Consider the following 260632-nt stretch of genomic DNA (forward strand, 5'->3'; position numbering starts at 1 on the left):
GAGGGCCGGGTTCTGGGGTTTTATATAAGGGTTTAAGAAATTTGGCTCAGGGTTGGGGGACAGTTTCTACGTGATTAGCAAAAGGGTTAACTTCTCAGTGTTTTTGAGCAACAACCTAAACAGCTTTATCAGTGCCTAGGGATGGATGTTCAAGGCCTTGGCTTGGGCTCAGTCTTGCAGGGGAAAACATGTAGCTGGCTTAGGCAAAAAGGGGTCAAGACACGCTGTGTTTCTCAGCCAGACATGGGAAGTAAGTGCGGGGTATCAAGTCTGTATTCTTGTCATATGTGGCATTGAAGTCTACTTGGTTAGCTTAGTGTTCAGCTAATCATTGAACCAATAGTTCCTTAAATGCCTGGAACCAGTAAATTTCAAGTCTTTCTCAAGAGCCTCTGTGTGTACGTTGGAGAATGCCTTCAGTCCCAAGCCATGCAGCTTACTAATCTACCTTAGCATTTACTTCCCTCTGCACAGAGCCTCAAGGTCAGCCAGAGGTGAGAGCTTAGGGCTTTTTTCAGGTCTTTCCTGAGTATATTCCTCACCCTACTTATGTGTGTGACCTGTATTCCCAGAAATGTGTTGGGCTTTTCAAAGCTCCTATGGACATCTCATCCCTTGCTCTTCCTTTGAAGCTTTTTGTTTAGTCTACTATTTGCCCCAACTGTTATCCATCTCCTCAGGCAGCTGTGAAGTTACAACACTCGCCTTTAACTGCTTTCCACAAACAGCCTCAGGAAGAAGCTACGGGCACTGGGCAAGTTCTGAGTCCGTCTTGCAAGGGTGTCTTCCAGGGAGCCACCAGACAAGGTAAATAACGACAAATCTTTGCAAATGAGGGCATCCTGCTCCCTCCAGTATCAGAAATGTGGGCTGTTTCCAAGATTACCACTGATCTGGAGAGCAGGGTTGAACCAAGGAAAGTTAAAACACCACAACGTTCACTGTTCTTACTGACAGTCACCTGTTTTCTTGAATGACCACTCCCTGGGTTGCTGAAAGTCTTTGATTAATTTTCAGCGTTCTGAAAAAGTTGCTCCTGGCAATCTTTGCTAGTTTTATCCTTGCTTTTATGAGGGAAGGGGGCGGACAAATTTTCAAAGGTCCCTCTGCACTTTTGCTGACCACTGACCTTGGCCGTCCTGCTCGAGGCTCCTGCGCTTGTTTCCGGGCATTTGTGCCTGGCAGATCCTTGTCAAATGAATGAACGAGAGGACAGCGTGTCGGCCTGCGCGGGCAGGGGCGGGGGACGCCCAGAGGCTCCAGCCTTCCCGCACTGCCCGCCCTTTCCTGGAGCCACGGCCCTGCCTGCGCCGGGGGGAGGGGGAGGTGGGACCCCACCTGCGCCCCGCTTCCCTGCCTTTTCTCTCTGTGGGGGTCGCCCCCCGCTTCGGCCTCAAGGGGCAGGATTCGCTGGGGCCCGCGCCAGGCCTAGAACTACAGCGATGCTGGAGGAAGCCCGACGCGGGGTCCCGAACACTCGCTGTGCCAAGACCGGAGCGCCCCGGCGTCGGAGGGGGCGCAGTTGGGGTGTTGTCACGGCGACAGAGGACGCGACGGGACTCGGTCCAGGCGCCGCGAGGGGTTTCCACGACGACCGGAGCGGTGCGCGAGGCGGTGCCCGAGGCGGTGCCCGGGCCCGTGACGGACAGACCCGGCCCGCCCGCAGGCCCCGCCCCCGCGCCCGGCTCTCGCGATCGTTGGGCTCGCGCGGCGCCGCAGGGGCCGACGGGAGCGGCGGCCGCGCTGAACAGGGCCAAGATGGCGGCGGCGGCGGCGGCGCTACGCGGGACGGTGCTGGGCCCGCGGGGCGCGGGGCTCCCGGGCGCGCGGGCCCAGGGTCTGCTGTGCGGCGCGCGGCCCGGGCAGCTCCCGCTGCGGACGCCTCAGGTGAGCGCTAGCGCGGGCCCGGGCCGCCGCGTGGGCCCGCAGCCCCCTGAAGGTCACGGCGGGGAGGCTCCGCGCGCGGGTCGGGGCAGCCGGGGAGCGCTCTCGGCCGCCCGGCGCTCCGCTCCTCCGGACCCCCGCTGCCCGGCGCCCACTGCTCCGAACGGCCGGGCGCCGTCCCGAGCGCGGGGGGCGGCGGGCGGGCTCGCTGCCTGGTCGAGGCTGGGGATGTCCCCGGAGGGCGCGCCCAGGACGGCCCCCGTCGCCGGCTGTCCGGACCGGGCCCGTGTCCCAAACTGACCCCAGCCTGATCTCGGCCAGCTGCTTGTGACCTTGGCCTGCCCCGACACCCCCGTTCACTGTGGCCTGATGCCCGGCTCAGGATCCGGGAACACGGTCGCACCCCGTCCTCAGAGCCGAGTGACGTCTGAGGGGTCGGCAGCCCAGAGGGCTGCGGCGGGCAGTGGGCAGGGCGTGCTTCTGGCGTCCTGCAGGCGGCGGCCAGTGCTGGGTGGACGAGCGGGAGAGGTGGGCGCTGAGAGCCAGATCCCCAGGTCGGGCCGGGTGGTGTGCTGGCGGGCGCTGAGCGGGGCTCTTGCAGGCAGCGTCCTTGTCGTCCAAGTCTGGGTTTTCTCGCGGCCGGAAGGTGATGCTCTCAGCGCTGGGCATGCTGGCGGCGGGGGGTGCAGGGCTGGCAGTGGCTCTACATTCTGCTGTAAGTGCCAGTGACCTGGAGCTGCACCCTCCCAGCTTTCCGTGGTCTCACCGTGGCCTCCTCTCTTCCTTGGACCACACCAGGTGTGCGGCTGGCAGAGGGAGTTTCTGGGTGCACTGGGTGGGGTGGAATCTTCCATGTCCCTAACCCTTTACCTCTCTTTAGCATCCGGAGGGGTTTCCAGGTATATAAGCAGGTGTGCTCCTCCTGCCACAGCATGGACTATGTAGCTTACCGCCACCTGGTGGGCGTGTGCTACACGGAGAATGAAGCTAAAGCCCTTGCTGAGGAGGTAGGCCTGGGGATGCGAGCCCAGGGCTTGGAGCTCCCACTGTAGTAGGATGTCACGGTTGTGATGGGCTCTTGGTGGCAGGTGGAGGTTCAGGACGGTCCCAATGACGATGGGGAGATGTTCATGCGGCCAGGAAAGCTGTCCGACTACTTTCCCAAACCGTACCCCAACCCTGAGGCCGCACGAGCTGCCAATAATGGAGCATTACCCCCTGATCTCAGCTACATTGTGCGTGCTAGGTATGTGGGCTGCCCACGGGGTGGTGCTGGCGAGGGGAAGGTCTGACCCGTGCCAGGAGCTAAGAACCCATGGCTGTGGTCCCAGGCACGGTGGTGAGGACTACGTCTTCTCCCTGCTCACTGGCTACTGTGACCCACCCACTGGGGTGTCGCTGCGAGAAGGCCTCTACTTCAACCCCTACTTTCCTGGCCAGGCCATCGGCATGGCCCCTCCAATCTACACTGAAGTCTTGGAGTTTGATGATGGTGAGAGGCCTCTACCCCGAAAGTGGGTATACGGAGTCCTCCTTCCTCACCCCCAAGGGTGTTTCCCCTACATTCCTGGGCCCAAGAGGTCCTGCCCCCTTGTGGCTGGGGTGTTGTCTGTGTGTGTCAGAGGTGGGTTTTGGGCAGTCCTGTGTGTGTTCTGTCCTTTTGAAACCTTGGGTAGGGTCCAGTCTCTGCTCGGTAGAGGGACTGCATTGAGGGTTATCCCAGATTGGGCACGAGCCCCAGGAGTAGCCCTCACGACTTGTCCCTCGCCTAGGTACCCCAGCTACCATGTCCCAGGTAGCCAAGGACGTGTGCACTTTCCTGCGCTGGGCATCTGAGCCAGAGCATGACCATCGCAAACGCATGGGGCTCAAGGTGAAAGCGTCAGGCAGGGCCCACAGTGGGTATTGCAGAGGGGCTGGGGGCTGGGCAAGGGTCCCTCCTGCTTCCCTTCTCTGAACCTGCCTTGTTCCCAGATGTTGATGATGATGACCTTGCTGGTGCCCCTGACCTATGCCATGAAGCGGCATAAGTGGTCAGTCCTGAAGAGTCGGAAGCTGGCATATCGGCCACCCAAGTGATCCTGTACATCTGCCTGCCATCCTGCCTGAAAAGGATCTCAAGCCCAGGAGCCATCTTGGGCCTGTTCAGGCCTCAGCTGGCCCACTCGGCCAAGCCGCTTGTCATCTGGGACAAGAGTGGGGTGGACAGAAGACGAGGCTCAGCTCCTGATCCTCCTTCAGCTCCCATCATGGGAATAAATTAAGTTTCTCAATGTACACATTTGAGTGAACATGTGAAAGGAGTACAGGTTTGCAGGGGACTTTGGTATTAAAACCTTTGCCCTCACAGAGCTCCCAGGATGTCCCATGCAGTGTGGCCAGTGCTGCACTGCACTGACTGGTAGCTCAGAGCCCAGACAGTACTGAGTGTGGAACAGAAAGCAGAGACGTAGCTGTTTGTTAGAGGAGGTGGTAGCAACCAGCAGAGTGGGGCGTGTCTGGGAAGAAGTGACAAGGGCCTAGCCAGGCACCCAGGGGCTTGCTGCAATGAGCAACCAAGTGCCAGCGTGTTGAGCTGCTTGGCCTCCATCTTGAGGGCAGTGGGGAGCCCCCAGCAGCATCTCAGCAAGGGAAAGGCCTGGTCTAGAGCAGGTGCTATCTCTGGGATGGGCCAGTTGGGGCTGAGCCAAGCAGCATCTGCGAGAGGAGAGATGGCTCCCAACCATGTTAAGGAATCAGAGATAAGTAGGCAGAGGAGGGCGCCTGAGATGTCCCCTGGTATCTTGGCTGACAGCTGGAGGTACCGTCCACTGAGAAGGGTCACACTAGGAGGGGGGTGTCAGAGTATTTGTCCTGGAATGGTACCTTCCAGCAGCATGGCTGTCAAGTGACAGGAGGGTTGCTGAGATTTGACCTTGGCAGTAGCACAGGGCCCTGGCTTGGGATTCTTAGCTCCTGAGCTTCCCTTGCCCCTGACAAGGGAAGAAAACACCCATTTCCATTGTCAGTGTCATCCCAGATGGAGCAGCCAGGGAGAATGGTGAACACAATTTAGGGAGGGCAAAAGCAGAGTGGCAGGAAGGTGGTGCAGATGGAGCTGAAGGCAGAGGAAGAGAGGTGTGGGCCTGAGGACCAGGGTGGACAGCAGGAGGCAAAATCAGTGGTACGGGGCAGGGCTTGCAGAGCTGGGTTCAAATGCAGACAAGTCGGTGTCAGCAGCCAGGAAGGCCCCTGTAGGCCTCTGGGGTCTGGGAAGAGGTCCCAGTGTCATGCTCCTATGACCTCTGGGCCTCAAGGCCACTCTTCAGTTGCTGCCTAGGCCTGGCTGAGGGAGTCCCACCTGCTGAAGGCCAGGCCTGCCCCACTTTCCACTTCCCTGCATCCTTGGGTGAACTGGGGCAGGTCTGCTCAGAGACAGTGACACGGCTGGCTCATAAATGCCTTTAATGACTGGCTCGTGGCCCCTCCCTCTCAACCCTGGTGGCTCTGTCCTCAGCAGACAGTCAGCAGAGGCTCCCTGAGGTTCAGTTAGGATCCAGGACTTTGGGCTGGGAGGGAAGGACCATGTTCTCTCCTTGTAACCTAGGAGAAGGAAACAGATCATTTCTGGTTTTTCTGCTGCCCTGTCCCCATCCCCTACCCCCCCCACCCCTGCCTCTGGTACCTCTGGTGGCTTCTAGGTGGAAGCTGCAGGAAGGGAGTCCCAAGCACAGGGCCTCTGGGTGCTACACATCTCACAGCCAGGGCGACTTGGGGCATTGATGAAGGTACAGGAAGGACAGGGCCAGCCGGGCTGGGGGTGGGGTGGAGAGACAGCAGCTGCCTCCCCGCTCCTGATGACCACAGCAGTCCAGTCCTGGCCCACCCCTGCCCCCACCCTGCCTGATGTCTGGTCCCTTGCCCACCTGCAGGGGGCTGGGGAGGCTGGAGCTGGCTGGCTGGGGGTCTCGGGGTGGCCCCAATGACGAGGGAAGTAAGCGTCCTAGTTCCCCATCCATCTTCTGGAGGTGCTGAGAGCTGCGTCCTGTGGCAGAGGGATTGGGGCTCAGGGCCGTCTCAGGCTGCACCCCACCTTCCTCACCCCATCCCCATTGAGGACTGACCTGCAGCTTCCCGAGGGACTGAGAGCAGGTAAAGGAAAGCAGGGTCCCCATCTTGCTGGACCCCGTAGGACGCAAGGCTACGCTCAGGGACACACAGGCACCGCCCAATGACCCAGCGCTGCACAACTGGAGGGAATCCAAACTCCGAGAACACCTGGGGCCAGAGCATCGGGGTGGGCAGCGTCACCCAGGGTCTCCCAGCCCCAGGAGGGCTCCCTAGATGCCATGCTTACCTGCTCCTGGAGGGCTGCGATGGTGCAGTGGGGGTAGACCAGCAGTGTGACGTGGGCAGAGCATGCAGCGGAGGCAGCAGATGCGGCATCTTCAACTGTGACATGCAGCCTGGACCAGAATGAGTTGGGGGATGGACAGAGAACCTGGGGGTTCAGGAGGGCAGGGCAAGGAAGAAGTCTCAAGCCTCACCTGATAGGACCAGGTGGGAAGCAGGCCTCCTGGAGGCAGACACTGAGGGCTGTGTGATGCTGAGCCAGGATGGCTGCTGCTTGGGCTGCCCCCTTCTCGTCCCCATCCGCAATGGCCCGGGCCAGGCGCCCTGCCAGCTCTTCTGCAGGGAGAGGGAAGGACAGCTCTCTCAGCTGGGGACCAGCTGCTTCGGCCAACCCCCTCCAGCTGTCTGCCCTTACCCTTCTCCATCAAGTCTCCAGGACTCCGGGGAAGATCCACTTGAGGCTGGGGAGCCTTGGGTACGGGGGCTTCAGGGAGACTGGGCAGGGAAACAGGGCATGTTTCTGGGCCCAGGGCTGGGGGTGGGTTGCCACTGCCTAGAAGGGAAGATGTAGGGTGGGTTAGTGGCCTCTGCTCACAGCTCTCTGCCCTCAGGTTTTCAGGACCTTTGCCTTCATCCTCAGCCCACGCTGACAACCCTGCCTCAGGGCATACTTCACACCTTCCCCTCCCAGCTTAGCCCTCACAAACCCCTGAGATCCCTGCCAGTCTCCTGTTGGTGCTGAAGCTGCACTTGGCTCATCTTTGCAACTTGGAGTCCTTCTGAACCCTTGTGCTGCCTGGTCTCACCTGTCCCTCTCCTCCACAGAGACCAGACCACCTCTCCTGGCCCAGATGCCCCCTTACCATCACAGCAGAACTAAAGCAGGTCCTCAGACAGGAGCTTGCCCCTTCCTGCCCTACAGTAGCCCTGCAGTCAGGGTGGCCTCCTCTTGGTGCCCTCAGGGACCTCCCCTTTCCTGGCTCCCCCATCAGCTCAGAATATACTTGGGCTGCCTGCCCGGGATGTCTTTACAGAGCTGGGTACACTGATCTCCCACTCGAGGTCCAGCCTACTGCAGTGATGGGGGGTGGGATGGGGGGTCCCCACCCAGTACTGACACACTCCTTTGATCACCTCAGGCCTTGGTATTCTGAACCATCTCCCCAACTAAAATGAGCAAGGACCTCCAAGCACCCAGCACTGTGCCTGACCCTGGCCTCACTGAGCCTCGGGGGTCAAAGGCACGTGCTCCTCTCAGGGCTTTTGTGTCTGCTGCTCACTTGGCCACATGGTTCCTCCCATGACTTTCAAATTTCACTAAAGTGTCACCCTCATGATGAGACCTTTCCTGCCACTCTTTTATAAACAGCAACCCTCTCCTCCAGCTCTAGCACTCCCATTCCCCCACCATCTAACACAAGTTTACTTATTTTACTTCTCCCTCTCCTCTAGAATGCAAGGGCTTGAGGTTTTGTTAATGCTAAAGGAGTGCCTAATCCACAGCAGGTACTGAGTTCACATATTCAGTGAACTAATGACTGATTTAAGAGCTTCTCTCCCAATGCTGAGTTGCCTGGGCCTCTTACATCACAGTCTGGTCGTCTTCCTAACCCACTGGCAGCTCTTCACCGTCTCATTTGTGGACTCTCCTTCCTCTCCCTGCTGCACTGTCTGCATGCTGGAGCCTCTTCTCTTCTTGCGTCTCTCTCCTGGTGACCTCTCCTACTCCCAGTGTTTAACTCTCCAAAGCTCCAGTCCAGCCCAGATGTGTAAAAACCCAGCCACCTCCATGCCCTCTCAAACAGGCCCTCTATCTGGGAGCCTTCTTTCACAATCTCAATCACTAACTCTTCCACTTAAACAGCCATGAGACTCAGCAATTCCATCTCCTAAGCACCTCTGGAAACATCCTTCCCTCCCGCCCAGGTGGTGTGCTGCTCCTGGGGTCGTCTGTCTTCTCACCCAGGCCTGAGGCCCTGCTTGCTCTACCTCTCCACACTGTTTGGTACTATGAGCTCCAGCTCCTCGACCTCTACTCCTTTTCTCCATTTCTCCCTCCTGGGAGCCTTCTCAGACCCCCCGCAATGAGGAACGTGGACCCAGCTTCTCCATCCAGGACTTGGGACCAGGACTACTCCAAAATGAGTCTCCTCTCCAGTGCACTGACCATTCTGTCCCTCCACGGTGGCACCTCGGACCAGGGCTGCCCACCGCTGAGCTTCCTGAGGGTTGAGGAAGTGCAGGCTGAGGGTTCCGGGCCCTCCTGGTGGAGGATGCAGCTCATGATGGCTGGGGCCTCGGACGACGTAGGAAACTGCCTCCAAGGGCCACTCCAAACTGACCTGAGGAGGGGGAGAGTCCAGGCTCAAAGCCTCCTCCAACGCATGATGATCAAAGGAACACGAGGTAACATTTACAGGCCACTTACACGGTCCCAAACCCTTCACACCTACTATCAAATCCTCACAAGAGTCCTGCACAGTGGGCACCGGCACTACCCCCCGTTACAGACAAGAAAACAGAAGCACGGGAAGCCACTGCCCGAAGGCGCGCAGCTGGCAAGGGGTGGGGCCTGGCCTCGGGCTCCGCGCCCCGCCGGCCCCACTCACCGCCCCGGGCCCCGCGCCCAGCAGCTCCAGCCGGAAGCGCTCGGGCCGCTCGGGGTCCGCGCTCAGCTGCAGTCTCCGCAGCTGCGCCTCGGCGTCCGGCCCGGCGCCCAGAGGCCTCACCGCGGCATGCACGGCCAGGAGCACCGCGGCCGGGCCCGGGTCCGAGGCCGCCGCCGTCCCGCCCGCAGGCGGCGCCATCTCCGGTCCGCCCGGTCCCGTCCCTGCGCTCCCGCTTCCGCGTGGCAGGGGCGCCGAGAGATTCCGCCGGCCGGAAACCGGGGCCGCGAGCCTGGGGTTCCGGCCGCGGCCAGAGCGTCGAAGCCTAGGAGGGCTCCGAGGGCCGCGCACCTGCGGGGCCTGACCCGCCCCCTTTATTCAGGAATGGACACGGCCCGAGGGTTTCCGGACACGGGCTGGGCAAGGCCGGCAGTGCGTACGAAGCCCGGGCGGGGCGGGCCTCTGGGCAAAGCGTCAGGGACGGAAGCACCGACCACACCTGGAAGGCGAGCGCGGCCTCTTGGCCCCCCAAGGCCGGGCGGCGGGGCAGCAGCGGCGACAACCCACCCCCAGCGCCCGGCTGCAGTTGGACGCCCCCGCCCCGCCCCGCCAACGCCGCGCGGGGGAGCTGGGTCGGCCCCCCCGGAGGGCGGGGCTGACGAGGCCGCTACCAATGAGCGCCGGGGAGGGAGGTGGGTCGGCACGCCGAGTCGAGTGACAGACAGGTGCCATAGCCAGTGGGAGTGGAAGTCAGGACTGAGCGGCGGGCAGCGCCCCCAATGGCCGTTCGAGCTGTCGGTCCCGGAGGCTTGAGCGGGCCATTCAGAGGCGTGGGGCCGGGCCCGGCAGACGCTTGTTGTTGTCCGGCCGGGGGTGGCGGAGGTCGCTCGCTCGCTCGCTCGCCGGGGCCGCCTGTGGCGGGCGGCGCGGGTCGGTCGCGAGAGCGGGCGCGGCGCAGGGCGAGGCTATGTCGCGGCGGGAGCCCGCATGGGTCGGCAGGGCCGGGAGTAACGGGACGTCGCCGCGGAGTTTCTTCTCCCCGATTCAGAGCGGCCCGAGCGGAGGCCGCGGCGCCGCCCTCCGGCCCTGAGGGCCCCGCCGCCGCCCGCCCTCAGCCGGCGCAGGAGGTGGGTGTCCGCCGAGCCCCGCGCCGCCGGGCCGGGGTCCGCGGAACCGGGGAGCTGGAGTGTGCCCGTCCCCTGGCGACTGCGGCGGCGGCTCCCACCGGGACGCCTCTCGTCCGGCCGAGCGGCCCAGCTGGCGGGGCCGCGGGAGTCGTGCCCCGCGCGGGCTCTTCTTCCTGGGTCGGGGTTGGGGGGGGAACGAAGCCAGCAGCCCGGTGAGCGGGGCCCCGGCGCAGGGGGTGTGGCTGGGGGGTCTGGGCTTGCCACGCTATGTGACTGGGCCTCGTCGCCTCGCCGGCCGGTGCCCGTGAGCCGTGAGAAGCCTGGGCAGGGCTGGACCCAGCTCTTGACAGTGGCTCCACTTTGGGGGGGCAGGAGGGGTGAAGGCAGAGCCCTGTGGGGCAGTTACCCAGGCCTGGCATCCCACGTCTTCAGGCAGCACTAGCCCTTGGAGCACAGAGCCCCCTCTCCGAGGACATGAAGCTGTTAGAGAATTCGAGCTTCGAGGCCATCAACTCGCAGCTGACAGTGGAGACCGGAGATGCCCACATCATCGGCAGGTGAGGCCCGAGGCTCTGGGGACCGGCATCTCAGAGGTCACTGTGCCCTGTGCCTTGAGTCCAACTGGGGCAACCTGCTCCATGGTCCTGCCTGCATCCCGCAGGATTGAGAGCTACTCATGTAAGATGGCAGGAGACGACAAACACATGTTCAAGCAGTTCTGCCAGGAGGGCCAGCCCCACGTGCTGGAGGCACTGTCCCCACCCCAGACCTCTGGCCTCAGCCCCAGCAGGTGAGCCAAGGTGGGGACTGTGGGGTCTGTGGGGTGGTGGGCTGGACTGACGCTTCTCTCTGTGCAGACTGAGCAAGAGCCAAGGTGGTGAGGACGAGGGACCTCTCAGTGACAAGTGTAGCCGCAAGACCCTTTTTTACCTGATTGCCACCCTCAACGAGTCCTTCAGGCCTGACTACGACTTCAGCACAGCCCGCAGCCATGAGTTCAGCCGGGAGCCCAGCCTCAGCTGGGTGAGGGTCGGGTGAAGGGAAGGGACCCACAGCCATCCCCACTGACCTCCCCCACTTTAGGTGGTCTTTGGGCTGCACCCAGTCCATGCCTGTTGTCCTGGGCCCCTGTCAGCCCCAACTGTGACCTGCCCTAGGTGGTGAATGCAGTTAACTGCAGTCTGTTCTCTGCTGTGCGGGAAGACTTCAAGGCCCTGAAGCCGCAGCTGTGGAATGCAGTGGACGAGGAGATCTGCCTGGCTGAATGCGACATCTACAGGTGGGCTGGCATCCCTGCAGGTGGACCCCGCAGGTGTGTGTGGCACCTGGGGACTCACTCCATCCTCTGCCCATGTTCTCCAGTTATAACCCGGATTTGGACTCGGACCCCTTCGGGGAGGATGGCAGTCTCTGGTCCTTCAACTACTTCTTCTACAACAAGCGGCTCAAGCGAATTGTCTTCTTCAGCTGCCGCTCCATCAGGTGGGCACCGTCTTCTTCCCTTCTCTGGGCTCCCTGTTGGGCCCACACCATTTCCACAGCTGTGTTCACCTGTCCCCAACCTGTCCTCCCAGGACATCCTCTTTGGGGCCAGCGGCAGGCCTGGGGTAAGGGGTCCTAAGAGTGCTTCCCCTACCTCCCCCCAGTGGCTCCACCTATACGCCCTCGGAAGCAGGCAATGAGCTGGACATGGAACTAGGGGAGGAGGACGTGGAGGAAGAGAGTGGAGGTGGAGGCAGCGAGGGCGGGGCCGAGGAGACCAGTGCCATGGAGGACAGGTGCGTGATGGTGGCCGTGGCCCAGGTCCCTGCAGCCTGGAGTGGGTGGGACAGGGCCCCTTTCTGCCTGATCTCCTGTGTGGTGGCTCCTAAAAGCCTGCTGTATGCCAACTTCTGAACCTCTATTCAGGGTCCCGGTGATCTGTATGTGACAAGGAGGAGCAGAGGCTCCAGCTTTATCCAGCTTCAACCAATGCTTGGACCTGCCCATCTGAGGAGTCCCAAAGCCTCCCCAACTGCCGGCCAAACTCTGGCACTGCCACAGCCCCGGCGCTGCCCAAGGCCACACTTGCCTAGCCCTTTGGCTCCAACCTGTGGATGTCCACTCACCCCCATCGTCTGCTGCCCATGCTGCGGCTGGACTAAGCATGGGACCTGGTGGGAAGAGCAGCTGCCCTGGCCAGACGAACTGCCACTGGCAAGGATAGTTGGACCACAGAGTTTATTTTTGTATTTCCTACTGGGCCTGCACACTCCAGGCCACAGGGCCCATGGCCGGAGGCCCCGCAAGCAGGCCGCAGGGGTCACTGGTTCTGCCCTTGCACCGGCCCCTGGTGCCCACCTGTACCCCTCACCTTGCCCTTTGGGCCGCGTGCACTGAGTGTCACTTTGCTGCAGCTCATTCGTTTCCAATAAAAGTTTCTGTGATTTAGTGTGGACCAGGTGCGGCGTGGGGGCGGGGCCTGCGTCAGGGGTGGGGCCTGCGGCGTTCGGTATCCTAGCAACGGCCGCTGAGGACCGACCGCTGGGTCCCAGGAGCTGTTGGGCTCCTGGATCCGCTGTCGCCAAAATGGAGGCGGAAGTGTTGGACGCAAGCAACCCCTTTCCACCTGAAGGCGACAACCCGATTCTGGACTCCGACCTGTATGGCGCAGATGGCTTTGATATCCCAGACCCTGGGCTGCTCACGGAAAAGAATGGTGAGGGGGCCTAGCCTCACCCCACAGGCGACTCGCCAGCTAGGAAGCAGGTCTCAGATCGGCTCGTCCCTGAGAACGCAGCTCCCCTGGGCAGTCCCTGGCCCGGCAGGGCTCCCGGCTGCCCACGACCTCCAGGGGTGGGGGCCCAAGGCCACAGGTGACAGCGCGTCCACCGCCCGCCCGCAGAGTTGTCAGATTTCACCGCGCCGCCGCAGGACCTGCGGACTTTGACCCGCAGCCAGCGGTGGCAAAACATGAACCTGCGCGCCCGCGCCCGCCAGCTGTGGCTGCTCCTGCGTACAGGCCTCCATGACATCGTGGAAAAGGTGCAGCTCGCCCCCCGCATCTGCCTCTAGGCCTCTTTCCGGGTTTGGCCGTTCCCCTAGGGGTTCCTGCACCAGCTCCGCCCGGATCCTTTCAAGTTCCCCCAGGCAGGGGCGCCCCCCGCCCCCCAACCCTTTACTGCTGGTTTGCCAATGTCCGCCCACAGGAGAAGAGAGCGGAGCTGCGCGTGGCGCGCTTGACGCATGGGCTGGAGCCGCTGCGCTGCCTGGAGGTGGCGGCGGGGCTGCGCTCCGTGGCGCAGGACCCGGTGGGAGGACGCTTTGTGGTGCTGGACGGCGCGGGCTGCCTGCACCTGCACAGAGAGGACGGCTGGGCGCAGGAGAAGCTGCCGGCCCCCGTCGCGCTTTCAGGGCTGGTGACGGTGCTGGGTCCCCTGGGCGCTGTGGGCCGCTTTGTAGGGTGGGGCCCCTCGGGGCTGGCCATACTAGGGCCCGACTTCAGCCTACTGTGGCTGAGTGAGCCGGGGGTGGGCAGGGCACCAGGCCGTGAGCCCACCTGCTGCCTGCCGGTGCCCTACCCGGGGCTGCTGCTTGTGGCCGAGGTGGGCGGTGGCCTGGAGCTTTGGAAGTTCCGCTCAGGTGGTCGCCGCCTGGTACCGCGAGGGTCACGCATGCGGCCGACGCCGAACCTGGCAGGCCCGCTTATGCGTCTGGCTCTGGGGCCGGCGCCTCCCCACCGCGTCCCGCGCTGCTTCGCTGCCTGTGGCTCAGCCGTGCTCAGCTTTGATCTGCAGGCCTGGGCCCTCCTCGACGTGCACCGGGATCTGCACAAAACGTGAGGCGGGGGCGGCGGCGGGCAGGAGACCTGGGGAAGCGCAGCGGGCCGCGGCGGGGGCTCCGGCCGCGCGCGCACAGGTCGTGCTAAGTCCGCCGGCCCTTCCCGGTTCCCCTCACCCCCAGCACGATCTCGGACCTGGCGTACTGCGAAGGGGCAGATGCCATGGTGACGGCTTCCCGGGACAGCACGGTGAAGGTGTGGGAGGCCGACTGGCAGATCCGGATGGTGTTCGTGGGCCACACAGGTGCGCCGCGCCGCAACGGCTCTTGCAGCGCCTTCTCCACCCGCAGCTCGGCCCCTCTGCCTTAAAGAGCTCCGGCCGGGCTTCTCTGCGCCGGCCCCGACCCGGGCTGACAGCTCCCCTTCTCTCAGTCCCTGGTGCGCCCCAGTGACCCGCTCCCCTCCCGCAGGCCCGGTGACAGCTCTGGCCGTGCTCCCGGACACCACCCTGGTGGTGTCGGCCTCTCAGGACGGAACGCTGCGCACATGGGACCTGCAGGCGGCAGCACAGGTGGGCGAGGTGGCTCTGTGCTACTGGAGCCAGGACGTGCTGTCCGGGCGCGTGAGTCGCCTCCTGGCGCCCGCGCGCCCGGGCTGGCCGGTGCTCTCCCTGCGCGCGAGCAGCGTGGAGCTGTGGCGCGTGCGCGAGCTCTACTCGCAGCTGGCGCAGCTGCCCGCGCCCGTGCTCCACCTGCAGGCGGCACCCGCGTTGCCCGCACCCGCCCACCCGCCGCTGCCCGTGCGCCTGGCGTGCGCGTGCGCCGACGGCTCGGTCTACCTGGTGTCGGCCGTGACCGGGCGCACCGTGAGCGCGCTGCTGCTGGAGCCCGACGACCCCGCGGCGGCCGTGGCCTACTGCCTGCCGCGCGAGTCGCTGTGGCTGCTGACGCGCGCCGGGCACCTGGTGCGTGCCAACGCCGCGCGCTGCCCCATGCGCGTGCTGCACCGTGTGCGCCCGCCGCCGCCGCCGGCGCCGCGGCCCTGCTGCCTGCACCTGTACAGCCACCTGACGGATCCCGGCAGCGCCTGCGCCTCCTGGGCGACCGTGCGCCAGCACGGGGGCGAGCCGCTCCACAGCGCCGTGGCCCGGCCCTGGGAGAACAAGAACCGGTGGGCGCCTGTGCTGGCGAGGGCCGGAGGACGGACCGGCGACAGGGCCCGCGCCGACAGGCTGCGTCGCCGCCCGCAGGTACCTGCCGGTGCTGGGGTACACGGACGGCTCGCTGTCGGTGCTCGAGTGGCGCTCGTCCGAGACCGTCTTCTGCACGGAGGCGCACAGCCCGGGCCCCGTCACCGCCGTGGCATCCACCTGGAACAGCGTCGTGTCTTCGGGTCAGCGCCCGCCCCCGCCCCCGCCCCCGTGGCCGGCCTGGGAGCCTCTCCCTTCCCCGAAGGCCCAGCTCTGGCTCCCGCCGCCCACAGGCGGGGACCTGACGGTGAAGGTGTGGCGCGTCTTCCCCTACACGGAGGAGAGCCTCAGCCTGCTTCGCACCTTCTCCTGCTGCCACCCGGTGGTGACGCTCTGTGCGCTCGGCACACGCGTCACCATAGGCTTTGAGGACCAGGACAGTGCCACTTACGGCTTGGTACAGTTTGGCCTGGGCAACAGCCAGCGCTGTGACCACCGGCCCCAGGATGACCCCATGGACCACATCACCGGTGAGGGGTAGTGGGGGTGAAGCCTAGACCGCAGCACCGCCCTGGACGCTGACCCTGAGCCCCTGCCGTAGGCCTGTGCTGCTGTCCCACGCTCGAGCTGTACGCCTGCTCCAGCCTGGACTGCACCGTCCGCATCTGGACAGCCGAGAACCGCCTGCTGCGGTGGGCTGGGGCCTGAGGGAGGGCCAGGCTGGGGGTGTTGGGGGCAGCCAGTTGGGATCTCCTACCTCTGCCCCCACCGCAGACCCCCGTGGATGGACGGGGGAGAGGGCCTAGCCCCTGCTGCTGCCTCAGTTTCCCACACTGTGAAGTCTGGGCTGGACTCTGGCCCCTGTGCACCCTTGCAGACTCCTGCAGCTGGATGGTGCCCCTCAGGCCCTGGCCTTCTGCAGCAACAGTGGAGACCTGGTGCTGGCACTGGGCTCCCGCCTTTGCCTGGTGTCCCATAGCCTCTACCTGCCCACAACCTATCTGGTTAAGGTGTGTAGTGAGGACAGGGTGGGCAAGGTGGGCCGCTACAGGCAGACTCGGGCCCCCTAGGCAAGGGACCCAGGCTTCTTTCCCATGCTCAGAAGCTGTGCCAGGAGACCCCTGATGTGCTGGATGACCCTCCACTGCCACTGACCAGCCAGGAGTCTCTGACCTCTGCCCAGCTGCAAAGGCTCGCCAACCTGCACAGGGCAGCCAGCCTCAGATCTGCTGGCAGGCCTGCTCAGCCATCCTGGAGGCATCCCCCTCAGGACTTGGAAGCCCTAGTGGCCCGGGACCGAGATCTTCAGCAGCTGAAGCTGGGGCTAGTGGTCCCAGAAGCCCGGCCCCCCCTCTCCTGGCAGCAGTGCCAGGAAGCCTTTGACAATTACCTACGTCTGATCTATGGCCCTGGCCTACTGGTGAGTGTGGGGCCTCCGCCAGTCCCAGCCCCTCCTTCTGCCCCAGGCCTCTGACGCTTCCATCTGCTCTGCCATCTCCCACCCCCAGGGTGTGCGGTCTGGAAGGGAGTCCCAGCCATGCAGCACCATGACCCTCAAGGTGGAGAGAGAGACCTGGGACATCTGTACCCTGCCAAGAGCTGCCCCCTGTCTCGGGTGGGCTGGGGTCAGCACCAAAGGCCAGGCAGCACCAACAGCCCTGCCCCCACAGGACCTGGGGGCCCAGGGCCAGCGCTTCTCCCGCCCTCCCCGAGTTGCATTGCCCATCCCACCCCCCGCCGGAGAGTGCACAGCAAGGCGTCCCGGGTGAGGCCCCCTCACTCCCAGCTCTGCCCACCCTTGCACTGCCCTGCCCTCCAGCCCTGCCCCTGCCCCATGACTCCTCCCGTGCCCCAGCTTCTGGCCCGTTCCTCCCTGAGCTATGATCTGGGCCTCAGTCTGGATCTGCAGCTGCAGTCACGGCAGCTCCGAGGGGAGGCACCTGTGGCTCTGGACCTGCCCTCCTCCCACTTGCAGCACAGGGTAAGGGGCCCGGGCAGGTGGGGTGCTGCCTACCCAAGGGCAGAGCTGCAGGGATGCCGGGGCCTGTGCTCTAGTCTGAGCCCCTGTCCCACCCCCCAGATCCCACTGCTGCTGAAGAGACAGCCCAAGGAGGCTCTCTCTAACCTCGGGGGCTTCTTTCCTGCCACCACACAGCCCCATAAGGTGAGTCCCCCTGGCTCCCCAGAGGCACCCCCAGGGGTCACTCTTCTTGCACATCTGTCCTCTCCTTGCCCACCTACAGCCCAGAGAACCGGGCTCCAGACCCCCACCCCCACCCTCACCCGACCCAGTTCTGGTGTGGCTTGTTTGTGGGTACAGTCAGGGGTCTGGGGAGCCTCCACCGGCTGCCTCTGCCTGCACACCCCTCTCCGCAGTCTGAGTGCTGGGGGCTGGTTCCCTATGGACTTTTCCTGGAAGACCAGGGTCCCTGCCCTTCAGGGCAGCAAGGTCAAGGGGAGAGGCCCTTCGGAATGCACTGTTACCCTACTCTCGCCCACACCAGGTGCCGAGGCAGGCCTCAGCCCTTCCCCTAGCACATGCCTGGCACTGTCGCCTACCCGGGTGGGTCGCCAACCCTCCAGCTTGGGCAGTGCCACGCTGCCATCCATCGCCATCCTTCTGAGTTCCTTCCCTCTGTACTCACACGCCCCCACTTCTTTCTGACTTCCCTGCTCCAGAGCTGGGGACTGAGTCCCATGGAAAGCGTGGGGGGGTGGGGGTCCCCATAGTTCCCTCATTTACTGCAGCTGATGTGTCCACTGGCCACCCTTTCCCCTGGCTTCTCAGGTTCTCCCTGCCTGTCTGCGTTTTGGGTGCAGGGGTGGCCAGCCCAGTCCAGCTGTCAGAGACGTGGCAGGCAGAGCTGGGCCGGTGGCTGAGGGGCTCTGCGTAGTCGTGGGGGTGACCCAGGGTGGCGTCTGGGTTGGGAATTCAGGTCCTCAGCCTGCCCTGCTGTGCTCCACCCCAGCACTGCTCACGACCGGTCAGCTTCCCTGGCTGCGTGCCCAACTCCATGGTGCTGCAGCAGATGTGGCTGCCTGCAGAGGTCGGCCGCCTCGGATCTCTGGCCCAGCTCGGCACTAGGAAGAGACTGAAGGCAAGGGGCGGGGTAGGTCTCTGGGAGGCTCGCTGTCCGCACAGCCCTGCCAGAAGCCACCTCTTGTGCCTTCCCCTCCGCAGCAAGGCTGGAACCAGGATGACCTGTGGCTGCAGCACCCCAGGCAGTTCCACACCCACTGGCAGAGGAAGCTGATCCAGTGGCTGGGGGCGCTGCCCGGGGAGGAGGAGGCGGCGGAGCAACCGGACCTGGACGTGGACTGGGTCTCTGAGTCCCTGAGCCCACACAGGTCAGACTCTGATCAGCAGCTGGATTCCAGAGAGCCAGAGGCTCAGGTAGATGCTCGGGTACACACCCCAGAGCACCCCGGGAGGGGCAGACTTGGCACTCAGCACCCACAACCCAGAGCTGCCTCCTCTCCCTTAGGCCTCTGCAGACTTGACCCTGGAGCCCCCACGCTCCTACGAGGCTGCCAGCACCAAGAGCTTTCACCCCCAGGACCAGTACAGGCACTCGCTCTGGGAAGAGTGCTATGGGCATTTGCCCAGTTTCCTGCAATTTTTCGTCATCCAGGATTGGTTCAAAAAGCTGTTCCCCATCTTTACTCTGCAGGTTTGGGGGGCGTCTGGGACCCCCGGGAAGGACGGGCTGGCGTGGGGGCAGGGAGGAAGGCAGGAGCCCACCTGGGTGTGGAGCAGGGCAGGGCCTGAGCATGCCGGTCCCTGCAGGCATACCCAGAGGCAGGCACGGTGGAGGGCCTGGCCTCGCTGCTGGTGGAGCTGCTGGAGGAGGCCTCCTGGGCCGACCGCGTACACATCCTCCATGCGCTGCTGGGGCTGCTGCCTGACGTGGGCAGCAATTTCTGTGTCCGGCTGCAGGGCATCCTTCTGCACTTGCTCAACATGGACCAGCCCCCCAGCCTCCAGGTGCGCCCCTGGCCCGCCCCCCTCCCCCCCCGCCCCCCGTCACCCACCGCATTGCCCTCACCTGCGCTCAGGACCGAACTCAGAAGCAGTTCGTGATGCTGGCACTGCAGCTGCTCCTGGCCTGCTCCCTGGAGTCCCACGACGTGGTGCTGGAGCTCATGTCCTACCTCCTCTACTCTCCAGCCGTCTGCCGGTGAGTCATGCTCCTGCCCTGTCCTCACCACCAGCCAGGAGGGCCTCCAGGTAAGCCACATTCATCTGTCTCAGGCCTGACCTCAAGAAGCTGCTGGATGGGCTGGGCCTTCAGGACCCACAGGGCTTCCTGTTCAAGGAGATGATGACCTGGGTCCAGGGACTGGACCTTGACTCCAAGGACGCACTGCGCAAACGCTGCTGCCAGAAGCTGGAGGACATGATCCAGCAGCTGCAGGTCTAGGCCAGCAGGGCCTGGGTGGGCCACCTATGGGAGAGCCTCTTGCCTTCCCCAGAGGCTTTCCAGAAGTCCTGGGGGAGCCGGGGCGGGGCATGAGAGGCTGGCTCTTGCCTTCCTTGAGCTCTGTGCCTCCTGTGTCCTCCCCCCCGATGTGTCTGTCAGGGTCTCCCTATGCAGGTGGGAGCCAGGGGAAGCACCACTGGGTTCTCCTTGTCAGGGGATGGCAGGCTCTCCCGTGGGCTGGGCCTTGGGAGTGAGGGTGCTTCCCCAATGGGCCGCCTCCTCCACAGGTGGAGATCTCGCAGCCACTATCACTGGGTGTAGCCAAGTTGTCCGTAGTGCTGCCCAACGTCTCTGAGACCTCAGAGGTTTCCTCTACTGCCAAGGAGGCCCCCTCAGAGGCTTCCCTGGTGGCTGGGGTGCCTGCACACGTCTCTATGACACCCTCAGGCCCCTCCTGGCCGCCCTTAAGCATCTCCAAGACGCTCTCGCATGTTTTGGAGGTGCCCTCGCTGGTGACCTGGCCAGACTTGGCCACCCCAGACTCGGCTGCCTTGGAGCTCCAGGCCGAGCAGCTGCTGGTGCCAGCGTGTGCCCAGCAGACCAGACGCACGCTCTGTGAGACACTGCAGACCTTCTGCTTTGTGCCTGATGCCCACTTGGGCCCCTTGGTGCCCAGCACGCTGCCTGGCAGGCCACTGCCGCTTGAGAAGACGGACTGGTCGCAGTCACAGATGGTGGACCTGGGCCTCATTGATGCACTCAACTTGTTCTGCGAGAGGCAGGCGCAGCAGCAGGGCTTGCTGCAGGAGGCTGAGCCCAAGCACTCGCACCCGCAGCTGCATCTGCCAGTGCCCAACACGGTGGTGCCACCGCCCCGGGACCGCTGGTGCGTGGGGCTGGCTGGGGCAGCCCTGCACAGGGTGGCTGAGTGGCCGACCCCAGCTGAACTCGCCCCCTTACCCACAGGCGCTACCCCATCCTCCGGCTTCAGGAGGTGAAAGTTCAGAGGTCTGGGATGAGACTGAGGGGTGAGTGGGGACAGGGGTAGAGACTGGACCCCCACCGCACCCCAGCCCCGCCCTGCCGCAGCGGCCTCACCACACCACACCGTCCGCCTGCAGGCAGGATGCCCTCCCGGCTCCGCACAGGCGGCGCGCTCGACGGCCCCGTGCGGACACTGAAGCTGCCGCTGCCGCGGGTGGCACTGCAGCCTTTCCCTCCGGACTGGCCCAGGCCCGCCCGCCCGCTGCCCCCGCTGCTGCTGGAGCCCACCCTGCAGCGCTACTTTCTGCTGGACCACACTGACCCTGACAGCTGCAGCTGACCTGCCTCGTGGCCTTCACCCCACCTTCCCACCCCGCCTCCCTCCCCTTCCCGCCCTGGGGCCGACCACACGCCTCTGGCCTAGGCCCGTGTCTGGAATAAAGTCCAGAGGGTTTGGCCCACAAACTGGATGGCACCTCCATCTTTGGAGGGCCCTGGGGTGGGAAGGAGGTCCGCTCGGTGGTCTGAAGCCACCCAGTAGCCGGTTGCACACGGAAGGCAGGAGCTGGGGGCATGGTCCAGCCTGGGGCGGGGCAGCATCTTGGATTTGGTCAGTGTGTGCTAGAGCTGTGGTGTTCCTGGTGGGGTGGGCCTGTCCGTGTGAAAAGGAGACCTATCGTGTGGGTGTCACACTGCTCACGCATTCAGCCACCGTTTGTAGGCCAAGTACTACGTGTTAAGATGGGGAGCTCACCTTACAGATTGTTTCCTGGGCCAGCCAGTGGCCAGGTCCAGAGGGGAGCCCCACACCGTCTGGGTGGCCACAGATGTGTGGTGGGAGGGGGCCTGTGGCATTTGACACAAGAGGAACCAGGGGTCTGCTGGGCCTCGCTTTGTTACCTTCGTTCTGGAAGGGAGGCGAGCTGATGAGGAGGGGCTTGTATGTGAGAGGCACTTAACATGGCGGTGTCCTTCGGACCCTTCAACCTGAAAGTCCCTGGGAGATGGATGCTGTCCATGGGGTGCAGGTCTCAGCTGGCCCCACCTCTTCCTGAGCTGTCATGACCTGGCAGGCCACTGGCCGGGCCTCCTACAAGGTCCGTATGCACACTGTTCTTTAGACTGCTTTTGGAAAGTTCTCCCAGCTTTTTACATCTCTCTAGTGCATTGTCTGAGGGGTGATTTCTTTCCTTTGAGTACTTTCAGCCTCCAACTTTGGATGTTTCTTCATAATGCCTTTTGGTTAGAATTGATCCTCTGTTCGTTCCCTGTGACCCCCAAGCGGTGCAGGGGCTCTTGTCACAACACTGCGAAGTGGGCAGCTCTTTCCTAGGTCACACAGGGCAAAAGTGCCAGGCACTGGAAGCCTGGACATTTTCATAGAGGAATCGTGTGCGCTCAGACAAAAAGTGCAGGGCCGTGGGGGCTGCTCTTGCTGGTGTTCCAGGTCTTCAACGATAACAAGAGGTGATTTTTAAAATACAAGCATGTGGGGCCGGCTGCTTAGCTCGGTTGGAGTGTGGTGCTGATGACACCAAGGTCAGCAGGTCAGATCCCCTTACTGGCCTGCTGCCAAAAAGAAAAAAAAAAAAAAAAAAAACACCAAGCATGAGAAAGTAGGGCAAATTTAAATTTAAACATGTCACAAACGCTAATCCTAAAGGAAAACAATATATTTATTCACACATATTAATATATAGTCATTTTAAAATTAAGAAATACAGTCATGTAAATATACATCAAGAGGGCAGGAAGTCTGCAGAGCGAGAGCAGGCGAGCACTGTGCACAGGTGAGAATGACTCACCTCCAGGCCGCGAGGAACACCCACGAATCTACAAAAATCAAGTCACGTGACCCAGTAGAAAAATGTTCAAGAAACTAGAATGGGAATTCCACAAAAGAAATCAAAATAGCATGTACAAAAATTATATACATATATCCACACTGTATATATAGTTTCTCAACCTCATTAGTAATGAGGAAAAAGCAAACCACTATGCTACACCCCCACTACTCACCAGATCGGCTAAAATTTTAAAGTCAGATCATCACGAGATGCGCGGATATAGAGAAACAAAGGCTTGAGGGCTGCTGACAGGACAGCGCTCTTGTGATCAGTCTGGAAAACAGCTGGGCGTTACCTGGAAGGCGGGACACACACAGACCCTGTCACCAGTAGTTCCATTCGTGACGATCAACACAACAGGAACGGACGCTGAGGTGCATCAGGCTAGGTAAACGGAAGTGTCGGAGACAGCAGTGTTCAAAATAGTGTCACCTCGACAAAGGAACAGAGGACTAGATGGGGCAAGTCATGCACCAGAACTCTGTTTAGTGATGGACGTGAACTGAGGCCATTCGCAGCAACAGGGGTGAGCCTGGCACTGCTGCGGGGCAAGGCAACATGCTGCACGGAGCCCTGGCATGAGGCAGGGTGCAGGTGGCCGCACATGCAAGGGCTTGGTCAGACACCCATGCCCCCGACGGTGCTATGTAGGTGAACTTGTTCCGGGTCCTGTGATCTGGGCTTGCTGGAACGTCCCATCCAAACGGAACACATGGCTGCATCTGGCACCTCCCACCACAAGGAGCTGCAGAGAGCCTGGCAGCCCTTTTCGGATTCTGGAACACTGCTCCGACCCATACACCTGGCCGACACAAGCGGGGCCCCGAGCAGGAGGGCTCTGCAGCGGGGCTCACTGCTGCACGGGCCAGGTGGCCTCAGAGGGGACAAGGCAAGAAGAGAGTTTGGCGCAGCCCATGCCAAGCCTGGCAACTCAGCCTCTTCCCTTCATGTTCTTGCCTAGGGTAGAAGCTGCCCCTAGTCCTGCCCACGGCCACCTCCTGCTCCTGTGGTTCCTCTAGCCCCCGTGTCATCAAGTCCCTGAGTTAAACTCCGTCTGTTGGAAGCCTGCTTCTGATCGGTGCCTGGGAAGCTATTGTTCTCTCGGATGTTAAACTTGCACGAGGTCAAATGTCCATCATCGGATGAGTGGATATGGAAAATGTGGTACATCTACACAATGGAATACTACTCAGCTATAAAAACGCATGAAATACTGCCATTTGCAACAACACGGATGGACCTTGAGAGAATTATATTAAGTGAAATGAGTCAGGCACAGAAAGAGAAATACCACATGTTCTCACTTATTGGTGGGAGCTAAAAATTAATATATAAATTCACACACACACACACACACACACACACACACACACACACACACACACACAAAGAAAACCGGGGGGTGGGTGGGAAGAAGATATAACAACAACTACAATTACTTGAAGTTGATACGACAAGCAAACAGAAAGGACATTGTTGGGGGGGAGGGAGGAGCGGGAGGAGGGAGGTTTTGGTGATGGGCCACAATAATCAACCACAATGTATATCGACAAAATAAAATTTTAAAAATAATAAATAAATAAATAAATAAATAAATAAACTTGCACGAGGTCACCTAGTTGAGGCCACTTATTCATGCAAATAATATCAAAACTCTCTTCGATTTCCTAACCACATAATCACAGCACTGGCAAACAATGATGCTTTCTCCTGTCCATTACGAAATATACATCTAGGAGGAGTTAGAGAGATGACTCTCTAAGAAAAAGTTTTATTTGGGAATAGGGGATTGCAGTGGGAATCCACGTGCCATAGTAAACCGTGCTATATTCAGCCATCCCTATATGGGATCCGAACCTGGGGCCTTGGTGTTATCAGTGGGATCCGAACCTGGGGCCTTGGTGTTATCAGCACCGCACTCTCCCGAGTGAGCCACGGGGCCGGCCCCAGGAGGAAGCCTTTTTAAAGGCAAAAGAGAAAAGTACACATAATTTGTTTGGAAACAAAGGGAGCATTAGTTACAATGGGCTTATCGCAAAAGTTGACGTCAGCTCTTTAATGGAGACAGTGTCGGGCAAGTGATCGTGTGCGTCTGGCTAGCTGTCCTTGTGACTCACGTAGCAAGCGGCAGTTTGAAAATCTTGGCAAGAGTTCTTGTTATATACACAAGAGAGTCTTTGTAATACTTTTTTTTCTTTAAATTTAAATTAATTAAATTTTTTTTTTTTGACATTCTAAAATGTTGTCGTGGAGCAGTGGGGGGAGGGGGACAGGGGCAGGGGAAAAGAAATAGGATGGGAGGAGGAGGGACGAGGGGGGCTTGGCCAAGGCCCATGGCACCTCCTCATCCCAGCAGGGGAGACCAGGGTGGCTCCAGTGGCAGCTGGGAGGCAGTCACTGGCCGGGTTGTGGGTGTGAGGGGGTGTGGCTGAGGCCTCCGCACTTCCTCCTCCCTGGCTTGGGAGCCCGAGGGGCTTCTGGTCCTTCCAGGTTTTATAGGTGCTCTTCGGTGCTGTTAGACCTTTTCTAGTTAATATCAGAACTTTGTCTCTGATCTGTCGGTTTTTTGGGTTTTTTTCTTTCACTTCTGTGTTGGATTATTTGCTGTTCCCACCACTTAAACTCTGCATTGGAACTAATTTGTTGTCCTTTGCTTTCTTCTAAAATGGGGGAACTTCCTGTGGGGACCAGCACTTGAGCCCTGTGGCTGAGTTAACTTGTTGCTTTGCTGCTGATTCCCTGGGGAAGGCTTTTTGTGCAGCTCAGGATTTTATGGTTGACTTCGTAGGTGCTTCTGGTCTCAGTCTTGGGAGATCCAACACACCTGGGCTGTATAGAAACTCTGGTCTGGACCTGAGACCTTTCAGCTAAGTGCACCCCCTGCAGTTCTGTATTTCTGAGTGGTCCTGAGCTCACTGTGGGGCAGGTCAGCTGTCCTTGCTGTGCCCAAGTGTTCTGGTGGGCCCATCTCCCCTACTGCCTGTGCTCCAAACACTTCCCATGGGACAGGCTGTGCTCTGGTCCCTTGTGATGACTCACCAGCCTCTGAGTGGCTCCTTTTTTCAGTTGTCTGTGGCCTCTCGCTCCTATGTGGGTCCACAGGAGCCCTGTCAGTGGTCTTACTGGCCTGGGGGCCACCAAGGCCCTCCTCTCCTCTGCCGCCTCCAAGCAACTTCATATGAAGGACACAGCTGCGGCTTTTGCCAGCTCCTGCTCCATGTGCTCACCAGCTCCAGCCTGGAAGCAGCACGGATTTGTAATGGTGGGAGCGATCCTTTCTTTCTCTCATCGTGGCTTCTCCTGTCTTCATGCACTCCATAGGTCTCTCCTCCTCTTCCCCTGAGCTCTAGCAGCCCCAGCTTGGCTGTCGTTGCTTTTTAATAGTTGTAAATTGGTTGATTGTGAGTGACACTGGGGACCGTCTATTCTACCATCTTGACTGGAAGCTGCTCGGTGACAGCTCTTATCCTCCACACGTGTTTACTGATTTTTGCTGAGAGTGTGATGCACGTGACTGCACTTGATTCTGATGCCTCCCACACATCGTCTTTCCCTTCTTGCTTTGGCAGGGCCTCCAAAACAATGTCGAGTGGCTTTTCTGCTAATGTAACTTTAATGTGACACAGACTGAGTTCGGAATCCTTCATGTATTTATTTGTTATTATTATTATTATTATTATTATTTTTTTTTTTGGTCCTTTTTCGCGACCGGCACTCAGCCAGTGAGTGCACCGGCCATTCCTATATAGGATCCGAACCCGCGGCGGGAGGGTCACCGCGCTCCCAGCGCAGCACTCTCCCGAGTGCGCCACGGGCTCGGCCCTGTTATTATTTTTTTAAAAGCTGGCTGGTAAGGGGATCTTAGCCCTTGACTTGGTGTTGTCAGCACCACGTTCTCCCAAGTGAGAGATTCACGGGCTGGCCTGGAATCCTTTATTAATATTTACATTAACTATAAAGACACTGTAATCAGAGTGGTATTAATACAATAATGGAGAAGGAGCGGTGTACAGAACAGACAACCCAGAAGTACATCCACGTACAAGCAAACTGCGTCAGCGGGAAAGGTGTGCCATGTGCCCTGCACGAGGGCAGCACCCTGAGGCCGGTGCCCCGGGTTCAAATCCCAGCTCCTCCGCTTCTCAACTCTGACCTTGAGCAAGTTATCCAAGGTCTTTCAGCCTCAGTTTCTCCATTTCTGAAGCAGGGACAATAATGCTAAGATACTTCGCAAAGCTGCTGTGAAAACTGAAGGAGTGCTCGTGCGTAAGCCACCGAGGAATGGCGCTCAGCACACCGCGTGCATATGAAAAGCCAGGCCTGACTCTGCCCACGCTACTCACTAGGACGGTCTCCAGCCGGTTTAGGCTACATGTAGAGAACGCGACACGAGGGACACCTTGGAAAAAGTACTCATCAGAACACTCAAGAGGAAAGATAGACGAGCTTGTGGATTTTAAAACTCATCCACACCAGCCAGCCACCAAAAGTAAAGACTTATAAATTAAAAAGCAATTTTTTAAAAAATTAGAGCTGGGCGGCCGGTGGGTGGAGGCGGGAGGAGGTGCAGGGCTGCCTGAGGAGCAGCCTCCTGGAGGGTGTAAATTTCTCCTTGAGACAGAGAAAGTTCTAGAGACAATAATCATGCCCAGCGGAAAAACACAAGGAGTTTCCTTTCAACCACGTTGCTTCCAGACACGTTTGTGTGCATCTTGTCCAGCAACACTTTCAGAAGATATTGAGCTTCTGCAATACCTGGCACCGATGGTTTTACTCCTTTTTAAAATTTTTAACACTTTACTGATTTATTATAAACCAAGGATTTTGGACCTGCAAAGAGGAATTATTGCAATTAAGGTTTGCTAAAAATTCATTTTCTGCTATCTATTGCAATTTTTTACAATATGGGTTTTGTTCTTTTTTGAAATTTTGTTAAAATTTTAACTTCTCAGTATACATCGTAGTGGATTTTCGTGTCCCTTTACCCATTCCTCTTTTCCCCCTCCCCTCCCCACTAATGCATTTATAAAATAATTTTCCAGTTCAGTTTTATGATGTAGCCTCTTACAGAAACATTAACAAAATGCAGGAATCTGCCACAGTTCTTTTTTAGTATAATTCAATAGCTTACTTACCATTTTTTAAACTTGATTCTTCATTTAATAATCGTAAAATCATGACATTAATTAACTGTGCTTACTTAACATGATCCAATTATTGCTTCCTTTGCTATTACCTTCCTAATTTGTTTACTCTATAGGGAAACAAAACAAAACAAAGGTTAGAGATCAGAGGAAGGTGTTCCACTTTGTGGTACCAGCTGCTGAAGTGTAAGTATGGTGCTAGATTTTCTAGTGACTTTCCTGCTTGCATTTTTGGGGGCAAAAGCCAAATATTGTATTTGTTATTTCCAGAGTTGCCTTGCCCTTTTTCCTTTTGTCCAAAATGGTTCTAAATAGAATAAACCAATGGAGCACTATTTTCCTTCCAAATGAAGCCCAAAAGAAAAGTGCCTTGCATCATTAAAACAAAATGTATATATATTAAGAGCTGGCCAGTTAGCTCACTCAGCAGAGGGTGGTGCTGGTAACACCAAGGTCAAAGGTTCCCCATACTGGCCAGCCACCGAAAAAAAATTTTTTTTAAAAAGACTCTGGGAGGGAGGGAAGGAGGGGAATAAAAGGAGGCGGGGGCTGGCTGGTTAGCTCAGTTGGTTAGATGGTTATAATACCAAGGTCATGGGTTCGGATCCCTAAACTGGCCGGCCAAAAAAAAAAAAAATTTTTTTTGATATTATGGCTTGACACTATAAAAACTCAGAGTGATCTATATTTAAATGTAAAACTATAAACATTTTAGAAGAAAACATAGAATATCTTTTGGACCCGGGGATTAATTGAGTTCTTAGACAAAACACCAAAAGCACCATTTGTAAAATAAATAAATTGGATTTCATCATATTTAAAAACTTCTGTTCTGTGAAAGATATTGTCAGGAGAATAAAAAGACAAGCAGACAACAGTTTAGCAGTTTCTTAAAAACCAAACTTGCAACCACCCGTGACTCAGCTGGGTTCTTATTCCAGAGAAGCGAAGACTATGTCCACATAAAACCTGTAACGTGTATAGCAGCATTATTTGCAATAGTCAAAAACTGGAAAACTGGAAATGAAACAAAGGTCCTCACACAGGTGAATGGTTAACTGTGGAGCACTTCTCAGCAATAAAAATGAAGAGTTCATTGATCCACGCAACGACCTGGATGAATCTGCAGAGAATTATGCTGGGTGAAAAAAGCCGTTCTCGAAAGCTCACATGCTGTATAATTTCATTGATAGGACATACATGGAATGACAAAATTATAGAGCCGAAGAACAGATGAGTGGTTGCCTGGGGTTGGGGTGAGCGCAGGGAGGAGGGAGCAGCATGCGGGATACCCTGTGATGATGGAACTCTTCTCTGTTTTGATTGTGCTGTTGGTTACATGAAAATACACACGTGATAAAATGGCACGGAAATCCACACACTTCTTGGTTTTGATGTTGCACAAGAGCCGCAGAAGGTGTAACCACTGAGGTGGAGAATCAAGATTGCAGAATAGACAGTCCCCGGTGTCACGCTCGCCCACAATCAACCAACTTACAACTAAAAAGCAACAACAGCCAAGCTGGGGCCGCTGGAGGTCAGGGGAAGAGGAGGAGAGACCTACAGGGTGCATGAAGGCAGGAGAAGCCACGATGAGAGAAAGAAGGGATCGCTCCTAACTTTCTGAGCCCCAGCCGCTTCAAGGCTGACCCTGGTGAGCGCATGGAGCAAGAGCTGGCAAAAGCCACTGTGTTGGTCTATTTTGTGTTGCTAAAACAGAAATACCTGAGACTGGGTAATTTATAAAGAACAGAGATTTATTTGGCTTACGATTCTGGGACAGCTGCTTCTGGCACAGGCCTCAGGCTGCTTCTACTCATGGTGGAAAGTGGCAGGGAGCCGGCGGGTACAAGCAGATCACATGGCGAGAGGACGCAAGAGAGAGGGGGGAGGTGCCAGGGTCTTCTAAACAACCAGCTCTCGCAGGAACTACGAGACCTCACTCATTATTCCCTCCTCCCCCAGGGAGAGCATTAATCCATTCATGGAGACCATTAATCCATTAATCCGCCCCCATGACTCAATCAGTTTCCAACACTGCCACGTTGGAGATCAGATTTCCATATGAGTTTTGGAGGGGACAACACATCCAGACTCCATCAGCCGCAGCTGTGCCCTTCATGAGAAGTTGCTTGGAGACTGCAGAGCAGAGGAGGGCCTTGGTAGCCCCCAGGCCCGCCAGACCACTGACAGGCTTCCCATGGGCCCACACAGGAACAAGGGACCACAACAACTGAAAAAAGGAGCCACTCATAGGCCAGTGAGTCACTGCAAGGGACTGGCGCATGGTCTGTCCCATGGGAAGTGTTTGGAGCATAGGTGCTGGGGGAGAAGGGCCCACTGGGGGAATATTGGGGCACAGCAAGGACAGCTGATCTGTCCCCCAATCAGTGCAGGACCACTCAGTATAGACTGGTCAGGATATAGAACTGTAGGGGGTGCAGTTTGCTGAAAAGACTCAGGCCCAGACCAGAGTTTCCACACAGCCCAGGTGTACCAGACCTCATGAGACCCAGAAGTGCTTACAAGGTCAACAGTTAAAACCTGAGCTGCACAAAAAGCCTTCCCCAGGTAACCAGCAGCAAAGCAGCAACTTAGCTCAACCACAGGGCTCAAGTGCTGGTCTCCCCAGGAAGTTCCCCCCTTTCTAGAGGTAACCAAAGGACAACAAATTAGCTCCAGTGCAGATTTTAAGTGGTGCGGGTAGCTAATAATCCAACACAGAACTGAAATAAAACACAAAAAACCCACAGACCAGAGACAAAGTTCTGATATTAACCAGTGAAGGTCTAACACCAAAGAACACCTATGAAAACGAGAAGGACTAGAAGCCCCCCAGGCTCCCAAGCTGTTGTGAGGGGAGACCAAGGGCCTCAGCCATGCCCCCCTGATGTCTGCATCGAGCCCATCAATGACTGAGCCACCACTAGAAGCCCCTGGGCTCCCAAGCCAGGGTTCCGGGGGTACAAGGGCTTCAGCCATGCCTCCCCAATGTTCACATCCAGCCCAGCAACAACCAAGCCACAGTAGAAGCCCCCAGGCTCCCAAGCTGGGGTTGGGGGGATCAGAGGGCCTCAGCCATGCCCCACAAAGTTCACATCCAGTCCAGCGACAACTGAGCCTCCACAGAAGCCCCCAGGCTCCTGAGCTGGGAGTGGGGCAAGGGCCTCAGCCATGCCCTCCACTCCACCCTCTGCAATCGGGCCATCAAAGGAGCCAGCCATGGGCCTCAGCCGGGCCCTCCACTCCACCCTCTGCAACCAGGCCATCAAAGGAGCCAGCCATGGGCCTCAGCCGGGCCCTCCACTCCACCCTCTGCAACCAGGCCATCAAAGGAGCCAGCCACGGGCCTCAGCTGGGCCCCGCACCTACGTCCCCTCCCTCCCTCCTCCCCCCTCCACTGCTTTTCGACATCTTAGAATATAAAAAAAAAATAGTAAAAAAAAAATTTTAACCCAGCTACTAAGCATAAAGAAAAAAAAAAAGATGTAACCATTGAGGTACTGAGAATAGGCAAATTCAGAGACAGAAAGTACATTAGATGTCACCAGAGGCTGGGGGAGGGGAAATGGGAAATGAATGCTTAGTGGTCACAGAGCTGCTCCTCGGGGTGATGGTTGCACAACATTGTGAACGCAATAGTGCCACTAATTGTACACTTAAAAATGGTTAAAATGTCAAATTTTGTTATATGTATTTTACCATAATTTAAAAAATTAATAATGTAATATGCCAAAACCCATTGAATGTGAATGAGTGATTTGTGTGGTGTGTGAGTTACATCTCAATAAAGCTATTTTTTGTTTTTGTTTTTGTTTTTTTAAAGACACAAGAGCCACCCTTGAAGAGGCTTCCACTGGCCAAATTGAGGACAATTGGAAGATCAAGATAATGACAGTAAAGTAGTATGTCTTTGAATTAAATAGGAGCCCGTTATCTTCTTTGATATACACAAATAAGGGTAAAGCTTTTCCCCACAATAAACAATGAAATTAGAAAACTACCATCATGGTAATAATTAATTCAGAGAAAAACCACGTTCATAAACTAGTCGGAGGAAGAAAAAACAGAAAACTAGTGGGAGAAATTGGGTGAGAAATAGGTATTTACATGGTCTCAGAGTACCTCCCCATAAAATATTTACTAAGTACAGAGAAAAAGCCACCTGACAGTGAAGAAGCCTGGCTAACGCCTCCTTCATTAAGTGATCGGAATAAATATCACCAGCACTGAGACAAGCTGCCACTGTGTGCCACCAGATAGGACGCAACGGAAAGAACCCACATAACCTCGATGACACTCCTGCCAAAAATGTGTAACCCCAGCCTCATCACGCAGCAGCCACGCCAGCTCCCAGGGAGCAATGCTCTCGGGCTGCTGGCCAGTGGCCTTTAAGAGCCAGGAGCACGAAAATCAGAGACTGAAGAACTGTTCCCGACTGAAGGAGACACCTTCTGCTAGAAGGTCATTGTCACGATAAGTGGTGTGATTTGGGAACTTGGCTGAGGTATCTAGGTCAAAGGTATGTGGCAGTTCTTTCTACAGTTCTTGTAACTTTTCTGTAATTTTGAAATTACTTCCAAAAACTTTGGATCTTTCCGTTTATTTGGGGACTATCTAGAGCTCCCCACCTGGTGGCCACTAGAGACACGTTCTCCAGCCCCTGAAAGCTAGATAGGGCTCGCTCACCAGCCCTCAGGACGCCAGTGAGCCCCGAGGGTGCACGTGTGTGGGTCTCCCTGGAAAGTACCCACCGGAGGGCGTGGTTTGCCCAGACTATCCCTGACGTTCTGACTCTTCTCTTGATGTTTTCAACTCTTACAGCCAGGATCTGTGCTTCCGGGCATGAGGTTTCCTTTGGAGAAGTGGGTACTTCCTCAATTTCCAGCAGCTTTAAGCAAGGTTAATTTGGGAGTGAGACTGTGAGGTGTCTTTCCCACAGTCTTACCCTGGGGTGAATCCCAGCTCTTGGAATTCATGATGCCCAGACTCTGGGGTTCTGCTGTTCCCTGTGGGGGGAGCTCTCGTGGGCATCACCACCCTGGAGCCTCCATCCTAGCCCTCAGTGTGAAATAAAAATAATACCAATCATTAAGGGGTTTGTAACCTGTGTAAAAAGTAAAGTATAACAAATAAGCCATAGTCAAGGAATAAAGGGCAAAAACAACAAACTCATGTTAGAAAAGAAGAAAGGCTTTAAATCAATGACTCCAGCTTCTACCTTAAGAAACTGAAGAACAGCAAATTAAATCCAAAGCAGAAGGAAGAAAATATTAAGGTCAAAGTGGTAATCAATGAAGGAGAAAAAGAAAACAGCAGAGAAAATAAAAGAATCCAAAAGCTGGTTGTTTTAAATCATCAATAAAATTGACAAACCTCTGGCAAAATTGACAAAGAGAAGACAGAAATCACCGATATCAACAGGAGAGAGGCGACAGCACTACAGATACCGGGACGAGAATCAGGGGATATGGTGAACGACTTCATGCCAATGAGGTTGACAATTCAGATAAAATGAATGTGTTCCTTGAAAGACAAACTACTGAAAGCCTCCCAGAAAGAAAGCAACCACCTTAACAGCCACATATCTACATAAGGAATTGAATTTGTAGGTAAAAATCTTCCCAGAAAGAAAACTTCAGGCCCAGATGGCTTTGCTGGGTCATTCCACCAAGCACTTAGGGAGGAAATAATGCCAGTTCTACACAGACACTCCCGGACAATCAGACAGGAGGGGACACTTCCCCAGTCCTGCCGAGGCCAACTGACCTTGACACCAAAACCAAAGACATTCTAAGAAAAGAAAACTACAGACAACTATGTCCCCTTGTGGACATAGATGCAAAAATTCTAAACAAAATTGTAAGAAATGAATATAACTATATATGAAAATGAAAATACATCATGACCACATGGGGATTATACCAGGAATATAAGGCTAGTTTCACATTATAAAGTGAATCAATGTAACTGATTGTGTGTCTATTCCAGCGAAGAGGGATCTCTGCCCAATCCATGATGGAAGGGGCCAGTGCAGTCAATCTGCTACCCGTGGCTGGCTGGTCCCCCCAGGAATGGTGCCATATGGGGGTTCAGCGTTTGCAGATTAGGCACACTCAGCAGTAACATTATCCGTATCAGTCTCGGTAAAGGAAAAAGCCCCTTGCTGAGTGCGTGCGGAGCCTCCATCCCTGCCACTGTGGCCGCTCTGTTCGTGGGCCCAGCGAGCAAGCATGGGGGTGACTGGGGAAAGAGGCTGACCCACATCCGAGCAGGTGGCATGTTGTCCCTGGTTACTGAGAATGGGCTTCTGCAGGGGATGTGCTGCGGTGGCCATTCCCATGGGACACAGACACCTTCACAGTCGGTCCCCATTGTGAGGTGCCCATCCACATGCCTTGTTTCCAGTCTCCCTTATGACCAATCTTTCAATCCTGTTTCTTCCAAATCTTTGACCGTCTGGCCAAACTGTTCCCAACCGCCCAGAAATCTGTGGCTTCTAGGTATTTGCCGAAGGGAGATGAAAGCATATATCCATACCAAGACCGGACCATGAATGTTCATAGCAGATTTGTTTGTAATAGCAAAAGCTAGAAACAACCCAAATGTCCATCAACTGGTGAATAAATAAATTGTGGTATATCCACACAATAGAAAACTACTCAGCAACGAAATGAGCTGTTGATGTACACAACAGTATGAATTAAGTACCAGAATCATTACTCTGAATGAAAGAAGCCAGAATCAAAAGAGCACATCCTTGTATGCTTCCATTTATCAACAGAGAAAATTGAAACTAATCTATAGTGACAGAAAGCAGATCAGTGGTTGCTAAAAGCTGGGAGAGAGGGGAGGGAAGGCAAGGAGGGATCGCAAAGGGAAACTTCTGGGGGTGATAGACATGGTCCTTATCTTGATTGTGATGATAATCTCATGGGTGTGTACATATATCTATATCAAAACAACAAAATGTACATTTTAAATACGTGCATTTTAATTGTATGTTAAGTATGCCTCAATAAAACTGTAGAAAAAGATCCAAATATCAACTGTAGAAATTATTAAGGTTTAACAGGTTGTAAAGTACAAACAATATAAAAAGTCAACTAACTGCATTGCTACATGCCAGCAACAATTAGAAAATGGAATTTTAAAAAAGCATCTTTAAACACCTTAATAACAATGTGATAAGTATCAAGTATCTAGGAAATAGGCTAATTGAAGATATGCTAGACCTATATGAGAAAGAGTGTGAAATGTTAAAGATCTGTACAGTGGGGTCAGCCCCGTGGCTCACTCGGGACAGTGCGGCTGGGGCGCTCGCTGGCTGAGCATGGCACAGACACGACCGTGCCGAGGGTTGCGATCCCCTTACTGGTCAGGAAAAAAAAAAATCTGTACTGTGGCTTTTAAAACTCAATATGGGCTGACCCCGTGGCTCACTCGGGAGAGGGAGAGTGCGGTGCTGGGAGCGCAGCAACGCTCCTGCCACAGGTTCGGATCCTATATAGGGATGGCCGGTGCGCTCACTGGCTGAGCGCGGTGCGTGCGACACCAAGCCAAGGGTTGCGATCCCGTTACCGGTCACACAAACAAACAAACAAACAAACAACAACAACAACAAAAAAAAAACCCTCAATATCATAAAAATGTCAATTTCCCCCATTTTGACCTATTGATTCCATGCAATCTCAACCAAAATCCAGTTTTGAATGTGCGTTTGCTTATAGTTTGACAAGCTGGCTCTAAAGTGTTTATGAAATACAAAGAATAAAGCCTGGCCAGGACACTCTTCAGGAGGAAGAACAAGGTCGGGAAACTTACAACTGAATCGAGTCCCCCAAGTTTCATGTATTAGAAGCTTGGTCCCCACTGTGACTGTTAAGAGGGTGGGAAATCCTACTACGGTCATGGAAAGGTGGAGCCTTGAAGAGGTGACTGGATTCTGAAGACCACACCCTAGTGAATGGGTTGATCATGGTGGCCCAGGGCTTTAAAAGGAGAGCATGTGAGAGTCTCTCCCTGTCTGCTTCCACCACCTTACAATGGGATACTTTGTGTCACTGAAGCCACCAAGTAGAAAGACCCTCACCAGATGTGTTCCCTCGACTTTGGGCTTCCCACCTCTAAAACTAAAAAATAAATTTTCTTTTCTTATTGCCCAGTTTCAGGTATTTTATTATAAGCAACAGAAATGGAGTAAGACACCAAGACATATAACCATAGAGAGACTGTGGTATTGGTTGACATATAGGCCAATGGAATGTCAAAAGACAAAATTACAACAAATTTAACTTAAAGATCTTAACTGGCTGTTATTTGCAACTCTGGAGTCTGGAAACAGCTCACTTTATAAAACGGAATGAGTGCTCCAACGAGCTGAGTGGAGGAGGTCGGCTTTGTGGGCAGAAAGGGCTAAAGAAAGCAGCAGTTACTGTCCTCATAGGGTTAGCAGAGGGCACTTTCTTATTAAGCTGACTTGGGTTGACTGGAATCTCCTGTTTTTTAGGAAAACTGGCCCATTTCAAAGTTCAGTTTGATTACATGGCACTTAACACAAGTGACTCCATCTGGTTTGGTCTGGTCTGCTGGGGCCTCCAGCAGGAGCTCAGTCCAAGACAATGGCCTCCCACAAACTGCTTCACAGGATGTATTAGTCTGTTTGCATTGCTTTTAACAAAGTACCTGAAACTGGTTGATTTACAGAGAAAAATGACATTTATCGCTTACAGTTTGAGGCTGGGAAGTCCAAAGTCCGTCTGGTGGTGACAGTGACCCAGGGGTCTCACATTGCAAGATGGTGGCAGCAGAGAGAGAAAGACAGACTCTCCTCTTCTTTTAAAGCCCTCAGAACCACGCCACTGACCACCATTTTTAATCCACTCACTACTGCATGATCCTACAACCAACCAACTCTTCAAGGCTCCACCTTTCAATAACCATAATAGGATTTCCCACCCTCAACAGTTACAGTGGGGGCTCAGTTTCTAATACATAAAACTTGGGGGACACAATTCAAGCTCCACTGAGTCTTTTGGGGGACATCATTCAATCTACTACACAGGAATAGCTTAAAACACATGGAAAGCAGGTCCACGCTGCACCGTTGTTTAATACATGACGGATGAAGTCCTAGAGGTTATTAGAAGGACAGAGTTTTCAATAAACAGGACTGGGAAAAACTGGTTGTCCATATGGAAAAAAATGAAATTTGACTCCTTTCTTATACTATATATATACACAAATATCAATTCTAGGCAGATTAAGGGCCTAAATGCAAAAAGCAAATCTATACAATTTTAAGAAGATGATGTAATAGAATATCTTTATGACTTCAGGTTAGAAAAGATTTCTTAAACAGGATACAGCAAAAAACCAACCATCACTGTAAAGAGAAAGCGATAGATTTGACTGTTTTAAAATGTAGATCGTCCAGCTCACTGATTAGCTCAGTTGGTTAGAGTGCGGTGTAGTAACACCAAGGTCAAGGGTTTGGATCCCTGCACCGGCCAGCCACACACGCACACACGCACGCACACACACACACGCACACACGCACATAGAACTTCTGTTTCTCAAAGGACACCAAAAAAAAACATGGAAAAAGAAAATAAAGTGAAAATCTGGGAAATGTTTGCGACACATATATTCTGCAAAGAATTAGTACCCTGATTACATTTTAAACAACCTCTGAACCAATCAGAACAAGGCAAACAATCCAGTAAGAGAAAGAAAGAAAAAGGAAAAGAGCAGAAACTTACACTGAAAAGGAAACCCAAATGATGAAAACACACGAAAAGATGTTCAACCTCAATGGTGACCAGGGAAATTCAAATTGAAACTACAATGTGATACCTCCTCACACCCACCCTGCAGAACGTGGTGCATATGACAGGAGGCAAGGGGAACTCTGCACTCACTCTAGGGAGAAGCGTTGAATGACAACTTGTTGGCCTTTGTCCCTAGCTCTTGAAGAACCTCTAAACCCTTGGAATTTCCCAGATAGGAGTGCCTTTGCTATTCGTGGCAGGACCCGAGAGTTTATGCTAATGAGGGACTCGGATGGCCATAAAGACCAACCGTGGGATTACAGGACTGGGGCTTTGAACTCTGTGATATCAGCCTGGCCTCTGGGGAGTGAACGGGCTGAAGGCTGAGTTCAATCACATGGCCAATGAGTCCATCAACCGCAGCTACATATTCACACCCCAATAAAACCCCAGTGCTGAAGCTCAGGGGAACTCCCTGGTGTGCATGGTCACACACTGCTGGGCTGGGAGGGGGACACCTGAGGCTTTGTGCTTGGACCCTTCCAGACTTAGCCCTATGCATCGCTTCTTTCAGCTGCCCTGTGTGAATCCTCTTTTGCTATAAAAAGACTGTAATTGTAAGCATAGTGCTTTTCTGAGTTCTGTGAGTTGTTCTAGCAAATTAGCAAACCCGAGGGGGAAACAAGCACCCCCAAATTTGTAGCTAGTTGGTCAGAAGTGATGGTGAGCCCCGAAAACCCCCAAACTAGTGTCTGGTGTCTGAGTGAAGGCAGTCTTGTGAGTACTGTGCCCTCAGCCCGTGAAGTCTGGCCTAACTTTGGGTAGTTACTGTCAGAAGTCTTTGAAGAAGGTAAATTGGTACAACTAAGATACGAGGTGCTTAGTTTCCCTGGGCTTGGGTTACAGAACACACCTCTAGGTTTCAAGCCACTTCCTGAGGTCTGAGGCCCTTCCTGTAGCCCTCCCCTAGAGGAGAGCTACTGTGGCTTGTTGAACGTATTTTTGGCACCAACAGGAGGAAATCGAGACCACAGGGGTCTGGCTTTTGCAAATCCAGTGGCTGAGCATGCTCAGTAGAGGGGAGTTATATAACCCTGGTAGCCGAGCATGCTCAGTAAAGTACCGTTTATCCTTGGAATGAACTCTCACTAGCGGTGCTAAAGAACACAGAATATTCTTGAATATGTTCAGAGCTTGTGACAGAATTTGACCAATGAACATGCTCCAAAAAGATACCAACTGAGCATTTGCAAAAGACCAGATTACATAACTAGGAACCATTGCCTTGGCTGAATATTCATTAGATAGTATGAATATGTATTAGATAGTGAAACTATAAAAGTGGAATCCCAGCAGGAGGTGGGGCTGCTGCTAACTCTCAGAGAGCCAGCCCACACTGCCTGTGGAGTTTGTTCTTTCTTTCTTTTTGTATCAAACTTACTTTCAGCAAGTGGCTGCTCACTCTTTTGAGCCAGCCTGCACTTTGTGCTAAACGGTAAGTGTGTTTTTCTTACTTTTGTGTTAAACTTGGTGTGGGCCCTGCTCAGTCTCTCGAGTTAGGCTGCACTTTCTCTGTGAAATCTGTATCTCTTATTCATTAAATTAAACCTGTTCTCACTTTCTACTGTGACCCTGCTGTTGAATTCTCTTCTGTGGCAGAGTCAAGAACCTGGTAAGAGGAGAGGGTGGGTTGAAGCCAGCTATTGGACCACCCAGACCCTCTCCCTTGACATCACAATTTTTGTGGAAAACTGTCTGGCATAACCTAGTAAAAGCGAACATGTCCACAGCCCTGATCATACAGACACTGTTGCACGTGCACACCTGGAGACACTCAAAAATGTTCTCAGCAGCGTTTATCATAATAGCAAAAATTGGAAAGAATCCTGATGTGCAGCAACAGTGAAATGGATATTAACAGTGGCACAGTGTCGTACAGTGGAGCACTACACAGCGAGACACACCTAATGGGAAAGAAGCAGGCCATCAGAGGCATATTCCCAGAATAACTTCATTCACATAAAGTGAAAAAACAAGAGAAACTAATTCATTATTTTAGAGATACATACACAGAGGATAAAATTATAAAAAGCTGGGAAATAAATACTACAAAAGTCAGGACGGTGGTCACCCTGGGAAGGAGGTGGGAAGGCGGCATGTGGTGGGAGGGGCACACTGGGTAGTTTCTGGTGCACCAGGGGTGTGGGTTTTCATAACCTGAACGGTAGGTATATTGGGGGTCATTTAGGTTTTTGGGTTTTTTTTTTTTAAAGATGACCAGTAAGGGGATCTTAACCCTCGACTTGGTGTTGTCAGCACCACGCTCTCCCAAGTGAGCTAACCGGCCATCGCTATATAGGGATCCAAACCTGTGGCCTTGGTATTATCAGCACCACACTCTCCCTAGTGAGCCACGGGCCAGCCCTTCATTTAGTATTGTTTTTAAACTGTAGATATATAGTCTGTATGGTGGCCCAGCTTCTTGTTGGAGGCTGAGTTTGTAAGGCAGCCTCGGCCCGTGAGCTGACTCGCCTGCTGGTTTCAGCTTTCTGGCATGTGTGTGTGCACGTGTGGGCGTGTGTGCACGTGTGGGCGCATGCACGTGTTTTCCTAATTCGGTCTTGAGGTTTCTCTCATGAAAGTGGCTATAAACGCTAGCCCTGCCCTGGCTGTGGGCACTTACAATGTACCCCTCAGAGGTACGTCTTTCTCCTGGTGGACAGCCCAATGCCTAAGTGTCTAACCCGTGACCAGGTGTCCCTCTCACAGGAAACCTGTTTATCCTGACAGACGCCCTTCTGGCTCCTGTTTGACCTGGTCTAGTTTATTCTTACCAAGATAGCTGCTCTCTAGGAGAGCCCTGACCAGGAAAGAAATTAGATTCGGGTATGTCGGTTAGGTGAGACACAGGCAGGGCACCCAAAAAACACATGAAACGACTGGAGTGTTTTATTACTTACAGATCTCAAGAGAAGAGGGCAGCTTGTGTCACAGGGCAATGGGAAGGGGGACAGCCATGTGGGACACACACTCAACCACGGGTGGGGAGCAACAGAAAGAGAGGGGCCTGTGGGCCGAAGCCTTTGCTGGGATCCGGAGCGTTGCCCAAGCAGGTTTCCCAGGGCAGCTCCAATTGGAGGGGTACAGAGCAAGCAGGCATGAGTTCCATGAAGTCACACCGTGACTGAGAGGCCGTCACTGCACCACATCTGCACCGTTCTTGTGGGGTGTGTGGGTCTGTGGTGAGTGGAGCAGGTTCTGTGTAGCTGTCCCATAGGGAGGTGGTCCCCAGGAGGCGGTAGTGAAGACAGGTGTCTGGGTCACCCACCTTGAGGAGCTGCAGGAGGGGGACAGCTGGAGGCTGTGTCAGGGTGACACGTGCTCTGGTGCGACAAAGCCCAGCTCACATTAAAAATGGATGCCGAGGCAGCAAAAATTACATGAATTCTCTACACTTTCCATTCATTTCGATCCCTCGAGAGTTTCCTTGACTTTCTTGTAAGCCCGGGTATACATTTAAAAGAATGTTTACTGTGTCTTCTCTTGCATTCCTAGATCTTTGTAGTAAGGAGGCTTTTAGGAATATTTGGTCTTCTGTATGGCTAGGGAAAAAAAGTCTTTCCCAATTATTTCTTTGATTATTCTTCTCAATACATTAGTTTTCCTCACCTATTAGAGAAATAATTAACTTCCTGGAACTTCTCTTCAATGTCTCCTAACCTTCCTCTCACATTTTCTATCTTTGTCCTATTTTGCTTTTCATTTGAGGTATACTTTCAGCTTTAACTTGCTCAGCACCAATTCAGTCTTCAGCCATGTTCATTCTCCTGTTTTAAATTCAGCAATCATGATTTCAGTGTTCAATAAATAAATATATATATATATATATATATTTTTTTTTTTTTTAAAGATGACCAGTAAGGGGATCCTAATCCCTGACTTGGTGTTGTCAGCACCACGCTCTCGCAAGTGAGCCACGGGCCGGCCCCAATAAATCTTTGTTTTTTGATTGCCCCTGTGTCATGAGGTTCCTTTATCTGTTCTGTGTCATGGATGCCATATCTTCTTGAATTTTTAGAGCATACTAATTAGAATTCTTCAGAAGTTCTCTTCTATTTCACCTATTGTGTCTCCTCTGGGAATAAGTACATGCTTTTGGTTTGCTTAAGATCTAGTGATTCCTGTTTTTTGCTGATTGACTCGGGTGGTGGCATGGGCTCCTCAGGGTTTGGGAAGGTCTTTTTCTGAGCAGTTCTCTTTCCTAAACAGAGAGCTATCTGTGGGCACACACGTGAGTGTGGGAGAGCCAACAGGCTGCAGGCATGGCTGCTAGGTAAAACACAGGATGCTGAGTGTTTTAGTCTGTTTCTGTTGCTTATAACAAAATACCTGAAACTGAGTAATTTATAAAGAAAAATAATTTATGTGCTAGTTTTGGAGGCTGGGAAGTCCAAAGTCCACGGGCACATCTAGTGAGGGTCTTTTCTTTGTGGTGACTCTACAGCAACACAGGATGTGTCACACGGCAAGAAGGGACTGAGCAAGAGGGAGCTAATATGCTCACTCGCTCTCCTTACAAAGCCATCAGAGGGCCGGCCTGTGGCTCACTCGGGAGAGTGTGGTGCTGAGAACACCAAGGCCCCAGGTTCGGATCCCATATACGGATGGCCGGTTCACTCACTGGCTGAGCGTGGTGCTCACAACACCAAGTCAAGGGTTAAGATCCCCTTACCGGTCATCTTTAAAAAAAAAAAAAAAAAAAAAAAAAAAAGCCATCAGAACCATGCCCATTACTCCATGAATGGATGAATCTATTCACGAGGGCACAGTCCTCACAATCCAATCACCTCTTGAAAGGCCCCACCTCTCAAATGTCCTAACTGGATTTGCCATCCTCTTGACACTTTCAATGGAGATTAAGCTTCAATACATGAACTGTCTTTTTGATAACAGCCATCCCAGTGGGTCCGGAATGTCTGCCACAGCCCACTTCCACACATCCTGCTATACCATTATGACCACGCAAACACTGCTAGGTTTGCTCTCAGAGCAGCTCTGGAAAGGTCCCATGCATGGCAGGGGCTGTGAAACTTAGATTTTAATACCATCCTCTGAGTACTGTTATCTTGAAGGAGATGGATAGAAACTGAGCAGCCAAAGGGGGTGGAGGTAGCTGAGTCTCTACATTATGTAAGTTGCCCAAGTGTTATAGGGCACACTTGGCTCCTGGTGAGGCTCCCCAAAATTGATACCAAACTCATAGGTCTGGCTGCCTGTCCCAGACAAAAGCAAACCATTCAAAAGTCAAATGTTGATGAAAATGGAAGTCAGCTTTCAGGAATATCAGCGACCTGAGGACAGATGTTGGGCTAACCCATCTCTCCGGCAAACCTGAAGGAGAGTGGCCAAACTAAAGCCACCTCCAAGACTCAGATTTACTGAGGGGTTTTTAAAGAGGGGGCTGAGAGAATGGAACGTGGGAAGTGAAAAGCAGGAGAGAAGGGGACTTGAGCTAGAGGGGTCTGTGTCTAGGAGACAGGTGCAAGGTCTCGCCAAAGCCTCATCTGGTTTCTGTTCTCATCTTTGCTTTATCTCAGGACCCTGAAAAATTTTGATTTGCTCCGGAGTAGAATCAACTCTTCTGCAAAGTCTTTCGTACAGTTTCGCTTCACAGAGCTCTGGTTGATGGCTGGTGCCCAAGGTCAGCCTCCAGTCGCTTGGCCTTGATCACTTCTCAAAACTCTACAAATCTCAAGAAAATACTGTTAGAGTTGCAAAGTACTGATTAGCTTCTCTGCCCTGTTTTCCTATTTAGCGGGCAAGATAACAAAGTAGGGGGTGGGAAGAAAGAGTAGAGAGAAAAAAAAAACTTTCCTTTTTAATGTCCCACCCACCCCCACCCCAGCCCAGGCAGTTTTAGGTTCTAATATGGCTTCAGTCCTGCTCACACCAACACAGGGAAGATAGCTCTGACAATTACGAAGTCGCCAGCCTTGTGCACAGCTGTGTAAAGAGCTTTCCAGGCAGAAGAGAGAGCAATTGCAAAGGCCCTGAGGCCAGAAAGACTGTGTCCTGAGTCAGCAGCCCAGTACCTGCCTGATGGAGTCAGTGAATGCCTTTCTTTGCCACCCCTTCCTCCCAAGTCCATGTGACCCTAGAAGGCTGCTTCTCCTCTCCGTGATTAGCTCAGTGTAGGTCACAAGAAGAACTGAACATAGGAGAACCTGTTCTCTGTTAGGACCTGGAACTGGGAGGTCCCAGTGCCCTTCTCTGCCAGCTGTACTGAAAAAATCTCCCTGTGGCAAGTAAAAGTAATAAGGGACACAGACAAACAGGGTGACAGAAGGGGAGAAATGTAGTAGGGTAGCACACGGCTCCGAAGAGCTCCGGGATGCGGCAGTACCTGAAGCCACTGTTCCTTCAAACCTGCGAATTATACGGACCTGCTAACACATTTTCTTTTTGTATAAGTCACTTAAGACGGAAGAAGTCCTGACGTGCCCCACGGCTACACCGTCCGAGATGCCCAGAGGCCTAGGTCTCACGCTGGGGCCCCAGGCTGTCGGGTCCCCGGCGGCCTTCGGCACTGAGCGCCAGGGTGGCTGCAGCATCCTGGCTGACCAGGGCGACCTGTCTCCGGGAGGACCCGGGCCGCCCGCTCCTGCAGCCGAGCACGGCCCCACCGGTCTGCCAGGCCTGGGCGAGGGGATGGGCGCCGCCCGAACACCCTCCGGGCCTCCGAGAGCCAAGCACGGACCCCTCGGTTCAATGCGGCCAGCGCCGAACGCAGGCGGCTGCGCGCAGGGACACGCTGGGGACAGGCGCCCGGGTCGGCGCTTCCCACGGTGCCCCGCGCCCGGCCCCGCCCCTTGCGTGGCGTGCGCGGCCTCTCATTGGCTACTGCGGCTTCCGCTTCCCTGGTGGGCGGGGCGGAGGCCACGCGGAGGAGGGAGCCGGGAGCCTGGGCCGGCAAGGCTGACGGTGCGGAGACGGCCGCGGGCCGTCGTCATGCGCGAGGCCGGGGTGGGTACGGGCGCGTCGGACGGACACGGGCCGGGAGCGCCGGAGGCGGAGTTGCTGCCCTTCCTGGCGCCCGACGCGCGGGCGGACCTGCAGGCGGCGGCGGCGCGGCACGTGCTGGCGCTGACCGGCTGCGGGCCGGGCCGCGCGCTCCTGGCCCGGCAGGCAGCGCTGCTGCGGGCGCTGGCCGAGCTGGCGTCGGCCCGGGACCCGGAACCGGCCCGCGACGCCGCCCGCGCACTCGTGAACCTGGCCGCCGACCCCCGCCTGCATCCGCCGCTGCTGGCGGCCGACCCCGAGCTGCCTGCCCGCCTGCTGGGCCGCGCGCTGGACCCACAGTGGCCTTGGGCCGAAGAGGCGGCCGCCGCGCTGGCCAACCTCAGCCGCGAGCCAGCGCCGTGTGCCGCGCTGATGGCGGCGCTGGCGGCCGCGGAGCCGGCGGGGTCGGGCCTGGAGCGGCTGGTGAGCGCGCTGTGCACGCCCGGCTACAACGCCCGCGCGCCCCTGCATTACTTGGGGCCGCTGCTCTCCAACCTCAGCCAGCGGCCTGCGGCGCGTGACTTCCTGCTGGACCCCAACAGGTGAAGCCCGGGGTGCCTGCGCGGGCGGGGAGGGGACGGAAGTGAGGAGCAGGGACGGCACTGAGTGATCCCCTCCCGACAGGTGCGTGGTCCAGCGGCTGCTGCCCCTTACCCAATACACAGACTCCTCGGTGCGCAGGGGAGGGGTGGTGGGGGCGCTGCGGAATTGCTGCTTCGAGCACCGTGAGTGGCGTGGGGGGAGAGGGCTTGGGGCGTGTCCGGGTTGGAGACTGGACTCGGGCCTCTCTAGACCGGCTCCCGTCTCTGTCCCCCTCCTTCCCCCAGGACACCACGAGTGGTTGCTTGGGCCTGAGGTGGACATTATCCCCTTCTTGCTACTTCCCCTGGCTGGGCCTGAGGATTTCTCTGAGGAAGAGATGGAACGTGAGTGGCTTGGGTGGAGCCTCGGGGTTGGCGGGTAGGTGGAAGGCTGGTAGGGGGAGAGGGAGAAGGGTGGCCAGGCCTCGGACCCCTTCTGAAACTTCCAGCATGGAGTTGGTGAGCACAGGTGGGGCTTACAACAGAGCCTGGCCCGGCCTCCCAGCCCAGGCACCCGTTGGCTTCCCCACTCACCCCTAGGGCTGCCCGTTGACCTGCAGTACCTGCCGCCAGACAAGCAGCGAGAGCCTGATGCTGACATCCGTAAGATGCTTATTGAAGCCATCATGCTGGTGAGCAGGGATCCAGCTACATTTGTGCCACCACCGACACACGCACACAAGCACACTGACATCTGTGTAACTCATCCTTCTCCCCAGCTGACAGCCACAGCGCCTGGTCGGCAGCAAGTACGGGACCAGGGCGCCTACCTGATCCTTCGTGAGCTGCACAGCTGGGAGCCAGAGCCTGATGTGCGAGTGACTTGTGAGAAGCTCATCCAGGTGGGCTCAGGGTTGGAAAGGCTGAGGGCGGGTTACCCATGGCTGGCTGGCTGCTCACCTGCCTTTCCTGTTGGTAGGTGCTTATTGGGGACGAGCCAGAGCCTGGCATGGAAAACCTGCTGGAGGTGCAGGTGCCCGAGGATGTGGAACAGCAGCTGCAGCAGCTGGACCGCCAGGAGCAGGAGCAGTTGGAGCAAGAGCAACAGGAACTGGCGCTAGAGCTGGCGGGGCAGGGTCACACCACCTGAGGCCCTGCGGCTCAGCACCAGCTCCAGGCCCACCTTGCACACTTCCTGGACCAGTCCTGCCTGCAGCTGCCCACAGACCCTGCTGAGAAGCAGCACACAGAAGCTTACACTTAGGCCCAGTTTGTGCTGGCAGTTCCACCGTGAATGCCCAGTAAACACTGGAGGGTTGAGGGCACCTCCCAGCCCTGAGCCCTGTTGCTACCAGCAAGAACTCAGGTTGTTCAGAGCAGCACCATCAAGCCAGAGCTGGCCAGGCCCTGTGACTCAGCTGCCTCCACATGAGGTGGAGATCACAGGCGGGTGGCCAGAGGGACCCTGAGGAGCCTCTTCCCATGCCCAGTGGTAGTGCTGGACAGAAAAACATTGCAAGCCCTGAGGAGCTGGTTGGAGCTTTCTGATCCTAAGGGCACTGCAGGGTCTGGGCACAGTCAACCTAGGTGCAAGCACTGCCCTCTGCTATCAGCCCGAGGCACCGCTGCTGACCCTGCTGGAGACTGGGCCTCAAAGGGCTAACCCAGCCACACCCTGGTCCTAGGATTCTCCTAGGCCTGCCCCCCTGGCCCATCCTTGAGCACTCACTGGGCACTGCTTCCCTTGTGTTCTCTGCCCCTTCCTGCTTGGCCTGTGCCCAGGGTCCTGCCCTCACCCCTCATCAGCTCCCTGTGTGCTCCTGGTTCCCAGTTCTGGGTTGAACTGGCACTCTCACCAGTCCCTTGAGCCAGGTCGCCTCCTTGGGCCTTGGCTGTTCTTCAAGACACTCAGACCCTCCTGCTCCTGGGGCCCCTTGCCTACGTCTGCAGAGAGGCTCCTGGTTGTGCCTGCAGCCTCGTGCCCTGCCCGTTGGAGCCCACTGTGGGCCCAGGAGGCTTATCTGCTTTTTCCTGGCTCCGTGTTCACCCCCCACCACCCCCATCCTGCAGCTGCCATGGCATCTCTCACCTACTGTCTTCCCTTTCCTGAGCTCTCATCAGACCTCACTGCCACCTTCTGCGCTGGGCTCCTGGTGCTGGTCCCTCCCCTCACCAATGGGCCCTCCCAGGCCCTACACCCTGATGAGGGAGCTGTGTGGCTTCCCGTTCACAGTGCCCCATGCAGAGCCCTGAAGCTGAAGGTCCCTTCCCCCTTGTGCTCCCTGCCATGGCTGGGTGTTTCATTGGGTGCCAGGCATCTCCCTTCTCCGTGGTCCCCTCTAACCCACCCCCATTAAAGCTCTGATGCTCCAGGCAAGTGTGATGTGTGTACTGGTGTTTTCCCCTGATCCAGAGCCCCACACGACAGTGGCAGAGCCTCAGCCTAGCAAGTCACCTGGAGGCCATCTGCCCTCTCCCTGGCACTGAGACATCTGCATCTTCATTTCCACAGAATAAATGCTTTATTTGACTTGGCCCTTCCTGCCCACTTGTTTTTGGTTGATCAGGTAATGCCCAGGCATATTCCTGATGGCAGATGCACAACACAGTGACAGCAGCTGCCTGCAGGCATGCGCTCCCGTGCTGGCGGCTGCTGTGTAGAGCCCTGACCCCACAGAGCCCGCTTCCCTTTTGTGGTGGGCCTCTGGGGGCTTGAGCTCTGTGTCCAAGGTGCTCCCCTTGGTGGTGCCCTGCCGCTGGGGGCACTGTAGCTGCAGGATCGGCCTTGGGGACTCCAAGTCCACACTGGGTTCTGCATGATCTGGAGATGCTGGGAGTTGGGAGTCTGCCCACTTCTCTGCAATAGACCACGGTGGGGGTTGGGTGGAGTGCAGGACTGCCCGCCTGCCACTCACCCCAGGGCTCCACGGGGCGCACCCCACCTGGTGTGGCACTGAGCACAGTGTGGAAGAGCACGTGTGCTGCAGGCAGCATCCAGCAGCGCACGGCCACCTGCTGCAGGCCCAGGCGCGTGCGCGGGCGCAGCTGGAGCAGCCCCCGGATCAGGTCCTGGCACTCTGCGGGTGAGGGTCCATAGCTGCAGCCTCCTGCCATCCCCCTGCCCCTCTCCAGTGCCCCCAGCCCGTGGCTGTCACTACCAACAATATTGGCAGCTTGGAAGGATCATCCTATTACAGGCCTCGCAACAGTTGGAGGCTGTGCATGCCACTGATGGGGAGACTGAGACAGAGAAGCAAGGCAGCCTGCCCTGGGCTAATGCAGAGCTCAGGTTCGACCTCAACAGAGCCATCACCCTCCTGACTTCCAGCATGAGCCAGGTCCTCCCCCAGCCCACGTGCCCCATCGCTCATTACTGCAGTGCGCAGACTGAAGGTTTCCCAGCCTGGACGGGGGAGTACACCAGATCGGTCTCCCCGCCGCTCTCTCCACCGTGCAGGATAACGCTTCTTGAGGCCCAGATCTCTCATGCTGCCCACTCTTCAGGCCTGAGCTGGGATTCCGGAGGGACGAGGGGTGGTGGTGCTCACCTGGGGACAGGCCCAGTCGGAAGGTGGGACCACGGCGCATCAGGTGCAGCATGCGGCGGGGCTGGCACTCCTTGAAGGGCAGCTTCCCTGTCACCATGGCGTAGAGGATGACGCCTCTGGGGACACAGACTCCTCAGGGTGCGGCCCTCCCCGCCTTGGGTTGTGGCGCTGGGGCTGGGCTTGTGGTGGGGTGGCACTCACAGGCTCCACAGGTCGGCCTGCTGCCCGCTGTACTTCTTGCTCATGAGGATCTCTGGGGCCGTGTAGGCCACAGAGCCGCAGAAGGTGCTGAGCAGCGCATCCTTGAGCCCTGTGCGGTTGGCGAAGCCAAAATCTGCCCAAGGCGGCAGGGAGGGCAGTGCAGTGAGTGAGGGTGGGGGCCGTGGAGTGTGGTGACAGTGAGTGTGGCTGTGGGCGGGGGGACTGGGCAGGGAGCATGCGTGGGAGTTAGGCCAGTGGGTTTGGGCCATGGGTAGGGGTGGGGTGTAGGCCTCTGGGAGGGCTGAAGGTCTGGGCGAGGTCAGGGTTGAAGGTAGAGATCTGGGTGGGACAAGAGCAGAACGGAGCCTCTAGCAGAGGTTGAAAGCTGGAGTTGAGAAGCAGAGCAGGCTGGGGCTGGGGCTGGGGCTGGGGCCATGGGCTCACCGGTCAGCTTTAGGAAGCCTCGGTCATCCAGCAGGATGTTCTCACACTTCAGGTCCCTGCATGGGGAAGGGGAGGCACCTCTGGGCCTGGGCTCACGTGGGCCTCTCCATGCTGGCCGGGCTGTGGCGGGCTGGGTGACACCCTCACCGATGCACGATGCCCGCACCGTGGCAGTGGGCCACGGCACTGACCAGCTGCCAGAACAGCCTCCGGGCCTCCTCCTCCTCCAGTCCCGGGCAGCAGCGGCGGTCCGACATGTTGTTGATGTGCTCCAGCAGGTCACCTCGAGCTGCCAACTCCAGCACCAGGTAGGAGCGCTGGCTGTTCTGGTAGGTCTCATATAGCTGCACCTGCCGGACCCCCACCCACCTGCCGTTACTCTGTGGAGGGGCTGGGCCACAGGTGTGCTGGGACAGGTCTCAGGACATAGTTGGGCCCTGAGCCTAAAGGCCAAAGGGAGGTCCCAGGTTGGGGAGGGGGGTCTGGGGTGGGCAAAGACAGTCAAGGGCTGGCTTTGGAGAATAGGGAGGATGAGACAGGCTGTGTCGAGGGCTCTACCCACCACATTCAGGTGCTTGTAGGTAGCATTGAGTGACGAGATCTCACGGGGCAGGAACTTGCGGGACAATTCCACGGGGGCCTCGGCCGTGGAGATGATCTTGATGGCCACCTGGGTGGAGGGTGGTTGCTTGTGCAGACACAGCCCCCCACTCCTGAACTTCAGGGCACAGCTGGGTGAGCAGTGTCCTTGGAGGGCAGTGCTGACCTCCCCCCTCCCTCCTGTTCCGGGCACTTATGTGTTCAAGGGGTTTGGGAACAGAGAGTGGTCAGCCTGCAGGAGCCATGGGGAGGCCTCTGGGGAGGGAGCCTCAGTCAAGGGAGCTGGAGCAGCTGGAAGGTGCCTGAGTAGGTTTAGGACAGGGAAGGGTCTTCTGGGGCCCAGCTGAGGGGCACCCCAAGGAGCCCACTGGGAAGGAGGTGGGCCTGCCTCACCATGGTGTGGTGCTTGCCTCGCAAGTCAGAGGACAGCTTGGGGTTGTGCTGCATGCGTTCGTGTGTGGCGTAGGCCAGGTAGACCTTGGAGAAGGCCCCGGAGCCAATCTTCTTGGAAGAGAGCAGGTAGCCCTTGTCCCTGCACTCGCGCACCTGCTCCATGAAGGTTCTCTGGTCCAGCTTGTGCCTGCCACTGCACTTCATGGAGGGCAGGGCGCCATGGAAGGGGGCTTGGCGGTCCAGCTCACCGCCAGTCTCAAGAAGGGGTCTGGGGGCACGACTGAGCCCTGACTTGTGTCAGAGGGCAGGGGTGGCAGGGGGCCAGGACGGACCTGTGGCCCCCCCAAGGTAGCAGCCAACTTTGTGAAGACTTCCTGGAACTGGGGCAGAGGCAGGGAAGTGACTGGGGCTGAGAGCTCCGGGTGGGAGGCTGGGGCAGGAGGCTAATGTATGGGATGAAAGGCTAAACTCTGGGGTGGGAGGCTGGAGTGGGAGGCTAACCCAGCCATGGGCTGGGTGGGGGAGGGCAGGCTCTGGGAAAGTGGGGGCTGATTCTAGAATGGAGGGTTCTAGAGCTGCACATGCATTGTGCCCTCGAAGGGAGTGTCTTCCTGTCCCCCAAGAACTGCCACTCTGGGGACATCTTGTTGGGCCAGCCCTGTCTTACATGGGGCCCACTGTCTGCAGGGTGAGAACCCATTATAAGGGTTGGAGCCACGGTGAGGCACTCTGCATGTGGCTGACCACAAAAGGTCTTTAAAGAAGCAGGGTGGTGGGGCAAAGCCGGGGGTCGGCTTTCTAAGGACAGAAGGTAGGGAAAAAGGGGTACAACATGTGCTAGCCACCATCTCAACTGCGCCCCCTTGTCTTTGGAGAGGCCTCTGCTGAGGCCGCAGCCAGCTGGCTCCGCCAGGGAGAGAGCAGCGGGGGACCTCCTCCTCTGAAGCGTCTCCTGCCCATGCCCGGGCTGCTGCAGGAAGCAGCAGGGGTCACACATCCCCAGGGCAATGGCCCGGGCCTGGGCCCACCTCAGACTCTCCAGCTCCAGGAGACAAGAGCCAATATTGCCCCTCCTGTCTCCTGGCCCCTAGAGTCCTGAGCAGTCACTACCACGAGTAGCAGCTAACATCTACCGAATACCTGCTGTATGCCGGGTGCTGTCCTACGCAGTCACATTAGCCACAGCCAACTCCTGCAGCAGCCCCACCCCCATTCACAGAACACACCGAGGTGCCTGTCCAGTGCTGGGCAGTTCACATCCTGGATCTCGAGTCCAGTACACCAAGCAGTGCCTATTTTACAGATGACAAAATCGAGGCCCAGTTGTGGCAGATCCCAGGCCCACATGTGGCCTCTCTGCTGTGAACAGGTGGGGTCAGAGCAGTGGCTGTGGGCCTGGAGGGTGGGGCTACCTGATAGGCAGCTGTCCCGGGAGTGTGCACAAGTGCCTGGTACTTAGTAGAGGCCCAGCGAGTGTCTGGGGACTTGAGTCCCCCTCCACTGAGTTCCACGGGAGGCGGTTTGCCCGCTGCAGTGAAGGTCTTGGGACAGGCTGGGTGAAACTGGTGGGCGCACTTTCTCATCCTTGTTGGACCGTGAACTTCTTTAGAGCCAGGCTTGTGTTTGATATCCCCACTCACTTAACCCCTGTCTGGCAAATTGCTTGAAAAATATGGATAAACTAACTGTTCTGTACCTGGCCTGGGGCTGAGGAAAAGAGAAACTGCTCCATGCAACTCAAGCAGGGGGATTCAGTGCAGGATTGGTTACTCAAGTAGTAGAAGGCCACAGACACAGGAGGAGCAAGGCGAAGTTGGCTGAAGGTGGGTTGCTGCAAGAACCTGCCACCTCCAGATCTGGCACCATGCAGCCCTGGCCACGGGTGGCTGAGCCTGAGCTGCCGCTGTCGAGCCTGGAAGCCTGCACCCCCAGCCGTGACCCTTCTGTCACCTCCCGGTTCTCAATAGTGTCGGAGCCTGCCTGGATACCAGCGAGTGTTAAGCTGAGTGATGACAGGCAGGGTCCAGAAAAGCCATCAGATCTGTCCACTCTCCCTTTGTGGAGTCTTGATTCTCCTCTTTGCACCTAAACTCACCCTCCACTCCACGGAGTTACAGTGAGCACCCCTCATGTGTTGGGCTTCATGCTGAGCCCTTGGGAGCAAAACAGACTGGGGCCTTTCTCTCACAGAGCTTACTGCTTCGGAGAGCAGATGGGCGTTCATAATGTAATAAAAGTATAAGTGAGGTTGTGACGCATGCCGGGCAGCTGTGTGCTTGTGGAGTGAAGAGAGGCCACTGTGACTGGAAGTCCAGCTGAGGCTGGGGAGGGGGACAGGACCGGGGTGCACATTGGGCATTGGCTATGGGGAGCCACTGCAGGGCTTTCGGTGGAGAGTGAGCCTCCGGGTGTGAGCTTGGAGACCTCCTGCCTCCTTCCCCAGGTGACTCCACTTGCAGGATGGGGGTGGGGTGGGGTGGGGGATGGGGACAGTGTCCCAGGCACCCAGTGTCGCCCATCTGTGTCCCGTCCCTCTCTCGGGCTCTATCCCTGCAACAGAAACAGGCCTAAGTTTCCCCGTGGAGGAAGAGCGTCTTCCCGGTACTGTCCAGCTGCAGCGATTTCCGCATCTACCGACGCTGTCAGGCGCGACCACTGCCTTCTCCGCAAGCCGCTCCTGGCACTCCCTGAGCTTCCCGAACGCCGCTCCGTGCTCTCGTTTCGTCCGTGAGCTCGTCCAGGTGTCCCCTGCGGGTGCCCAGTCTGCACGACACCCTTCCTTCCTCGGCCCCGACGGCACCGCGCCCGGCCGCGCCCCTTCACGGCACTTCTCGGGAGCTGTGACGTCTTCTGTGTGTTTACCCAGATCCTAGGGTCCCGAATGCGGGAACCTGGTCCCCTCAGTTCCGTGGTCTGCTGGCAGATGAACGCGCACCTCCGATGTGCCTGCGCGCGTGCCTGTCGGCCGAGGGGCCCGTGGCCCGGGGGCACTGCGTGCTCGTGGGTGGTCAGTGTGGGAGACAGACCACGTGTTTGCGAGCGAACCCGCTCGCTCCGTGCACATTTGGGCGCCGAGCCGGCGTCCCCCGGCGTGCGTGAGGCAGTGTCCACATGCGGGGATCGTCTGGAGTGCGTGTGTTTGGCGGGGACGTGGAGCCGGGTGCAAGCGAGCCCCGTGGGCCGCGCCTGCGCAGTGGCGGCCCGCGCTCGCGCCCAACAGTCAGGTGCTGCCGTCTAGGGGCGGCCGGGGCGGGGCCCGGCGCGAGGCGGAGTCTGCGCACTACGGCTAGCTTGGGGGCGCGGGGGCGGAGCGGAGAGAGCTTGAGGGACGCGCCCGCGGCCAATGGGCGCAGAGATCGCTAGGGGGCGGGGCCCGGCTGCCTCACGCCGGGCCATTACTGGCCAGAGGGCGGAGGGGGCGGGCTCAGTGCGCGGCGCTCCGCCCACCCCGGGCCGCGGCGGGGCGGGTGGGCGGTGCTCGGTTCGCGGTGCGGCGGCGGCAGCTCGGAGGTAAAGGGCAGGCAGGGAAGCCCCTCGGGGAAGCCCGGGAGGGAGAAAAGGGGCCGCCCCTCGGAGGGCCGCGCGGGAAGCCGAGTCAGGGGTCGCTTCCGCAAGGTCGCCGGGGGAGCTCCGGGACGGTCCTGGACGTCGCGGGGGCCGAGGCCCGCCCCTTCCCCTGTCAGGTGCGCCCGGCGCCCCCGCGGAGCCGGGTCTGCAGCGTCACAACCCGGAAGACAGACCCGGATCCTTGCGGCTCGCGCCGTCCCTCGGCGCCGGCCTCTCCTGGGAAGCGCGGTGGCCCCGGGTCCCGTGCCGGCCACTCCCCGGGGAGCGCGGTGGCCCCGGGTCCCGTGCCGACCCCTCCCGGGAAGCGCGGTGGTCTCAGGTCCTTGTCCTGCCTCCTGGGAAGGGGGCTGCGTGGCCTATGTCCCTGCTCCCTCTAGCGGGGCCCTTGGGGTCCTCTCTGAGAAGCTAAACCTAAATCCTTAGGGTTCCAATGCCTGAGAGAGGCACCAGGACCACTTTATTCTTTCTGTATTGTCTTTGAACATTAAAGGAGACGATTCAGAGCAGAAGGTGATTTGTCCAAGGTCACGAGGGTACTGGTCCTAGAGCTGGAGGGGCCGTAGGGAGTGCAGCTGTCCAGTCAAGGAGGAAGCAAGGTGGTGCTGAGCCGGGGCTGCCTGCCTGGGTTTGGGTTCGAATTTTCCCGTAGCGTCGGTGCAGCTGCAGTGCATCGTGAGGGTCTGAGGAGCAGACTGTCCCGTGGGCGCAGGTGGCTCCGTTCTACACACTTTACAGAAATTCTCCTTTGGCAGCTCAGGGTGGGGATGGGACAGACCCACAAGTCCCAGTGAGGTGAGGTGAGCACGAAGGGGTGTGGGAGGGGACGGAGGGGCCTGGGCGGGGGGGAGCAGAGGGTTGGCTGAGCCTGGGGATGCACACTGGAGCAGCTGTTCGGTGGGACCAGTCAATGATTGGGGTAGAAGCTGGCCCTGAAGGGACAGTCCTGGAGGCAGGGGCCACTTTGGAAGGAGTTGGTGGCAGTAGAGGTGGACAAGAGGGAGATGGAGTGACAGGGGATGCTCCTTTCTGACCCAGATAGCGGAGTGCTTGATAAGGTAGGAAGGAGGCAAGTGGGGTGGGGGCTGGCAGGAGTCAGGGGTGAAGATGGTGAGTTGAGTTTTAGAGCAGTTGGGTTTGAGTGGCAGTGATTGTATGGAGACGTCTGGCAGACACTGGGTCCTGGGGGAGGTGAGAACTGGAGATGCATGTGGGACTCATTGGTTGTGGGATATTTTATCCGTGGCATGTGTTTGCAATGTAGTTGCATGTACAGTCTGGGACCCCTGGGGGCCTGGGACTCTGTTGTTAGCATGACCTTCATTCCTAGGCCTTGGGCTGTTGTGGCCAACATGTGAGGGTGTCTGATGGAGTTTGGATGTGTTGTCCCCTCCAAAACTCATGTGGAAATTTGATCCCCAATGTGGCAGTGTTGGAAACCGATTGAGTCATGGGGGTGGATCCCTCATGAATGGATTAATGCTCTCCCTGGGGCAGGGGGGATTAATGAACGAGTTCTCGCTCTATTAGTTCCCGTGAGAGCTTGTTGTATATAGGACCCTGGCACCGTCTCTCTCTCTCTGTCTTGCTTCCTCTCACCATATGATCTGCTTGTACCCCCCCAGCTCCCTGCCACTTTCCACCATGAGTAGAAGCAGCAGCCTGAGGCCTGTGCCAGAAGCAGCTGTCCCAGAATTGTAAGCCAAATAAACCTCTGTTCTTTATAAATTACCCAGTCTCAGGTATTTCTGTTATAGCAACACCAAACGGACTAAAACAGTGTCAGAGTGGAATGATCCGAGGTTGAGCAGTCTTTGTTAACTTGAGGCTGATGTCCAGGCTGCTGTGGCCTGTTCAGACCTGCTTCTCACTGTTCCTCACTCCCCCAGGGTTGACTGCTGCCTGTGGAGGGACACCAGCGTCTCAGCAGCAGGACCTGTGGGGCTTGTGCGTGCTCCAGTTCAGATTAGTTTCCTTTCCCAGGGTTTACAGAGGCCCAGGTAAGAAGCGAGGTTGCTGCTGCCTGTGATCAACAGCCCCAGGCCTCGTAACCCCTTCACTGACCTGAGTAATGTGGGGTTATCTCTGTCTGTGCCAGCTCACAGAGCCTGATCCTCGGGCAGGAGCCGTGGGAAAGGCTCCCATGGCTCTCGTGAGCTCCTGGCCAGTGCTCAGAGAATTCTGGCCGCTGCACATGGGAAACATGCTTTCTTCCGTGAGCTGGAAGGTCCACCTGGCTTTGGGGGTTTAACCTGCACCCAGTGACACAGCTCAGCATGGCTTAAATTGAGAAAAGGCGTCCTCAGTGGGCCAGAAGCAGTGATCTGCAGCACTGCACTTCCTTGGTCTCCAGCCCAGGTTCTCGTTGATGACTCTGGAAGTTGCTTCTTTCTCTCGCTCCTGTGCTAGGAAGGAAAGTCCCTTGGATCCAGTACATGGGTGGGCATTCCGTGACCACCCAGTCTCCCAACATACGTCTGACTATCCTCAGCCTCCCGTGCTCCCCACCCCCAGTTAACCCCCTTCAGGCTCGGTGCACATTGTCCAGCACTTCTATTTTGCCCAAGCATGTGGCAGCCATAAAACGTGTGTGTATTCTTTTTGTGGCCTGAGAGAACCTTTAAACCAGGGACTGTGTGGGCCTGGGATGGTCCCTGGTGGTTGTTTTCTAAATGTGGTTGCATGGAACTAAGAGGAAGCAGCTTCTTCATTCACGGAAAAATGTGTGCTGTTGGAAAAATCCTGTCAGCCCTACCTGCCCACCACCCTCTCCTGTTAGTTGTTTTTTTTTTTTTAGTTTATTTAATTTAACCAAACCCCTGCTTGGCACTCGTGGATTTTTTTGTTTTGTTTTGGCAGCTGGCCCATACATGGATCAAACCCTGGACCTTGGTGTTTTCAGCACCATGCTCTAAGCAATGGAGCTATATTTATGGTGTACAACATGATGTTTTGAAATACATATACATTGTGGAAGAGCTAGATTAAGCTAGTTAACATATGCATTACCTCACATATTTATTTGTGGTGAGAACACTTAAAATCTAGTCTCAGTGGTTTTCAAGTGCACTTATTAACTGTAGTCACCGTGTGGTACAATAGGTCTCTTGAACTTATTCCTCCTGTGTAGCTGGAACCTTGTCCCCATTGACCAACATCTCTCCAGTCTGCTCCCACCCTTATTACCACCGTTCCGCTCACTGCTTCTTTGAGATCAGCTTTTTTGGATTCTACATATAAAGCGAGATTATGTGATACGTGTCTTTCTGGGCTTGGCTTATTTCACTGTAGGCTCATCTAGGTTGTCATAAAGGACAGGATTTCCTTCTTTTTGAAGGCTGAATAGTATTCCATTTTGTGCCACGTTTCCTTTATGCATTCACCCGTTGATGGACACTCAGGCTGATTCCACATCTCAACTATTGTCACCTGTGCTGCAGTGAACGTGGGACGGCAGACATCTTTTTGACATACTGATTTCATTTCCTGTGGATCTATACCCAGTAGTGGGATTGCTGAATCATGTTAGTTCTATTTTTATTTTTTGAGGAACCTTTGTACGATTTTCCATAATGGTTGTGCTAATTTATACTCCCACCAGCAGCGTAGGAGAGTCCCCACTTCTCCACGTCTTTGCCAGCACTTACCTTTGTCTTTTTGTTGATACCGCTCTATAGGTGTGAGGTGATATCTCACTGTGATTTTAATTTGCACTTTCCTGATGACTAGTGATGTTGAATATTTTTTCATATGTCCTATTGGCCATTTGTGTCTTTTGAGAAATGTCTTTTTAGATTCTTTTTCCATCTTTTAATCGGGTTATCTGTTTTCTTGCTATTGAGTTGAGTTCCTTATATATTTTGGATATTAACCCCCTATCAGATGTGTGGTTTGCAAATGTTGTCTCCCATTCCATAGGTTGACTCTTCACTCTGTATTGATTCCTGTGACTTGGTGTAATCCCATTGTCATTTTTGCTTTAGTTGACTGTGCTGCCTTGTCTGATTGGGTGGAGGCGTGTGAGTATGTGGGGTTGTGGGTCTAGGTGTATGGTCCAGGTGGCTGTAGGATATGGTTTTTAATATATATATATATATTTAAATATATGTATATACACACAAATATACACACACACACAAACACACATATGACATTCAGAAATTTAAAATTTTTATAGGGCCAAACTGAATAGTGTTTATTATGGTGTTTGGCTTAGAAAGTCCTTCCCTATCCCAGGACTATATATATAAAATATTTACCTGTATTTTCTACTAGGACTTTCACAGTTTGATTTTTACGTTTAACTCATATCTATCTGGAACACATTTTGGGGTAAGGAAAGATGTAGGGAAGACTAATTTTTTTCCTGAATGCCTAATTGCTTGTTTCAACACTACTTATTGACTAATCTGTCTTTATCATTTTAAATCCCACCTTTCACATAAAATACATTTTCTTCCTTGTTAGTTTTTTTTTCTCTTGCTTTTCCATATGGTTCTGTTTGTGTACTTACTATTGCAAGAATAGCATAGTTTTAGTTACTGTAGCCTTTTAATACTTTTTCACATAATGTAGGACAAATCCCCCTTCTTTGCATATATTTTTCACAATTTGTTTATGAATTTATTTATTTTTTGGTGGCTGGCTAGTATAGGGATTGAACCCCGGACCGTGGTGTTATAAGCACCACACTCTAGCCAACTGAGCGAACAGTTCAGCCCCTTATTTTTCAAAATTTATTGCCTATTCTTGTATGTTGATTCTTTCCTATGAAGTTTGGACCATTCCATCAAGTACCCTCTAACTTATAGATTAAGGAAAGTTGACAGTTTCACAATATTGAGTCTTACAAGAGTATTTTGATTGTATTCCTTCAATGAACAGTTTTAAAAAAGAATTCTGTGCACAGGATACAAACCAAAACTTTTCTCCCTGCTCACTGTAGTGGAGAAGGGAGACCGGACATACACCTGTTCCTGTCTTATTCTGATCCTGTATTTACCACATGAGCTGCAGGAATATATTCAATCACTTGCTGGTGCATTGGGTGTGTCCTGTGCACAGGATTCCAACAGGCTGGGGTTTTATGTCAGCCGGACGCCTGGAATGTGAGGTGGGCGCGGAGGCCGCAGCTCACGCCAGCCCACGTGGAAGGCACTAGATTCGAGGCTGTGGGCAGTGAGCAGCGGTGTGACGTGGTGCTGCCTGTGTGGGAAGGTCAGCACCCTTGAGCACAGAGGAGCAGGGGCAGTGGAGGCGGGAAGGAGGACACTTTGGTTTGTCACAGTGTGTTCACCACGGAGTGGGGCGCCTTGGTGGTGTTAACCTGTTTAATTTTCAGTCCCATAGCAGTGTATTCAAAGAACAGAAGATCTAAAATTTGAAGAATTTCAGTTTATGAAGTTTTTTGTTTGTAGATTTTGCCTTTGGTATCAGTCATGAAGATTTTCTTCTGTTTCTTTCTAGAAGTTTTGTAGTTTTGTTACATTTAGGGCTATGGGTCATTTTGATTCTTTGTATATGTGGGAGGTACAGGTCCAAGTTCATTTTACTGCGTTGGACGTCCAGTTGTTCAGCACCATTTGTTGAAGACTTTCCCTCCTCTACTGAATTGCCTTTGCACCTCTGCTGAAAATTAATTGGCCGTATTAGTCTTGAAGTCAGGTACTGTAAATTCTGCACTCTGTTCCCCTAAAAGTTGTTTTGGCTACTCTAGGTCCTTTGTATTTTCGTAAGAATTTTAGAATCAGCATGTCAGTTTCTACAAAAATGCCTGCTGGGATTTTGATTGGGAATGCAGTCTATCTGTAGGTCCATTTGGGAATAATCGACATCTTTGAACAGTGTACCTCTCCATTTATTTAAGTTTTCTTTAATAATTCTCAGCAGTGTTTGATAGTTTCAGTGTATCATCTAGCACATCTTTAGTCAAATTTATTCCTACATATTTCACATATTTTTTGCTCTATGACAAATGGTATGACTTTTTAAATTTTTGATTGTTTTTAGTATGTAGAAACACAATAGATTTTTGTATATTGACTGTATCCTGTGACCTTGCTAGCTGACTGAATTCTAGTCCGAGCTGCAGATTACATAGGATTTTCTATGTAAATGATCACATCACCTGTGAATACAAACAGTTTGACTTCTTTTTCAATCTGAATGCTTTCTATTGCCTTTTTCTTGCCTTATGGTATTACACTGGCTTGACCTTCCAACGTGATAAATTGAACAGAAATGGTGCCAGCAGGTATCTGGCCATGTTTCCGTCTCACACAGATAGCATTTAAGCTCTCACCATTAAGCATGTTAACTATAGGTTTTTCTCAGGTGCTGTTCACCGTGTTGAGGAAATTCCCTTCTGTTCCTAGTTTGCTGAGAGTTTTTTATCATAAGTAGATGTTGGATTATCACAAGTGCTTTTTCCGCATTTATCAAGATGGTCATATATATGGTTTTTCTTTTTTAGTTTATTAATGTTGGGAATTACATTGGCAGAATTTTAAAGTATTAAACCAACCTTGTATTCATGGGATAAACCCCATTTAGTCATGATGTATTATCTTTTTTACATGTTGTCGAATATGATTTGATAAAATATTGTTAACAATTTTTGTATCTGTTCCATGAAGGATATTGGTCTATAGTTTTCTTGTAATGTCTTTGTCTAGTTTGGTGATGAGAGTAAGGCTGGCCTTGTAAAATCAGTTGGGAAGTATTCCCTTCTTTTCAATTTTTCTGGGAGAATTTGTGTAGAGTTGGTATTGTTTCTTTCCTTAAATATTTGGTAGAATTCCCTAGGGAAGCCATCTAAGTTTTGTGGGAAGGTTTTTAACTACAAATTCAATTCCTTTATTAGATGTGGGGCTATTTAGGCAATCTATTTCTTCTTGAGTGAGCTTTGGTAGATTGTGTCTTTTAAGGAATTTGTCTATTTCTCTTAAGTTGTTGAATTTACTGGCAAAAGTTGTTTAGAATATATCCTTATTATCCCTTTAGTATCTGTAGAATCTGTAGTGTTGTTACCTGTCTCATTCCTGATGTTGGTAATTTGTGTCATCTTTTTTTCCTGATTAGTCAGGCTAGGGGTTATCAAATTTATTGATCTTCTCAAAGAACTAGCCTTTAATCATTGACTTTTTTTCTCCTAATCTTTGTTTTCTGTTTCTTTGATTTATGTACTGTTGTTATTTCCTTTCTTTTGCTTCATTTGGGTATCTAATTTCTTAAGATAGAAGTTGAAGTCACTCTTCTAATACAGACATTTAGTGCTATAAATTCCGACTAATTTTGATATATTTTCATTTTTATTCACTTCAAAATACTTTGTAATTTCACTTTTGATTCCTTTTTTGACCCAAGCTGTATTTCAAAGCATATTATAGTTTGTAAATATGTGGGGATTTCTCAGATATATTTCTTATTGATTTATTTTAGTGTGGTCAGAGAACATACTTTGTATGCCTTGAATTATTTTACATTTATTGAGACTTGTTTTATTGCCCAGAATATGGTCAGTCTTGGTAAATGTTCCATGTATTTTTAGAAAGAATATACATCCTACTTTAGACTATTGAATGGAGTTTTCTTTAAACACTACTTAGGTCAAGTTGGTTGATGGTGTCATTCATGTCTTATATATTTTTACTGATTTTCTGTTCACTTGTTCTATCAATCATAAAGACAGGGGTGTTAAAATCTCTACTGTAATTTGTGTTTGTCTATTTTTCTTTGCATTTTTATTTGTTTCAGCTTTGTGTATTTTGAAGCTCTGTTATTAGATGCATAAACATTTAGGATTGTTACATTTCTGAAATCCACTTTGTCTAGTAGTCATTCCAGCTCTCTCATGACTATTGTCAGCCTTGTTTTTCTTTTTTCATTCTTCTACTTTTAACCTGTTTGCATTAACGTATTCAGTCTTTCCTGTAGTTTCTTGAAATGTGGTTATAGTTACTGTCCAAATGTCCTTGCCTACTAATTTTTTCCTTGTGTCATTTCTGGGTCAATTTGTGTTGATTGATTCAGCCACAGTACGGGTTGTATTTTCTTGCTTCTTTGCGTACATGGTAATTTTTGATTGGATGGCAGACATCACCTTGTTGGTGCTGGTTATTGTATTCCTATTGTTATTCTTGAGCTTTGTGCTGGGATGTGGCTAAGTTACTTGGGAACAGTAACTTTGATTCTTTTAGGTCTTGGTTTTACCTTTGTTAGGTGAGACCAGAACAACATTTAGTCTAGGGCTGATTTTATTTCATTACTGAAACCTTCTGAGCACTCTACCCAAAGCCCTATGAGTTATGATGCTTCCACTTTAGCTCCTGGGAGCAGGAGTCACTCATGGCTCTTTCTAAGCTCCAGACACGGTTCCTGCTAATCCTTTTGGGCGACTCTTTAACTGGGCATGGGTAGTTTCTTCTCACACATGGAACTTGTATTAGTTTTCTGATGCTGCTGTAACAAATGATCACAAACTTGGTGACTTAAGCAACACAGATTTGTTATCTTAAAGTTCTTGAAGTCAGAAGTGACATGGATCTCACTGGACTAAAATCCAGGTTTCATTCCCTTCTGCCGCTCTGGGGAGGGTCTGTTTCCTGCTTTCTCGGGTTGTTGGTAGAATTTGGTTCTTTGCATCTATAGAACCAAAGTCCCTGTTTTCTTGCCAGCTGTAGTGGGGTTGTTCCCAGCTTCTAGGCCACCCACAGCCTGTCTCAGAGCCTCCTTGCTCCATGTTCAAGGCCAGCAATGGCAGTGGAGGCTTCTCATACTTGGCATGTCCTTCCCCCGTGTCTCTCCTCTTTGACCCTGCTGGGAAAGGTTCTCTGCCTTTGAAGACTCGTGTGATTATGTTGGCTTCACCCAGATAATTTGGGATAATCTCCTCATCTCAAAGTCTGCATCCTTAATCTTGTCTGCTACGTCCCCTTTGCCACACAAGGGAATGTGCTCACAGGTTCTAGGGTTAGGGCGTGGGCATCTTGGGGTCCATTATTCCATCACCCTAGTGCTGCTGATCTCACTGAGTGCCCTGAGGACCCTGTGCAGGTATCCCAAGCTCTCTCTGGGAAACTCCTTCTCAGCTGCCGGTGCTTCTTGTTGTCCCTGACACCCCCAGCTCTGTGTCATCACCTCAGAGCTGCCTCACTCCAGCCCTCGGGGCTCAGCACCTCCGGTTCTCAGTCCAGCCCTCCCACCCTGAAGCTGCAGCCTCATGGGACCGTCCAGCTCTTCTATCGCTCTCGTCTGGGTGGCGCGGGGCCTTTGCCCTGCTGTGCTGCAAGCAGTGTGCAGCTTCATTTCCTGTCTTCCCCGTGCCTTCCAGAAGCCTCAGAGGGGAGCATGGCGGGGTGGGGGTGGGGGTCGTGGACTGTGCTGCCACTGCTGGTGCCCCTCTTCCACCATTTTCCCGGTCCTAGCAGCAGCAGTCTGCTCGTTGTCTCCTCTGTCCCCTAGTGCTCTTCAGGGCTCATCCTCTTAAGATGCGCATTTTTTCTGTCCTTCCACTGGGCTTGGTGACTGCGCCCAGGGCCAGTCCTTTGCGCAAGCCTCCTGCTGATTATCCCACCTTCTCCATGAACAGCCCGGTGCGTGTCACCTTCTCTGCTTCTCCCTGGGCATCATTGGGCAGGAATGAGGAATGAGAGGGGACGGAGGGAAGCAGAGGACATGAGCACTGCAGAGTAGCTGCAGCCACCATGAGGGTGGCCCATGGCCTCTCCAGTCTCACAGATCCATGGAGGGTGTGGCACAGGACTTGAGCATGTGACCACACAGTGCAGAGGCAGATGGATCTTGCATCGTTGGTGGGCTTTGTTCTTTGGGGCCTCTTGTTGCAAGTGGTGCTTCGAGGCCTGTGGCATTTGAGAGGCTCACGTAACCCTCTCGCCTTCATAGGCTGGAGAGGGAGGTGCTTGGGGAGGCAGAGGCCAAGCTTGCCCAGGACTGGCGGGGTGAGGCGCCACCAGGGACCTCTGTGGATGGGCCCGTGTGGGCCGCCCTCTTGCGGGAGGGCTGCCAGGTGCTCCGGGTAGAAGAGCTGAGAATTGTTGAGGGTGACGGTGCCATGTGTTAATGACAGGAGGAATGGCCTGGGGGTGTGTGGCAACTGTTGTAGTTTCTGCTCAAGTTCTCTGCAAACCTGAAACTGCTTTACAGATAAATCCTGCTACTTAGGGGAAAAAATGATGGATCAAGGACATGGGCGATGGTGCTGCATAGAGGCAAAGGCCAGCGGCCTGGACCCTGCCTGATGGTCTTGGTGGGTGCAGGGCCACCGGTGTGGTAGAAGGCCGTGCCTGGGCTGGAAGGACAGGGCGTGCTGTCCAGGGAGTGCGAAGTGCGAGGCTATCAGGGTTGACAGAATAAACTGCAGCAGCTGCCCCCGCCCCTGCGGTTTTGCTTTCCAATGTTTCAGTTGTCCATAGTCAAAATATATTATATTTTGAGGGGGTGAGGAAAGAGATCCAGAAATATTAAATGGAAAATTCCAGAAATAAAAAATTCATAAGTTTTTTTTTTAAATTGTGTCTTTTTCACAAAAACGATAACTACCCATAATCTTAGGTATTGCGGGGCTTATGAATTAAATCTTGCATTTTTCATTATGCCAGGTTGGAAAAGGAGTTGTCGTGTTCGCAGCGGGCGAGAGGAAGCTGAGCCTGCAGAAATGACCGATTCCTCTGTGACAAGTAAGTAAGCAAGACGCCAGGGCCGGCGGGAGAGGCTGAGGCTCTGTGGTGCCCACAGAGCCTGGCATCTCCACTCTCACTCGGGGCCTGGGTGGGTTTCGGGTGAGCTTGGGGGTCTCAGGCAGGTATAACTGTCATGCCTGCTGCCTTCGAGTTTGGGACTTCGATGAGCATGTGGCATTTAGTAAATGTGGCTTTGAAGAAATGACTGTTGAGTGAAAGTGCTTTCTCCAAGTTTTCATTAAAAAAATAATAATAATAATAGCTGTGTTAGTCCATTCGGGCTGCTGTGACAAAATACTTTAGACTGGGTAACTTACAAAGAATAGAAATTTCTCGGGCCGAGCCCGTGGTGCACTCGGGAGAGTGCGGCGCTGGGAGCACGGCGCCGCTCCCACCGCGGGTTCGGATCCTATATAGGGATGGCCGGTGCGCTCACTGGCTGAGTGCCGGTCACGAAAAAGACCAAAAAAAAGAAATTTCTCTTAGTTCTGGAGGCAGGGAAGTCCAGGATCAAGACACCAGCAGACTGGTGACTGGTGAGCGCTGCTCTCTGCTCCGTAGATGGCACCTCGGGGCTGTGTGCTCACATGGCAGAAGGGACCAGAGGGAGGGGCACTCCCTTAAGCCATTTTATAAGGCTGTGCCCTCACAACTTCATCACTCCCCAAGGCCCCACCTCTTCATACCATCACCTTGGGGATTAAGTTCCAACACACGACTTTTGAAAAGACACCAGCATTCAGGCCATAGCAGTAGCAGATATTGAAGCCAAGAGGGGCAGGTCTGCCCCAGGCCCAGGCCAGCGTGCACTGAGTGGGCCTGGTTGCTGTGTCTGCCTCCCCAGCTGAGGTTAGCAGCACGCTGAGGGCCGGCTGTGTATGCGGCTGGGGATGGGGCAGGAGCTCTGCCCCATGTGTCCCTGCGCTCCGGAGCGCTGTCCAGGGGGGTGAGCCACACCTTGGGGCTGTGTTAGTGCCACACTCAGGTGCTGTGCCCTGAGCTTGAGGGACACTGATAGGCCTGGAATGGCGTGGGGGCACTGAGAGTGAAGATGGGGTGGCAAGGAAGGGTCTGTGGTGCAGGTGGGGACTGGGATGCTGCCCAGTAGGGCGACGCACAGAAGTGAAGCCATCAGGGCAACGGAGGATGGTGCATACTCATTCCCCAAAGATAGCAGGCTTCATGCGCATGAGAGAGACCTGGGGGCCTGCATGGGGGGGTCCCAGTTGGACAAGGAGGTGCAGACACACTTTAGGATGGGCCAGGTCTGGTGTACAGGGTTGCACTTGGCCTTAGATATAATCAGATCTTATTAATTTGGATCAGTCTGTTACTGGACCCATCGAGCTCCCGGCTTGGTTCGCCCGAATTTGCTACCAGGCACAGGTCAGGTTGTCTACCCCATTTCACAAGCAAGCCACTCACAAATCAAGTGTTTGTGCACATGGAAGTCAGCTTTCATTCAGCAATACCAGTGACCTGGGGAGAGATAGTAAACCTGAAGGAGAGTGGCCAGACTAAAGCCATCTCAAAGACTCAGATTTACTGAGTGGTTTTTAAAATGGGGGCTGAGGGAATGGAAGGTGGGAAATGAAAAGCAGGAGGAAGGGGCACGCGAGCAGTGAGGGCTTCATGTAAAGTCTCAGGTGCAAGGTCTCACCGACTCCGTTTGGTGTCTGCTCCTGTCTTTGCTGTTATCTCGGGGTGTGGGTAGAATGTGCAAGTCTTTAGCTTCAGGCTGGCTGGAAAGCAACTTTGCATTCATGTAAATAATGTCATCTTGCCCCATAACCAAGGTCCAAAATATCAAATAACTGTGGGAAAAGAGGGAAGCAGAAAAATGCATGCCAAGGAACAAACTGTGTCTCTAGCCCCTGTGCTTTTAGGTCCCAACATGGCTTTAAAATTTGCCTACGGTCCATGTGGTTTTAGGTCCCAGCGTGGCTTTAGTTCTGCTCCCTCCAACAAGCCCATTTGTTTAAATGTTGAGCCTTGGAAATGGAGGGCCATTAAAAGTCCAGCTGCCTGCTCAGGAAGGAGTCCCTCCCCAGAGGGGAGACCAAGTCACGCTTCGTCTGTTCCTTTGCCCTGGCAGGTGCCTCTGGGGACAGCCTCATTGGCAGCATGGGCATGGTGCTGGCAGAGCAGAGGGGAGTGGGACATCCTGGCCCCAGCCTGGAGGGTCTTGTTGGGGGGAGGGGCTGGTCAGTGCACATCCCTCAGATGCCCAGCCTGCCTGTGGCCAAGCGTGAGGCCAGTGGTCACAGGCCAGGTGAGGCTGGGCTCCCCTGCAGAGTGCTGCGTTCCTTCATCCGTTCCTTGATTCCCATCTGGTCCTTCTAGGCTGAGCACCGCAGGACAGGGGCTGGAGCTTTTTTCCTTCAGTCTTTTCTTGTTGCTGGTGTCCCTGGCCCTTCACTCCGTACCTGCCTGTCCAGGCATTCAGTGTAGGAGATGGATCATGGAGAACCCCACCTGTCCTGAGCACAAGGAGTGCTGCTCTGGGCATTCAGGGAGGCTGCTTATTAAAGCTGCGTCTGTGTAGGTTTTGTGGAGTGCAGCGGGTCTGGCCAAGCCCAGCTGGGGGTGAGCCATTGGCCTCGTGGAAGGCTCAGGCCTCATGGTCATGGCTAGAACAGCCTCACATGTGCCTATGTGGTAGGTGGCCGTGTTCTGTCTATCTCACAGCCCTGGTCAAGCAGCTTCTTGGCCACAGTCGGAGTCTGAGCCCCTCAGCCCTTCAGCTCTGCAGCCTGCCCCCTCAAAGCTCCTGACCCCTCAACAGCACAGGTGGGGCAGTTGGGGTGGGGCGTGGGCCGTCTAGATGGAGGGAAGGACACATGTGAGCTGCAGGTCAGTGTGGCCATGGGGACAGCATGCATGGCCGTGGGGATGGCAGGTGTGGCTGAGGGGACAGCAGGCATGGCCATTGTGCAAGGTGGCCAGGCCCATTGGGCCCTGTAGCATCAGGCTGGCGGCAGTGCCAGAATGTGCTGGAATGTGCTGTCTCCTGCTCTGAGTCTGTGATCTTCAGAGGCTGATGGGGTGTTTGCCGCAGGAGTGGCAGGGGAGGCATGGTGGGGAAGGCACTCAGGCTTGAGCACACTAACCAGCTTTGTTGCTGTAGAGCTGTCCTCTACCCTGCTGGACGCCATCACCGACAAGGACCCTGCAGTGCAGGAGCAAGTCTGCCGTGCTCTGTGCTCCCTCGGGGAGGCGCAGCCGAGGGAGACGCTCTGCGCCTGTGAGAAGTACCTGCGGCAGCATGACAAGGTATTGCTGCCCCTGGGGATGGTGATGTCATCAGGGCCACCCTCGGTCTGTGCTTACCTGGTTTGGGATGAGATAGCCTCATCGGGAGCAGCAGTTGGGCACCATGCCAGGCTGCTGGCAGAAAGCTGCACGCCTCAGCCACCTCGGGCCAGGTGTTTCAGGACAGGGGACCTGCCCTGTCCCGTCACGGGTGTGATGTGCCTGCGTCCCCCAGCAAGCTTGGGGTCTTGTTGTGAGGAGACTGGGCTGTCACCAGGCAGTGTTCTGCACTCATGGACAGAGACTGTCTTCCATTCCCTTTTACCCACTGAGTGGACCCTGAACGGTTCTCCCTGCTGAGCTCTGTGCCTGTAGCCAGAGGGACAGATCGTAGTCCCTGCCTGTCAGAGAGACGGTTGTTTCAAAGAGTCTCGCCAGCTCAGGTGTCTGGGAATATGCTGCTAAGTGCTCACAGAGTGTCCCAGGGGCCCTGGGTCCACCGGGAGGGCTGGTCTGAGGTTGAGGCAGCAAGCATGCCTGCTGTCCCCACAGAGGAGCTGCCCCAGGACCCCATGCCCTCGTACAAATGCTGCTCACTGAGCAGAGCCATGAGAGACTTTGGTAATCTCTCTTTGGCCCTACAGCCCCAGGGCAGAAGCAGAGTTTCTGCACTCGTGGGCCTGAGCTCAGTAGTTCTCTGTGACCTCCACCCATGTTAGATCTCAGTCCCTGAAGTTGGGATGTTCCTTTCCTAGTTTTTCCCAGTGCGTGGTTTGGGCCATTCCTGGAAGGGGAAGAGACTTTCATAATTTCAAGAGACCTCAAAAAGTCCTTTATGTAAAAAGGGACCTCTGTGCAATGTATTTTTCTCTTATCTGTCAACTACCATCTCCTGGGGGAAATAGCCCAGCTCCTCAAAAATGGCTCTGTGACACCTTGGGGGAGAGGGTCTCTGTTTTCTCACCTCTCGGCCGTCTTGGCTGTCTCGGCTCGTTGGGAAGTTGATGACGGTCCTGGGCAGGCGCAGCCCTCCGCACTTGCTCCTCCAAGTGCCGCAGCTGCAGGTGCGGGTATCTGGGCCCTTCCCCATGTGGCCAAAGGGCCCCAGTGCTGCCATATGCTGAAATCAGCATCTGTCTAGGGTTGCTCTTGCTATTGGAGGGAATGGCCAAAGAGCACTAAAGGTGGTTAACAGAGCCTTTGTTACTTCCTGCGATGGGTAGCAGAATTCAGGTGTGTTCCGTGCTTGTCTTGTCCTAGTTCATTTCTGATTATACCGCTTCTCTAGCCTTCCAGTTTTTTTATAGACTTTTTAAAAAAAATTCTTCCTTCACACTGGCATGGTCATGGGGAATGTCTGTTGAGTTAGAAGCTGCGATCCTGCGGGGTGTCACCCTGTCCAGGCACCCCCTTCCCTGAGCCGTTTCCGGTCATCCCGGCTCACGCTTCCAGGTGCAGGCCGGCTACCTCCATTCCTGCCATTTGTGTTTCACTGAAACTGTGCCAGTGGCCGCGTTCTGGGCAGTGTGCACACTTAAGCCCCACTGGGTCTCTCTCCAGAGGGACATGGGACAAAAGAACACAGCTGCCACCGTCCCTAGGTGTCAGACGTCAGGCCAGTGTAGGGCACACGTGAGGCTTTGCAGGTATTAGTGCTTGTCTGGCGTCCATGTGTGGTTCTGTTTTGAGCCTGGAGGCCTGCGACTTTGTAGCACACAGCTCAGTGCTGCCGAGGGCTACTGGGGTGCGTCTCTGCTCCTGCACAGTGCGAGGCCCAACTGCTTTAAACAGGTCCAGTCTCATATGTGTCAGCCAGGTTCTAGCGCAGGACAGACTCCTCCTCAGGGGCTGTAAGGCCTTGGGGATGTGCCTGAGAGGGAGCCAGAGGAGCATGTCTAGATGAGCCAATCTCTGCACTGCTGCGGCCCCCATGTCCACTCATGTCATGGGCCTGGGGGCCACCTCGAGGGAGCCCAGTGGGATACCTGCTTGTCGATTCCAGTCACCTTGTCAGCCTGGGAGGAGCTCTTCTGATGCTCATTGGCACTTCCTACTTATACGCACCCTCAAATGCCCACAGGGCCGTGCCTGCGTTGACCTCTCTTTAGCAGCCAGGTCTCCGTTGCCCTCCTGCCTGAATGTGTGGCCAGGCCATTGGCCACTGCCCATGAGTCAGCAGAAACCCAGGCACAGGGGCTCTTACCACCGTTCAGTTCTTCCATCTCTGCTGGGAAAACAGCTCGCAGTCCAGCCCACTGGGCTGATTTGTTTTTACCCTCTTCTATCAGAGCAGCATCTTTCTAAACGGGATGTTGTTCGTTCCCCTTGAAACTGCCATCCACAGACACAGCAGTTTTTGTCCGGTCGGTAAGAGCTGTTCATAGGGCACCGTCCAAGTGGTGGTAGCATCCGGCAGCTCTTCACGCAGTTCCAGAGTCAGTCTGAGGGAAGAAGGGGCTCCCTGCTTGTGAGTATCTCTTCCTTGTGTTTCCCAGGTAGCGTGATCCTATATAAACCATCTAGATTTTCTAGTCCAAAGTCCCAGTAGTTGTTGCTGGGAGGTGCTCACAGGCTCTTGCCATAAGCCCCAGTCAGGCTCCACGTGGGGCTGTCCAGTAGAGAATTTGTCCCTGCCAGCACTGCAGCTTCCACTCCGCACTGTGTGGGCTCAGGCAGTCTAACTGGCTCCCATTTAGCAAGTCCAATTAGTGTTGCTAGAAGGGCATGTTTATGTGCCTTCTGCTTTACAGTACCAGGCAGGGGAAACAGTCCCCAGTCATATGCAACGTCCATCCCGTAATGTGATCAGATACCAGAGGTGCAGTCTCTTCACACGGAGCCGGTTCAGACATACCAACTCTCCTGTGAACCTTTCTCTTAACTGCATCGTCCCTTACCTTCCTAACTGTCGCCTCCAACAGGACTTTATCAACAGGTCTTGGAATCACTGAGCATTGGACTTCTGTGTCAAGGAGCCCCAGAAAAGATTCTTCTCCACCCCCTGGCCATTTTACCCTGTCTAGTGCAAAAGGCTTTTAGGTCCCTGCAGGAGGTTGAGCCAAAGGACCCTTGCCTGTTTGTCAGTCTGTATCTTGTTAACCTGCCTGGCTACTGCCCCAGGCAACTTAAGATCAGATTTCTCTTTGCAATCTTTTTTTTTTTTTCTTTTTCTTTGGGTGTCTGGCCAGTACAGGGATTGAACCCTGGGCCTGGTGTTATCAGCACCATGCTCCAACCAACTGAGCTAACTGGCCAGGCTCTCTTTGCAGTCTTTGCCTTCTGACTTTTTAAATATCTTCAAACTAGTAAAATCCGACAAACTTGTGGAACCCTTTAATGTTGGGAGACCAGCAGGGGCTCCCTTTGGTCCACCCAGTGTTCTGTAGTGTAATATTAAGACCTCTTTTTAAAAAAAATTTAGTCATAATTGATTATACATATTTTGGGGGTTCAACATCGACGTATGTTGATCAAACCAATATTATTAGCATATATATTATTACAAATCGTACTTTTTCTTTATGCGCCTTTTCCAGTCTCTTCCCATCCCCCTTTCCCTCTGCCTTCCACCTCTGATAACCTGAGATACCTTCTCTCCTTCTGAAAGAGTGACGGGGGGCCGTGGCAGCAGCAGCATGCCCAGTTGCAGGAGGAGGGATCAGTCCCCGGCTCCGTCTGTTTTTACGTTCTAGGACGTTGTTGTGGAGCGTTGGCTGGAGGGGAGGAGGGCGTGGCTGAGGCCTGTGGCACCCCCCCTTATTCCTGCAGGGGAGACCAGGGCACTTCCAGTGGTGGTTTGATCGTTGCTGGGCTGAATGCAGATGTCGGGGGTGTGGCCGAAGCCCTCAGTCCCCCACCTACGAGGCTCAGGAGCTCAGGGCACTTCCTGTGGTGGCTCAGTGGTTGTCATTGGGCTGGGTGTGGGCGTCGGGGTGGCGTGGCTGAGGCCCTTGGCCCCCCACCATCCCGGTTCGGAAGGCTGGGGTGCTTCCTGCAGCAGCTTGGTGGTTGTCGCTGGGCTGGTTGTGGGTGTCAGGGGCATGGCTGAGGCCCCCAGCCCTCCCCCTCGGCCTGGCTTGGGGGCTCAGGGGGCTTCCGGTCCTTCTAAGTTTTATAGATGTTCTTTGGTGAAGTGAGACCTTTACTAGTTAATATCAAACTTTGTTTCTGGTCTGTGGGTATTTTGTTTCCTCTCTCAGATCTGTGTTGGATTATTCGTTGTTCCCACCACTTAAATTCTGCACTGGTACTGTTTATTGTCCTTTGCTTACTTCTAAAATGGGGGAACTTTCTGTGGGGACCAGCACTTGAACCCTGTGGTTGAGCTAAATTGCTGTTTTGCTGCTGATTCTCTAGGGAAGTCTTTTTGTGCAGCTCAGGTTTTAATTGTTGACCTTGTATGTACTTCCAGGTCTCGTGAGGTTGTGTGGAAACTCTGGTCTGGGACACAGATGTAGGGATGCACAGGGCGAGGGATGGGAGAAGAGGCTGGGAGCCTGCACGTGTTCACTATCTGGAAGCTTCCCAAACCCTGCTCTTGGGTTTCTGTGGAAGCTTTGTTCCACAGGCATGGTTGATTAAATCCTTGACCACTGGTGATCAGCTTAGACTTCAGTCCCTCTCCTGTCCCTGGAGGTTGGGGGGTGGGACTGAAAGTCCCACTTTGGTCTTTTCTGTGACCAGCCCCCACCCTGAAGCTACCTAGGGGCTGCCAGCCATCATTAGCATCCAGAAAGACTCATCACTTTGGAGATTCTAAGGATCTGAGGAGTTGTATGTTAGGAGACCTGGATGAGGACCAAGTATATATTTTCGTAGTGTCATGCCTGGTCATCCGCTCAGCTGCTAGGCAGACTTAGGTCTGGGGAAGGGGCAGGGCTGTCTCTTTGGCTTCCACCCACCGTGAGAACTACTGAGCTGGGGTCTGGCCCGCGCTGTACCACGTAGGGCCTGTGTCCTCAGTGAGCCTCTGCTGCCTGCCTCTGGCCCGGAGACGCAGACATGGTCAGTGTCCCAGTTCAGTCCCTCCGCGCTGTTCACCCCACTGTGCGTGGAGCCTGGCTAGGCCTGGTGGAAAGCACTGGGGCGCGGCCACGGGAGCAGCAGGAGCCCCGTGCCTCGCTGTGCTGCGGCCTCTCTTCGCAGTGTGCACTTCCAAGAGCAGCATAGGATGGAAATGAAACATTTTCTTTAAAGATGAGCAGCAGTGAGTCGTCCCACCGGTAGGACAGCTTCATCTCCACCTGATGGAAGTTGTGTATTTTTACTTGAAGGAGCTCGTCATCGTGCTTGCTTCCCGGCAGGGAGAGGCTTTCCGTGAGGAACTTTCCTGCGTAGGGCCTGTTCCAACTGTGAATGGAAGTGGGTTTTAAAAAATACGGTGCTTATTGCCATAAAATGAAACAATTAAACCAAATCCGAGAATTTCCACAAAGAATGCATCTTTTTCATGGTTCCCAGGTTTTCCAGGAGCACACGCCTCATGGGTTTACTGATCCCCTTGACCCCGCTGCGCTGAGCAGTGAGCTGTGCAGAGCACAGTGTCGTGACGGACGTGCCCAGCTCAGTCCCAGGAATTCCGTTTCTCCCTTTTGTTTTTCTAGGGGGAAAAAGCAAAGATTTCCCCCAAACACCCTCATACACATGTGAAGAAAACCAGCAGCTGAGTGGGCACGTGCTGCGCCCTGGAGTGTGGCTCCCAGACAGCAGCCGGAGGAGGGTGGCAGCGCTGGGTCTGAACAGGCGGGTGCACGCTCTAGCTGCTCCATCCGAGCTGCTCTTTCCAGCCTGGCAGTGCTTTTGATCAAGCAGAGCAATACCTGTTTACATTAGTTTTTCATTCTTTCCACGAAGTCCCCTCACTCTGAAGCAAGAGCGCCTCCCACACCGCCACGCTTGCCCTGCAGCCCCTCGCCCGCTCTGTCGCCCACCCAGGAAGAGTGTCTGAGCGATGAAAATCAGAAGCAGTGCCTCGTTATGTGACATGGAGTTTCAGTGCAAGTCTGCCTACAGAGGCTTTGTGGGAGCCTGGCCCACCCCAGGGGCTTTCTCTCTCACCATGGAGGCTCCAAGTTCAAGGATGTAGAGTCTGGCACTGACAGAGTGAAACCCAAACGAAAGCTCTGTCCTGGAAAACCAGCAGGTTCTGTGTGAACCGTGACTGTACCTGGACGTGTTGATGGTCTCCACTGGCTATTTTCAGGAACAAAAAGCACATCTGCCTGTGGGCCCAGGGATGCATGGTGATTGTGTGTAGCTCACTTGCAGACTCGGCCGCGAGCACGTGCATTTGTCTGCTGTGGTGCTGGGGGCTCTTGCCTGACTCAGGACCGGTGTGCCGTGGCCATGTGCATGCCAAGGCCCAGTCCGAGTCTAAGTGACCAGGAGTCTGAACAAAACCTACTTGGGGCTGGCCAGTTAGCTCGTTTGGTTAGAGCATGGTGCTGATAACACCAAGGTCCAGGGTTCCAGCCCTGTACCGGCCGGCCACCAAAAACAAAAAAAACAAATGAGAACTTTCACGGAGTCTGTATGTCGACTCACTACTGCTTTTCCCAAAATGACCTTTACATGGTCTTCTTCAAGTGTCGTATGTGGCTCTCTTCACCAAGCTGCTGCCATTCTCCCATCTGGGCCTGAGCCGACCTGTCCACCTGCAGTGCCCCTCTGCCACCTGTGGCCACAGATGAGATAGCCATTGGTGTAAAGGAAGAGGTGCAGACCACTGCTGGCCATTGGTGCCCATGCAGTGCCAGCCTGTCCCATGCCTGCCACTGCTAGTGCCTGGGCCACCCCATGCAGTTCTATCTGGAGGGTGTGCAGTGGTTGTGTTGGGGGCTTCCGCTCCAGGGCAGCTGGGTGCCTTCGGTGGCAGCTGCTCCAGGGCCCCACTCTGCTGAGCACCCCAACTGGCCCGTTTTCTCTGTTGAGGCGAGGACCATGCATGCCTGTTGCATTTACAGTTGGGGGTGCCCAAGGCAGTGCAGTCCAGGTGGAGGATGGGGGCAGAGGGCAGGGCTTTGTGGAGGGTTAACCCAGGAGGCTGAATGGGCAGGGCCCCAGGTGGGGTGGGGAGGGAGAAGCTGGCTGCTTGTGTCCTGCTTGGTCTGTGCACAAGCGTTTAAGTCGGTTCCGTGTGCATCCAGAGTAAGGAGATCTGCCCTCCCATGTGGAGGCTCCTGGGCACTCTGGTCCCTGCAGAGAAAGCGGTGGTCACGCTCACCTCCCGGCTCCCCACACTTTTCTCCTCAGCTGGCACATCCATACCGAGCAATGGTCCTGAGGGCTATGGAGGCGATCCTGAGCAGTTGCCCCAGCGAGCTGGACAAGGACACAGCCAGCATCGTCATCCTCCTGGCATCCAACGAGATGACCAGGACTAAGGTACCGGGCCCTCTGGTCATGCAGGCTTGGTCCTGGCTTTGCTGGGAAAGCTGCTGCTCCCTCCCACTGTGGCTCCAATGCTTCTCCCACGGGTGCCAGATTCCAGGCGGTGGCCCCTCTGGAGGGGAGGCCCCATGTGCAGCCTTCTCAGACCTGCACCTACGGGTGGCCCTGAAGAGAGGGCAGCCTGTCCTCGGCTGGCTGTGACGCGGGGCAGAATGTCTCAATTTTGCCTCTTGGGAGATTTTTGGCAGAGGCTTTACCTCCTGGTGTTTGGGTGCAGGAATTGGTCTGTGACTGGCAGCAGGCAGCGAGCCACGTCCTCGTGGCCGTGGGGAAGCGCTACGTCAACCAGGTGATGGAGGAGGTGCTGAGCAAGCTCCAGCCCGGCGTTGTGCCCCACTGCTTTGTGGTGCGGACGCTCGCTGACCTCTCGCTTTCCAATGGTAGGTGGCAGCTGCCACACCTCCCCAGTGTCCTTGAGCAAGTCTGAGGCCTTGGAGGACTCGTGGTGGCCACCGTGCTGGGCCTGACAGGCTTCTCTCTTGCAGCCTTCGGCACAGTCCCCTTCCTGCCGTCCATCCTGAGCACCATGCTGCCCATGCTGGGCATGGCCAAGCACGACACGATGAGGGTGGCGTTTTGCTGCGGTAAGACGGGGGCTCTTATCCTTTATCCTTTTGTCTCACACGCCTCTTGTGGGAGCCGTGCCTCAGAAGTGCCTGGTTTAGCGGGTGTGGGAAGGAGGGGCCGGCTGTTAGGGGGGGCCAGGTGGTCCTGCACTTGGGCACATGTGGCCTTTGCCCTCTTATGGCTTCTCTGTGCTGCTGGGCAGACCCCGTGCCTCACATGGCGGGTCCATGGGACCTGGACACGCCTGGGAGTGGGAGGAGACTTTGCTTTTCTGCCCCCATCTCTTTCCTGCCCTGAGCTGGAAGAGAGGCCACTCACTGGGGTGTCTCAGAACGGAGGGGACGTTCACTCTCCTCCCCCAGCTCTGAAGAGCCGTGTTCCTGATGGCCTATGTGTGCCTGGCAGGGGGGCCGTGGCATGTCGAGGGTGTGGACCTCGGTGGTTTCAGCTGCAGCAGGTGCCGTGGGGAGCTGGCTGTTGGGTACAGAGGGAGAGGGAGCAGAGGGCTGGCTTGGCAGGGGCTGGAGGTCCTGACACCTCACAGCTGTGGCCTTCGGCTTCCTCGTGTCCCTAGCACCCTGCAACGGGACTGCCAGCTCTGGTACCTGGTGGGCGTGGGGCATGTCTGGGCTGTTTCAGGTCCCCAGAAGGACAGCACCCTCGCGCCCATGGGTCTCAGCCCCGTGTTAATCCAGCCCTCCTGGGTGGGGGCCTGTTAGGAGGTTCCTGGCCCCTTTCCCTGACAGCTGAAGAGTGGGAGGGGCATGGTTATGGGGGGCCGGGACTGATGCTCACCTGAGGGGCTGGTTTGGACCTTTGGACCCCAGCCCACTCTGCTGGTGGTGGCTTTGGGTCCAGTGCTGAGGCTCTCAGGGGCCTTGCCTCCCAGTGCAGTGGCAGAACCCTTGGAGGGGCTCAGCTCCCGCCACCCCCTCCTCATGGCCCCCGTGCACACCAGTCTCCCTGCCCTGCCTCTTTTGTGCTTTTATTTGGGGTCTTCCTCTCTCAGGCTCCTTCCGTGTGTGGGTGGGGGCTTGACCTCATTTTAGCTGAAAATGGGATTTGCAACAGGACACTGGCAACGTGTAGGGAGAGTAGGGGACAGGCCTCATCTGGGCTGGAGGCAGCAAAGACACCAAGGAGCAGGATGGCTGTGGGGCCATGCCTGTCTTGTCCCCCACCACTCCTCAGGGCTCTTCTTGCAGCTGCTGCAGCTCTGAGCAGAAGTGACACGCAGTCCTGACAAGCTCTCGCTCCCTTCCGTGGGCCTCAGGTTCGCAGCTTCTCCCACACTGGCGTTTTCTTTTGTGTGTGGAGCAGGCGGGTTCAGTGAGCAGCGTGGCCCAGTGCGCTGTGTGCTGCCCACCCCAGATGGAATGTGCCATTTTGCAGTGGGAGGAGACGCAGTCCTGCCGACTGCAGTGGCCGCAGCCGGGCAATAGAGTCCACGTCAGCCCCAGGGTCCCCAGCAGCGGGTGCAGGCGGCAGTGACAGGAGGCCTGGCAGCGTCTGGCTCTGGGCAGGCCTAGGTCCGCCATGGGCAGATGGAGGTCCAGCTGAGGCAGCAGCACTGTGCCGCAGGAAGGAGTGGCTGCACACCATGGCTTCTCACCCCAGCCAGCTCGCCAGACACTGCGGCCAGGTGGGACAGGAGCCATGAGGAAGGCCCAGGACAGCCAGGTGCATGGGCAACCTGGCCACAGCGTCCAGCAGGGCAGGCTGCTGGTCACCTGCCAACCCGGGAAAGGCGGCAGCAGAATAAGCAGAAGCCGTGACATGAGCAACAGCTCGAGCAGAGGACAGCCAGGACGGGGTCTCTGTGGTTATTGTCCCCAGGGAGACAAGCGAAGGCCAGGCATCCCTGACCCAAGAGCGTGCTGGCACGAAGCAGCTGTGCTCCCAGAGAAGGCTGAGAAAATGAGCTCTTGGGCATTAAAGACACAATAATAGAAATGGAAGCATCATAGAAAGATTAGAAGAGAATGTTGATGGAAACCCCCAGAAAACAGCAAATAAAGGTAAAAATACGAAAAATAGGAGCGAGGAGAATTGGCAGGCTGGGCCATGCCACCAGTGTTCCAGTAAGAGACACCCTGGAGAGAGAGTGCACAGGGAGTGGGGCGGCAGCGAGCGTGATTCGGGAGCGTGCTTGACCCGAAGATGTTCCAGATGGAAGGTCTGCTCAGTGCACTGGACGCCTCTGTGGGGGAAAACTGGTCCAAGCAAACAGGGCTGCCGCGGGCTTCTTACCCGCACCGGCCAGCTCAGAGGACGGCATGGCAGAGCCCTGAGGGGAAGTGTCCAGCCTAGCGGTGCAGCCCAAATGCCATTTGAGGTTTAGCGAAGTAAGACTCAGAACCGCATCTCCCTCCCACATGTCTGTGACAGTGACTGGAGGGTGTACCCCACTAAGACGTGTGTTGAGCCAGGAAGGAAGACCCCAGGGGACCACAGGACAGGTGTGGTGTGGGCCCTGTACAGCAGGAAACCTGGGGCTTGGCCTCTGACATCCCCTTAGCCGAGGGGAGGTTGGGGCCACGTTAGTGACACGCGCAGATCACCAAGTCCAGCGAAAACAAAGCCGCGTGAGAAGGAGCATTAGTCCCAGCGAGGTCAGCTCTGAGCAGTGCCGTGGCAGGGGGCAGGTCGAGTCTCGGCCGGGCTGGGCCGGGCATGGCTGCATCGAGGATCGGGAAGTGTACGGGGACGGAGGAGCCTTCCTGGGGGCGGTGAGAGACACTGCAGACACCAGGGTCAGAGAGATCTGGCCCCTGTGGCTGCTTCCAGAGAAGGAAAATTGGGGTGGGGGGTGCATGAGAATCGCTCTTCTAACCTATGCCTGTACAAAACTTTGATTAAAGATCAAAACTTAACAAGTTTAGGGCTGGGCTTCTGCTTCTGGCCTGTTATTCTGAAAAACCTTCCTGCTACAAAATACCTGGAAATGCTGACCAGTTGGACCGTCGTCGTTCTGATCAGAAAGAGAAGCCTTAGGGCCAACAGGGAGGACAAGAGAGGAGCTGAGGGGTCAGAGGCCTCCAGCTGCCCCAGGGTGTCTGCTGGTCATTTTGGCAGCCACAGGGTGGGTGGGAGACAGGCCCTTCTGCACCTCAGGTGGGGCCAGATCCTGCATGAAAGGGCAACTGAAAGATACCTTCCTCCATGGGCCCTGGGAGGTAGTTTCAGTTTTTTGTCTTTTTTTGTTTGTTTTTTAAAAAATTTCTTTTAAATTCTCTCTCCTAAAAAGTTGTAATCATGGTTTGTCTGCATGTGGACATAGGGTTCAAATTTATTCTTTCTGTTGGACTGGGAAGCCCCAGGCTGAGACATTAGCCTTATAAGTGGGCTGGGTTAGAAGTGTCCTGGGCAGGGGGACCAGCGTCCTATTGCCAGTCCAAGTCCCGGTCAGACCAGAGGGGGTGCTGCGCTGGCCCTGGGCACGTGGCCGAGCGTCTCCCAGCAGGCCCAGGACCCGCAACGTGGATTCCAGCACACACAAGAGAGCAGAATCAGCAGAAAGACACATGTTTTGGAGTGATCAGTTATGGGATATGAAGTAACAGGGTAAAGAGATAAAAGGAACACATCGTGATAAAAAGCAAGATTCGCAAGGATGAGACCAGCTTGAGAAAGGGCCAAATAAAATTTTTGGACATGAAACAATAATCATCCACTAAAGAGCGGGCCATGGGTTAGACAGCTGATGGCAGACACTGAAGAGAGGAGCAGCTGGGCAGGGGTCTGAGGACAATCCGGAGGCAGCACTGAGCAGGCGGCCCCTCTGAGACTTGAAGGACAGGGCAGTGGGGCGGGGGTGTCAGAGGACACCGGAAAGCACAAGCAATCCAAGGAGGTGAGTTAGAAGGTCTATGCCTACATGCATCCCGCCCAAGTATAGACACTGTGACCTAGCCACCGGGAAAGCCATACCCCTGACACTGGCCCCACAGCCCTTGCCAGGACACCTGCTCCCTGGAGCCCACCCACAGAGCTGGAAAGGGCATGGGAGCTGTGGGAGTGAGCATCAGGGGTGCACAGGGCACCCCAGTGCTGGCAGGAGAGCAGCAGCACACCCACAGTGCAGCGCAGAGGAGGGAGCGGGAGGCAGGCAGCCCTCCTTGTGCCTGCAGCTTCAGATGGGACCACTGCAGGGTGGGAGGTGTGCTGTGCACGTGGCCACGGCCCAGCGTTGCCTCCGCAGCCCTCCCTGCACACAGCCCCTCCCCGGGGATGCGTATGTGCCGAGCCAGAGCTGCACCTGTGCCCTGCGCATGTGTGTCACTGTCGTCCTTTCATCACTGCTGCGTCTGATCCTCGTTCTACCTGCCCAGACCTGAACAAGGCAGAAAATACAGAGAGAAACCAGTGCTTTGGAAAATAAACCATTGGCAGAACGATTATATTTTATATCCAGTTCCTTAAAAAAGTGAATGAAATAGTTGAGTTGCTGCCTAATCAGGAGAAAACCCCAAAACAAAATGAGAAATTCTAATAGGAAAACGAGCATACATGTGGAGAAGATGAAAAGACTTGAAAGTGAAGACTCGTTATGTGTGTATTAAGATGCTACTAATTTTTGAATGTTGGTTTTGTATCCTGCAACTTTATTGAATTCATTTATTCTGACAGTTTTTTTGTGGAGTTTCTGAGGTTTTCTATATAGGATCGTGTCATCTGCAAATGGAGATAATTTTTGTTCCTCCTTCTCAGTTTGGATGCCTTTTATTTCTTTGTCTTGTCCGACAGCTCTGGCAAGGACTCCCAGGGCTGTGCTGAATAAAAGAGCTGAGAGTGGCCATCCTTGCTTTGTACTGGATCTTGGTGAAAAATCTTTGTTTCTCCCCATCGATTATGTTAGCTGTTGTGTTTTTCATAAATGGCTTTATTATGTTGAGGAACTTTCCTTCTATACCTCAATTACTCAGCGCTGTTATCAAGGAAGGATGTTGGATTTTTCTTTCTTTCCGCATCAATTGAGATGATCATGAGATTTTTATCTTTCATTCTGTTAACGTGGTGTATGACATGCACTGATTTGTACATTAAACCAGCCTTGCATGCTAGGGATAAATCCCATTTGGTTGTAAGATATAATCTCTTTGATGTGTTTTTGGATTTTTATTGAGGATTTTTGCATCAGTGTTCATCAGAGAGATTGATGTGTAGGTTTCTTTTCTTGTGATGTCTTTGTTTGACATGGGTATCAAGGTGAGGCTGTTCTCATGAAATGTGTTTGCAAGTACAGTCGTCCCCCTTTATCTGCAGGGATAAGTTCCAAGACCCCCAGGGGATGACTGAAAGTGCAGATGTTACCATGCTCATTATATGCTATATTTTTCGTATACCTACATACCTGTGATAAAGTTTAACTTATAAGTTAGGCACAGTAAGAGATTATCAACAATAGCTAATTAGGAAATAGAACAATTATAACAGTATGCTGTAATAAAAGTTATGTGAACGTGGGGAAAAAAAGTGAAAAGGCTCAGCTCAACGCAGCCACCTCTGAGAACCCCGAGCTGTGAGTGATTTCCTAGGAAGGTTGAACTCCCCGAAGGAGAGCTCGCAGCAACCACCCTGAGTGTTGGACTCGGGCTGCTTCCAAAGTGGTTATCCCACACCTCAGGTCCGTGTCACCCAGAGCCAAACAGCAAAAAACTTCCCAAATTCTTTTTATGATCTGAGTGTTATATTTACACCAAGATACACCAAAGACACTGGCAGGCCAGCCTCGCTCACAAGCCTGCCCCTCACTGTCCACATCCTGCAGCGGAACCTGCAGGCAGAGGTGGTTTTGGATGTGTTTGTCGAGAAGGCTTTGGGAGGAGACAGTAACCCTTGGTACGTTGACTGTCGGTTCCAAAACTCAGGAACCAAGTTGATTCGTTTCGTGTGGCACCCTTCAGGATAACTGAGCCTAACAACTAGCTCAGCCCAGACAGCGAGGACAGGGACAGTTCCACAGGAGGAGGCTTGCTGATAGCCATCATCATGCTAACTGGTGTAAGAAGAGTCATAGAGCACCTCCCTAGCTGTCGATCCTTTATTAAAAACTCAGAATAGTGGCCGGCCCATGGCTCACTTGGGAGAGCGTGGTGCTGTCAACACCAAGTCAAGGTTAAGATCCCCATACCGGTTGTCTTTTAAAAAACAAAACAAAAAAACCCCCACAATAAATATGAATGGATGGATAGTTCTTTTACATGATAAAAAATATATTTATCTCAGCCCCAAAGGGAGCATCTTGCTTAATAAGTAAGCATCCGTACCAGTGTCAAGATGAGACATGGGTGCTCACTTTGCACTTTTTAAAACACATACTTACAGAGAATGTGCAATAAAAGGATATTCACCAACTTAATTTATGGGCCAAATTAACCTGTCACCAAAACCAGATGACATGTGAGAGGGAAACAGGTCAGGCTCATCGGGAAGCAAAGATGAAAAAGCCCTAAAATGCTAGCCAGTCATGGTTGAGCAGGTGCCCAGGACGCAGGGACAGGTTCACCCCGGAAACCTGTCATAGCAAGAAAAAAATATGCTCCTCCAGCCAGAGTCAGAAAAAGCAGCCAGCTCTGGACACACATTCATCATACCCTCTGGAGCCAGTGGGATGTCTTGACCCGTGGCAGGAACCTGCTAAAGCTACAGCTTGTTGGTGATGTGTGATACTAACGGTTGGCGCTGTTCTGTGCTCAGCCCTCACAACAACACTTGAGGTTATGTACTGTTATTTTCTTCATCTTATACTCGGGAAGACAGAGGCCGCCACGAGGGGTCAGTGATCCATCCAGAGTCGCACAGCTGGTGAGCGTCCGTGGGGCGGAGCCAGTTCTTCTCCAGCAGCAGGAGTGGGGCAGGCAGGCCCGAGTCAGGGGCTTCGTCTAATATCGTCCTGGAGAGGTTAGCACAAGAGGACAGCAGTAAGCCAACCAGACAAAGAATGGATGGACAAAAGCAAACTTTTATGGTCTTCAGTTAATGAAATTGTCTATGCAAAAATCCTAGCACATTCTCACAAATTAGTAGGAATAACAGTAGTTCAGCAGGACGCTGCTGTATGACCAGGATCTAAAGATCGTCTGCATTCCTGTATACCAACCTCAAAGGCGGCGACCCTCCCCATTGATCTGCAGTCAGCACAGTTTCTAGTGAAAGTCCTATCGAGCCCCTCACGACTTGATGTTGGTTTAGCCCTGGAGGTGGCTGGTGACCTGAGTGGAGGGGGTATATCTGGGCCATGTTTCTCAGGAGTTTTGCTCTCATGGGGGCAGGGCGGGGCTCTGCAGCAGGGGACAGTGGCGGAGGGAGGTTTCCTGGGGACTGCCGGCAACACAGGAGCTGGGTCAGGGCTGCAGGAGGGCAGAACACACGTCTGGGTTCTGGTGGGGTTGGGGTCCGCCTCAGCGAGGCTGCCAGTCCAAAGTGAGGAGGAGTTGCAGAGAGAAAAGTGGGTGTGAGGTCGTCAGACTGTTGGGGACCCAGAGGCCCGCAAGCCTCTTGGACATCAGGAGCACCTGCACTGCTGATTCTTACGTGCTGGGTTTAAAGTGATTTCTCAAGTGCAAAAAGTCCAGACCACAAAGGAAAGACCAAGGGCCAACCCCATGGCTCACTCGGGAGAGTGTGGCACTGGGAGCACAGCGGTGCTCCCGCCACGGGGTCGGATCCTATATAGGGATGGCCGGTGCGCTCACTGGCTGAGCGCGGTGCGGGTGACCCCGAGCCAAGGGTTGTGATCCCCTTGCTGGTCACTAAAAAGGGAAAGAAAAAAAAAAAAAAGGAAAGACCAATAAGTTTGATGTTACAAATCGAAGTGTGAAAATAAAACGTGGAAAGGCCCAGCTGCAGTCCTCGGAGCAGGTGCGCACAGGGCCGGGGTAGCTGGAGCTCACGAGTCTGACCTGGTTCTCTGCCCCACAGCTGCGTCAGCCCAGGTGGGCCTCACAGTGCCCTGGGGCAAGTGCTAACATCTCCCCATTTTATAGACAAGGAAACTGAGGCACAGAAAGGCTAGGCAGTCAGTCCCAGGGCACACAGCTGGTAAGTGGTAGAGCCCACGCGTATGAGCTGCCTTTCAAAGTAGATACAGGAAGAACTGTGAAATAAGAGGGAGATTGCTGCTCCGGGCAAATGGGGAGAGAAACAGACCGACCTCACGCAGCAGCCAACGAACAAGAGAAAGGGGTTAACCCGCCAGTGACCAGAAACATTCAGCTGAAGCTGCAGTGAGGTATTGTCTCACGTCAGTTTACAGAAAGTTAAAATTAAATTGTCTGAAAATATCAAGTTTAGATTACATTTGGAGTAGGACTTGTGCACGGCTGTGGGGAATGCCAGTTGGTGAACCACTCTGTGGAGCCAGTGGCCCTGTCAAGCAGAGCTGAAGGTTGGGGGCAGCCTCCGAGATGGTCCCAGTGGCCCGCCCTTGGTCTCGCACCTGCGTGTGCGGTCCCCTCCATGCGTGGACTTCCCCTGGAGCATGGAAGGTCTGGCTGTGAGATGCCACCTCTCCTGGTGGCTTGTCTCATCTGTCAGTTTTCTTTTCCAGTGTCCTCTCCCTCTACCCACCGAGTGGGGCTGTGTGACAGGGGCCTGGCCTCAGCTTCTCTCCTCTGCATGCCCATCTCTCCCTTGACACAGGGCCCAGCCCCTGCTGTCCACTCCCAGACCTGTGCCTGAACCAGGCCTGAGTCCTGGGCCCATGGCCAGTGTCTCTTGGACTTCTCCACCCGGACGTCCACATCCCCTCAAAGCCCAGGTAGCTACACACGTGTGACACTGCGGTCAGCACACAGGCCATGGCACCAGCACACTGTCTCAGGGTCGCCGGTCCTGGGAAGCCCTTGTGCTGCCCTAACATCCTGGCACCACCACCCACTGCTGCGCTCCCCGAAGCTCTGCCCTGCCTCCTGCATCCTTCCTGCCCCCTCTCTGGCTGCAGGACCTCACATGCTGCACTGTGCCTGGCACTGCGGCCCTCAGAGGGTGTGGCATGAGTCGGTCTGTGAGGGGTGAGGCGGCTGCCACACCGCCTCCTCCCGTCCCCTTGGCAGACTAGAGTGGGCCGGGTCTCTGGCCAGAGAGCATTTTGGGGAGGTTGGTACCTGTACCAGTGTTGTAGGGCTGCCGTAACAAAGTACCACAAGTTGGGTGGCTTAAAACAACAGAAATTTATTCTCTCCAAGTTCAAGAACAGAAGTGCAAAATCAAGATGTTGGTGGGTTTGGTTCCTTCATGGGGGCTCGGAGAGAATCCTTCCTGCCCTCCCAGCTTCTGGAGTTGCCCCTGATCCAGTCTCTGCTTGGTTGTCACGTGGCCGTCTTGCCCCGGTGTCTGTTTCTCCTCTTCTTACAGGGACACTGTTACATTGGATGCAGAGCACCCCCCCCCCCCCGCTCTCCTGTAACCTCGTCTTAACAGTTGTATCTATGACCCATCTGTTTCTAATAAGGTCACATTCAGATGTTCTGGAAAGGACATGAATTTGGGGGATACTGTTCACCCCAGTATAGTCCTGGAGTCCTGTGCCTGGCCCCTCTGGGAGGGGTGGCCTGCGGGCTGTTGTGGGATTTGTAGAAGGGACAGCAGTGCAGACCCTGGGGTGCTGGGCGCGGGTCTGTGGCTGCTCATGCGGGGTGGTTGTAGCCCTGCAGCACTTCAGCGAGAGCACCCTGGAGTATCTGGCCAACTTGGACCAAGCCCCAGACCCCACGGTCAGGAAGGACGCCTTTGCTGCTGACATCTTCAGCGCCTACGATATTCTCTTCCACCAGTGGCTGCAGAGCCGAGAAGCCAAGGTACACCCCAGCTGCCCCTGTGGCCCCACTGGCCTGTTAGGTGCCTGGAACCTGGGCCTTGCATAGCTGCCCTCTCCCACCCCGGGCCTATCCCACCACCACGACGGCCCTCCTGCCTCTGCTTGCTGTTCTGTGGACTCTGACTTGGGGTGGTCATGGGGAGGGGAAGGGGGGCCGAGTCACCTCTCTACACCCACTGCCGGGGTGCTCCCCCTCCCAAGTGCCCTGCCCACAGCTGGTGCTCAGGAGGCGGTGGGGTTGCATTGGGGAGCAGAGGGTACCTTGGGTGGGGTCTACCTGCAGGTTCCCACACATGCGCTGCACTTCACCTGCAGGTTCTTTACACTTGTGGCTGGTGCCAGCTTGCTCTGGAGCGTGTTCTGTTCTCGGGAGCATGTGCTCCTGAGGTCTAGTCACTGTGGGTGCCCTGCTCCAGCCCCCACCTCCTTTCTACTCTAAAGCCCCAGTGCTGCCTGGGGTGGCACCCGTTGTTTCCCATGTGCCCCCCTGGCCTAGCCACTGTCCAGCCCCTTGCTGTGGTCCCTCTGCAGCTGCACTCTGACCTCTGGCCACCGGGCTCTCTTCCCATCCCCTTTAGGACACGCTGATAACCTGGCCCAGGGTGCTTGGTGAGGGGCCCTTGCATTCTGGGGTTGTCTGTGAGCAGCATGGCCCCTGCCTCTGTCTCCTCAGCTCCGGCTTGCCGTGGTGGAGGCTCTAGGGCCTATGAGCCACCTGCTGCCTGGTGAGAAGCTGGAAGAGCAGCTCCCCAAGCTCCTCCCTGGAGTCCTCGCCCTCTACAAGAAGCACGCAGAGGCCTTCCACGTGTCCAAGGTGTCTGCGTTTGGCACCCAGGTCCTCTGTTGAGATCCTGTGGTGGGTTGTGAAGGATGGGGGTCCTGGTGGGAAGCAGCTCAGGCTTCAGCCACCGCTCTGCACTGGACAGGAGCCCACGGAACTAGCGCCATGTGGCCTGTCGCTCCGACATCTGACGTGGGACTCTCCTTTCCCGACCCCTTCCCGACCCTCCCCTCCACTCTGGATTCTAGAAGTGGGGGAAAGTCTTCCTCATTTGAGTCCCAAGGTGGGGTCCCTGGGCCTCTGCTTGTGGAAGGGGGCTGGATGTGGGACTGACCGCACTCTCCTCCCTGCCCCGAGCAGAGCCTGGGCCAGATCCTCGAGGCAGCTGTGAGCGTGGGCAGCCGCACACTGGAGGTCCAGCTCGATGCCCTGCTGGCCGCTCTGCATGCCCAGGTAGGCTGGGAGGAGGGTCGTCGGGGTGGTAGCAGGTGCTGGCTGCAGGGCTTGCCCGCTGCTGCGTCTCAGCACCCAGAACAGCTCCTGCCGTTGTGTGAGAGCTCAGCCCATTTGTTTTACGGACAGTCGAGTCAGTCACCTGGAAAGAGTGAGCTGTGTCAGCACAGAGACTGCTAGAGCAGGAGGAGGCCAGCAGGCCGCCAGGGTCAAGAACAGCCTCTAAGAACCAAGGGCATCTTCCCACTGTGTAGCGACCAACCAGAAAGTGTCAAGATTTACAACAGAAAGAGAAACACTGTGAAGTATCTGGGAGTGAACCTAACCAAGAAGGCCTTGGGCTTCAGTGGAGAAAACGTGTGTAATTCTGAAAATGCAGCGGTGAGAATGAGAGCTGTGGCAGTGTCGTTGCTCAGCAGAGACGCGCGAGACACCACACATTTGCAGGAGTGAGAGGACAAGGGAATGGCTCTGTGGGATGGAGTGAGCACACTTGGAAAGGGAAAAGCACAGAAGGTGGAAAGGCAAGAAGCAGCGTGTTGTCTCCTGCTCTGAGAGCTCACGTTTGGGTCTTCTGTAGGGTCTGAGGTTTTCACTTTGAGCTGCAGCAGGTCTGCACAGCCTGTGCTCACGCTGCACATGTGGAAATGTCTGCTCCCGCTTTGTGCCTCATCGTCAGACTCTGTTTATGCTATTTTTTTGCCCTGCAAATTGTAATTTTTACATCAGCATTTATCCATCTCTTGTGTCTCAGTTCAGGTTTTGTTATACCTAGAAAAGCCTGTCAAATTCAGTGGTTATTTTTCAAATTCTCTCAGTTTCCCCTATACTTTTATTGTTTAATCCACCTGGAATGTACTTTAGGGAAGGAGTGAATGAGAACCCAACTCTGTCTCTTTTCCAGGTGACTACCCATTTGCATTAGTTATCTGTCGCTGCGTAACCAGCTGCCATGAAACTTACCACCTTGAAATAGCACCTTCTGTTTTCTTGAGTCTCAGTGGATCAGGAATCCACAAGCAGCCCAGGTGGCGGCTCTGGCCCAGTGTCTCTCACGAGGCTGCAGTCAAGCTTTCATCCAGGGCTGTGTCTCCTGAGGCCCTGCTGGGGCTGGAGGGTCCGGCTCACTCATGGGGCTGTTGGCTTCTGGAATGTCCTCACACTTGGCGCTGGGTCCCCAGAGCGGGTGATCTGAAAGAGGGCCGGGAGGAAGCCGCAGAGCCCTGCACGAGCAAATGTGGTCTTTATGACTGAAATCACAAGGCGCTATCTGGGGACCCAGAGCCCTGGGGCCAGCACCTCCGCCTCATGCTGCTCACCCACGGGTCTCCAAGAACTGGCAGAGTCCAGGCTGGGAGAGCCCTGTGGCTCCGGGACCTTGCTCTGTCCTGTTGGTCACCCTTCTGGCTTGTGACATGGGCTCTACTGAAGATTTGCTTTAGAGCCTTTTGCCCAGAGACTAGTGTCCCACTGGTGTCCTTTGCTGTGACACTGAGGAGTGAGTGGGGACCTGGGATATCATGCCTGGGTTAGTGTGGGGGGGTGCCTCAGTATCCTCCACTGAGGTGCTGTGCAGCCCAGAGACACATCTTCCAACAGCCTTAGTTTTTACTTTTTACCAATGCAGCTTTTTTTTTTTCCCCAACTTTGTACAAGTGAACTCTAGGTGTTTTTGTTTCCAGTGCTTTATGTATTCTACGGATTAGTAGTTTCCAGCCTGTGTCCTGGGAGTGCATGCCCAGGGCAGTGGGAAGCTGTCTCTTTTCTAATAAAGAAGAGTCTCTTGAGAATTTGTTCTCCGGCTCCTGGTGGGAAGGAAGGAGCCGGGACTTTTCCCTTGAGACTCAGGACCCCTTGTGTGTGTGTCTGTGTGTTGCCATCTGTCCCTCTCCCCTTCACCCAACCATGGGGATGGGGATGGTTGCTGATGCTTCTCTGATTATGAGTGTCAAGTGTGTCCTGTGGCCAGACCTGGCTGTCCCCACTCCTGGGTGAGAAGCAGCTAAAGTGGCCTGCACTGGAGCTCTTGCTGACACTGCAGCTGCAGAGGTGGAAACCTAGCGTTCTTGGCCCACTGCTCAGGCCTAGCTCCTGTCCCGGGCGCGTGTCCTTCCTTCCAGCCCAGCTGGGCCCCAGGGCGTAATTGTACCCATGACCTCTGTCCTCTGTCCCCTGTCCCCTGGAGCAGATTTGCGTGCCCGTGGAGTCCTCGAGTCCCCTCGTGATGAGCAACCAGAAGGAGGTGCTTCGCTGCTTCACGGTGCTGGGTGAGTGGGCTTGGGAGGTGGGCTGGGGCGTGCAGAGGCCTCTTTGTCTACCTCACCTAGGTCTGCTGTGGCTTCAAGGGCCTCACAGCCAGGGCCTGGGCAGAGGCTGCAGTCCCAAACGTCATTCTCCGTGCAGGAGCATGTCGTCGTTTTCTGTGCAGGAGCATGTTAATGCCCTGCCTAAGTCCTTCTAGAGCCTTCCACCTCACAATCTGCACATTCCTCATCTGCCCTTTGCTACTCCTTGCTCCAGCCCGTGGTCTGTGCTCTCTGCTCCCCTGGTTGACGTGTGGCTGCCTGGCCCCAGTCACCCAGTCTGCCCTTAAATGCCCCCCCCAAGAGGTGCTGTCCATCTTGTCACCACCAACGGACCCTGGCCTGCCGTCACTGTCCCTGTGTCCCGCACATGCACAGGCCATGCTTACTGTTCTCTGAGGAACAGGCAGACATGGGGGGGCGGTGCCCAGCCTGTGCTCAGGACTGTCCACCACCTGGGGACAGCAGCATCAGCATCCGCCTGGAGCTGGTCATCCCTGCAGAACCTCTACCCCTCCCGAGTTGCATTAGCATCTGCCTTAACAGACCTACAGGAGCGGAGGCCCCCGGCTCCCAGGAGGGACAGGGAAGTGGGGAGGGAGGCTGGCCTCAGCTGGACCACGGGAAGGGTGTGGTGGGTGGAGGACAGTGGGTCTGAGATCCAGGTAGAGCAGGTGTCCCAGGCCCATCTTTGTTGCTGATGACACTGGTTCCCCCCAGCAGCCCTCAGACGTCGAGACTGGGTGGAGAGCCCCCCATTGGGCCTGCAGCTTGGGCTGCTTTAGCCCTGCTCTTGCTGGGGTTCTGAATGCTCGACAGCTCCAGGGTCACTCCCACAGCTGTAGACGTGCCAGAGGCAGGAGGGGCACCGAGGGCCCTCCTGGGCCCCATCCAGGTGAGGCAGGTCAAGGATCTGAGTTGGTTTGGGCTCTGGGCAGTGCTGGGCTGAGCCACGCCTGCCCCAGCCCCTCACCGTCGGTGGTTAGGCACTCTGGCTTCGCTGTGCTCCTCACCTGTGCTGGGAGCCGGTGGACACTGTGGACAGGGAGGAGCAAGGCAGGCATAGCCGGCCACGGAGGTGGAGGCTCGGGTACGAGCAGGTCGCAAAGGATAGGTGCCATGAGTGCGTGTCTCTCTGCAGCCTGCTGCTCACCTGACCGCCTGCTGGCCTTCCTGCTGCCCAGGCTGGACACCAGCAACGAGAGGCTCCGCGTGGGCACCCTGCAGATCGTGAGGCATGTCATCAACTCAGCCGGTGAGTGCCCTGCATCTGCCAGGCCAGCCCGGGCCACATTCAGAGTGCAGTAGTGCCTGGAAAAGGCAGGTGTGTCCATCTCATAGGTGAAGTGGAACATCCTGCTTTAAATTCTTTAAAAATCCCAGCTTTCTAGTTTGCAACATTCCAAACTTTTTGAGAAGTTGCACCAGTAGTACCCACCTGCCCTTCACCAGATGCTGGTCATTGACACGTGCCATTGCTGGCCCCTGCATGCCCGGCGTCCTCATGTCACCACGGTACGGCAGGTTGCAGAGCCGCACAAGCAGCAGTCCCAGAACTGTCTGGTATAGCTCGTTTGCCCTCAGTCTGGGATCCAGTCAAAGACATACTTTGGTTTAGACTCGTTGTCTTTTAGGCTCCTTTTCTGAAGAAGAATTTTTTTTTTTTTTAAGAGTTGAAGTCTGTTGTTTTGAACAATTTCCCTCGATTTACATATGCCTATGGGTTTCCTCACAACTAGATTGAAGGACTCAGGTTTCCTGCTTTTAAGGCCAATGTAATTGATCAGTAGAAGGCTTTTTAAAAAGCCATAAAATTTTTCACACACGTGTCCATTTTTTGGTGAGTCTCACTCATGTCCTGGTGCAGTCAGTCCACAGTGACTGTGGCCACATCAGAGCTGCAGCTTGCTTTTGTACAGCCTGTGAGCCAAAGTGTCATTACATTTTTAACAGGTTGTAAAAGCAAACAAAGAAGAACATGTGGCAGAGACCACATGTGGCCTATGAAGCCTGAAATGTTTTCTGTCCAGCCTTTTACAGAACAAGGGTGCTGACCCCTGTCATGTGAGGCTCGCTGTCCATCGTAGCAAACAGCGACCGTGGACATGGGGCAACGTGCAAGTTACAATGTATGGGATGACACAGGAGCACCTTGAGAAAGGGGCAGGGATAAGGGAGGACAGTGGCAGCCAGAGCCACAGTCCAAATCGTGCCACGAAGCCAGGAGTCTCTGCAGAGGGCTGAGCACCTGCTCCCCGCAGAGCGGCCTTTGAGACCCCCGAAGGAAAGCTCAGTAGGGATCTCAAATAAAGCAGGAAGTTTCTGGGTTGGAAAAGAATGACCAGAGCACGTAAGAATTGGGCCGAGCCCGTGGCGCACTCGGGAGAGTGCGGCGCTGGGAGCGCAGCGATGCTCCCGCCGCGGGTTCGGATCCTATATAGGACTGGCCAGTGCACTCACTGGCTGAGTGCCGGCCACGAAAAAGACAAAAAAAAAAAAAAAAAAAAAAAAACAGAGCACGTAAGAATAGAAAGAGTAGGTGTGTAGTGCATTTTTATTCCGAAGTCACCACTGAAAGACAGGTTTGGTTTTCGTTTGTTTTCGGCTTGTTCACTGGTGTTAAATGGAACAGCCTTGTCAGCGAAGGTTCCCGCCACCTGCCAAGGTGGTTCTGAAAGCAGTGAGGCCGCCTTCGGATTCTGGGCTGGTGGCCACTCCCCACCCTCCCGAGCCTACCGTTCCTTCTTCCTGGTCATTCACATTCGGTAAAATGTGCACATCGTATGTGGACAACTCGGTGACGTTTCACACGTTGTCCACCCATATGACCACCTCTTGAACAGAAAGGTGGAACACTTTTTAAAACCCCAAAAGTTTCCTTGTATTTGTTTTCAGAAAACACACCCCGGCAGTGGGAGGAAGTGACCACTTTTCTGATGTCTGCCACGCAAATGAGTTCTGTCTGTCCTTGTAAATGAACTCATTGTAGTAGGTGGCCTTTCGTGTCTGTCCTCTTTCACTAAGCATATGTGTTTTTGAGATTCATCCATGTTTTTGTGTGTATTAGTTCATACTTTTTTATTGCTGATTGTATTCCACTTTATGGAATGAAAAAATACTTATTTTTGTATCAATGGAAATTTGAGCTGTTTCCAGTAGTCAGCAATCACGAGAGAGCTGGTGTGGACGTTCCTGTACAGATCTGCAGACGTGCATGCTCATTCTGTACGAGGGGGCTCTGGGGGCCTCCGGGTAGGTCTGTGTTTAATATTATCCGAAACTGCCAGATAGGTTTACAACGAGGCTGTGCTATTTTACGTGCTCACCAGCGAAGTGGGGGGGTCCCAATTGCTCTGTGTCCTTGCCAGCTCTCAGTGTTGTGGGTCTCTGAAACTGGACCGTGCAGGCGGTGTGTGGTGACAGCGTACCATAGACTCAGCCTGAGAGTCCCAGCGAGTAAGTCGATCAGGCCCGCTCCTGTGTGCCTGTGGGTCTCCAGGTACCTTCTGTGCACAGGAATCTCCTCTTCAGGTCTTTTGTTCATCTTTTCATGACGGTTGTTTTGTGGAGTTCTTTGTCAGATATATACAGATATAGTTGTGTATTCTTCTATGATTAATGCCTTTATGTCTAAGAAACCTTTGCCTGCCCAGAAGTCATGATGATATTCTTCTATATTTTCTTCTAGAAGCTTTATCATTTGAACTTGCACTTTTAGGTCTATGGTCTGGTTTTTTTAAAAAAGATGACCAGTAAGGGGATCTTAACCCGTGACTTGGTGTCATCAGCACCACGCTCTCCCGAGTGAGAGCCACGGGCCGGCCCGCTGGGTGGTGTCCTTTGTCTCTCTGACCAGCAGTGGAGCCAGCAGCCTTGCACAAGTGCCGATGGTGGGACCTGCTGCTGTCTTCTGCTCGTGTTCTCTGGTGACTTGTCTGTCCTCTTCTGACAGCCCAGTGGCCTCCAAGCCCGCGGCCCGTGTGCTGCTGTGTCTTGTGCACCTCAGCGGCTGCTGGCAGCTCTCAGCACTGTCTCGAGGAACAGAAGCTCTGAGCTTCAGCGTGGCCCTTCATCTTTTCCTTCCGCCTTTTCTCATTGCATCTCCATACTTCCCAGTTCTGAGGCCGCGGAGATCCTTCTGCAGCATCTTCTAAAAGTAGTGCAGTCTGTCTCATGGTTAGCTCTAGGGTCTGTGTCCTCTGAGTGTGTATGGTGCATGTCTCTTTTTGCTATTATTTTGTCATCATTGCCAGGAGCCACACCAGGCTTTCTCTGCCGCTCACTGAGAGGAGTGCCGGCTGGTACCGAGTGCAGGCTGTGGGCCTGCATGAGCCATGTCTGGCTCTGCCACTTGCTGCTCAGAGACTGTGGCAGGTCCTGTTGCCCCTGGGGCCTCAGGTTCCTCATCTGTAGAATCGGAGTCATGATAATCCTTCTCTCCTGGGACTGTCATAGGGAATAAAAGTGTTACCGTGTGCTGTGTGCCTTGGAGGGCACCTGCACCATGCTGTGTCCCTTGTTTTTATTTTTATTAATCTCATAACCACTTCTTGATAGCCACTTTCTGTCCCCATTTAAATATCAGGAAAGGAGATGTTATGTTGCTGGTTCTCAGGAGGGGGTCCCAGACCAGCATCGTCAGCTCACCCGGGAATGTGTGAGAAATGAACACTGAGCTCCCCGTGCTGCTGAGTCAGAACCGGGGAGCAGGAGAGGAGGCCCCCAGCCCCGTGTCGAACAAGCCTCCTGGCGGTGCTGACTCCCCGCAGTCTGAGAAGCACTGCAGTACCGCTGCCAGCACCTAAACCTGCGTCCACCAGGGCCGGCCCGTGGCTCACTCGGGAGAGCGCGGTGCTGATGACACCAAGTCCAGGGTTGAGATCCCCTCACTGGCCAGCTCTTAAAAAATAAATAAATAAATAAAATAAACCTGGGTCCACCGACTGCTACCGGGTTTACCTCCTGCTCTAGACTGCCAACCTTTTAGCTTCGTGATTGGGTAAAATAACGTTATCCGAGGAGAGCCAGTTTGTCCCCCAGAGAGAAGCCGTCTGCTCGTGCTGTGCCTGTCCTCCTCCCACTTGGAGGGCCGCAGTGAGGCCAGGCCCCGGCGCCATGGCCCCGGCCCCGAGGGGCGGAGGACGTGCGGCGGGGGATGGAGCCCTCTCGTCATCTCTTGCAGCTGCTCAGATGGAAGTGAAGAAGCCCTTTCTTCTCTCCTCCATGAGGCTTCCCCTTCTGGACACCAACCACAAGGTAAACCGGACAGGCCAGCCCAAGCCCCACCATGAGCAGCGGTAGGGCATGTGGCTAGGCTGGCCCTGAGGCCACCACTGACCAGGCAAACGCCTCCCCTCAGCGAGACGCAGGCGTCCTGAGGCCCGAGCGAAAACAGTGTGTGCGGCTAGGACTCCCACGTCTTACTCCCGATGTGTTCACCAGGTGCAGAGTTAGGAAACAGTCCCCATGACCACCCTCGCTGCTGGTACCAGTCACAAGCCCAGGGTCCCCAGGGCCACCCTCAGAAGGACTCATGGGACTCAGAAAGCTGTAATGTGCAGTTCATCACAGTGAAAAGGTGCAGATTAAAAGCAGCCCAGGGAAGGGGTGCTTGGGACAGAGTCCAGGAGGGTCCAAACACAGCTTCCAGCTGTCCTCTCCCCAAGGGGTCGTGGGGTCATGGGTGGCGTCAGTGCCCCTGGCAACACTGTGTGTCAACATGCATGGGGCAAGGCCAACCCGGAAGTGCCCTGAGCCTTGGTGACCAGAGTCTCCTGACATTCACCTGGACCTGGCTGCTGCCCATGTGGCTGACTCAGTCTCCAGTCTCTCTGGAGGTGGAGCTGACACCATGTGGCCCAAAGCTCCACCTGAGTCATGTTGCTAGACCATCTGGTGTGGCCTGAGGCCCCCAGGTAAACAAGGCTTAGAGATGACCTCCCAGGAGCCAGGGGCAGGGCCAGACCCCTCTTAGGGCAGGTGGATCCTTAACTGTACCCAGGCTGATAGGCATCACTGTCTGGGCAGGGCCTGCTTACTCACAGTGGCAGCTCCATCCTCTGCACTGGCCCTGGGCCTATTCTTTGGGACCTTCTGTGACTCTCACTGTGTCTCCCCAGAAGCCACTGAAATGGACCCCAAGTCACACCTGTTGCAGGCTCCCCTCTACACAGCCCACAAATCTCATATTCAAGGGTATTCTCCCCTGACAGCCTCCAACAGAGTCCTGTGGTCCAGACTGTGTGATGCCTGCAGTGTCCAGTGGCCAAATGCACTCTTAGCCCGGGTGGTCAGCTGGCTGTCCACTCGCTCCCTCCAGACCCCTCTGTTTCCACAGACAGCCAGGCTGGACACACGTGTGTCATCGGGGGTGACACAAGCTGGGAGTGGTCCAGGAGGCCTCAGGACAGTAATGTTTGACCTAAGATCTGAAAGCACAGAGGTGTCTTCAGGATGCAGGGGAGAGGGTCCCAAGGGGCAGCAGCATGTGCAAAGGGCCGGGGTGGGGCGAGGCCAGCGTCTGTGCAGTGGATTGCGGGGTGGGGATGCCTGGATGAGGCTCTGGCTCTGGGGACAGGACTGGCCATGCCTTCATGTGAGCAGGAAATTATTGGGTGGGGCTGGACTTGCAGGCTCAGAATTCCCAGGAGTGTTTGGGTGACAACTGCAGATCAGGGACCATGACCTGAAGGCTGGAACAGCCAGGGTAGTTGCTCACTCTGGAGAGGTGTGGATGCTACACAGGAGAAGCCAGCCCCGAGGGGCACCAGCCCCACTGTCCAGGGCGAGGATGAGCCCTGGGTGGAGCAGACAGACATGTTTAGAGCCAGGGAGGCAATGGGCCTAGTGCCCGGGACGGTGGCCCGTGTCCAGGAGGTCAGACAGCAGAGCAGCTTTGGTGGGGCTCTCAGCAGAGTGGCTTTCCTGTAGTCAGAGGTGAAGCTTGATGGAAGCAGATGGAGGAAGGAAACTACTGAGACGAGGTGACTCTGTGGGGTCGGCAGGAGGGGAGGAAGGTGTGGAAGATGGAGGAAAAGACGCCTCCCCTGCAGACCTGGGCATGGCCACAAGCTGCTGAGAAGGTCGCCATGAAGGAGCTGAGGGAGCCTCCATGCAGCCAAGGGACCGAGAGGAATGCAGGTTCAGGTTCAGGTGCACGTATCCATGCAGCACAGGGGCACATGTTGGCATAGGTGCAGGTACAGGTGTAGGGGTTGGTACAGATGTAGGTGCAGTTATAGGTGTTGGTGCAGGCACAGGGGTAGGTGAAGATGTAGGTGCAAGTGTGGGCACAGGTGCAGACACAGGTCCAGGTACAGGTGTAGGTACAGGTGTGGGTGGGGAAGGAGTGAGCTTCCTGTCTGCTGACTGAACTGGCATGGCAGTCACCATCTGTGGCCCCTTTCTGATCTCCTGTTTGTCCTGGGCAGGTGAAGCGGGCTGTGGTGCAGGTGATCAGTGCCATGGCTCACCATGGCTACCTGGAGCAGCCCGGAGGCGAGGCGATGATCGCGTACATCGTGCAGCAGTGCGCACTGCCCCCGGAGCAGGAGGTAAGGGGCCGCTGCCTCACCCACGCCCTCAGCCCATGGTGCCCCTGACCTCTGTCGGACCCTGAAGCTGTGGGCCCCGCAGACAGAAGAGGTGTGGCCTGGGCCTGTGGGCTGAGGCTCCCACTGGTTTCTGAATCAGGGTCTCTGTACTGTTAGTCAACTTGGCAGCTCCCAAGACTCAGAAAGCAGAGGCGGAAAATAGAGACTTTGTTCTCTTGGGGAATTTTTTGATATAAAAAGTTACTAAATAAATGCCAATTTCTTCTTGAAGGACAGCAAGGTAGAATGTGGCAAGAGTAAGCTGCAGGTAGGCTGGCAGTCGGATGCCATCCTGAGCTGCCGCCAGCCTGCTGGTGAGCATGTTGGTGCTTGGGTCCCCCCAGTTCTGGGTCTGGTTTCTTCAAGTCAATAAAGCTGGCCTGTCCACCAGGGTCAGCTCAGAACAGAGGCACAGCTCTCTTCCTTGTACCCTTGTGACTGTCACCATGATACCCCCGTGCCCTCGAACAGGATATCTGCATATATCCTGAAATGCTAGAGTTCGAGAATGAGTGGGGACAAGCGGACCCTCTGCGAGGACACCCGGCTCTTTCCTTCTCTGCAGCCCCGTCTGCTCCCAGCTGTCAGTGTGGCTCATTCGGGCCTCAGAATCCCCACAGCAGCTTCGCGGTCGTTAGGCGTGAACCGAAGAGGGCCAGGGCCTCTGTTTTAGTCTGTTAGTCCCCAACATTTTAGGGTTTGAAGATCTCTTTTAATGTTAGAAAACTTTAATAGGCTCATAGTAGGAATTGTACTTTTAGTTCTTTGACAAGAAAGGTTCTACTGTGAATTCTGAAATTATTTTTAACATTTTGAATAAGATGAAATCTAACAGACTTCAATGTCTTTTGACCACAGCACCTCACTGTGTGGGGGGCCTTCTGCTTGGTCTGTGTTGCTTGAGGTTGGAGTCAGGATGGACATGCGGGGGGCTCATTATATCAGTCTCTCCGCTTTGGCATGTTTCAAAATTTCCATGATAAAATGTTTAAAAAACAAAACAAAAGACTTATCCTTCTGAGACAAGTGGGCCTTGGGGTGTTGGCCAGACTTGCTGCAAAGGAGGTGAGATGTGGTTGCTGGGGGCCTGCGGGGCCTGCACGTGCGCTGGTTCTGTACTGGCCTGAGAGCACCGTGACGCTGGGATGGTGCAGAGCTAGTTGGGTGTGAGGCCACTGGGGAAGAGAGAAAAGGGGCCCAGAAAGCCTTGCTAGTGTTTAGTTTCCACTTCAAGATTTTTGGAGAAAAGCGAGTTAAAGATTAGAATTGTTTATTATTTGTTATTATAATTTTGCTGTTTCATCTGTATTTTTTGTTTTCCCCTCAACTTTCTTTAACAGTCAGATTATTGAAGTATAATCTGCATACGGTGAAATGCACCCTTTTGAGTATAGCATTCTGTGCTTTTTGACAAGTTCACACCATCACGCAGCCACTATGTCAGGGCCACAGAGCAATCTGACACCCCAAATTCCCTTTGCCTCCTTGTAGCCAACCCCTCTCCCAGACCCAGGCCCTGATGGCTCTGGCCTGTTTTCTGTGTCTACAGTTTTGCCTTTTCCAGGCTGTCATGTGAATGGACGTGCACGGTGCACAGCCCTTGAGTCTGAGATCTGTCACTCGCACCGCGTGTTATCCATGGTCATGCGGGTCGGTCATTTGTCCCTTTCCACTGCTGGGTTGTATCCCATCACATTGGTGTGCCACAGGTGTTCACCACTCACCAGTGGAATGATATTTACATTGTTTCCACATTTGGCAATTATGAATAAATCCACCATGGTCATTTGGGTACAGGTTTTTTGAGAGCATTGTATGCCTTGGGTGAATAAACACCCAAGAGTGGGATTGCTGGCACAAGCAGAAAGGGTGTGTTTAACTTCATAAGAAACTTCCAGATTGTTTTCCAAAGAGGCTGTGTCACCTTGCATTCCCAGCAGCGGTGTGTGGGAATTACTATTGCTCTGTGTCCTTGTAAGAACTTGCGCGGTTTGCGTTAGCTGTTTTTTAAGCCATTCCAACAGGCTGGTGTCACTGTGGGTTTAATTTGCATTTCACTAATGTGTTGAGAAGTCTTTTCTTTCTACACCTACGAATTTCCTTTGCTTCTTTGTCAAATATCAAGCAGCTTCGTGGGTTCTCTGCTTTGTTCCACTAATCTCTGACTGTTCTCTCATCCAGACCTCACTGACTTGTCTATGGCTTTATGGTAAGTGTTAAGTCAGGTAGTATGAACCTTCCATCTTTGGTCGTCCTTTTCAGTTGTGTTTTGGCTATTAATGGTTCCTTTGTTTTTCCATGTAAATTTGAGAATCCTCTTGTTGATTTATACAAAAATAAACCTGTTGGAATGTTGGTTGGGATTGTGTTCAACCTGCAGACCATTTGAGGAGAACTGATGTCTTTCTAATACCAAGTCTTCCAGTCCACGACAACAGCGCATCTCTACATTTACTTATATGTGCTTTGGTGTCCTTCAGCGGTATTTTGTAATTTTCAGCATGTGGGCTCTGTGTGTTCTGGCGTTTTGTTCGGTTTGTAGCTGTGTTGTTTTCAGTGCCATTGTAGCAACGCGGCTTTGTCTGTCAACCGCGAGCGTGCAGAAGTGTGACTGGCTTTACTCGTGGGCCTTGTGTCTCGCGGCCTTGCCTTTTCATAGGTCCTTTGGGACTTTCTACGCAGAACATGATGTCTTCCTCAAAAGACAGTTTCACTCTTCCTTTGCCACTGGCGTGCCTCCTGCCCTGCCGTGCCGTGTTGGCCAGCACTTGCAGCACAGCGCCGCGCAGCGGTGGCAGGAGCAGCTGTCCATGCTGTGTCCCACTCCCACTCCCAGGGGACACACCGTTCTTTACTACTGAGAATGTTATTAGTAACAGGTTTTCATAGATGCCCTTTATCAGGTTGGAGAAATTCCTTTCATTCCCAGTCTTCTGAGACTTTTTATCATGGATTGAAATTTTTTTCAGATGTTTTTTGTGCATCTACTGATGAAACCACATAATTTTTGGTCTTTTGGCTATTGGTTTGGTAGATTATGTGGATGGTTTTTTTTAATAAAGCATTTCTATTGTGGTAAAATAACAAAGTTTACCACTTCAGCCATCTTCAGTACATTTCAGTACGTTTTCAGTACACTTTAAGTGCACAGTTCAGTGGCATTAAGTACGTTCACATTGTTGTGCAAACGTCACCACCGTCCATCTGTAGAACTTTTTAATGTTCCCAACCTGAAGCTGTCCCCGTTAAACACTAGCCGTTCCCGCCCCCTGCAGCCCCTGGCACCTACCGTTCTACTTTCTGCCTCTATGAATCGTGCTGCTCTAGGTACCTCATGTAAGTGGAGTCCCACAGCATTTGTCCCTTTGTGACTGGCTTCTTTCACTCAGCATGATGTCCTCAGGTTCATCCATGTTGTAGAATGTGTCAGAATTTCCTTCCTTTTTAAGGCTGCGTAATGTTCCACTGTATGGCTAGGCCACGTCTGTTTACCCGTTATCCGTGACAGACACTTGGGCTGCTCCCCTGCTCTGCCTGCTGTGCACACAGGCCCACAGCTCTCTCTGAGACCCTGCTTTCCGTTCCTTTTCTTTTTTAATCCCTGATGTGAAAAGTCATTTATTTTCATTCTGGGCACTAGCTCTGTGGATCTTGCAAATGAATGCTGTTGTCATCCTTACCCGGACTTAGCTGACTTGGAAGAGTTTTGTGTTTATATTTATTTTTAAAAGAAAAGAGATTAGAGAATACATGTCTGTTTCAAAGCAACTTCCTCTTTAATCAAAACACCAGTTCTGTGCCCTGGTGGTGAGTCCTCTCGTGCATCTTGTGACGCTGACAGTTTTGGAGGTTGGCCCAAGGTCCAGGAAACACATCTGGTGAGGGCTGCCTTCTAAAGCAACACAAGGTGTCACATGGTGAGAACGGCTGAGCAAGAGAGCCATTCTTTTAAATATAATACGTGTGATTGCTTTTGATGTTAAATGAACCTTGCAGTGCCAGGATAAACCCTACCTGGTCACGATTTGTCATCCTTTTAATACTTTGCTGGATGCAACTTGCTGGTATTTTGTGGAGAGTTTGCATCTCTGCGCAGGGACGTTGGTCTGCACTGTCATTGTCACATCTTTCACTGGTGATGCTCGAGTCTCGCTAAATGGGTTTGGATGTGCTCCCCCCTCTTCTAATTTCTGGAAGTAGTCTCATTTCTCCCTTAAATCTTTGGTAGAATTCCTCGGTGGAGCCATGTGGGCCTGGAGGTTTCTTTGTTGGAAAGTTTTTAACCGTGAATTCACCTTAGCAGACATAGGACTATTTAGGCTGTCTGTTTTTCTTGAGTTAGCTTTGGTAGTGTGTCTCTGAGTCAAGGCTCCCAAGACCACCTGCATGTTTGGTAATTCACTGTAAGAGCTTGAAGCCCTCAGAGGCGAGGACTCATGGCTGTAATCCACATGCAGACTTCCTGTGCTCTCCCAGGAGCAACACAGAACACACTTCCTCCTGCAGCAGCAAAATGTGGCAACTTAAGTGCAGTGTTTCAGCCCAGGCATGTCCATTTGAGATTCAGAGTTCAAGGTTTTTATTGGAGGCTGGTCCAGTAAATATGCGCTTTCTGCCATCCACCACCACCACAATTCCGGATTCCTGAAAAGGAAAGCAGGTGCTCTGTGCCTTAGGCAGCCAAAACAATCTCATCACTTGGGGAATGTTTCGAAAGTCAAGTTCCCTAGTGTAAAACGGTATGGCTGCTATGGAAAATAGGTATGGAGATTTTTTGAAAAATTAAAAATAGCATTCCATGTGATCCATGTGAATGCACTTCTCGGTATATACCCAAGAGAATTAAAAGCAGGGTTTCAAAGAGATATTTGTTGAGGAATCTTTTGTTTTGTTTTGTTTTGTTTTTTGGTGGCTAGCCTGTATGGGGATGTGAACCCTTGACCATGGTATTATCAGCTTTTACCAAGTGAGCTAACCAGCCTGCCCTCAAAGAGATGCTTGTACACCCATGTTCATAGCAGCATTATTCACAGTAGCCAAAAGACGGAAGCAATCCAACTGTCCATGGAGGAATAAATGGGTGAACAAATGTGGTATATCCATACAATGGAATATTATTCAGCCTTTAAAAAGGAAGGGGAAAATAAGACAAAAGACTAACAGAAATAGAAAATAAAAATAAATAAAATTTTTTTGAAAAGGAAGGAAATTCTGACACATGCTACATCATTGATGAAGTTTGAGAACATTATGCTGAGTGTAATAAGCCAGTCACAAAAGGACAAATGCAGTTATGATTACGCTCAAAGGAGGTCCCTAGAGTAGTGAAATTCATAGAGACAGAAAATAGAACGGTGGGTGCCAGAAGCTAGGGGGAGGAGGGAGTGGGAAGTTACTGTTTAGTGGGGATAGAGTTTCAGTTCAGGAAGATGAAAAAGTTCTGGAGGTGGATCATGGTGATGTTTGCATGACAGTGTGAATATACTTAATGCACTGAACCGTACACTTAAAAATGGTCCAAGATGGCAAATTTTATGTGTATCTTGCCACAATTAAAAAAAAAAAAAGCTAAGTTCTCAGTAGGCAGCCATGGGCCAGCCTTGCAAGTAGACCCTTTTGAAGATCAGCCCTACTATGTTAACTCTTTCGTGCACATTGTCCTGAGAATTTTGTCCTTTCATTAAGCGCCAGTAACACACTGTCTTGATTACTGTAGCTTTGTAGTAAGTTTTGAAATTGGGAACTGTGAATCCTCCAACTTTGTTCTTTTTCGAGATTTTTTTGGCTATTCTGGGTCCCTCGAATTTTCATTTGAATTTATTTTAGGATCAAGTTCTCAATTTCTGCAGAGAAGTCAGCTGGGATTTTGATAGGAATTGCATTGAATCTGTATGTCTACTTGGAGAGTATTTCTGTTTTAACAATATTAAAGCTTTGGATCCATGAACATGGGGGGTATTTCAATTTATTCAGGTCTTTAGTTTCTTTTAACATTATTTTGGTTTTCAGAGTATAAGTTTTATATTTTTGTTCAACTTACTCGTATTTTTTTGATACTATTAAAAATAGAATTATTTTCTTAATTTCATTTTCAATTTGTTAATTGCTACTACACAGAAATACAATCTTTCTTTCATATTGATTTTATATACTGCAACCTTGCTAAACTTGCTTTTTAGTTCTAATAGTTTTTTATGGATTCCTCAGGATTTTCTATAAGGATCATGTCATCTGCAAATAGAGATAGTTTTACTTATTTTCCAGTCTGGATGCCTTGTATTTAATTTTCTTGCCTAACTGCTCTGCCTAGAACCTCCAGTACAATGGTTAGTAGAAGTGGTGAGAGCAGACTACCTTCTTGCGTCTTCGCCTTGTCTTAGTGGGAAAACGTTCAGTCTTTTACTATTAAGTTGATATGCTCTGTGGGTTTTTCACAGATGCCCTTTATCTGGTTGAGGATATTCTATTCCTACTTTGTTGAATGTTTTTGTCATGAAAAGGTATTGAGTTTTATCATATTTTTTTTCTGTGTCTGTTAAGATGAGCATGTGGTTTTAGTTCTTTATTCTAGTGATATGGTATATTTCATAAGAGATTTTCAGGTGTTAAACCAACCTTGTATTCCTGGGATAAATCCCACTTGGTAATGGTGAATAATCATTTTTATGTATTGTTGGGTTTAGTATGCTAGTTTTTTCTTGAGCATTTTCACATCTATGTTTATAAGAGATTATTCTGTAGTTTTCTTGTTGTCTTTGTCTGGCATTCTTCACATATTTTGTACACACACACGCACATGTGCACGCGCGCACACACACACGCATGCAGGCACATTTTATTTCCTGACTCATTTGAGAGAAAATTTGAGAAATTGTGTCCCATTATCCCTAAGTACTAAATACTTTGGTGTTTATTTCTTATGAATAAGGACGTTGTTCTGCCTAATCATAATACAGTTGTCAGAACCAGGAACTGTAACTCTAAGGCCATAACGTTACCTTCACAGTTCATATCCACATTTTCTCAGTTGTCTCAGTTCTGTCCTTTATGCCTTTTTTCTGGTGCAGGATCCAGCCAGGCCATGTGTTGTGTGTAGCTGTTACGTCTTGTCATCCTTGCTGTGTTTCTTGGCCTGGATATTTTCTAAGAGTTCAGACCAGTGATTTTGTGGACTGTCTCTGAGGTGGGGTCTGGCTGGTGTTTCCTTGTGGCTTGATTCAGGTGATGCGGCTCTGACAGGAGCCTCATGGAGGCGGTGTGTCCTCCTGAGTGCATCGTGTCAGGAGGCACGTGATGTTGGCATGCTGTGGTGTCGGTCTTGTCGATTCTGCTCACGCGTTCATGCTAGGTGTCCACAGTGGAGAGTTGCTGTTTCCCACTTGTGAATTAATAAGTGGTGGGGAGATTATTGGTTTTAGTATCAATTGATGGTTTTCTCACTCCATTCATTTTTTTATACATGTTCCTTTTGGGACTCTGCTGTGCCACAGGGCTTTTCCTGTTCTGTGGTCATGTATATATCTGGATGTGGACTCGTGGGTTGCTGTTTTATGTGATGGTCTATAAACCATTTCTCCATTTTTGGTGCTCAGATTGTCGCAGATCTGGCCGGTGGGAGCCCCGGTGAGCTGGCTGCTGCGCACGTGGGCCTGGCCCCTCGCTCTGAGTCCACCTCCCTTTCTGACATACACTTGGCGGCTCCTCACTTGGCTCACCTCGGCCTCTTCTTGCCTCCGTCTCTGTGGACCCTTACCAGAGTCTCTCCACATTTTATTTCTGGGGAAGTTCTCGCCTTTATTTCTTTCAATATTTCTTGCCCTGCATTTTTATTTCTCTCTAATTCTGGTATGTCTATTGTTTGAACACTAACACTTCCATCTTTCATATCTTTTAGCTTTTCTTTCATTCTTTTTATATTTCTTCTTCCTCGAGGTCTTCTTCAGTCTGTTCCTCCCAGTTTGTAATTCCTTAGTGACATCCATTATATGATTAATTTCCTGAACTGAATTCCTTATTTCAGCTGTGACAATGTCTCACATATTTCTGGGTTTTTTCTTGTTTTGGGTTCATATTGTTAATATTTTCCCTTTTATGGTAAGATTTTTAGGCTAAGTATATGCCCTTGGTCTGTGTGTCCTAATATTTCTGCTTCTGGTGGATTTTGTGTTCTTGGTGTTCATTACCAGAAGGTTTGCAGCTTCTGTTTGGTTTTTTTATTAACCCAAATGGTTCTTTTGTGATCTTAACATACCTCCAGGTGGAGGGAACTGCAGCAGCAGCGGCAGCCTCCAGGTGGATGTTCTCGCGGCGCCTGTGGACTTGTAATTTTTTTGCTTTGCTGCATTGAATCTGGCTAGGTTGATTTCTGAGTCTGTTGAGATATTCTTTCTGCCCTAATTTTCAGGCTTTCAAAGTTGTTCGTCCATGTGTAGTATAAAGTTCTATCTGTATTTTTAGAGCATGCCTTAAAAGCTATTGGTCAAGGCCCAGGTATCACTATTCTACTCCTGACCTTTGGTTTCTGAGAGAGGTGTGAGCGCTTCCTGCACCACTGCACTCCTGTCGATCTCTTTGTTGTTCAGCTTTTCCTTTTGTTTCAAAGCCTAAATGGAAGCCTCAAAAAGCATTTAGAGAACAGAAGTCATTGTCTCACGTGGAAGCTTCCCAGGGAGCTGAGCTCTGTTTCACCAGACAAAGACGACAGGTGGCATCTCAGGAAAAAGCCACTCCCCTTCTCAGGCTGCTGAGGTGATGGTAGGCAATTCTTGGTAGAAAACAGGAGTTTTCTCAGGTGATTATCATTTGCACAAAGGCCGAGCCCTCTGCTGCGGGGACTGACTCCAACAGCGGCTGCAGCTTGGCCAGCCCCAGGCCTGGGCAGCCAGCCCAGCCGCTCCCTGATCTGTGCCGGTAGCAGCAGCCCAGGGCCCGCCAGCCAGCAGGAGGAGGAGGAGTGGGGGTGACAAGGACAAAGATTTTTTATGGAGTCAGTAGCTTACAGGAAATGCTTAAGGTTTCGCTTATTTTGAAGGTAAGAACTGAGCCAGGTGAGCCTGTTTTCTTGAGTGATTTTAGGGTAGAGTTTGTTTCCTGGAAGGTGACACGCATGTCCCCAGGGTGGGGCAGGCAGGGTCTGCCCTGTTTCCATTCAGACTGTCCTCACTTGCCAGAGACTGACTGGTGGCCTCAGTGCACAGACACGGCCCCCCATGCTCTTGCCTTCTGCCCCTGCCCCCAGCCTGAGAAGCCGGGCCCCGACAGCGAGGACCTCGTGGCTGACAGCGTGCGTGCCATCAGCATCCGCACCCTCTACCTGGTCAGCACTACCGTGGACAGGATGAGCGACGTGAGTGTGCACACCTGAGCGGGGGCTTCCAGTTCAGGCCCTGCCCCTTGCTCGCCTACTGGGAAGTTTTCCCGTGCCTGCTCTGTGACTAACCACTCCCCTCCTGACCTCTTGTCCTGGGGAACAACTAAACTGTGCGGTGGCAGTCTGGCCTCTCTAGGGAAGGGGCCGGGGAGCATTCACAGGCCGCCTTGGCCACAGCAAGACACGTGAAGGGTCCGTCTACCCCTCTGAGCTCTAGCAGTGCTGGAGGTGGTGGCTCTTCAAAGGCTCTTCCCGCCCCCTCTGCTGGATGCCGCAGAGCTGCAAGAAGTGCAGGGCACGCTTTATGGAAGCCACTAGCTGCCATTGCTGCTCAAGGCCCACGGGCCCTCTCCTCCCCCAGGTCCTCTGGCCGTACCTGCTCGAGTTCATCACCCCCGTGCGCTTCACTGGGGCCCTGACTCCACTCTGCAAGAGCCTTGCCCACCTGGCACTGAAGAGGCAGGAGGCAGGGGCCGACGCCTTCCTAATCCAGTACGACGCCCACGGTGCGCCCCCACCCCCGGGCCTCCAGCTAGGCTCAGCCTGCTGCTGGGTGGGCGCCAGGTAACTGTGTCCATGTCTCCATCTGCAGTGAACCTGCCTTCTCCCTATGCTGTGGCCACAAGGCTTCTGGTAAGCTTCCACTTCCACAGCACACCGGTGCTGGTGGCATCCTGCAGCAGACATCAGGAGAGGAGTGGGCTTTCCTCTCTGTGTCCTCGTGTCCCTGTCAGTGGGTCGTGGGCTCCTGACAGGCACCTGAGGATGCTGCCTTCTCAGTGCGGACCACCAGTCACGTGCTTACAGTGGGGTCCTTCCACCGTGGGTGGCCACACATCAGGAAGAGCTGCAGGAAGCTCTCGTCCATGTTGGGCACTATGGCCCTGCAAGCCTGGAGGAGCAGGTGTGAGCCTCGGTTGTAAGCTCCCTCTCAGACTGTGCTGTCACCTATGTCCCCCTTCAGGTTGTGTCTTCCAGCCCCTACCTGGGGGACAGCCGCGGGATGGCCGCGCTGCGCCTCCTGAACGTCTTGCATCGTAACATCCACCCTTTGCTGGGTCAGCGCTGGGAGACAGCCATCCCCCTGCTGCTGGAGTACCTGGATGGTGAGACACAGTCCTGTGAGTAGGGCTGCATGGGGTGGGGGCACCAGCCACCTCTGATCCCACTTCTGCCAGGTGGCATCAGGGCTGGCCAGTGGGGACTAGCGTTTTGTAAGTTGGGAGAAACAATCTCTGTTGTGGTCCAAGAAAGGGCCTAGACAGCCTGGGGCTCGGAAGGGGCTCCTTACTGGGTATTGCTTAAGAGCAGGTGAGAGATGGGTGCAGCCTCCGAACTCCAGAAGATGAGGTGGACCTGGGCCAGGTGGGAGGTGCAGGACTCTGAGGACCCTACTCTTGCCTATCAGGATGGGCCTGCCTGGCAGGGTGCAGGCCGACTGTGTGACTTGCTATTTCAGAATGTACGGAGGAAACCCTGTCACAGAAAGAGTGGGAGGAAAAGCTGCTGATGGTGAGACCAGAGAGGAGGTTGAGGGTGTGGCCAGCCCTGGGCACTGAGACATCTTCTGCTGGGTGGAGAGGGCCTGGGGGAGAAGACGCCGCAGGGCTGCACCTTCCCAGGGTCGTGTTGCCTGCCTCAACTTAGTGCTCTGGCTTGGGGAGGAGCCAAAGAGCAGATGGGAGTCTGTGGGGTGAGGATTATTGGCCGGCCCCAAAGGTTGTTGTGACAGGGTCCCGACTCTCTGGCAGCCCAGGCTTTGAGCCATCCTGGCCACGGCAGCCTTCTCTTCCACCCCCGCCTGCACAGAGCCATCTGGGCCCTGACTGCTGTGTGGCGGGCCACCCAGGCTTGTTCTGCCACCCACTGCACTACGCTAAGACTACTTGCCACCACGGCAAGGGCCGCCCAAAGGTCATCGCATGTGACATGTCTGGACCTTAGGCCCCTCCCCAGCCAGCTCCCGGTCCCTGACTGACATCCTCATCCACAGTTCCTGCGGGACAGTCTGGCTGCCGTGTCTGACAACATATGGATCTGCCAGCTGAGTCGGGAGATGTGCAAGCAGCTGCCCTGCTACAATGGGACGCCCCAGGAGAAGGTGCGGCGCTGCTGGGGCCTCACGTGATCGTTAGGTTTCAAGTTCCTGTGACCTGAGTCTGTGTCACCTGCTGTCTAGGCCTGTCTCACATGGCTCTGATGGCCCTGGCGGAGCCAGGAACAGAAGTCCTGTGAGCCTCGTCCTGGTTGGCTGGTGGTTGGAGATGTGGCAATGTGCTGCCCCACCTCTTGCTCCTTGACCCTGCCCGGGACCCACCCAGCCGTGCTCACGGTGGCCAGCACTGTGGGCTCCTGACAGCCCCTCCCATGTCTGGTGGGCAGGATGGGCTCTCCAGGAACAGTGCTGTGGTAGCTCTGGGTGTTCCTCTCCTCGGGAGTCAGGTGCCACCGTGTCCTCTGGCTTTGTTTCAGAACTTCCTGTATAAATGCATAGGAACCACCCTGGGTGCTGCTTCCAGTAAGGAGGTGGTGAGGAAACATCTTCGAGAGCTGCTGGAAACAGCCAGATACCAGGAGGAGGCAGAGCACGAGGTGCTGTCATCTTCTCTGCAGGAAGTCCGGGAGGCCCAAGGGCCGGCTGACAGTAGTTACCTTCTGTCCCCTGCAGGCAGCCCTCCAGCATGTGTGCATGTGTGCATATGTGTGCAGTGTGCATAGATGACCATATGTGGTGTGTGCACAGTGTGCACGTGTGCAAGGTGCGCTGTCTGCGTGTCCATGTTTGTGTGCACGTGGGTACACGCATGTGTGTGCACGCTCCTCCTTGTATGTAACACGTGGCCGTGGGCCCCCTTGCACAGGTGGGAGTGCTCTGTGTGTCTCCCCAGGGCCTTGCCTGTTGCTTTGGGATCTGTGCCATCTCCCACCTTGAGGACACCCTGGCCCAGCTGGAGGACTTTGTGAAGTCGGATGTGTTTAGAAAATCCATGGGCATTTTCAACATCTTTAAGGTACAGAGGTCAGGCTGGCGGCCGAAGGTGGAGGCCCAGGAGGGAGGACTGTCCGGTGATTTTGTGTCCCAGCTGCTGCCCTACATTCTAAAGTCCTGGGGGCTAGGGGGTCCTGCCTGTCTGAGGGCAGCTCTGTCTTTTCACAAGTTGAGGCTGGGGTACCCACAGGCTTGGGGCGGGGCAGGCAGCTGGCATCAAGCCCAGGCGGCAGGTTTTGCTCCCACATTCCCTCCCATGGGCAGGGGTGCAAAAGCGCCCACAGAAGCAAATCCGGCTGGCAAGGACGGGCACACATCCCTCTGCTGGTCGAGTGAGGGTGGTGAGGGGCTCGGGATGGCGGGGGAGGGAACTGTACGTCCAGACTGTCTGCTCGGAACTCAGCCACTTTGTGGCCAGTGGAGGCTGTGTCCTCGGAGCCAGGGCCTGATTTAAGGCAGGGGTGAACCATCACCGCGTGCCCAACCCCAGCTCTTGTCCCCTGGTGTTCTGTCTCTGGTGACCGTTCCAGTTACAGAATCTCAGGACTGGACTGGGCATGTGGGCCTGCCCACCTTTTTCTTTTTTTCTCTTTTTATTTTTGGCGGCTGGCTGGCACAGGGACCGAGTCCTGGACCTTGGTGTTATTGTGCTCTAACTGATGGAGCCAACCGGCCAGCCCCTGCCCACACTTTCTACGTGCATAGGTGGAACAGGCTCCAAGGACATAGGCCGGTCTGCAGGCTCGTCCGCAGCCTAAACAAGGACAAGGGCCTCCATGGCGAGCTCTCCCTCCTGCTTGTCCCCCACCGTGGCCCCACTCCCTCAGCCCTTTTCCTGTGCCACTTGGTCCCCAGTGAGCCCATGCCCGGCCAGCTGTCCTGTCCAGTCCCTGGCAAAGGAGCTCTTCCCATCCGCAGATTCGGGCGTGCCATCCACCTGCTGGGTTACGCCCCTGATGTCACTGACCAGCTCTGGCCCTTCTTCTGGGAGGACTTCAGGGATTTGGAAACTTGCGAGTTTGAGTCCCAGGCTCCCTAGCGGGGTGAGAAATTAACCGTGTGATTGAAGTCCTGCTGTGATTCCTCTGGCCCCAGGACCGAGGTGAGAGCGAGGTGGAGAGAGCAAAGAGCGCGCTGATCCTGTGTTACGGGCATGTGGCCGTGCGGGCGCCCCGCGAGCTGGTGCTGGCCAAGGTCGAGGCCGACATCCTGCGGAACATGCTCCAGTGCTTCAACACGAAGGTGGGCGCCGCGTGGGCCTGGCCGCCGGGCTTCCCGCCACGCTAGCCTCACGTTTTAACCCCTCTCACTTTCTGTCGTTCAGGTTCTGGGAATAAAGGTAGAGACCAAGGTACCGTGCGTGGGACTCACACGCTAACCGCGTTCCCTCTCGTGTCTCTCTTCTGAACTGGGCTGAGCTCCCGGGGCAGAAGCCAGAGGGGGAGCTCGCAGGGCTTCCTGGCCCCAGCCCAAGGGGGCATGTTCTCGAACACCCCCAGGGACCTCTCCTGTCCTACTGCTCTTTGGAGCAGCCCCTCTTGGGGCTGGACAGGGGCCAGAGCTCTTGTTCTGGCCGGGCCCTGGGTGGTGGGTGGGGAGGAGGGGGGCTTCCGCCACCTCTGAGTAGCTGGGCTGTGGACTCGCACCCTGGGGACAGCTGAGCCAGCTCCCCCTCCTTGTGGCCACAGCCCTTGCCCATCCGAGGATAGCCCTGAGTCTCCTCTGGCTCTGATCCGTGATGCTTATTGCGGGGGGATCTCTCTGGACCCCAGTGAGCACCCAGGAGAGGGTCCAAGGCTGGAGTCCAGTGGGAATGGCACTGGAGGCCCCTGGACCTCCTAAGGCCTGCCCTGGCCTCACTAACATGTTTCCTTTCTGGCACTGCTGGCACTAACCTGACAAGACCCTCACTGGGGAAGTCTCTCCCCCCTACACCTTGAAGAGCAGACCCTTCTGGGTCTTCTGGGGTTGGCTGGAGGGTTGGGGCTGTCCCGAGAGTTTCCTTTTCCCTACCTGTTTGAGTGGGAGCAGCCGGTCCTTAATGTTCTCAAGATGGGACCCCTCACCCCTTCTCTGAGACCCACAGGCCGGGACGGCCCTCTCAGTCGAGGGCTCTTCTCCCGCCTCTGGGGGCATATGACCACACACGGCGTCTGCTGTGCTGTCGTTCTGCCCAGGATCATGCTGTGGGAAACCTGGTGCCACAGCAGTCCCTTCAGGGACTACCCCCCACCCCCCATTCCACATGGACTTAAACAGGCCTGGGAAGGAAGGGTGTGTGCGCTGGGCTCAGCTGTGGGCTGGGGGGGGTGGCCACCACCTCAGGGCTGGGCAGCGCTGGGGGGTGCATGTTGGCAGCCTCCTGCAGCCCACTGTCCCTCCAGGACCCGGCCCTGAAGCTGTGCCTTGTCCAAAGCATGTGCATGGTCAGCCAGGCCATCTGCAGCAGCACCCAAGCTGGTGCCTTCCACTTCTCAAGGAAGCCGGAACTGGTGGCACAGATGATGGTGAGCACTGGGCGGGCTGGTGGGTCCTTAGGCGGGTTCCTGGGAGAGTGGGTGGCATCACAAGCATTGACAGCAGGAGTGGAGGTGGGGTCTGGGGAAGAATGAGGGGCATGTGCATGGATATAGCCTGGGGGCAGCCCTGCTCCTCAGGGGCCTGACCACCCTTGGTTTGAGGGACAGAGGCTGACCGGGGAGGAAAGCCGGTGCTCCCTCCAAGTCTGAGTCCTATGGCTGCCTCACCCAGGAGTTCATCAGGGCCGAGCCCCCAGACTCCCTGAGGACGCCCATCAGGAAGAAAGCCATGCTCACCTGCACTTACCTGGTGTATCCTTTCTGGCCCATGCGTGGGCCTGCGTGTGTGCACGTGTGTGCTGCAGCCATGGGCCTGGGGCGCGGTGAGTGCGGTGGCAGCTGCAGCAGTCACCGCCCAGGCCCTTAACGTGCTGCTCAGCTCCCTGGAGCCGGTGCTGGAGGAGCAGGTCCAGGCAGACATGGTCCAGGGCTGCCTGCACAGCATCATGGCCCTGCCGCCTGAGGACAGAGAGGAGGGCTGCCAGGAGGTATCACTGTGTGGCCCTTGCCACATGCCATGTCCGTGGGGACAGTGGGAAGGCCGTTGAGGGCCGTGGGATCACCCTCGGGTCATCGTGGGATTGAGTGGCTGGCTCTCCTTCCAGGCCCTATATCTTGACACAATGCGTGCCCTTGAAGATTTGCTCAGGAGCCTCCTGCAGCGCAGCATGACCCCCCAGAGCCTGCAGGTCATGGTTGAGGTATGCAGTGGATATGCACTGTCGTGGGGGGCGCCCCATCTGGCGGCTGGCCCCTCACCTGGTTTTCCTGCCCTCTCTCCCTGTGGGGCACCACAGGGGCAGTTTGGTTCTCTCTGCAATTTGGGGGGATCTGCAAGCATGTGAGCAGGCACCCTGTCCTGCTGGGCAGGTGTGCAGACGCGGGAGGCTGCGTCCCAGTGCTGCCTCTGCAGCCTGTTTTCCCCTCCCCCCACCGCCTGATTTGGGGCTGAAACACCCCAGAGGAGCCCTGTGAGTCCCAGACATGAGCTCCATGGAGATGGGGAGGGGAGTTGTGCCAGGCTGAGGCTGCTTTCCCACTCTTTTCAGCATGGCTGTGGGCATGGGTAGGACCCACCCTTGTTCTTAGGAACGCGTCCTTCTCGGGCCAGGGCAGGAGCCACCCTGTGCCTCCAGAGGCCCAGCCTGCTCTAGGTCCACCTGGGCTGGGCCAGAGTGAGAGGGCAGGGGCGAGCTGCAGCAGGCCGTGAGGTCGAAGCCATGCTGGGCAGCCCTGCCTAGCTCCTTGCGACGCACAAGCGCCTGCTCTCCTGGGTTGCCCCGTGAGCTGGCACCTGTGTGAAGCCCCATCTTCCCCAGCACCTGAGCCCGTGGATCAAGTCTCCGAGGGGCCACGAGCGGGCACGGGCGCTTGGCCTTAGCGCCTGCCTGCTGCGCTTCTTCTTGGAGCACCTGCACGTCAGCGTGAGTGTGGGGCCCCGACCACTCTCGGCCCAGCCCCGCCCCGCCCCTGTGGCTGAGGAACCGCTGGGGGTGGCCGTCACGTCCAGAGTGCCCCTGGCTCCCTGGCCTTCCTCTGGTGGCCTCTCCAGGTCCTCCTGCAGTCCTCCTGAGACACAGGAGGGGCCAGGGGGTGTCCCTAGGCGGGCCACCTGGAGTTGAGTCAGAGGGATCCTTGTCCTCAGGGCCCACCCATTGGCCAGGACTAACCTGTGCCTCGGCCTTCAGCGTTGCTTGGCAGTATTTATTCTTTATCATGTTCTAGAAGCGTCCGTCTACTTGTTTTAATGAGAAATTTTATCAGGAACAGATGCTGGATGTTGTCAGATCTTTTCGTCATCTGTCAAGATTATTGTAGGCTTTTTCTCGGTGGTTTCTTTTTCTTTTTTTTAATGTACCAAAACTTTCATTCTTTATGTGGCTAATGCTGGTGTGTTTCTTACGGCTTACGCCTTCTGTGCGCACGTGGAGGGTGTCCTGCCTGCCTGCTTCCATGGTCTGTTCCCACTAACCCTGGTCAGGCTGGACTTTGTCCCCGTGCTGGTGTGGCGGACACTAACCTTAGTTGGCACAGCCCGTCACTGTGATCTGTTATCCTGCATTCCAGCCTTTCCCTCCTGACTTGAAATTCTTCTTTCTCATCAGTGGTGACTTTGGGGATGAGTTTTGGTCACAAGAAGGTAGATGCCAGGTAGAGCAGCAGAGTCCAGGAGCCTGTGCAAGGGTGGGGCATAGGTGGCTCCCAGCAAGGCCTCAAGTGTGGGGCTGAGAGGGCAGGTGGAGGTCAGAGGACGGGCGTGTGTTTGGGGAGGTGGGTGACCGATGTCACAAGCCCCAGGAGTAGGCAGCAAGGGCCGTGTGCTAAGAGGAGGTGGGGGAGGGTTGGTGTTTGAGGAGCGCAGAAGAGGCTCTGAAGGTTGGGACCAGGACCTAGGTAGGGTGAAGGGGGATCTCATGCAGCCCTTCCCCTCTGACGGGATTTGTCCTGTAGCGGGAGGGGACCTCCCATGTCCTACTCCCTCTGCTGCTGGTTTGGAGCCCCCCTCCTCATCCCCTGGCATCCCTCTGCCTGCACACGCCTCCGTGCCAGCCTGCCACAGCTTGGTCCTCCCCTCTTAGGGACCCAAGTAGACTAGGTGTGGTCAGAGCTGAGCCCATACTGGACAGGGGGGATGGGAAAGAAGGAGCTGTGGGGGCCATACCAGGCCACAGGGAAGGCTCAGGACTGTGTGGACACAGCTGCCCTCCTGCTCACACTCCGGCCTTCCTCTAAGTCTGGGTGGTGTAAGGGGCACCTGCCCATCCCCTCCCCCATGCTGGCCGTCTCCCCTCCAGGCCCTGGTGCCCTTCCACAACCTGGGCCTCCTCGTCGGCCTTTTTGCTCCCCGGTGTGCGGACCTGTGGCCTGCCACCCGCCAGGAGGCCGTGGGCTGTGTCCACTCCCTGCTCTACCTCCAGCTGGGCTACGAGGGTGAGCCCCTACTGAGGGCATGGGGGCCATGGTGGGGCAGAGGTGCTGGCAGGGATGGGGCGTGGGGTCTGGGCTGCAGGACCTCCAGGGAGGGCTTAGCCTGACTCCTTGTTCCTCCTGCCACTCAGGCTTCTCCCGAGACTACCACGATGACATGGCCGAGCAGCTCCTCACCCTCAAAGATGGCCTCGAGCACCCTGACCCAGCCATCCTCTTCCACGCCTGCCATAGCATAGCCCAGGTACCTGCCAGAACATCTATGGCAGGAAGGAGGGACTGGCACTGGCTGGGGCTAGGACAGACTTTGGAGGCAGCACCTGGTATCTTGTAGGCTCTGCAGGTGCCACCCAGAGCCAATGGGCACAGGGCTGGGCGCAGGTCTTCTGGCACCTTCTCTGAGTGGCACTGCCCTGTCACCTGCACCTGTCTGTGTGGAACAGCACAGTCCACGCAAGGGACAGGTCCTCTGTGTGGCAAGGCCTTTGTGGAGGCCAAGGAGGGAGTAAGGCGATGAGGCCCAGCTAGCCTGCTGCTGTGCACCTACTGCCTGCACCCTCAGGCTGCTCACTGGAGAGGCAGCTTTCTGGACCAGGATCTCGGGGGACCGCTCTGTGCCGGTGATTGTATGTGTAGACTGCCCTGAGCTGACCATGACCCGACAGCCACGTGAGGGCTTGCGGGCATCGCCTGCAGGGCACTACAGGCTCTGGCCCACCCATGGAAGGGCCAGAGGTGGGCCCTGCCCCTTCCTGCCCCTGGCCTGCCTGGTGCCCACGATCAGAGGCCCAGCAGGGCTCCAAGGAGTTGCCAACACTGCCTCTATCCCAGTGCTCTCCAGTGCAGTGCTGGTGCTGCTGTTCTGTTTGGTGTCTGTCTGGTGCCTGGGGTCCTGATGCTTTGTGTCTGGCAGAGGAAGAGGAAGGGAAGGGGCCACGAGGGCACTTTCTGGGGTGGGGTCTTAGATGCTGGGAAGCATAGACCCAGCCCTGGGCCAGTAGAGGAGAAGCAGGGGCCTCGTGGCCTTGGTTTCGGCATCTGTGCTTTTTTGCATGTCGCTGGTGTCCTCCCTTCACCGTCGTGCTGCTTTATGTGACCTGACTTGTGGCCAGTTTCTGTTACACTGAAGGGAGAGAGAAAGTGGCTTGCTGCTTGCTGAACCGGTGGGGGAGTGGAGGCCCTTCCGGGCCTCAGTGGCTGGCACAGGCTACCCACCTGCCCTTGACTCCCTGTGTTCTAAAGAATTCCAGAACAGCTGCACTGACTGGGTCACTCCCAGCCCGCCACACTAGGAGGGTGCTGCGACCCCAGCCCCGTAGCTGGCCAGGGCCACCTTCTAGGAGCCTGGCAGGCCCCTGTCAATGAGCCCCCCCCAACCCCTGCCCCAGCAGGGCGGGGAGGCAGGAGAAGGGAAGTACCCCACTTCAAGCTCAAGATCCTGAGATTTTGCACCTGGAAGGAATGGCATTTGGGGTGCTGACCTCCACCCTCTTTGATCTTCTGGCACCACTGTTCTAGATCATCGCTAAGCGCCTCCCACCAGACCAACTCATCAGCCTCTTACTAACCATGTTCGAAGGCCTGGGGGACCCTGACGAGAACTGCTCCCGAGCCGCCACCGTCATGATCAACTGTCTGCTGAAGGAGCGGGGCGGCGTGCTCCTGGAGAAGGTGAGGGGTGGGGCGGGGCCGTGGGCAGCAGGTGCTCCCGGAGGAGGTGAGGGGCAGGGGTGGGTCAGGGCTTGGAGAGGCTGGCAGGGGACTTCTGCAGGACTCCCCTGAGGGGCTCTCCTGTGGTTAGACTATTCCTGTTCTTACTCCTTTTTCTGCAGGCCTGATGTGCACAAATTTTTCTTTCATGTCTGAAGGCAGACTAGAATTAGGTAGAAACTATTCTAGGAGATTAAAAGGGGGAAAAACCAAAAGGAATGCACGCACCATTGAGCAGGCAGGACTCCAGGGTCCCTCACCAGGTTGGACACCCATTGAGGTGGTCCCTGGACACCCTGACACCGTTCCACCTCATTAGCCGAGTTGGCTCGCCTGTTCACCTGTGTCTGGGGAGGGTCTCAGCTCCATCCGTCCATGAGTTGTGTTCAAATGTGCACTGGCAGCAGCTCTGCAACAGATGTGTGGTGCAGGGGCCAGAATGCACGTCCCTGCGCTCAGGTCCTTCCAGGTCTGGTAGGCTCCGATGAGCCAGGCAGCTGCTCATGAATCCTGGAGAGGCAGACGCCGGCCTTGTCCCTGTTTGCCTGGAGGAATTTTTAAGCTCTGTGTTGGAGTACATGGGAGACCACAGAGACATCCACAAGCAGAGTGTCCCACCAGCTCCCAGTCTCCTCGTCCCCTCCCACCCCCCAGACACCCTAGGGACTGTCGCCACCTCCTCTCAGCACAGACAAGCATGACCTGCTTTGTATAAGATACGGACGGAGGCTTGTGCCCTTACGTCTGGTCTCTTGGTGCTGATGTGAGCTTACCCACTGTGCTGGCCCCGCTCACTCTGAGTTGCAAATATGTCACCTTCGGTTCACACATCCGCCCTGTGAGCACTCAGTTCCTGGTCTGGGCTGTCATGGACCGCTGCCAGTGTCTGGGTCCTGTGACCTGAGGGTTCGTTTTAGTTGGGGACACACCCAGGAGAGCAGCTGGGGCTTGAAGGATGGTCCTTCGTGCATCTCTCCCAGGGCTGCCAGATGGAGCCATGGGCAGGGGCCAGTTGTCTTCCCAGCAGCAGCATGTGAGGCTCAGCAGGGCCTGGTTTTGCCAACAGCTGCGTGTCTCGTCCTTTTCTAACGGGTATGTGATGGCTTCGTGTTAGAGGTTGATTTACCTTTCTCTGGCAACTTATAAAGCTGACCATTTTTTCATGTATTTGCTGGCTACTTGGATGTCCCCTTCTGTGAGGACGCCAGTCTCTTGCCCATTTTTCTTTTGGGTTGTCTGTGATATTTTCATTGGTTTGTAAGGGTGTCTTATGTATTCTAGATACAATTCCTCTATGGAATATATAGCAAGTATCTTCTCAGGGAGGAATGAGCAGGAATTTGCCAGTGAGGAGGAGAGAAGCGTGTCTGGCAGAAGGGCCCTTGTGCCACGGGCGCTGCGTGTGATGTGGCTCCTTCAGAGAGACAATATCTGAGTGCCATCGCAGCAGAGGCTGAGAGTGTGGAGGAGTTTGCATTCAGGACCCAGGAGGTGCAGGGAGGCAAGAGAATAGAGGCAGGCATGGCTGTGGCAGTCGGGGTTTGCCAGGCAGAGGTTTGGATCTTATTTTGCAGGCAGTGGGGCTCTCCAGGTCAGATCCAAGGGTAGAAAGGTCCTCTGGCATTTCTGTGCAGATGGAAGGGAAGGACCAGCTCGAGGTGGCGGCCACCAGGTGTTGCGGTTGGCCCCAGTGTATGGACGGACCATGTCTTGTGTACCTGTTCGTCCACCAGTGCACACTTGGGTTGCAGCGTCCACCTCTGGCTGTTGTGAATAATGCTGCTGTCCACGCGAAGTACAGATATCTTAAGTCCCTGCTTTCTGTTCTTTCGGTTACACGCCGAGAAGTGGAATTGCTGGATCGCATGTTGGGTCCATGTTCAGTTTTCTAGGAGCCTCCATACTGTTTTGGTACACGCCGTGCTGTTTATGTTCCCACCAGCAACAGACGAAGCAATTTCTCCACCTTCTCACCAACGCTCATTATTCTCTGTGTTGTTTTTTTTCACAGTGGCTGTATTAGTCTGTTTCTGTTGCTTATAACAAAGCATTATTACCTGGAACTGGGTAATTTGAAAAGAAACAATATTTATTGTTTATTATTCCAGAGGCTGGGAAGTCCAAAGTCCAGGGAACGCATCTGGTGAGGGCCTTGTTGGTGGGTAGGGACTCTTCACAGCAAAGCAGGCTGTCACATGGTGGACAGTGAAGCAGAGAGAGCTCCTTGTGCGCTCTCCTTCTAAAGCCCCGAACACCATTCCCACGCCCACCGTTAACCTGGCAACTTATTACTCAGTGAATGGATCAATCCTTCCACTAGGGCTTGGTCCTCACAGTCTAGTCACCTCTTTGAGGCCCCACCTGTCAATTAGCATGACAGGATTTCCCACCCTGCTGACAGCCACAGTGGGGATCAGGCTTCTAACACATGAATCTTGGGGGACACAGTCTGATCCTCCTCGTCCTGTTGGTCTTTGTGGTTTTGGTTTGCATTTCTCAGGTGACAGCGTTGCAGAGCATCTCTTCATGTGGTTTTTGGCCATTCGTTTATCTTCTGTGGAGAAATGTCAAGTGCTTTGCCCCTTTTTTAATCGGGTTATTGATAATTGTATCTGAGTTGCAGGTGTCCCTCGTATGTTCTGGACAGCAGCCTCTGGTCAGATGCATGATGTGCACGTGTGACCTCCATTCCATACGTTGCCCCTTCACTCTGTTGCTTTGTCTTTTGATGCACAAAAGTTTAAGTTTGACATAGTCCTATTCGTCTGTTTTTCTTGTGTCGCCTGTGCCTTTGGTGTCATGTCTGAGAAATCATTTCCAGATCCACTGTCATGAAGCTTTTGCCGTGTGTTTTCTTCTAGGAGTTTTGTAGTTTTAAGTCCCCTCTGTTCTTGATAAAGCCAGGTGCCTCTCTGCAGGCCTGACATGCTGAGCTGGTTGCTGGTTCCTGGGCTGCTGCTTTCTCACAGTGGAGCTGCCAAGCTGTCGCCTCCCTGGCTCAGGCTGGCATCCACAATGCTCACCATAGCCCAGCCGGGATAAGCGATGCCGACCCCATCTTTTACTTGGCCCAGGTCTGCAGCATAGCACCTCAGCCACGCCTGTCACTTGATACACGAGCATTATGTACCCACTGGGGTGGTGGTGAAGCTACATTTTCTTCCCTGTTCTGAGAGAGGATGGCAGGGGGACCTCTTGAAGACAGGCCCATGCTGTTGGACTTTGAGCCTCTCTGATTTGAATCAGAAAATTTGGTCCCAGGGCCGGCCCCTGGCTCACTTGGGAGAGTGTGGTGCTGATAACACCAAGGCCACAGGTTCGGATCCCTATATAGGGATGGTCGGTTAGCTCACTAGGGAGAACGTGGTGCTGACAACACCAAGTCAAGCGTTAAGATCCCCTTACCAGTCATCTTTAAAAAAAAAAAAAAGAAAGAAAATGTGGTCCCAGCAGGTGGCACATGAGTCCCCACCATGAGATGATCGTCAAACCATACACAGAGGGCAAGACAGGAAAATAAAGAACAGGTTCCTAACGCCAGTCATGTGGGCTGGTGGAAGGGTCTTCTGTGGGTTGAGGGGATGTGCAGGGGGACCCAGGAAAATAACAGGAAAGAAGAGACTCCGTTTAAAGCAAGCAGGTGGGAGTGGGGAATGGAGCTGCCCCCGTGGGGAGCTAGGCATGGCGTCACAGCACAACCCACAGCTCTGCTCCCAGGTGTATGCCCATAAGAGCTGGAAACCTGTTCACACAAAAACCTGCACATGCATATCCATAGCAGCACTGTTCACAGTACCCAGGAGGCAGGATGAGCACACACGGCCATCAGTTTGCGAGGGAACAAGGAAAACGTGCTCCACTCGCATAGCAGGCCATCGTCTGGCCGTAGGAAGGACTGAAGCACTGACTCGCTGCAGCACAGTGAACCTTGACAGCGTCATGCTCAGTGACAGCAGCTGGACACAGAGCACGTGCCGCGTGATTCCATTTATATGAAATGTTCAAAACAGGCAAACCCGTACAGACAGAGTAGATCAGAGGTGGCCAGGGGCAGGGGGAGGGTGTGGGGAGCGGCTGCTGATGGGTTCAGGGTTTCTTTCTGGGCTATGGAAATGTCCTAAAATTGACCATGGGGAGGGCTGCACCCCTCTGTGAATGTACAAAACCACTGAGCTGTGCACTTACAGCGGGTCACCTGGGTGGTGTCTCAGTGACGTCTCAGCAAAGCTCTTGTGAACAGATGACCCAGACCAAGGGTGACTGAAAGAAAAGGACCCTTCACAGGGCTCACCATGAAGGCGAGGAGCCACAGCCCAAAGACACGGGCACGGGGCTGGTGTCGGCTGAGCCTGGCACGGTGGGCGGCTGGAGTGCAGACCCACGTCCTGGGACGGCATGGACCCTGCCCACCAGTGTGGGAGCAATGCTCAGGAATCCTAAGCGAAGAGATTGATCTGGAAACCAGCCCTCCCCACACGCCCTCCACCCCCAGCGTGAATTCGAGCGCTCACACACACCGCAGTCTCTAGCTACTGAAAAAATACATGTGCAGAAGTGAAGGAAATATTAGAAAAGATCGATAACCCACTGAAACAGAAAGATAAATCTCTGATGAGACAAGTGGTGGGAAGAGAACCAACATTCTAAAAAGCAAAAGCCAAGAGGAGGAGACACGTGAGATCTGAGCGTAGCGGACAGCAAGGCTGTGCGCCGAGGCCATCGCCAAATCAGTAGGTTTCTGGAAAAAATAAAATGCCAAACTGAATGTGCAGGAGATGGGACAGTCCTGTGGACCCCGAGGCCTCGGGTGACAGAAGCGGTCACTGCTAGTGGTCCCCAGGCCTGCAGGTCTTCAGAGGGGCCATTGCTCCCCATGTAGAGAAGCCCTGGGGCCCCACAGTGCTCAGGAGAGCGGGAGGTCACCCAGGCCCTGTCAGCAGCGGCTCAGAGAACACCTACCATGCTCAGGTCAGCCCATGGACCCCAGACTCAGCCTTGCAGTGACCTGTCTGCCAAAGCCGCCACCACCTCACAGGGCCGAGGAGCCAGACCCGGTGCCAAGAAGTCAGCTTTGAGTTCAGTACCTCCTGACTGTCAGAACTTCCAGAAAGGCAGGAATACGGAGGAATCTCCCTGACAGGGCAACAGGCAGATTCCCTAGACCTGGGCAGCGTCTTGAGGGGACATGGGGGCAGGCGGAGGCCATGGGAAGGGGGCTGTGGCGTGGGCAAGCTGTGAGCCGCAGCCCTCTGCTCTCGAGGTCTCCAGGTGAACGCAGCCCGTGTGTGCAGCTACTTTGAGGACAGCAGGGACAAGGGAAGGGTAGTCCTGTGCCCTTGCTGCCCACCATGCAAGCACCGTGGCCTGGCTGGCTCCCCCCTTGCCTGGTGTCTCTTCCAGCTCCACCTGTGGCTGCTGTGTGGCCTTCCTTGTTTGTGGCCTTCCTTGTTTGTGCATCCTCCAGGCCTTCCCAGCAGCCCAGGCCATCTGGTGGGTCCCTCAGCCATGGCCCTGGCCTGGGAACCCAGGGGTCAGCAGTGCCCACAGCCTGCCACCTGCCACCCTGCGAGGCCGGTGTGACCCAAGGGGTCACTGTTTCATCTGTTGTTACCCCAAACTGTAGTGTTTTCCACCTGCACAGCCTCAGTAGAGAGGGTCACCATGGTTGGTGCTAGAGAGGAGACCCCTAGGCCAGCATGCCCCATGGGCACAGGGACTCACCATGATGAGGCCGTGGCTGTGCTGGGACAGCTGGAGGCTGGTCGGTGGGCTTCATAGCCAGCTACTGGACTTGGTCTAGGCCTGGGGAGTCCCAGGGCCAGCGTCCCCCCTGCCCACCCTGGCCAGCGCTCTGTCACCTGCCCTTTGCAGCAGCGCACACTGCGGCTGAAGGCCAGTGTTGTCACGCACACCCTTCTCCAAGCCCAGTTGCAGCCTCAGTCTGGGAATCGGTTTCCCTTCCTCTGTCCTTCCAGATCCCCAGCCTGACCCCAGTGGGGAGCAGTTGGTAACCCATGAGGGTCATGTCTCCAGTGGCCAGAGGCTGGGTCTCCCTGCCAGGGGGAGCCCAGGGTCATCAGGGGACCCGAAGAGTTGGCGTGAGTAGCTGTGTTGTGGGGTGTGAGAACTCACCCCGGCATCCGTCCACCACCCAGCAGGCACTGTCCCTTTCCTCGTGGATTCCAGTCCTTGTTCTGCTGCTTGTGGCTGTGGGGTTCAGTCCTGCCTTTTCTCCCCAAGGCTGGTGGCAGCAGTCAGGAGGGCTGGACCTCACCGACATCCCCTCTCACAGCTGGGGCTAGTCAGCTCCTGGGCACCTTCCATGTGGCCCGACTGCCATGTCCTGCCTGGTTGCAGGTGCCGGAGATCGTGAGTGTGCTGCGCTCCAAGCTGCAGGAGACCCGCAGGGAGCATGTCCTGCCGGCCGCCCAGCACAGCGTGTACCTCCTGGCGTCCAAGCACTGTGCAGCCGTTGTGTCCAGCCTCCTGGGCAGCCCCCTGCCCTTTGACAGGTACGGAGCACCACGGGCCTGCTGGGTGGACAGGGGACTCGGCCTCGGCCCCGCCCAGACGCCAGGCGCGGGTCCTTCCCGCTAGTGTGACGCTTGCTCCCTGAGCCTGCCTCTCCACCCAGCCTTTCTTTGTGAGTCCCTGTGGCTCTGGGCCATGTGGGACACACAGTCACGTGGGGGTCACTTCCTGCCTCTTCTGTGGTCCTCAGGCTTGCCTGGCCGGCTCTCCGTTGGCCTGTGCTCCAGTAGATGCTGGAGGCTGCCCCTCGCTCTGGTCTGTGTCCCAGTTTCTCCAGGGCCTCTCCCCTGTAGGGCACCCACCCACACTGTAAGCAGACCCTCAGGGCCGTGCCCACTCTGCACACCCTCTGGGAGCCTGGGGTATGCCCGCTGGGGTGCCCTTGCCCTTCTTCCCATGGGCCTGCTATCCTGCCCGCCTTTGCTATCCCAGGTGTAGGCGGGGACCCCTGGCCACCCGGGACCCGGAGACCCCCCTCCGGGTGTGCACGGCATGTTTTTCGATGCTGTGACGCTGTGCCCAGGTGTGCACGGTTGGTGTCCACTGCTCCTGGTGGAGGTGCCCTGCTTTGGGAGGTAGACTTCTCGCCAGCGAGGCCCCGTGCACTAAGCTGCGTTTGCCTGGCACCTCCTGTGACTGTCAACCTCTCTGTGGTTTTGTGTTCAGACGTGTTCCTTTTACATGGTAACTATGTGCACTTGGTGCTGATGGAGGGGGTTTAAATCCTCTCTTCTGCCTTCTTGCTCTCACCCGTGCTGTTTGTTTTTTTTCAATCTTCTTGTCTTTTTTTAGAGGGACAGGTTCTCTCTGATTCCCTGTGTTCTGGTTAGTCAGTCTGGAAGTCCTGCTGTCTCTTCTCTGTCAGTGGTTGCCTGAGCAGATGAGGCCAGCTCCTTCCAGACGGCATGGCCTGCTGGGGCCTCCCGACCTGTGCACAGCCCCGTCTGCCCACGTTGTCATTATCGTGACTGTCTTGTGTATCTAGTCAGTCTTTAGCTGTATTTCTGCACGTTTGCCGCTGCTTGCTCTTGGCTCATTCCTCATTTCGTGTTCTGTGGCAGTGTGCGCTGCATGGACGTCCTGAGCACAGGCCTCGGCTGCCACCTCGTCAGTACCTGCACACCCTAGGTTGAAACCCCAAGAGGCCACCAGTCTGATGGTGTCACTAGACAGTGCTTTGCCTGATCTTGAACTTCGTGTAAATGGGTCGTGCGGAGATTTCTCCTGGCTCTGCTCACCTGCCTTGCCAAGGTGCACCGTGCCGCAGCTCCTCCTTTCTGTTTCTGTGCGCTCTGCACCACGTGCTGACCCCTTGCCAGGCGATGGGCATTCAGGTGTTTTCAGTCTGGGGCTGTTGGGAATAACCATGCTTTGTGCATTCTTGTCTGTTTCCCTTGGTGGGTACAGCATCCATTTCTGTCTCTCTCATCTGGACAGAGCAGAACTGCTGTGGGTCAAGGGTCAGCAAGCTACAGCCCTGGGCCAGCTCTGGCCTGTGCTGGTTCACGCACATCCTGTGAGCTTAGAACAGCTTTTACATTTATAAATGGTTGGGAAAGATCAAAAGAATAGCATTTCCTAGTGCGTGAAAATGATGTGAAATTCACATTTCCGCGTCTGTAAGTAAAACCTCCTCGAGACAGCCAGGCCCACCCTCCCGGACAGTCTGCGGCCGCTTCTCACACTGCAGGGCAGACGTGGCTGGTTGCCACAGCGGCCACGTGGTCTGCAAAGCCTCGGCTGTCTGCTCGCTGGCCCTCTCGGAGGAAGTGTGCTGGCCTGCACTGCACGCAGGGAGGCTCGGCTCGCAGTGTGGCCAAACCGTGTCCGGGGTGGCCGAGCCTGCGCCTCCCCACACGCAGGGCCTCAGCCATCCTGGCAGGTGTGTGCGTGGCCCACGTTCACCACCAGCCTCACGTGCCTTGTTCCCGCGCCTCAGGCCTCTGTCCCCTCCTTCTACCTGAAGCCCCCTTCCAGAATCTCCTTGGTGACTGTCGGTTGGTGATAAACTCTCCATTTTTGTTTATCTGAAAATGTCTTTATTTGGCTGTCCTTCTTGAATATTTTCTTCTCAAATATTATGTCTGCAGAGTTTAAGCTTGTAGTTTGGCAAGCACTTTCTTTAGTGCGTGTGAGAGGACACATCACTGTTTTCTGGCGTCCGTCATTAGTCACTCTTGAGAAGTCAGGACCAGTGTGACCAGTGCTGCCTTTGTGAAGGGAGCCGCCCCTTCTCCGTGGTGGCTGCTGTGCAGCTCGCAGGTGGGGTGTCTTGTTCTTTAGGCCACTAGCAGCTGCTGGGCTCCCGAGGCTGTAGGTCAGTGTCCTAGTTGAAGCCATCAGCTCTCAAGACTTGTCAGCCTTTCCTTTTCAGCCACCACTGTCCTTCCTCTGTGTCGGGGACGCAGTGCATGTGTTCGCCCTTCTCGTTTCGTCCTCTCCCGTCTTACTCTGTCTGAGTTCCACCTTGTTCTTTCTGTGTGCTGGGTCCTGGGTGCTTCCCTCGACTTATCTTCCGGTTCACTGTCTGTCTCTTCTACTGTATCCAGGCTGGCACCTAAGGTGCGTACTGAGTGCATTTCTTGTCATTTCTCGATGGGTTACTTGGTTCTCTTTTACTTATTTTTATTTACTTCTGGCGCTGGCTGGCACAGGGATCGAGCCCTGCACTTTGGTCGTGTTTGGTTTTCTTTGCCGTAGAAGTTCGCCGTTACTTCTGTAAACTCACGAGCGTAGCCACTTCACAGCGCGGGGGCACTGATCGGCCTGTGCTGGCTGCGACATCAAGGGACCTCACTTGTGCTATGTGATCTCCTGTGTGCTGGGTCCCCCTGACCGTGTGCGCCAGTGGTCTCATATGTGCTCTGACAGCGCCCTGGGCACCAGTCCTGCCACCCTTCCCTCAGGCCCTGTGTGTGTGGCCCAGATCTCTCCCCTGCCCTTTACTGCCAGCTGCTTACAGACCCCTGGGGTCACAGGAAGGGGTGAGTTCAGATCTGGGGTCAGGGCGCATTTCCCTTGTGGCTGGAACGGACTCTGGCAGGCGTGTCTGAGCGTTGTGAGCCGGGGGCCGCAGCACTGAGGAGGCAGTGGGCAGGGACATGGGCCCAGGTGCCGGCGTCTGTGGTGCTGTGGCCAGCACAGCCTTGAAGTGACCACCCCTCCCCCACCTGCTCCAGCCACACCTGCACCCTGTGGCGAGCACTGGCCGTGCAGCCCGGCCTCGCTGCCCAGGTCCTGGAGCTGCTCCTGGAGAAGATGACCAGAGACGTTCCGTTCAAGGAGAGCCGAGCCTTCCTGCCGGGCAGCACTCCTGACCGGGTGGCCACACTGCTGCCCCTCGCCGTGAGTGTGGGCTTGGGCCACCCCCCCCCATGCTGTCCCTGCCCCCACCGGCCTGGTGCCAGGGTGAGGAACCCCCCCACGAGGTGGCCTGGACAGCGCCCCCACAGGCACCCAGCAGCGACACGGGTGCCAGCGAGCTCAGCCCAGGCTCGTAAAGGCCTCCCAGGTGCTGGCCCCCTGGGGAGACCACGTCATGTTTTATCCTGCAGACAAAAGTAAGCCCAGTTTGGCAATGTTTTAAGTGGTAAAGCAGCTGTGGGAATTTCCTCCTCCTCCCGCTGGGGAACCAAGAACAGATGGTCTGAGGCCGCCTGCCCCAGAGGGCCGACTGCGCAGGGCCCGCCCTGTCTGTCCTCCCTGGGGACCTGAGGCCTCCACTGCACACGGGGCGCATGCGAAGGGCACTTCAGCTTGTCTGGGTCCTGGGTGCAGGGCCCAGGTTTTGCTGAGGCCCAGAGGATGATGTGACCTATGGCGTCTCCTCCCCAGGCCACCTGTGCACTGCACGAGGTTGTGTCTGCTCCAGCGTCAGGGCCCGCGGTGCTTGAGCTCTACCCACAGCTGTTTGCGGCGCTCCTGCTGCGTGTCAGCTGCACCGTGGGCGTCCAGCTGCCCCGGAACCTGCAGGCCAAGGAGAGGAGGAGCACCAGGAGCTTCGAGCCCTGCAGGTAACCAGGCGCTTGCCTCACGTTCCCAGTGCCAATTTGTGAGCACAGGCAGGTGTGTGCATTGTGTGGCATGTGCCAGGCGAGGAGAGGACCTGTGGGGCCATTCGTCAGGACAGTGGGGGTCCAGGCATGAGTCGCCTCCTCCAGTACAGGGTGGTAGTCGTTGGTGACACATGTCCATGGACACACTTTCCATGCTGGGAGCGAAGGTCTCCTCGTGTGTGTGCGGCTGCTCTGGGCAGGCGAGGCGGGGATGGGGCAGTGGGGGTGGCGGGGGCAGCCGCAGGTCTGCACAGTGCTGGCCGCGGGCACTGGCAGGCTCTGTGGGGTGCCCAGGTGGAACCAGGGTGGCGCCTTCTCCCAGAAGGTGGCACTGTGGGGTCTTTGGGGTGCAGCTGGACTGACCACAGAATGGCTGGCTTCAACCCTGAGACTGTCCCAGGGACAGAGCAGCCTGGCATGTCCTTATAGCCAGTGCAGCCACAGGCACAGTCGCAGTCGCAGAGGCGCTCTGGGCCTCCGCACCCCTTCCCTCTTGGCTATCATTGGGGTTTGGGGTTTTGTGGCTTCTGCTAAGTTAGCCCTGGGTTCTAGAGCAGGAGAAGGGAACGGAGGAGCTGCTTGCTGAGGTCAGTGGGTGTAGAAGCTGGGCTGGGCTGTCCTGAATCTCAGCAGCCTGGGTGTCTGTCTCTTGCCTTCCAATCCTAGTCTAGGGGACCATTCCTAGGCTGGCATGGTGGCACCAAAGGGTTCCATACAGCCACCTGGGGCCACAGCACAAGCAGAGAAAGCTGTCTCCCTAGCAGGCCTGACAGTACCACCTGCCCCCGGGGACAGTGAGCCCATGGCTACCAGGCCCCCCATCCCTGCCCACTCTGCCTCTGCACTGCCCAGTCCTCTGGGTACAGATGTGCAGCGTAACCAGGGACACATGGGGGACAGCCTCAGTTAACCCCCCAACCCCAGGCTGCTGAGTCGCAGGGCCGGCTCGTAAACTCGCTAGCAGAGGCCGAGTGCCAGGGCCTGCGCAGCTCCTCGCAGACCAAGTGGAAAATGAGGCACTCCCCCCAACCCCCCACCCGTGGAGGCCCTGGACTGCCCTGGGCTGGGATATTTGCAGAGCCTGGCTCATAGACCATGAACCAGCGAGTGGGCCCTTGCTACCTGACGACACGTCCTTTAACATTCTGGGCAGCAGGCAAGGGACGTGCCCTCGTCCGAATTGACCAGACGTGCACTTCCTTCAGGCTTGTTGTAGCCAAGTTGAGCCCTGGGTCCAGATGGCGCCTTGAGGCCAGAGCAGGGTGTGGAGCTGGCAGGCAGAGCTGAGCTCTAGCGGGCCCTGCCTGGGCCGTACAGTCCAGCCGGAACCAGCTGTGGCCCTGCAGTCCTTGGTCTAGCCCCTGCCCGGCCCTCCACATGCAGAGGGCATCCTCTGCCTAGAGACCACAGGGGCTGGTGTGGTACTCTGTGCCTGTGGTCAGTACAGGCTGCCCTGTGTCCAGGGACAGGAGCCCCCTTGTATCCAGGCCATCTGAGCTCAACGCCCTGGCCCTCCGCTGGAATCAGGAGCTCCTGGAACACTGAGAGCTGCCTTCTAGCATTTCCTCCCTGGGGATGGAGCTCCAGAGAGGGCGGGGCCTGTGGACACTCATTGAGAGCTGCACTAGGAGCTGGCCCAGCTACTGTCCAATAGCAGCATGCCCGGTGACATCTATGGGGATGCAGCCAGGCTGGGGGAGCATCTAGCATCTGTCTTGGGCTGCCGAGACCCCAGCCCTCAGCTCCTGCAGTCCCTCGTCCAGCTCTCAGGTCCTGTTCCTGAGAGGTCAGCTCTGCTGCCCAGTACAAGGCTGGCCCCTCCTGCATCCCCCGTCCTCTGTGCCCGACTGTTCGGAAGTCCCCCAGGTCCCAAATATGCCTGTCCTGTACCCCTGTGCCCACCAAGCCCCCCTCCCTCGTCCTACCCGCATGAGCATTGCACACACTGTGTGGCCAGCAAGGCCTGTCCCCAGGGTTGCCCCCGACTCCTGGGCCTGGCGTGCCCTGACCCTCTAGCCCCTGCTATGCCTGGGTCCCTGAGCTTGCCACTTCCTTAGCCCCTAGCACATTGCAGCCAAGCAGCACAGCTGCCACCACGTGTCCACAGAGACTGTCGTGGGAAGAGGGTTTGTTGACCTGATGCCTGGCCAGAGGGGACTGGCCCAGTGGACGTGTGTCACCATGGCCAGTATCACTTCACGGAGGCTCAGTGCACTGCCCCAGGGGTGTCTACCCTGGGGCCGGGAGCTCCTGGGACAGTGCTTCATGGACACACGTCCACAGGCCAGCGTGGGGCCTGATGCTGGGGAGGGCAGCATGGCAGGGCTGAGAACCGTGATTCAAGGCTCTTGCCAGGATGCCATCGCTGGTGCCCGTTCAGGGACAGATCCTTGAGTGTGCTGCCTGAGGCCAGGACGGGCTTATCTGAGGAGAGGAGGGGCAGACCTGCCTTCCAGCCAGGCCCTGGGGAGGCTGCAGAGCCAGGCTCGTTTCCTGTCAGTGCCTTGGCCTTGGGCTGCCGCCTGCCAGGGGGACCAGAGGACAAGGGAGTCACCTGGTGCAGCCTTGGGGAGTCTAGAGAAGAGGCAGGGTACAGCTGCCCACCCTGCAGCCTCCACAATGCTCCCAGGCCACCTGCTGTCTAGCGCTGGCCAACTGGACATCTCCACACGGCTGCCATGGCTTACCTGCCTGGCAGCCTTGTGCAATGGGCGGGGAGTGGGGCAGGAGTCTGGCTGCTGCCCCTGCCTGTCTCCCTGGAGTGGCCGTGGCTGTACAGAAGTGAGAGCCCAGGCTTCTGAGGGCAGGTGCAGGCCCAGCTGTGGGGGCTGTGGAGGTGGCCCCTGGCGTCTGGGCCCTGTGCACGGCAGGCAAGCTGCTCAGGAGGAGCATCGGGAGGCCAGACGTGTTCTTGCTGTAGCCCCAGGGACCCAGGAAGGCCCTGTGTGCCTCAGAGCTGGTGGCTGGTGGGGCCTGGCAAGCTCACCTCCAGGCCAGCAGCTGGGTCTCTATCCTGGGCCCCTCATGGGTCCCAAGGGCCATCTGAGGGCCTCCCAGCAGGTGGCCTGGAGCCTGCTCCCTGATGGACGGCTCGAGCAGGGCTGGGCAGCGTGTGGTGCGTTGCCTGTGTGTGTCTGCATCTGGGGCACAGACCTGCAAGTGGCTTCCTGGGTCCTTCCGCCCAGGTGGGAGGACGTGCAACAGCGTGGGTGCCCCACCTTGGGCAGGTAGCCCCTTGCCAGCTGAGCCTGTCCCATTCCATTCCATTCCATCCCATCCCTCAGCGCTGCCGTGGAAACCCTGAAGGCCCTGCTGCTCCGAGGTGGCAGTGAGGACGTGGTGCAGCGCATGGAGCAGGAGGGAGGCTGGGAGCTGCTCAAGACCTCAGCAGAGCACGAGGAGGGGGTCATCCTGCTGGCCAGGTGAGCAGGCCAGCCATGCACAGCTCCAGCTGGGGCCATGTCCTATCCAGTGACTCTGGGGACTCCCAGAGGCACGTGGGAGGAGGCTGCACTGTTGGGCCTGTGGGACCTGAGTGAGAAGCTGCTGGAACAGCAGCGTAGGCCCAGCTAGGTGAGCTAGGGGGAGCTGCGTCTTGAGGGCCTGGAAGGTGGGTGGGGGTGGACTGGAGGAGCGGGTTTGCCTTGGGTTCTGACCTTGTGTCCCAGGAGGTGACAGTGCCTCAGGGCTTAGGAAGTGCCTGGGCAGGGCTCTGTGGAGTATCCAGGGCAGGTAGCTGCAGCCTCTGCTCCCCCCGTGGCCCCTTCCCCAGTGCCATGGCCAAGTCTGCAGGCCCCCGGCTCCCCACAGTGGTGAAGGAACTCATGTGCACGCAGGCCAGTGTGTATGAGATCCAGAGGGTCACCTCCACTGCCTTCCTGGCTGAGGTAGGACCCCTGTGGGAAGAGAGGCCGGACGTGAGGAGGAGTAGGGTGGGGTCCTCAGTCCCTGCTTGGTGACACACCCGCAGTGCCAGTGAGAGATGACTCGAGCTGGCTGCAGCAGGGCCAAGCCCTTGGATGGGGGTGGGCCAGCAGCCAGGCCCCCAAGGCTCCCTTGATGGCAATTGCCTTGGTTCTCATGGCGGCGATGCAGAAAGCTGCCCAAGGCCATGGTGGTGGACGGCTCGGGGCGGTGGGCCCTCTGCCCACAGGCCGCCGCAGAGGCTCCTCTTATCTGCCACAGTGCCCTGTGCTCTGGGCCTGGGCTGGAAGGGGTGTGGCAGGCACCTTGGGGTTAGTGGGGCAGGTGGTCTTAGTGCCTCTGCCTCCAGCTACTCAACAGCAACGTGGTCAATGACCTGATGCTCCTGGAGCTGCTGCTGGACAACCTGACAGCCCAGCAGAAGGACTCCTGCACCAGCGTACGGCGACTGGTGCTCCGTGGTCTGGCCAATGTGGCCTCTGGCTCCCCTGACAAGGTGGGCTGGTCCGGCCAGCCCCTCTGGGACCCCACCAGTGGGACAGCATAGTCAGAGTGGAGGCCAAGGCAGATGGTGTGGGCAGTGGGGACAATCACATGGGTGGCCCCGCCTGTAGCAACTTGGGGAAGGGGTGAACCTGTAGGGTGGGAGGCAGGGTGACTCTGGGATACAAGCTAACTGCAGCACTTGGGTCCCCAGGTACGGTCCCATGGCCCCCAGCTCCTGACAGCCCTGATCAGCGGGCTGGACGACGGGGATGCTCCACACAGCCCGGTGGCCCTGGAGGCCATGGCGGGCCTGGCACGGCTGCTAGACCTGGTGGAGCCCTGGGACCTGCGCTCGGTGCTGCTGCACGTTGCCATCCGCATCCGGCCCTTCTTTGACAGCGTAGGCTGGGGCTGGGCGGCAGGGCACCCAGAGGCCCCAACACTCTTCACCCTCGCCAGGATGCTGGCTGAAGCCCCCACCAGGCCCAGGGCAGACTCCTGCTCTCCCCACCTTGCTCCTCCACCTGGTCCACTCGCCCCACAGTTGGCAGATGGGCCCCTTCTAGGGGCAGCTCCTCATGTGACCTTGGGCCTGCAGGACACACTGCTGTCCTGGGCCTGGCACCCCTCACTCTCTCAGCTTTTCTGTCCCTACCACCAGGTGTCTGGCCCCTCCTGGCCTATGTCAGGCAGGGGCACCATCTGAGGCGAGGGGGGTAAGGCGGGTGGCACAGGCACGATTCACAACCCGTCCTCCAGGAGAAGATGGAGTTCCGGACAGCGTCTGTGCGCCTCTTTGGGCACCTCAACAAGGCCTGTCACAGGGACTGTGAAGACGTCTTCCTAGAGCAGGTGGTGGGCGGGCTGGCACCCCTGCTGCTGCACCTGCAGGACCCTCAGGCACCTGTGGCCAGCGTGAGTAGCAGTGGGGGGCGGGTCGGGTCACGGGGTGGCCCAGGGCCACAGGGTCTCAGTGGTTTGCCCTGTAGGCCTGTAGGTTTGCCCTGCGCATGTGTGGCCCCAACCTGGAGTGTGAGGAGCTGGCGGCCACCTTCCAGAAGCACCTGCAGGAGGGCAGGGGCCTGCACTTCGGAGAGTTCCTCAATGCCACCTGCAGGCACCTGGTGAGGCACGGCACAGGTGGGTGGGTCCCAGCCTGGTCTGGGCTGACCTGTGTATCCCCACAGATGCACCACTTCCCTGAGCTGCTGGGCCGCTTGGTGAGCACCAACCTGTTCTACTTCAAGAGCAGCTGGGAAGACATCCGTATAGCCGCCGCCATGTTCACCGGTGAGGGCCGCCCCCGCCTGCCCGCACCCCTCTCCCCTGGCCCCACCTGACTCCCCACCACACTGCAGGGTTCCTGCTGCTGCACGCTGAGTACGCGCACAGACCCCAGGTGGACCTGGAGCAGCTCCTTGCAGGTGAGCGCGGGCCCCACCCAGTCCACGCATGCCCTGCCCCTGGTTTGCTGGGCGCTCTGGGGCCTCGCTGACCCTGTGGGCACCCGCGGGGACTAAGTGATTTTCCTGGATTCCAGGATTTTTTCCCCTGTCACTGGTGACCTCATCGTCTCTAGTAATTCACGGAAACTTCTTAACTGTTCCAAAAGAGCTTAAAAAACACTAAAAAAGGAAAAACTATCTTTCTTTTGGCTCCGGAGCCCTCCCAGCAGAGGCCTGTTAGGAAGGCTGTGGGCGGCCCCACGCACAGGCGCTTAGGTGTGCCCAAGTGGTCATAGCCCCCAGGCATGGCAGCGGGGGAGCGGGAGCACCCCACAGCCCCCAGGCAACCCAGTTCCTGTCCCCCAGCGCTCCAGCTCCTGCTGAAGGATCCAGCCCCTGCGGTGCGGATGAAGGCTGCCGAGACTTTGGGCCGCCTGGCAAAATTTGCCTAAGGCTCCGACCAGTGAACCCCTGCAAGCAATACCCACCCAGGTCTGAGCCTGCCCAGGGACAGGCTCTCCTGAGGACCCATGGCCTGGGATCAAACCACCGCCCTCTGTGAGGAAGGTGCTGGAGGCCCCATGGGATGGGGGTGGATCACTGTGCCCCCACATATTCTCCAATAAAACCGCCTGCTCAGCGGGTGACAGGATGCAGTGGCTTGTCATTTCCTTCTGGGCCAGAAGGGTGCCCTGGCTGGGGGTAGGCCTGGTGCTGTGGTGGGGGCAGCCCATCAGGAACCCTAATTCAAGAAGGCAAGGAGCACAGGCAGCGGAAGAAAGGCTTCTATTGCACATGCCTCCCTGGAGTGGGAGCAGGGCAGGGCGGCCTAGGTGAAGAGGCGGATGCTGCCGTCCGCCCCTGAAGAGAAGACCCAGGGCTGCGTGGGATGGAAGGTCACGTCCAGCACACCCAGGTCCCGGGTCAGCGTGTGTCCCTTCAACACCTTGACGGGCACCAGCAGTGGGTTCTGCAGCAGGTCACTGTGGGGAGAGGAGGGGCTCAGGATACTGTCGACGCAATCCCCCTGGAGGGACCGAGAGAGAGAGCCAGCACTCACTTGTACACCATGCCGTGGCAGACAATGACACTGCCGTCATCAGAGCCAGATGCAAAGAGTGGATATCGGGGGTGGAAGGCCACAGCCCGCAGGGCCTTCTTGTGGTGCCTGGAAAAGCGCTGGGTTTACAGCAGGATCTGGGCTGCAGGGGGCCCCGCTGGCCACACCCACACCCCCACCTCACCTCAGCACTTTGTATGGCTTGGTGGAGAGGTCCAGGTCAAACCACACTAACTTGCTGTCATAGCTGCCACAGATGACATTGTCACCTAGGGGGCCAGAGACAGTGACAAGGATGTTCTCACCTCTCACGGGGTGCATGTCCCCCCCCACGCCCTCCCCTACGGGGCACACTCCCCGCCCTCACCTGCAGGGTGCACGGCCAGGCTGGACACCCACTTGCAGTTTGGCATCAGCTTCTTGGTGAGCTCCTGGCGCAGGAGATGGTAAAGGCGGACACTGCGCTGGGAGGCCACAAGCAGGAAGGGCCTGGTGGGGTGGAAGGCCACACACTGCACCTGTCCATGGCTGCGGCGGAAGGGGCTCTGACTGCGGCGTCGACTCAGCTGGTGGATCTGCACCTGGCTGTGACCCGGAGTGGCCAGCACCACGGCCAAGTAGTCCCCACGCCCATGCCAGGTCACCTGCATCACTGGCTGCAGGAAAGGAAGGCTGGCTGATTGAACCAGGCTACCCCCGCGTCCCCCCACATCCCCCCCACACACTTTGCTGTGGCAGATGCGCAGCCGCAGGCCCGCCTGGCGCTCTTCTTCCGAGGCCTCCAGCCAGCGGGCAGGCTGCAGAGTGGGCTCCTCCGGCAGGGTAAAGGCACTCAGCATCTGGTCTGTGCTGCCCACCACCAGCCGGTCCCCCAGGGCTGGGTTCAGCAGCAGCACCGAGTCCTCCCTGTGGGCCAAGGCCAGACACAGCCCCTCAGCGCAGTGCCACCCCCACCCCAGCCCACCTCGACGCCCTTGCTTCCTAAGCCCACACTCACACGGCCGCAGCCACCAGGCAGAGGGTGGGGCTGGGGTTCCAGGCAATGCTCCGCACCACGCCCCCCACAGGCACAGTCCTCATGCAGCGGGCAGTGGCCACCTCCCAGAACCGCAGCGATCCATCGTCTGAGCCTGGATGCAGCAAGAAAGGCCCTCAAGCACCCGGCCCTCCCACCTGGCCCCCAGCTCAGGGTCACCCCCCACCTTGGGCCCACCTGAAGCCAGCCACTGGCCCCCTGGGGAGACACTGAGGCAGCGGATCAGGTCACTGTGGCCCCTGTAGACCTGCAGAGAACAGTGAGGAGACAGACCCCCAAGAGTGCATGTTCCCCCCTCTGCCCCCAACTTACCAGGGCCTGGCATGTGGGGAAGGGCTGCAGGTCCCTTGGCCGGGGCAGTTTAGGGATTAGGTCTTCGGGGTCCACGTTCACCTGGGGCAGGAGAGTACCCAATCACCTTTAACCCCTGGCCCTGTGCCCCTCCCACCCCTGGCTTTCCACCTCCCCCCCCCTCCACATACCCTCATCTTACGCTGCCGCGGGCACAGATACAGATCGAGACAGCGCTCAAAGCGCTCCTGGATGAAGCGGCTGTACGCAGGAACAGCACGCAGGCTCTGGAACTGCCGCGGCAGGAAGCTGAGCTTCCTCTCACCCGGCTCCTGCTGCTCCCACGCCAGGCGCTGTGGAGACAGGGGGTGAGCGGGGACCACAGGGGCTGGGGCCCAGACCCTGACCCCAGTGCGGGCCCACCTCCTCCTTGCTGGGCAGGTACTCAGGAGGCGGGTTGTAGGACTCAGCATGGCCAGGCAAGGCCAACTTGGGAGCAGGCACGTGCATCTTGTGGCGCCCTGGCACAGCACTGGGGTCCTCCTGGGCCCACAGGTCGTAGAAGCTGGGGGTGGGGTCTCGGGGCCGGCGGGGCTGGATCCAGCCCATCTTGATGGCGTGCACCATGCGAGAGACCTGCAGACAGCCCTGGGTCAGCACGGGCAGACAGCTCTGTGCCCGTGCCCTGGCGGCTGGGTTGTTCCCACCTTCTCCTTCTCCACCAGGGATGGGATGAAGCTGCGCTTGGTGGCTGGGCGGTTGGTCACTGGGTGGATCATGACATCTCCACTGAAGAAGTCCACAGCTGGCTGGGGGGACAGGCACGGGTGTATGGAACAAGCTGTGCCAGGGCCCCACCAGAGCTTTCAGACCACCAGGGTCAGCCAGTACTACCTACCTCATATGGGTCGAAGCCCATGTCCCCAAACTGGCCCCTCTGCAGCCGCTGCACCAGGGCCACCTGTTCATCAGTCAGCCGCAGATCACGCCCTGTCATTTGGTCCTGCACAGTGCGCCTAGGGGGCTGCCAGTCAGGCCAAGCTCTGCCCCCTCCTCTGCCAGCCCCGCCCCTGACATCCCACCCCCATGGGCTGCTCACCAGTAGTCGGGGTCATCCATCTTGTCCAGAAACTGGTCCAGCTCATCCCGGGTGCGCAGAGGCTTATAGATGCGCCTGCCATCCAGGTCGTAGCCCACATGGGGGAAGTCATCGTACCACTCCAGGGGCACGTTGCCCACCGTGTTCCGGATGTCCTATGGCCACAGCCACCACATCAGCACCTGACCCCTCTAAGCCAATTCCTCCCTTCAAGCCACCCAAGAGGCACAGCTGCAGAGAATGAAGGGACTCCAGCACCCTGCGTCAACCAACCCCAACACGTGCCCTTCCCCTGGCCCTGGGCTCTGACGTGGCATGGCAGCCCACACTGCCCCCCACCACGGAGGCGCCAGAGCTGCACCTTCACATTTTCCACTGAAGTGATGCCAACTCCGGAGCCTCCCCCATCGGATTCCTTGGCCAGGGCTCTGGGCAGCCACAGACAGGGATGACCTCATCACCCGCGGGCTCCCTCCCCTGGCAGGGGCCTTCGGCGCAAGTGGTAAGCTACCAGGGAGGGGACCGGGGAAGACCCCATAAGACCCAGTTGAGGGGAGGCAGAAGCCACTAGACTCTGCCCTGCAAACAGCCGAGGACTCCCCCCGCCCCGGTCCTGTACCCCCAACACCCCCCACCCCGCCCTGGGCAGGAGGAGCAGCCGCATTCCTGGACACACATTCCTGGCTGCGGCCCCTGCCAGCCGCCACCACCACTCCTCCAGTGTGGGGACTGCTGCCCAGGCGCCGCTTCCTGCAACAGGAGCCACAGAGGGGGAGGGGCCCGGACAAGACTGAGCACAGCTGGGGCCCAAGGCTCCTCTGCAGGAGGACAGGACCCCCTGAGCTCTGCCCCATGCACCTGCCCATTTCAGCCCCTTCTAGCAGGTCCGACCTCCTTGCCAGGCACTCCCCCTGTGCCCCTGCCCACTGTTGAGAATGTCCTTCCCTCTCCTCTTTGTGGGCTAGAGGGCCCTCCAGCAACCCCTAAGTCTACATGGCCATCCTTACATTGGACGGACCCTAGCGGAGGTGGGGGGGTGGCGGGTGTTGTGTGTGTCTGTTTCCTAAGGCGCCTGGTGGCCCCGGGGAGGAGCCAGGTCTCATCCATGTATACCCAGTCCCCAGGCACTCTTATCGCTGAGGAGGAGGCCCAGGGGGGCACACGGCAGGGGAATGGGGGCCGTTTTTCTACAGCCATTAGAAACGAGTGGATAAAGCAAAGGAGAGGATTCCAGGCAGAAGGCACAGCTTGTACCAGACCTGGAGGAGGCAAGTGCAGGACAGGCTGTGCCACCCCACGCACGAATCTTTGGGCTGCAATGGCTGGGGCTGAATCCAGCCCCTCCACGCCTCTGCGCCCGCCTCCCGCACACGGCTGGGCTCAGAAGGCCCAAGGGCGCATGGGAGGGAGAGACAGACAGGGTGCGGTCAGGCCGCGGGGCCAGGGCAGCTGGCTTCACTTGGTTTTGCCAGGGGAGAAAGCCCGGGCCGTGGGTTCCGCTGGACCCTCCCCCCCACTGCGGAGGGGGTGGGGCGGGGCACTGCACAGTTTTGGGGACCCCAGGACCGCCCAGTAGGGGACTCCCACTTGCCCCGCACGCCGCTGCAGAGACAGATGCCCTTTGCAAAGACCTGCGCGCACAAGTGCGGCCGGCCGGGAGGGGCGGAGTGACGGAGAGCTCCTGCTCCCGGGGCCGGGGGGGCGGGGCGGGGGCGGGGCCCGGCCACCGCTGCTATAAAGGCGCGGCCCGCCGCCCCGCCGCAGCCCGGGACGCACACGTGCGCGCGGCGCTGGCAGCCGCCACCGCGGGGCGCAGCCCAGACCCCGCGCCTCGCCCCGGCCCCGGGCGGCCCACGCGGCCCGCGGCGGCCGAGGAGGCGGCATGAGCGGCTCGCGGCGGAGCTGACGGCGCCCGGGCCCGCCCTTCGCCATGCTGCGCTCGGCGCCACCGGGCCGCTACCTGTACCCCGAGGTGAGCCCGCTGTCGGAGGACGAGGACCGCGGCAGCGAGAGCTCGGGCTCCGACGAGAAGCCCTGCCGCGTGCACGCGGCGCGCTGCGGCCTCCAGGGCGCCCGGCGCAGGGCCGGGGGCCGGCGGGCTGGGGGTGGTGGGCCGGGGTCCGGGGGGCGGCCGGGCCGCGAGCCCCGGCAGCGGCACACGGCGAACGCGCGCGAGCGGGACCGCACCAACAGCGTGAACACGGCCTTCACGGCGCTGCGCACGCTCATCCCCACCGAGCCGGCCGACCGCAAGCTCTCCAAGATCGAGACGCTGCGCCTGGCCTCCAGCTACATCTCGCACCTGGGCAACGTGCTGCTGGTGGGCGAGGCCTGCGGCGATGGGCAGCCGTGCCACTCGGGGCCCGCCTTCTTCCACGCGGCGCGCGCCAGCAGCCCACCGCCGCCACCGCCGCCACCGCCCCCGGCCCGCGACGGCGAGAACGCCCAGCCCAAACAAATCTGCACCTTCTGCCTCAGCAACCAAAGAAAGTTGGTGAGCGCGGGGCCCTGGGGGGGGGGCGCCAACACCCCTCAACCCACAGCTCAGGCCGAGAACGGAGCCGCCAGGGCAGGGCTCCTCAGCGGGGCGCAGCCAAGGACACCTGCAAGGGAGGAGCACATGCAGCCGGCTGCGGGGGGCAGGCCTGGGGCCACCTCGCGGGGCCTCTCCCTAGGAGTCCCTGAGGCCTGCAGCATGGAGGCAAGAGGCAGGGATGGCCCGAACGGCCACCCAAGGCTAAGAGGGTCTGGGAGAGAGGCAGGATGGACACCGAGGTGGGAGAGTGAGGCTGGGTCTGAACCATGGTTGATGCAAGCTTCACTTCTCAACAAGAGTGACCTGTAGGGACCCGAGTTCAGGAAGTGAGCTGCTGACTCAAGCCCACCCACCCTGCCCCCATGGAAGGGGACCTGGGGGCAGTGAGGCAGGAAAGGAGGGAGCCCTGGGGTCCATTTGCCACCCCACAGCCACTGCAGCCCATCACCAGCCTACGGCTTATTGGGGCACTGAGGCAGAAGCTGACAGGGGCTGGGGCAAACCCCACACAGGAGACGCTGGCCGGCTGTGATTTACAGCTCTTGCTGTGTTTGGTGGCACCGGAAGAGCAGGGTGAGCAGGAGAAAATACGCCATGGCTTCTCCCAATCCCCATTTCCTCTCCAGACAACACACGCGAGCTCCTGGGGCCTGAACATCTGGGAAATTTAATTTTACCATTTCAGTCGCGTAGCGGTGTAACTCCCCTCCCCAACACTCATGAGGGGCTCAGCGCCGGCCCCTGAGACCGCACCCAGTAGGGCAGCCAGAGAGGCCCGGACTGGTGCTGGGTCTCTGCCCAGGCCCTGACACTCCTCCCTTCTCTCTGCAGAGCAAGGACCGCGACAGAAAGACAGCAATTCGAAGTTAGGAGGTGGCCCACAACACCCGCGAGGCAGATGACACTGGAGGATCTGCGGAGAGCCACCACTGCGGACCTGACCCAGTGCAGACCTCCTGTGAGCATGCCCTCCTGTGGGCAGAGCCTGTGGACGGATGGACGGACAGACAGGCAGCAGCAGGGCTCTGAGCTGCCCTAGCACTTGCCCAGGCCCTCCGGGACTTTCCAGGTTGGATTCCTACCTGGCTTTCACATCTTGTGTCTTTGATATGATAATATAAAGTCCGGAAATTTTGTATAATTAAAAACGAAACAATAGCTTCTTCTAAATATGGAGGTGGATTGTCCTCTTGAAAGGTTTGGAATTCACTGCCCTCCACCCCAGCACCAAGGTGCTCCAGTTCTCTGGGAAGAACCCCATGGGCCAGGGCCAGGGCCTGGGCCCATCCTTTCCTGGACTGAGGTGTAGAGTAAGGTGACAGGCCCAACTCATCCAGAGAACCTCCTAAAGGAGACCTGGTGGGGGGCAAAGGAGTCTGGCAAGGGGAGAGGGTGGGTGAGGAGAGGACAGAGCCACTGCCACATGGAGGGTGCACTGTGGGCAGTGGTGGATCAGTCCTGTCCCCACCACTGGCCTGCCTGGCGCCCAGGGGCCCATTAGGGTTGAAGTGGACACAGCTGGCAGTGTGGAACCGGGACAGGAGGCGGCGCAGGCTCTGCTGCAGAGCCTGCAAAGCAGACCCCTGGTGGCGGGCCCGGGGACACACCTGACGTGCCCACCACCTGCTGGGGCTCCCCTGCCCTCCAGCCTTGAACTTGGCCCCTGAAGCACTGCTCACACTAGGAGGACCCCTGGCTATCTATGACTCTACCCCACCCAACTCCCGCAAAGCCCCCACCTGCCCATGAGGAGGGTGATTTGGGCTCCCACCCCACAATGTGCGCAGCTGGTGACCATTAAAATCCTGCAGGTGACGATTATAGCTTAGCGTGTGCGCTCAGTGGGCACCACAGAGAAGAAAGCAGGGCGGCTGTGTCAACCACATCCCCCACCCACCCCCGCGGGCCTGCAGCCTGACTTCCGGCCGGTGGGCGGTGGGGAATGGCTGAGCACGCCAGGTGTGGGGCGGCTGGCCGGCCCCAGGCCACTCCTCAGACCCCTGCCTCTCAGCCCTCCAGGCCCTCAGCTCAGGCAGCAGCCTGCCCCGGCCCTGGGAGGGAGACCAGGTGCTGAGGCCCACGTGGGAGTCCCTGCAGGGCCCGAGCTGCCCCTCCTCTGCATGGACGGGCTCCGGGGAACCTTGGAGCAGGAAGTGGTGGTGTAATTTTGGAGGAAATTCTCAAAGCCAGAGCCATTAAAGGCTAGAGGGGAGCTGTGTCCAATCTGATGGAAATTTAACAGGATAAAAAGTCACAATGGCAGGTTTCGTTCAGAGAGAAACCCAACCCTAAGTTTCCTCTCCTTAATCCTGCAGGAGCCTACAGCTGGTCAGAGAGAGGGAGGAGAGGGCAGCCCCTGCCCGCCAGGGAGGCCAGGCCTCGGGGGGACTCGGGGTGCGGCTGGGGGCTGTGGCGGGCCCCTTCCCCTCCTGGGCTCTCCTCAGAGCACCCTGCCCAGCCTCCCGCACAGGCACCGAGGCCACTGTGAGTGAGAAGCTGGGCAGGGTCTGGGAACCGGCCGCCCTCACTCCACTGGGCACAAGGTGGAAGTCAGTGGGGAGGGTCCATGGCCCACCTGCCCCTCACCCACAGGCCTCACGTTTCCAGAGCAGGGCCCAAGCAAGGGGGTGCTCACCTCCCACAACAAGTCCCACAAGAGAATGGGTAAGCAGTTGGGCACGGCCAGTGTCAGGGACAAACCAGAGGGACATTCAGGGCAATGGCACTGAAAAGTCCCAAAGAGCAAACCACAGAGTGCATGGGCAGAGGGTACCCTCAGCATGCAGGGGTAGAAGGGGGAAGAGGACAGGGGGTGGCACAGGAGGAGACCCCAGCAGGAGTGCGGGGAAGAGGGAGGTCAGAGTCCATGAGACAGGAGCTGGAGTACGGAGTGTGGAACAAGGCCAGATGAAACGGGATGGGAACGGAGAGAGGCCCTGGGGCCTGGAAGGATCCCCAGGGGCCCGGCTGGTCCGGGTGCGGCACGCGCTCGGCCGAGCCCTCTGCTGCGGGGCCTGACTCCGACAGCGGCTGCAGCTTGGCCAGCCCCAGGCCTGGGCAGCCAGCCCAGCCGCTCCCTGAGCTGCACCGGTAGCAGCAGCCGAGGGCCTGGCCCGCCAGCCAGGAGGAGGAGGAGGAATGGGGGGGACACTCCGTCACCCTCTACTGCTCCAGAAATTCAAACCAGACCAGGGGTGGCGTGGGCTGGCCTCCAGCCCCATGGGCCCCATACAAGTCCACATAGCTACTCAGCCCAAGGACTCAGGGGTGGCAGGTGGCCCCTGCCCACTACAGCCCCTCACTCCTCCCCAGAGTGCTGGCCTTCCCTCCACCAAGCCAGGGAGCTGCAGGACAAAGACCCAGGGCTCTCTCTGCATGTGCCCCTCAGAGGCAGTGTGGAAGGAAGGGGGGCCCCTGGCCCGCACCCTGGGCCAGCAGCCGCCCCTGTGAGCCGAGCTGGGCTGGAAACGCTCCCCTCAGCCTCAGCTGTCAGCTCCCTGTCCCCAGCCTGGGGAATGAGCTGCTGGCGGCACCACATGATTCATCACCAGGCCGCCTGCGCCCGCAGCAGCCACCCCCACCCTGCTCAGCACCTGCGGGCTGCCAGGAAGCACATGTGACCCCTCTGGGCCGAGCTCTGTACCAAGCGCCCAGGCCAGGCTACCCGAGGGCACAGATGGCCCCAAGGACAAGCCCCTGGGGGAGCCTAGGCAGGGGTCCCCCCACCCCCCAGGCTGCACCGGACACAGGCAGCAACTGGCTGATGTGTCGGCTGGGATTTTTCCGCTCTCGATGAACCCCCCTCCCCTCCCCCTCCCCAAAGTGGCTGCAGCTGTCAGGACCACAGATTGGAACTGCAGGTACGGAGCTGGCCCGCCGCCCGCCTCCCTCCCGTGTCTGTCTGTGCGAGAGGAAGCCGGCCCACCTCTGGAATCCTTCACTCTCTCCTCGTTCCGCCTCTCCCACCTGTCCCCCGGGAGTGCGGGGTCAGCCGCCCTCGCTCAGCCTCTCTCTTCCCCGGCCCCTCTCCGATTACAATGCGGGTAGTGTTCAGTGCTCCTCAGCCCTGCACGCAGCGCCCGCCTGTCTCCAGCCGCAGGCCTTCCTGTGCTGCCGCTGCCCCTGCCCCTGCCCCTGCTCCCGGGGCTTTTCTATCTCTGCCAAAGCACCCGGCAAGGAGGGGGCTGGCCGCCTGTCCCCGGCTCACCTGCTGCATCTGACCCCACAGAAGGTTCCAACAAGGATGCTCAGCCTGGAGCCCGAGTCCAGCTTCACAGACCAAAGGGGAGAAGGAAGGCCAGGTCTTCATTGGCTTCCTCCCACCCCAAAGTCCAAACCAGCTGAGGGGACACCAGCGTGGTTGGGGCCAGGCAGGGGAGCCACCTTTGCACACCTCCTCTGTCCCACAGCCCCTTCTGCTTGTAACCCACAGTCTGGAGGTGCCTCTGCCCTCACCTCCCACTTGACTCCGTTTGTCTCTCAAGAAGCTGGCCAAGCGTACCCTGAGCAGTCAGGAGCCTGCGGGCCCAGCACACCTCCATGGCTGGGAGTCACGCCACGGACCCGAGGGTGAGAAGGGGGCACCCCTCGCCTGGGAGCTTGTCCAGGACCCCAGCCTGCCCCGGCATCCAACAGACATTCCCATGAGGGGCACTCTGACTCCTGGCACCTTGCAAGCAGTGGCTCCAGAAGCCTGGGGCCCAGCCTCCCACAGTCCTGCACAACCCCTGGTCCTCCTCAGCCTGGCCTAGGTGTCCACGAGCTGAGTCATAAAGGCCTGTTTTGAATCCCACTATTCAGAAGGACAGAACTGCTGCTGCAATTTGGGGGTTGTAAGGTTCCAGAGCCCCACACCTGCTCAGCCCTCCCCAGCCCTCAACCCCTAAATTCCATTCTAGAGCATTTCCCCCTCATCCCCGAGGACTGCCACACACATCGAGCCCCCCATCTGTGACTCCTGCCCCAAGCAAGACAGCCTTGGCCAGGGAATGCATACCCAGCCCCAACCCTCTGTGGTCCTGCACCCCCATACTATCCCCACCAGCACCCTGCCCCACCAGCCAAGCCTGCCAGTCCCAGAGCAAACCCCCTCCTTTCAGGAGACCATGTCCCACCACCTGACCCCACCACCCATGTGCCCCAGCACAAGGGGGCCACAGCTCTGAAGAAGTCCACCTTCCCTTGCCAACCACACCCAGCTCCCAGGAGAGCCTGCTCAGCACAGCCCTGGAGAGGGACTGACTTCCACCACCTGCCCCTCCTCACCCACCCTGCCCCACCCTCCCTGGGGTCCTCTCTCCAACCAACTCGGGAAGGCTGGGCCTAGGTCGAGGGATGAGGCCAGGTGGAGCTGGGCTCCCGGGCGCAGGAGCACATAGCGGTCACAGCCACACATGCCCTCCATGCCCTGTGGCCACTGGTGAGCCCCGCAATTGGGCCCCTCCCTGGCGAGGCCGGCCTGGGCACACCCACGGGAAGGGACCAGACCCAAAGGGCCACCAGAGCCCAGCCAGCAGCTCGGTTGGGAGGCCGCAGGCAGGCCGGCGCGGGGGCGGAGGCCGCCAGGGAGGCCAGGCGCCCTGCTCGCCCAGAGCTCAGAGCGGGAGGGCAGGCTCAGAGCTCGGGAAACCTGAGCCGCCGGCGCCCGCCGCCAGCAGCGACGCAAGCACTGAGCGAGCGCCGGGAGGCGGCCAGGACGCGGGCGGGCGGGGGCCCCGGAGGAGCGGAGGCCGCCAGCGCTGGAGGCAGCTGCCGGTTCAGTAGCTAAGAGAAGCCATTAACGGCGTTTGGCGAGAGAGCAGAGGGGAGCGCGGGCTCTGGATACAGACAGGCCCCGACCGCGTCCCTGTGGGAACCCGAGTTACAGCCCAGCCCCAGCCGTGAGGGGCCGCACCAGGGGTGGCCCCGGGGCCCGCGGGGACTGGAAGGGGATGGCTGAGGAGGGCGGCTCTTCCCAGCCTCTCCCGCCAGAGGTCACGGCCACCCTGAACCCCTCGCCCGGCCACGCTTCCTAGACAAACACACCCGCAGGCCTGCTGGGCGCGGGCGGGCCTCTCCTCCCTGAGCAGAGGCCCCAGCCTCAGTTTCTCTAAGCGCACGGCAGGAAGAGGAGGGGCAGGGGCTGCTGCTGCTGCTGCTACGAAGGCCGCATCGGCCCCTCGCCCCGCCCCTACACCCGGCCCACCTCCCCGGGGTCCTGGCGGCTGGATGAGATCACGTCTGTGAGAAGCTCCGGGTGCTGTGGGGAGAGGGTGAGGTGGCCGTGCGGGGGTGGGATGGCCACAGCTCATCCAGGGGCTCCACCCCCACCTTCCCCAGCCTCGCACCCGCCTGAATCTGGGGACGGAATGAGGAGCCCCAGTGTGCGGAAAGAGGAACTAGCGCTCTCCCATCAATGGTCAAGCTTAAGAAAGTCAGTGTCGGGCAGGGGGTCGCCAAAGTGAGGCCACAGCAGATGCCAGAAGCCCCAGTGTCCCCAGCCTGAGCCCTGGATCCAGACCTGGGGTGAGAGGGCAAGGGGCCCAAAGAGAAGCGGTGGCAAGCGGGCCACACTTCCACCCTTAGCAGGAGGTACAGGCCTGGCACTGTGCCTCCTCCACACGGCCCTCAGGGCTCCCAGGAGGACACACCCTCCGGGACTTCCCTGTCCACTGCCAAGGGCCTCATCCAGAGCCCCGAATGGGCCTAAAGTCACGGCTTGGCCCACCCAGCCAGCTCTGCCCAGTGCCTTCAGACGGCCAAGGAGCACCAGGGTCCTGGTGCCCCTGGCCACCTCCAAGGACTGCCAAGAGAAGGGGCTGTTGATCGGAGGTCCGAGCAGCGGCTGCCCCCAGTAGCAGGCTGTGACCCCTCATAAGTGCCAACCAACCAGGGTACAGCCAAGGAGCGGCAGGCCTCTGCCCCAAGAGGGGCTGCCGTGTGTACCCCCAACACTTGGGCAGAAACGGGGCAGGAAGCTCAAGGTGGGCCCCGCCCTCCTCACCCCCCACCCCTGAGCCCTCACCCAGGCACCAGGGCGGCCACTGTCTCGCTGGAGGCTGCAGGCTCAGCACCTCCAGCCCCAGCCTCTTCCCTGCCCACCTGCGGCTCCAAGCCCCTCCCCCTCCGGAGCCACCACCCCTTGGCTCCGGCTCCTCGGCAGGGACACATCTGCCTGGCCTGGCTGGCTCCTGAAAGCTAGGCTCTGCCGCCCCCTCGAGCCGCTGGCCGGGGGTGCTGGCAGAAGCAGGGCCGGGCAGGCACCTGGGCTCCCGCGCTGTCACTCAGGCCCACATGTGGGATAGTCATCACCAGAGGAAGCAGCCCCCGCAGCTTCCTCCCGGCTCAGCAGGGGGCTGCCCGCCCCGCGGCAGGTCACCACACAGGCCAGGCCACCGCAAGGAGCTCCCCCTGTGGGCAGGCAGGCGGGCAGTCCCAGCCTAAGGCCCGCCAGCTCTGGGGAGCCCCCACCTCTGCACTCCTCTCACAATCATCATCGATTTCTCAAAATACCAAATATAAAAAAGTAGCCGACAGGATGTGGCTGCCGACAGCCGGAGCCCCCGGGAAGGGGAGGGAGACAGGCAGGGAGCCGCGCTGCACGGCCCCCCTTGCCGGGCCGAGTGCGCCCGCTGCTCCGGCCAGGAAACCAATTTATTTTGTTTTGTCTCTGTTCTCCGAACGCGCAGCAGAGACCGGATCGGGCGGGCGGCCAAGGCTCTCGCAGCCGCTGCCAAGAGCGCAAGGATGGGGGAGGAAACAGAGTAGGAAGGGGGCGCGTGTCTCCCCCAAGCCCCGGGGAAAGCCCCTGACAGGCAGGCAGGAAGAGCTCCTGCGGGAAGTGAGGACCCCATTTCTGCCAGGCCCCAAGAAGCCCGGCTCCCTCACACCCAGAGGTGCTGGACACAGGGGTCACAGCCCTGCCCTGTGGTCGGGCCATGCCAGTGAGGGAACAGGTACCCGCCGCCTCGAACCCAGAGCTTCTGAGCCTCCCAAATCGAGAGGAGCCGACCCAGTCTCCTGGACACAGCCTCTCGATGCCACAGCTCCCAGAGAGACTGCCAAGCCCCACCACACTTCCCCCTTTAGAGAGTAAACTCCTTGACAGAAACAGCCAAGTTTTCCTGCCCCTCCTGAGTAAGTGCTCCTGGAACTCAATCAGAGGACTGATGTGGTAGCCCTAGCCCACAAAGGCCACCACCTGGGGGACACCTAGGGAAGGGGGGCAGAGCCAACAGGACATCAGGAGATACCCCGTCTCCTGCCTGCGGCCTTGGCCACTCCCGTGGCCCATCCCACAGACAGAGGCTCACGTCTGCTCACACGCCACACACAACAGAGGGGGTGGACACCCAGACCTATCACCCCCCACCCCCACTGTCCCAGCTCAGGCCTGCTGGGTGTGAAGGAAGCCACCTCCAGCTTCTCCATCCAACCCAGGCCATGAGAACAGCTGCCAGGAGCACACAGGGGACCCAGCATCAGCCACCCTGTGTACACGGACGTTCAGGAGCCACAGAGGCCCATCCATGGGGCTGGGGGTGAGGCGGGTGTCTCGAGGGTAGCCAAGGTACGCCCAGTCTCCCTAGCCTCCCCTGGAGATGACATACACAAATTGCTGCAGTCGTGTCCCAGACCCCAAAATCGCTCTTCCAGACGGGGAACGGGGCCCCATGCCAGGATGCCCACTGAGGCCTCAGAGGCCTCGCTGTAGCCGATTCCCCCTGCCCCAGGCAGCACAGCCCACCTGCAGGAAGGTCCCCACACTGCCCCAGTGCCACCCTGGCCTGGGGCCCAGCACCCACTCTGGGCAGCTCTGGACACCACCTGGGCCCTGGTGGGAGGGCCCCCCACCCTGTGTGGCGGGAAAGCAAGCCCGAGCCCCACCTCCTCGTCAGAGCTGTCCTCCGCATACTCGTCCCCGCTCTGCACTCTCACCATCTCTGTCCTCGGAGGGCCGGCCTGTGAGAGAGGGAGAGAATGGTTATTCCATGGGACACAGGACAACCTTTGACCTAAAGCAGATCCCAGGTCCCAGGAACCCAGCACCCTCCCTCCGTGGTGGAGCATGTGGGAAGAACTGTCCCCCAACGCTTAGGCACAGGGCCCAACAGCCCCCAAAGGACACCCCACCACCCCCAAATCTCTGAGCAGCTCCAACCTGGCCCCAGGCCTTAGCACAAGACCGAGGATGCCCCCGCTCTAAGTGAGACTGGGGATGCTGTGCCACTGGTGCCCAACACCACAGACCCACCCAGGGTCCCATCAAAGACCCCCAGGGAGGCCAACACTGGGCACCAGACCGGAAAAGGAGCCCACACAGCAGTCAGCAGCAAGGCTCCCAGCCAAGGGTAAGCCCCAAACCATATGCTGGGCTCCTGGCCCAGCAGGGGAGGTGATCCCCAACCAGGAGTCAAGACAAGGTAGGGGAGACAGGAGGAGCGGGGTACAGCATGGCCATGATGCTACCACTGGGGGCAACACTCAGGGGAAGGGCAGGTGGCCATCAGCCTGTCACTAGGGCCAGAGCCAGCCCACTACTAAGGACAAGATCTTCAGCCCAGCCCAGCCCACCAAGGGCCCAGAGAGGGGCCTCAGCCCTTGGAATGCCCCCAGGCACCCTGTTCACCCACCCTCCCTCCCCACCCATGGCCCCAGGCCGACCTCGTCCCTGAGAACTCACACCCCCACCTGGAAAACAAATTCTCCACTTGCTGGGGAGGCAGGACCAGCTCGGGTTTACTGGCGGAACCAGGACTGATGGGGAAAACAGGCCCACCTCTCACCCGTGGGGGCAGTAAAGTGCTTGGAGTAGGAACCCCTAAGTGCGGGCGCCCCCCGCCCAGAGCCCACTCCCTCCTGCCCAGGCAGGAGCCAAAGGCCTGTGGAGCTCAGCTCTTCCTCTCGCCTGTTTTTTCCCTCAGTATAAGAGAGATGGGAGACTAAGTTTTTTTCCAGGCCAGGAACAAGACAGGATTTGGTTTCCACACCTCCCCCGCCCCCAGCTCCCCCACTGCCCACGTAAAGTGGGTCAGCACTGCCTGGTGGTGGGGCACTGGGTGGGGCGCCCGGGGCTGCAGAGCATGGTGGGTGAGCCCCAAGCTCCTGCTTCTGCCCAGGGCACGCAGGCCCCCACCCCAACAGACAGGCTCTGAGTAGGCCCACACACTCGGGAGCCCCTACCCCACAGCAGCGCCCAGGCAAAGTGGGGCAGACCCTTGGGTGGGGGCAGTCTGACACCAAGCTGTGGTCAGCTGCCGCTCCTAGAGCATGCGTCTGCAGCACTGGCCTCCAGCCGGGCCCTGACCCCCAACCCCCAGACCCCCTCACAGAGACCTAGGGTGCCAATACTCCCCACCAGGCACTGCACCCTACAAGCGCCCCCCACGGTGCCCACAGGCCAGGGCCCCAGGGTCCTGGCAGGAGACGACAGACCTGCTGCCCAGCACTGCCGCCCCGCTGCCCCATGCTGGGCATAGCCAGGCCACCAGCACTGCAGAGTGGGCACTGGGGGAGTGGGACGCAGGCAGGCCCTTGCAAGGGGAGGGCTCTGTGCTCCCCCTACGGCTCTCCAGCTGCAGGGCGCATGGCGTCCAGCAGAGGGCAGAGCTGTGCTCCCAGGCAGAGGCTCTGGAAACTGGCAGGCGAAAGACAGCCCCGCCCTTTCAGACTTTGAAGGCAGATTTGCAGCTGGGCATTGAACATCTCTTTAAATTAAAAAATTATGAAGAAAGATCACCAAACCATCAAAAAAAGAAAAAGTCCATTTCCTCTGGGACAGGAAGCAATGTCGGTGTCCTGGCCCAGCCTCAGCACCCCACCCCCGCGGTGCCTCTTGCTGTCCTGAGCAGACACACATGGCCCTGCAGGGGAGGCTGCCCAGAATGACACAGTCCCCCGGCACCCACCCGAGGACATGCTCAACCCTGCCCAGAGTCGCCCCCAATGGCAGCCTCCAGCGAGTGGCAGTGCTCACATCATGCTCCCCAAGATGGTGCCAACACCTGGACCCCAGAGCCCACAGTGACACCTCAGCCTGAGCCCAGTACTCATTCGGAGCTGCCTCACCTGGCGGTGGCCCCCACCTGCCACTCCCCACAGCCTGTGCTAAGACCCAGTGGGATGCCCTCTTGCATTAAGCTCCATGCACAGACAGAAATCTCTTAAACTATCCTGAAATGCTACTTACACACCAGGAATTGTTTCTAGGCCTTTTCTTATATTCTTGAATATGACAAGCAGACTGAAGGGCCAAAAACTGGAACTTTTGCAAAACAGCACTTGGCAAAGCGTGGTACTGGTAACACCAAGGTCACACTAGACAACAACAAAACAAAACGAAACAAAATAGAAAAAAATCCACCTAAGTAAAAAGACAAAGCCAAGCACACATAGAAAAGTGTGTCTACGTAGCCCCGTAACACCACAGTCGAGGGTTCTGCTCCTGGAACAGGCCAGCTGCCCCCCCCCAAAAGAAAAAAATGGGTCTAAATGGGCACAGATGGGAAAAAATGGCTTTAAGCCCACAAACCCACTCAGCACCAGCAACAAGGGGAAAGAACACAACGATGTGACAAATCACACTCCACAGGAGCCTGGAAGGGCCTGTTAAATGGGGCCTTGAACTGCTGGGGACGGCGCAGGGCATGAATGCCCGAGTGGGATGCAAAGCAGGGGCCTCACACAGATGGGGCAGGAGGTGCAGGGCTGGAGTGTGAGCGTCAAGAGCTCCACAGGGACAAACGATGCCCAGCGGCGCAGGGAACACATGGCCTGGGGCTCCCCTCCAGCTGGGGCAGCCTCACAGACACACTGGCAGGACCTGGAGGGGCAGAGGCTGGACAGAGTGCCTGGGGGGCCAGGGGACTGGCCCAGTAGACAGGGCTCAGGTCACCAAGGCAGTGAGGAGCAGGGACAGGCCTGATGAGACCTGAAGGGAAGGGCTGGAGGCAGCAGTGCATATCAGACAGGAGCTGGAGGTGCAGCCTGTGCAGCCCTCGCAGTGGGCCAGGCCTGCACAGCCAGCACAAGAGCAAGCTGACGGTGACATGGGGAGCAGGCAAGATCACCACAGCAGAGGGGCAGGAGCTGTTCGCCTCATCCATGTACTAGGGAAAAGGATGCCCACCTCTACAGCACATACAAACAACAATGAACAAGACCCACTGGCTGCAGGTAGGCTGCCCCCAAAGCTGTGGAACCCACCACAAGCATGCTGGGCTCTGCCTCGAACCCAGCTCCTTGGGGGCACCAGCACCCAGCCCCTTTTTAGATCCAGGTTCTACATCCTCTTACCAGCCCCAAATACACCAGGCCCTTCCTCACCTAAGTCCCTCCTGCCAAAAGCCAGGGGAGTGACCTCAGAGGGTAACCTCAAGCCCTGCTGCCACCCCGACTGCATGTCCAAAATGCCAGGGTTCCTAACTCGCAGAAACAGTGGGACAGTAAATGCTTGGTGGTGAAAGCCATTAAGGCTTGGGGTAATTTGTTACACAGCAATAGAAATGGACGCAAACACAGGGAAGACAGCAGAGGGCTCCTGCTCTGGGGACCTTGGACAAAACGAGTCGAGGTTTCCTGACCCCCTCCCCCCACACACAAGTTCCCACGAGGACACTCCACTCGCTTCTGGGTAAAGGCACAGTTGATCCGACCAACAGAAGAGGATAGAAGGTGCTTCTGGTATCCCAGACGATGAACTGAGCTTCAGGGGAAAAAAGGGTTAAAAGGAAGTTCTAGGAAAAGAGCTGACAGACACCCACCCTCCCCATAAGGCTCCCACAGTCAGGGCAGAGGCCACAACTGCAGGGACTGCAGGGCCCTTCCTGGGGCACAGCTCAGCAGTGAGCTAAAGCCCACATAAGTGCAGAGCTGGGGCGGGGAAGACGTCACAAGGGCACAGACATGAGAAGGAGACAGAAGACATGGCAGTCACGAAAACTGCGTTTCAGATGCTCAGGGATTCAGCTGAAATGGTTCTCACAGGAACAGAGGGAAAGATGTCTCACCCCTAATGAAGGGAAAACTGTACAGCCACAAGATACCATCCTCTCCACCTCCCACAGTGGAAGAGATACAGAAGTTGACCACGCAGGGCACCAGCAGGGACTGGGAGACCACTGAGATGTGGCTGCCGGCTGCGAAGCACTGCAGCTTCAGAACGGACACCCAGGACGCCCTCGCAATGAAAAATGCGTCTACCAGCATGGCAGGCTAGATCCGCTGTCAGAGCACGATGCTGAGAACGCCAAGGTCCACGGTTCAGTCCCTGCACCAGCCAGCCGCCAAAAAACAAAGTGTTTACCCTTTGACGCAGAAATCCTTCTCAGAATTTATGCCAAGAATTGCTCGTACATGTGAGAAATAGCATAAAAGACGTTATTATCATAGCACCACTTACAATAGTGAAAGATTGCAACTGTCTGCCCACTGCGGCTGATCAGGTCACCACCGTGCATCCCCACAGGATACTGAGCAGCTGTGCTGTGCACGTACAGACAACAGAAATCTCAAAGACAGAAAACATCATAGGGCAGCGTGCAGGTATGCTTCCCTTTCTGTTAGGAAACAATCCATCAAAACTCTGTATGTACACGCCAGCTTGGATATGCAAAGAACATCCTGGAAAGACCCGGACACAAGTGACCTAGACACAGGAACGGGAGGCCAGGTGTGGGATGGGAGGGAGACCCCTTCCCTTGTGTAGCCCTCAGGAGCTCCTGAGCACCCTGTAGTATTCCTACAATGCCATGTGCCCATCTATCTGTTCATATGAACATCACAGAATTCTACCCTTCCCCTAAAAAGAAAGTGGTGGACACACATGTGTCAATGCTAGAGGCCCAATAGGAGGTGGAAAGCTAGCGGGGCACGTGCTGCATGGCGCAGGACAGAGTAGCCTGGCATCGAGGCCACGTGCACCCCACCCCACCGGGGCATGCCTGCCCAGAGTAGCCGTGAATACCTGGGCTGGCACCAGGTGGAGACACGCACCACCCAATGGCCCCTACGGGCGTGGGAAGAAGGAACCTGAGCAGCAGGCCCACACCCCATCTCTCCTGTGGGAAGGCAAAGGAAGGAGGCAGCCCAGTCAAGTCTCCATGGGACAGTGCCGATGGCAGAGCTCCAGCGGGCACCCCAGGCCGTCTGCTGCAGGAGAAAGGTCTGGGATTGAGAACCTCCCTGCTTGCCTCGGCACATGTCCCTGACGTCACACAAGTGAGCAGGCTGACACTGGGTGTGATCTCACCACCGCTTCGTTCTGGCCTGATGCTGTGGCTGGACTGTCCTTCAGACACACAATGCACAGAGGCCAAGGAAGGGATGGTTATAGAGGACGCGTGTGGAGCACGCAGCAATGGGAGAGTTACAGGTACAGACTGGAGCGCACGGCAGAAGAGAAATTAGCAGAGAATCGCACTGCTTGGTGGTCGTCAGCAACCCTGTTAAGAAGCAGGCCCTGGAAGAGGAGGCAGAAGGGGAGAAGTGTAGGGCTGTTTCTCTTGTTACAGGAAAGTCACTTCATGCTTTAATGGGCTCCCAAGCAGATGTCACTCTCACCTACAGAGCAGCTCACCTACAGACACTGATCATTTGCAAGACCAAACAGGTGGATGTGACCACTCCAGGCTCTAAGGAATCATGAGTTTCCCACTAAAGAGCGGTGTGCTTAGCAGAGAGACAGGAGCAGAAGCTGGTGAGGCGCTATTGGCACAGACTCCTAGAGCTAATGGGGCAGTGGGAACTAATTCCAGAAGCTGCTCAAGGGAAGGGGTTCTCGGGTTGAGGACCCATACCCAGTGCTGGGAACGTCTGGGGCAGAAGCCTTCAGATGGTGTGACATGTGACAAACCACCAGCTGTGGAGGGTGAGGGTGGGCTGGCAGACCCCCTGAGACAGCCCTGACCCAGTGGAGCCCCCTCCCAATATGGTAGGAAGGTTACAGGGATAAGCAGCCCTGGACTGGCTTCGAGATGACAGAGGAACAGGCCTAGGCGGAGGCCACCCACACAGATCACGACGGGCTGTCATGGCGGATGCCTGTGGACACCTCGTGTGGGCACGCTCACGGAAGCAGTGATCAGCTGAGTTCCCACCGACAGGGCTGCCTGGTGGACACTCACATCATCCAGTGAGGGGTGCGGATGGGAGCCAAGCAGGGCAGCTGAAGAAGGCAGAGGCCGTTGTTGAGGAGCAGTTGAGAAAAAAGGGGAAACGGGAGGACTTTCCACTATGGAGTTGATAGCACTCCTGCCCTCTTCAATTCACTCTCTTGGTCTGGACAAATTCAAATCCAATAACAAGGATCGTGCTTCAGAACAAAAAATATGCCAACACGGGCTGAACGCACCCCTCAGCCAAAGCACAGGAAAAAAAGACAGAGACAGTGGCTGAGGATGGCTTGTAAGCTCTGTGGATTGGTCCCTCCTCATCACCACGTGGTCTGAGGCTGCACACGCCCAGGAACAGAGGACAGGCATTTACCGCCTCTCACAGGGGCCTCAGGCAGGTGCTGGGGCGGATACAGAAGGTGGCACTGCAGAGACACCCAGCGTGGGGTCCTCCGGCTCTCCAGGGGCTAAGGGCTGCTCCATGGTCAGCCTGGAGTAGACGCCCAGGCACGTACCAAGAGCTGGGAGAAGACAGCCCTCCCAGCAGAGTCTGCTGGAGTCCCCTCGCACCTTGGAGACGTTTGTGCACACTATCTCCTTCAAAGGATTTAATAAAAGGAAAAGTTTTAAACATCTAAATGTGTGGATCCTCAATTTTAAAACAGGGGCATGAAACTATTAACTGTGCTAATGAACTAGGAGCAAGGGCACTGAACGGAGTCGAGCAGCACTGACGCAACACCTAAACTTCATTCAAGGAAGGTGTATTCTGTAATTTTAAAAACTTAAAAAAAGGAGGGAAATAGTTGCCCATAATCTTACAAACCACGGTTAACATAGTTAACACAGCATTTTCTCTCTGCACACCAGTGCTAAAACTGAAGCTTAGATGCAGGGAAAGTTTATATCTGATTTTAAATCCTTTCTTCCAAAATAAATAAATAAATAATCTTATCTCCCTGACAAACAAACCAATCCAATGTAACCAGCACAGACTGAACAAGCCCAGCTTTTGATTTCCACTATGGGAGCAGACTCCTGTACTAGCCAAGATCAGAGCTTCCAGAATGCCCATCATAAACTAGTTTCAAAAATATCTTACACAAACGTTGTATTTTGGTTAAATTATGCTTTTCTTCCATGTTTCTCATGTCAGACAAGAGTGGGGTGCACCTTCTCATCATCACAGCCGCAGGTAGGACAGCCAACCCTCCACCCATGGGCCACTTGGGCTCCTGGGGCCCCACGGGTCCAGGTGGGCTGGATTCCAGCGGCTCTGCACACGCCTGCTTCTCTGCACACGCTGCATCCTGCCAGCACCCCCAGGCAGTTGAATCCCCATCTCAGGATCTGCCTCTAGGAAACCCAGTCAAGGGCAAGGTCGAGAGCAGGTGACCTGAGAGTTGCCTGAGGGCATGTGCACTTTCAGAGTCCCCATGAATGGTACACCCAACAGGGGTTGAAAACCAGCCCAAATGTACCCCCAGGTGCAGTGAAGGAGGGACGTGGGGCTCGGGGCTCTGCAGAGAAAGCAGCACAGCCCCTCAGAGAGCCCCAGGCCCAGAAAACAGTTCCACATAAGGGGGGAGCCCAGCAAGAGGCCCCTCACTCACCCACCTGCACCTGCTCCCCAGAGGTCTCCACGGTCCCACTGTGACCCTTGTTCCTGCTGGCTCCATTCTCTCCCTCATCGTCCTCACTACTGTCACTGCCAGAATCTTCCAGGCCTGTGAACACACTCTCCTCGCTGTCAGATGGGCCAGAGTCGCTGTTGTCACCATGGCTGGAAGCAGGAGTGTAGAGGAGAGAGGGCTGCAAGGAAGCACAGGGTTGAGGACGCCACCCTCACAGGCTCACCCACCGGGCACCACACCAGGCAGCGCAGTGGGCAGCCCACACCAGCCCCTAAGGCCACACCCCTCGGGTCACAGCCTCCACCTCTACCAAAACCATCTGCCCAGCCTGGCCTTCCTCATCTACCTCCACTGAGAGCACGGCCACCACCCTTGGGACAGATATTTTAATTCCTGGCATCTCACAAGGGAGGGACTTTTCAAGGACAGTAGCCCCTTTTTAGAGCTTAGTTCCCATCCCGTTACTAAAAGTATTATCAAAACCTGCTGCCAACTAAAATTGTCCATGCCCCACCCCGGCACCCAAGGCCCCCAGAGCTGTGACAGCTCTAACTCGGGAGGGGTCTGGGGGCGGAGAGGGTTGGAATCCCCGAGGGGCTTTAACCACCTGAAGGAGAAGCCTTGTCATGCAAGATCGGACCGACGGTTCATCAGTAAATTTAAAAACTGGTTGAAGAGTAATAAAAGTCATGCAAGCTTCTCTCGTGAACAAGTACAAGCCCATTCACTCCTGTCTGGGAGCAGGAGCTCCGCTTTCTCCCGGCAGAGCCCTGCTGACTGGACACCACTTGATGCCCCGTCTGCCTGACACGCGGCCACCGCCCTCCGAGAACACGGCTGAGTGCAGAACTGCCGCTCCCGCCGTTCCCTCAGTCTACGAGCCCACCTGACTGGACGCCCGCACTTCCCAGTCATTCGGCAGCGCTCGACTGGGACAGCGGGCCGGGGCAGCTGCAGGAGGGCATTTCCCACGACAGAGGCAGCACGAGGGGCCGGACGGCAGCCATCGCGGGCTCCCCGCGCTCAGGGCCTCTGCGCCTCACCGCACGCGGACGCCGGGGCAAGAGCACGGACGAGCACCGCCGGGACGCCACCCCCGCCCCAGCTCCGCGCGCGGTCCTCTCCCTCGCGGACGCACGCGAACGCCCCGCGAGCCTCCCGACCCCGCCGGCCTCCCCGGCCTGCCCGCCCCGCCGCCCGCCACGTGCGCGCCGGGCCCACGCGGACGCCCCTCACAGCCCCAGTCACCTCCTCCGGCTGCGGCTCCGGCTCGGGCTCCGGCTCCGGCCGCCTCTTCCCCGGCCGCACTCCCGGCGCCGCCGCGCGCTCCGCGCCCCGCGTACCCGCCATGCTCCGCCGCGCGCCGGCCAGATCCCGATGGCCGCTTCCGGCAGCGACCTCGCCGCGCACGTCCGCGGGCCCCGGCCTGGATTGGTGGGCAAAAGGGGGCGGGGCCTGCGCAGCGGGGCGGGGCCTGCGCAGCTGAGGTAGGACTGGGGCGGGGCCTGAGCGGCTAAGGTACGGCTCGGGCGGGGCGGGGCCTGCGAGGTTGAGGGAGGGCTCGGGCGGGGGCGGGGCCAGCGCGGCTGAGGGAGGGCTCGGGCGGGGGCGGGGCCTGCGCGGCTGAGGTAGGGCTCGGGCGAGGGCGGGCCCTGCGCGCGCCGTGCGTACGCGGGTGGGCGGGCGGGCGCCGGCGGGAGCGCGCGCGTCGCAAGATGGCGGCGGCCATGCCAGGCCCCGGGCCCGTGTGTGCGCAGCGGGCGGCGGTGCGGCCCGGGCGTCAGGCGCGGTGACGGTGCTAGCCCGCCCCTCGGCTCCCCCTTGCGGCCGCCTTCCCAGCCTCTCGCTGCCTCACCCGAGATGGATCAACCCATGGGCCCCGGCGCGGCGGGGCCCAGCAATGTCCCGGCCTTCCTGACCAAGCTGTGGACCCTCGTGAGCGACCCGGACACCGACGCGCTCATCTGCTGGAGCCCGGTGAGGGGCCGTGTGTGGGCGCGGAGGGAGGCCTCGGTAGGGACGGGGCGGCCCGCCGGGCTCGGGCCACGAGCCGCGCCCCCGCCTGCTCCGCCGAGTGTGGGGCGGGACCGCGGGGAGCAGGCCGGGGCGCGGGGCAGCCCGCCCGTCCCCGAGGGCGCCGCGGGCCCAAGTTTGCCCCGGACCCGGAACTCTGGGCTGGGAAGTCCGCTCCGAGGCCCCCCGCCGGCTCAGCCCCTGCCCAGGTGGAGCTTCCCTGGGCTGGGGAGGACGGAGCTGCTGGCCCGCTGCCGGACAGTGGCGGAAGTGCTTCTGTCCTGGGAACCAGCGTCGAGCGCCGTCCGTCTCTCTGGTGCGGTACAGGGGTCGACAGCTGTTGGAGGGAGGAGGAAGGAGGCCGGACTCGGCACACGGAACGGAGGATGGCGCTCTAGTAGAGGAGGAAAGGGAGTGAAAGCGGAAAGTAGACGTCGTAAACTTCAAGTTGTTCTCAAACCGGCATCCAGACACCTGGGCTGGGTTTCCCGAGAGCAAATTTGTTTTTCAAACGTAATGGGGCGTCTTTGTTCATGTCCCTGTCTTCAGTTGCCTGGCAGCAGGCTTATTTACATGGTGACCCTGCAAGACCGGACAGCTCCGGTTTGCAGAAGTACATCAGTGATTGTGTCTGGAGTTGGAGACCAGAATCCTGGCTGTGATCTCGTGTCCGTTAAGGGTCAGAGCCATAGCCCAGGGCAGGTAAATGGTGGCCTGAAAAAGGCCACACTGATCAGAGCCTCTGGAGGAACCGTTACAGGCTTTGTGCCACTTGCTTGATCTCCTGTGAGCCAAAATGCTGCTGGATCCTTTCCGTAGGCCTGTCTCTTAAGCTATCAGAAATAAAAGAGTCTGGACTCAAGTTACCCCGGAGCTAGAGTCCAGGTTCTCTGCCTCTCGGGTTGGCTGTTTACTGAAGCTCTGCTTTGCCTAAAGCGTGTTTGGGAGTAAAGGGAAGACTAGAAGTCATGCAGCTTTGCTCTCAGTACAAACACTGTGTTTGACCTGCTGGTCCCTCCTCTGTGTTGGCCTTCCCCAGTCCTAGTTCCAAAAAGAGGCAGTGTGCTTTACAGCAGGCTCTCTTCATTTTCCTGACCAAAGGGAATGACCCCATCTTTCTGTCTTCCTTCACCCTTCCTCCCACCTCTTCTTGCATTAACTCACAGGAAGCACGCTTGCCTCGCTTGCCCCGTTGAGGGAGGAGCACCAGAGGTCCTCTGGGATACTCTGAGCTTAATCCTACTGGGGTGATCGTCCTGGTCCATAATCTGCTTGCTGTTTCTGCTTGAAGATTGTGAGCGTGTGGATGAAGTGCTGGTATGCTCTCTTCTACAGCCCACAGTGTGTTCTGGGCAGGGCCTCTGAGTGGGATCTGGCTAGGCCTGTGACCAGCCTCTGCTCACAGCAGCCGTGCCTCCTGTGGGCCCTGTTGGCATGTTTTCCCTGGGGAGGGACAGGTTGCTGACTGGATCACAAATGTGTGCTTCTGCCTGGTTGGTTGTGAGCAGCAGGGGTGTGAGCAGGCTGTAGTTGGTGCAGGACTCAGTGGTGGGGGCTGGCATGACAATGAGGACAGAAACCCAACATGGGCTAACAAATGAAAGGAAGCCCTTTTCCAAGCTGGGCAGAGGGGTCCAGAGCTTCCCGGAGCTGGCTGCCTGGCAGGGAGATAGGAGATGATGCTGTAGTCCCCATGACCTCAAGGGCACCCATACGAGCCCTGCCACCTCTCTGGCAGTGGAGTCCCAGCATGGGATCTTCCTGCAGATTCACTGCCAAGAATCCACCTCTCAGAGATCCTGGGAAGGCTCTGATATCCACACTCTCGGGGGCCTTCTCTGTGCTGGAAGTTTTCTCACTATTCTGCCAAGAAAAACTCCCCCTGTTTGATACAAGGGAATAAGGGAGAATCAGGTGCAGTGGCTAACTGTCAGGGCTGAATGACTGGGAGGAGACATTCCAGCCCCAGAAACTATGGCCAGTGTCTTTACTGAGCCTGGCCTGGTGTGGGGCCAGCTCTGGACAACCACTGCACTTTGTCTGCCTGGCTTGAGATCTGGGGGGCAGGACAACAGGTCACCATCCAGAGACTCTGTGTGGTGGTGTTCATTTTTCCATCCCCAAACCCTCGTTCAGTTAAAGATGCACTAGGTGTGTGTCTCCCGAACAGGTAAAGGCCTTGAGAGACCCAGGTGCTCCCCAGACAGGTTCTGAAAGACAGTACAGCTCTATGTGCCCTGGAGAGGAAATTTGGTGACTGCAAGGTTAGGATTCACATAGGAACCATGTGAGAGCATGGGTGTGAGGAAAGGTGATTCTCCTCAGTGGGATTCTCCTCACCTCCTCCCAAAGGTGCAATTGGATCTAGTACCCAGAGATGCAGTGAGAGGCTGAATGCCTGGATAACAGTATTCAGTAAATATAGCTTGAGAGCTGGGCGCTCCTGCTGCATCCTGGAAACTGTCTCTCAGCCCGTCTTCCTCCTTGTGCAGTGGCTCTTCTGTCCACCAGCTAAGCTCTTGCTAGGGCCTTGCAGGACTGCAGGCCGACCCAGGAGTGCAACAGCCTTTTTAGAGAATTTTAAAATGTGGAGAAATGCCCAAACATAAGTGAAAAATGAAGGTTCAGAACACCAGGTACAGTTTAATCCCAATTTTGTATGACATATAATTTTGTTTATTGGTTAGAGTGCCATGTTAAAACACCACGGTCACGGGTTCAGATCCCTGTACTGGCCAGCCACCAAAATATAATAATAGTAATAACTTTGTTCACACTTTTTAAAAAGATTGAAAAGAAGTATGTAAAGTAGGCCTGGCTATCCCTGGATGGTAAGATAACAGATAATTTTTTTTTCTAATATTTAAAAAGTAAACGTACATTTCATAATTGCAAGGAAGAGATGTTTTCAAATCTAACTAAGCGGTGAGTCACTGTCCTGATAGATCTCCTAAAACTCAGACTGTCCCAGCCCCACTCCCCGCTTGCCCTGCATGGCTGGCTGTGGAGTCCCTTCCCCAGGAGCCGCCCAGCTGACTGGGGAACCTGAGAATAAGCTCAGGGCCACGTGATTTGTGCCAAACTGTCGGACGTGCAGGTGAGGATGAGCCAGGGCTAGAGCAAGGCCTAACAATCAGGGCCAGGCTAGGCTGCAGCCAGAGAGGCAAGATTTAAGGAAACGCTAGTTTTAAAGGCAACCCCCCCCCCCCGATCATTGGACGGTCCCAAAAGGAGGTCATTGGGCCTCTTTAATTTGGTTCCTGGGTGCCTCTCTGGCCTCACACCAGTCCTAGCCTGATAGTGCAGTTCTCCTCACTCTGGTAGCAGAAATTATGCTATAAAGGTGTGTCACAGAGACTGAGGAAGCTAGAAGTCGCCAAGGCTTGGCCTGCTTCAGGGAGGTCCACTGAGCACCACTAATAAGCTGGCCACTGAGAGGAACTGGTCTCTGGGTGGACAGTCAGGGGCAGAGCAGTCCCTGCAGTAAGGCATGGGGCGGGGTGTCCACTCAGGTGCTCCTCATGAAATCACATGAGGAATTACAGGAGCAGAGCCCCCCGTCATGCCAGGCACTGGGACCCCTGGTCACAGACCGCATCCAGATCTTCCATGACAGGCAGGGCTACGCCTGCTCCCTGGCTCTGAGAGCCTGGTGAGCTCATTCTCAGACAGCCTGCAGGCCCCCTGGGCCCCACCTTGGAGGCCTGGCAACTGTGCAGTGTGCTGCAGGCTCTGGAGCCCCATGAGCCCAGGACACCTCCAGTGATGACTGTCGAATGGGGCACAGCTGCCCTCATCCAGTGTCTCTGTGACAGCACAAGGTTAGGCCTTCTTGTGCACTAGTTCTGTTCCACCCACAGCCATTAAAGTAGGCAACGCAATTTCCACTTTATACACGAGAAAACTGAGGCTTGAAGATACCAAGAAGCCTAACAAAGAGCTAGAAAGTGGTAAAAACAAACCTCTGAGCTCTGTTTTCTTGCTGCAGAGTTGTCCTGGCCAAGGCTCGCTGCCTGCCTTTACCAGGCAATGTGTGTTTCCTAGGTAGAGAGCAGCAAGGGACCCCCTCCCCGTGCCCTCAGAGTCAAACTTTGGCTGTATCCCACCTACTTGCTTGCTTTCTTTTTTTTCTTTCTTTTTTTTTTTTTTTTGGTGTCTGGCCAGTGCAGGGATCAAACCCTAGACCTTGGTGTTATCAGCACCATGCTCTAACCAGCTGAGCTAACCAGCCAGCCTCTGCTTTCTTAATTAGACCCCAGCCACCTTTAGAGTGACGGAACAGCTGGTTCATAGTCAGAATTGTATTTTGGATTTTTATGTTAGAATCCTCCTTTTCCCTTCATAGCGATACAGATATATACACACAGACGGATGAACAGATGAGACAGGCAGGGATCTATAAACGGACAGGCTCTCCGCCGTGGCCTCCTTGTGTTTCCTCTGGCTGGAGTGGTGAGGCAGAGGGGTATGTCACAGCGAGGAGGACACAGGGCCTGGGTCCCAGAAGGTCTAGTGGTGGGGGCCTCCTTGGAGGGGAGCAGATGCCCACAGGACCAGGGCTTGCTCACTGTCCTTAACTGAGGGCCAGAGGAGGGTGGCCTGGCCCTGGGAGTCCCTATTTTTAAGGAGAGTGGGCCTACGTACAGGGAGAGCCAGGGAGGAGGTCAGCAGGACCTGCAGTGCCTACTCTGGAGGAAGCAAATAGCTCTGGTTGGGTATAAGGAGGGCTGAGCTGGAGCCTGCACACTCGGTAGACCCCGGAGCTTGCTCCTTTGGCTGCAGGGTTTCCTTGATGTCTGGCAGGAGGAGGAGTAGGCTAGTCTTCAGGCTGTAAAAGATTGGTCCCCAGATGTTGCCCGGTGCCTGGCAGCTGCTGCCACAATGTCCTCCCCTCTGATGCTGTTGGCTCCATGGTGAGCAGAGAGTTGACCAACCAGCATGTGCTCAGTGGGCCTGCAGGTCAGAGTGCAGGGTGGCCGTGATTGGAGATGATGAGGAAGGCACTGGCTGTGGTGCTTGTGTTGCGGGAGTGACCCAGAGCCAGCTTGAGCAGGAAAGTATGAGAAGGGTACGGATGAGCTCTCTCTCAGATGAGGACAGAACTGGGACCGGGGGAGGGGGACCGAAGAGTGGGCCACCCTCTGCACCTGCTTGTTGCTTCCCATCTGCCACACTCTTCAGGCTGGATTTCTCTGCTTCCGTGTTCTTGTGGCCACCCGTGGCCCCCACTCACCACGTGCCAGTTGCAGCCACGTCTTCATATACACTTGCTTCTCCTAAAGCCCAAGTTTGTGGGACACAGAGTGGTCAGCTGGCCACACCCAGGAGCCAGAGCACATTTCACAGACTCATCTTTGGATTGGTAAGAGTACTAAACTAGGGAGGGCTTGTGGCCTGGACAAATACTCGAAAGTGCAGGTGGGCTGTGTCACGGGGTACAGTGCTCATTTGCCTTTTTTTTTTTTTACTTCTAAAAGATGACCAGTAAGGGGATCTTAACCCTTGACCTGGTGTTGTCAGCACCATGCTCCCCCAAGTGAGCCACGGGCCAGCCCTTCATTCGCCTTTTTGGATCAAGACACAGCCTTCTGTATGTAAACACTATGTGCATCCAGCTCATCCGCAGCGCTGCAGTCTGGACTTGCGTAGCACTCGGCATTCACTCACACCCGCGCTTCAGGGAGCGAGGGCATCCCCCACTAGCCAGTAGCTGGGCAGCGTGGTCCTTCCATATTTGCAATACAGGTTTTCATTATGTTCAAGTATAAGCTATATAAGCTTATTGAGATATAAGGTCTTCCAAGAAGTGTCTGTAGTCAGCGGAGGAGGGGCCTAGGGCCACTGAGGCAGGGAGAGGGAGCATCGGGTTCTCTCTGGTGGACTCACCAGCAGATCCTCTGAAACTCCAGCTGGTCTTTAAGGTAGGGCTTGCCTTACACATTCAACTTAGGTTTTCTCTCAGCATGTAAGAAACAGCTGAATGATAGTTCAGGCATTAGAAAACAAGTAAGGACTAAGGTGAACTCCATAATTGCACAGGCTTTCTATGTGAGAACCCAGACTTTGGGGGAGCTGAGGCAGCTAGAATTTGTGGGGCATGGTACAGAGAGAGGAGGGAGTTAGTTATGCTGTGGAAAATAAGCCCCAGGAGTCTGCATGTGAGCCCCCTTGAGTCCTGTGCTCATGTACGCAGTGAAACAAATGAAGCCAGGCTGGGAACAGCTTCGAGGGAGAGAACAACTGCAAAGTGAGCAGCTTTCAGAGCTCACATGGAGCCGTGAGTTGTGTGAGCTCTCACCAGCCAGAGTGGAGAAGCCACTTGGATTACACAGAGCATTCAGCAGAGACCTTAGAAGACTGACAACCCCAAAGTGGTGCTAAACAAGCCCCGGAGCAAAGGCTACTCTAAATGCAATGTAAACATGCTTCAAAACAGAACTTAACTGATTTCCAGGACAGAGTACAGCACTCTCGCAAGGAGGACAGTGAAATCTAGACACACGGTGTACATGAAACTCCCACCCAGGATGTAATCAAAACTAATAGAAGGCCAGTAGGCAGGAAAATGTGACTTGCCACAGGAGGGGATAGGCCATAGTGACAGACCCAGGTTGATGGGATTAGCCAACAAGGACATTAAAATAATTATTAAAATGCCCTGTGTACTCAAGGAAGGAAAGCAAAAACATGAAGACTGAGGAATGGAAGATATAAAGAACAAGCAAACTGGACAAAATGTCACTGGAACTGATCTCCCAGGCAGAAGAATTTCATTATTTATGTAGATACCCCTCCTTCAAGGAGATGACATGTAACTCCCCATCCCTGACGTGTGGGCTGCGCATAGTGACTTCTTTCCAGAGAGCACAGTAGAAGGGGGGACAGATAACTTTATGGTGGATATGCCTGAAAACTCGACCTTGGCCATGGTTTGAAGGTCGCATCAACAGGGACGAGTCACTGATGGTGCTGCTCTTGATGTGAGGGGACTACAACAGCACCTCACCTCTTTGGCCTTCCTCCCGAAAACATGCCAACCCCAACTAATTACGAGAACACACCAGACAAAGACAAACTGAGGGACATTCTACAACACCCCTGACCAGTGTTCATTCCTCATCGAAAACCAGGCAAGTCTGAAAGACTGCCACCACCCAGAGGTGCTTGAGGAGCCATGATGGGTAAATGTCATGTACAATCTTCGATGGTGTCCTGGAAGAGAAGAACATAAAAGGTAAGGAACCTGAATAAAGTATGGACTTTGGCCTACAATGTCTTTAATGTACTTGTGACAAATGTACTATACTAAGGCAAGATGTTAATAATAAGAGAGACTGGGTGTGGCATCTATGGAAATCCTCTGTACTATCTTCCCAACTTTTCTGTAAATCTACAAGTATTCTAAAATAAAAAGATTATTTTTAAAAGTCACTGGAGTGGATTAACAGCAGATTAGAAACTTCAGAAGAAAAGATCACTGAACTAGAAAAGCAACAGAAGCTATCCACAGTGGTCCACAGAAAGAAGAGAAATTTGTCCAAAACAAATTAGCAGAGCCTTGGTGGGATAACATCATGTGGTCTAACATAATTGAAGTCCCAGAAAAGAGGGAGGAAAGAGAATATTTGTAGAAATAACAGCCAAAATTTTCCCTAGATTTTTGAAAAGCTGTAAACTCACATATCCAAGAATATCAATGAATGCCAAGCAGAATAAGAACAAAGAAAGCCATTCAAGGCATATCACAATCAAATTGCTAAAAATGACTGATGAAGAGAAAATCTTAAGCAGCCAGAAAAGGAAAGGAAATCACATACAGAAGAACAAAAGATTAAAAAAAATGCATCAGAAACTATGTTAGACATGAGACCAGAATAAAACTCTTAAGATGTAAGTCTGTAAGTATTCTAAATTTGGTGTAATTCATCCTATCAACAGAAAGAAAAAAAGGAAAAGACATATGATCATCTCAAAAGAGACAGAAAAGGCATTAGACAAAATTTAACATCCATTTAATGATAAAAACTTAGCATATTAGGAACAGTAGAGGAATTCCTCAGTCCAATGAAGAATGTCTACAAAAAAACCAACAGCTAACATTATATTTGTGAAAAACTGGATGCCTTTCCCCAGGACTGAGAAACAAGGCAAGGATTTTACCACTTCTTCTCAACCATGTATCAGATGTCCTAGTCAGTGCAGTAAGGCAAATAAATAAAAGGCACACAGATTGGAAGGGAAGAAATAAAACTATCTCCATCCATAGACAGTATTATCTTTACTTATAAAATCCCAAAGAATCTACAAAGAAAGTTATTAGGATTGATAAATGAATTTAGGTCGTAAGATACAAGGTTAATAAAGAAAAATCAGTATTATTTCTATGTACTAGCAACGAGCTGTTGAAAATTGAAATTTTTACAATAGTATCAAAAAGCACAAAAGATTTAGTGGTCGTATTATCTATTACTATATAACCAATTATCTCCAAACTTAACTGTTTAAAACAACGAACACTTTTCTAGCTCAAGGTCTTGTGAAGTTGAAGTCATCTCAAGACTCAGCTGGGTATGAAAGACTGCTTCCAAGTTCACTCAGGTGGCTGTTGGCTAGAAACTATAATTCCTTACCGTGAGGCCTCCCCTTAGAGTTGCTTATAACATGGCAGCTTGCTTCTCCCAGGGCAAGTGGCCTGAGAGATGAGAGAGTGCGGGAGCCCTGGGTGGCTTTTATCATGTATTGCTGAATACTGTCACCTCTGCTGGATTTTGTTGGTCACACAGAACAACCCTGGTCCACTGTGGGAGGAGACAGCTCACAGGTGTGAACAACGCAGGCAGGGACCATGGAGGGGCCCTCTATACGCTCCATACCAGATACATCTTGCAAAATATGTAAAAAATTTATACACCAAGAACTGCGAAACACTGCTTAGGAAAAATTAAACAACACCCAAGTAAATGGAGAGAAATACCATGGTCACAGAGCAGAAGACTCAGTGTTTTTAAAAGGAGAACAAAGTTGGAAGATTCACACTATCTGGTTTCAAGATTTACTGTAAAGCTATCATTATAAGACTGAGTGATATTGACATAGTATAAACATAAGTAAATGGAACAGACTACAGAGTCCAGAAATTGACTCACCCACCCAAGGTCAATTGATTTTTGACAAAGGTGCCACTGTACTTCAATGGAGAGACAATAGTCTGTTCAGCACACAGTGCTGGGATAATTAGACATCCATAAGCAAAAATGTGAGCCTTGTCCGTGACCTCACACCCTGTACAACAATTAACTCAGAGTGAATCATAGACTAAAATATGAGCTAAAACTGTAAACCTTCTACAAGAAAAAACATCTTTGATTTTGAATTAGGACATAAAAAGCACAAAACAGGAAAAAGTTAAGAAGATCATCAAAGTTAAGAACTTCTGCTCTTCAAAATACATTGCTAAGGAATCAAAATGCAAGCCACACTGTATTTGCAAAGCATACATCTGGTATCCAGAATATGTAAAGAAGTCTTGCAATTCAATAAGACAACCCATTTTTAAAAAGGTAAAAGAACAGATACTCCACCAAAAGAAGCTATACAGATAGCAAATAAGCACTTGAAAAGATGCTCAGCAGCATTTGTTGTCAGAGAAATGTAAATTAAAACCACAGCGAGGTGCTTCTCCACTCCACAAAACAGCTAAACTTAAAGGCTGACAGCCCTGGTGCTGCAGGGACTGCAGAGCCTCTAGAGTCCCCAGAACTCTTGTGCATTACTAAGAATGCAAAGTGATAGGTGCACTTTGAAAAGCAGTTTAGTGGTTTCTCATAAGGTTAAACAGGCATTTACCACATGGCCATGAGTCCTACTTGTAGGTTTTTCCCAAGATAAATGAAAACCTATATCCACGCAAAAACCTGTACACAAATGTTTGTCCAGTTGTAGTCATAATAGCCGGTGAGTGGATAAACAAACTGAGACATTCGCACAACGGTATGTTACTCGGTACTCAAAAGGAGCGTGCCGATGTGTGGTTGCATCTCAGGGGCGTTATGCTAGGTGAAAGCTGTCAGACACAAAGGCTGCATACTGTATGATTCCATTTAGATGCCAGTCAGAAAAGGCAAAGCCAAAGGGACAAAAATCAGATCAGTGGTTCACTGGAGATGAAGGGAGGGGATTGGCTATGAGGGGATATAGGGTACTTTCTGGAATGATGGAAATGTGTTTTGTTCTTTGCTTGTGGTGGTGGTTAAATAACTATGTGAAAAACTGATCAAGCTGTGCACTTAGAATGATAGATTTTATGGTGTGTAAATTAAGTCTTCCTTTTTAGAAAGGTGGGGGAAGAGACCTTGATGGTCAGCTGTATAGAGGTGTCCAGTTAGCAGGTGTAGAGCTCAGCAAAGAGGCCTATCTTGAAGGTGGAGACGGGGCATGGATTGTCACTGGGTGGGTAATAGATGCCACTTGGGGAGACTGAGGCCCAGCAGCAGCCTGGGGGGCACCTTCACGCAAGACTTGGGGAGAGGGTAAAGGCCCAGCAGGACCTATGCCGTCTTCCCCCATATTTCCCATGTTAGAGGCTGTCCATCTCCTGGACTCATACATTCCCCAGCAGTCCACCAGACACCTCTTATCACTTAAACACCCCTGTACACCTGCTCCGTCCCCTCAGTGGAAACTGTTACCACCCTGACACTTCTTCCCTACACAGCCAGTCTTCTTCCAAGAGTGTTCCGTGTTCCTTGCCTTAGCCCACTGCAACCCCACGCCCTCCCCTGCGACCCCAGGGACACTCCTCTTGCCATGATCACCACTAACCTTCTGATTGATTAGTTTTCCCAGGATGCATTTCCATCTCTTACATCCTGATCTCATCATTTTACACCAGTGATTCATTTCACTCCTTGACATGTCCTCCTTGAGCCAAGTCACATTCACTCATGTGCATGTAGTCTGTGGCTGCTGTTTTAGTCCGTTTTGTGTTGCTATAACAGAAGTACCTGAGACTGGGTAATTTATAAAGGAAAGAGGTTTATTTGGCTTACGATTCTGGGACAGCTGCATCTGGCACGGGCCTCAGGCTGCTTCTACTCATGGTGGAAAGTGGCAGGCTGCCGGTGGGTATGAGCAGATCACATGGTGAGAGAGAGAAAGAGAGAGAAGGTGCCAGTGTCCTCAGGTCTCACAGGAACTAATAGAGCAAGAACTCACTACCCGTCCTCCACAAGAGAGAGCATTAATCCATTCATGAGGGATTCGTCCCCATGACTCAATCAGTTTCCAACACTGCCACATTGGAGATCAAATTTCCACATGAGTTTTGGAGGGGACAACACATCCAAACTGCATCAGCTGCTTTCTTTAGGGCTGTAACAGCAGAGTTGAATACTTGAAACACACTATCTGGCTTGCAAAGGCAGAAATATTTACTATGTGATCCTTTGTAAAACAAACAAAAAAAAAAGTTTGCCGACTCCTGACTTGGAGCTTACAAATTCTAAGGGAAAGGTGCTCTGGTTCCAGGGATGGGGAGTAAACGCCATTCACCCTGCTTCTCCCATGGAATTCAACTATAATACCTGAGCAGGGTGCAGAAGCTATTTGAGGATTCCAAAAAGTGAATAGCAGCATGTGGATTGGCAAAGAATACCAGAATTTGAAGTGCCACCAAACTGGTGGTGAGTTTACTATTTTTGTCCTTTGAATACCTGGCTTGGACTTAAAGTGCCCTAACCCCAAAAGTGGGTATTGGCACAGACAGAGAAAGCTCCAGGAGAAGCCCTCCAGCAGTGGCTCAAGGCATAGAAAAGGGTTTCCTAATGCTCAGAGAGAATGGAGCAACCCCGCTTCCTTGCTCTGTTTTCCGTCACCATCTCACACCCCAGCTGCAGAGATGGCAGCCACATGGACAGCAGTGCGACCCAGCAGCAGCAACACTCAGAGTGAAGGGGCTCCTCCTTCTACTAGTGGAGCAGTTGTATTCCCAGAAGGAGGAGGGGATCCCCCTTGACTTCCTCTGTGTTGCTCCCTGTGACCCAGCACAAAAGCATTCTCAGGAAGTGTACAGCAGAGTGGACAAAATTAAACCCTAGCTTTTTGGCTGGAAAACCAAGAAGTAGAGCCCCAGAAAGCTTGGAGGTACTGAGGGAAGTGCGGGGAGTGGGGTGGGGGGTGACCCAGAAGACGAGCTGTAAGCTGGGCCCATCCCCAGGCTGCACCTGTGTGTAGCTGGTCCTGAGCAACTTGCCACATCCTTGGAGTGCTCAGCTGCAGGATAGAACGCTGTCCAGATGCCAGCCTAGCCACTGGATGAAGCCCATGTGGGGCCACTCATAATCGCACTGCAGAGGCTTTGACCACAGAGCTGACACCGAAGGCTCAGCCCACTGCAGACCACTCAGAATGTGTGCCCAAACCCAGCAACGCTGACCACCCGCCAAGACAAAAACATCAACATTCTCTGTAGGATTTAAATAAGACCCAGATTCTGAACAAGGTACCCACAGTGTCCACATGTGTTAGTTTCATACAGGTGCCATAACAAACTACCACAAACTGGGTGGCTGCAAACAACAGATGTTTGTGTCTCATGGTCTGGACATCAGAAGTCTGAAATTGAGTTGTTGGCAGGGCCGTGCTCCCTCTGTGGCCTGCAGTAGGGCATCTTTTCATGCCTCCTCCAGTTCGTGGTGGTGGCTGTCCATCTTTGGCGTGCCTGTGCTGTAGCTGTGTGGCTTCAGTCTCTGCCTTTGTTGTCACATGGTGTTCTCCCTGTGCACCTCTGTCTCCACTTGGCTGTCCCATTGCAAGGACATCAGTCATATTGGATTAGGGGCCTACTCTACTCCAGTTAGACCTCATATTAGCTACTTACATGTGTAGCAACCCTATTTTCAAGTAAGGTTAAATTCTGAAGTACTGGGGGTTAAGACTTGAACAGATCTTTTTGTGGGGGCACAATTCAACCTATAATACCAAGATACAATCTATTGCTCTACATACATGCACACCATGAAAATCTCAATTTACATGGGAAAAGATTAAAAGATGCTAGTAGCTGAGACGGCACAGATATTGGAATTATCTGACAAGTACTTTAAAGCAGCTATTATAAAAATGTTGTAAGAAGTAAAGATAGACACTCTTGAAATGAAAGATTTAGCAGGGAAATAAAACTTACAAATAAGTTGAAGCTAGTTAGCTCAGTTGGTTAGAGCGCAGCCTTATAACACCAAAGGTTTAGATCCCCATACCAGCCAGCTGCCAAAAAAAAATGAAGGACTGAGTTGAAATTTTAGAACTGAAAATTACGGTAACCAAAATAAGGAACACTGGACAGGGTCACTAGCAGATGGAGCTGACAGAGGAAAGTCAATGAATGTGGTGATGGTAAAGCAGCAGGAAGATCCCCAGTGACCAAAGCCTCACGGACTTGTGTTACAGCACCAAGGGGCTGACATTCATGTCATCAGAGTCCCTGGAGGAGAACAGAAAGAAATGCAGAGAAAAAAACGTTTAAAGAAATAACAGGTAAAAACTTACAAGTTAGGCAAAAGATTTAAACCTCAAGTTCAGCAAGCCACAAAAAGATAAACCCAAAGAAATCTACACCAAGATATCATAATCAAGCTTCCAAAAACTAGACAAACTGAAGATTCTGAAGGCATCCGGAGAAAACCAATGTATTGCCGATTAGGCAGTAACAACTCCCATGGCTGTGCATTTCTCATCAGAAACCATGGAAGCCAGAAGCAATGGGATGCACAAAAAAGCCATTAGCTCAGAATGCTGTATTCCAGTGAAAATACTCTCCAGGAATGGAGGTTAAATAAAGACATCCTTAAGTAGAGGACACTACAAAAATATGTTGCAAGCAAACCTGCTCTAAAAGAATTGGTAAAGGAAGTTTTTCACACAGAAGGCAAGTGACACCAGATAGGAACTTGGAACATCAGTTACGATGGGAAATGAACAGGAATACTATCTGTCTGGATATATACAAGGCTAATCTTCTCTTCTTTAGTTCTTTAGAATATGTGTGATTTAGTTCTTTAAAATGGTGTTGTCTGATGGGGTTTACAGCGCATGTGGATGTAATAGAAAGACAACCACCACAAACAGGGGAAGGCCAAGAGGTCCACAGACCACCAGCCATGGGTTGGTTGCTTGTCTTTGTAAATAAAGTTTTACTGGAACACAGCCACAAACATTCATAAGTATTTTGTCTATGGCTGCTTTTGTGCTACACGATTATATTATTTGTCAAAAAAAAATTCGACAGGGCCAGCCTGTGGCTCACTCGGGAGAGTGCGGTGCTGATAGCACCAAGGCCACGGGTTCGGATCCCGTATAGGGATGGTCGGTTGGCTCACTGGGTGGGCGTGGTGCTGATGGCACCAAGTCAAGGGTTAAGATCCCCTTACCGGTCATCTTTAAAAAAAAAAAAAATTAGACAAAATTTGTCAGTCATTACATTAAAAGAAACAAAAAACCTCAAAAGTTAGGAATACCAGGGAATTTCTTCAATTTGATACAAAAATGTCCACCAAAAAAAAAAAAAAAATTCTACACCTAATATCATACTTAGTGATAAAGACTGAAGGCTTTTTCCCTAAGGGAAGGAACAAGGCACCAGTCCAGTCCAAGTGCTGTCCAGTACAACAAGATAAGAAATAGAAATAAAAAGGTTCTTATTCACAAATAACATGATTGCCTACATAGAAAACCCCAAGAAGTCTGCAAAAATACTCTTATAAGTGAAGAATGAGTTTTGCAAGTCACTAGATACAAGGTCACACACAAATCTACTTTATTTCTACATGCTAGCAATAAACAATAGGAAACTAGTTTTTATTTTATTTTATTTTATTTTAAAAGATGACTGGTAAGGGGATCTTAACCCTTGACTTGGTGTTGTCAGCACCACAATCTCCCAAGTGAGCCACGGGCCGGCCCTTGAAACTAGCTTTTTAAATACCATTTACAAATGCTTATAAAATTTAAATACTTAAGTACAAAACTTAATACTGTACACCAAAACTGTAAAATTATAAAACATTTAATGAGAGAAATCACAGATGACCTAAGTAAATGGAGACATACTATATTCATGGATCTTTTAGTAAATCTGGGGAGTTTTCAGGCCTTATTTCTTTGAATATTTTTTCTGGTCCTTTCTTTCTCCTCTCCTTATGGTACTCCTGTTAAATGTATGCTGGTGCAATTAAACATGTCCCACTTTTTTTTTTTTTTTTGACACTTTATTTTTCTTTGTTCTTTTTTTCCTCTGTTCTTCAGATTGCATAATTTTCATCAACCTATTTTCAAGTTTCCTGATTCTTTTCTATGCCAGTTCACATCTACTAATGATCCCCACTAATGAATTTTTCATTTCAGTTATTGTACTGTTCAACTCCAGAATTCCCGTCAGTTTTTCCTTTATGACTTTTATCTCTTCACTGACTTTCCCTATGTGATAAGATATTGTCACATTACCTTCCTTTACTTCTTTAAGCACAGTTTCCTTTTGTTCTTTCAACATTTACAATGACTTCCTCGAAGTCTGTCTTAAGTCTGACGTCTGTGCCTCCCGCAAGCAGTCTCAGGAGCTCGCTTCCCCTGGGTGTGGGTCGCACTTTTCCTGTTTCTTACATGTCTTGTGTTTTTTTGTATAAAAGCTGTACATTTTAGTTAATATATTGTAATGCCTCTGATTGACTGTCCTTCACCCTCTCCGGTGTTTATTTTTGTTGTCGTTTAATTGTTTGTGACTTAGTGAGGCTATTTTAGTGAAGTCCATTTCTCTTTGACCTCCCTGTTCACTGCCCTTCAGCTCCGTCAGTGACTGCCGGTCGCTCTGCTGTTTTTGACAGTGCCCTGGGCTTCCTTTCTTTCCTGAAGATGGGCCATACCTTCTTGTTTCTTTGCATCTCATAACTTTTGTGGAAAACTAGAGTTTTAATTAATATAATGTGGCAACTCTGGAGGTCCAGTTCCCCTTCCCAGTATCTGTTGCTGTTTGTTCCAGTAGTTATTTGTTTGGTGACTTTTCTTAACTAATCTGTAAAGGCTGTGTTGTTTGTTGCTTGTGGCCACTGCCGTCTGTTCAGTTAGCTAGTCAGGTAGAGATGGGGTGGAAATTTCCTCAGATGCCTGGAGCTGGTGAGTCTGGGCGAGCCTCTCTTTTCTGGTGGACTCTGTCTATACATTGGAGAGTAAGTACCTTGAGCCCTGGCCAGGCCGTTGACAATCCTACTTTTATCTTTCACTTATTGCTTCCACAGAGCCTCAAGGTCAGCCTGAGGTGAGAGTTCAGGGCTCATTCAGGTCTTTCCTGAGTGTGCGCTCAGCCCTGCGTGTGCACGAGGCTTCTAGAGTCCCAGGAATGGTTCAGAGCTTTCCCAGGCCCCTGATCGTACCTGTTTCACCAGCTTTTCCTTTTAAGTTCTCTGGTTAGTCCACTGTTTTCCCCAACTGTTATGCACTGTTTGGGCAGCCACAATTAAAAATCGCCTCTAGATGTTTCAACAGATACCCCTAGGTAAAAGGCTTTTTTCCATGGGGAGAGCTTCAAGTCAAATCAAACACGGACAGCCTTGCAAGTGGGACCTCGCAGAGAGCTGCTGGGCTGTCAGGGGGGGATGGTTGTTTGAGTGTCCTGATCACAGCGTTGGTCCACAGGGCTGCAGGAGACAGCGTGGGGATGGCAAGTTGAAAGGCCGGACGCTTGCTGCTCTTGCTGGGGTGACGCTGCCCATATTGCTGCCATTCTTTGGTTAATCCTCAGAGTTCTAAACAGCGTGGCTGATGTCAGCCAGTGTTCCCTTGCTTCTCTGCAGCCCGTCACCACTGACTCTGCTCACTCGCAGGCTTTCGTCCGTGCTTACGACCATAGCTCTGCATATTGGAAAGCTCCAACTCTGCACACCGCAGGGGACTTTCTGGTTTTTCCTTTTCACAGCAGTAATTCCCTTCTCTGACAGGGAGAGACCTACTCCCTCTGTCCTTAACGGATCTCTTCATTGGATCGGTTGCTTCAGTGTGGCTATGTCCCATCATCACCTTCTTGTGTGGACACCCTCCTCACTGGTCTGGTCCCGCTCTGGCACCCATGACAGGCCACCGTCCCCTCCCTTCTGTGGCTCCCTCCCGCGCGGACGCCCCCTTGCCAGACCCTCCTACTGGCGCCTGGACTAAGCATGGGAAGGTCCTGGAAGAGGGGCAGTGTGCGCCGCCCGACGTCTCTGTCACGCCTCACGTGCAGAAAGAAGGGCAAAGCCACACTTCTGCCACAACTGCATGTTTTCTTATGGGGTAACAGGCATTGGGTTCCCTTTGCCCTGGGCGCTTCAGTGTGCAGCCTTTGCAGTTCTGGAGGAAAACGGGCTGACTGAAGCTCATACCTGTCCCCCAGAGGACAGGCTGGGCTTGCTGTGGGTGTTTTATGAGTGTAGACTTAGTGTCTGGGAACCTTTGGGGCTCCCCACTGTGATGAGGACCCCAGCACTGGCCTTGTGGCTCCTATCACCCCGTCCTGGGCCTCCCCGTGGGGGCACAGGCCAAGGGTCACAGGCAAGGCACAGCTAACTGGTGGTCCCAGGGGCAAACTCACCTCCTGCCAGCCCCTCGGGGACACCTGTGGCGCCAGCCCCACAGGGTGGGAATGCCGTGCTACCCGCTGCACAGAAAGGGGTGCTTCGGGCTGCGGCACCTGTCGCCTCAGCGCCCCTGTGACCCACCGTGTCCCCCGGCAGAGTGGGAGCAGCTTCCACGTCTTTGACCAGGGCCAGTTCGCCAAGGAGGTGCTGCCCAAGTATTTCAAGCACAGCAACATGGCCAGCTTCGTGCGGCAGCTCAACATGTGTGAGTTCCTCGCCTCTGGGCTGTGCCGGGTGGAGGCGGAGCCCCGTGCTGGCCCAGGGCCTGGCGTGGAGCCCAGCACACCAGGGGCCTCCACAGGGTGCCTCTTCTTTGGAGGAAGGGTCCTTGTGGGTGTGAACCTAGGGTCCCCAGAGAAGAGCTTGTGATGTCCTAGCTGCACTCCCACACTCACCAGGGAGGGAGAGCCATGTGGGGACAGGGGGTTCCCCTTAGACCGAGACCACCCATCCCCCACAGGTATGGGCTCTGAGTGGCAGTGTGGGGTCTGACTGGGGTCGTGCCATGTGCAACACTTCTCCAGGAGCCTCCTGACACAGTGGCCAGGCTGGGGGCAGGGGCATCTGGTCCTCAGCACTTAGGAGAGCTGCCCCATCCTGTCTCATGTAGATGGCTTTCGGAAAGTGGTCCACATTGAGCAGGGTGGCCTGGTCAAGCCAGAGAGGGACGACACTGAGTTCCAGCACCCGTGCTTCCTGCGTGGCCAGGAGCAGCTCCTGGAGAGCATCAAGAGGAAAGTGACCAGCGTGAGTCCTGGCCTCAGCCCCGAGCCCTCGCCACCCTGCTGTCCTTCATGGGCCCCACCCACCCAGCGCTGCCTCAGTCCCTCCCAGCCCCTCTTCAGACCGCAGGCCCTAGGGCCTTTCCACTGTGTCCCAGGCCTGCCAAGCCCCAGGGTACCTCAGTGACGCCCTCCCACCCCCTGACCCAGGTGTCCACCCTGAAGAGTGAGGACATAAAGATCCGCCAGGACAGTGTCACCAAGCTGCTGACAGACGTGCAGCTGATGAAGGGGAAACAGGAGTGCATGGACTCCAAGCTCCTGGCCATGAAGCAGTAGGTCCAGGGCCTACGTGGGGTTGGCAGGCGGGAGGAGGAGGCCCTGGCCTGGGGTCTCAGGTTTCTCTGCTCCACCCTCGGCCCCTCATGCCTCTTCCCCCAGCCCTGCCTTCTGGGATAGAAGTTCTTGGGCCTGCTGTTCTCCCAATACAGAATGAGGTTGGGAGGTGCCCCACTGTGCACCCACCTCCCCAGAGCCCCTGCTGGCCACCCTTGTCTTCCTGGGGGTGGGGGGGGGTGGCCCCTGCCTGGTTCCTGCAGCCACAAGCAGAGGTGGGCAGGATCGGCCAGCCTGCTTCTAAGCAGGCAAATCCTGCCCTCCAGGCCCCTCAGCACAGGCCAGGGCTGGCAGGAGGCTGCTCGCTGCTCTCACTTCCTCCCAGGGGCTCCCACTGCCCCTGGCATCACATGGCACAGGTGTCACCATTCCTGTCTGCCCCCAGCTCAGGCCCAAGGAAGCATTTCCGGTTCTTTCTGGAACCTCTGATCCTGGTGCGTGTCTGGGCACCTAATAACCAGCCCTGTGGCCCTCCTGAGTCAGGACTCTGGGGGTCTGGGGAAGCCCTTGGCAGGAGCCTAGCACATGGTTGGCACTTAAGAGACTGAGGTACAGGCAACCAGGAGGGCTGGTGTGGGTCTCCTCCCATCCACTTTGGGACCCTGGGGACTCAGGAATCCCAACCCCATGGCAGCTGTCCTTGGCCCAGCATGGCAGGTCCCCATGGTCCCCATGTCGTACAGGAATCTTAGACTCTCCCCCACATCAGGGTCCAGCAGAAGCCCCTGGCTTTGTGATACCTGGAGACGGGCCAGGTGAACTTGGCTTCCAGAACACCAGCCCCTCCCAGGGTGAGGGCAAGGGGCAATTCTTTGTGAAGAAGACACTCAGGGCTTGTCTGGGCTGGCCCATCAGCATGGTGGGAGTGCACACAGGCCTCCCTACCTGGGGGGACCATGCATGGGCAGCTTCTGATCCCTGCGTATGTCCTGCCCTTCAAGTGCAGTAGAGTCAGTCAGTCAAGGCCTGGCCCCCAGCCCCATCACACAGCCACTCCTCGTCCCAAGGTGGGCCCAGGCCAAACTGCACCTGCCTGTGAGTAGGAGGCTCTGTAGAGCTCCCGGCACCCTGGGCTTCTGGATTCAGGCCCCACTGACCCAGCTGGTCTGTTGCAGCGAGAACGAGGCCCTGTGGAGGGAGGTGGCCAGTCTGCGGCAGAAGCACGCACAGCAGCAGAAAGTCGTCAATAAGGTGGGGATGGGGACAGCAGCCGGGGTCCCCTCTGTGGGGCCAGGCTGGGGTGACTTTGTCCTCTCTGCCCTGCAGCTCATTCAGTTCCTGATCTCGCTGGTGCAGTCAAACCGGATCCTGGGGGTGAAGAGAAAGATGTGAGGCTCTGGGCATGCCTGCACCCTCCACACTGGACCCATGGCCAGCCCTATCCTCTGTCAGCTGTGTCCTGGGTACCACTGAGGGCCCGGGGAAGGCAGCTAACCCCACCCCTTCCCCACAGCCCCCTGATGTTGAATGACAGCAATTCGGCACACTCCATGCCCAAGTACGGCCGGCAGTACTCCCTGGGGCACGTCCACGGCTCAGGCCCATACTCGGTGAGCACCAGGCAGGGCAGGATTGCCAGGTGTGTGGCACAGGTGGGTGGAGGTGCTGCTGCCACCACACATGCCACATGTGGCCCCTGCCTCTGATTGCAGGCCACGTCCCAGGCCTACAGCAGCTCCAGCCTCTATCCTCCAGACTCTGTCTCCAGCACCGGACCCATAATCTCTGACATCACTGAACTGGCTCCCTCCAGCCCCTTGGACTCCCCAGGCAGGAGCATAGATGAGAGGTGGGGGCCACGTCACCCCGTCAGCCGTCCTGTACCCTGCTAGGCGAGCTCTTGTGGGCCCAGGGCAGACTTGGGAAGGGGTGGGGCCAGCTGAGGCTCCTGGTAACATGTCCCCCCTGCACCGTGTCCAGGGCCCTATCCAGCAGTCCCCTGGTGCGTGTCAAAGAGGAGCCCCCTAGCCCACCACGGAGCCCCCGGGTGGAGGAGGCGAGTCCAGGACACCCGTCCTCCGTGGACACGCCTCTGTCGCCGACTACCCTCATTGACTCCATCCTGCGAGAGAGCGAGCCTGCCCCCGCTGCCTCAGCCACAGCCCTGGAGGATGCTGGGGGCCACACCCCGTCACCCCCACCTGCCTCTGCCCCAGAGAAGTGCCTCAGTGTAGCCTGCCTGGACAAGTGAGTGCTGTCCCCACCACAGCCCCTGAAATGCAGCCCTGGGCTCTAGCTCAGACTGCAGGACCCCTGGAACCTGGGGCCAGCTGAGTGGGGCAAACCTGGCCCCAACCTCAAAGCTTGGGACCGGGGAGGGAGGCAGGTACTGACCAGATCAGCCCCCAACCCCCAGCGCCACGGGAGCCAAGGGGGCAGGGCAGGGCAGGCTGGGAGCTCCTGTTCCTGGCCACCTTACTGCTGTCGTCACCCTCTCCTGCAACAGGCCACATGGTCCTTGCATCTGCCATGCTGCCCTGCCCCAGAGGCTGAGGGAGCGAGGACGGCGGGCACAGAGCCTGCCCGGCCCCCGCCTGCAATGGGGGGCTCTTGTCTTTGTATCTTACAGTTTGGCTCGCACTCCACAGATGTCTGGGGTCGCCCGCCTCTTCCCCTGTCCCTCTTCTTCCTCTCTGCATGGCCGAGTCCAGCCAGGGTTAGCGCTGCCCCCACTGGGGAGGGGAGGAGGGCTCCGCCAGCACCCGGGCCCCTCCCGCAGCTGCGGACCAGACCCTGGCCTGGGAGTAAGCACATGGCCCTGCCTGGTGACCACCCTCAGGCCCCTCTGCACTGGGGGAGGGCCCTCCAGGCTCTTCATCTTCACTGACTCCCAGGCACAGGCCAGTGGACCAGGTCATTGACTGACAGGAACAGGCAGGATCCGGGTAGCTGTGCTCACTGAGCTGCTTCTCACAGTGGGGTGGGCACCAGGGCACCTCCGGAGCCAGCCCAGGTGCCCATCGATGGCCCAGGCGTGCCTGGTGGCCCAGGGCCTTCTTGGGTCTCACCTGCACAGCACCAGGGCAGAGGCTAACCGACCACACACAGCGTAGCTCCCTCTGCACTCCTTTGTCTTCCAAATCCCCACCAGCCCTCATATTCCCCACTACCATGGTGGCCCTGCCAGAGTCACCACTGGGGCCCCACAGTCCTCATGGTGACATGGGTCGAGCCGCACCTCTGCTTCCCCAGCCATCCAAGCACACTGTCCCCCCAGCCCATGCTGGTCGTGCTAAGGGGCCCCACTGGGGGGAGCACAGCCAGGGGGCCCTTCTACAGCATGAGGGCATCTGGATGGGGTGGTCCCAGGCTCTGGTTCACCTGTCCACTCACCCCGGGTCAGGAATGAGCTCAGCGACCACTTAGATGCCATGGACTCCAACCTGGACAACCTGCAGACCATGCTGACCAGCCACGGCTTCAGTGTGGACACCAGTGCCCTGCTGGATGTGAGTCCTGCCCGCTCCGCCCCCCCACCCCCACCCCCAGGCACAGTCCTGACTTGCCTCCTTCCTCTCACAGCTGTTCAGCCCCTCGGTGCCCGACATGAGCCTGCCTGACCTTGACAGCAGCCTGGCCAGCGTGCGTAGGCAGGGAGGGGCGGGGTTGGAGAAGGCAGGGCTGGGGGGACAGGGACCAGCAGGAACCCTCACTGTACCCTCCACCCTACAGATCCAGGAGCTCCTGTCTCCCCAGGAGCCTCCTAGGCCTCTGGAGGAGGAGAACAGCAGCCCTGACTCAGGTAAGCCGAGCACCAGGCCCCTCTCTCCCCACCCCTCCGCCCCCACATCCTGCCCGCCCCACTGTCCTGACCCCCCCAACAGGAAAGCAGCTGGTGCACTACACGGCACAGCCTCTGTTCCTCCTGGACCCGGGCTCTGTGGACACAGGGAGCAGCGACCTGCCCGTGCTGTTTGAGCTGGGGGATGGCTCCTACTTCTCGGAGGGGGACGACTACACGGATGACCCCACCATCTCCCTGCTGACAGGCTCTGAGCCCTCCAAAGCCAAGGATCCCACCGTCTCCTAGAGGCCCCAGGAGGAGCCAGGCTGGCCCGTGGCCTGCCCTTCCCCGCCTCCCGCCACCCCCCCCAGTGCAGGGCTGGTCCTGGGGCAGCGGGGCAGGCACACAGTCCTGGGACGTAGTGGGTGGGCCACCACAGCCCCAGTCGGGGCAGAAAGGGGCTCGGGGCTGGGCGGTGCCTCCGGTCAGGAGTGAGGCTCCCCCAGGCCTGCCCACCTGCTGCCTTTGCCATGGCCCCAAGCACCATGTTTTTGTTGGAGCTTCACAGCCACATTTGGACTGACCCTGCAGGTTGTTCATAGTCAGAATTGTATTTTGGATTTTTACATGAGAGTCCCCCTTTTCGCTTCATAGAGATACAGATATATATACCCAGGTGGACAGACGGACGGACGGACAGAGACAGGCAGAGATCTATAAACAGACAGGCTGTCCACCGTGGCCTCCATGTGTTTCCTCTGCCTGGGGCGGTGAGGCGGAGGGGTGGGGGTGGGGTGAAGCAAGGGAGGGCGCAGGACCCAGGTTCCAGAAAGTCTGGCTGTCGGCGCCTCCTGGGAGGAAGGCAGGTGCCCAAAGGACCAGGGCTTGCTCACTGTCCTTTACTGAGGGACAGGGGAGGGTGGCCTGGCCCTAGGAATCCCTGGTTGTCAGCAGGGCCCCCAGGGTGCTGCTTCCCAAGGGGTCTCCACCCAGGAACAGGGGGCACAGGTGGGCACAGTGCATCTTCCCAGCAGAGCCAGCCCCCTCTGCGCCCACAAGGTGCTGGGCTGGCCTTGGGCAGGAGGAGCCTGCTCCCGTCACTCCTGGGGTCCCACAGTGCTTGGAGGAAGGAGGGGAAGGTGGTCTCACAGGCAGCCTCCTGGACCTGCCTCACCACTGTTTCTTGTCCTCCAGCAATGGCAGTTTGTTCTCAGGCTCCACTGGCTAGTGGGGGGCAGGGGGCACAGGCCATGCAGTATGAGGGAAGTCAGGCTAAACAGCTCCTGACACCATGTCATCCTGGGAGTTCACTCACGACTCCCTGTCCTTGGGGCCCAGAGAGATGCTGCCTCCACTTGGGGGTCCACAGACCTTCACTGGGGGTACAGGGATGGCAGCCCCCCAGGTAACCTGCCCTTTCCCCACACCACCGGGGCAAGAGAGGCGAGGACTGGGGATCATGCCAACTGCTGATAGGGCGGGGGCGGCACAGCCCGGAAAGAACTGCCTGCCCTCAGTGCCCGGGACAGCCCGGCTCGGTGCAGCCTCGGGGATTTGGTTTAGCCAGCCAGCTGCGGAGATGAAGCAGGAATAGGCACATGGGCTGTCCACCACCTTCCTCTGCTACTAAGGAGGCTGCTGCTGTCCAATTCCACAGGTGGTAGGGCCACAGGGCTGTGCTGTCTGGACTGCCCAGTCAGTGCTAGGAGAGCTGAGTGATGGGGAAGGGCCTGGGTGGGGGGGCCACAGGCAAGCCCAACCTTTCTGGAGAGCAGCCCAGAGCCATTGGCCTAAATCACTGAGGGGCCGTCCTAGGGAGCCCAGGGGGTTGGGGGACCCAGGCCTTGAACCAGCAGCCCCTGGGAGATGCAGTCAGTGCACAGGGTGGGCTTACCCATGGACTGCTCTGGTGCAGGAGGGAGGCCCCCACCTCATCTAAGAGGCACAGAATCCCCCTCCCCTGGGGATGTGAACCCAGGCTCCAGCTGAAGGCAGTGAGGAGAAAGGCAGGCAGATACTTCTGCAGCCTCTGTCACAACCTCTCAGCCCCCAGACTCAGGCTGGAAGAACCCTGGAGACCACCCTCTGGCCTCCAGCCCCATCCCAGGCCAAAGTCCACTCCAGGAAGCCCTGGGTGCCTTCTTTCCAGGGCTGGGCATGGGGTCTGTGGAGCACTGAGCCCCCGCCCCACACGCAGGATTCATGGGGACAACACTAGGACAGGAAGTCTGGCCTCAGCTGGGCTCCTCTAAGCAGTGGGGGTTGCAGGGTATGGGGGGACTGCCTGGCCAACCCCCGCCTCCTGCCACTATTGTGTGCCACTGCCTCCCTCTACTGGCCCTGCCCTGCCACACCATGATCTAGCAGCATCCCATACACCCCTGCGGGTCTGGGGTGCTGCAGCCATGTGTGCATGAGGTGGCCCCTGGCAGGGGCCAGAGGGAGCTGATGGGACCCAACCCCCCTCCTGAGAGCACCACAGGTCCCAGCCCCTTGGAGCAGCTGCCCCCAAAGCCCTGGCACGGCCCCATATGGGTGTGGCCATTCCTCCCACCAGGACCCACACCCCAACAGGCTGAAGGAAGTCACTTGGGACAGCACTTTATTACACCCTCACACTGCGGCAGGATCAGTAAAGACTCCCTAGCGCTGGCTCCTCCTGCCAGCATCGGCCTGTGTGTGGTCTGCTGTCTATATCCCCAAGGGGGGCAGGAGGAGCCCCACAGGGGCAGAGAGGCCTCCCAGGGCAGGAAGAGGCACCAGGTAGCCAGGGCCCCTCCAGCACTGGCCCAGCAGAGGAAGGAAGGCGGGCTCTGACCATGGGCAATGAGGCAGCTGTGAAGAGGCCGGGCCCTCAGGGGCAGCTCAGGCCCCGGCTGTTGGAGCCTCGTAGTTGAGCACGTAGTAGTCATGGACATACATAAGCACTGCCATTGGCTGCCCGATGATGAGCGTCAGCCACACGGCTGCATTGCCATAGTTGCCCTGGAAGAAGCGGCTCACGATCCAGGCCAGTGGGATCTGGGGAAACATGGGGCCAATGTCAGCTGGCCATGGCAGCCACAGGGCTGGTTGCTCCTGGGCCCCAGGGAACAGGGCTGGTTGCTCCTGGGCCCCAGGGAACAGGGCTGGTTGCTCCTGGGCCCCAGGGAACAGGGCTGGTTGCTCCTGGGCCCCAGGGAACAGGGCTGGTTGCTCCTGGGCCCCAGGGAACAGGGCTGGTTGCTCCTGGGCCCCAGGGAACAGGGCTGGTTGCTCCTGGGCCCCAGGGAACAGGGCTTGGCATGGGTCCAGGCAGGGGGAAGCGGTGGGCGGTGGACATGGAGGCCGTGTGGGGGTCACTCACCTGAGCCATCATGCCTGTGAACGCCCAGAGGCGGAACATTCGCAGGGGGATGCTCACCAGGTACTGGGGTGGGGAGAAAAAAGACATCGGCCATCTCTGCCATGGGCCACACCCCTGCCCAGAGATGGAGCAAGACACCCTGCAGAACACTGACCTCGTGGAAGAAGGCCGAGGCCAGGAACACCCCCATCCTGGCCACAAACTTGCTGCTGCCCCGTCGCACCATGGGCTTGTAGAAATGTCTGCAGGAGAAGGAGGCTGTGGGACGGGCCCAGGTCCACTCCCATGCCCCCACCCCATGTGCGCCCCCACCCCATGTGCACCCCCCCCAACCTGATGCACCACTTGTGCACAGGGATGTTCCAATTCTGCCAGAAGTAGGTGACAGACTCGGAGTTCCTAAGGGTTGGGAGACAACAGGGTGATCAGGGCACGATGTGGCCCACCCCAGCCCCCAGAGCCACCCCCAAGGCCACCCACCACCAGTCTCGATAGAACTCCCGGTCTCCAAACTGCATGAGCTCCGCCACGGCATTCAGGCAGGAGTGGAAGAGCCAGTAGAAGAAGATGAGCCAGATGAGGTGGTTGGGGACCTGCAGGAGGAGGGGCTCCAGGTTCCGGAACACCCCCATGTACCCTCATGCTCCACCCACCCCCCTGCCAACACTCACCGCCAGCTTCAGGAGGCGCTCGATGATGCGGGAGTAGTCCATATCCTGCAGAAACAGGCTCCCTCAGCAGCCGTGTCCCTGCCCGCCTACCCCAGCCACAGAAGGCCCAGAGCTGCTCACCTTGAAGGGCTTCATGGAGTTCTGGATGGTGGGGACCATCCACTGCAAAGAAGGTATATCATCGTCTCCCTGGCTGCGCTGAGCCCCACCCCCACCCACGCCCACCCCACGTACCTGCTGGATCAGCCCCACCTGGAGCTGAGTGAAGAACAGCTGGGGAGGAACCAGACAGCAGCTGGCTGAGCCCCCTCCCAGCCACCAGCAGCTGCCCCAGTCCCTGCTGGTCCCCCAATCCCCCAACCTCACCATCTCAAGGAGCCGCCGCAGCAGAAAGCGCTTCCGGATGCGGGGGGAGCGGGGAAAGTTGAGCTCATAACACAAAGTGGGGGCAAGGAGGAAGTAGTATAGATCTAGAACAGGACAGATGGAGGCTGGCACCAGCACAGGCCTGGCCCTGCCCCCCAATCCCCACCCATAGGGCCCAGCCCTCCACAGGGCCCTCACCGCGGTACGTCAGGTTGTCCGGGTAGCTCACAGTGTGAGCAGCAGCCCCGGCAGCAGCCCCACTGACCTTCCTCCCTGCAGAGGGGACAAGCAAATCAGAGAGGGAGGGGAGGATGTGGCCAAGTGTCATCCAGGCCCAGCCCCGTGCAGGCAGCCCCAGCCCGCACAGACCCTCACCAGCCCCAGCCTTGGCCTTGGCCCTGCGCTCGCGGCACCACAGGTTGACGTCGCGGTAGGAGACAAGCTTGAGGAACAGGACGGTGTAGGCCATCAGCGCCAGCATGGAGCCCACTGCAGGAGAGGCAGACTCAGCCACAGCCGGCCCAGGAGGGGATGAGATGGGGTGTGGTGGAGCAGGACGGGGCGGGGCGCACCTGGAGTGATGGACTCGACCAGGAAGGCCACGGCCGCCGGGAAGCAGAGAACGATGGCTAGGTTGACCACGTGCAGCAGCAGCCCCGCCTGCTCCGTTACAGCACCCTGGGGGGCAGGGCAGAGTAGTCCACCAGGGCCCCCTCTCCCAGGGAGGGGGAAGCACCAAGGCTGGGCAGCAGCAACTCCCAGGAAAGCACACACGGCTCTGGCCAGCTGGGGCAAGACCAGGGGTTATGGCAGGGAGGCGTGGACCCTCTTACCACTGCCAGACGCTTCTCGACCTGGAACGCAGCCACAGCAAAGGCGTTGGCCACTGAAGGACAGAGCACCACAGGCAGGTTCAGGGCCAGGTAAGTCTGGCCCCCACCCAAGGTCCTCCTTGAGCCCAGCTCACCAATAACCAGGCACGGGGCAGGCCAGCTGTAGGGGTCCTTCAGGAACAGAGACACCACCTGGATGGGGTCTACCAGGATGCCATACCTGCAAGTGGGGGTATGGGGGCCTGAGTGGGCGGCCAGGGGGGCCCGGCCTGGGGGCAGGGTAGGACCAGGCCCCAGTGAAGGTACTCACTTGATGAGGTTCTCCAAAAATAACCGTGCATTGCTCAAGATCTGCAAAAAACAGGACGGTGCAGCCCTGTTAGTCCTGGCCACAAGGCACCCCTAACCTCAGCTTCTCTCAGCACCTCTAGGGGCAGGAGCCCTAGGTCAGGTAGCAGCCTCCGGCTATCTGGGCTCCACGCCAAGCTCGGAGACTCAACACCCACCTCCCGCCACACCAGTGCGGGGGCAAAGAGAAGCGTTCATTCTCCGCATTGCACCAAAAGAAGGGTCTGTGCGGGGGACTCGGCCCCACTGCCAGCACCTCCCAGACGCCTGCCCCTCCGCAGCAGACACAGGTGGCTCAGCAACCCTCAGCCCTCCCTCTGAGCTGAGCTGTTGAAGAACCCCAGGCTCGCCCCACAGCTAGCCAACACCATGGTGCTGGCCCTGAGGCCCAAGCCTGCCTGCAGAAGCTGCCCTCCAATGAGCCCCAGGGGATTAGTCCCTACTAGTGGCCCAGGCTGAAGCGGGGGGGCTGCCCACCCTAGTCCAGGGCCCCACCTTGCCAGCCAGGCCAGTCCCTGCAGTGCCCAGCTCTATGGCTAGAGGCTGGAGCAGGGGAGTGTGGGCCCTGGGGGGTGGCAGTTGCGAGGAACTGGGGTTCGGGAGTGGCTGGGCCTGGAGTGCTTCAGTGGCCTGTGCCCCTCCTTGCCTCAGCCACTTTCTGTGGCACTCCAAGCCCTGGGTGCTTGGCCCCAAAGCAGTTTCCAAGGACTGAGCCCCCATCAAAACAGGATCCTGGCTCTGGCCTGGGCTGGGGGCTTGACCTCCCTTCACAAGCATAGGAACCTCCTCATCCATCTCAAAAGCACCTGCAGCCCCTCTGTGAGCCAGGCCCTGATGCCAGAGACCTGGCCAATCGCCCCATGCAGTGGTGGTGACAGGTGCCGTGGAGCAGCCATGCCGTCAAAGGAACACTGGTGGGGTCCCCTGCCTAGGTGTTCAGGGAAGGCATCATGGAAAACAAGCTCAGAGACACAGAAGCCACTGCCTCGCCTCCCCCAGCTGCAGCTCATCTGCCAACCTCCTGCCCAGACACACAGCCCCCACACCATCACCTGCACAGTGTGGCCTCCACTGAGAGCCCGCAGCAGGCAAGAGCCAGAGCTGCTGAGGGGCAGTGCCCACCTCGAGGCCCAGGCTGCAGGGAATGCAGCAGGCAGCTGGAGCCCAGGACCCTTGTCTCTCAGAGGGAGAGGATGGCAGAGGGGGCAAAAACAGGGGAAAGGCTTTAGGACTGTACCAAAGGGCCAGGCAGACCCAAAGGGTCGCAGGAGAACAGATAGTGCTGCCCAGGCTGGCCAAGCACCTTCAGAGTGGTAGCTTCTTCACAGACCCAGCCTGGGCCAGGAATGGGATATGTCACCTACTGGAGGCTGGGCTGGTGTTAGGCCCACTGTCCCCTGCACGACCAGCTTCTCACCATCAGGCCTTGTGGCCCCCCATAGCTGACCAAGGCCCAAGGCTCTCTCAAAGCCAACGATGCTGCAAACCTTGGCCTCCCCTCAGTAACCTCCCAGGATGTTGGATAGGGGGGTGTGTGGAGCCCCTTCCACATGGATAGCCACAGAAGCCATGTCCAAGAGTAGAGGCGAACACATCTGGGTGAGGGTCGAGGGCCTGGCGCCACACCGTGTCAGTCCTGAGCAGTGGGGGCTGGGCCCAGACGAGCCCTTGCTCCCTGACCCTCCCTGAGGCCTGCCCCTTTGAGCCCTGGACTCCAACTGCTTTTGGGATGAGGGTGCTGGCCCTACCCCACAGAGTGCCAGCAGTAAACAGGCCTCAGAGGCAGCAGGCCTGGACACAGCACAGAGCTCCATCCAATTTCCTTCCTGGGGGATCCTAGGACCCGAGGCAAGGTAGAGGAACCAGGAGGTCTGTAGAGCAGAGACCAGGCCTGCCAGGAGCTCCACGCTCATGAGGGCCAAGCAGCACAGCACGAGGAAGCTCTTCCTGAATCCCAAGCCCTCTCATGCACACAGAGCACCCGTACACGGTCCCATGACCCCATCAGCCTGGGCAGGCCCCCCAGCCTTCCTCTCCTCCGTGCTCTCCCACGGGAGAACCCTGAGCCCCACACCCCTCGGGCACAGCTCACAACACACAGGCCTCGAGCCACATACACTGCTAAGCACCCCCACTCCCCACGCTACCATTTTCAGGGCTCTCCTGGGATCCAACAGAGGCAAGCTTCAAGTGCGTGGCCCACAGGAGCCCTATACAGCCACCGTAGGGACCACCACTGAGCCCTTCCTTCCTATCAGCCCATGCCAGTAGCTACATGAAGATGAGGCTCCTCAGGGCAACTACGGAGTGCTCCGCACCCCAGGCGCACACCCTGGGGGCAGAGCTGTGCCTGAGTGAAGGCTGCAGGTAGACCCACTCCCAGACACTGTGCTACTCACCAGCATCACCACACACCAATTCAGAATGCCACGGTAGTTGCTGAAGCCACTGTTGGAGCTGAACAAAGAATCCTGCAGGCGATGGCAGCTGGCAGAGCAGGAGATGGGCACCTGGTGAGCGGACACCAGCAGTGCAGGCCCTTCGCTCTGGGCCAGCAACTGGGATCCTGCTCCCACCCACCTGTCTCTGCCACATGCCCTGCTTCCCATTTCCAGATGGGAGGAGGAGCTAGGTGGGGCCACACCCACAGCCAAAAGGCCTACAGTGGACAGAGCTCTCAGGACTACCCACAGGCCTGACCCCCTAAACAGCAGGAAAGGGCATGTCACAAGCAGGAGGAGAGGAGGAGCAAGCTCAGTGTCCTTGTCTGGCCCGGCCTAAGTGGGGCTTGAGCACTGCAGGCCAGAGCCCAGCTTCCCTCCCCAGAGACCAATGCTGCTACTGTGTACTCCGGCTGTGGACTGGCACTGAGGCAATGGGAAGAGTCAACTCAAGGATCTGTAGGCCCACCCAGCACTGCTGAGAAAGAGGGGTAGGGGTCGAGTCCACCCTGCTCAGTCGCCACATCAGTCACCTGGTGAGCCAAGGGGTCCCCACCACAGCCCAGAAGAGCCTCCTCCCCACACTTGGCCCTGTAGGCCTGAGTGGGTGCAAGGACTGAGGCCAAGGGCCAACCAAGCACCCAGCCTGACATGCACCTTCCTGAGGCAGGGACCCAGCCTTCATTTGCTGTGTGGCCTCCACTGGTTTTAAAAAAATTATAGTCTGTCCCACCTCAACTATGGGGTAAGTGCTGTGCTCCTGCCTGGGATGAGGGGGCAGAGGAGCCCACCTGAGGGCCAGGCACCTTATGGCAAGGAAGCCTCCAGCAGAAGCAGGTGACCACCTGTGAGCTCCCACCAAGTGCTGGGGTGGGGACCGCACAAGCAGAACCTGCCTGGTCCTCAACATAACACAAAGATGGAAGAGGGGCACCTGGCCCAGCGGAGACTACTGTGGCTAAGACAAAGCCCAGCCCCAGCCCCTGGCAAGGACAACAGGAGTAAAGCCAGATCCCACGCATCCCAGGAACCAGCACCCCGGCTCACTCACAGCAGCTACGGCCCCGCCTCACCCGCAACTGCCAGGCTACCAGGAAGCCCCAGACAGCATTACGCAAGGCCTCAGTTTTGTCAGAGGAGAGGCCAGGGCAGGAGAGTAGCCCCTTTCCTCCCGCCTGCATACATCTCCACCTTAGGGCACCCAGGCAGGGGAGTAACCTGCGAGCACCAAGGCACAGATGCACTCTAAGGGCTGACCTTGCCTCAGTGCCCAGAGGCAAGCCTGGCTCTGCTAGGGCCAGCAGGCAGACAGCACTACCTAGGAGGTGAGGGGCAATGCCAACAGGCCCGACCTTTGCCCCCCAGACCAAAGTCTGCATGACACCTGGCCCCATCCACACTAGCCCCGGGCACCCCCAGGCTGGTGGGAGGAGGGTGGTCACACTGCTCCCTCTGCCCATGTCAGGCTGGAGCACACGGGTGGGGCAGCTCCACCCCAGCCCCAGCCCCTGCTGTTGTCCATCCGCCTCTCCCAGCCTCGGGCCTGGGCTTTGTGTATCTACCCACCACACCCACCTTGGGCCACACAGTGAGGCTGTGGTCTCCACCTGAGCCCCTCTTCTTCCCAGGTCTGCACCTGCCTTTGCAACTGACCGTTGCCCTTGGCACAGCTCCCCAATACCCACCTGCCACCACCCACCATCCCCCAGAACCCCAGCTCCAATGACGCAAGCAGGCAGACAAGGCCCAGCTCCCCAGGGAGGATGGATTCTCTGGGCAGCTTCACCATTGCCTCCTCTCCCCCAAGGTCAAGCCCATTCACTTTCACCAGAACCACCCCAAAGCCTTCTGGTTGGCCTCCTTGTGCCACACCTACCAAATGCCATGCTCACATCACCATGGCTGTTTCACAAGTGTGACCCCTGCCCCCTTCGGGCCACCAAGGAGACCATGCTGGATTTACCTGTGGCCATCTCAAAGATGGAAACAGGAATAGAGAAAGGGTGTTGCTTTCCAAAGCTTATGAAAGCTTTTTCAGCCCTCCCGTCAGGTCCCCCCAGGCAGTGCCCTACCATGCTGCCTCAGCCCATGCTGCCCCCACTCCAAGTCAGAGGTCCCTGACCTTTGAGAGGAAGCCCCAGGCCACCAATGCCCACAGAGGTCCAGATTCACCAGCACGGTCACAGTGAGTGGGCCAGAGGGCAGCCCCCAGTGATGAGCGTTAAGGGGAAGCAGGATCTGGCCAGCTGTGTCTACAGCTGTCTTTATTACCCTCTCACCTACTGGAGGACCTGCCCATGCCTCTGTGCCTCCCAGCTTCCTACACCCACTCCCCAGGCTAAGAGGACAGGAAGCAGCCCCTCCCCCCACCGGCAGCCCCCAGGCCCACTCAGCTAGCAAGACCCTCTCACCCAACCCCACTTCAGTTCTGAGAGGTGGGCACACACCCAGCCCCGTGGTGCATGTGCCAAGGTTTCAAGCATGCCCAAAGGCACAGCCCCAAGTGTGGACTGTGGACACGCCTGGGGATCACATGGTGCAGCTCCAAAGCCAAGCAGAGCGAGGGGTGGACAGAGCACCAGTTCCACTCCCAGCTATCACCTCCTCAGCACTTCCTCTGGGCCGAGCTCTGCAGTGCAAGACAGTTGGGGCAGGCTCCCCACACCTTTCAGACCTTGCTGGAGAGGTAGAAGGTGAGACACAGAGGACACCCCAGGGACAAACACTCTGGGAGAACTCCAAAACGAGAAGGCCCTGCCTGGGGTGCCCATGAACTAAAGGCCGGCTGAAGAGTGCAGGGCCCAGAAGGGTGGGCAGCAGGAAGGAGTGCCCCCTCTTCCTGCCTCACAGCCTCACCTGGCCACGGGGTGGAAGTGAGCTCACACCCAGAGCCCAGCCCAAGATGAGCAGGAAATGTCAGCGAGAGGAAGAGGACCAGAGCTCATGGAGTGATGAGGAAGGGGAAAGGAAAGGCTGGGCTGGGCCAAGAGCAGGGACAAGCAGGGAGAAGGGGAGGCAGGTGAGAGGATGACAAATGGGTGGGCTAAAGTCCAAGTCCCAGGAGGGCAATCGGAGCCAGGCCCAGCCTGCCATCCCCCAACCAGTGGGTCTGAACCCTGCTGCATCCTCCAGTGTGAGACATGAGCACACAGCCTGCAGGTCCTGGAGACCCAGTAGCAGAACAAGCAGCCAGCTCTCCAGCTGGCCAGGAAAGGCCCCATCCCTGCCCTCTATTGCTCCTCTTCCCAAGGAGACCAGACCTGGACAGCAAAGACAGGAACCCACCCAGCTTCTCCTACTAGCCTTGTGCCCATCCCACACCAGCAGGGGTACAGAAAAGCTTTGTGGGCCAGCGCACAGCAGCAAAGTGACTGTTCCAGGGTGGCAGCTTGGCCCCATCTCACAAAGGACCCCAATTCCCACCCTCTCTGAAGGTCATGCTAGCCATCCCCCTGCCTCCTGTAAAGAAGGGTAACTCCAGGACCATCATCTCCTTTTCAGGCAGGAAATGCCTGGGCCAGCCTCACTCAGCACCTCCCCAGGCCCATGGAAAGCAAGCACCCCTCTCAGAAGGGCCCCTCCTCCCCCACAGTGCCTTCATGACCTCCTTGCCTGACCTTTGTCCACACTGCCACATTCCCGCCTCACACTGAGGTAATCTTATCTCCCAGGTGAACTGTGAGCACTCCAAGAGCCGGGCTGGTGCCTGCACTCCAGCTGCCCACGGTGCCCAGTGAAGAAAGCCTCAGTTCTTGTTTACTGAGAGCAAATCCTTGCCAACCAACAGACCAACTTCTGACTTCCTCCTGGATGACCTCTAGCCCCTCAGCTGCTCCTTAAGCCAGAGCCCCTGAGGACCCCTGGACCAGGGTGAAGGCCAGAAAGCAGAGCTGGAGAGTGGCAAACGGATAGCTGAGGGACTGCCAGGAGGGAGCCAATGGCCACGCAGGCCAGGTCCTTCCTGTCAGCCTCAGCTCACTCCCCACCCCTTTCTGACAGTCAGCTAAAGAGCGCATCCACCTACCTGTATGTATGTCCACCTCAAACCCCTCTCCCATACCCCAGCCAGAGAATGCAAGTCCCAATACAGACTCAACTCTCTGTCCCTACAGCATGCATCCGTTCTGGTAATATAAGAAAGGCTGCAGAGGACCGGCCCGTAGCTCACTTGGGAGAGTGTGGTGCTGACAACACCAAGTCAAGGGTTAATTAAGATCTCCTTACCGGTCAGCTTTAAAAAAAAAAAAATAGAAAAAGGCCCCAGGCCAGCCCAACCACTGGCCAGGGATGGAGAAGCCAGGTAGCCTCTCTCAGGAGTTTCTGCAAGGACCAGAAAGCCTCCCGCACTGCCCCTTTGCCCTGGGCGGACACCCACTCCCCTGTCTCAGGCCCAGGCTCCTGCGGGACCCCCCCACCCCCAACCCTCCCTTCCCCCAGGGCGCCCCTCATAACCCTCAGGAGAGACCCGTCATCACAAAGCCGCCGATCCAATCTTCCTTCTTCCAGGGCCAGGACCCAGCAGGCTGCCCAGGTGCCCTGCTGCCAGCTCGCTCCCAGGAAGGGCCCTCAGGAGCCACGGAGAATGCACAGACCCAGGAGGGTCTGCAAGCGGGGCTGCTGCCGCCGGCTCCCCTCTGCTGGCCAGGGAGGCCAGCTCCACGCACCCACCTGGGTGACCTTGGCAGGTGACCTCCTGCTCTAAGCCTCAGTTTCCCCGACGGGCCCGTGGGCACGCCATTCCCCGCTAGCCGGGGGCCAGGTTCTCGGACTAGGAGCGCGCTGCTGGGGCCCCTCCGAGGGAAAGCCGGAGGTTAGAGGTCAGAGGTCAGGGGTCTGGCGCTCCGCTACCTCAGCTCGCAGGGGCCGCTGCCTGCGCTGGCGTCTTCGTCCTTGTCCGAGGCCGGGAACGCGGCCGGCGAGTCCCCCCCGGCGCCCACGTCGGGGCCCGCGGCCGCGCTCCACACCTCCTCTTCCGCAGCCGCGGGCCCGCTGCCGCCCTGGCTCGAGAGCCGCGACCCCGTCCTCCGGCGACGGGAGCCGCTCGCGCCGCTGCGGTCGCCCATGACCTCAGCCCGCCCCGCACCGCGGCCGAGTCGTGGCCCGGCGGCCTGGCAGCGCCCGCGGCCCGCGACCCAGTCTCCGGACGCTCCACAGCGGCCACCGCCGCCCCCTGCCGGCCGCCGTAGCCCGCGCGCCCGCCCGCTCGGCCTGTCCGCCCCGGGGCTCGCGGCCGCGTCGCTCGGGAGCCGCTAACTGGCCACGGCCGCCGCGCACGTCCATTTGTAGTCCGCGCGTGGCCTGAGGCGGGGCCGGCCCGGCGGCGCGCGCGCGCGCGAGGCACGCCGGGAGTCGTGGTCGCCGCGCGCGCGGGGCACGCCGGGAGTCGTGGTCGAGACACGAGCGTGCGGACGCGGCGCTCGCGGACCTGCTGCCCGCGTGGTCCCCGGGTCTCCGCGGAAGACGTCCAGAGCCCTGTGGGATGCGCGGGACGGGGTAAACGGCCCGAGGGCCGCGGCGCCCGGCTTCCCGGCTTCCCGGCTTCCCGGCAGCTGCGCGCCTCCCGAGCTCTCGCCAGCCCCTTGCCCCGCTTCTGTAAGCACACGGCCGCCGTGCCTCAGCCCAGGATACGAGACGCCTCGTGCGCGGCCGTCCGGCTGCCCCGGGCTGTGTCCGCCGGGGCTCTGCCTGGGATAACGTCAGACAGGGGCCAGGTCAGAGGGTCAAGCAGGAGAACGGCCCCAGGCCCGCATCGCTGGGCTTCCCGCCCTGCGCGCCGACTCCCGGGCTCACCACCTCTCCGTCTGCAGGGCCCGGCGGCGGTAGGGCGAGGGTGCAGTCCACTCGGTGGCCTCGTTCCGGCCTGCCCCCTCCACAGACAGCCCCACGTCCGCCAACTTGCAAGTGCGCCAGGACCTCGGGAGCCTGGGGCGCCGCCTCGCACAGAGGCTTATTATGTGCAATCGCCCAGGTGCTAAATGAAGCAAGCCATCAGCTGCAAGAGCCGCACACGCGGCCCACGGGACACAAGTCGGCGTCCCACCTGGGCCTGGATCTCGGTCGGGGTGTGAGGGTTCACTCGGGACTCAGACCTCGTTTACCCAAGAAACACGTCGAGCCCGGAACCCATTAGCCATTCGCTGCTCTGGGAGCGACCACACAGAGGCGCAGCCTCCAGGCTGAGCTCATCCCTCTTCCACCACTTCCACCGACGGCGGCCGGTGGAGCTGCCCCCCTGGTGACACGCTCTTGCTGCCACGGGCCATCTTGGGTTGGGCTGGGACTCCTTGGCAGGCGTCTCATGTAGCCTGCTGCGGGGGACCACCCCGACTGGGCCGGAGAGCCCCTCACGCGTGGACCTCGGTGGGGGAGGACCAGCCTCGGTTCCTACCAAGTCTCCCAGAACATTCGTGTGTTCATCGCAGTCGCTGGCGGAGCAGGCTAGGCCTTTCCCAGTAATGACCCTAAAAGGAGGCTGGGTGGAAGAGTGTCCCCTTGGGAGCCTGGATTAGGGGTGAGCCGTGGGAGCTCTGCCACTCCCTCTCCCAGGCAGCCAGCGCGAAGCCTCCACGTGCTCTGGCCGTGCCACTCTCCAGTGTAGGACCGAAAACTAGAGGGCCGGCCCAAGCCGTCTCGCGGATGGGCGAGGAGAGGATCAGCTCAGCCTGCCAGTAAGCCCGCAGAGGCCGAGCGCGCAGCCAGCGAGGAGTGAAGGCTTGCGCTGAAGGCGGCTGCCTGCAGCCCCGGCCCGGCTCAAAGCCTTCAGCCGGCAAGTGGCCGCGGGAGTGAGGCGACCAGAGGGTGGATCGGGGCCACCAGGGAGGCCGGGTCTGGCCGGGTGAGGAGAGCTGGGTCGCGAGCGTGAGGAAGGCATGGGCTGTGAGCGCCCCAATGAGGAAGAGCCTGGGCGCGAGGGTCCGGGCGGGGCCTGCCTCGGGAAGGGGGAAAGGGGGGACCCGGACCGAGAGCTTGAAGGCAGGTAGGGGCTGTCACAGCCCCAGTACCGGGATCCCGGGTGAGGTGTGGCCCAGGGCGCCAGCAGAGAGTGGAAAGGTCAGTGAGTCAGGTTGTTTGGGAACAAAGGTGTGCGTGGAGGGGTCAGCGAGGAAAGCATTGTGCAGATCTCTCTGTCAGGGGTGGCAACAAGTGAGGGGGACCGAGGCTGGGGTGGGTAACGTTGCAGGCCTAGTTCAATAATGGGCCAGGAAGGGTTTAGGGTTTAGAAGGGGCCTCAGGCTGACTCCAGGACCACGGAACAGTGGGCAAGCTAAGGAAGCCTATGAGAGGCACAGTCATTGGACAGAGTTCCTGGGCAGTGGTGGTCAGCAGCCTGTGCCACCTATTCTCTGTGCATGTGCATGGAGGCTGGGAGGAACAGGGGGGTCATCCCAGGCCTGGAGAAGGCAAACTGCATCTTTCCACCCCCACCACCTGTCAAAATCCTTGAGAAGTAGATGCAGCCATTGGAGACCCCAAAGCTGTGGAGTCCTTTGGGAATGAGTGGGCAGCTAGAAGTCTTCTTCCCTGCCACTGCCATCTGCCAAGGTACAGATCCAGGTATCGGGTGGGTGGAGTATTGGGGAAGGCTTATGTCAAAAGCTTCCCTGGGTCCCTCGTCCTTAGACAGGCTGTCTCCCTGAGGCTCAGATTCCTCGTCTCGAACTAGGACGATGATGCCTACCTGGCCGGAGGACAGTGAAGTGAAGGCCCCTCTTCAGAAGGGCCTGGCCACCGACCCCTGCCAATACCAACTATGCTTTCACTCCTCCCATTATTAGTGCTGGCAGTGCTCTCCAGAAGAGGGCACTCTCCAAGCATTAGGCCCAAAGGCCACAATCTGCTGCAGACCAGGCTGCACTCCACCCCAGTGAAATCTGGGCAGGTCTGTCTCCTGGCCCTGCCAGGTTGTGGGCAGCTGTGCTGGCCCTGGGCCTAGGACTGACCTGGTTTGGCTACATGTGGCCAAAGGCTTTGGGCCTCTCAGCTCATGCCTGCCTACTGACTGCCAGATGCCATTGCTGGGTAGGGGATCTCTGCCCCTCTGCTCTCCCTATCCAGCACATCCCTGCCCCTAATCTCCTCAACTCTATTCATCCTGTCTAGAGCCGAAGGGTTAACGGCAGCTGCAGAAGTCTCTCTGCCCACTGGGCACCTCCTGTCTGAAGCTGTCCATGGAGGCCTCCTTGGACATTGAGGAGCATATCCCCAGAGTCTGGGGATCAGGATATGGGCAGCAGACCGAAAAGAGGGGCCAGACCTTGAACCCTCTGCTATCCCCAGTTCCTCCAATAGCGTCTCAGAGGGCTTGTTTGTGGCTGTCAGGCCTGCCAGGGCAGCAGAAGCCCCTACAGGGAGAGTAGAGGAGCGGAGTTCCAGGCCAGGAGACTGCAGCCTCTGATGTACCTACTGTGGCCATTCTAGATTGGCCTTGGGCTGGGCCTGACTGTAGGTTGGAGCCCCTTAGTGCCACCAGTCATGGCACAGAGCAGATTCACCTGCAGCAGAAGACCAACTGCTTTGCCTCCTCAACAACACTCTGGTAGCTTGGCCTGCCCAGGCGGCCCTCCCCAGTGAAAGAAGAGGGCCCCCTTGCTAAAGGCAGGGGCGTGATTCCAGGGCTGCATAAACTGCTGTAGGCTGTGACTCTCAGAGCGGGGCCTGCAGCACCTGGCCTGTGGGTGTGGCAGGATCAGGAAGATGCCCCCCCACACAGCCAAGGCACAGGCGCAGCCCAACACACATGAGCCCCACACTGCACATTCTATCAAGAGTGGCATTTATTCTCCTCGTGGAGGTGCGGCGCTCCGGGGAGCTGGTGCTATTGTGCTTAGGAAGGAGGTCTGTCCGTCCGTCCGTCTGTCCAGCCGGCCCAGCCCCAAACGGGGGCAGAAGAGGGGCACGGCCCGAGTAAAAATCCCGGCCTTTTCCGGGTGGGAATATGTACAAGGCGGCGGGGCGCAGGCGGGGGTGGGGGCTGGGCAGGCCGACGGCCGGAGCCCCCACCCGAGGGCCCCCGCACCTCGGGCCCTACTTGTAGAATCAGTACAAAATAGGTGCTACCTAATCGTTCCTTCTACCTGAATTCGCTAAGTCGGTTATTGTGCTGCTTAGTTATGGGGGCAGGAGGGGGCCCATGGCTTTCCACGGCGGGTGTGGGGGGAAGCCGGAGACCCAGGTGGGCTCACGGCCCTCTGGCCTTCTCCGTAGGTAGGTAGACAGGAGTGTGCGGTGGGGTGGGATGGGGTGGGGGCGCCTGTGTGTAGATGTGGCACAGGCGGGCAGGCCCCGGCTTGGGAGCTGTGCGGGCACCATGCCTGGTGGTGTAGGGGGATTTGGATGTGGGCCCTGCTATGCTGGGCCCACGGGTCCGCTCCTGTGCGGGCAACCAAGCTTGTGCTGGGGATGAGGCTGGCCACGTCGTGTACTCCAGCTAGTGCCTTTTCCTCTTGGCAGGGCCCTGGCCCTGGCTCTGTCCAAACACGATAGAGCGCATTTCCCAAGGGATCAGAGGATTGGGCACCTTAGTGGGAGGCCCTAGTGGCACTGGGCCCTGGGTCTGTCCCACCTAAGCTAGGAACGCAATGTCCCAGTCAAAGGTAGAGCCCGACTGCGCCCAGCACGGACCCGGGCTAAGTTGGGGAGAGTGGGGTCGGGGGTTCTTTGCATCTGCGTCCGTCCCTGGCCCATCCAAGCCCGTTGGGTCCCTGTCGTGGGCACACACTTCCCCGCAGGTCGCCACGTCCCTGGAGGACTCGGCAACAGGCCTGACACATAGAGGGTGCCCAATGAAATGGTGAGTGATGGACATCTGAAGGAGGGTGTTGGGTGCAACCACCTCGTCCCCGCCCCTGGAACCATTACACCCGCCGGGCTCTGCCGTGGGGGGAGGGAGGTGTGGGGGAGAAAGTCTGCGCGGCCGGCCCCGCGCAGCGTCCCTGATCTAGGGGCCTATGGGGTGGGTAGGGCGGGTGGATACCTGATTCTCAGTAACTCTAGAGGCGGCGGCAGCTTCGCATGCAGTGCGCGTTATTGCTCTATAGTCGGCATCGGACTAACTAAGGGGGAGGGGGAGCGGGCAGCCCCGGGAAGGGTCGGGAAGAGGGGTGGGGCTGCATGCAGTGACGTCACAAAGGCGGCGGCCAATGGGGCGGGCCCTTGGGCGGGGTCGCCGCCGAGGCTTTGGCATAGACGGGCGAAAGTTGGCAACGGAGTGAGGGCGGGGCCTGGGGGAGGGGCCGGCCTCTGGGGGGCGGGGCCCGAGGCTCCCAGGAGGCAGATCCCAACTAGGGGCGGGGCAAGTGATCCTGGACGTCCCAAGCCCCCGGCGTCGGCGGGCAGGGTGGGGGTTCAGCGCCCCCTCCCTGACCCGAGTGCAATCTGTTAATAAATAAAACGTACAAATACAGAAAGAGAGAAACCCGACGCGTCCGCAACCCCCCCAGGGGGCTTTACCCGCAAAGCGAATAGAGAGAGATGTGCAGAGGGCAGTGCCCAGGCCTGCCTGCCGGGCCCCGGGAACCCGTCCTCCAACGCCGAGTGCCCGGGGTACGAGGGAGGGGGCCCCGGGGCAGGGCGGGAGCGGGGTCTGAGGAGGTCGGATAAGTCCATGCGATTTGATATGCGTCATTATTATTCGTTATGGAGGACAGAGCCCTGGAAGGTGGGCTGGAAGAATTCGGATTTGGCAGAGGATGCGAGGCGAGGGTAGGAGGGCGGCTCGGACTGAGGCCCCCGGGACTGAGGCCCCCGGGACTGAGGCCCCCGGGACTGAGGCCCCCGAGGCAGAGGGGTGCCGCCGTCCGCCCCTCTCCCCGATCCCCAACGCGTCTGAAACTCCCGGGAGTTCGGCGAAGACTCAGGCGCAGGGACACCTGTTCAGGCCCCCGCTTCTCCTGCTCCTCCCCACCGCCCGCTGCCGGGAAGGGACCGGCTCCCTGGACGTCTGGGCCGCAGGCCGGGCCCTAGAAGGCTTGGGAAGGGGTGGGGAAGACCTGAGTCTCTGCGACGCGATGCAGGAGCGCAGAGCGGGGACAAAGAGGGCGTTTCCTACCAACCCCACCCCCGTCTTCAGAGACCCAACTCAGAGATGAGGTTCGGTTCCGGGTCTCGTCGACCCTATTGCTGGGAGAAAGCCTGGGGCACCCTGGAGGGGAGGGGACAGGGTTCGGGATGGGTCTCCCCTCAGGACCCTATTGCTTGAAGGGGCCGGCAAGGCCCCTGGCGGGCGGGGCGAGGTGGGGCCGGTCCCCCTCCCCCTATTGCTGTGAGGAGGGGCCCGCCCTCCGGGCCCTCGGTCCGGACGCCGGCGGGGACTTCCGCGGGGGCCCGTATTGCTGAGAGCCGACCAGGCTGGCGGAAGCCCCGGCGGTCTAGGCCTGCACAGGGCTGAGCTGCGGCGGCGCGGGGGCCGCGGGGCCGCCGCCGCCGGCGCCGCCCTTGAAGCAGGCCGACTCGTAGTGCTTGTTGAGATAGGACTTGAGCGCGAAGCTCTTCTTGCAGCGCTTGCACTGGAAGTGCTTGAAGGCCGAGTGCGTCTGCATGTGCGCGCGCAGGTTGGAGCGGTCGGCGAAGGCCTTGCCGCAGTGCGCACAGCCGAACGGCTTCTCGCCAGTGTGCGAGCGCATGTGGCCCTGCAGCAGCCAGGGCCGCGAGAAGGCCTTGCCGCACACGCCGCACTTGTGGCGCAGGTCGTGCGTGAGCAGGTGCATGGCCATGGCCGGCATGGACACGTACACCTTGCCGCACGTCGGGCAGCGCCGCGCCAGCTGGCTGTCCAGGCTGCGGTGCGTCTGCTTGTGGCGGCTCAGGTTCGACGACGTCGCGTACGTTTTGCCGCACTCGCCGCACGCGTGCCGGCCACCAGCGCCTGCAGCCCCCGGCCCCGCGCGCGCCTCCGCGCCCGCCCCTGCACGCGTGCCGCCCCGGCCCCCGGGCGCCGCTCCCGAGCCCCGCATGCCCGCCGCGCCCACACCTCCGGCGTCGCCGTCGGGGCCCGTAGCGGAGGCGGTGGAGGGGGCGGTGGCAGCACTGGCATTGGCGGCCTTACGGCGCGAGCGGCCGTCGGTGATGAAGAAGGCGTCGGCCGCGTAGCCCTCGCTGACGGCCGCGTCGCCGTTGATATAGCCGCCCGCTGCCGTGGCCAGCTCCGGGCGCGGGGTAGGCGGCGGCGCCGAGCCCGCGGCCGCCGGACCCAGCTCTCCCCGCACGGCCGCAGCGTACATGGGCTCCGGGGACGGCCCTTTGAGCAACGCCGCCTCGGCGTCGCCATCGTAGACGGACGCGGGCCCCACGTAGTCGCTGAGGTATCCTGCGGGCGGGGGCGGACAGACAGACAGCGGGAGGGGAATGGGACGGCAGCAAGACACACACGGGGTGGGCGGCGGGAGACAGAGAGACACAGCCGGGAGACGGCGGGGCCCGGGAGGGAGGCGACAGGGAGAAGGACAAAGGAGAAGGGGCCGAGGGACCGCGGGGCAGGGAGGAGAGGAAAGGCGAGGTTGAGACCGTGCCGCGCCGGGCCCGCCCCGCCGCCCGAGCGCCCCGCCCCGCGGGGAGGACACAGGCGCCTCCTCGGGCGCGGCGGCCCCCCCGCCCGGCGCGGAGCCTCAAGGTCAGGGGGGAGGGGCGGCGCCTCCCTCTGCCGCCTCCCCCGCCCCTCCCCTCGGGCTCTCCCCACTTGGCATCCTCCCTGGTTATGCAACACGCTGCAGGCCCGGCGCGCACGGAGCCAGGACCTCCGGCCCGGGGTCCCCATCGGCTCCCTCCCGGGCCGCCAGAGCCCGCGCCCAGCCTTGGTGCCGCCCCCTTCCGGCCTGCTAGGTTCCCCGACAGTCCTAGAGACTTCTCCCTCCGCCAGCCTCCCTGGCGCTCACCAGCACCTCCTTCTCACCTCCCCAGTCTCCCCGCACTCACTGGACTTGACCCCTACCCTCGCGGCCCCACTCCCCCATGCACTCTGCTGCTCCCTCCGCTGCCTTCCGTCATCCGGCATCCTTGAGTCCTACCCTGTTCCACGTTGCCCACTTCCCACACCCTGACCCCTGGCGGGGGCCTTCCCAAGCCCCCCAAAAGACGACTAGGGAGACATTGAGATGCCAGGGCGTCCACCAGGGGGCATCTTCACAGGGACAAGCTGCAGGAGGGCAGCATCATTCATGCCGATAACTGCGGTTGTTCCCAAGGAACAAGATGGATCCCACAATCTCAAAGTCACAAACGCACATCCCTCGCGATGCAGGCTCTGGCTGCCTCAGGGTGACACCCAAACTCCCAGCCACAGCCAGCCCTGGAGTCCCCTCTCAGGATAGGGTTCACGCTGACCCCAGCACTCACCACCCACTCATGCGGGGTCACACATGCAGCCACCCCGGACACACTCTTAGTCACATGGTGCACAGTGGCCTCAGAGTCACATGGTCCCATGTAGTGGCACACAGGCAGGCACACACTCACACAGGGTCACACACAAGCGCACATGGTCACATGGCCACACGAAGTCACATGGACCCACACAGGCTCACGCTCCTGCAGGTCACACTTGCTCTGCCACCCCACGCTGCTGGCACTCCCGGCCCCCTTGCTTGCATGCTAACAGTTGTCCTTGAACTTGGGAACCTTTACACAAAGAGCTTCTTCCCCTGCCTCCAGCACCTTGAGCCTCCCTTGCCCACATCCTTCTCCCTGACCCTGGATTCAGAAAAGACACTGCTGCCTCTGCTGACACCTTGGCCCTGACAGGTGGGCGGCCCCACTGGTCCCAATGCCTACACCCTGGAGCTCCCGGCATTCCCTGGCTATCCCTAGCAGGGGTCCTGGAGGTGCAGGCAAGGGAGAGAAGAGGGTAGTGAGATGGGCCCAGGTTTCTGGGTGTGGGCGTGCATGTGCTGGCATGGCTGGGTCCCGTCACGTCGGTAGCTGTCCGTGCGCTTGTGTTTGTCCCAGCATGGGTCAGGGTGTGGGTCAGTGTGTGTCCTGGGGTACCTCCTCTTCCTGACGCCTTCTCCCCACCCTCCCTCCTACATCGACACTCTCTGCCTGCACAGCCTCTGGACGGTTCTTGTTCTGGGCCCTGCCCCTCCATCCCCACACTCTGTCCCTCTACCCCTTCCAGCAAAGCCCCGGGTCCCTCGCCCCATCCTCAGCCCAGCTCGCACCTTTATCGTGCAGTCGCACGCCGAGGTCGCTGCGGGCGCGCCCGTAGGAGCTCTCGAGGTCTGCCGAAGAGAACGTGTCAAGTTTGACCTTCTTGACCAGGAAAGACCTGGGCATGATTCCTGCGGGGCTCCGGCGCTGCGGGACTGCGGAGCCGGGGCTCGGGGGGCGCTGCGGCCGCAGCGGGGCCCCGTCACCATCCGAGGAGCGGCGGCGGCAGCTCGGGCGCCCACTCTGGCCTCAGGACGCCGCCGCGCGAGTGCCGTTCTCTCTCCTTCTGCTCCCTAACCTGCGTGTCCTCCTCTCCGCCTTGGATTCCTCTCCGTCTTCTCCTTCCTTCCTTCCTTCCTTCTTCCTCTGGTCCCGGCTTCCCAGCCCGCAGTGCCGCCCCTGGACAGGCGGGGGAGGAGGCTGGGGGGGCGGGGAGGGGGGGAGCGGCTCCGTCCCGGGTCCGGAGGCTGCGAGTGGGTGCAGGGCTGGCCCGGCTCCGCGGCCCCCTTCCCCTCCCCCCCGCCGCCGCGGCGGAGCCTTAGTCAGCGGCCCCCCATGCCCCCGGGGGCGGCGGCGCCGGGCCGGGAGAGCGTAGCCGCGGCGGGAGCGCCGGCAGCTTCAGCACCGCGGCCAGCGCCGGCCTGGGCAGCACCGCGGCCAGCGCCCGGGCGTGCTCCCCCGGCGCGGGCGGCGAGGGGCGGGCGGCGGGGGCTCGGCCGCCGGGCGGGGGTCCTCGGCGGGGGTCTCTGCAAGGCTTGCTTTATTGTTCTGCAGCCCGAGCGAGCGGCGGCGGCGGCGGCGGCGGCGGCGGCGGGCGGGGGTCCTCGGGGGGAGGGGTGCGCAGGGAGGGCGGGCGGAGGGAGGGGGCGGGGCAGGGGCTTCGGGGGCGGGGCTCGGCGTTCGGACGGCTCCGGGGCCCGGCCTCGCGAGCCCGCAGCCTCCTCTGCCTGCGGCCGGGCCCAGCCTCTGGCTTTTAAAGCCCAGGAGCGGGGGGAGGGGGAGCGGGGGGAGGGGACAGAGGCCGGCGGAAATGGCTGCGCAGGGCCGGTGCGGGCCGGGGTCTCCTGGGAGGGGTCCCGGGGATGCCTGGGCCTCGGCGTGCGGGGAGGTCCCCCGCGCTGCTCGGGGAGTGGCTGCCCAGCGGCCGGCGGCATCGCCGCGCGCGTGGGGAGAGGTGGAACGGGGCTGGGCCCGCGCGCCCCGCACTCGGGGGCGTTTGGGGAGGTGCGCGAGGCGGGCAGCGGTCGTCTCGGTCCGGCCTGCCTCGCTGGGGGCCTGGAGGCGCGGGATCTGCGGAGGCGGGTGGGGGAGGCGGGAGACGAAGGAGCGAGTGCTGAGGCAGCGAAAGCGCAGTGTGGGCGCGCGGCGTGCGCCCTGTGCCGCAGTGTCTCCTGCCACTCGGTCACCCGGGCTGACCCCGTGCCCGCTGGAGGGGCCTCCCCGCCCCCGCCTCTCTCCCGTGGGGCGGATGCGGAGCGCAGCGGCGTCACAGCGAGCAGGCTTTGGAGGGGGAGTGGGACTGCCATGCCCCTGCTCCAAACTTCGGTTTCACTGGAGGTTTTCCGCCCTTCCGCGCGGCTGCAGCTCCCCCCAGGCGGCTCCGCAACCAGGCGGACAACCCTTCCCGCGGCCGCGCGCCCGGAGTGTGCAGCCGCCATGACGTCAGGCCCGGCGGCCAATGGCTGGGCGCGGGGACCCCGGCCGCACAATGCCGCGCGCGGGCGCATATGTCCCCAATTACGGCCCGGCGCCGCCATTGTCCCCTCATCCGCCCCCGCCCGGTCCTTCGGATCTCCATGCTGCAAGCGCGCCCCCACGCGGCCAGCTGTCGTTGGGGACCAAGGTCGCAGAGTTGGCCCCGGGGAGGGCCGGGGCGCCGCTGAGCCAGCAGCGCGCACCAAGCGGGGGCGCGCACTCGTCGCTCCACGCGGTGACCTTGTGCGCGGCGGCGCGCCCGGGTCTGCCCGCGCCCAGCCTGGAGGGGGCGGACTCGCCGGCTGAGCGCTGGGGCGCGGGGAGACCTCCGGCCTGCTTTGTGCCAGCGACCCTGGCCCCGGCAGCGGCGGGACATTCATCTTGCGTGGCAGGCACTCCCGGGGGGCGCGGCCGCCCCCTTATCGCCGAGCAGCAGCCGGCGAGGCTCGCGGCGGGCGGGGCGGAGAGCCCCTCGCCGCTCGTCCAGGCTCCCCCCGGGGGTGCCGAGCACAGGCGCAGCCGGAGGCGCGGGGCCAATTAGCATTTTGATTGCGGGACTGGGGGCCCATCTGGACCGAGGCCTAATTACCGGGCGGACCCTCGGGGCGCCTGCGGGACGTGCCAGGCGCGATCCCCTTACTCGGCGTTCGCCGCCTGCTCCCGGACACTCTGTCCCCGCCCCCAACTCCGTCCTCCGGACTCCATTGCTGTCCCCCTCCACTAGTCCCAGGCATCCTGTCGCTCTGTCCCCGTACGTCTGTCCCTCATTCTTCCATTCCTCTACCCCGTCCCCGTGTCTCTGACCTTCGTCCCTCCCTCTCCGTCCCTCTCGCCCCGGCCCCACGCTTGTGTGGATCTGCACCCATCCCCCGTTTCTCCATTCCTCCACCCGACCTCTCGGTCCCTCCGTCGCCTGTCTTCCTGCCCACGTGCCTGCCTCTCTCTCTGTCGGTCTCCCCGCCCCTTTGGCTCCCAACCCCTTGGACGGACCAGGCGTCAGAAAGCGGACACAGGTGTCCCACGGCCCGGCGCTCCCGAGGGGACCATTCGGGCGGCCCTTGCTCGCGCTCGGGTGCAGCCCACAGCCCCCCGGGGCGCCCGACGGGAAGGGGCAGCTGGATTCCAGGCCTTGGCCATCAATCCGAACCGGCCCGGGTGCGGAGCGCACATGCGCCCCCGGCGCAATTACTTGGCCCTTGTCTCCGCGTCTCCCTTCTAGCGTCGCGACCCCGCGCGCCCCTCTCGCCCCGGCCCCCTGCATCTTTATGTTGCTGTGACGTCCCAATCCCGGGGTCCCGCTAGCAGAGGATAAGGAAGGACAGTTGGCGATTTTCACGCTTTTGGAAAGTTTCAGCCCTCCTGCATCTGAGACTCCACTCTGAGTCTGCACTCTGAAAGCCGGCGTCCTGGGAGGCTTTGTTTCCGGACAGGAGTCCGTTAGGGTCCCCAGACAAGGCCGCGTTGACCCCAGCCAGTGGATGCTACAAATCCAGACTGCAGCTGGGCCTCCCAGGCCCTCCCTGCAGAGACTGGGGGTGGGGGGTTTCTCTTCCTGCTGTCCTGATTCAAGTGGCAGCTCTTCAGAGCTCCTTATCCCTCTGGGATTGAGGTGCACACTGCTGGTTCTGTGACCCTCTGCGTCTCTCTGCTTTTGGTTGCACCAACCCGTGCCCTCCCAGGTCCCATGTTTTGGAAAGGCCAGGCTTAAGGTGGGGACACTGTTGTGTTTGCAGCACCCCACCCCCAGCAAAGCCGGAGCCCCTCGTATGCCCGCCCTGGGGTCCTGAGGTCATGTTCTCGTCACCCACCCAGGGAATCAGTGCACAGCCTAGCCTTGAGGGTCCACCCATACTGGACAGAGGGGAGGAGATGGGCAGATAATGGGGTGCTAGATTGAGACGACAGGGTGGGGAAGTTACTGGTGGTGACCAGGTCAAGGTCATTGGTGGGAAGAGGTCAGGGCTGTGAGGGGATTGAAGGGTCGTCCCTGGGAACATTGAGCAACGCGCGGGGGCGATGCTGCCAGTGAGGGCCGGCATGGAGTGGATGGTACACCCAATGACTCGTGTCCCAGCTGGGACTCTCAAGGAGAAGAGGGGAGAAGTATCTGCAGGCCTCAGCGAGGGACAAGGGGGGTGGGTGTCCCACCTGCAGGCAACGGGGGTCTAGGTGGGGAGCGAGAAAGCAGCCCCTGAAGAGGGCTGCCAGGGAGGGGCAGCATGAAGGGAGCCAGGTCCCTCAGGAGAGCAAAGCCGAGGGGGACAGGGGCAGGGGGTGCCGGCTGGAGCTCCAGGGAAGGGCTTCGGGACTAGGGGTCTATACCCCAAAATAGGTTATGTGTGCTAGGAGGGCCCATGGGGACAGGGGCATGTGGGATGGGTCAGACAGGCCCAGACGCAGACTTGATCCCTGCTGGGGCAGGAGCTTAGAAGAGCCACGAGAGAGGTTGCACAGTTAGAAGTGTGCACATGACAACGACAAGCAGAACAAAGTGCACGCATCGAAGTAGTAGAAAAGATTTGCGCCAAATATAGCAGCAGGCTAATATTCTGACTATGGAAAGAAATAACGGGTATAAGTGAACTTTTTACGGAACAAAGATGCTAACGGGAGATTGACTATACAAGAAATGAGAGACCAGGGCCTGGCTGGTGAGCTCGCTTGGTTAGAGCGCAGTGTTATAACTCCAAGGTCAAGGGTTCGGATCCCTGTATTGGCCGACTGCCAAAAAAGAGAAAAAAAGAAAGAGATCTTACACGTAAACAAAGACATGCAAATGAAATGACAAAATGCAAATTTCAGGGTTTTTTAAATAGAAAATATCAAAATACGCACAAAAGTGGAGAGGTCCAGATGAGGAGTCCCCACATGCCACCGCCCGCCTCACCAAAGACCAGCTCGCAGCTGTCCAGTTTCCTCTCTGCTCCCACTCCCTCCCCTGTCATTTTGAAGCAAATCCCAGACATATCACAAAATGCCATTTTGCTCTTCATAAGTAAAGAGAGAAGCACACATGAGCCTGGAGAGTGGGCGTGTGGGTGGGGCCCGGGCCTCCTGCTCTGCTGTGGCCCAGCTGGAGCTGGCAATACCCAGAGATGCAACTGGATGCGGCCCCTTCTTGCTTTTGGCAGGGCGACCCCTCAGCCTCCTATGTCCAGGGTCTCCGGCTGGATAGCACAGAGGCCAGCAGCCCCAAAGTAAGCAAACTCCCACCTCCTTCCCGGGGTTCAACTGCCTCACCTGCTTAGCTGCCTAACCTTGGCCTTGGGCAACGGTCATTTCATTTTTAAACCTGAGATATAATTTCCATAGTAAAACACCTTGAATGCAGAGTTCCATCAGCTTTAATAAATGCACATGCTCTTGCAACACATCCCTGTAGAGACACAGGACACTTCCATCCCCTTACAGGACAGTTCTTTGGTGCAGTTTTAAAGGAGACACTGGAGGAGCAGGAGAGGGCTAGGGGGAGAAGGAAGAACCGGACGAGGAGGAGGGGGGAAGGACAGAGTGGGAGGACTGGAAGGGGGCAGAGACGGCTTACACCGGAGGGCAGCAGGTACCCTGCATTGGCCACCGTGGTGAAGGCTCTGGCAGTGGACAGTGGGCCACCGACCTGCCTGCACTGCACAGGAGCCCGGCAGCTTCATAATCCCTAATCTGGTATGGACCTTCCCACCCTCACCTGCCTCGACCTCCCCATGGTGTTGTCCACTTTAGCATTTGCTCTGGGAGGCCTGCCCCACCGTGGCGTCAGAGCACGCTCCTCCAACCCCCGCACTTGGGTCCTCCCAGCTCTGCCCCTGAGAGGGGAGCACACTCACTGCCTCCTCTCCGGCTGCCCCTCCACCTCTCATTCCCATGGCAACCTGGGCCCCGGGGAACCACACTTCCTCACCGAGGGCAGCTGGCCCTCATCCTCCATCCGGACTCGGGGTGGCTTCTTGTCCATTTTCCACCGCACTCTTCCTTGTGGTGGACGTGTGACTCATCTCCCATATCACCCTCCAGAGACAGACTTCAGCCCCACTCTAGGAGAGCTTGGAGTAACACTCCAGCTGTCAGATGCTCCAGGGTCTGCTTCAGCTGTAGAGAGCCCCTGGCCCAAGGTCACAGCCTTCTAGGGGTGGCCTGCCTCCAGCAACAAATTTTGGCCCATCTCAAGACACTTCTGACAGACCATTCTGACTCCAGAGCTTCCACTGGGGTGGCCGGGGCTGACCTTGGCACCTGATTCCTCTCTCCCCCATGAAAGTTAACCACAGTGGCACATCCTACACACCAAACTCTGTCTCAGGGACTCCCTCCCTGAGGACCTAAGCTGCAGGAGTGGGAATCAGGAGTGGTCTGAGGAGGCAGGTCATCTGCCACCGCTGGAAGTGGAGCATAGAGGGTCCAGGGCACAAGGGCCCTGTCTTAGTGCGTTTGGGCTGTTATAACAAAACACCATAAACTGAGTGCCTCCTAAGCAGCAGAAGTTTATTTTCTCACAGTGCTGTAGGCTGGGAACTCCAGGATCGAGAAGACCCAGAGTCTGGGGAGGATGCTTCCTGGCTCATAGACAGCATCTTCCTGCTGTGTCCCCACACAGTGGAAGGAACCAAGGAGCTCTCTGAGGCCTCTTTTATCAGGGCACGAAACCCATCCACGAGGCTCTACCCTCGTGACCTCATCACCTCTCAAAGGCCGCACCTCCACCACCATCACATTGGGAGTTAGGTTTCAACATATGAATTTGCGGGGAACATGAACATTCAGCAAGAGCAGCCAAGGTCTGATTGTTAGATGGGGACCACACAGGAGGAAGGGACTGCACCTGCGGGTGCTCAGTACCAGGATTTTGAAAAGGGAGAGGAGAGGACAATCACAATGGGGATAGTGGGGTGGCTGCCACTCAGCTCTCCTGAAGATTCAAAGACAGAGTAATGAAAGGCTAAGAGCCATTGACTCGCCAGGGAAGCACAAAAGTGAAGGCCAGAGGGCCCCTTGGCAGCTTATACTGAGGGAGGCTTCATCTCTGCTGCCAGGGTGCAGAGAGCGCTGAGGGTCAGGCCCACGACTGAACCATCAAAGTACTGAGCTTCAAAGGAACTTAAACTGATGTCCACTTCTGGCCCACAGGGCATGACAGGAACCAGATTTACCTTCCTACCTGAAACAACTGAAAAACTGGACAAAATATAGGAAGCAGTGGTTCTCCAGACATTGGACATCAGGCAGTGAAGGACAATGATCCTTCAGACATAGGGAACAAACGACTAAAGTCCTGTGGTCACAACAGGTCCCTGTCTGGAGAGAGTATCCAATCCACAGCATGGGGTGGGCAACCCAGGCAGACTCACCGAGTTTAGCAGATGGAGCTGGGGATCTGGGGAGGCCAGGGCAGCTGGAGTCTGCCTGACAGAGTGTCAGAGAGCAGAGCAGCACCCAGAGAAAGAAGCACATGTGTATGAGGAAAGTACCAGAATCTGGAAAGAGAACCACCAGGAAGGGTAAGAAGAAACCACTCCTGGAGCTTACACAGGGCCAGGAGTAGTGATTGATCCCACCAGCCAGAGTGGAAAACCTCATAACCCACAGGGTATTGGGTCAAACACTCAGAAGTCTCTTTTCTTCAGTAGTGAGGAAAACTAGCTCTAAACACTGCTCTGGGCACATCTAACAAAGCTTAAAAGCAAACTGGACTTCTTGAGATGAAAACTACAATGCCTGAGATTTTTAAAAAATACATCTAACAGGTTGATGACAGATTAGACATTGCAGAAGATCAGTTTAACTTTAAGAAACAGCAATAAAAATTATTCAAAGTGAAACCCAGAGGGAAAAAGACTGAAAAATAAAATAAAATAAACAGAGCACCAGTGAGCTGAGAGACAACTTCCAATGGCCTGATTATGTGTAATTGGAGTTCCCAAAAGTGGGGAGGGCATGGGGGGAAAAATTGCAGAAATCGTAGCCAAAATTTTTCCAAATTTGATGAAAATTATAAATTCTCAGATCCAAGAAGTTCAACAAAACTCAAGCACATGAAATAGGAAGAAAACTACACCAAGGAATATCATAATGAAATTGCTTAAAACCAATGATAAAGAAAAAATATTAAAAACAGCAAGAGGGAAGGAAAGAAAACACATGTTATATACAGAGGAACAAAGATAGAGATTACAGCGGATTTCTCATGACAAAACAAGCTAGGGGATAGTGGAGCAACATCATTAAAGTGCTAAAAAAAACAAAACAAAGCAAAACAAATGAAACCCTAAAATCCTATGCCCAGCAAAAACGTCTTTCAAAAAAGGTCAGGTAAACTTTTCAAAGATACAAAAGCTGAAAGAATTCATTACTTGATCCACACTACAAGAAATCTTAAAGGATGTCCTTCAGGTAGAAGAAAATGACACAAGATGAAAATCCAGATTTCCACAAAGGAATAAAAAGTTTGGAAATTGTAACTAGATATGTAAACATGTGCAAAGACTTTGCTTCTTTTTATTTAAAAAAATAATCAACTGATTAAATAAAAATAATAACAATATATGTGGGATTTAGAACACATGTGGAAGTAAAACGTATAACAAAATAGTCCAGAGGCCAGGAGAGAAAAATGGAATTATACCATGATAAGGTTCTTATGTGTGAAGTGCTATCACATCATTTGAAAGTAGGCAGTGACAAATTAAAGATGTATACTGTAAACAGTAAAGCAACCAATAAAATAACATGAGTTATAGCTAATAAACCCACAAGGAAAATAAGTCATAAAAAAATTCTTGGACTGACCAGTTAGTTCACTTGGTAGAGCACGGTGTTGATAACAACAAAGTCAAGAGTTTGGATCCTGATACCAGTCAGTTGCCAAAAAGTAAACAAACAAACAAACAAAAAAAACCTTAATGAATCCAAAAGAAGGCAGAAAAAGAGGAAAAGGGAACAAAGATCAAATGGGACAAGTGGAAAACAAATAAACAAATGGCAAGATGATAGATTCAAACTTAACCACATTGCTAATCACATCACATGTAAATGATCCAAACACCACAGTTAAAAGGCAGAGATTCTCAGGGTGGATAAGAAAGCAAGAGCCAATTATATGCTGCTTACAACAAACCCATCTTAAACATAAATATTTAAATAGGTTAAAAGTAAAAGGATGGGAAAAGATATCCCATATAAACAGTAATCTAATGAAAGCTGGATTGGCTATGTTCATATCAGACAAAGTATACTTCTGAACAAAGAATATTACCAGGGACTATGAGGGTCATTTGTAAGAAGGTTGAACTTATGATGAAGGCAGGACTTCTATGCCAAAACTAGGCCCTGGTTGAGAAAGAATGAGGCCCTTACATATGGGATGGGGACAGTTGGGTGGATGTCCCTGACACCTTTAATTTCCAGATCCCCTGACCCTCTTGCCTGCAGAAGTGCCCCCACTGTTAAGAGCTTCCCTTTCCTTGAAGAGATGCAGGGGCCACTGCCTCTCCAGACTATGTGTTATGTGCTCAAAGCCTGTCCCTACCTCCCATTGCTAGGCCTGCAACTCAGTTCAAGTTACAGCAGAGCCCAGCAGAGCATGTGCTGTGGGCCTGGAAGGAGGGGAAAGCACTATACTGTGAAGGAACCGTGTAGTGGTCTTTGGAAGATATGTCCAGGAGGCGGTATACTACTCTAAAACATGGCTTTCTGCAGTGCTATGTCCCAGGAGCTGGGCCACATGGGCCCAGGAACCAGGCCTAGGAGCAGCAGTGGCCCACCTGCCATCTCCCCAGTGACTCACTGGGAATGTGGGCTCCTCACCCCACAGCTCTGGGGTCAGTTTAGATGTCCTGGTCCCCAAAGGAGGAACACTTCTGCCAGGGGACACAGCCAGTCCCACCGAGCTAAAGGCTATGGACAGCTGCTCCCAGAGCACTCTGGCTCCTCATGTCCAGGGGCCAAGATGCCAGAAGAGGAGTCACCCACCCAGCAGGGGAGCAGACCTGACTACTGGGAGGAGATGGGGCCACTACACAGTGAGACAAGGGGTGTGTATGGGTCCCAGTGGCCACGTGGTGTCTGCTCTACCCGGTCCTGACAGTAAGTGGAAAGTACAACCACCTTGGCCTGAGAGCGCCCCTCAGGGAAGAGGGTCTGGTCACACCCAGTGAACCCCAAGCCAGCAGCCACTCAGCAGGTTGAGGCACCTGGACAGATAATGGGGAGGAAGCCATCAGTGACTGGTGGGGCCAGGTCCATCCTGTGAACATTCTCCTTATGCACTTCCCCAGGAGAAGGGCCCGTTGGTGTCCTGGAGGAGCAGCTCCTGCAGCATAGGTGAAGAAGGGGATTCGAGCCATAAAGGGGTGGACTGTGCTGGATGTGCAGACAAACCATCCTGCCCTCCCTTCTTGGGAGAATTTGTTGCCCCAGGTGCTGGGAGTGCTGTCACCAACCACCTCTAGGGATTGCTGCTGCTACAGAGCCAGCTCAACCAGGGACACAACCTTCCAGGGTGGCCACACCCATTGACTGATGGAGGCAGGAGTACAAAGGCCCAGGCACGCTGCCGGATGCAGGACAGCCCTGACGAGTCATTTCAGCTCAGGTCTTCTCAGGGCTCAGCTGAGGCTGCTGCCCTGCCTCTGCCCCATCTGGCCTCCTCGCCCTCCCTTCCACAGAAATCCATCCAAGAGCACTAACTACAAACACCCTAAATACTGAACTCAGTCTCAGAGCCTCCTTCTCAGAGAGCTGGTGTGGGGGGAGGGCATCTTCATTCTGCTCCTCCAGACACCAGCCAAGGTCACATTCCTGTTCCCTCCTGAATCTCCTTGAAGGCTTGGGTCCTCACCAGACCCTCTCCTGTCAGCTGCAAATTCCTTGGAGACAATGCATCCATCCCAGCCTCTTCAACAACCATTTCCACTCCTTGTCCCAGCCATGCCCTCCTCGGGTCCCACCTGCTCCCTGTTTGTCCCCAGGGTTGCTCCCCAACTCTCCATTCCAGGCACCCCATCCCTGCTTGCCCTCTCCCATCTTTCATCTCCCCTGCCCTGGTGCTCCCACCCCAACTTCTCAACCTTGATAGACCCTCCATCCCCTCAGCCCACCCGCTTGTCTCTGCCTATGGTTGCTGCTCTCATGGCCCTGTGCATCATGCTCCCAGGGTTAGGCCCTTGTGTTGTCCCCTCCTACACTGACTTTGGCTTTGCTATGTGGGGTCAGCAATAGTGATGCATGCAGAGGCCTGTTGATCAATGCATACTGCAGTGTGGCTCTCTGGAATGCTCCCCTAGGTGCCTGCAGCCACAACATGAAGAAGCTCAGCCTTGACCACTGAGAAGTGGCCACACAGAGCGCTTCTGTGGCATGAGAGCCCTCTTGGTTGGTCCAGCTCCAGCTGACCTCCTAGCTGAATGCAATCACATGAGTGACCTCAACTACACCACATGGAGTGGAACTTTGGTATTTTGTTACAGCAGCCCTAGGAAACCATTACAGTACCAGTTAGGTTCTTCCAGCCATGAATGATATTGCAAGAGAGGGATGAGCTAAACAGACAACTATTCAGTTTTCAAGCAGAATCTAGAGAAAATATTTCCTATCTAGAACTTGACAGGTTGAAAAGTAAAACTTTTTTCATTCTCAGTCTCTCCAGTTTGAAAAAGGTTTTGAGTAAGAAATAGCCTCTAGGAAAAGATCAAATCCAGGGCACCACCAGTAAAATGTGTTCTCAGTGTCAAGATTAAGTCCAGGGTGTGGCTGTAAGACTTTTCCTTCAGACCACTGAAAAATGTAAGACTGTGGTGTGCACACCCTCTCAGCAAGAAAAAGGGGATTCTAGGAATCTCAAGGATGCTGTTAATAGCATCCTGACGTGCAGCTAAAGTAGAGTAGGGTCTGCCTTTAAGAGATGTCTGGGTGTGAATCTCATCTAATGGAGTGAATTATAATCTGATACATAGAAAACCAACATGGTTTTTAGAGGAGTCATATTATCTTGGACTTAAAGGGTCAGAGATTGTTCAAAATGAAGGAAGACCTCTGGGCTTCAACATTTCTGTAGGTAGAAAGCATGTCATGAACACAAACCTTTCCTATGGAAAAGAAAGGATGACTCACAGGACAGATCCAAGGATCTACAGGGTGGAGTCAAGACCCTCTGAGAACAAACAACTACAGAACCACTACCAGAGAGCACGGATAGAACCTTATCAAGGAGTCCCTGCTCCCAAGCAAGCAGCATTGCCACATGTTCAGCTCAGCTGCATTTGAGAATTTCTACTGACCATAACTGCTGTGCACCTTCCAACCTTCCATGCCTCCTTTCTTTTCCTTTCTTTTTTTGTTTTTTTAGCAGCTGGTCAGTGCAGGGATCAAACCCTGGATCTTGCTGTTATCAGCACCACACTCTAACCAACGAGCTAACCAGCCAGCCATAAAAATAAACTTTTTACTTTAGAATAGATTTAGATTTACAGAAAAGTTACAAAGATAATTCAGAGACTTACTTACACTCGCCCCTCATTTTCCCCTGCTGCTAATATCTTACATTTTTATGGCATATTTGTCACAACCAAGAAACCAACACTGATATGTTACTATTAACTGAACTCCACGCTTTATTTGGATTTCACCAGTTTTTCCTCTAATGTCTTCTTTCTATGTAGAGGACTCTTAAAGCAAATGTACTTCACAGGACCTGGTGTTCCAAAGCCTTGCCTTTTCAAATATTGACCTTGCGGAGGACTGGAAATTTTCCTCAGGCTATAAAGTCTCTGGTATAAGATAAAGAATTGTAACACAGCAGGTTGCTGGCTCAAGGACAGACTAGTTACTGATTGTTATATAAAGATACTGGAAAATTGTGGAGGGAGAAGGAATGTTTGCTAAGATCCCACCTTTGTTGGTGGATCACTTAATTGCCTAGTGGAATGTCATCTGGCTTGTTTCACTGAAAGTTACCAGCCTATACTGTTAAACTATAACCCACCTATGTTCTCTTCCTGTAACTTCCTGGTCTGGAGAATAAATGCAGAAAGAGAATCCCAATTCGGGGTTAATCTCTCAAGGAAGGGATGTCTCTCGCTTGAGGGTTCCGAGGGAGATTAACCACTTCGGGGCCTCTCACTCCTCAGAAGAGATGGGCTTTGAATAATCCTTTGTGGCTCCATCACCCAGGGGAAGTGGGGTGACAAATCTGTGGGGAGCAAAGCAACATTTCTATTCTAGGAATCAATTTAAAGTACCACATTGCATTTAGTTGTCATGTCTTCTTGGTCTCCTGTGGTCTGTGACAGTTTCTCAGTCTTTCCCTGTTTTTTGTAACCACAGTTTTTAGGAGTACTGCTCAATTTTGTAGAATGAAAGAGTATTTCATAGAATTTACCTCAATGGGTTTGTCTGATGTTCTCTCGTGATGAGGGTTATGGGTTTGGGGAGGAGACCACAGAGGTGATGTGGTCTTCTCATTGTGTCATTGCAGGGGGCATATGACATCAATGTAACTTATCACTGGTGATGTTAACCATGGTCACCTCATTAAGGTGGTGTGTGCCGAGCTTGTTCACTGTCAAGTCACTATTTTTTATTTCTATTCTCTGTTCTTTGGCAGCTAGTCACAAAGTCAAGCCAAATGAGCCACCACCCATGTGCCACTATTCTGTTCTGTGGCTCTGCCACCCTCAGCCCATGCATTCTACCTCATGTTTCAAGATGACTACTTGAGCTCAGGTCACCATGGGCACATTCCAGCCTATGAAAAGAAGTGGCAAAGACAGGCAAACCTCTTTCTTGAGGATACTTTTGGAAATTACACACACTGATTCTAAATTGCATTGGCCAGGAATTAGTCTCATAACCACCTATGTCAATCTACAACAGAGGCTGGGAAGCATGGTCTTTATTCTGCATGACCATACACCTAGCTAAATATGCGGGGTTCTTTTTCTTTTTGTAAAGATGACTGGCCAGGGTATCTTAACCGTTGACCTGGTGTGGTCAGCACCACGCCCTCCCAAGTGACCCACAGGTGGCCCCATATGGGGGGTTCTTTTCTAAGGAAGAAGTAGAGGATGGGCAGAGAGACCCTGCCCCCAATCCCAATTGTTCCTGATCCTCTCCCTTTGCCCAGCCAAGAACTTTGTTTCTGCAAATGTCCCTGTCACTTGCTTCATAATAAATCTCTATTGGACCAGTCCCACCTGCACATCAGTATGCCTTTTAAAATCAAACAAACAAGACTCCCCCTCCTGCAAGCTGCCACCCTGTTTCTCTGCTCATGACAGTGACACTTCCTGTGTTGTCTTTGCTACCCCCCCCACCCCGACTCCTGTGCTGCGGCTGAGCCCTGCCCTGGGGCTGTTCGTTGTGGGGAGGGAGCCCTGCCACCCCCAGTGGGTCCCCATTTTACTCAACATGGGTTCCTTTCCTCTCTCTCTAGTTTCCTGGCCCCCCTCCCTCGCGGCCCACTTCTCTCCTCTGTGTGCCCAATGCAGGGCTCCAGCCATGGTCCTGATCTCCTTGTCCATCTTCCATATGACATCTCACTCAGGGCCATGGCTTTAGGGACCGACAGGGCACTGATGGCTCCAAAGGTGGGCTTCCCTCCTATTTCTCCCTGGTGCCTCTCTGCCTGCTCAGAATCTCCCTCACAATGTCCCATAAGCTCCTCAGGCCCAGCCTGACTCACAACTCCACATTCCCAGCTCCTCCTGCCCGTGGCTCCCAGGCCCAGAGCCCAGGCCACCAGCCCACATCCAGCCCGCCAGCAAATCCTGTCTGCCGTGCCTTCCAGCCAAGGCTCAGCTCTGCCTCGCCCAGTCCCCTCTCCCTGCGCGGTGCCTGAAGCCTCCTGGCCCTTCCTCGCCACTCCTCCCGGATCAGAGTGCATCTCTGCTCACAGCTCCCCAGCAGTTTCCCACCACAGGGAGCCTAACAACTCCAAGCCGTGACCTCCAAGGACCCTGCTGCCCTTCCCTCTTCCGCCCAACACTGTTTGGCCCACCGGCCTCCTGCTGCTTCTCCTGCACGCCCAGCTCCATCCTGTACCGTGCCCTTTGCATTCCTGTCCCCTCTCCCAGAGTGCTCTCCCCCAGAGTTAAACGCGACTTCTCAGAAAGGCCTTTCCTGGGCCGAGCCCGTGGCGCACTTGGATGAGTGCGGCGCTGGGAGCGCAGCGACGCTCCCGCCGCGGGTTCGGATCCTATATAGGAATGGCCGGTGCACTCACTGGCTGAGTGCCGGTCACGAAAAAGACAAAAAAAAGAAAGGCCTTTCCTGACCCCCTGCCAAGAGGGACGCCCCCCCCCCTCCTGCAGCCACTTGGACTGTGTAGAAGCCAGCTCTTTATTCTGTGTCGCTGAGACTGTCAGCTCCAGGAGGGCAGGGACTTTGCCTGCCTGAGGGAAACTAGTCCCCGACTTGAACCCAGGCTGACCCACCTTGGCTGGTATGCCTTTCTGACCCCTCCAAAGCTGACCGGCAGCTGGACATCTGGCTTTGGCTCAGCCACAAGGCACTCACCCAGCCAGACGTGGCCCACACCCCAAAATCCTCATCTCCCTCCCTGCACTCTGCCCCCAGCCCGTCCCAACCCCTCAACTGCCAGGATCTGGGCACCCCCTCGAGTACTCCCCCATAAAAGCTGGACACAGCCAGCCACTCTGGGAGCATCTTGGCCCCCATCTTCTGGTGGGGAGGGGTTTCTGCATTTGTGCCATTAACAGCAATTGCGCCTCAGGGCTACATATACCAATTACAACAGTCTCAGGACCCTGTCCCAGAGACAGGCGGGGTGCCTGTGCATTCACTGGATTTGGTTGGCTCAGGAGCGTGGGTCAACCAGTGACTCTGAGCCATGGTTCCAGGCAGGCCTGGCTTCATGAGCATGTGACCTGAACAATCACACAGGTCCACAAGCTCAGAAGGGCCATGTGCCTCCTTTAATGTTCTGCTGTTGCCATCCCGAAATTCTTAATAACTTTTTAACAAGGAGCTCTGCATTTTCTTTTAGCATAGGACCCTACAAATTATGCAGCCAGTCCTGGCTCCAGGGACACTTAGCTGACACAATGCCCAGACCTGGGTCACCAGCATGCTGACTGGGAGAGCCAGGTGGACAGTGCCAGGCACTGCTCCTCCTTGGACCCCATGACTCACTGACTTCTCTGCACCCACAGCAGCCCCCAGCACCCAAGAGGCCTCAGGGGCTGTGGTGAGAGCTGGGGAGTGCTGCAGGACAAGGGAACATGGGACTGGGGTTCCAGCAGGCATGCAGAGCAAGAGCCATGGGTCTACACCTCCCAAGAGGCATGGCACCCTGGCCTAGGACATCTGCAGCCCACTCCCTGAGTGGTACGCTGCAGCAACTTTGGGGGGAATCTAGTCCAAAATACATCCCCAGGCACAAGGCTTGTCCTCTTGCTCTACCCTGTCCCACTGCTGGTTGGACAGGGAAGAGGCACCTAACCCAGACTGAACCAGTCAGATTCTGACTCCTGGATTCCACTTACTGGCTAACACCTCTGCGGTCAGGTAAGACCAGTTAAGTGCTGCTAGCCAAGAGGGTGAGTCCTGAGCCTAACTGGTGATAAATCCAACCTCTTAGAGGCCTGGCTGCATGCCACCCTCGCCCCAGCACCATCCCCATCTTCAAATCCAAGCTCTGGGGCTTGCACCAGCTCACTGGAGTGGATAGGCTCCCTGGGGCCCTGGAAGGTGTTGCATTAGGGGAAGACCCTTGACTGGACCCCCACCCTCAGTCCCCAAGAGAAAACCAACGAGCTGGCATCAGGAGGCAGCTTTATTGAGAGGAAGGCCAGTGGGTGGGACTCGCCTGCGGCTGCCCCAGACTGAAAGTGACAGGCCCGGGGAGAGGTTGGAGGGGAGAATGCAGTCCTGGGAGTAGGGGGCAGGAAGGAGGACAGGCCCGCAGAGTCACACCTCCAGGTCGGACAGAGAGCGGGTTGGCTTTCTGTAGATGCGGTTCTTGCGCAACAGGATGCCTGGGCTGAAGGTCGACCCCAGAGGCCAGTGGCGGACCACGTGCCGGTAGGACGTGGCCAGATAATCGAAGTAGTTAATGTTGAGTTTCCGGGCGATGTGACGGCCCAGGTATTCCGTTTGCTGTGGGAGCGGGTGGCGGTCGCTTTCTCCCGGACAGGCGAGGCCCCACCGCGGCGCCTTCGAGCCGCATCCCCCAGCCCCTCTCCGCGTCTCCGCGAGGCCCGCTGAGACCCGGGAGCAGGACCGCGCTGCGCTCGTATTTATCCTTTGCGTGCGAAACGGCCCCATCCCAAGACCCTAAACAGTGGTCGTGTCATCTCGTCCCGTGGGGGTGGAGGGCGCGTGTCTGGGGCTGGACCCACCTCGTAGCACTCCGACAGCTGCACCAGCACCAGCGGCTCTAGCTTGTGACCACAAAGGACCAGCTGGAAGAAACACCTTCCGTAGGCTGGCGGGGGGCGAGCCTCTCAGCGGGGCCGCCGGGGCCTGTGCGCCCCTCCCGTCCCTCTCCCGTGCACACCCTCCTCCGGTGCCCGCGTCCCGGTAGTCACCGTCGGAGCTGAGCGCCAGGCGCACGTAGAGCAGGTGCATGGGCCCCTGGCACACGGTGCGGCCCTCGATGGAGAAGTGGTACAAGCCGCGCGCGTGGTTCAGCACCAGGCGGCGCCGCGGCAGCGACGAGATCATGAGCCACAGGCCCACGCCCATGCCGTACGCCGAGAAGCCCCAAGTCTCCTGCTTCCGCACCTGCCGGCGCCGCGGGGACCACCTGAGAGGCCGCGGGGCTCGGCGACGGGGCTCTCGGGGCGGGGCGCGCGGCGGGGGCGGGGCCGTGGGGGCGGGGCGGGTCTGTGGGGGCGGGGCGCGCGGCGGGGCGGGTCTGTGGGGGCGGGGCGCGCGGCGGGGCGGGTCTGTGGGGGCGGGGCTCCAGGGGCGGGGCGGGTGTGTGGGGGCGGGGCTCCATGGGGCGGGGCGCGGGGCGGGGCGGGTCTGGGGGGGCGGGGCTCCAGGGGCGGGGCGGGTCTGTGGGGTCGGGGCGCGCAGCGGGGGCGGGGCGGGTCTGTGGGGGCGGGGCTCCAGGGCCGGGGTGCGCGGCGGGGCGGGTCTGTGGGGGCGGGGCTCCAGGGGCGGGGTGCGCGGCGGGGCGGGTCTGTGGGGGCGGGGCTCCAGGGGCGGGGCGAGCGGCGGGGCGGGTCTGTGGGGGGCGGGGCTCCAGGGGCGGGGCGGGTCTGTGGGGGCGGGGCGCGCAGCGGGGGCGGGTCTGTGGGGGCGGGGCGGGCAGCGGGGGCGGGGTGCGCGGCGGGGGCGGGGCTCCAGGGGCGGGGCGCGTGGCGGGGGCGGGGCTCCAGGGGCGGGGCGCGGGGCGGGGGCCCGGCCTCAGCGGGGGAGGCCCTGGGGGTCGCGCCCAGGAGCTCGGACCTCTCTCACGAAGCCGAAGCTGACCAGGAGCAAGCAGACGACGAAGAGTAGCGTCCCCTTCCACAGCGTGTCCAGGTAATAGTCGAGCACGAAGACTGGGGGCAGCGCGGCGGCGGCGCGTGAGGAGACCGGCCCCGGCCCTCCTCCCGGGACTCCGGCCCCGCCCCGCCCCGCGCAGGCCCGACCCCGGCCCTCCTCCCGGGACTCCGGCCCCGCCCCGCCCCGCGCGCACCGTCGGGCTGCAGCTGCGTAAACGGGTAGAAGCTGTTGTTCTTGAGGCGCCTGGCCAGGTGGCGCTCGGTGCAGAAAAGTCCTAGGGCCCAAAGCTGAAAGCGCTTGCCGCGGGAGGTCGTGGGCAGGCTGCTGGCCCGGCCCCTGGGGGTCTGGGTCAGGCAGAGGCTGTCAGCCTGGCGGCTCGCCCGCCGCTCCCGTCCACTGCCCGCAGTCGCGCCCTTACCTGAGAGAAGGTCTCCAGGGCTACAGTCCAGCAAGGAGCAGGAGCTCGCAGGCGACCGGCAAGACAGACACAGGCTGGGCTGTGCGCGAGTTCTAGAAGTTCTGGGCGGCAGGTTCTAGAAGGGGCCCCTCTGTTGACCACCCTCTGTGGTCACCCCTTCGGGGAGTCCTAGGGTCAGTCCCCGCGATGGGCGTGCCCTTCCCGGCCAGTCTCCACCCCACCGTTGACACCCTGTACAGCCTGGTTCACAGCCCTCATCTGAAGAGTGGATGGCAGGGCCTGCCTGTGGCTCACTGGGGAGAGTGTGGTGCGGATAACACCAAGGCCACCGGTTCGGACCCTATATAGGGATGGCCGGTTAGCTCACTGGCTAGGCGTGGTGCTGACAACACCAAGTCAAGGGTTGAGATCCTCTTACCAGTCATCTTAAAAAAAAAAAAAAAAAAATGAGTGGATGGTTTAGACAGCCCGGGCTTAAACTGGAGAAACCTGCAGGCAGGTGCCCCTCACCCAACCCCATGGCTGAGCAGGGCTCCCACCTCCCCATCAACACAACCATGGAGCTCTGACCTCAGTGTCCCTGAGGGTGGGACACACACTCAGTTTAAGATTCCAGCACCCCCACAACACACACAGGCTCTGGCTAACTGGTTCCATCAGGTATAACCTCTGCTCCTTACCCCTACTGCAAGGACCACACGGAATTTCTAAAAACGTTTTATTGTAACAAAATGCTCAAACATCAGAAACTGGGAAAGGGTGCAGAGTGGGGCTGGCTGGCTGAGGCCTTTGGGGTCTAGCTGGGGGAGGCAGGGCTGGTAAGCAGCTGCTCCAGACACCACTGGACTTCCTCCAGGCCCCGGTGGGCCCGCTTCAGGCCTCTGGGAAGACAGCGGCAAGACTCCAGGTTGAGGTACAGCAGGCCTGGGCAGCTGCTGATCACAGAGCTGTGGGGGCAGGGCAGGCCATGGGGAGTTGAGGTGCTACCCCGAAGACCCAGGACCCAGAAGGGCTAGACCAGGCTAGGGAGCCCATCTGCCTGTGCACCATACCTGGCCCTGCCACCCTCAGCCATCAAGGCCCAAGCCCAGGACCCGTGGCATTCCCAAGGCCAACCCCAAACAGGGGCTTGGCCAGTATGCACTCTTGTCTTGGACCCCCAGAGGTATGAGGCCAAATAGCACACTACCTCTGGGCCCTGGGCAGACAGGGCAGCAAACCATACTGGCTCCAAGGGCCTGGGGAGGGAGCGCTGACCTGACTGTGCTTGGTGTGACCCGGGTACCCCTGAGGTTGAGGGAGCACAGGGCCGGCTGTGAGGCCCCAGGGTTGCCTGAGAAGGCAGCTAGGGCCTGCTCCAGGTCCTTCTCGCTGAAGCCCTGGCCACTCAAATCCAGTTCCCGCAGGGTGTGGTACCACTTCTGTGTCAACAGGGGGCTGCCCTCCTTGGCTAGAGTAAGCCGGTCTGAGATGCCATACAGGCCCAGGTGAAGCTGCTCTAGCTCTGAGGCGAGAGAAGTGGACATGAGTGGCAGGGGAGGCAAGGGTCCTCACATTCCACCTGCCCAGCCACCACCCAGGGACACTGACCCTGACATGGCAGATCATGTAGGCCAGCAGGCGTGATACGGGCACAGCCACGAAGATCCAGCAGGCGCAGTTTGGGGGAGCCGTGGAGCAGGCGAACAAGGACCTCGTTGCTCACAAAGTTGCAGGTGGAGCTGGCGAGGCAGAGCTCCTCAAGGCTGGGGAAACCTGGTCCGGGAGCTACCCCTCTCCCAGAAGGCTTGGGTAGCCACATCAGGTTCAGCAGCCGCAGCACCTGGGGGCAAGGCCCAGGCTGCAGATAGGGAGTGGGCTGACAGGTGGGAGAGGCGGGACATCAAGTACCTGCAGCTGCGGGCAGCCTTTCTGCAGAGCCTCTACAGGTAGCTGGAGGGGAGTGATGTTGCGGGTGATGCCAGTGCTCACCTCTAGGACCTGGAGCTGGGGGCAGCAGCTGCCCTGCAGAGGTGGGGAGAGCATGGGTTCAGTGGCCTGGCAGTCCCCCATTCAGCATCTGGCTCTGCTCCCACCCATCAGCAACCTACCAGCAGTGCACCCAAGATGGCTGTTGTCTGGGAGCTGTAGGTCAGCCACAGCTTGCGCATTCGGGGCCCTGCCTCTTCCAAAAAGCTCACCACAGCTGTGGACTCCACCTGGGGACCCAGCACAGGGGTACCTGTCACCCTGGCCCAGGCTTCTTCAAGAACCCTTGGGACACAGGCCTCACCATGGAGTGCTGTAGGTCCAGGCTGTGGAGCTGGCAGCAGGATTTGGCTAGCATGAGCAGAGTGTCAGTGGTCACACTGTGGCAGTCTGAAAGCTTGAGGAAGGTAAGCCGAGGACAGGACTCACTAACCAGCTGTGGGAAGACAGAGGGCCAACTGGCAGCTGGTGCCAACCCCACTCTGCTGCCTCACCGATGGCCTCCTTTCTGCCCATGCCAGGGCTACCTGGGTGTTCCCACCTGACACCTCCTTGCTGGAGGAGACAACAGGAAAGGAGAACCAGGAAGGCTGGCTCCCCCATGGTGCCTGACCCACTCCCTGGAAGTACTGGACAACCCCAGGATGTCATAGCTGGTGTGCAGGGCAACCGGGAGCTCTCACCTTCAACACGGGGTGTACCTGAGACTTCCAGTGGATGAGGGTCAGCCTCTGGAGCTGTGAAAACCTGGGCCGACAGCAGAGGCAAAGCCACGCTAGTGTTCCCATTACGCCCCTCCTGTCAGCGTCCTCCCCACCCAACACCCTGGTTCAGGGAGACAGAAGGGTCCTGGAGCTATCCACACCCCATACAGGTAGAGAAAGGGAATAAGGAAAAGAGGGAACCCCCTCACCTATTGGGCATAAGCTGCTCCAGGGAAGCAAGGAGCTTCTTCTCCGCCTTGACCCCACCTTTGGCAGGGCGGCCAGCTAGAGGGGGCGACAAGGTCACGGTGTGCCAGAGCGCAGGTTGGGAGGCAGCCTCGTGCCACCGGCGGCATACACGTGCAGCCCTGGGAGAACAGCTCTGCTGAGGGTGCGGGGCATTTTGTGGGTGATGCCCCTCTACCAGCTGTCGCTACAGGGTTTCCTAAGAGGTGGGGACCTGACCTGGCAACTCAGCACAGCAGACACTCCACCTCAAAGCCGGGCTCGTGGGGCTCCAACTGGATCCCCGGAAACTGCGCTCTCGGACAGATAGGTGTGTTCAGACACTTTCGCCCTCTGTCCCCGCCCCCCGCCGGGTGGACCATCGCGGTGAATCCACCTGCAGTCCAAGCCGCTGCACTGGACAGGCTGGGCCGTGGGTGTGAGGACTCGTCAGGCCCTCACCTCATATCTGGCTGAGCGTGGCTCAGTCTGTCAGTTGTAGACGTTAATTGCGTGTGCGCGCCCAGGTGTCCCGTAGCCAACTGACTCGCGCCCAGGTGTGCCCTGGCCGCCTGACTCGCGCCAAGGTGTGCCCTGGCCAACCGATTCTGGCATAAAGACAACAGCTCTGATCCACTGGGGAATGAGCTCCCCTCCGAGTAAAGCACGTCACCCTCGCCAGCGGATCCCAGGATCTTCTTCCAACTACCTAGCTCGCGACCTGCATATGAGGGGTCTGTGACCCAACCCGACAGTGTGGCAGTACCTGCCGAGAAAGGGCGTGGGCCCCTCGGCCGCCACCAGCAGCCCGAAAATCTGTACCAGGATTTCCAAGGGTATGCGGTCACCCCAGCCCGCGTCGGGCTCCTGCTCGGGCGCGGGTTCCGGGTCGGGTCTGAGCCTGGCCTTGGGCTTGGCGGCCGCGCCGCACGGTCCCGGGGGCGACTGCCGCGGAGCGCGGCGGGCGGCGCGCCTTTGCACGCGGGCGCGGGCGGGCCCCGGGCCGGGCAGCACCAGCAGCATGCTGTCCGACTCCAGCAGGTGGCACCCGGAGCCGCGCGGCGACAGCCGGTCCCACCACCAGTCCTCGGCCACGCGGGCCTGCGCTCCGGCCAGCGGCGCCGCCCGGGTTCTGCGCCGGGGCCGCCGGGACGTGCCGGGCGCCATAGCCGTAGACGCGCCGCGGGGCCGCCCCACGGAGCGGAAGGGGCGGGGTCGACTTCCGGGGCGGGCCGACTTCCGGGGCGGGCTTCCGCCGCGGGCCGTGTGGGGGCGGGCCCTCTGGCGGCGTCCCGGGGTCGCAGCCGGTTAGTTGGGGGTCTTCGCTCTGGCCCTGCCGCAACCCCGGCACTGCGGGCTCCAGGCTGGGGCCGCGTCCCTGGGCCGGAGGTTGGCGCCGTGGCTGGGCGGGGAGGCCGCTGGGTGAGAAGCGCGCGGGGCTGTGCCTGGGGGCGCGGGGACACCCACCCGGCGGGGGCCGGCGCGCGTGCGACTCCGGGGCGCCCCTCCGGGCACAGCGCCGCGGCCGCTCGCCCCAAGCCCGACGTGGCTCCTGCAGCCCCGGGTAGCGCGGAAGCCCTGGAGGCGCCGCGCGCGCCCCTGCCCCGGGCCGTTTAGGGGTGGGGGGGTGTTAGCAGCTCAGGCCCCGGTCCTTTGCGACAGGAAGGTCGGCTGCGTCTCCGTCACCATCCCCTGGACCCCACCTGCCGGCGGCGCCGGTCGCGGTCCCGACGCAGCTGCCCGGTAAGTCGTAGCCCCGCGCCGTGGCTCGCCCCCGTTCCCCTGGCCTCGCGAGTCCGACCGTCTTCTGACTCCGGTTCGTGTCCCGCTTGGCTCTTCGCTGCTTCCAAGCTCGAAGAGGGCTTTGGTTTCCAGAAGAGCTGACGACCTAGGTGGGGAAGGAGCCGGCTGTGACCCTTGCCCTGCTCTGGAGGGCCCAGCCTTGGGCTGAATGGCAGCGCCCACGCTGGGCAACCTGGTGCTGACCCACGTACTGGTGGCCCTCTTCGGCATGGGCTCGTGGGCTGCGGTCAACGGGATCTGGGTGGAGCTGCCTGTGGTGGTAAAAGACCTTCCAGAGGGTGAGTGGAGGGAGGTGCAGGCGGCGCCCGCAGGTGTGCCCGGGAGGGCGGGCTGCCGCTATCCTTTGTCCCTGAGCCGTCATGCTTCTGACGTGGCCTCCTCCCTTCTCTGCAGGTTGGAGCCTCCCCTCATACCTCTCTGTGTTGGTGGCGCTGGGGAACCTGGGTCTGCTGGTGGTGACCCTGTGGAGGCGGCTGGCCCCGGGCAAGGGCGAGCGGGTCCCCATCCAGGTGGTGCAGGCGCTGAGCGTGGTGGGCACAGCCCTGCTGGCCCCTCTGTGGCACCGTGTGGCCCCAGTGGCAGGGCAGCTGCACTCCGTGGCCTTCCTAACGCTGGCCTTGGTGCTGGCAATGGCCTGCTGTGCCTCTAATGTCACTTTCCTGCCCTTCTTAAGCCATCTGCCACCTCCCTTCTTACGGTCTTTCTTCCTGGGCCAGGGCCTCAGTGCACTGCTGCCCTGTGTGCTGGCCCTAGTGCAGGGCGTGGGACGCCTTGAGTGCCCACCAGCACCCACCAATGGCACTCCTGGGCCCCCTCTCATCTTCCCTGAGCGTTTTCCTGCCAGCACCTTCTTCTGGGCACTGACCGCTCTTCTGGTCACTTCAGCTGCTGCCTTCCAGGGTCTCCTGCTGTTGTTGCCATCAACACTATCTGTACCCCCAGGGGGCTCAGGGCCTGGCCTGCAAGTAGGAGCCCCAGGAGCGGAGCAGGAAGAGGAGGAAGAAGAGGCCTCACCATTGCAGGAGCCACCGAGCCAAGCGGCAGGCACCACCCCTAGCCCAGACCCTGAGGCCCTCCAGCTGCTCTCAGCCCGTGGGGCCTGCCTGCTAGGCCTGCTGGCCGTCACCAATGCACTGACCAACGGTGTGCTGCCTGCTGTGCAGAGCTTCTCCTGCTTGCCCTATGGGCGCCTGGCCTACCACCTGGCCGCCGTGCTGGGCAGTGCCGCCAACCCCCTCGCCTGCTTCCTGGCCATGGGCGTGCTGTGCAGGTGCACGAGGGTCCCCAAGCCCTCCTAGCGGGTGGACCTGAAGGGTGGGGCTTGGTCCTGGCGCAGCCAACCCTGAGTCTCTGCTCACTCCCACAGGTCCCTGTCAGGGCTGGGTGGCCTCTCTCTTCTAGGCGTGCTCTTTGGGGCCTACCTGATGGCACTGGCAATCCTGAGCCCTTGCCCGCCCCTAGTGGGTACTTCTGCAGGGGTAGTCTTTGTGGTGAGCACAATGGGAATGTGAGGTGGCGGGGGGTTATCCTAGAGAAAGGCATCTCTTGCTCAGCTTGCTGTTGTGTGCTCCCTCTCAGGTTCTGTCATGGGTGCTGTGTCTGGGTGTGTTCTCATATGTGAAGGTGGCAGCTGGCTCCCTGCTGCATGGTGGGGGCCGGCCAGCGTTGCTGGCAGCTGGCATGGCCATCCAGATGGGCTCCCTGCTTGGCGCGGTGGCCATGTTCCCTCCCACCAGCATCTACCATGTGTTCCGCAGCGGGAAGGATTGTGTGGACCCCTGTGGCCCCTGAGCCTGGGCAAGTGGGGACCTCACTCCACCCCACCCGTCTTCATCTCAAGGCTGTCACAGTGCCTGAGTGCACACGGACACACTTGACACCTGCACACTCCACAGAAGAACCTGGCACTTCAGGCCAGGGTTCAACCAAAGAGTAGACCTAGAGCCAGAGACTGTGGGCTTGGCCTGAGGCCTGGGACACTCATGGGATTTGTACAATAAAGCATTTTTATTCAATGAGCCAGAGCTTCAGTCCCGCCAGTACCTGTCCCTGTGCAGACATCTCCCCAAGCTGGCCGCCTCTCCCCCGGGTCCTGGTGCAGCTCTCCTGGGCAGATGCTCATCCGTTCCCAGGCTGCTCTCGCAGATCCTGGGGTCATGTCATCTGAGCCCAGGACTCCTCCCCTCACTGCTTCTTGGAACTGTCTGAGGCAGGATGAAGGCCGGCTCCCAGGGCCCTCATGCTATGGTGGTCAGAGGCAGCTCCTCTTCAGTGTGCAATCAGCAGGGCCAGTGCTCTGCAGCGTGGCGCAAGGGTCAGGATGGCTGTGACATACCAGGGCCCTGTCTCCCCCTTCATGACCTGGGAATAACTGCTTGCCCGCTGGCTTTCCAGGAGTGTTAGGCCAGGGGTTTGGTGCAAGGTCCAGGCACAGAAGACTGTGAGGGGTACTTAGGATAGAGGGGGTATGAGTTCCAGCTGTCTCGGGACCCTTTGGCCTGACAGCATTGTCCCCTTTCCTGAGCCATGAACCTCTCCAGTTTCTAATTCCTTCTGTGATCAAACCCCCAGCCCATTCTTCAGGAAGACTTAGCTGCAGCTGCCTCCTCCCTGGGCTGCTGGTCCTGAGCAGTCTGGGCCTTTGTTGGCATCTGCAGGGAGCAGGTCCTCAGCACTGACCACAGCCTGTCCTGGGCTGGGAGGTTCTCTGGCTCCTAAAGCAAGGGCTGGAGCCACATGGAGGAGAACGAGAAAGAACATCTGACTGAGCCTGGTGAGAGGTGGCAGGGATCTGGAAGAGGGTGTTGGGAGGAGGTTGTACTGGGCACAGGCCTGGGCTCCTGCTGCTGCCTCCACCTCGTGGGCAGCAGGAAGGAGAGGCCGCTGGGGAACACAGCCTCGCAGCTGTGACCCGGTGTGACTGGACTGGCATGGAGACCCCATTCTCGCAGACAAAGGACCCCACTTCCGCAGAGTGTCCCCACAGCCACCAGGAGCGGGCAGTGCAGGCGCTGGGGGGGAGGGGGTTCCTGCCCTGCCGCCCGAGCTCCTTCCCACGATTGTTCTGGTCTCCTCTGGTCTCCAGATGCTCTTTCTAAACTTCAGAAGCCTCTGTCCTTGACTTGGCCTCACATGGGCCTCTGAAGGGTCTGGTCTTCCTCCCTCTTCAACTCCCCTCCCCTCCCCGTCGTGGCAGGACCAGCTGAGCAGGAGAGCTCCGTGGCCAGGAAGGCCTCCGGGGCCTTGACCTCCAGAGCCTCTGGTCTGAGCTCCCTCAAGCATGGGGTAGGGTGGGGGGACAGCCGGCTCCCAGGTGGCCCAGACACGGCCCAGGCCTGAGCGTGGAGGCCACTGGCCAGGCCCCAGCCTCCCTGGGCTCTGGCCACCTGAGGAGGGACAGGGCAGGGGCAGCTTGATGAGGCTCTTTCCCTTTGAGGGATGGGTGGGTCCTGAAGGGTTTTAGGGGGTGGGGGGCTGGCAGGTTGGGGGTGAGCTTTGGAAGTCACTGTGGTGGGGAATGGAGAGAGATGCTGAGAGAGGAGGAGGTGGTGAAGCTGGTGGCCTGGCTATGGCGTCAGGGCTCCCGGTCTCACGCCCCACAACACTGTGCTCTCATGCCCTGTCCATCCAGGGCTGCGGGCTGCTGGAGCCTCCTCCCAGCTCCTTCCTGTCTTCTCTCCCATCAGGCAATGACCGAGGCGCTTGAGGAGCCTCTGCTCTGCACTCACGTGGGTGTTTGTGTGAAGTGGCCAGGCCGAGAGCCACAGAGGCACGAGCCTGATCCTGTGAGGCACACACTGCCTCCTGGAGAGAAGGGGGCAGGTGGTCCTGAGCCCAGGGGTGGGGGCTAGAGGTGGGCGATCTGAGGAGGCCACTGCCCTTCGAAGTCCAGGGGCTTCCTGTTCATGCCCCATAGGAAATGGGGCAGGTAGCAAAATGACAAGAGGAAGATGGTGCAGGGCCAAGTCCCTGAGAGCCACTCACCCATGGCTGCCCAGGGCTGAGCCCAGGCCTGAGGCCGGTCCCCCCAAGCCCGGGGGTGTCCCTCAGAAGGCAGGATAGCCCACCATTTTGGGCTCACCAGGTCAGGACACTCACACCTCCAGCTGGATAGCAGGTAGCCAGAGGCCCAAGGGGGTGTCTCAGACCTGGAGCTGGAGGAGTTTGGGGGAGACCCCACAGGGAAGGCAGCCACTGAGGCAGGACCTTGGGCACCTGCCCATCCCCAGAGGGGAATCCTCTGCATGGTAAGGTCTGAGCCACAGGCCCACTGCTCCCTGTCCCACAAGGGAATGTCCTCTTGGGTCCATGAAACCAGAGAAGGGCCAGACACAGTGTGGCCTGCCACATGCAGCCTCCTCTCCCGGGTGTGTGTGGCCATCTCACCTGAGACTGATCCCATGAGCGCCGGGGCAAGGCTCACCTGGCTTTGGTTGAATAACGGGAGGTAGGGCCTTTGTGAAGAAAGTCCTGTGGTCCTCGACCTGCTGTAGCACCCAGGCAGTATGGGTCCTGGTGCAACAGCAGGTGTGCGGACACCTGGGTGAAAGAACAGTGGCGTCCCTTGATTTGCTCAGAAACCCCATTGCCCGACTTGGGGACACGGGACAAAGGTCCTTAAGGGGCTCCCTCAACACCGTGGAATACTGTGGAATTCAAAGGTACCTCCCACTTTCTGTGATGTCAGAAAGGGGGGGTGTGGGGAGCAGCTAAATCCCTGGCCAGGGAATGTGTGCAGGTGATCAGCAGTTCCGGAGCCAGCGCCTCTGACCGTCCCCATCTCATCCTGGGAAAACTTGCTGTCTGCCTCCATGAGGCAACTTGGCTTCCTCTGCTCTGAGAACTGGCTTCCGGGGAGCATCCAGGGGCCTCGGAGGCCACAGCATCCCTGCCCTCCCCCGACCACCCTGTGGCTGGGTGTGGCCCATCCTCCAGTCACAGTGCCCACCCTCCTGCCCATGGTGATTGATCTTTTGGGCAATGGCCACTGTGGAATAAATCAGAGGCCACTGAGAGATCTGCCTGACGGGTGTCAGTCTTGAGAGCTATGAAAACTACTCGTAGTGCTCAGGGAGATCACCTGAGAACAAAGGCCCCCCAGAGGCAGGCACAGCTGAGAGGTGGAGAGGGCAGTACCCAGTCGACATCCTGGGATCACCTGAATCCAGCTGTGCCTGGAACTAGCATCCCTCACACTTGGGTCCCCAGGGTCCACCGCCCTCCCAGTGTGTCCAGCCTGGTTCCCACAGTTTGCAGTTTTCTCAGGAACCTTATTTCACTCAGTCCCAGACCACCCCCGAGACCTTCATCTCTAATTACCCAGTACCTAGTCCCCATCTGCCATGCTCTCAGTCCCTGTCCCCAGGCCCTAATTCCTCTAGTTTCCTGAATTCCCAGCCTTTGGACACACACCCCCGACTCAAGTCCCCCAGTTTGCATCAGCACCAGCCCTGATGGCAACTCCCAAGGACTGAAGACCAGACCACCTTCCATCTCACCAGACTCAGAAGCCCTGTGGTTCTAGCACATCCAGGAGAGAGGGGCCTGCTGAGCTTGGCTGACTGCTGGCTGGCAGGCAGGATGGGGAGGAGGACAGTGGCTCTTTATTTAGAAACATAAAGGAATGCGATGTTCTTCATGCTGGCATCCCTGGAACTAGGCCTCTCACCACCTTGGTCAGGGAGCCACCTGCTCAGAGGAGTGACCCCAGCCAGACCATCTGCATTCAGCATGGCGGACCCCAAGCAAGGTGAAGCCAAGCTAGCAAGTGTGCACGTGATGTCCCTGGAGAGCCCACCCTGGGGCTCTGTCTATGTGGTCCAGCTGAGGAAGGTCTTGCCTGCTTCCCACCTGGCCTGGCTCTAGGTGTTCTCATGGGAGGGTCAGACGCCCAGAGAACCCTCCCTTGCAGCTAGGAAACAGGTCAGGAAAGCCTCCAGCTAAGGAGCTAGAGGTGCGGGTCTGGGAGAGGAAGGGGTCCTGGGAGTGTAATAGGGACAGTTGCGAGGAGAATGACAAACTTTCCCCTCGGTAATGAGATGGACGAGTGCCATGAGTCCCACAGTCTGAGCCATCCCAGTCTCCAAGGAAGGGATGAAAAAGGACTCGGGTTTCACTGCTCCCTCAGCTGTCACTGACAGAACCAGCTCACAATTGCTTAAATAAGCAAGGAATTTGTGGGCCCGTATAACTGGGAAGTGCAAGGAATACTTAGTGGAAACTGGGACATATGGAAAATGTAAGGCTTTGAACAAGCAAAGGACATTACTGGTGTCTCTGATGGAAAACGATGCATTATTTAGTGCACACACTTCCAAGGTACTTGATTTATAAGCTTGGTGCCTGTCATTGTCTTTGGGCTATTTTACAATTTTGTATTCGTAGACGACTAAATAACTAAATAATTCTTTTCTGCAGACCTGAAAATATATTCTGTCTGCTGGAGGTTCAATTGATTTCTCTCCATCAGTGGCAGAAAAAGCCAATTGTGCATCCATTGGTGAGTTAATTTCTTTTTTTTTTTTTTTTTTAAAAAGATGACCGGTAAGGGGATCTCAACCCTTGGCTTGGTGTTGTCAGCACCACGCTCAGCCAGTGAGCAAACCGGCCATCCCTATATAGGATCCGAACCCGTGGCCTTGGTGTTATCAGCACCGCACTCTACCGAGTGAGCCACGGGCTGGCCTTGGTGAGTTAATTTCAACATTCCTTTGCTCTACGTAGATTTGTAATTCTTTGACTTCTCCCCTTTTTTTTTTTTTTAAGAAAAATGAAATTTATTGCTTATAGTTTCTGAGGCTAGGAAGTACAATGTCAATCTGGTGGTGGCAACAGTGACCCAGGGGTCTCATATTGCAAGATGCTGGAAGCAGAGAAAGCAGAAACAGACAGACTCCCATGTGCTCTTCTTTTAAAGCCCTCAGAACCATATACCTGACCACCATTTTTAATCAATACAATTGGGCATGGTCTGCCCCTGGCCCCCCAAAACTCATGTCCTTTTCACATGCAAATACAGTCATTTCATCCCCACAGTCTTGTTTCAACTCAAGAGTCCAAAGTTCAAAGGCCCATCTGTGAAATCAGTACAATTTATCTATTTCCAAGATACAACGGTGGGACAAACATAGGGTACATAGTCCCATTCCAAAAGGGACACATAGGCCAAAAGAAAGGGGTATTGGGTTCTGAGCAAGTCCAAAATCCAGCAAGGCAGGCATTAAATCTCACAGATGGTGAATCATGGACCTTGAGTCCATGTTCCATGTCCTCTGCACGCTGGTGTGGGGGTTGGTTCCCTAAGTCCTCGCGAAGCTCTGCTCCTATGGCTTTCCTGGTTGCAGGCCACACTTCAGCAATCCGAGGCTGTCACTCCACTCTGTAGCTCCACAGGTCTAGGGTCTCCTTGGCAGTCCTGCTCTCATGGCCCCACTGGACCTGGTGCTGGTGGAGCTTCTCTGCTGCAGCTCTGACCCCACGTTTCCACTTGGCATTGCTCTAGCAAAGGCTGTCTGCAGTGACTCCGTCCCGGTGACAGATCTCTTCCTGGACCTCCAGACTTTTCCATACATCCTTTGAAATCTGGGTGGAGGCTCCCAAGCCCTCTGAGCTCTGGCATTCTGTGAGCCTGAAGACCTAACACCACATGAACCCCACCAAGGCTTCTGGCTTGTATTTTCCAAAGCTGTGGGTCCAGCTACACCTGGGGTCAATTTAGCCACAGCTGGAGCAGCGAAAGCAGCCAGGGTGCTGGTGCTAGAAGCAGTTTCCCAAGGTGGCCCTGAGCACTGAGCCTGTGGAGGGCTCCTCAAGCCAGTTCCCCAAGACAATTTTGTCTCCCTAGGCCTCTGGGCTTGTAATGGAAGAGGTGGCCCCAGAGGCTTCCACAATGCCTCAGGGCCTTTTTCTCCTTCTCTTGATAATCCCATTCTTTTGTGTTAATCTTCTTAGTACCATTGAATTTTCCTTCTGAAAATGCTCTCTTCTTCTCTACCACATGGCCAGGCTGCAAATTTTCCAAATCATTACCCTCTGCTTACCTTTTAAGTTCTGGCTTTATGTCATGCCTTTGCTGCCATAACTCAGAGCAGGCTCTTACAAGTAGCCATGCAGCTCCCTTATGCTTTGCTGCTTAGAAATGTCTTCCACCAAATACTCTGGTTCACGACTCCTAAGTTCCAACTTCCACACAGTCCTAGGGCAAGAAGTCCTCCGCCAAGTTCTTTGCCAGTTCACAGCAAGGGTGATCTTTGCCCTAGTTTCCAATAAACTCCTTATTTCTATCAGAGACCTCCTTCGAATGGTCCTTACTGTCCATATTTCCGTAAGCATTCTGCTCACCACCATTTAAGCAGTCTCTAAGACATTCCAAACATTCCCTCCTCTTTTTGTCTTCTTCTGAGTCTTCCAAACTCTCAACACCCAGTTCTGAAGCCATTTCTATATTTTCAAGAGTCTGTTACAAGCAACAGCCCACTCCTGGTACCAATTTTCTGTGGCTATAATAGAATACTTGGCACTAAGGGCCTCCATGGCCAGGTCTACTATTCTGGGCTCCCTTGCTGCTAGCAGTCCCCCTTCTGCTAAGGGCCTCCCTGGCCTGGCCTAGAGTCAAGAGGCCCAGTGGTTTTACCTGTCCCTAGGGTCCCGTGCCCTGGCCTACCTCTAGGGACCCTATAAGATGGGCTGGCCTGCCATTATGGCTCCCCTGGCCAGGCAGGCCTACCCCAAGTGCCCCTTTACCTGGCATGGCCTGCTCCTAGGGAAGCCCTGGCTGTGCCTAGGCTGCCTCCAGAGATTCCCTAGCCTGGCCTGGGCTGTCACTAGGACACTGCTGGCCTGGCCCAGCCTGGCTCAGAGCCAAGGACCCCCTGACATCTCCTGGGCTGTCCCAAGGGACCTGCTGGGCTGTCCTGGCCCGGCAATTTGGGCCACTTCTGTCCTGGCCTGGTCTGCCACTAAGGGCACCCATGGCCTGACTGACCCTAGGGCCCCTGTGCCCTCGCCTGCCACTAAGGGCTGCCCTGGCTCCTAGGCTGCCAAGGGCCTCCTACTGCTATGGGCCAGCCTGGCCTGCACAAGGAACCCACTGGTTGTTCTGCCATATGGCCTCCCTTTACTAGTCTGCCCCTAGCAGACGACAGCCATAAGGGCCACCCTGCCACTAAGAGCCCCACTTGACTGGCCTGTCCCTGGGCCACCTTGGCCTGTCTTGGTGCTAAGAGCCCCCAGCTTGCCTTTAAGAGATCACCTGACATGGCTTGCCCTGCCACTAAGGGCCCTCTTTGAATGGCCCGACCCATGGCCCCCTTGGCCTGCTTACTGCTATGGCCCCCTGGCCTCACCTGCCTATGTGTAAGAGACCCCCTTGACTGGCATGGCTTGACATGGGGGTCTCTTACAGGCAGGCCAGGTCAGGCCGGGACAGACCTATGGCAGGCACAACCAGTGGGTCTCTTCTCTACACCTGGTCAGGCTCACCCATAGTGGCAGTGGGGCCCTTAGCAGGCCTGGCCAGGGACCGTTAGTGGCAAGCCAGGAAAGTCCAGGGGCACCATAGTGGCAGGACAGGCCAAGTGAGGCCAGGGTGTCTCTTAGAGGCAGGCCAGGCTGAAGGTGCCCTGGTGGGGGGGTCTTTCTTTCTTTCTTGGGGGCTCAACAGGAGGTCAGGGCAGGGCCTCCTGCCTGTTAGTGACAGGGCAGTCCAGGAGGGACACAGGTGGGCTAGAAGAAAGAAGGAAACAAGAAGGAAACACAGAAAGAAAGGAAAGAGGGAGGGAGGGGGAGAGAGAGAGAGAGACCCCAAAGAAAGAAAGAAGGAAAGAAGGAATGAAGGAAAGAAACAAAGAAAGAGCCCCCAAAGAAAAAAAACAAAGAAGGAAGGATGTAAGGAAGGAAAGAAAGAAAAGGCAGGAAGGAAGGAAGGAAGAAAAGAGCCCCCCTAGTCACCCCTGGCCTGGACTGACCTGCCTCTAAGTAGCCCCCTGTTCTGGCCTGGCCTAGCCTGGCCTTCCAGTAAGGGCTCTCCTGGCCTGCTGTCCTCTAGGGCTCCCAAGAAAGAAAGAAAGAAAGAGAGAGAGAGAGAGAGAGAGAGAGAGAGAGGAAGAAGGAATGAAGGAAGGGAGGGAGGAAGGAAGGAAGGAAGGAAGGAAGCTTTGACTTCTCCTTTGAACTAAATTCCTGGGTCCCTCATTAATAATGATTTAAATAGAATCTGGCATGTGTTCACTTTATATCACTATAAGAGTCATGGTTTTACCTTTTTCTGAAAATTTCCTGGTGACAGTTTTGGAGTCTTCCGCCATGATGCCCAGTGGTTCGTGATGCCCAGAGCTGGTGAGCCTTGTTTTCTGAGTGGTGTGCCTCACATGCCACTTAAGCCTAAGCATGTCATTTCTTGTTTCCCAGGGAGGAGTCTAAAGTAGCAATAGAATTATGATGTTCTAGCTGTAATTTTTCTAAGTTTAATTTTCCTCTTAAGTGATTTTGTTTTATTTTTGGTTTTGTTTAGTTTGTGGCCATAAGTTATTCCCCATTGCTGGAAGCAAAGGTGAGCATTGGTTTCATGGTCTGACCATTTGGTGAGCTCTATAAATGGACTAATGATTTTTAGACATTTTGTGATACTGGATGGGAGACAATGGAGAATCGGGATTATTGATCTTTGCTTGTTTGTCCATTTATCTATTGCCGTTAGAGGGGCTGAATAGCAGATTTGAGCTGATAGAAGAAAGAACCAGCAAACTTGAAGATAGGCCAATTGAGATTATTCAGTCTGAGGAAGAGTAAGAAAAAAAGAGTGAAAAAAATGAACAGAGCTCAGAAATCTCCGAGATACCACTGAGCACACAAAACTACATATAATGAGAGTCCCAGAAGGTGAGGAAAGTAACAGAAAGAATTATGTCCCCCCAAAACTCACTGAAGCTTAATTGTTTCACCCAAGCTTTATGTATTAGAAACTTTTATGTATTAGAAACTTGGCCCCCACTGTGACTGTTAAGAGGGTGGGAAATCCTATTACGGTAATTGAAAGGTGGAGCCTTGAAGAGGTGATTGGATTATAGGACCATGTAGTAGTGAGTGGATTAAAAATGGTGGTCGGGGGGATGGTTCTGAGGGCTTTGAAAGAAGAGGAGAACCTGTCTCTCTCTGCTCTGCTCTCTCTGCTTCCACCATCTTGCAATGTGAGACCCGTGGGTCACTGTCACCACCACCAGATGGACTTTGGACTTCCCAGCCTCAGAAATTGTAAGCAATAAATGTTATTTTTCTTTATAAATCACCCAGTCTGAAGTATTCTGTCAATAGCAACACAAAACCGACTAAAACAATATTTATTTATTTATTTATTTTATAAGAAGACCGGTAAGGGGATCTTAACCCTTGACTTGGTGTTGTCAGCACCACGCTCTCCCAAGTGAGCCACAGGCCAGCTCTAAAACAATATTTAAAGAAATAATGGCTGAAAACTTCCCAAATTTGATGAAAATGTTACTCTAGACATCTAAAAATCTCGACACACTCCAAGTAGGATAAACAGAGCTCCACACCTAAATATAGCAAACCTTTGAACAACAAGAGTTTGAACTCTGTAGGTCCACTTATATGCATATTTTTTTCTTTTTTTTTCTTTTTTTTTTTTTTAAAAGATGACCGGTAAGGGGATTTTAACCCTTGACTTGGTGTTGTCAGCACCACGCTCAGTCAGTGAGTGAACCGGCCATCCGTATATGGGATCCGAACCCGTGGCCTTGGTGTTATCAGCACCACACTCTCCCGAGTGAGCCACGGGCTGGCCCTGCATATTTTTTTCAATAAATATATTGAAAACAGGTAAGTAGCCTACCTACCAGTAGGCTATTAGTAGTTAAGCAGTTAAGTACTTAACTATTTAACTGTGACTTAAGTAACAAAGCTCACCCCTTCTCCAGGGAGAGCACACAGAACACATAAGTAGTAGCTAAGTAGTGAAGTAATTAAGTTTTGGGGGAGTCAAAACTTATACATGGATTTTCAGCTGCACAGGGGGTTGGCACCTCAACCCCCATGTTGTACAAGAGTCAACTGTACATCATAATCAAACTGACAAAAGCCAAAGATAGACAGAGAATCTTGAAAGCAGTAAGAGAAGGGACTTGTCATGTACAAGGGATCCTCAGTAAGATTAACAGATGATTTCTCACTGGACACCATGCAGGCTAGAGACGGTGGGATCGCATATTTAAAGTCCTGGAAGACAATCTCTCTCAACCAAGAATTCTGTATCCATCAAAACTATTCTTTAAAAATATAGCAGAAATTGTGACATTCTCAGGCAGACAAAAACCAAGAGAACTTGTTGCTAGTAGACCTTCCATATAATAAATACAGAAGGTAATCCTTCAGGCTGAAGTGAAAGGACAGTAAATAGTAAACTGAATCCACATAAAGAAATAAAGAGCACTGGGGAAGGTAACAATACAGATAAAGTCAAAATTCAGTATTTATGGGGTTTTTTGGGGGGAGTAACTCTTTTCATTCTTCTATCTGATTTAAAATACAACTGCATAGAGAGTAGAATGGTGGTTGCCAGGGGCTGGGTGGGGAAAAGAAATGGGGAATTGTTTAATAGAGTTTCAGTTTTGCAAGATGAAAAGAGTTATGTAGGGCCGGCCCATGGCTCGCTTGGGAGAGCGTGGTGCTGACACCACCAAATCAAGGGTTAAGATCCCCTTACCGGTCATCTTTAAAAAAAGAAAAAAAGTTCTGGAGATGGAAGGTGGTGGTTGCCCAACATCATGAATGTATTTAATACCACTGAACTGCACACTTACAAATGGTTAAGACAGTAAATTTTATGTTATGTGTATTTTACCACAATAAAAAATATTGGAAAAAAAATTTAAAGACACACCAACTGATATCATGTTTGAGATATGGATCTATGTATAGACATTTACAAGATAATTAGAAATTTGAACAGAGTGAATTTTTTTTTTTTTTTTAAAGATGACCGGTAAGGGGATCTTAACCCTTGACTTGGTGTTGTGAGCACCACGCTCAGCCAGTGAGCGAACCAGCCATCCGTATATGGGATCCGAACCCGGGGCCTTGGTGTTATCAGCACCGCACTCTCCCGAGTGAGCCACGGGCCGGCCCCAGAGTGAATATTTGATGGTAGTAATATTTGATTTGATTGTTAATTTTTAGGGTGTCATAATAAACATTTCAAGAAGACATCTTTTAGAACTCTACATTGAAATATGTATATATGAATTATATGTCTGGTATTTTTTTCAAAATGGTTTGGGAGGTCTGGGTTGGGGTAACTCATGGAATAAGATGGGCCATGAGTTGGTAAACTGCTGAAGCTGGAAACGGACACATAGGGGATCTCTATGCTATTTTGCCTGCTTTTTGTATGTTTAAAATCTCCCTTAATAAAAAGCATGTTAAAAGCCAAAGAAAAATACAGTAGCATAAAGCAATAATTGTAAAACTGTGTTGGTGGGCTTATAACATATAAAAATGTAATTTGCATGACAATAATAATACAAAGGAAGGATGGGATGGAGATACAGAGGAGCAAGTACGTAGAAGCAAAGTTTATATATATTATTGAAATTTAGTTGATATTAGTATCAACAAAATTGTTATTAATTTAATGTTACATTTAATCCCCAGGGAAACACTAAGAAAAAAACTAAAAAAAAAATACAGTAAAGACAAGAGAGTTAAAATGGTACACTAGAAAATATCTGTTTAGCACAAAAGGAGATGGATAGTAATGAAGGAAAATCTTACCTAATTAGTAATTACATGAAGCATAAATGGACTAAACCTGCCAATCAAAAGACAGAAATTGGCAGAATGGATTAAAATAAATGATCCAACTTTATTCTGTCTATTAGAGACATACTTTAGATTCAAAGACATAATAAGGTTAAAAGTAAAAGAATGGAAAAGCATTCCATGTGTATTAGTCCATTTTTGTGCTGCTATAGCAGAAAACCTGAGACTGGGTCATTTATAAAGGAAAGAGCTTTATTTGGCTCACAATTCTGGGACAGCTGCATCTGGCACGGGCCTTAGGCTGCTTCTACACATGGCAAAAAATGGCAGGCAGCTGGTGGCTGCAAACAGATCACATGGCGAGAAGAAGTGAGAGAGAGAGGGGAGGGAAGGTGCCAGGGTCCTCTTAACCAGCTCTCACAGAACTAAAAGGGCAACAACTCACTCACTAACCACCGTCCCCCCTGCCCCCCAGGGAGGGGATTAATCTGTTCATGAGGAATCTATCCTCATGACCCAAACACCTCCCAATACTACTATGTTGGGAATCAGATTTCAACATGAGCTTTGGGGAAACAACATACCCAAACTCTAGCATTCCACCCTTCGCCTCCCAAAACTCATGTTCCTCTCACATACAAAGTACAATCATTCTGACAACTATTAAAAAAGCAATGACAGCCAAGCTGGGGCTGCTGGAGCTCAGGGGAAGAGGAGGAGAGACCTATGGAGTGCATGAAGACAGGAGAAGCCACGAGGAGAGAAAGAAAGGATCGCTCCCACCATTACAAATCCGTGCTGCTTCCAGGCTGGAGCTGGTGAGCACATGGAGCAGGAGCTGGCAAAAGCCGCAGCTGTGTCCTTCGTATGAAGTTGCTTGGAGGCGGCAGAGGAGAGGAGGGCCTTGGTGACCCCCAGGCCAGTAAGACCACTGACAGGGTTCCTGTGGACCCACATAGGAGCGAGAGGCCACAGACAACTGAAAAAAGGAGCCACTCAGAGGCTGGTGAGTCATCACAAGGGACTGGCACATGGTCTCTCCCATGGGAAGTGTTTGGAGTGTGGGCGGTGGGGGAGACAGGCCCACCAGGAGAACACTGGGGCACAGCAAGGACAGCTGATCTGTCCCCCAATCAGTGCAGGACCACTCAGTGCAGACTAGTCAGGATATAGAACTGTACGGGGTGCAGCTTGCTGAAAAGACTCAGTCAGACCCAGACCAGAGTTTCCACACAACACAATGTACCAGACCTCACAAGACCCCACAAGAAGCGCTTACAAGGTCAACTATTAAAACCTGAGCTGCAGGGCCGAGCCTGTGGCGCACTCGGGAGGGTGCTGCGCTGGGAGCGCGGCAACGCTCCCAGCGGCCGCGGGTTCGGATCCTATATAGGAATGGCCGGTGCACTCACTGGCTGAGTGCCGGTCACGAAAAAAGAAAAAACAAACAAACAAAAAAACCTGAGCTGCACAAAAAGCCTTCCCCAGGTAACCAGCAGCAAGGCAGCAACTTAGCTCACTACAGGACTCAGGTACTAGTTCCCTTAGGAAGCTCCCCCTTTTTAGAAGTAAGCAAAGGACAACAAATTAGTTCCAGTGCAGAGTTTAAGTGGTGCGGGTAGCTAATAATCCAACACAGAACTGAAAGAAAACACAAAAAACCCACAGACCAGAGACAAAGTTCAGTTATTAAAGGTCTAACACCAAGCCTCCACTGCTCCGGCCTTCTGCCAGCCTGTAGACTTAACAGCTGAACGCCACCAAAGCTCCTGTCTTGCGCTCTCTGGAGCTGTAGCACAGACCACACTTGGGCCTGCTTGAGGCAAGGCTGCTCCAACCATGGTGGCCAGGATGCTGTGAGGCAGTGCTGAGTGGTGGTTCCTCAGGTCTGTCCTCCATCTGTCCTAGGCTTCTGGGCCAGAGTGGGAGGGCACCCTTGGAGACTTTCAAAATGACTTCAGGGCCTTTCTCCCACTGTCGTGGCGACTAGCACCTGGCTGCTTCACAGCCAGCTGATGTGTTTAGCAATCAGTCCCTCTGCTGCACCCTTGGATTCTTCTGAAAATGCTCTCCCCTTCTCTACCACATGGCCAGGCTGCAGATTTTCCAGATCTTTACACTCTGCTTCCCTTTTAATTATAAATTCTAGTATATCGTTCCTTTGCCACCACAACTGAGTGTAGGTTGTTGCAAGTAGCCGTGCAGCTGTCTGAATGCTTTGCTGCATTTAGAAATTTAGAAATTTCTTCCACCACATATTCTGGCTCACAATTCTTATGTCCCACCTTCCACAAAGTCCTAGGGCAAGGACACAGTGCAGCCAAGTTCCTTGCTGTGGTGTAGCAAGGGTGATCTTTTGTCCAATTCTCAATAAATTCCTCATTCCTATCTGAGATCAGCATGGTCTTTAGTGTCCACATTTCTATCAGCGTTCTGATCACAACCATTGAACAATCTCTAAAAAGTTCCAAACGTTTCCTTGTCTTTTTGTCTTCTTCTGAGTCCTCCAAACTCCTCCAACCTTTGTCCATGACTCAGTTCCAAAGCTGCTTCCACATTTTCAGGTATCTATATAGCAGCGCCCCACTCCTCAGTACCAATTTTCTGTATTAGTCTGTTTTTGTGTTGTTATAACAGAATACCTGGAAATGGGTAATTTATAAAGAAAAGAGGTTTATTTGGCTCATGATTCTGAGACAGCTGCATCTGGTGTGGGCCTCAACCTGATTCTTTACTCATGGCAGAAAGCATTAGGGCAGCTGGCAGGTGCAAGATCACATGGTGAGAGGAAGCGAGAGAGAGAGAGAAGAGGTGTCAGGGTCCTTTAAACAACCAGCTCCTGTGAGAATAGAGTGAGAGCTCACTCACTACCCCCCTCCAGATAGGGCATTCATTTATTCATGAGGGACCCAGTCCCGTGATCCGAACACTTCCCAACACTGCCACACTGGGGATCAGATTTTGACATGAGCTATGGGAGGACAACATACCCAGTCTGTCACCATGCAGACAGAAACCAAGAGAGCTGGAGGAGCTGTACTGATACCAGACAAAATAGACTTTAAGGCAAGAATTGTTACTGGAGACAAACAACATTTTATAGCATGATCCATCAAGAAATAACAATCATCAACATATATGCACTTAACAGATTCCCGAAATACATGTAGCAAAAACTGACTGAATTGAAGGGAAAAATTACTCAGCAAAAATGGTGGGAGACTTTAATACCTTGCCCCCAATAATGGGTAGAATAACTAGACAGGGGATCAATAAAAGATTGAATATACGAACAACACTGTAACCCAGCTAGACCTAACAGATGTCTCTACAATAACCCACTCACCAATGGCATAATATACATTCCCTTCAGGAGCACATGGAGCACCTCCAGGACAGACCACGGTGGGCATAACAAGTCTCAATAAATTGAAAAGGGTTTAAATTATACACGACATATTCTCTGACCACGCATGAGAAATTAATTTTTAAAAATTTGAAATCAATAACAGAAGGAAAGTTGGGAAATTCACGAATATGTGGAAATTAAACATGCTCCTATGTAACCACTGGGTCAAAGAAAAAAATCACAAGGAAAATTAGAAAATACTTTACAGTAAATGAAAATAAGTACGCTCTATACCAAAGTGTGTAGGATGCAACCAAAGCAGTGTTTAGAGGGAAACGATAGCAGGCAGCTCCTACGTGAAAAAAGCAGTTTCCTGGGGCTGGCCGGTTAGCTCGGTTGGTTAGAGTACAGCCGTATGACACTCAGGTCATGGGTTCGGATCCCCATACTGGCCAGCTCCCACAAAAATAACAAAATAAAAAAACAGTTTTCTTTCCCAAGTATGTGATGTTAAAAAAGAAAAAGAAACAGAAAAACAGTGTTCTGTCTGGCTGAACCCATTGCTGGAATCACCCCCAAGGAGCAGCAGGGGAGTTCCTGCAAGGGACTGTCCCAAACTGTCCCAAGATGGGGCTGGCTAGGATTCCAAGGAAAGAAGCTCTGAATGCCAGGGCAATCTGTCCAAAGCATTTATTTATCAGGGGAACTTACATATGGAGGGCTTCAGCCTGCTTTGGACGGACAGTGAGACAAGATAAGTTCTACCCAGACATGTCTTGTGAGGGTCGGGCTATGCAGTTTAGACGAGGGCTTAAGGGATTTGGCTCAAGGCTGGGGCTACTTTTCATGTGTTTAGTAACATGTTTGATCTTTCACTGTCTCAGGCAAAAACCTAAACAACGCCATCGGTGACTCGAAATGTTGAAACCACAGCCAGCCGAACCACAGAGCAGTCTCCAAACTCAGTTTTCTCCATCAGGACAAAGAGAGAAAGAGGGGAACTGGGAGAACCCACAACCAGAAAGTTTTTGATCAATAACCATAACTTCCACCTTGAGAAACCAGAAGAAGAAGCCCAAAGTAAGAAAACAAGAGGAAATAATAAGGATTAGAGCTGAAAAATGAAATAGAGAGTAGAAAAAACAACAGAGAAAATCAGTAAAACCAACAGTTGGTTCATTGAAAAGATCAACAAAACTGACAAATCTTTAGGCCAGGAAAAAAGAAGCCCGAAATTACTAAGATCAGGAGTAAAAGAGGGGACATTGCCACTGACCTTACAGAAGTAAACTTGATTATTAGGGAATATTATAAACAATTGCATGCCAAAAAATTAAATAACAGGTTGAATGGACAAATCCCAAGAAAAATACAACTACTAGAATTGACTCAGAACAAAATAGGAAATCTGAAGAGGCCTGTAACATGGGAGGAGATTGAGTTAGGAATTTTAAAACTTCCCACGAAGAAAAGCCCATGCCCATATGACTTCATTGGTAAATTCTATCAAAAGTTTAAAGAATTACCAGCAATCCTTCATGAACACTTCCAAAAAGCACAAGATGAGGGAACACTTCCCACTCATTCTATGAGGCCATATTACCCTCTCATCAAAACCACATAAAGACATCACGGGACGTGAACACCACAGACTGATATCCCATATAAATTTAGATGCAAATGTCTCAACAAGATACCAGCGAGCCAGAAGCAGTGGGTCTAAACACAGGAGGGCAGGGCAAGGTGGCCGACTAGAGGTGGCTGGTGCTCGTCGCCCCACAAAAAGAGACTAACAGGACGAATAAACAACTGTACTTTGGCTGAAATGACTGAAGACATACGCTGCAGAGCACAGGGGAGCAATGGAATCCTTGTGACACCCAGAAGACCAGGACAGCGCCACAGAGAGCACAGCAAGGCATCCCACCTCTGCCTCACTGTCTCCGCACAGAGACCTCCTTGCAGTCAGGTGGGGAGAAGGTAAGCTGGAAGCACCCCAGCAATTTCCATGGCTGCCACGATATCCAGCGATCCCTGCCGCAGGAGAGTCCCCCATCCTCTTGTGCCCCAAACCCACGGGAGAGCAGCTGGGAGTTTGTGCAGCTGCACAGCCTCACAGTAGAAGCCCGGGAAGAGCAACCCCAGCCTCCTGACCTAAGCAGCTCTGGCACGGCACCATGTTGAAACCAAACCTGTGCCTAGTGTGCATCCTGCCCACGGGGCTGCGTAACCTGACCCCCTCCATCCCTTCGTTCTACCATGTTCACACAGGTCCCAGCAGGACCATGATGCTGGCTGCCTAGTGCCTAGGGAAGACAGAAAGACTGAGACCCTGGCATCTGAACCCACTCAGCACCCCCTCTCCTCCAGGTGAGCAGGCAGACCTGTTCAGCAGGAAAGCTACCAATAAACAGTGGTCCGCCACACTCACATGCACCTGCCCTGCACAACACACTGGCTTGTTGAGCCCACAGGTGCCTGTGCCCAGCTGACAGCCAGGTCAGCAGTAGTTCTGCATCCACCTGGGCCCACTACAGAGCTACTGGGCCCTGGTGCACTAGTGTACACCTGCTCCTGACCAACAGCAATCAGGCAACAGTTTTGCCTCTCCGCGGTGGGCCCCTGCAGAGCTGCTGGGCCTAGCTGCATCCTTGCAGGCTTCATCCAGGCTAACAGCTGACCCAGCAGCCCTCCACAGAGCTGCCATGTTCCACTGCAGTGGTGTACACCTGCCCCTTACCTAACAGTAGATTGGGCAGTGGTGGTGCCTCCACCTGGTAGGCCTCTATGAAGCTTCTGCGCCCTTCTGTACCCTTTCAGGCCTGCTCCAGGCTAGACACCTGATCTAGCAGCTCTCCACAGAGTTGCCAGGCCATTGCTGTACTTGTGGACACCTGCTTCCTTGTTGGGTGCAGATTGGACAGGGGCTCTACCTCTTCTGGTTGGCCTCTGTAGAGCCACCTGGCCCTGCTGTGTCCAGGCTCACCAGCTCCTGGCCAGGCAGTGGCACCCACTCCTTTGACAGGCCCTCACAGAACCATTTGACCCTCCACCTGGCACCCAGGCACACCTGTATCCAGCCCAAAAGCTGGTTAAGCGGTGTCTCAACACGTGGGAGATACAACCTTAGAGTTGTGTGCCCATGCCAGGCCTGATAGCCAGTCAGACAGCAACTCTGCACCTCAGAGAGACCACCAAACAGTTGGTTGACCCTCTGTGCCCACACACAGTTGGCCCAACAACCGGCCTGGAGACTTTGACATGGCAAAACAGAGCTACTGTTGGCACAAACTCCTGCAATCTAGGCCACTGAGGCATTTGCAGACATCACTGATGAGAATTACAACTAAAGAAACTGCATAGATATTACACTACTGAGTTCACCCAAAACCAAAGCCATTGCAACATATCCAACAGTCTAGGACCCACATACAGGAAAAATTAATTTTACATAATCTTCCCCATAAAGGTGGGAAAAGCAACTACTCCAATAGATGCACAAATATCAACATAGGGACACAAGAAACATGAAAAAGCAAAGAAACATGACACCCCCAAAGGAAAGAAAAGGACAGTTATGAAATTCCTGTAAAGGAATTTCAAATAACAATCTTAAGGAAAAAACTACAGACAAAAAATTCAGTGAAGTCAGGAGTACAAGTCATCATCTGATTGAGAAATTTAACAAAGAGATAGATATCATAAAAAAAAAAAAAAAAAAAACCAGAAATCTTGATAGTCTGGCCGGTTAGCTCAGTTGGTCAGAATGCAGTCTCATGAACTTAAACAAACATGATGAACTCACTAAAAGAAAAAAATGAAATAAAATGGAGTCTCACAACACCAGGTCACTGGGTCAGATTCCCATACCAGCCAGATGCCAAAAAAGAAAAAAAAAAAGATTAAAAAAAGAAATCTTGGAGCTGAAGAATTCAATTAATGAAATAAAAAATATGGTTGAGCACTTCAACAACAGAGTAGATCAAGTAGAAGAGAGAATTTCTTTCTTTTCTTTTTCTTTTAAAGATGACAGGTAAGGGGATCTTAACCCTTGACTTGGTGTTGTCAACACCATGCTCTCTCAAGTGAGCCATGGGCTGGCCCAGAAGAGAGAATTTCTGAATGTAAAGACAGTTCTTTTGAAATTGCTCAGAGGGAACAAAAAAGAAATAAGAAAGAAAAAGAATGAAGAAAGTCTTTGAGACTTATGGGACACCATTTAGAAAACAAATGTTTGAATAATAGGTGTTCCAGAGGGAGAAGAGATGGAGAAAGGCAAAGAAATCTTATTTAATGGAATAATAGCTGAAAATGTCTTAAATATTGGGAGAGATATGGACATTCAGATTTAGGAAGCTCAAAGGTCCCCAATTAGACTCAACCCCAAAAGATCCTCTCTTTGGCACATCATAATCAACTGTCAAAAGCCAAAGACAGGGCTGGCCAGTTAGCTCAGTTGGTTAGAGTGCAGTGTTACCACACCAAGGTCAAGAGTTTGGATTCTTTTACCAGCCAGTCATAAAAAAATAAAAAATCAAAAATCAAACATGAAGAAAGAATTCTAGAGAAAAGCATCATCACATATAAGGGAACCCCATTAGACTATCAGCAAATTTCTCAGGCTGGCCCATGGCTCACTTGGGAGAGTGTGGTGCTGATAACACCAAGGCCCCAGGTTTGGATCCCTATATGGGGATGGCTGGTTGGCTCAATTGGGAGAACGTGGTGCTGACAACACCAAGTCAAGAATTAAGATCCCCCTACCGGTCATCTTTATTTAGGGATTAAAAATATAAAAAAATAAAAAAAGAATATCAGCAAATTTCTCAACAGAAACTTTGCAGGCTGTGAGAGAATGGAGTGATGGAGTGACATATTCAAAGTCCTCATAGAAAAAAATTGTCAGATGAGAATACTTCATCCAGCAAAGCTGTCCCTCAGAAACAAGGGAGAAATAAAGACTTTCCCAGACAAGCAGAAGCTGAGAGAATTTACCACTTCTAGACCACCCTTACAAGAAATGCTTAAGGGAGTGCTACAACTGGAAATGAAAAGATAATGACTATCATGAAAATATGAAAAAGTACAAAACTCACTGCTTTAGGTTGTCCCCCCAAAACTTAATCCCCACTGTGACTGTTAAGAGGGTGGGAAATCCTGTTATGGTAATTGAAAGGTGGAACCTTGAAGAGGTGATTGGATTGTAGGACCGTGCAGGAGTGAATGGATTAACAATGGCCATCAGGTGTGTGGTTCTGAGGGCTTTATTTATTTATTTATTTATTTATTTATTTATTTTTACTGAATCATATTGATTATACATATTTTGGGGGTTCAATGTTGACATATGTTGATCAAATGAATATTTTTAGCATATATATTATGACAAATTGTACTTATTCTTTCTGCCCCTTATTCAATCTCTACCTCTCCCTCTAGTCTCTCACCTCTGATAACCCTAGATTTCTTCTCTCAATCTGAAAGAGTAATGGTTACTTTGTTGATTTGTTGCCTAGATGATCTGTCCAGTGCTAAGAGAGGTGTGTTCAGGTCCCCCACTATTATCATAGGGAAGATGCTTCTTCTATCACTCTGGAGTGGGCTTTGTGGAGAGAGACATCCTCTTCTTTTCTTTGGTCTCCACTGGTGACCAGCCTTGAAGAGGTGGTTAGATTGTAGGACCATGTTGTAGTGAATGGATTAATAATGGTGGCCAGGTGTGTGGTTCTGAGGGCTTTAAAAGGAAGAACACATGAGAGGTTAGCTTCTCTCTGCTTCCACCATCTTGCAATGTGAGACCTTTGGGTCACAGTCTCCACCACCAGATGTGTTACCTGGATCATGGACCTCCCAGCCTCCAAAATTGTAAGCAATAAATTTTATTTTCTTTTTAAATTATGCAGTTTCAAGTATTTTGTTATAAGCAACACAAATGGACAAATACACTCACCTGTAGAGGTAAATTCATAATTCGAACTCAGAACATCCCAGTGAGGTAATAGTGCTATGTAAATTCTTTAATCCTCTAGCATGAAGATTTAAAGTCAAACTGTCCATAAAACAACAACATCTACAATTGTTGGCTAAGGAACATACAACAGGGCTGGCTAGTTAGCTCAGTTGGTTAGCACATGGTATTGTAATACCAAGGTCAAGGGTGTCCCCTCACTGGCCAGCTGCCAAAGAAAAGAAAGAAACAAACAAAAAAAAAAAGGAACACACAATAGATACAAATGTAAATTAAGGCAACAAAAATAAAATTTGTGTGTAGGGGGAAGTGCTATGGATTGAATTGTGCTCCCCAAAGTCCCATGTACTAGAAACTTAATCCCCACTGGGACAGTGTTAAGAGGGTAGGACAACCTATTATGGTAATTGAAAGGTGGGGTCTTTGAGAGGTGATTAGTTTGTGAGGACCATGCCCTATGAATGGATTAATCCATTGATGTTTTATGGTGGCCATGGATGTGGTTCTGTTGGCTTTATAAGGACAGTGAGTGAGGGGGTTACTTTGTCTTGCTTCTGCCATTCTCACCATGTGATAACCTGCTGTGAAGAGTCATCACCCACCAACAGCACTGATGTGTTCCATGGACTTTGAACTCCCCAGCCTCCAAAATTGTAAGCAATAAATATTGTTTCTTTGTACATTACTGGTTTCAGGTATTCTATTATAAGCAACAGAAACAAGCTAATACAGGAATTCTACAGTATTTGCATGCAACCAAAGTTAAATTGCTATCAGCTTAAAATAGGTTATTATAACTACAAGACTCTTTATGTTATCCCCAAGGTAAACACAAAAATAAAATTACAGCAGACACACAAATCAGAAAGAGAAAGTAGACAAAGCTGAGCACTAATGAGAATCATCAATCGACAGTGGTAAAAATAAGAGAAAAAGAAAGGAACTAAGGATCTCCAAAACAACCAAAAAATAATTAACAAAATAGTAGAAATAAGTGCTTACAGTAATAGCCTTAAATACAAATGGATTAAACTGTCCAATTGAAATAGAGTGGCTTAATGGATTAAAAAAAAAAAAACAAGAACCAAAGATAGGCTGCCTGCAAGAGACTCACCTAACTATTAAAGATAAACACAGACTGAAAGAAAAGGGCTGGAAAAAGATAATCCGTGCAAATGAGGGGGGTTCCATAGACCTCGCCCATGCGCCCCCTTCCTCCTCTTCCCACCCTATTTCCCTCCCCTTTTATTCTCCCCCATCCCCATCTGCTCCACAACAGCATCTTAGAATGTAAAAATATATATACTAATAAATACATTGAAAAAGAAAAAAAAAAGATATTCCATGCAAACAAAAACCAAAAGTGAGCAGGAATAGCCATACTTATATCGGATAAAATAGAATTTAAATTAAAAGCTGTAAAAAGAAACAAAGTCATTATATAATGATAAACGGGTCAATTCAACAAGAGGATATATAAGAATTGTTAATTGTTAATATATACACACCCAAGGGCCGGCCCGTGGCTCACTCGGGAGAGTGTGGTGCTGATAACACCAAGGCCATGGGTTCGGATCCCATATAGGGATGGCCGGTTGCTCACTGGGTGAGCGTGGTGCTGACAACACCAAGTCAAGGGTTAAGATCCCCTTACCGGTCATCTTTAAAAAAAAAAAATATATATATATATATATATACATACACACCCAAAACTGGAGCACCCAGATATATAAAGCAAACAGTATTAGAACTAAAGGGAGAGTGAGTTTGCAATTCAATAGTAGTAGAGAACTTTAACACCCCACTTTCAACAAGAGACAGATAACCTAGACAGAAAAAATCAAAGAAACATCTGACTTAAAGTGTACAGTAGATCAGGTGAACCTTACAGACATTTACAGAAGATTACATATAAGAGCTGCAAAACACACATTCTTTTCAACCTCACATGGAACATTCTCCATGTGAGGCCACAATATAAGTCTACCCAAATTTTTAAAAGATAAAGATCATACTAAGAATCTTTTCTGATCACAATGGTATAAAACTAGAAATCAACAACTTTGGAAACTTTACAAATATATGGAAATAAAATAACAAGCTCCTAAACAACCAATGTGTTGAAGAACGTAAAAAGGAAATTTAAAAATTCCTTGAGACAAATGAGAATAAAAACACATTGCAGTGGATTGAATACCACCCCCACCTCCACCCCCACCAACTCGCTGAAGCTTAATCCCCACTGTAACTGTTGAACATGAGAAATCCTATTATGATAATTGAAAGGTTGCTGCCTTGAAGAGGTGATAAGATTGTGAAGATCATGCCCAGGTAAGTGGATTAATTCATTGGTGGTTTAATGGTGACTGTGCGTGTGGTTCTGTTGGCTTTAAAAGGAGAGCATGTGAAAAGCTCTCTCTCTCTCTTGCTTCTGCCTTCTCAAAATGTGATACCCGGCATCACTGAAGTCGCCACCAAAGAAGGCCCTTACCAGATGTGTTCCCTGGACTTTGGACTTCCCAGTTTCTGAAACTGTAAGCAATAAACATTGTTTCTTTACAAATTACCCCATTTCAGGTATTTATGTTATAAGCAACAGAAATGGACTAATACACACATCATGCCAAAATCTCTGGGATACGGCAAAAGCAGTTCTAAGGGGAAAGTTTATAGTAATGAATGCCTATATCAAAAAAGCAGAAAGAGCTGGCCCGTGGCTCACTTGGGAGAGTGTGGTGCTGATAACACCAAGTCAAGGGTTAAGACCCCTTTACTGGTCATCTTTTATTAAAAAAAAAATAAAGGAAGAAGAAGAAGAAAGATTTCTAATAAACAGTCTAACAATGCACCTAATGGAACTAGAAAAAGAACAATAAACTAAACACAAAATTGGCAGAAGAGAAATAATAAAGCTTAGAGCAGAAATAAATGAAATAGAAATTAACAACAACAACAACAACAAGATTGGTGAAATGAAGAGTTGTTTTTTTGAAAAGATGAACAAAATTGACAAACCTTTAGCTTGACCAAGAAAGACAAAAAGAGAAAAGACTCAAATAAATAAAATTGGAAATAAGAAAGGAGACATTATAACTGATACCACAGAAAAACAAAGGTTCATAAGAGACTGTTATAAACAACTACATGCTAACAAATTTGACAACATAGAAGAAATAGATAAATTCTTGAACAAATACAATTTACCAAGACTAAATTATGATGAAATAGAAAATCTGAACAGACCACAAACAAGTTCGAAAATTAAATCAGTAATACAAAGTCTTCTATTAAAGAAAAACCCTGGACCTGATGGCTTCACTGATGAATTCTACCAAACATTTAAAGAAAAATTAACACCAATTCTCTTCAGATTATTTCAAAACATTGAGGAGAAGGGAATACTTCCCAGTTCATTTTATGAGACCAGCACTACTCTGATTCCAAAACTGGACTAAGACACACAACAACAAAAAGAAAGTTACAGGCCAATATATCTGATAAGCATAGATGCAAAAATTCTCAATAAGATACGAGCAAACTATGGGGCTGGCCAGCTGGTGCAGTTGGTTAGTGCATGGTGCTGATAACGCCAAGCTCTAGGGTTTGATACCTGTACCAGCCAGCTGCCAAAGCGGGGGGAAAGATACCAGCAAACCAAATCCAACAGCACATTAATAAGATCATTCACTATGACCAAGTGGGATTCATCCCAGGGATGCAAGGATGGATTAAGATATGCAAATTAATAAATGCAATGTACCACGTTAACAGAAAGACAGAAACCATATGATCATTTTAACTGAGGCAGAAAAAGCATTTGATAAAATTCAACATTCCTTCATGATTAAAAACTCTTAACAAACTAGGTATTGAAGGTATGTACAGTAAAGACCACATATGACAGGGCTGGCTCGTGGCTTGCTTGGGAGAGTGTGGTACTGATAACACCAAGGCCACGTGTTCGGGATCCTTATATAGGGATGGCCAGTTCGCTCACTTGGGAGAGTGTGGTGCTGACGAGACCAAGTCAAGGGTTAAGATCCCTTTACCGGTCATCTTTAAAAAAAAAAAAAAGACCACATATGACAAACCCACCACTAACATCAAACTGAATGGGGGAAACCTGAATGTTTTCCCTCTTAGACCAACAACAAGGCAAGGATGCCACTTGCACAACTTCTATTCAACATAGCACTGGATGTCCTAGCCAGAGCAATCAGATGAGAGAAAGAAAAAGAATCCAAATTGGAAAAAGAAGTCAAACTGTCCCTGTTTGCAGGTGACATGATCTTACATATAGAAAACTCTAAAGACTCCACCAAAAAAACCTGTTAGGAATAATAAACAAATTCAGTAATGTTGCAGCATATAAAATCAACTTACAAAGGTCAGTAGCTTTTCTATATTCTAATAGCAAGGCATATGAAAGACAAATCAAGAAAACAATTTCTGTTACAATAACTACAAAAAAAATTAGATATCTAGGAACAGATTTAACCAATGTGGTGAAAGACCTCTACCATGAAAACTATAAAACTTTGAAGAAAGAAATGGAAGAGGACATAAACAAGCGGAAAGTTATAACATGTTCATGGATTGGAAAATTAACATTGTTAAAATAACTATTCTACCCAAAGTGATCCACAGATTTAATGCAATTCCTATCAAAATACGAATGACATTCTTCATTGAAACAGAAAAAAAAAAATCCTAAAATTCAGATGGAACCACAAAAGACCCCAAATAGCCAAAGCAATTCTGACAAAAATGAACAAGATGGAGGCATCACACTACCTGACCTTAAAGTATACTTCAAAGCTATAGTAACCAAAACTGCATGGTCCTGGCATGAAAACAGACACATAGACCAATGGAACAGAATAGAGAGCCCAGCATGAATTCACACCACCACAACCAACTAACCTTTGACAAAGGTGCCAAGAATACATGTTGGTGAAAAGATAGTCTCTTCAATAAGTGGTGCTGGGAAAACTGGACATCCACATGCAGCAGAATGAGACCGGACCCCTATCTCTCAAAATACAAAAATCAACTCAAAATAGATTAAAAATTTAAGTGTAAAACCCCAAACTATGAAACTACTAGAAGAAAACATAAGGGAAACAATCCACAGCATGGGGCTGGGCCAGGATTTTTTAAATAAGACTTCAAAAGCACAAGCAATAAAAGCAAAAAAAGACAAATGGGATTACATCAAATTAAAACAGCTTTTGCACATCAAAGGACACTGTTAACAGTGAAGAGACAGCCCACAGGATGAGAGAAAATGTTCACAACCTGTACATCCGACAAGGGGCTAATATCAGAAATACACAAGGAACTTAAACAACTCAACAGCAAAAAACCAAATAACCCAACTGAAAAAAAAATGGGGAAAAGTAGACGTTTCTCAAAAGAAGACACATGACTGGCTACCAGGCATATGAAAAAATGCTCAACATCACTAATCCTCAGGGAAATGCAAATCAAAAAACAATGAGGCTCCACTTCACTCCAGTTAGAATGGCTGTTATCAAAAAGACCAAAGAAGGGCTGGCTGGTGAGCCCAGTTACAGAGTGCAGCTGATAACACCAAGGTTAGTGGCCAGTGTTGATAACAACAAGGTCAAGGGTTCTCATACTGGCCAGCCACAAAAAAATAAAAATAAAATAGAAAAAGTACAAAGGAAGAGAAGAGCTGGTGAGGACATGGGCAGAAGGGAGCCCTTCACGCCGCTGGCGGGAGTGTTACCTGCAGACCAGGCTCGGCCGCCCTCTCGCATTCAACACATGACTCGAAAGTCCACAAGGTGGTGCAAGGATTGGAAGGTTGATTCAGATGACCAGCGTCTGGGGGATGGCCAGGCTGAAATCATCCCACCGTCTGAGGCAAAGAGGCAGGAAGATGAGGTGAGGGTCTTTGTTCTGAAGAAAAAGGAGGGAGTCTGGGAGCAGCAGATGGTGTGAATCAGATGTCAGGGTCCCATGATGGGCTGGGAACTTCAGCATCGCGGAGTCTGTGGTCAGCCTCAAGTCCCTGATGTTACCTCGAGGTCAGAGTCCTTATCTCCTAGGGAGAGCTCAAGGATAATAACCTCAGTCAAACATCATAAAAGTACCTGCCTCGGATTTCTAATTAATGTGGATGCAGTTTTCCTAAGAGGGGGAGTTTGCAACCAGCTCGGCTGTCTGCTTCTCTCTATATCTCCTCTTGCTTGCAGCTGATTAGAGAGGCAAGAAAAACAAGAATCTTAGTTTCAGTCCTTAACTGTAGATGCACAACCTCTGAAGTAAATCAGCGTGAGAGGGGGCGATCCATCTCCGGGCGGTCTCTCAGTTCTTCTGCCAACCTCAAGGAATTGATGGTTATCAGTTCCCAAGTTTAGGGCTGACTGAAACGTTCTGCTTGGTCTTAGTTACCCCAAAGGTGGCTGTTTTTCTGGCTAAGGTTCCTTTCAGGAGTGTGAACTAGTAAAGTCATTATGGAAAACAGTATGGAGCTTCCTCAAAACATTAAAAATAGAACTACCGTGTGATCCAGCAATCCCACTACAGGGTATTCCCAAAGGAAATGAAGTCAGTACGTCAAAGAGATGTCTGCACTCCCACGTTTATTGCGGCACAATCTACAGTAGCCCAGACATGCAATCAACCTAAGTGTGCGACAACGGAGGAATGGATTAAAAAATGTGGAACATAGACACGATGGAATACTGTGCAGCCATAAAAAAGAATGAAGTGCTGTCATTTGTGGCGACATGGATGGACGTGGAGTTGGAGGACATGACGTTAAGTGAAGTAAGCCAGGCACAGAAAGACAAATATCACATGACCTCACTCATGTGGAATCAAAAAAAGTTGGTGTTAAAGAGGCAGAGGGAAGAGCAGGGGTTACTGGAGACCGGAGACAGGAGGGAAGAAGGGAAAGCAGGGGGGTGCCGGCCACGGGCACGAAACTCCACTTAGACGGGAGGAGCCACGTATTAGTCCATTTCTCTTGCTTATGACAAAATACGTGGAACTGGGTAATTTAGAAAAAAACCAAAATATACTGCTTACAGTTTCAGAAGCTAGGAAGTGCGAAGTCCAGGGAACACAGCTGGTGAATGTCTTGGTGGTGGTGGCAGTGACACAGGGTATCACATTGTGAAAATGGCAGAGCAGAGAGAGACAGACAGACAGACAGACAGACTCTCCTCTTCTTTTAAAGCCCTCAGAACCACGCCCCTGACCATTTTTAATCCATTCACTGCTGCAGGGTCCTACAATCCAATCACCTCTTCAAGGCTCCACCTTTCAATTACTGTAATAGGATTTCCCACCCTGTTAGCAGTCACAGTGGGGACTAAGTTTCTTACATATAAAACTTGGGGGACGCAATTCGAGCTTCAGTGAGTTTTGGGGGGACATAATTCAATCCACTGCAAATAAGTTCTGGTGTTCTATTGCACAGCAGGGTGACTGTGGCTAACAGTTACGTTTTGTACATTTCATAATAGCTAGAGGAGAGGCTTTTGAATGTTTTTGCCACAGAGAAATGATAAATGCATGAGATGATGGTTATATTAACTACCCTGGCCCAATCATTATGCCAAAAAAAAATGTATAAAAATATTAGATTGTACTCCATAAGCATGTACAATTACAATCTGTCCATTATAGTTTTTTTAAAAAGGAGCATATACTCTGAATAAGTGAGATTTATCTAGGATTCTAATAGGGACTAGAAAGTTCTTCTAAGAGAACTTTCTCAACCTGATGGATAGCATCAATGAGAAACCCTCAGCTAATATCATACTTAATGGTGAAAGACTGAAAATTTTCTCCCTAAGATCAGAATCAAGACAAGGATGCCCACTTTCTATTTCTACTCAACATTGCACAGGAGGTCCTGCCCAGGACAAGTAAGCAGGGAAGATAGGTAATAGGCATCCCAGATTGGAAAAGAAATAAAACTATCTCTATTTGCAGATGACATAATCTCATGTATAGAAAATCCTGGGGAAATCTACCAAAAAAACTATCAGCGCTAATAAACTAGTTCAGTAAGGTTTTAGGACACAAAATCCTGCACAAAAATAAGTTGTATTTCTATACAGTAGCAATGAACAATCTGGAAATGAAATTAAGAAAACAATTTCATTTATAATATCAAGAAGGATAAAATACTTGGAAATACATTTTTAAAAATTTATTTAAAAAGAAGTGCAAGACTTGTGCACTGAAAACTACAAAACATTGCTGAACAAAATTAAGGAAGACCTAAGTAAATGGAAACACACCCCATCTTGATGGATTAGGAGACTTACTACTGTGGATATGGCAATGTTCCCCAAACTGATCTTCAGATGAAAGCAATCCCTGTCAAAATTCCAGCTGGCTGTTTTTTGCAGAAATTAACAAGATGATCCTAAAATTCATATTAAAATGCAAGAGATCCCAATAGCCAAAACAATCTTTAAAAAGAATAAAATTGGAGGTTTCACTCACTTTCTGACTTCAAAACTTACTACACCTCTACACTGTAAGAAAATAATCAGAAATAATTCAGGTCCAGCCCAAAAGTTGTCTGACTGGTCCAGCCCATCCCTGGGGGCGGGGGTCGCTGAATAGATAAAGTCGTCCTTCAGACGCTAACACGTCCCCAGCCCTTGATCGCCCTCTTCATTTCTCAGGTATCCCTTTAAGATGTTAATGAGTTACGAGCCCTTTATTGAGCCCTGTATTGCCCTCTTCATCCCCTAATGTTTCTCCTTTCACAGGGTTTCAGTGAACCTTTTTCCCAGGCCCGTCCTGAGGCCTCAGACAAAGGAATTTCCTACAAGGGGGTGGTAAATTGGGGTATTTTTAGATGTCATCTGGGAAGATTGTGCACCCCATAGTACTCTCCGCCAATGAGGAGGCGGGGCAGGGACTTGCAAACTAGGGAGTAAATTGCTTGTCCCAGCGCTTTTCCGGGCGCCTGCCCATCAGACACCCGCACCTTGCAAGGCCGTAGCCAAAGTCTGGCTTCGCTGTGCCTGTGTCTCTGTGTCCGTCCTTTGGCCTTGGACGGGGAGGGCGTTTCTCGCATGCACTAATCAAGTCAGGGCGGTACTGGGCATTGACATAAGGACAGACACAGAGACCCATGGAATCTGTGGAATTCCATTCCATTTTCAGTCTACGGAACTGAGAGTTTAGAATAAACCCTTACACTGATGATTAATTGATATTTGACAAGGTGCCAAGGTAATACAGTATTGAAAGAATTATCTTTCAGACAACTGGATATCCACATGCAAAAGAATGAAGTTGGACCCTTATATCATACCATATACAAAAATTAGTTCAAAATGGATTGTAAAAAGAAAAGAAAAGAAAATGGATTGTAGACCTAAATTTAAGAGTTAAAACTATAATACTCTTGGAAGAAAACAAAGGAGTAAATCTTTATGATCTCGGATTAGCAATGGTTTTTTGGATATGACACTAAAAGCATAAGCAACAAAAGAAAGAAATAGGTAAACTGGACTTCATCTAAATTAAAACCTGTTGTGCTTCAAAAGACACTATCAAGAAAGTCATTCATGCCCACTCAGGGATGCCAAAAAACAAACAACAAACAAGAAAAAGCCACACGCAAAAAAATAAAAACAAACAAACAAAATCAAAAACAAGCCAAAACAAAAAGGAACGTGAAACAATCCATGAACTGGAAGAAAATATTTGCAAATCATCTGTCTGATGAGGGACTTGTGTCCAAAATATATAATGAACTCTCACCACTCTACAATCAAAGACAAATAACCCAATTAAAAATAGAGCAAAAGATTGAATAGATATTTCTCAAAAAAGACATGCAAACGGCAAATAAGTATAAGAAAAGTCGCTCAGCATAATTAATTGGAAAACAGTTTGATGGTTCCTCAAAATGTTAAACACAGAGCTTCCTACGAGCCAGCAGTTCCACTCAGGTGCAGTCCGCTGGTTCTCAGTGTATTAGCAGAGTTGTGCAGCCATCGCTCCTGTCGAACTTTGGAACATCGTGCACCGTTTCACCGTCACCCTGCGGTACCCTCACCGTCGCCCCCGCCCTAGGTGGCCGCTGTTCTGTTTTCTGTCTCTACCGATGTGCCTGTTCTGAACATCTCATGGCACGGAATGACACATCTGTGGTCTTCTGTGACTGGCTTTTCCCACTGAGCATCGTGTCTTCAAGGTTCATCCACGCGGTAGCGTGTGTCAGTGCTTCATTCCTTTTTGTTGCTGAATCATATTTTACTATTTCTAATTATTTTTAATTTTTATTTATGGATATATCACATTTCATTTATCCATCTGTTAATTGCTAGACATTTGGGTTGTTTCCACTGTTCAGCTATCATGAGTAATGATGCTATGAACGTTCGTGTAAAACAGGTGTCGTGCGCCTGTGTTTTCATGTCACTAGGAGTGGGACAGTTGTGCCACACAATAACTCTGCGCTTAGCGTTTTGAGGAACTGCCGCACTGTTTTCCAAAGGGGTTGCACCGTTTTCAATGCCGTCATCCATGAACGAGGGTTTCCGTTTCTCCCAGGGGGCGCGACTGTCAGCTCGCGTGGTTAGAGCGTGGCACTGGTAACACCAAGGTCAAGGGTTTGGATTCCCTTACCCGCCAGCCACCAAAACAAACAAACAAAAAAACTAAACAATTTCTCCCATGATACTTTTTATATCAGAACTGCCTTGGACATTTTTCAATCGATTTCCCAAAGATTTTTCTTTCACCTCCCTGCCCCCATGTTCAGAGGCTCTTAGGGAGCTTCCTGACTTTTCGTGGCAATACGGACATTTGCACAGGGTCTTAGTCCATGCTGCCACAACAGGTCCCCACAGGCTGGTAATTTACAAATAGAAATTATTTGCTCTTGGTTCTGGAGGCTGGGAAGTCCGAGATCAAGGTGCCAGCATCTGGCGAGGGCCTCTTGCTGCGTCATAATGTAGTGGAAGACGTCACACAGGCAAGAGAGAGAGAGGAAAGGGGGCCAGGCTCACCCTTTTATAAGGGACCCACGTGCACAATGTCATCATGGTCATGGGGTGCCACCCCCCCCATACCACCACCTTGGAGATGCTTCCAGCAGGTGGACTTTGGGGGACGCACTGAAACCGTAGCACACAATCTTGGTAGGAGTCTGTCCTTTTTACCAGGTGTGATTGGAAGAGGTGGTCGTGCACCGAGGCCTTGCCCGTATCGTCATATTGAGAGTGTGTCTCACTAGCGGGATGACCAGCTGCTGTAATGTGACTTCACATTTGTCCAGCCTAACGCAGCCTAGGCCGATGTGATGCGGGAATGCCCGCAAACCCTCCCAAGGCAGAGGAATCCAGGCCTTGCAGGTAATTGGGAAGGTGGCTTCCTAGCAGGCCCAGGAACGTAGAAATTCACCCAGAATATACGTGTTGCGTTTCTTGCCTCTGGATAGCAAACAACAGAGGTTTTTGAAAGTCCAGTCTGAGATTTCTTGTGAAAACCTCCAGCAAAGTAAGCTTGAGGTGGCCTGTATGGCATAGTCATGCTCCTGCCTTACCTGTGTGAACTGGGCCACACCTACGGAGGCCAGCCTCATTTTATGGCCTGGAGTGATCTTTTTTTGAAGAAAAAAATAATTTTTTTCTTAATCAAAAGGGGAGGTGGGGAGTTAGTAATGAAAACTTTAAACTTACCGGTATGTCCAGTGGAAATGGACTCATTGTTTAGAGTACACCCCTTTAGGTTATCTGGTTCTGATTCTGTCAAGTCCCAACTGTCATTGTCTTTGAGCTATTTTCCTGCTCTGTAAATTACAGACACTTGATAGCAATTTAGACAACTGCTTTTTACAGACATGCAAGGAATTTTGGTCCAGTGGAGTTTCCAGGTCTCACATCTATTTTCAACTTCTTTTCAGCAGTCTTTTACTCCATATAAATCTATGGTTCTTGAACTTCTCTTTTGAACTGATTATGACAACTTCCCTGGCTATTCCCTAAGTTTAGGCATTAAAGAAACCTTTGGCATACTGCCCTAGGTTCCTAGGGCTGCCTGAACAAATTAGCACTCCCTCGATGGCTTAAAATGACAGAAATTTATTCTCTCACAGTTCTAGAGGCCGGAGGTCTGAAATCAAGGTGTCTGCAGAGTGGGCTGCTTTGGGGGCACTGAGGCACAGCCTCCCAGCCTCTCCTGGCTGCAGCGCTGCCGGCAGCCCTTGGCGTCCGGGGCGTGTGGTCTTCTCACCCCCATCTCCGCCCCAGTCCTCACGTGCCTTCCCCCCGTCCTTTCTCTTATGAAGACACCAGCATTTAGGGCCTACCCTGACCACAATGATTTCATCTAGAGAGCCTTGACTTAATTATATCTGTAAAGATCTTATTTCCAAATAAAGTCAATCACAGGTTCCAGGGCTTAGCACTTGGACAGCATCCTTTTGGGGGGACAAATTTTGACCCCTACACACATGCTCATTTTATATCTGTATGAAAGTCACGTTTCTTAATATCTGTTTAAACTCTTTTTTCTTGAATAGCAGTTTTAAAGACCAAGGAGAC

The 260632-nt window shown here is 55.4% G+C and overlaps 16 protein-coding genes across 25 annotated transcripts; 9 read left to right on the plus strand and 7 right to left on the minus strand.

Moving 5' to 3' along the window:
• The first annotated feature begins 1720 nt into the window (after positions 1 to 1720).
• On the plus strand, positions 1721 to 4161 carry LOC134363941 (cytochrome c1, heme protein, mitochondrial). Its single transcript, XM_063079777.1, has 7 exons — positions 1721 to 1887; positions 2486 to 2682; positions 2765 to 2891; positions 2973 to 3130; positions 3216 to 3376; positions 3657 to 3757; positions 3859 to 4161. The coding sequence occupies exons 1-7, from the start codon at positions 1759 to 1761 to the stop codon at positions 3961 to 3963; spliced, it is 978 nt and encodes a 325-aa protein (XP_062935847.1). The 5' UTR covers positions 1721 to 1758; the 3' UTR covers positions 3964 to 4161.
• Positions 4162 to 5311: 1150 nt separating this feature from the next.
• Positions 5312 to 9349, minus strand: SHARPIN (SHANK associated RH domain interactor). The gene is made up of 9 exons (XM_063079873.1): positions 8826 to 9349; positions 8384 to 8558; positions 6632 to 6769; positions 6411 to 6552; positions 6221 to 6329; positions 5988 to 6141; positions 5790 to 5908; positions 5549 to 5677; positions 5312 to 5466 (listed from the first exon to the last, which is right to left on the minus strand). Exons 1-8 carry the CDS (start codon positions 9021 to 9023, stop codon positions 5561 to 5563), a joined length of 1152 nt encoding a protein of 383 aa, XP_062935943.1. The 5' UTR covers positions 9024 to 9349; the 3' UTR covers positions 5312 to 5466; positions 5549 to 5560.
• Positions 9350 to 9688: 339 nt separating this feature from the next.
• Positions 9689 to 12379, plus strand: MAF1 (MAF1 homolog, negative regulator of RNA polymerase III). The gene is made up of 8 exons (XM_063079749.1): positions 9689 to 9949; positions 10382 to 10506; positions 10611 to 10739; positions 10807 to 10972; positions 11107 to 11228; positions 11312 to 11431; positions 11596 to 11727; positions 11858 to 12379. Exons 2-8 carry the CDS (start codon positions 10424 to 10426, stop codon positions 11877 to 11879), a joined length of 774 nt encoding a protein of 257 aa, XP_062935819.1. The 5' UTR covers positions 9689 to 9949; positions 10382 to 10423; the 3' UTR covers positions 11880 to 12379.
• A 138-nt stretch (positions 12380 to 12517) lies between these two features.
• WDR97 (WD repeat domain 97) lies at positions 12518 to 20650 on the plus strand. The gene is given in 23 exon segments (XM_063080015.1): positions 12518 to 12647; positions 12834 to 12973; positions 13138 to 13766; positions 13892 to 14013; positions 14180 to 14879; positions 14959 to 15101; positions 15192 to 15428; positions 15500 to 15590; positions 15776 to 15908; positions 16001 to 16318; positions 16407 to 16629; positions 16632 to 16663; positions 16754 to 16879; positions 16979 to 17062; positions 17868 to 17945; positions 18080 to 18292; positions 18384 to 18569; positions 18686 to 18883; positions 18955 to 19076; positions 19151 to 19313; positions 19703 to 20205; positions 20286 to 20351; positions 20445 to 20650. Coding segments are annotated over 23 exon segments (4836 nt in total). The 3' UTR covers positions 20644 to 20650.
• A 23355-nt stretch (positions 20651 to 44005) lies between these two features.
• On the plus strand, positions 44006 to 47016 carry HGH1 (HGH1 homolog). The gene is made up of 6 exons (XM_063079741.1): positions 44006 to 44665; positions 44748 to 44848; positions 44951 to 45049; positions 45245 to 45336; positions 45424 to 45546; positions 45624 to 47016. Exons 1-6 carry the CDS (start codon positions 44073 to 44075, stop codon positions 45792 to 45794), a joined length of 1179 nt encoding a protein of 392 aa, XP_062935811.1. The 5' UTR covers positions 44006 to 44072; the 3' UTR covers positions 45795 to 47016.
• Positions 47017 to 47166: 150 nt separating this feature from the next.
• Positions 47167 to 50034, minus strand: LOC134363751 (testis-specific serine/threonine-protein kinase 5-like). Its single transcript, XM_063079301.1, has 8 exons — positions 49831 to 50034; positions 49400 to 49507; positions 48985 to 49187; positions 48838 to 48893; positions 48394 to 48526; positions 48193 to 48308; positions 47560 to 47721; positions 47167 to 47501 (listed from the first exon to the last, which is right to left on the minus strand). The coding sequence occupies exons 1-8, from the start codon at positions 50032 to 50034 to the stop codon at positions 47167 to 47169; spliced, it is 1317 nt and encodes a 438-aa protein (XP_062935371.1).
• A 3273-nt stretch (positions 50035 to 53307) lies between these two features.
• On the plus strand, positions 53308 to 132956 carry MROH1 (maestro heat like repeat family member 1). 4 transcript variants are annotated; one of them, XM_063079216.1, is made up of 43 exons: positions 53308 to 53340; positions 64014 to 64091; positions 67222 to 67367; positions 74598 to 74729; positions 75013 to 75175; positions 75281 to 75379; positions 85011 to 85162; positions 85856 to 85996; positions 86324 to 86416; positions 88605 to 88683; positions 89861 to 89974; positions 93902 to 93975; positions 96150 to 96272; positions 105550 to 105657; positions 106043 to 106187; positions 106274 to 106314; positions 106646 to 106787; positions 107141 to 107193; positions 107675 to 107782; positions 108154 to 108273; positions 108570 to 108692; positions 109766 to 109912; positions 109995 to 110021; positions 111055 to 111177; positions 111422 to 111501; positions 111629 to 111737; positions 111855 to 111950; positions 112569 to 112673; positions 114045 to 114180; positions 114309 to 114421; positions 115696 to 115848; positions 122245 to 122399; positions 125598 to 125763; positions 126253 to 126431; positions 129758 to 129895; positions 130246 to 130360; positions 130747 to 130893; positions 131095 to 131283; positions 131643 to 131798; positions 131873 to 132007; positions 132071 to 132173; positions 132242 to 132307; positions 132695 to 132956. In XM_063079216.1, exons 2-43 carry the CDS (start codon positions 64070 to 64072, stop codon positions 132778 to 132780), a joined length of 4902 nt encoding a protein of 1633 aa, XP_062935286.1. In that variant the 5' UTR covers positions 53308 to 53340; positions 64014 to 64069; the 3' UTR covers positions 132781 to 132956. The 4 variants fall into 4 exon arrangements, with proteins under 4 accessions (XP_062935286.1, XP_062935287.1, XP_062935289.1 ...); XM_063079217.1 differs by lacking the exon at positions 109995 to 110021; XM_063079218.1 differs by lacking the exons at positions 53308 to 53340; positions 67222 to 67367 and having other exon boundaries at positions 64016 to 64091.
• Positions 132957 to 133098: 142 nt separating this feature from the next.
• BOP1 (BOP1 ribosomal biogenesis factor) lies at positions 133099 to 156471 on the minus strand. 2 transcript variants are annotated; one of them, XM_063079731.1, is made up of 16 exons: positions 156322 to 156471; positions 155057 to 155251; positions 147216 to 147290; positions 135815 to 135969; positions 135614 to 135731; positions 135423 to 135524; positions 135139 to 135351; positions 134907 to 135068; positions 134737 to 134817; positions 134602 to 134671; positions 134386 to 134518; positions 134114 to 134294; positions 133756 to 134044; positions 133573 to 133657; positions 133389 to 133496; positions 133099 to 133311 (listed from the first exon to the last, which is right to left on the minus strand). In XM_063079731.1, the coding sequence occupies exons 1-16, from the start codon at positions 156421 to 156423 to the stop codon at positions 133158 to 133160; spliced, it is 2223 nt and encodes a 740-aa protein (XP_062935801.1). In that variant the 5' UTR covers positions 156424 to 156471; the 3' UTR covers positions 133099 to 133157. The 2 variants fall into 2 exon arrangements, with proteins under 2 accessions (XP_062935801.1, XP_062935802.1); XM_063079732.1 differs by lacking the exon at positions 134737 to 134817.
• SCX (scleraxis bHLH transcription factor) lies at positions 137598 to 139520 on the plus strand. The gene is made up of 2 exons (XM_063079776.1): positions 137598 to 138308; positions 139182 to 139520. Exons 1-2 carry the CDS (start codon positions 137745 to 137747, stop codon positions 139218 to 139220), a joined length of 603 nt encoding a protein of 200 aa, XP_062935846.1. The 5' UTR covers positions 137598 to 137744; the 3' UTR covers positions 139221 to 139520.
• Positions 156472 to 156765: 294 nt separating the features above from the next.
• On the plus strand, positions 156766 to 180324 carry HSF1 (heat shock transcription factor 1). 2 transcript variants are annotated; one of them, XM_063079448.1, is made up of 14 exons: positions 156766 to 157050; positions 174843 to 174951; positions 175357 to 175493; positions 175679 to 175803; positions 176980 to 177055; positions 177131 to 177192; positions 177318 to 177414; positions 177517 to 177653; positions 177785 to 178051; positions 178434 to 178520; positions 179208 to 179313; positions 179387 to 179446; positions 179537 to 179606; positions 179689 to 180324. In XM_063079448.1, exons 1-14 carry the CDS (start codon positions 156934 to 156936, stop codon positions 179892 to 179894), a joined length of 1656 nt encoding a protein of 551 aa, XP_062935518.1. In that variant the 5' UTR covers positions 156766 to 156933; the 3' UTR covers positions 179895 to 180324. The 2 variants fall into 2 exon arrangements, with proteins under 2 accessions (XP_062935518.1, XP_062935519.1); XM_063079449.1 differs by lacking the exon at positions 178434 to 178520.
• A 1849-nt stretch (positions 180325 to 182173) lies between these two features.
• On the minus strand, positions 182174 to 192843 carry DGAT1 (diacylglycerol O-acyltransferase 1). Of its 2 annotated transcripts, XM_063079494.1 has the most exons (17): positions 192442 to 192843; positions 187552 to 187639; positions 185115 to 185155; positions 184939 to 185024; positions 184805 to 184857; positions 184544 to 184649; positions 184347 to 184460; positions 184170 to 184244; positions 183972 to 184075; positions 183840 to 183878; positions 183726 to 183767; positions 183606 to 183650; positions 183415 to 183527; positions 183268 to 183333; positions 183089 to 183176; positions 182935 to 182997; positions 182174 to 182609 (listed from the first exon to the last, which is right to left on the minus strand). In XM_063079494.1, exons 1-17 carry the CDS (start codon positions 192654 to 192656, stop codon positions 182454 to 182456), a joined length of 1494 nt encoding a protein of 497 aa, XP_062935564.1. In that variant the 5' UTR covers positions 192657 to 192843; the 3' UTR covers positions 182174 to 182453. The 2 variants fall into 2 exon arrangements, with proteins under 2 accessions (XP_062935564.1, XP_062935565.1); XM_063079495.1 differs by lacking the exons at positions 183268 to 183333; positions 183415 to 183527.
• A 6116-nt stretch (positions 192844 to 198959) lies between these two features.
• On the minus strand, positions 198960 to 201858 carry SCRT1 (scratch family transcriptional repressor 1). Its single transcript, XM_063080172.1, has 2 exons — positions 201744 to 201858; positions 198960 to 199897 (listed from the first exon to the last, which is right to left on the minus strand). The coding sequence occupies exons 1-2, from the start codon at positions 201856 to 201858 to the stop codon at positions 198960 to 198962; spliced, it is 1053 nt and encodes a 350-aa protein (XP_062936242.1).
• On the plus strand, positions 201857 to 203733 carry LOC134363752 (collagen alpha-1(I) chain-like). Its single transcript, XM_063079302.1, has 2 exons — positions 201857 to 202000; positions 202117 to 203733. Exons 1-2 carry the CDS (start codon positions 201857 to 201859, stop codon positions 203731 to 203733), a joined length of 1761 nt encoding a protein of 586 aa, XP_062935372.1.
• Positions 203734 to 218343: 14610 nt separating this feature from the next.
• Positions 218344 to 220808, minus strand: TMEM249 (transmembrane protein 249). Its single transcript, XM_063079303.1, has 6 exons — positions 220799 to 220808; positions 220064 to 220288; positions 219832 to 219926; positions 218964 to 219159; positions 218775 to 218860; positions 218344 to 218532 (listed from the first exon to the last, which is right to left on the minus strand). Exons 1-6 carry the CDS (start codon positions 220806 to 220808, stop codon positions 218344 to 218346), a joined length of 801 nt encoding a protein of 266 aa, XP_062935373.1.
• Positions 220809 to 220992: 184 nt separating this feature from the next.
• FBXL6 (F-box and leucine rich repeat protein 6) lies at positions 220993 to 224367 on the minus strand. 4 transcript variants are annotated; one of them, XM_063079658.1, is made up of 9 exons: positions 223952 to 224367; positions 223170 to 223328; positions 222958 to 223003; positions 222561 to 222692; positions 222379 to 222486; positions 222179 to 222292; positions 221879 to 222110; positions 221546 to 221792; positions 220993 to 221235 (listed from the first exon to the last, which is right to left on the minus strand). In XM_063079658.1, exons 1-9 carry the CDS (start codon positions 224350 to 224352, stop codon positions 221085 to 221087), a joined length of 1590 nt encoding a protein of 529 aa, XP_062935728.1. In that variant the 5' UTR covers positions 224353 to 224367; the 3' UTR covers positions 220993 to 221084. The 4 variants fall into 4 exon arrangements, with proteins under 4 accessions (XP_062935728.1, XP_062935727.1, XP_062935726.1 ...); XM_063079657.1 differs by having other exon boundaries at positions 222940 to 223003; XM_063079656.1 differs by having other exon boundaries at positions 221147 to 221792.
• A 478-nt stretch (positions 224368 to 224845) lies between these two features.
• SLC52A2 (solute carrier family 52 member 2) lies at positions 224846 to 227006 on the plus strand. The gene is made up of 5 exons (XM_063079642.1): positions 224846 to 224928; positions 225037 to 225266; positions 225382 to 226258; positions 226355 to 226478; positions 226567 to 227006. Exons 2-5 carry the CDS (start codon positions 225137 to 225139, stop codon positions 226777 to 226779), a joined length of 1344 nt encoding a protein of 447 aa, XP_062935712.1. The 5' UTR covers positions 224846 to 224928; positions 225037 to 225136; the 3' UTR covers positions 226780 to 227006.
• The last annotated feature ends 33626 nt before the right edge of the window (positions 227007 to 260632 follow it).

The sequence above is a fragment of the Cynocephalus volans genome, chromosome 15, assembly GCF_027409185.1.
Source record: "Cynocephalus volans isolate mCynVol1 chromosome 15, mCynVol1.pri, whole genome shotgun sequence".
Classification (NCBI taxonomy): domain Eukaryota; kingdom Metazoa; phylum Chordata; class Mammalia; order Dermoptera; family Cynocephalidae; genus Cynocephalus; species Cynocephalus volans.

Bases quoted from the DNA above. Each gene is read 5' to 3' on its own strand.
- LOC134363941 (XM_063079777.1), top strand. From the start codon at position 1,759: ATGGCGGCGGCGGCGGCGGCGCTACGCGGGACGGTGCTGGGCCCGCGG. The intron at 2,892-2,972 runs GTAGGCCTGGGG...TCTTGGTGGCAG, and splicing joins CTAAAGCCCTTGCTGAGGAG to GTGGAGGTTCAGGACGGTCC. The intron at 3,377-3,656 runs GTGAGAGGCCTC...TCCCTCGCCTAG, and splicing joins AGTCTTGGAGTTTGATGATG to GTACCCCAGCTACCATGTCC.
- SHARPIN (XM_063079873.1), bottom strand. From the start codon at position 9,023: ATGGCGCCGCCTGCGGGCGGGACGGCGGCGGCCTCGGACCCGGGCCCG. The intron at 6,142-6,220 runs GTAAGCATGGCA...CTCTGGCCCCAG, and splicing joins TCGCAGCCCTCCAGGAGCAG to GTGTTCTCGGAGTTTGGATT. The intron at 5,678-5,789 runs GTGGGCAAGGGA...CCCCACCCCCAG, and splicing joins GCCTCCCCAGCCCCCTGCAG to CCCGGCTGGCCCTGTCCTTC.
- MAF1 (XM_063079749.1), top strand. From the start codon at position 10,424: ATGAAGCTGTTAGAGAATTCGAGCTTCGAGGCCATCAACTCGCAGCTG. The intron at 10,740-10,806 runs GTGAGCCAAGGT...CTCTCTGTGCAG, and splicing joins TCTGGCCTCAGCCCCAGCAG to ACTGAGCAAGAGCCAAGGTG. The intron at 11,728-11,857 runs GTGCGTGATGGT...ACCTCTATTCAG, and splicing joins ACCAGTGCCATGGAGGACAG to GGTCCCGGTGATCTGTATGT.
- HGH1 (XM_063079741.1), top strand. From the start codon at position 44,073: ATGCGCGAGGCCGGGGTGGGTACGGGCGCGTCGGACGGACACGGGCCG. The intron at 44,666-44,747 runs GTGAAGCCCGGG...CCCTCCCGACAG, and splicing joins TTCCTGCTGGACCCCAACAG to GTGCGTGGTCCAGCGGCTGC. The intron at 45,050-45,244 runs GTGAGTGGCTTG...ACTCACCCCTAG, and splicing joins CTCTGAGGAAGAGATGGAAC to GGCTGCCCGTTGACCTGCAG.
- LOC134363751 (XM_063079301.1), bottom strand. From the start codon at position 50,034: ATGAAGTGCAGTGGCAGGCACAAGCTGGACCAGAGAACCTTCATGGAG. The intron at 49,508-49,830 runs GTGAGGCAGGCC...CCCTCCACCCAG, and splicing joins GAGGCAAGCACCACACCATG to GTGGCCATCAAGATCATCTC. The intron at 47,722-48,192 runs GTGAGCACCACC...CCTCACCCGCAG, and splicing joins CCGACTGGGCCTGTCCCCAG to AGTGCCAGGACCTGATCCGG.
- MROH1 (XM_063079216.1), top strand. From the start codon at position 64,070: ATGACCGATTCCTCTGTGACAA. The intron at 109,913-109,994 runs GTGGGCGCCGCG...TCTGTCGTTCAG, and splicing joins TCCAGTGCTTCAACACGAAG to GTTCTGGGAATAAAGGTAGA. The intron at 131,284-131,642 runs GTAGGCTGGGGC...CCCGTCCTCCAG, and splicing joins TCCGGCCCTTCTTTGACAGC to GAGAAGATGGAGTTCCGGAC.
- SCX (XM_063079776.1), top strand. From the start codon at position 137,745: ATGCTGCGCTCGGCGCCACCGGGCCGCTACCTGTACCCCGAGGTGAGC. The intron at 138,309-139,181 runs GTGAGCGCGGGG...TTCTCTCTGCAG, and splicing joins TCAGCAACCAAAGAAAGTTG to AGCAAGGACCGCGACAGAAA.
- BOP1 (XM_063079731.1), bottom strand. From the start codon at position 156,423: ATGGCGGGTACGCGGGGCGCGGAGCGCGCGGCGGCGCCGGGAGTGCGG. The intron at 135,970-147,215 runs GTGGGGCTCGGG...CTGTGGCCATAG, and splicing joins AGGACAGCTCTGACGAGGAG to GACATCCGGAACACGGTGGG. The intron at 135,525-135,613 runs GTAGGTAGTACT...CTGTCCCCCCAG, and splicing joins TGGGCTTCGACCCATATGAG to CCAGCTGTGGACTTCTTCAG.
- HSF1 (XM_063079448.1), top strand. From the start codon at position 156,934: ATGGATCAACCCATGGGCCCCGGCGCGGCGGGGCCCAGCAATGTCCCG. The intron at 157,051-174,842 runs GTGAGGGGCCGT...GTCCCCCGGCAG, and splicing joins CGCTCATCTGCTGGAGCCCG to AGTGGGAGCAGCTTCCACGT. The intron at 177,193-177,317 runs GTGAGGCTCTGG...CCTTCCCCACAG, and splicing joins CTGGGGGTGAAGAGAAAGAT to CCCCCTGATGTTGAATGACA.
- DGAT1 (XM_063079494.1), bottom strand. From the start codon at position 192,656: ATGGGCGACCGCAGCGGCGCGAGCGGCTCCCGTCGCCGGAGGACGGGG. The intron at 185,156-187,551 runs GTGAGTAGCACA...TGTTTTTTGCAG, and splicing joins ATTGGTGTGTGGTGATGCTG to ATCTTGAGCAATGCACGGTT. The intron at 185,025-185,114 runs GTGAGTACCTTC...CCCCACTTGCAG, and splicing joins TTTTTGGAGAACCTCATCAA to GTATGGCATCCTGGTAGACC.
- LOC134363752 (XM_063079302.1), top strand. From the start codon at position 201,857: ATGATTCCTGCGGGGCTCCGGCGCTGCGGGACTGCGGAGCCGGGGCTC. The intron at 202,001-202,116 runs GTGCCGTTCTCT...CCGGCTTCCCAG, and splicing joins CTCAGGACGCCGCCGCGCGA to CCCGCAGTGCCGCCCCTGGA.
- SCRT1 (XM_063080172.1), bottom strand. From the start codon at position 201,858: ATGCCCAGGTCTTTCCTGGTCAAGAAGGTCAAACTTGACACGTTCTCT. The intron at 199,898-201,743 runs GTGCGAGCTGGG...CCCCGCCCGCAG, and splicing joins CGTGCGACTGCACGATAAAG to GATACCTCAGCGACTACGTG.
- TMEM249 (XM_063079303.1), bottom strand. The intron at 219,160-219,831 runs GTCCGAGCTCCT...CGGCGCCGGCAG, and splicing joins GCTTCGGCTTCGTGAGAGAG to GTGCGGAAGCAGGAGACTTG. The intron at 218,533-218,774 runs GTGGGTCCAGCC...CCGCTCCCACAG, and splicing joins AGCTGTCGGAGTGCTACGAG to CAAACGGAATACCTGGGCCG.
- FBXL6 (XM_063079655.1), bottom strand. From the start codon at position 224,352: ATGGCGCCCGGCACGTCCCGGCGGCCCCGGCGCAGAACCCGGGCGGCG. The intron at 222,293-222,378 runs GTAGGTTGCTGA...CCACCTCTGCAG, and splicing joins CCATCTTGGGTGCACTGCTG to GGCAGCTGCTGCCCCCAGCT. The intron at 222,111-222,178 runs GTACTTGATGTC...CCTTGCCCCCAG, and splicing joins AAGGCTGCCCGCAGCTGCAG to GTGCTGCGGCTGCTGAACCT.
- SLC52A2 (XM_063079642.1), top strand. From the start codon at position 225,137: ATGGCAGCGCCCACGCTGGGCAACCTGGTGCTGACCCACGTACTGGTG. The intron at 226,259-226,354 runs GTGCACGAGGGT...TCACTCCCACAG, and splicing joins GCCATGGGCGTGCTGTGCAG to GTCCCTGTCAGGGCTGGGTG. The intron at 226,479-226,566 runs GTGAGCACAATG...GCTCCCTCTCAG, and splicing joins CTGCAGGGGTAGTCTTTGTG to GTTCTGTCATGGGTGCTGTG.